This window comes from Camelus bactrianus, chromosome 10 (genome assembly GCF_048773025.1).
Source record: "Camelus bactrianus isolate YW-2024 breed Bactrian camel chromosome 10, ASM4877302v1, whole genome shotgun sequence".
NCBI classification, from domain to species: domain Eukaryota; kingdom Metazoa; phylum Chordata; class Mammalia; order Artiodactyla; family Camelidae; genus Camelus; species Camelus bactrianus.
Genome location: NC_133548.1, coordinates 4,963,266 through 5,228,815, shown reverse-complemented (window position 1 = coordinate 5,228,815; position 265,550 = coordinate 4,963,266). Strand labels below are relative to the sequence as shown.

The 265,550-nt window shown below is 54.2% G+C and overlaps 24 protein-coding genes and 1 long non-coding RNA gene across 62 annotated transcripts in view; 10 read left to right on the top strand and 15 right to left on the bottom strand.

Moving 5' to 3' along the window:
- The window catches only part of LOC123617339 (uncharacterized), a 41,097-nt gene extending 10,891 nt beyond the window's left edge, over positions 1–30,206 (top strand). Inside the window, exon 3 of the long non-coding RNA XR_012509506.1 lies at positions 29,713–30,206. This is a non-coding gene — a long non-coding RNA (uncharacterized LOC123617339). The remainder of the gene's footprint in view (positions 1–29,712) is intronic.
- Positions 10,346–12,184, bottom strand: POLD4 (DNA polymerase delta 4, accessory subunit). The gene is made up of 4 exons (XM_010956717.3): positions 11,885–12,184; positions 11,558–11,647; positions 11,234–11,345; positions 10,346–10,868 (listed from the first exon to the last, which is right to left on the bottom strand). The coding sequence occupies exons 1-4, from the start codon at positions 11,979–11,981 to the stop codon at positions 10,844–10,846; spliced, it is 324 nt and encodes a 107-aa protein (XP_010955019.1). The 5' UTR covers positions 11,982–12,184; the 3' UTR covers positions 10,346–10,843.
- Positions 19,362–29,220, bottom strand: CLCF1 (cardiotrophin like cytokine factor 1). 4 transcript variants are annotated; one of them, XM_074371663.1, is made up of 4 exons: positions 28,847–29,220; positions 27,548–27,647; positions 22,652–22,818; positions 19,362–20,801 (listed from the first exon to the last, which is right to left on the bottom strand). In XM_074371663.1, the coding sequence occupies exons 1-4, from the start codon at positions 28,958–28,960 to the stop codon at positions 20,307–20,309; spliced, it is 876 nt and encodes a 291-aa protein (XP_074227764.1). In that variant the 5' UTR covers positions 28,961–29,220; the 3' UTR covers positions 19,362–20,306. The 4 variants fall into 4 exon arrangements, with proteins under 4 accessions (XP_074227764.1, XP_074227767.1, XP_074227765.1 ...); XM_074371666.1 differs by lacking the exon at positions 28,847–29,220 and adding an exon at positions 28,159–28,559; XM_074371664.1 differs by lacking the exon at positions 27,548–27,647.
- A 10,437-nt stretch (positions 30,207–40,643) lies between the features above and the next one.
- Positions 40,644–46,360, top strand: RAD9A (RAD9 checkpoint clamp component A). Of its 3 annotated transcripts, XM_074371660.1 has the most exons (11): positions 40,647–40,813; positions 40,891–40,961; positions 41,435–41,563; positions 42,002–42,116; positions 42,198–42,297; positions 43,672–43,781; positions 43,871–43,980; positions 44,068–44,132; positions 44,224–44,361; positions 45,130–45,337; positions 45,423–46,360. In XM_074371660.1, the coding sequence occupies exons 1-11, from the start codon at positions 40,780–40,782 to the stop codon at positions 45,516–45,518; spliced, it is 1,176 nt and encodes a 391-aa protein (XP_074227761.1). In that variant the 5' UTR covers positions 40,647–40,779; the 3' UTR covers positions 45,519–46,360. The 3 variants fall into 3 exon arrangements, with proteins under 3 accessions (XP_074227760.1, XP_074227762.1, XP_074227761.1); XM_074371659.1 differs by having other exon boundaries at positions 40,644–40,813; positions 43,871–44,132; XM_074371661.1 differs by lacking the exon at positions 41,435–41,563 and having other exon boundaries at positions 40,645–40,813.
- On the bottom strand, positions 46,132–49,434 carry PPP1CA (protein phosphatase 1 catalytic subunit alpha). The gene is made up of 7 exons (XM_074371662.1): positions 49,276–49,434; positions 48,655–48,786; positions 48,273–48,503; positions 47,534–47,638; positions 46,879–47,102; positions 46,662–46,796; positions 46,132–46,588 (listed from the first exon to the last, which is right to left on the bottom strand). Exons 1-7 carry the CDS (start codon positions 49,328–49,330, stop codon positions 46,478–46,480), a joined length of 993 nt encoding a protein of 330 aa, XP_074227763.1. The 5' UTR covers positions 49,331–49,434; the 3' UTR covers positions 46,132–46,477.
- Positions 49,435–50,268: 834 nt separating this feature from the next.
- TBC1D10C (TBC1 domain family member 10C) lies at positions 50,269–56,076 on the top strand. 3 transcript variants are annotated; one of them, XM_010956721.3, is made up of 10 exons: positions 50,269–50,347; positions 50,600–50,777; positions 51,525–51,624; positions 51,846–51,953; positions 52,037–52,143; positions 52,354–52,468; positions 53,076–53,141; positions 53,263–53,452; positions 54,986–55,140; positions 55,405–56,076. In XM_010956721.3, exons 2-10 carry the CDS (start codon positions 50,626–50,628, stop codon positions 55,750–55,752), a joined length of 1,341 nt encoding a protein of 446 aa, XP_010955023.1. In that variant the 5' UTR covers positions 50,269–50,347; positions 50,600–50,625; the 3' UTR covers positions 55,753–56,076. The 3 variants fall into 3 exon arrangements, with proteins under 3 accessions (XP_010955023.1, XP_010955022.1, XP_074227759.1); XM_010956720.3 differs by having other exon boundaries at positions 50,296–50,365; XM_074371658.1 differs by lacking the exons at positions 50,269–50,347; positions 53,076–53,141 and having other exon boundaries at positions 50,372–50,777.
- A 4,626-nt stretch (positions 56,077–60,702) lies between these two features.
- CARNS1 (carnosine synthase 1) lies at positions 60,703–69,160 on the top strand. 9 transcript variants are annotated; one of them, XM_074371647.1, is made up of 10 exons: positions 60,706–60,798; positions 61,234–61,252; positions 62,514–62,787; positions 63,579–63,668; positions 63,917–64,404; positions 64,636–64,810; positions 64,901–64,986; positions 65,685–65,916; positions 66,020–66,300; positions 66,879–69,160. In XM_074371647.1, exons 2-10 carry the CDS (start codon positions 61,250–61,252, stop codon positions 68,172–68,174), a joined length of 2,925 nt encoding a protein of 974 aa, XP_074227748.1. In that variant the 5' UTR covers positions 60,706–60,798; positions 61,234–61,249; the 3' UTR covers positions 68,175–69,160. The 9 variants fall into 9 exon arrangements, with proteins under 9 accessions (XP_074227744.1, XP_074227743.1, XP_074227747.1 ...); XM_074371643.1 differs by having other exon boundaries at positions 60,703–60,798; positions 61,234–62,787; positions 66,948–69,160; XM_074371642.1 differs by having other exon boundaries at positions 60,703–60,798; positions 61,234–62,787.
- Positions 69,161–69,298: 138 nt separating this feature from the next.
- On the top strand, positions 69,299–75,998 carry RPS6KB2 (ribosomal protein S6 kinase B2). Of its 2 annotated transcripts, none has more exons than XM_010956724.3 (15): positions 69,299–70,430; positions 70,925–71,045; positions 71,318–71,386; positions 71,546–71,645; positions 71,916–72,063; positions 73,114–73,171; positions 73,277–73,377; positions 73,506–73,596; positions 73,681–73,771; positions 73,885–73,992; positions 74,729–74,791; positions 74,935–75,012; positions 75,107–75,214; positions 75,316–75,428; positions 75,554–75,998. In XM_010956724.3, exons 4-15 carry the CDS (start codon positions 71,592–71,594, stop codon positions 75,741–75,743), a joined length of 1,203 nt encoding a protein of 400 aa, XP_010955026.1. In that variant the 5' UTR covers positions 69,299–70,430; positions 70,925–71,045; positions 71,318–71,386; positions 71,546–71,591; the 3' UTR covers positions 75,744–75,998. The 2 variants fall into 2 exon arrangements, with proteins under 2 accessions (XP_010955026.1, XP_010955025.1); XM_010956723.3 differs by lacking the exon at positions 71,546–71,645 and adding an exon at positions 70,788–70,828.
- Positions 75,999–76,066: 68 nt separating this feature from the next.
- Positions 76,067–78,390, bottom strand: PTPRCAP (protein tyrosine phosphatase receptor type C associated protein). The gene is made up of 2 exons (XM_010956726.3): positions 78,062–78,390; positions 76,067–76,923 (listed from the first exon to the last, which is right to left on the bottom strand). Exons 1-2 carry the CDS (start codon positions 78,062–78,064, stop codon positions 76,303–76,305), a joined length of 624 nt encoding a protein of 207 aa, XP_010955028.1. The 5' UTR covers positions 78,065–78,390; the 3' UTR covers positions 76,067–76,302.
- Positions 78,391–78,534: 144 nt separating this feature from the next.
- Positions 78,535–84,035, bottom strand: CORO1B (coronin 1B). Its single transcript, XM_010956727.3, has 11 exons — positions 83,903–84,035; positions 82,900–83,099; positions 82,378–82,500; positions 82,144–82,273; positions 81,783–81,964; positions 81,582–81,701; positions 80,820–80,924; positions 80,593–80,738; positions 80,296–80,353; positions 79,190–79,468; positions 78,535–79,029 (listed from the first exon to the last, which is right to left on the bottom strand). The coding sequence occupies exons 2-11, from the start codon at positions 83,095–83,097 to the stop codon at positions 78,904–78,906; spliced, it is 1,467 nt and encodes a 488-aa protein (XP_010955029.2). The 5' UTR covers positions 83,098–83,099; positions 83,903–84,035; the 3' UTR covers positions 78,535–78,903.
- A 4,275-nt stretch (positions 84,036–88,310) lies between these two features.
- On the bottom strand, positions 88,311–89,750 carry GPR152 (G protein-coupled receptor 152). Its single transcript, XM_010956729.2, has one exon. It carries the CDS (start codon positions 89,748–89,750, stop codon positions 88,311–88,313), a length of 1,440 nt encoding a protein of 479 aa, XP_010955031.2.
- Positions 89,751–91,606: 1,856 nt separating this feature from the next.
- On the top strand, positions 91,607–97,908 carry LOC105070337 (calcium-binding protein 4). Its single transcript, XM_010956728.3, has 6 exons — positions 91,607–91,960; positions 92,341–92,371; positions 92,452–92,595; positions 93,605–93,714; positions 94,061–94,208; positions 94,333–97,908. Exons 1-6 carry the CDS (start codon positions 91,607–91,609, stop codon positions 94,359–94,361), a joined length of 816 nt encoding a protein of 271 aa, XP_010955030.2. The 3' UTR covers positions 94,362–97,908.
- A 1,616-nt stretch (positions 97,909–99,524) lies between these two features.
- Positions 99,525–105,221, bottom strand: TMEM134 (transmembrane protein 134). Of its 4 annotated transcripts, XM_074371637.1 has the most exons (7): positions 104,180–104,859; positions 103,177–103,241; positions 102,713–102,802; positions 102,481–102,557; positions 100,236–100,280; positions 99,963–100,016; positions 99,525–99,884 (listed from the first exon to the last, which is right to left on the bottom strand). In XM_074371637.1, the coding sequence occupies exons 1-7, from the start codon at positions 104,351–104,353 to the stop codon at positions 99,802–99,804; spliced, it is 588 nt and encodes a 195-aa protein (XP_074227738.1). In that variant the 5' UTR covers positions 104,354–104,859; the 3' UTR covers positions 99,525–99,801. The 4 variants fall into 4 exon arrangements, with proteins under 4 accessions (XP_074227738.1, XP_074227740.1, XP_074227741.1 ...); XM_074371639.1 differs by lacking the exon at positions 102,481–102,557 and having other exon boundaries at positions 103,166–103,241; positions 104,180–105,221; XM_074371640.1 differs by lacking the exon at positions 103,177–103,241 and having other exon boundaries at positions 104,180–104,902.
- Positions 105,222–109,790: 4,569 nt separating this feature from the next.
- AIP (AHR interacting HSP90 co-chaperone) lies at positions 109,791–115,598 on the top strand. 2 transcript variants are annotated; one of them, XM_010956731.3, is made up of 6 exons: positions 109,791–109,947; positions 112,587–112,766; positions 113,970–114,158; positions 114,515–114,691; positions 114,794–114,935; positions 115,282–115,598. In XM_010956731.3, the coding sequence occupies exons 1-6, from the start codon at positions 109,849–109,851 to the stop codon at positions 115,485–115,487; spliced, it is 993 nt and encodes a 330-aa protein (XP_010955033.1). In that variant the 5' UTR covers positions 109,791–109,848; the 3' UTR covers positions 115,488–115,598. The 2 variants fall into 2 exon arrangements, with proteins under 2 accessions (XP_010955033.1, XP_074227737.1); XM_074371636.1 differs by having other exon boundaries at positions 114,794–114,927; positions 115,282–115,496.
- Positions 115,599–116,242: 644 nt separating this feature from the next.
- PITPNM1 (phosphatidylinositol transfer protein membrane associated 1) lies at positions 116,243–129,344 on the bottom strand. 3 transcript variants are annotated; one of them, XM_074371633.1, is made up of 24 exons: positions 129,161–129,344; positions 128,091–128,209; positions 126,413–126,627; positions 126,206–126,327; positions 125,781–126,005; positions 124,025–124,351; positions 123,852–123,947; positions 123,664–123,771; positions 122,887–122,948; positions 122,543–122,793; positions 122,035–122,224; positions 121,843–121,950; positions 121,444–121,601; positions 121,153–121,358; positions 120,538–120,708; positions 119,730–119,894; positions 119,348–119,496; positions 119,111–119,221; positions 118,570–118,686; positions 118,218–118,366; positions 117,981–118,130; positions 117,699–117,882; positions 117,262–117,390; positions 116,243–116,728 (listed from the first exon to the last, which is right to left on the bottom strand). In XM_074371633.1, exons 2-24 carry the CDS (start codon positions 128,166–128,168, stop codon positions 116,465–116,467), a joined length of 3,735 nt encoding a protein of 1,244 aa, XP_074227734.1. In that variant the 5' UTR covers positions 128,169–128,209; positions 129,161–129,344; the 3' UTR covers positions 116,243–116,464. The 3 variants fall into 3 exon arrangements, with proteins under 3 accessions (XP_074227734.1, XP_074227735.1, XP_074227736.1); XM_074371634.1 differs by having other exon boundaries at positions 123,664–123,768; XM_074371635.1 differs by having other exon boundaries at positions 125,781–125,978.
- Positions 129,345–130,532: 1,188 nt separating this feature from the next.
- CDK2AP2 (cyclin dependent kinase 2 associated protein 2) lies at positions 130,533–132,731 on the bottom strand. 3 transcript variants are annotated; one of them, XM_010956735.3, is made up of 4 exons: positions 132,050–132,731; positions 131,649–131,749; positions 131,429–131,561; positions 130,533–131,059 (listed from the first exon to the last, which is right to left on the bottom strand). In XM_010956735.3, the coding sequence occupies exons 1-4, from the start codon at positions 132,129–132,131 to the stop codon at positions 130,992–130,994; spliced, it is 384 nt and encodes a 127-aa protein (XP_010955037.1). In that variant the 5' UTR covers positions 132,132–132,731; the 3' UTR covers positions 130,533–130,991. The 3 variants fall into 3 exon arrangements, with proteins under 3 accessions (XP_010955037.1, XP_045373867.1, XP_045373868.1); XM_045517911.2 differs by having other exon boundaries at positions 132,581–132,728; XM_045517912.2 differs by lacking the exon at positions 132,050–132,731 and adding an exon at positions 131,914–131,936.
- Positions 132,732–138,025: 5,294 nt separating this feature from the next.
- On the bottom strand, positions 138,026–142,057 carry CABP2 (calcium binding protein 2). Of its 2 annotated transcripts, XM_010956736.3 has the most exons (7): positions 142,001–142,057; positions 141,289–141,465; positions 140,698–140,728; positions 139,687–139,821; positions 139,139–139,248; positions 138,877–139,024; positions 138,026–138,254 (listed from the first exon to the last, which is right to left on the bottom strand). In XM_010956736.3, the coding sequence occupies exons 1-7, from the start codon at positions 142,055–142,057 to the stop codon at positions 138,229–138,231; spliced, it is 684 nt and encodes a 227-aa protein (XP_010955038.2). In that variant the 3' UTR covers positions 138,026–138,228. The 2 variants fall into 2 exon arrangements, with proteins under 2 accessions (XP_010955038.2, XP_010955039.2); XM_010956737.3 differs by lacking the exon at positions 141,289–141,465.
- A 5,775-nt stretch (positions 142,058–147,832) lies between these two features.
- LOC105070345 (glutathione S-transferase P) lies at positions 147,833–151,020 on the top strand. 3 transcript variants are annotated; one of them, XM_010956738.3, is made up of 7 exons: positions 147,833–147,891; positions 148,035–148,070; positions 148,510–148,616; positions 148,722–148,809; positions 149,830–149,933; positions 150,022–150,129; positions 150,769–151,020. In XM_010956738.3, coding segments are annotated over exons 1-7 (633 nt in total). In that variant the 5' UTR covers positions 147,833–147,890; the 3' UTR covers positions 150,958–151,020. The 3 variants fall into 3 exon arrangements, with proteins under 3 accessions (XP_010955040.2, XP_045373869.2, XP_074229103.1); XM_045517913.2 differs by having other exon boundaries at positions 150,654–151,020; XM_074373002.1 differs by lacking the exons at positions 147,833–147,891; positions 148,035–148,070 and adding an exon at positions 148,101–148,253.
- Positions 151,021–176,191: 25,171 nt separating this feature from the next.
- On the top strand, positions 176,192–178,997 carry LOC105070346 (glutathione S-transferase P). The gene is made up of 7 exons (XM_074371632.1): positions 176,192–176,314; positions 176,505–176,540; positions 176,850–176,950; positions 177,059–177,146; positions 177,531–177,634; positions 178,446–178,553; positions 178,729–178,997. Coding segments are annotated over exons 1-7 (627 nt in total). The 5' UTR covers positions 176,192–176,313; the 3' UTR covers positions 178,918–178,997.
- A 14,605-nt stretch (positions 178,998–193,602) lies between these two features.
- Positions 193,603–199,165, top strand: NDUFV1 (NADH:ubiquinone oxidoreductase core subunit V1). The gene is made up of 10 exons (XM_010956740.3): positions 193,603–193,771; positions 194,854–194,936; positions 195,010–195,180; positions 195,930–196,113; positions 196,948–197,137; positions 197,565–197,777; positions 197,957–198,123; positions 198,455–198,536; positions 198,764–198,909; positions 199,008–199,165. The coding sequence occupies exons 1-10, from the start codon at positions 193,700–193,702 to the stop codon at positions 199,092–199,094; spliced, it is 1,395 nt and encodes a 464-aa protein (XP_010955042.2). The 5' UTR covers positions 193,603–193,699; the 3' UTR covers positions 199,095–199,165.
- Positions 199,166–199,489: 324 nt separating this feature from the next.
- LOC105070349 (double C2-like domain-containing protein gamma) lies at positions 199,490–205,362 on the bottom strand. Of its 9 annotated transcripts, none has more exons than XM_045517915.2 (14): positions 205,202–205,340; positions 204,432–204,535; positions 204,022–204,212; positions 203,418–203,516; positions 203,151–203,319; positions 202,949–203,048; positions 202,715–202,794; positions 202,568–202,639; positions 202,223–202,332; positions 201,998–202,133; positions 201,853–201,906; positions 200,351–200,508; positions 200,174–200,255; positions 199,490–199,992 (listed from the first exon to the last, which is right to left on the bottom strand). In XM_045517915.2, the coding sequence occupies exons 5-14, from the start codon at positions 203,181–203,183 to the stop codon at positions 199,687–199,689; spliced, it is 1,131 nt and encodes a 376-aa protein (XP_045373871.2). In that variant the 5' UTR covers positions 203,184–203,319; positions 203,418–203,516; positions 204,022–204,212; positions 204,432–204,535; positions 205,202–205,340; the 3' UTR covers positions 199,490–199,686. The 9 variants fall into 9 exon arrangements, 8 of the variants coding, with proteins under 8 accessions (XP_045373871.2, XP_045373872.2, XP_074227730.1 ...); XM_045517916.2 differs by having other exon boundaries at positions 202,715–202,752; XM_074371629.1 differs by lacking the exons at positions 202,949–203,048; positions 203,151–203,319 and having other exon boundaries at positions 199,490–199,817; positions 199,896–199,976.
- NUDT8 (nudix hydrolase 8) lies at positions 205,344–207,531 on the bottom strand. Its single transcript, XM_010956741.3, has 4 exons — positions 207,237–207,531; positions 206,423–206,555; positions 205,732–205,809; positions 205,344–205,655 (listed from the first exon to the last, which is right to left on the bottom strand). The coding sequence occupies exons 1-4, from the start codon at positions 207,428–207,430 to the stop codon at positions 205,428–205,430; spliced, it is 633 nt and encodes a 210-aa protein (XP_010955043.3). The 5' UTR covers positions 207,431–207,531; the 3' UTR covers positions 205,344–205,427.
- A 104-nt stretch (positions 207,532–207,635) lies between these two features.
- On the bottom strand, positions 207,636–215,104 carry TBX10 (T-box transcription factor 10). Its single transcript, XM_074372981.1, has 8 exons — positions 215,098–215,104; positions 212,121–212,415; positions 211,937–212,038; positions 211,337–211,508; positions 210,132–210,287; positions 209,781–209,848; positions 209,479–209,573; positions 207,636–209,030 (listed from the first exon to the last, which is right to left on the bottom strand). The coding sequence occupies exons 1-8, from the start codon at positions 215,102–215,104 to the stop codon at positions 208,744–208,746; spliced, it is 1,182 nt and encodes a 393-aa protein (XP_074229082.1). The 3' UTR covers positions 207,636–208,743.
- Positions 215,105–226,320: 11,216 nt separating this feature from the next.
- On the bottom strand, positions 226,321–233,374 carry LOC105070351 (aldehyde dehydrogenase family 3 member B1-like). 2 transcript variants are annotated; one of them, XM_045517922.2, is made up of 11 exons: positions 233,152–233,374; positions 232,858–232,963; positions 231,887–232,049; positions 231,393–231,503; positions 231,085–231,205; positions 230,826–230,911; positions 230,643–230,724; positions 229,986–230,372; positions 229,107–229,273; positions 228,464–228,563; positions 226,321–228,221 (listed from the first exon to the last, which is right to left on the bottom strand). In XM_045517922.2, exons 1-11 carry the CDS (start codon positions 233,324–233,326, stop codon positions 228,037–228,039), a joined length of 1,683 nt encoding a protein of 560 aa, XP_045373878.2. In that variant the 5' UTR covers positions 233,327–233,374; the 3' UTR covers positions 226,321–228,036. The 2 variants fall into 2 exon arrangements, with proteins under 2 accessions (XP_045373878.2, XP_010955046.2); XM_010956744.3 differs by lacking the exon at positions 232,858–232,963.
- A 15,289-nt stretch (positions 233,375–248,663) lies between these two features.
- Positions 248,664–259,180, bottom strand: UNC93B1 (unc-93 homolog B1, TLR signaling regulator). Of its 2 annotated transcripts, none has more exons than XM_074371624.1 (11): positions 258,965–259,180; positions 258,663–258,804; positions 257,956–258,109; positions 255,289–255,450; positions 254,949–255,189; positions 254,365–254,458; positions 253,661–253,785; positions 252,993–253,175; positions 252,164–252,437; positions 250,279–250,397; positions 248,664–249,411 (listed from the first exon to the last, which is right to left on the bottom strand). In XM_074371624.1, the coding sequence occupies exons 1-11, from the start codon at positions 259,058–259,060 to the stop codon at positions 249,088–249,090; spliced, it is 1,914 nt and encodes a 637-aa protein (XP_074227725.1). In that variant the 5' UTR covers positions 259,061–259,180; the 3' UTR covers positions 248,664–249,087. The 2 variants fall into 2 exon arrangements, with proteins under 2 accessions (XP_074227725.1, XP_074227726.1); XM_074371625.1 differs by having other exon boundaries at positions 254,949–255,081; positions 258,965–259,178.
- Between the last annotated feature and the right edge of the window lie 6,370 nt (positions 259,181–265,550).

The following is a 265,550-nucleotide window of genomic DNA, read 5'->3' as shown; positions in this document are numbered from 1 at the left end:
TAGAAATTAAAGAATATGTTTCTATATAACTAATGAGTCAAAGAAGAAAACAAATGAAATTAGAAAATGTTTCAAGCTGAACAATAATGAAAGCACAGAGTATCAAAATTTGTGTAGTGCAGCTAAAGAAGCACTTAGAGAAAAATGTGTAACTAAATGTCTATATCAGAAAAAAAGAGAAAGGTTTAAAGTCAATATTCTACATTTCTATGTTAAGAAGCCAGAAGTTTGCCGATTTCTCAAAAAGTTAAACAGAATTACCACATGATCCAGCAATTCTGCTCCTAAATATATACCCAAGAGAATTGAAAACATATGTTCATATAAAATTTGTACATGCATGTTCATAGCAACATTAGTCTTATAGCCCAAAAGTAGAAACAACTCAAATGTCCACCAACTAATGGATGGATAAAAAAAATATGATATAGCCACACAGTGGAATACTATTCAGGCTTCAAAAGGAATGAAGTAGTCACATGTTACAACATGTATAAATCTTGAAAACTTTATCCTAAGTGAAAGAAGCCAGACACAAAGGGCCACATATTCTATGATTCCATTTAAATGAAATATTCAGAATAGGCAAATCCATAGAGACAGAAAGCAGACTAGTGGTTTGCAGGAGGAAATTGAGACTGACTGCTGTTAGGTACAGGGTTTCTCTGGAGTGATGGAAATACTCTGAAATTAGAGAGTGTCAGTTGTTGCACAACACAGTGAATATACTAAAAGCCACTGAATTGTACACCTTTAAATGGTAGATTTTATGTGAATTCTATCTTTATAAAAGAATAAAATAAAATAAATTAGAAAAAGAACAAGTTAAACCTAACAGAAGGAAGAAATAATGAAGAGCAGAAATTAATGAAATAGAAAATACACAAAGAATGGAGAAAGTTGGCAAAGCCAAAAGTTGGTTCTTTGAAAACATTAATGAATTTGATAAACCCCTGGTATGACTGATTAAGGGGAAAAAAGAAGGAAAGTACAAATTACCAATTATCAGGGAAAAAAAGAGTGACAATTAATTTAAAATAGATCTTAGCCTTAAATGTAAAAGCTAAAACAATAAAACATCTAGAAAAAAATATTTGTTAGGGGTAGGTAAATATTTCTTATGGTATGAAAAAGCACTAACCATGAAAGAAAAAAGTAGATCAATCAGATTTCATTGAACTAAAAATTTTGGTTCTTCAAAAGACACTATTTAGAAAATGAAAAGGCAAACTACAGGCTGGGAGGAAATATTCATAATATATATATATATATATCTCAAAGGTTGTATATCCAGAGTATATAAAGAACTTTTACCACTCAGTAATAAGAAGCCAAACAATCCTAATTTTAAAATGGACAAAATATTTTAAAAGACATTTCACCAGAGGAGATAAATAAATGGCAAGTAAACCTATGAAAGATGCTCAACATCAGAAAAATGCAAATTGAAACCACAGTGACATACCACTTCACACTTACTAGAATGGTTAAAACTTAAAAGACTAACAATAACAAGTGTTGGTAGGATATGGGGCAACAAAAACTTTCACACATTGCTTTGCTGATGGGAATGTAAAATGGTAGAACCACTTTGGAAAACAGATTAGCAGTTTCTTATAAAATTAATGTATATATGTTATACCTCCCAGCAGCCCGACTCGTAGCATTTATCCAAGAGAAATGAAAACATATACCTACACAAAGACTTGTACATAAGTATTCATAACAGCTTGATTTACTGGAGCCCAAAACTAGGATGTTCATCAGCTGATAAATGGATAGCTTCATTTGAGTGTGTTCATACAATGCAACAAAGGTGAATGAAGTGCTGACATACAACAACATAGTTGGATCTCTCAGACATTATAATGAGTGAAATAAGTCAAGTATGCTGAATGGTGACATTTATGTAAGTTCTAGAACAGGCAAAACAAATCTTTGATTATAGATATCAAATCACTTGGGATGGAAGAGGAGGGAGAGATTGGGTGCAAAGGAGAGTGAGGGAACGTTCTGACTGATGGAAGTGCTCTAGATCTTAATTGGGTGGGAGGTACACTGGTGTATACATTTACCAACACTATATATTTAAAACCTGTAATTTTGTTGTAGATAAATTATATTTCAATAAAGTTGATTTTTTAAAAATCAACATAGTGATACCCCCAATTCAAATCTAACATTTCAGGATTCTTCCTCACCTTTCCCCATTCCGTATCTGATCTTCCTTTTCTGACAGTCTCTGGTTCCCAACATCTATATATTTATTCATTTTTTTCTAGTCTTAAACAAAAACAGCTAAACAGTTTTAGAATTAGTACACCAGTACTATTATCAACAACACATCTACTAAGCAAAGTTCAAGATTTTTATTGATGTGGTTCTTTTATTCTTAGGAGGTCCATGAACTGTGTTCATAATTTACTTGGATTCTTGTATTCCTTTTTTGTGAGGTTATATTATCATTTTGATATACAGTTGGGTTCGTTTGTTACTGTTTATGTTCAATTTTTGGATTTTTGAAAATCTTTTTTGACATAGTTTTTTTTTTTGTTTTTTTTTTTTTTTTTTTGGAGGAGGGTGAGGTCATTAGGTTTGTTTGTTTGTTTACTGGAGGCACTGGGGATTGACCCCAGGCCCTTGTGCATGCTAAGCATGCGCTCTACCACTGAGCTGTACCCTCCCCACTATCGATACAGTTTTGAATATGTAAAATGTTTATATGGTTCGTGAGCTGAAACGATATAAAAAAATAGAGAAATCTCATTCCCATCCTTTCATCCACCCCATTCTTACCTACCCACAGTAGCAACCATTTTATTTGTTTCTACTTTACTCTCCCTATGTTTCTTTTTTCAAATGTCTATCTCATTTCCCCTTCTTCCATACACAAAGGTAGTAAATTGTACTACTTATTTAACAATTTGTCCTGGAAATCACTCCATATCAGCTTATGGAAATCTTCCTTTTTTTTTTTTTTAATAGCTACACAGTATTCCATTGAGCGGTTTTATTTAATCCATGAACAGGAATTTAAGTTGTTTCCAATATTCTGCTATTACAAATAATGCCACAGTCAATAATGCTTACGCACATGTTATTTTATGTTTGTGGAAGTGAATCTTCAGGGTAAATTCCTGAAAGTGGGATTGCTGGGTTAAAGGTAAATGCCATGTCATTTTATCAGTACTACCAGATTCCCCTCCCTGGGGACCCTGCCATCTTTCGCTCCTTCATGTTTCCCCCAAACCTTGTCAACAGAGTATACTGTCCAAGTGTTTCAGCTTTTGCCAGTCTTATTTGAAGTGAAGTTGGGCATCTTTTCATGTATTTAGGGTGGACTGAAAGGTCTTTAAGGCTTGGACCCAAGCCATATATTCTACATACTTACTACTACTGACAGATACCCTGTATGAACTTGTTAAATGAATAAATGAATGAACTGGATGGACTTATACTAGACTCATAATTTTTGCAGTCTTGAGAAACCAAGAGTCCCCATGACAAGTTGACTGTTATCCCAGTGTGGGGCAGTGCCAGGTGCCTGGCAGAGGTCTAGTAAAAGAGGAGATGGGCCTGCCAACTGCTAGGACCCCACTGTAAGGACGGGTAGAAGGCCCTTCTCTCCCAGTGGAATATGATAAAAAGAGTGCAGCATCATGGGAGCAGAGACATGCACAAAGCCATTGCAGTACATGACGCAGTGACCCTTCTACCTCAGTGGGATTGTTTCTGTTATTTTTAGTATTTATTAAATACATCAACATGGATGTGGCAAGACTTTTTTCTTATTGATAGATTGATTAAATAGGTAATACAGTTAAATAGTTCAAATTCAAAAGTCCCTCATTCCTGTTTCTAAGCCACCAAGTTACCTTCCTCTCAAAAGCAACTGATGTTATCAATTTCTTGGGTGTCCTTTCAGAGATCCTGTGTGCTTAAAACAAGTGAATACACACACGTTTTAACCTAAATTGTAGCATATTATACACACTGTTCTGTAAATCTTTTTTCCCACTTAACTGTTTATTTTGGAGATCATCCCACTCTGTACCAATACACACAGAGCTTCCTGGAACTTTTTCACAGCACGGTGCCCGCTGTGCACTGCAGCCTACTTTGCTGGTGCCTCATTGATAGACATTTTAGGCTGTTTATAGTCTCTGCCATTACAAACAGTACTGTAATGTTATTTTGGACCTACAAGAGTATCTGTAGGATAAATTTCTAGATATGGACTGAAAGGGACACATGCATTTGTAATTTTGATAAATCATGCCAAACTGGTGTCCTTGGAGTTGTCCCAGTTTACACCCCAACGTTGTGGGAGGTAATAGTAGGACCCTGGGCAGCCATGCTCTTGAGCGCACGTGGAGAAGCTGGCTGGATGCTCCTCCAGCCAACAACTGCCTCTGCTCATATGAGAGAACCTCAGCTGAACACTCAGCCTGCTGGCCCAGTGCGGGCACAAGCTTCAAAGCAGAAAATGAAAAGGGTCCTGCCTCTGAAGTTGACAGCTTTGATGCTTTCCTTGATGAGAAGGAAAAGATGGCACCTGCTGTCAAGGCCACACAACTGCTGGGAGAAGTGACATAGTTGGAGACCACATTTCACTGGAGTTTAGGACTGGCCTTCACGACAGGTACATAAATGATTCTCACAGGCTGGACAGGACCAACAGATCAAATGGTAGGTGCCAGTGAAGTGGGAAGGTTTTTTCAGCTGTGAGTGCTTACTGTGTAGCTATCCCTGTGCTAGTTACACTGGTGACAAGGATGAAATACTCTCCAGCAGTGGAGATGATGAAATGTATCGCTGTAGCAATGTAACATGCTATAATAAAATGTAAACGGGTTGCACAGGGGATAGAGGAGGAATGCTTAGTGCTTCTGAGGGAAAGCTGTGCAGAGAGAGCAGCGTGCAGTCAAGGTAGCAATTGCAGGACAGGGAGTCACAGAAACCTCCAGGCGGGGTGAAGGAGGCTCCCACACAGAGGAGGTCTCTAGGAAATGCCTTTTCCTTCAAGAGACCACGGACCAAAGTAGTGCTCAGGAATTACCTGAGACCTTTTCAACTTGTGGAAGCCCCTTCTCATCTTTAAATGCTCTGCTTCATTGTCAGAAGTCTGTTTTCCTGAGTCAAGTTCACACCTGTCTTGTGGCAGTGTTTGAAATTCCCTCTCTCTCTCTCTCCCCCCTCTCCCCCAGCAAGCTCCTGGTGCTTAGGGCTAGGTTCTAATTTGCATCTGCCATGACTAGCATAAAGTTGTTGTTTTCTACTTTAGAACTCAGGCAGATGAACCGGAGCCCCACCTGCAGAGAAAACTAGCAATCATGCTGAGCGTCCCAGAAGTCCTAGAGGTGGTGGTCACCCACATTCGCCTCAAGTGGGCACTGTTGTGGCTTCCATCTACTTCTCAGCTAATTCAGAAACGTCTTCCTTTTCCTTGTTTACTCAAGTTTCTTGGTAAATTAAGCCCTCACACTACTAGTGAGTTTGAGAGTGGATAAATGTTGCCACACCTGAGTCAATAAAGAATGAATCAGTGCGCCCCTCATTGATGGGTGTGGCATGGTAGTTACTATGGCAGCTGGGGATGCCAGCGAGAACTACAAAACAAGGCCAGAGGGAAGCAGGAAATATGGGGACTGAATTAGGGTGAGCCATCTGTAACCTGTCCATCTCCTGCTGATGATTTCTTCCTTGGCATCTCAGCACATCACACCAGCCATTGCCACATGTGAGGTTCTCAAGAACTTCCAGACACAACTCTACCTCGTCTCTCCGGCCTCTCTGACACTCTCCCCTCTTCTTTGCTGGGCTTCTTCCACCTTCTTCTGGAGAGTATTTTCCCAAGTGCCAAATTTGGTCCTATCTTTGCACCCTCTCCCTGTCTCTGTTTCCTCTCTCAGAGAACTCATGGGCTCAAATGTCAGTTCTAGGCAGGTGATTCCCCTCTGTCCCCTGGGTACCACACTCTCCTTTGACCTTGCTGCTGGACTTGACCTCTAGGTTTTCATTGCCTACTAGATGTTTCCATTTGGATGTCCTGTCATCATCTCAAACTAAGCATGCATGAAATCGATCCTATCTTCCCCCCCAGTTTCCATTTTTTGGCCTGTGGCACCAGCATCCTCTAACCCACCCAAGCTCAAAACCTGAGTCATTTGATGCCTCCTCCCCATCCCTCCCTTCCCAGGTGCAAGTCTTGCCAACTTTCTTTGCAACCTCCCATAACTCTTCGTCCTTCACACTGTCTGTTAACCAGGGTCTCAGCACCCATGTTGTGAATATTTTGTAGCTTGTACCTGGTCAGAAAGATTCTCTGAAATGATTATTTTATACTATCTCTCTCCTGCTCAAAAACCTTCAGGCATTCTTATCACCGTGGATGAACCCAAACTCCTTTGCCTCAGGCTCAAGCACCTGTGTTTGTCCCAGAGGACCTCACCAGCATTATCCCATGTGACAGAAGTGCAGTCTCTGTAACAGGACTCTGGGATCAAGTCCTATTCCTGATATTTACATGCTGTGTGATCCTGGGCAAGTACCTAACCTCTCTGTGCCTGAATTTCCTCATTAAAATTGCTTTATAAAACGTTTAGAATCATTTCTAGGGCTGCTTTGAGGATAAAAGGCACTTAGGACAGTACTGGATACATAGCAAGCACTGAAATGCCGGCTTTTGGTTGCACTGATTTTTCATAGAGCAAGTGCTGCGGGTTGCACACCTCTCCCCTGGGCGCATACACCCACCTCTCCTCACTACTTTTGCTCAGCCCAGTCCCTCGGTCTAGAATGTTTTTCTCTGTCTGCGGATTCTTACTCACCCTTCAAGGGCCACTGACCTCCCATTTCCTTCTGATAAACGCTTATTTGGTGCTTTCTGCGATGCTGCTCGACCTCAGCTGGGCGATAGAGGGTGTGTCACTGGTATATGAAACCAGTCATAGGCCACACATGATCGCATCTTCCTGGGGTTCATTTTACTTGATAAGTAGGTTCATCTGTTTTTCTGTTACAGCAACTGCTCCAGATATATCATGGAGTAGAATGCAAAACTGGCCAAAGATAAAACACACAACTGCTTAAGAATATTCAGAGTGTCGGTGTCTTGGGCCACCCCAACCCCCAGCCCCAGTGGCAAGTCTGCTTTCATTCTGCATGGAAAGGTCTGAGATGCAGGGACATGGCCAGCAGAAGAGGTTAGGCAGTGCTGCAGGGCATGGCGGTCCTCTGCTCAGGGCCCTTGCAGCAAGGGTCCCTTTAATATGTGGTCTCTCTCCTTCCTGAGAACTGTATTCACACCATTCCTACTTGCCCCAAGGTAGCACTTGTATTACATTATTTTTTAATTTCTCCACGGGTAGGTCTTATCTTGTCGATGCCATCCTGAACACCTGGAGCACAGGTGTGGGTTGGAGCACAGGTGCAGTGACATAGCGGGAAGACAGACCTGGGTGGGAATTGGGCCCTGGTGTTTATTGATTAAGCCAGTCACTTTTCCTCTCAGCCTCGGTTTCCTTATCTGTGGAAGTGGATAATACTCACTTAATGAGATTGTTCTGAGCAGTCAATGAGATAATGTTAAGTGCAGCAGATGGCGTGGATTGTCACTTAATAAACATCACATCCCTTCCAGCCAGTCCAGGCTGTGAGCAAACATCTGATGCTCCAGTGTTCCCACCCCCAACCATACCCCTCTCCCTGCATCCACTCCCACAGCCTCTGCCTCCCTCCCTGCCATGGTGGGTGCTCCTACCTAAGGCCACACTCTTCCTTGTGTACCAGTCCTGGCCCTTCTCACCTCACAGACTTCGCTCACACAACTGCCTCCTCTGTCTTCTGCCGCCTCAGTGTCCCTCCCTGTTGGACCACTCTCTTCTCCATGTAATTATGCTGTAATATCACTCTATCTAAAACAAAAGATGGAACAAAACAACAAATAAAAACCCTTCCTTAATGGGGAGGGTATAGCTCAAATGGTAGAGCACACGCTTAGCATGCCTGAGGTCCTGGGTTCAATCCCCAGTATTTCTATTAAAAATACATAAACCTAATTACCTCCCCCTTGCCAAAAAAATTCTAGAATAATGTGATAAAAAAAAACACAACCTTCCTTGATCCCACATCCTCTTTAGTTACCACTCATTTCTCCCTTTACAGTAAAAGATCCCTGAAACAACTGGCATGACCCCATTTCCACTTCTGCCATCCTTCCCTCTGAGCCCACTCGAGGCACACTCATCCCTGTCACCCCATGGATGCCGCTTGTCTGCAGTGACCTCTGCATGACCAAGTCCAGTGTGCTCTTTGCCGGCTTCATCTTACCAGCCTCTCAGAAGCATCTGAGACCTTGAAACACCCTCCACCCAGGCCTCCCAGGCCCACCGTCTCCTGGCTTTCCGCCAGTCTTGCCACTCCTCAGTCTCCTTTGCTGCATGCCCTCTAAGCATAGAAGGTCCCAGGGCCATGGTCCCAGAGACCACTTCTTCTCTAACTATACTCACTCAGGTCATCTCACCCACACACATGGCTTTAAATACCACCTGAAAGATGCTCAGATTTCTCTCTCACATCCAGACTTGCATATCCACTGCCTACTCCCCATCTTAGATGTGTCACAGACTTCAAATCTGAACTCTTAATTCCCCACCCCACCCTCCCCTTCCCACAATCTTTCCTGTCTTAGTAATGGGAACTCTGTTCTTCCAGTTGCTCAAGCCAAAACTTTTGGAGTTATCCTTGGCTCCTCTCTTTCTCTTAAACTCCACACCTAACGGATCAGCAAGTCCTGTCAGTTAGTTTTGCCTTCAAAATGTAGAAAGAATCTAGCCACTTCCTGCCACCTCTGTCTCCCACCCTGGTCTAAGTCACCACTGCCTCCCACTGGCCAACTCCAGTAGCCTCCTGAGTGTTTGTGTTGCCTCTTCTTTCCCCAACCCCACAAGCTGTTCACCAACAGAGTAATGTTTTTCAAAACATAAATTTGATTGTCATTTATTGCCTTAAAACCCACCAATGTCTTCCTCTCTCATTCAGAATAAAATCCAGATTCCTTATCCTGTCCTATCAGGCCCTATGGGACCTGCCTGCTACCTCTCTGGCCTTGTTTCCCCCACCCCTGCTCCCTGCGCTGCCTCTGCCCAGCTGCACTGGCCTCCGCACTGCTCCTTGACCGGACTGGAAACACTCATGCCTTGGGGAGTGTGGGCCTGTTGCTCCTTCTGCCGGAAGCACTCCCAGATGCTGCCCTGTCAGGGAGCCTTCCCTGAGCTGCCTCTCCAGCACCCTTGGCCTTCTCTAACCTCTAACCCTAACTCTGCCTAGCACTTACCACAGCCTGACATACTATTTACGTGTTTGTTTTTGTCTATCTCCTCCCCCCTAATAACACCCAAGAGGACCTCTAGAGCCCAGCTCATGGCAGGTGCTCAGCAGATGGGCAGGGGCAGGGAGGAGACAGGAAAAGCCCCTCATCTCTGCATGATCACATACCTGCTGGTGCTTCTGGACAATTTTGCACAACCTTTCTGGGCTTCAGTTTCCCTCTCTGTAAAATCTACCTTGAAGGTTTTTTAGGAAATTTAGAGGTAATATATTTAAAGCACTTGAGGCATGGTCAGTGCTCGATAAAATGGGGGCTAAAAAAGGCTCCTTGGTCACTGTCTAAACCTGCTTCCAAGGAGTTCATGGTTCTGTTTCTCCACCCCAGGACGGAGGGCCGATACATCAAATGAAGGTAACACCATTATAAGGAGTACTGATTCCAGTCTCCATGTCATACCATCCCAGGGTCCCTTAAGCATTGTTTCTAAATACAGCTATTTCTCCTCCATCTCCAGGACCATCCAGTTCCCTACCAAAGCCCCTCAGATGATGGCCATCTCTGGGCAGGTCCTATGGGTGGAAGCCCACCCCCAACCCAGCTTTGGATCCAGGTAGCCCCCATGTGGGAAGTAGTGGTGCTTGCTGGGAATGTATATGTCTGTCTGGACCTTATGAGTCATGGGTCCCCTGGATCCTGCTCTGACAAAGGACCCATTTTTGTGAGGTGTGCAACACTGGGCAGGCCAGGTGGTGGGTTTTTCCTGGCTGGCCAGTGAAGGTGGCTAGAGTAGTCTTCCTGGTTACCACCAGGGGGCGCCAGAGGTTGCTCAGCGCTGTGAGGACTTGTCCGTTGGGTTTTTTTTAAGGTGTCTTTCCTCCTTCTCAGGTCGAGGGTTAGGCAGTGGAAGAAGCATGTACACCTTACAGGAAAGCGTGGTGCTGGCTCTCTCCAGCTATCAGATTGCTGGGTGCTGCCAGCCCAAGCAGGACCACATTAAGGGACTGGAGATCAGGCTTCCAGACTCAGTGTTCTTTATTGATAAGCATTAGTGAACCCCTTGCCCCGTGAGCTCAGCCAGTTCTGCCCTCAGAGTCCCAGCCTGAGGTGGGGAGGTCAACTTTGCCTCTTAGATCATCTGCCTTCTGCCTGAGTCTGGTTCTGCCCAAAGCTGCACCGAGTCGGCTGCACCATCCCAAGGACCACAGTGTTCAGGTCAGGCGTGTGGCGGGCTTCCAAAGGCTCATGGCCAAGTCCTCATCCTCAGAGACCACTCTCCATGTTGGAGGTGGTTGGCTTCAGCCGTGTGGGTTCTCAGAGGGGGCACTGGGAGCCTGCTCATTAGATGGAGGGCTGAGCCGCAGAGAGCTCCAGACACAGCCTTTTTCCTTCCCTGTGATCACACTCTTTCCTGCCAAACGTTCTCCACAGCAGAGCTGAGCCGAGGGGAAGCAACTGGCTCTTGCTTGTGTCCTGAGGTTCTCAAGTTGCGGGCAAGAGGTCTTAGGCGATGTGTCAAAGGGGATAGAGATGCCAGAGGCTGTGCGAGGGGGTATGAGATGGAGGGAGAAACCAGAGTCAGTCAAGTCTCTTGATCTGATTTCACCAGCCCCAGTTCTTGGCCATGTCCTATAGCCCTTGGCCAGGCTCTCAGTACTAAATAGTACCTTGGGCCCTGGGTGCACCTTTCCTCCACCATGAGCTCAGGCATAAGAATTATTAAAACAAGCTTTTGCCTCCTGAGCCAGGCACCTTGTAGAATCTTCTTGCCTGCTCAGCAAGGACCCCCAAGGCTGCATCTATTTCTCCCTCAGGCCAAGAGAGCCCCCATCCGGGGCCAGCAGGCTGGTGGTGCCTAGAGAAGTCCCTGGCTCCCCTGAAAGCCCTCCCTGGCCTGTCTCTGACCTGCACTGGAAGCGGGGATCTCCAGGGTGGGCACACAGCACCTGACGGACTTCCGGGGGAGGCTCCAAGCCCATCTGCTCTGCCCGATGCCAGCGCTGCAGCCGTGTGATCCCTGCCAGGGTGGAAAGAAGACACTGGGACTTCGTGTTGGGGCAAGGAAGAGTCTAGGCTAGATAATGTGTGGAGGGGTATGTCAGGACCTCCACACCCCCCAGTCTCAGGAGACAGTGCAGAGAGTCAGGCAGGGGCCGGGGCTGCTTCATAGACGTGTGGGTGACAGTTCTGGCTCTGGGACATGCTCTTGGGGCCTGAGGGGGTTCTCACCTGTGCAGGGCCCATACTGCCAGGCCAGGTCAAACTGCCTCAGTAGCTCCAGCTCTGCTTCATCCACGCTCAGGGGCTGGGGCTCTTCCCCTGCAATGACATGCTGCTCCTGAGGTCTGCCCAGGCCTGTGCCCTGCGGAGCTGGCCCCCTTCCCCTCACCTCACAGCTGTCCCACTGTTCCCCAGCCTTCACCACCCCTTTGCCTCTGCTATCCGTTCCCAGGCCTGCTGTAGGAAGTAGAGGACATACTTCACTTTCCTTTCCACTGCCCACGTCCTCTCATGTCCCCCGCGTCCACTCCTCCCGCCCTCCCACACCTCAGAGACCTAGCTCTGGTGCCAGCTCCCGCTTGCTGTGCCCAGCGGGGCTCTCCCTCCTCTTCACTACAGGGTAGGAGTCAGTGATGAGCCGTTTCCGGCCCATGGCGGCCACCCAGGCAGGCGGAGAAGGAGGCGACTGCCGGGAAGGAAAGACAGGCCAGCGGGCACGAGAGAGACAGCTGCTAAGAGAGAGAGTGAGAGAGGGCTGGGGCCAGAGAGCGAGCCTGGGGCCAGCGACGGGCAGACGGACGACCCAGACAAGCAGAAAGGAAATGCGAGGGTTCCAGGGTATGACGCCTCCCTCCCACCCCCACAAACATGCAAACAGCAAAGACCTAAGCCAATGGCAGCCCGCCTCTGTGGGGCGGGGCCTGGCTCTAGCCAATGGCAGGCGGCACAGAGGGGGCGGGGCTGCAAGTGCAGCTGTGTTCTGGGGTGGGGGAGAATGGGTGAGGCAGTGGGTGGGGGACCTGTCATGATGCCCCAGACTGCACCACCTCCTCCTGCCCCCACACTGGTCTGCAGTGGGTCTCGGGGGACTTCACAGAGCGTTATCCTCAGCCTCTCACTTCCCGTTTACCCTTCCTAGGCAAATGTTCTTTTCAGCCTCGCTAATCCCCGTGGCCAGTTTATAACTCCCCAGAGCCCAGCTGGAGACTTCCACTCCCGCCCCTTGGCCCGCTGAGTGTTGTGGGGGCAGGTCTGGAGGTCCGAAGAGAGTTGGGGCTAATCCAGACCCCTTCCGTGCTCTCACCCCACCCACACCAGCCCCAGGAGACCTGGCTGGAGAAGCCCATGGGTTCTGAAGTCTCCTTTCTCAGTCTGCACCCAAAGACACTGTTGGCTTTTAGTCCAGGCAAGTGCTTGCCTCCTTGGCTCTCCTGGGGTCTCACAGACTGCCCTTGCCTGCCCTCCTAGACAGGAAGATTCCACACTGCTGAGAAGGCCAGAGTATGTTTAGATCCCCTGTCCTTCATCAGCAAAATCTGCCCTTGTTGCCTCACACTAATGTGAGAGTATGAGTAGAAAGTACCAACAATAACCCTACATGACACTTTCAGCGTGCCAAGGACTGTTCTGAGCCCTTTCCCACATACTCGCTCAATTAAAATAGACGTAAAATGGTTCTTGAAAGTAGGAAGTGCTGATAGTCACAGGACTTGTGTGACCCCAGTGAAACCATTGTCCCTCTGTGCCCCCCAGGAGCTCACAGGCGAAAGGGCAAGCAGACGGACACGCAAATTGTCAGTGCAAGGATAAAATTCCTAACAAACAGAAGGGGAAAGGTGGGTCAGAAATGGGTTGGACCACCGGGCTGGCTTATCTCTGAAAGACCCCCTGGAGGAGGTGGGCTGCTGTAAACAGTGTCTCTCAATTCTCCACCCATGACCTTTGTCCCTTGGGCTCATGACATTGCTGACTCACCCCTATACCCGCCTCCTCCTCACCAACTTCCTGGCAGTAGGCAGAAGTGCTGGCCAGTGGGAGTCTGGGAATCAGTGCGGGGACCAGCCCAGCTCTAATCGGCCTCTAGAGAGGCTCAGAGGCTTCTGCCTGCCCCTTTCCCACTGCTCTAGGGTCTGGGCACTCTACATTAGGAGGAGAATGTGCCTGAGGGAAGAGAACGCTCTGGGGAGCAGACCACCGAAGGAGAGGGCAGAACAGGCCTTGTCTTCAGGGGCTTCCTTCCTCCTGGCTCTCCCCATCCCTTCCTTGAGGAGGGCTGAGTGGAAGAGTGAGAGCTTGTGGGCGCACTGTACAGAGCTGGAGGGCCCTTCCCTGCTTTACTGTTTGGGCTTGGCCTGTCTAATCCCCCCATCTGCCTCCTGGACTAAGTGGGGCCCAGAGTGAGGGAGACAGGGGCTCTGCTGCATTGGGGAGGGGAGCAGGGAGGCCCTCTCCACCAGGCATGGGACGGGCGTAGGTGTGGGGTACAGTCAGGCACTGAATACTCCTCAGAGGGCTGGTGCCCAGGCTCTATGGGACTGACAACCCCTCCCCAGAAGGCGTGTCCAGAAGTGTGTGGCACCCAACTCCTGAGCCCACAAAGCCCTGAGGGATAGGGAACCGTGGGTGGGGCAGACCCCTCCTCATTCCTGGTCCCTCCCACCCCTGAAAGCTGATAGCCGTGGGGCCCTGCCGCCGCCCAGGGAGCGTGAAATGGGGTATGCTGCTGGGCGGCCACAGTGGCTCCTACTGCCACCCGAGCTCATTCCCTCTCCTCTCTGGCACCCTGGCCTGTTCTGTGGGCACTGTCTGGGCCACCCCTGCCAGCTGCCCCCAGCCCTGCCTGGCCCAGGCCCTGCTAGCCTCCCCCACCCACCTGGAAGATGTTCCCCCTGGCCTTCATTCAGCTTCTCCCAGCCCAGGTGGTCAGCTCAAGTGCAGGCACCTAGGACTGGCTCTCTGGCCTGGAGTTGAGACAACTCTCCCCAGGCAGCATGGCCCGCCTCTGCTAGTCAGATAGCTGTGGGATCAACCCCCAAGGCTTGAAGGAGTTGGCACCCAGGGGTTTGGGAATCATCACTGTCCAACTGGCAATCTTCCCTGTCTTGACATCTTGATCCGTAAGTTGTGCTGGCAACTAGGCCAGACCTTGGCCTGCCCATCCTCAGGTCTTTTCCTTCTTTACTCCCCCAACCTTGTCTGCCTCCTTTAACCTTCCTTCCTGGGACCCCTATCCCTTCTCAGGCAACTTCCTGGCCTGTCTGCAAAACTGCTGCCCTGGGGTCTGTCACAGTTCAGGCTTCACACTGGAGGGCCTGGCCATAGGTCTGACACCAGAGGGCTAACTCCTTCAGGGAATTTCCTGAGACCCAGGCTTAGGTTCCTTGTCCTCTCTGACCCCCAGAAGCTGGGGATGAGATTAGCAGGAGTGACCTTTGCACCTTGGCCTGGGAACACTCAAGGCCCTTGCTTCAGAGTGAAGGCCAAAGTCTTGGAGGAACCCAAGAGGAAAGAAGAGAAAAGAACTGGAACAGCATCCCCGCACTTTCCTGAGGGTGGAGCCCCACCACTGACTGCTCCAAGGGGAAGGGGAATTAGGCCCGGCTTAGCTCAGACAATGTGGCAGGATAGGGGGCCTCAGTACTTTGCATGCGCCCTAAGAGCCACTTCTCTTCCCCCAGCTCACAATGGGGCTCATGGGGAGAGCCAGCTAGAGCTAGGATAGTGGGGGCAGCTAGCTAGGAAGGAGGGAGGGAAGCAGCTGCCTGGGGCCCAGAGGGCTCTGGGGTATAGCCCGCTCTCCTGACCTCCCCCAGCAACCCGCTTCCTCAGGCCCTCAGGCCCTGCCATCCACCCTGAGCTGGAGATTCTGGGCACCAGACTCACACCCCTCCTCCTGCTCCAGGTTCTTGACCTCGTGGGCTTAAGGGGCAGGAGCCTGGTGGAAGGCAAAAGTTGTCCTGGGTCTGGGTTTTCTGCCGTTGGATGTCTCTTCTTCCCTGTCCCAAACCACCCCATCCAAACCTCCTCCCATCACCTCCCCTTTCACCTTGACCATCACGACTGTAGAGAAGTCCTAGGGAGATTTGAAAAGGCCATTCCTCACCTTGGCCACGAGGTGTCAGACTTTGTCCAGTTGGGAGGAAGATCCTACTTAGTTTCCACCCATCAGCCTGACCTTGGAGATTAGAGGAAAGTTGAGGAACCTAGAGGTGACCTCTGAACTAGGGAAACTAAGGGATGCTGAAGGCTGAGAGGACATTGAAGGAAAGCACTGGAACTCTGAAGTTCTAAAGCTCACAGTTCCTCCCTCACTGCCCCCACCCCCACCCCACTGACAAGGGCTTTGTCCACTGCTGGGAAATTGGGGAACCAGGCTGAGTCAGGGAGCTCCAGAATTGAAGGGACAAAGGCAGGGACAATTGTGGCTCCAGAGAAGAGGGGGGAGCTGAGAGGGAGCCCGCCATCAGAGCACTAAGCCAGGCCCGCATCACCAGCCCTTGCCCTCTAGGCTGAGGGTAACAAGAGCCTCTCTTGGCCTTTCCCCATTTGGGGTGGCCTTTGCAAGTGGGCAGATGTTGGGGGTGTGTGACAGGTGCTTGAATGAGTCTCCTCACATACCAAGGGGCACCTAAGTCCTGGGTATGGGTCAGTCTTTGCAAAAGCAGGAAGATGGCAAGGCATGATCACCCTCTGGCCAGCCGTCATCAGAGGCCCTGCTATATCCGCTCCCATCACCACCATCCTGGAAGTCGCCTCCCGCAAGTGACAGTTCTCTGTCTTGTATGCCTGCTCTCAAACACAGGTGTGTTTCCGGGCACCCAAGATGAGGATGAGATTTCTTATCCACAGCATGCTATCTGGAGGTGACAGGGGGGGACCTTCTCTCCTCTCCCATTCTCCCTAGCTTTCCTGGAAACAGAAGAGTTCTAGAGATAATGCCCCCCCCCCGCCCCGTGACACTGGAAGTCCCCAGGTATTCCAGTTCTTAAACTGACCTCTACATACCTGGGCCCGTGACCATGAGACCATACTTAAGAGGTGGAACCTAAGATAACCAATGACAACTCATCACGTCTCCTAAAGCAGCTGTGGATGGAGACTCAGTGTGAATGGAGACTCATTCACAGAAAAGCCAGATGACCTGTCATTTTTCAGGAGCTACCTGTCCCGTGGTCCACAGTGTCAAAACCCACAAGAAGGACTCACCCCTGACATCATCTGCAGGGAACTGTTTGGAGGAGAGTTTAAGAACTCAGACTCTGAAATGCCCTTTCTGACTGGATGCTCCTCTGCAGCCACCCCAGCCCCCGCCCCCGTTTCCCTCTGCTACCCACCCTACATGTGCTGTGTGGCTCACAACCAGTCAACAGCACGAGTTCTAGCCCTCTGGAGTCTCACCTCTGGATTCTCTGCCAGTCCTGCCTTGCCAGTCCTCAGCTTTGGGAAATGGCCCCTCTTCTCTCTGTCCCCACCTCAGGCCACCTCTGGCCACCTCTGTCTGGCTTGTTAGGAAATAAATGTCAAAGAATGTCTCAATCCATGCCGACGGGTCCATGACAGAGATGTGTTTGCTGATGTCACCTGGCTGGTGCCACATAACTGCCCAGAAACCCTTTTCATTCTCCTATGCATGTCCCTGATTCTATTCCCCGACCCTCTCAGTTCTCCAGCCATCACCCCTCATGCAACAAGAACATGTTCTGATCTCTTCTACTTAAAAACAGTAGCAGCAAACCAACCAAGCTAACAGAAAACCTTCTGGGATCCTGTTACTCCCCCTAGGTATTCCCTTTGTCACCAAACTCCTGAGGGAATGTATTCACCCTTCCTACTTCCTTCTCACCACCTCCTTCTTTAATCTCACAATTTGATGTGTCTCTCAACTGTTCTTGCATAGGTCACCCGTGACTTCCTGTTTACAAAGCCAGTGGATTCTCCCCAGAGTCTTCTTGTGGTTCTTGGGGGCATCTGACACTGTTGATCAGCTGGCTCATTAAAATTCTCTTCTCTTGGCTTCTAATACACTATTGTCTTGACACTCTTTGAATCAGTTTAAATCAAATCATTGAGTACTTTATTCTGTGCCCTGCATCATGCTAAAATGCGGCAGGGATGCAAGGATGACTTAACTGTGGAGCCTGTCCTCAAGATGCTACCTGCTTAAAAGGGAGACAGACACAACTATCCCTTGTCCTGCCCATCCTCCAAGCATGCTGTCAAATCCCACATCCTAGCACTGGAAATACAGCAGTGACTTCAGATGCCGTTTCCTCCCCTACAGGGCTCACAGACTAGCAGGGCCCTCACCCAGCTGGAGGCAGTCACTCCTTCCTTCTTGACCTAAATAGTATTTTGCCTGGGTCTTTCTGATCAACTTCTGCCTTGGATTCTAGCATTTGGCAGGGGGTAGGAGATGGGGGACTGGTTCCTTTTCTGGATTGTTCTGTTCAGCACACTAAGGGAACAACTTCTTGGGACTTGAGCTTGAGCCTGAGCTGGGTGCTGAGACAGAGAGATGGAGAAGACGCAGAGCGTGCCCCCATAAGCCTGCGGCACAGCAGTGTGGGACCTACCTTCCTTTTCCCTGTATCCCGTTTCGCCTCTTGCTTGGTGCCTTACACAATGCAGGCCCTGGATGGAGACAGCCCAGAGGCCCTCTCCTTTGTATCTCGTGAGGCTGGAGGCAGGGCCTGCAGGTGCCCCTGGCCATGCCTGGGCAGACGTCTCAGTCCGAGGAGCCTGGGGCCCTCAGGATGGGCAAGTTCTCACCAACTTGGGTCAGGTGACTCAGGGACCTTCAGCACAGCCTGGCTCACGCCACCCACAAGCAAGTCCAATAGCTCCTGCACCTACCCTCACACCTCTCCCTCGCCCCACCTCTCCCTTTCCCGGCGGCTCACTCGTCACTACCTCCTGGCCCCTGTCGCCCACGTATGCGCACATGGTTTCGCTCCTTATCATCTCAGGTAAGCACAGTGTCTTCCCAGGTAGATTGCAGGCTCCGTAAGGGCAGGAGCCAAATCAGGTCTTGGACTTCTTTTGGCTTTCCTACACCAGTTAGCACAGTGCTGGGCGGGTAATTAGGTCTTTAAAATATTTGTCAACTGACTGACATCACCATCCGTTGTTACTGCCTTCACTGAAGGCTCTGTCTCCCGGAGGCCCTTGTAAAATAGCCACTATTACCTGGGAGCAGTTAGCCCATTGATTTACCCAGTGGCCCTTCACTAGAATGTCATGACACATAGATGTGTCATCTGTGATTCCTAATCGCTGCTGCCTCAGCCAAGCATCTTACCTTTATTGCTTCTCTTATCCTTTCCAACATTCTTATAAGGGTTTTTAATTATTCCCATTTTATAGATGGGGAAACTGGAGAACAGAGAGCTTTAAATCATTTGTCCAAGGTCACTCAGCCAGTAGATGATAGACATGGGATTTGAGCTTAGGCCATCCCTTGAATGGCACCTATCCCATTCGTTTACAGTCCAATACGAGTTTCTCTTTCCCTCGAATCTGCGGTTTCATGTTGGAGAGAAAGGAGCAGATCACTGCTGAGACTTGTGACTTGGCCTAGGTCTTTTGCCCTCCCTAGGAGACAAAGGGTGTTGAGAAGGTGAGGATTACTTCTGGGGGGCCCCGGCAGGTGGTCACAGGTAGGGGTCCTGGGGAAGCTGAGCCTGGAAGGCAGACAGATGGCTCTGCAGGGAGACAGACATATGAGACCATTAAAGTCACCCAGAGAAGTGAGGTGGACCGAACACAGGCTGGGAGGAGGAAGGTAAGTGACAGGAAGCTATCTGGGAGGACTAAAGGAGGAGCACAATGTGGATGGAGGGGCAGGAGTGAAGTCGGCTGTGTGCACATCTTCTCGGTGGGCACAGGGTACAGGGCCTCTTCCTCAAGCTCTTGGCCTCTCTTGAGCTAACCCTGGGGCTCCCAGCTCTCCACTGGCAGGTGTGGGAGCCCAGAGAGGAAGGCCAGGAGAACAAGACACGAGAGCCAGGAGAAGGGGTGAGGCCAAGCAAAGAGATGAAGTTCTGGGGCAAGCGTTTTATTTGTTAATACAAGAATAGAAATTCTGCAATAAATATCATCTAATAAATAACATCTCCAAATAAATAAATATTAATACAACAAACTTAGAGTCATGAGTGGGTGGGGCTGGGGGGCAGGGCCTGGGGGAGCTGCCCCCCCACACCCCGAAATGCTACTGCAATGTAAACTTTCAGGAAATTCTGTGGCTGTGGCTATGGTTGCCCTCCCCAGCCTGGGCAACCCACAGATACCCTGGGAAAGGAGGCAGAGAGGAGGCACCGTGAAGCTGGCAAGAAATTTCAAGGCAATGTCCTTTTGGTTGCCACCCTATGCCACCGATTGCCTTGGTGACCCCTGGGTCCAGTCTGTCCCTGCTTCTCTGCTTTCAGTATTACCTCCCATGCAGACCCCACCTGTTTCATTTTTAATCCCATCTCTTTCTGTTTGGACTTGCTACTGGGTTTGTTTCCTGAATTGGATGTATTGAGTTATTTGGGGGGAGGGGAGTAACACCCATCTAAGGAGAGTGAGGCAGCCAAAGAGCTTCACCCCAGAAAGGCACATGTGATGGCGGTCCCCTCCCTGCCAACAGGCACGCTTCCTGGAAGTGCCACTTGAGGGTCTGGGTGGACACTGGCAAGTGGTGGGCAGGAAGCAGGAAGCCATGAGAGCCTTTGCACCAACGTGAACCACTTCGGGCTCCCTTGAGCATTACTTCCTGTGGAAATGGGATGGGCCTATTGCACCTCTTCCCCAGACCTGTAGGACTTTGGGAAGTGGGGAGGGATGGGCTTTATTGCATCACACCCTCCTCCAAGTCCAGGGAGGGCTAGAGGCTCTTGGCTTCTGTCTCCTGGCTTAACAAGTGTTGGCATACATGTTCCTCCCTCCCAGAGTGGGAGCAGGGTTTGAAGAGGGAGGGGACAGAGAAGGTCAGAGATCAGAAGCCATGGGCCTCCAGGTGCAGGGTGACTGCAGCTGCTGGAGTCTGCATCTTTTTCTTGAGCCGGTTGAAGTCCTTGGCTGAGCGCCAGAGCCAGGTCTGCAGCTCCTTCAGCAGCCAGAAGTCGTCCATCTTTTGAAGGAAGTCACTGTGGGCAGGGCCAGGGGCCCAGGTGGGCTCGGTCCCGGGCAGAGGCTGGGGCAGCGGGTAGCCGAGCGCTGCCATAACGCCTGCGATGCTGCCCAGCAGGCCCTGGAGGCTGGTGCAGAAGTGAGCCAGGCTGCGACGCAGCTCGGCCGTGGCGGCCTGGCGGTTGAGGCCACGCAAGTAGCACAGGAGGTGGCTGTAGGCCTCGTAGTTCTGCGTCAGCCGTAGTTTGTCGTTGAGGCTTCGCCACACATCCAGGTTGACAGTGGCCCTGGGCAGAGTCTCTGCCCCCAGCCGAGGTGGGTTGAAGTCAGGCTCGTTGAAAGGGGGGCCCAGGTAGTTCAGCTGTGAAAAGGAGAGGGCAATGGGGAAGGAGGAGGGCGGAGGAGCCAGTTCGCCTGCCAGGAGATACTTTCCCCGAAAGCTTCTATTTCTGGTGTCCCCTGACACTGGTCCCATCTCCACACTAGGCCTCTGTGTTCATGGGCCTCCCCTGTTTCTCCAGAGATGTCATTTGCATGGAGGTGACAGTTGAAGCAATGGGGGTGATGAGCTCTCCTATGGAGAAGTGTAGAAAGCAAAAAGCACGCAGGAGAAACTCTGGAAAGACATGCTGATTGGCTGTGTGTGTTAAGTCTTGGGAGAAGGCCACGGGTGCGGGGGGCGAGGGGGTGGTGTGGCCGGGCAGAGAGGAAGAGGAGCCACGAGGACCCAGAAGGCCAGGCTGCAGAGGTGAAGGTGGACAGGAGAGTCCAGAGCCAAGAAGAGGAGTTCAGGAAGGCAGCAGTGCTCAACAGTGTGGCTGCAAAACAGAGCGAGGAGAGAGAGCCTTAGAAAATACCATTGGGTTTGGCAAGAAGGAGGTGCCTGACGACCTTAGAGAGAACTGTTTCAGTGGCCTGGAAGCCAGATTGCAGGGGGTTAAGGAGTGAGTGGGTGGAGAGGAAGTGGAGGCAGAGGGTGTAGACCACTCCTTCAAGAAATTTGGCAGGGAAAGCCAGGAGAGAAAAAGGGTCGGGAGCTGGAGGGGGTAGCAGAATCAAGCAAAGGTTTCCTGGATGGGGAAACCAGAGAGGGAGAAGTGGGTGGAAAGGCAGGGGGCCCTTGAGCATCCAAGCTCCATGTGCTCCCTTGACATGCCCAGTCCCCCAGGTGAAGGGCAGGGAACAGAGGTCCTCGCTAATGCCCCCAAGAAGGGCTCAGAGGCGCAGAAGGAATAAACTGAGGCCATCTCAAGGGTTGGGCAAGAGGAAGAGTATGGAAGACAGTCTAGGGAAGAGGATAGAGCCTTGCCAACCCTCTTGGGAGGGGCCTGGGGCCCAGGGAAAGGGTGAGGGAGACAGTTCAGCTGGGAGAGAAAGGGAGAAGAGAGGGGGGAGGCCTGGGATAGGCAAGGGCCCAGGGGGAGGTTCACACGCTGACAAGCACAGAGACAAACTAATTTCCTCGGTGTATCCTGGGGCTGGAGCCAGCTCCCCCGCCACCCTCCTCCCCTTTCTTTCCCTGGCTCCCAAGTAGGGTCTGGGATGTGGAAGAGGAACACGGGAAGAGGGGCCAGTTCCCCATGGTCCTCAGCAACTCTGACCCTCCTTCCTTCTCTCCCGGGCGCTCCGAACACCTCTGGACTGCCCCCAAAGCCTAACTTCCATCCACACCCTGAACCCCCTGCCACTACTGGCCTGGGTTCCCCACAGCCCCCTTCCCCCAGGTCCCCCCTAGGAGGCCCAGCTAGGATGGGAGAGGCAGACAGAAGGGAGGCCCATGGGTCCAGAGCAGCAGGGCCCCAGGTCTGGGGCAGAGGCGAGCTGGAACACAGGCATGGGAGGTGAGGCCCCTCCATCCCCACCCAGCCCCACCCGTGCAAAAGACACCACAACATGGTGTAAACAGAGGAGACTTCCCCGGCCCCCAGGGGGAGGCGGGCGGCTGGGCTGACAGCCAGTGGGGCAATGGGCCAAGGCGGGTGCGAGGCCTGCCCACATGCCTAGTCCTGGGGCCAGGAATGGGGAGGAGGGGGCACCTTCCCTAAGAGGGCAGGGCAGGAGATAGGCCAGACACAGGCCAGACACGGAGACTGCTTGGAGCCAAAGCCCCTCCCCATCACCCAGTCATTCACCAGGACCCTACCAGTTGGTCTCTCTTCCCCAGTCCTCATTCCTCAACCAACTCCCAGCCCCTGAGCCCTGGATACTCACATAGGTCCCAGCCAAGCTGCGGAGTTGGTGCTCCAGGTAGCGGGTGAGGTCATAGGTTTTCTGGATGGAGGGGCCAGGCCCTGGGTCCCCTGTGCGGTTGAGGGCTGGCACTGCAGGGAGGTGCCAGAGCACAGTGCACAGGCAAGCTAGCATCCCCCACGAGTCCCCTGTGGACAAGATGGGCAGGGAGCGTGAGGGTGGCCTGGTCTGGTCAAGGAAGCAGCTGGCAGCCCCTCAGGTGTCTGTCCCCACCTCGGGCTGGGAGGGGGGTGAGGGTGGGGCACCAGATGGGAGGCAGGGGTGATGGAGGAGGGGAGCATTCCTGGCCTGAGAAAGTGTATGTATGGTGGCATGTTTGTGTTTGAGGATGAGGACTTGGCCTATGTGTGTGTGTCTTCCAGTAGATATGGGAGAGTATTTCTGTGTGTCAGCAGAGTCATTGTCTGTGTGTCAACACATACGTGTGTGTACATGGCAGGGCCAGGCCTAGGGACTGCGAATCAGTATTCCTGGGCTCCGGTTGTACCTCACCATCCTCTCCCACGCTCCCAGTCCCACTGCAGCTTAGGGGGAGCAGGGGTGGGAGGTGTGGTGGTGGTGGTTGGAAAGCAACACATGTAAGAGTTTCAAGCTGAGAGAAGTCAGCCCTGAGAGGGGCGCAAGAGAGGCAGCCACAAGAGAGAGTCGGAGGCAAGGTACAGGGTCAGCCCACTGGGGTCAGAGGCAAGATGTAGCATTAGACCACCAGGGGCAGGTGGAAGGACACAGGACTGGCTTGGGTAGTCAGTACATTCTGGAATATGACTCCTGGGTATGGAAAGGGTAGAGTTAGATTGAAGGAGATTTAGCATTCACTCTGACAGGTTCGCTGCAGCATGGAGATTTGCCCCATTCTTCTCTAGGGTGTTGGATGGGGTTTGACCTGAATGAGGCCTTTTGATCAGCCTGCAGTGAAGACAGTGAGGGCGAGTGCATGAGCAGGAGAGAGACAGAGACAGAGAGTATGATGCATTTGATGAGTTGGGTGTGGCAGGTGATGGTGCCGGAGAGTTCGGGCATCCCAGGATGCCAGAGGCCAGCGGTCAGTGCTGTGAGACGTAGGCAGTTGGGAAACATGGTTTTCCCAGCTTTTAGGTGAGGTCCAAGGTCAAGAGCACTAGGCCAGGATTCAGTGGGCGTTGAGACTGGCAACGGCAATTAGGGTTAGGATAGAGTAAGGCTATAATTGGCATTGGTTAGGTTAGGTTTAAGGACTGGGTTACTTTTAAAGTTTCAGGTTGGTTTATTGGGATTTGGCTGATTGAGTGTGGTTGAGGTTTGAGTCCAGCTGGGGGATGTGGTTAGGTCTGGGCAGGCAGAGGGTTGGCTGGGGCTAAGGTTTGTGAGTTTGTTGATGTAGATGTCAGATGGGGTGATGCGTGGAGTGTCACTACGAGGAGGGCTAGTTTGGGCTTTAAGCTTGGGTGGGTGTGAGATCACAAGTGGTTTCTTTCTTCCAGTTTACAGTATATACTTGCAAATTTTCTATAATGACATATCTTGTTATGATAGTTAGAAATAAGTTGGATAGGGGTTTTAACAATCTGATTGTACTCAGAGTTAGGATAAGTGTGGAGTTAAGTACGAATTAAGACTAGGTAGGTTTAGAGTTAGTCATAATGCTGGGTCAGCGTTTTTGAGAGGGCTACAAACTAGGCAGGGTTTAGGATTCAAACTGTATAGAACGTCTCTTACAGAGCACAGGGCTCAGGTGAGGACTTTTGCAATGGCCCAACCAGCCAGTCTTGACTCTTTCAGATGCCTGACTGACTGGCTTTACTGATGGGGCACAGGAGCAGGGAGCCGCTGGTCTCAGGACGCTGCCCTCTTGGGCGCAGGGCTCTTGGTTTAAAGTGCGGTGTGTGTGTGAGAGTGTGTGTGTGTGCGCGCGCGCTCATGCATGCCCCACACGTGTGTTTTAGGACAGAAGGCAGGATCAGGCACATAACTGCTCCCTGGGGAGACAGGCTCCCCTTTTCCTTCTCCACATCTGCAGCCTGTGGCTTCCCTCCTGAATGTTCCTTTCCTCATTCTTCTTTTCCATCCCTAGCTCTTGTTGACTCTGAGTTCCTTTCTAGTCCCTGTTCTACACATCCCAAGACAACTCCAGGCCTTTCTCTGCACAAAGCTTCAGGCTACCCTCAGCCTGGATATCTGGCTGAGTCAACCCCAAGATCCTATGGGTACAATGTGGGGTTAGTTTCGGAGGTTGGAGACCTGCTGAGTTGGGCAGCAGACCTTCCAGCCTTGAGGCAGCTTTTAGGATTGAGTCTGATCTCTTCTCACAGTTAGTGGCAATGTCGAGGGTCCCAGCTAGCAGCAATTGAGAGCTAGGTGCCTCTTTACCCCACCCTGCTCTGAGCAGCCCTGCTAGCCAGAGTCTTGGGACTGGGCTCTGCCTAGCCCATGGTGTCCCTGGGGGGAGTGGGGTGGAGGTCAGGTACCCAGCTCTGGGCCTTGTTTTCCCTTTCCCCTCCTGGGTCCTGTGGGACATCCCTGGGGAGGACTGATTCCCTACTCAGGGACAGCAGGGGGAGAAGCCTTTGGAAAAACAAGAGCTAAGTCATCCAGGCAGAAAAACGGCTCATGAAATTAACCAGACGAGGCCGGTGTTTCCAGGAATATTTCAGTTCTGAGGTAACTGTGTCACTGAAGCTGGGGAGTTGGGGGGAGAGCTGAAGGATCTGACTGACCGACCCATGGAGAGAACCAGAAAGAGGGAAGGAGCCTCAGAAATCCAGAGGGAGAAGAGGCGAGGAGAGGAGTAAGGGGACAGGGCTCTACCCTCTGTTACAACAGCTTCCACTCTGGGCATGATGTCCCCTAGCTTAGGCAGCAAAGCCGAAAGCCGCCTGGGGCCCGAGAACACCTGTGGTTTAGCTGTAAGCACTAGGACTCAGCACAACTTGCAGCTGGCCTCTGTCCCTGGGCGGGCAAGTGCGGTGGGCACCCTGGAGCCCTCGTCCATCCTCCTCCAGGCTCATGGTGTGCAGGTGGAGCCGGCCACTGGGGCTGTGTCCTGGGCCCCCTCCCCCAGTCCTGGCCCCCAGCCCGCCCCCGCCCCAGCTCTGCCTCTGGCTGCTGCCCACTGATTGTTTACATCCCGTCTTCCCCTGTGTTTATAAATCCAGCTGAGCACGTGAGGAGCTAATGAGAGCAGCTCACGTTTCCTGCTGCAGCCCCCCCACCCCCCATCCTGGCCCCTGCCCGGCCAGCCCCTAATTCCATCCAGATCCCTGGGCCCTGGGAACCGAGGCCCCCCTCATGAATGCACACACACTTACTCAGCCCATGCAAGCGCAAGGCCACCCTAACATGGCTATACAGGCAGCATACCTGTGTCTGCGTGTCTTTAGCCAGCTGCCCTGCAGTCCCTGGCCTGTGTTCTCCAGTCTGACCTCACTCAAGTGAAGGTGGGGGGCTCAGCAGAGCAGATGCACCAGGTATTCAGAGGATTGGTGGCTAAGAACTATCAGCCAAAAGTGTGGGAGCCAGGGAGTCATCGCAGAGCTCTGGAGGTGTTGGGCTAAATGTGGGAGCCAGAGAAAAGGCCTCACCCTCCAGGCAGACCAGAACCAGCATCCTGGTAACCTTGGAGGGGTCTGTTGAGGAGAACTGGGGGGATGAAGTGGTTTAGGGGATGGAGGGTCCACTGTGGTATGAGATCCAGGAAACGGCCCTCGTAGGGGGCACCTCCCAACCCCTTTCCTAGGGAAAGGCCCAGAGAAGGAGCCCATCTTTCCTTGTCCTCTGGGCTGGCTGCCCTCCCCTCTTTTCTCTCTTTCCTTTCCGTTCTCTCCTTGGTTCCCTATCCTAGCCCCAGGCAACTGAGAAGTGGCTTAGTGAGTGGGTACACATGGGCCCAGAAGTCAGGCGTCACTTTGCCACCAACCCTTCAGGTGACTGGGCTTGTGTGAAGGGGCTGCACTATGCAAGCTAAAGTTTCTCTCAGCCCAATCCTGTGGGTTCCTCCTCTGCTGTCCTCTTCAGCAGCCCCCTCCCTGCCCTTCTCTTCCAGCCAAAATGGCAGAAGAAGAAACTGAGGCCCAGGGAAAGAAGCAGATGGGTAGGCCAGTCTCCTAGCCTTGTAAAGTCAATTCGGACCCAGGAGTTGGGCTTTTATCCAAGTGAGAGGGTTCTGGATTGTGCGGTAAGAGGACCCTGGGTGTGCTCCAGGAGGGGGCGGGGTAAAGCCAGGCAGCTGGGCAGCCAGCAAAAAAGGGGGAGGCCTGAGGGGGTGCAAAATGAAGGAAATAGTCCGGCAGTTGTGTGGGTGTGCTTAAAAGGGTGTTATCCAGAGGGTATGGGAGGGGCTCAGAGGGAGCATGCGGGAGCCAGGGTGTGAATAGGCAGGTGGGATTGTGGGGAGGAATGTGAAGTGTCACTGATAGAGTAGCTGGTACGGAGGGGTGGTGTGCAGAAGTGTGAACGGGCGGGAGCTTAGGGCTCTGTGAGGTGGGAAGAGGGAGCCATTTCACTAGTTGTGAGGAGAGACTTCTGGGGCCGCTGGGTGACAGTTGCTGCCATTGTTGCCTGATGTCCATTTCCTCCCCTGATTGAGTGCCTAGCTCCGGGGCAGCGAGGGTGTTGGAGCCAGTGCGGGGGAGCGGGTCTGATCTGTCAGGGAAACATATCCTTGCGTCCTACGGGAGGGGCAGCTGTGTGCTCGCGAGCCAGGGAGGGAGTCTGTCGGGACAGTGACAACAGGGAGATGTCAGCTAGTATGGGTCCGGGTCAGAGAGCCTGACAGAGGAGTGTGTCCCGTGCCCCCCACCCACAGCCTCTTTGCAGGGCTCGGACTACTCCTGCCAAACAGGACCTCCAGCCTCCCCTCCCCTCCTGGCAGCCCCCTCCTACCCCAGCGGGGAGGGCCAGGCCGGGCGCAGGAGGAAACAGGGACGCGTCCTCTGGGATTGGGAGTCTGTGGGGAGGGCTTCTGGAGCGCTGTGTGGAGTTGCTGGGAAGGAAGGTGGGGAGAGCAGGGATGAGGGGACTCCATCGAGGCCCGGGGGACTTGGGCTTTCCCTCGACGGGCTCGGCCCGAGAACTGTGCGGCCGCGGCCGCTCCATGGTCCTCCCCGCTCGGCGGTGACCTCTCGCTCCCGTCCCCCTCCCCGCGGTGGCGGCGCCTTCCCCCTGTGTGGCCCCGGCGCCCCCGGCCCCGCCCCCGGGCCGCTCCCGCCCGGTCGCTCCCTTCCCGGCGGCGGGGGCGGGGGCGGGGTCCGGGGCGCCGCGCTCCGGACTCTGCCGGGCCGCTGCCCTTTCCCGCGCGTCGACTCCCTGCCCTGCCCGCCCGCCCGGGGGCCGCCAGGGCCCAGCTGCCGCTGCCTCCGCTCCCCGGCCGGTGACAGACTTTCCTGCCCGGTCCGGCTGGGCTGCGCCCGCCCTCCGCACTAATCACTCCCAGGCCATGGCGGGCCGGCCAGGGGGGCTCGCTGCCGCCGCCCGCCAAGCCGCCCGGCCCCTACCTGCCGCCGGCTCCCCGGCCGCAGGCAGCATGGTGGGCTCCTGCCGCGCGGCGCGCAGCAAGAAAGCCGCGAGTCCCGCGGCCCGGCCCGGCCCGGCCAGGCTCAGCTCTGCCCTCCGCCCTCCCCACTCCTCTCGCCCGCCCTCCTTCCCGCCCTCTCCTCCCGGCGGGCCGAGGAGGGAGAGCGGCGCGGCCCGAGGTGTCGGCCTCCCCTCGCCTCCCGCCGGTCCGGCCTTGGGCTCCCCCGTGCCTCCCTCCCGCCCTCTTCCTCTCCCGGCCCGCTCCTCCCCGCGTGCCGAGTCTCCCTTTCGCAGCCCTGCTCCCGCCTCGGACTCACTCTCCCCGACTTTTGCGCGGGGCTCTGTCCCTCCGGGATCCCCAGGACCCCACCCCGCCGGGCTCCAGGTTGCCGCCCCCCCCCCCCGGGTCCGCGAGTAGCCCGGGCTCCCAGCCGCGCTCCCGTCCACCTCCTGGTCCCGCCGAGCGGGCTCCAGGAATGCCGCGTCCCCGCCCGGCCCCTCTCGAGGGCGCCCAGCCGTGCCTCCGCCGGCTCGAGCCCCGCTGGCGGGGGCAGCGCCCGGCTCCCCGGCCCGGCCCCGACTCGGGACTCCCCGGGGGAAGCACGGGAACCGGATCTCGCGGCTCCTAGGTGGGGGCGGGGGCCGGGGCCTCGGACGCCTGGCTCCTACCTGCTCGGAGGTCCATGGGGCTGGGGGCCGGGCCGGCCGGGCGCGGCTCCTCTCCCGGAGGCTGGCGGAGTGGGAGGGCGAGCCGCGGCTCCGGCGAAGCTTTAATAATCCCATCCGCCAGGCCCACTCGCAGGTTTTTTTCGCTCGGTTTCGGATTTTTTTTTTTTTCGGTGTGGGACATTCTGCAAACTTTTTTTTTCTGACGTGTAAAGCTGTAACCACAAATTGTAGCGGCCCTCCCCGGGGTGGGGGGAGGAGGGGGGAGGAGGGAAGGGAGGGCTTCTGGGGCTCCTCTCCCTCCCACAACACCGAGGGGGGGTGGGGTGAGGTGAGGCGAGGCTGCGGCGGTACCACCCTGGGCCTCCTGGGGGAGGGGGCGGGGAGGGCATCAGTCCGTCTGCAAACTCCCAAGAGCTAGGGGAGTGAGCTGCCCGCTCCTTTTCTTCTCCCTCGATGTCGGCCTGGGGCGCCTGCCCCCTCCTGCCCGGCGGGTCCCGGCACTCACCCTACCTCTGCCTCCACATCTCCAACCTTCCCTCCCTCCGCCTCCCCCTGAGTAAATGCAATGACACATTCTCCCAAATGCCAGCGAGCTGGCTTCGGAGCAAGTGATGGTGTTTTTCCTGCTGCCCTGTGTCTGGGCTGACCGCCCCCCTTGCCTATTGTCCTGCCGCCTGTCCCATTTCCAAAAGCTGAGGCTAAGCGAGGCGCCGGGGGCTGGGGCAGGTGACTAACCGGCTCACAATGCCCCCTGGGGGGCAGGAAGAGGGCACCACAGGCCCACTGCCCAGCGCAGAGGAAAGAAAAGGGCGCTTGGCTGAGGGTTTTTCCCTGAAGTTCACAGGGTTCTTCGTTCTTCTTCGCAGTGGCCAGGAGAGTGCTCATGGGTGGGGGATTTGTAATTCATTAATCAGCAAGAGGCACCGGACCAGTTTCAACACCAGAGGCTTCAGGGGTGACTCAGCGAGACCGACCGCTTGGATTCAGGCGATGGACAGACCAAGAGTCCCCATTTGTGAAATGCTTCCCCATGAAGACATTTGGCTATCTCCTGCCTTTGGGGTTCGGGTTGTGGGTTTTTTCCAGTGATGGGGTAGGGGTGATTTGGCCCGGGACTGCTCTCCCTCCTTCCTTCCCTCAGGCCTGGGCTGGGACTTGCTGGGCGGGATCCCTAGGGGACCCATAAGCCTGGACCCTCCCTGGAGGGTCTCCCTCCCTCTACAGAGGGCTGCCAAGGAGAGTGCAGAGGAAACAGCTCTCATCTGGCGATGTGTGGCTTTTCTTGGGGGACAGTCAGCTGGGGGACAAGGCTTGAGTGCTCTAGAACCAGATCACCAATTAAATCCCTTGGTAATAAGTTGCTTTTGTTGTTGTTCATTTGCTCTTTCAAAGAGGGAGAGGCGCTGGTGGGCCAGACCTGGAAGGTGATTCCTCTCTGCAAGAGCATCAGAGTGCGCTCACCACTCCCACTGTGGTGCCCCCAGAGAAAGAAGGGCACCCTGCCAGCCCTGCCACAGCCCCTCCAGCCCTCGGGTCAGAGCAGGCAGCGTGGGCATGACCAGCGCTGGCTTCCCAGGGCAGCTCTTCCCTCTTCTGCACTCCGAGAACTGAGGTGGGGGGGTGGGGGGGTGGGGAAGAAGTTTGTTTTCAATTACCTCACTGGAGTGGGACAGACTTTGTTGTTGGGTTTTTTCTTCTTTCTTTCTTTCTTTCTTTCTTTCTTTCTTTCTTTCTTTCTTTCTTTCTTTCTTTCTTTCTTTCTTTCTTTCTTTCTTTCTTTCTTTCTTTCTTTCTTTCTTTCTTTCTTTCTTTCTTTCCTTCCTTCCTTCCTTCCTTCCTTCCTTCCTTTCTCTCTTTCTCTCTTTCTCTCTTTCTTTCTTTCTTTTCCTAAATGAGGAAAAGAGCTGGGAAAAGAGACCTGGTCTGGGGTTGGGGGCAGGGGATCTTCTGGGGCATCAGGAGCAGCTCTGATGAAACCTGCTTTGGAGGGGCCCTTTGGAAAAGTGCTCAGGGGGCCTCCCTCCCCCCCTCCCCCAGCCAGAGCGCTGGAGTTTCAATGACATTCTTGTACGGTGAGCCCGACGATCTTTTGATGCCCGTGCCAAGGTCAAGGAGGCAGATGCCCAGTGGATGACTGGCACTGAGGCTGGCCAGGAGGTCCCCTAGCAGCCACCCTTTCAGAGGGAGTGAGCCACGGAAGGGAGGGACGAGGGAGAGGGGGCAGCTTAAGTCCTTCTCCCCCGGTTTGTAGCCTGCTCCTTGTGGAGAGCGTCTGCACAGACAATGTGGTTTGGATTTGGCTGAGCCCCCTCAGCACCTTATAAAGCACCTTGCTGAGTCAGGGAGAAAGCAGCCCCAACGCAGGGGAGGAGGAGGGGGCCGGGAGAGGACGGGGAAAGAGAGAGAGGGGAGCTGAAGGAGGAGGGTGGGGGCCCAGGGAAAAGGAGGGAGAAAGAAGGGATGGGGCAGGAAAGAGGAGACACAAAGAGGCAAATAAATGGGTGGGAGTGGGAAGGAGGGGAGGAGGCAGGAACTGAGGGAAGAAGAGGAACAGACTGCGGTGGAAGGGGGGGAAGGGGACCATGCCCCCCCCCCACAGCAAATGTTCACCTCGGGAGTCTAGAAAGCATTGGTCTCCAGGAACCAAAAGCTGGAGCTCTAAAATGAGGACCCAGGCCAGGTGGATGCAGGAACAGCTGGCTTCCCACACTGCCCCCAGGCTTGATGCCCTGACCCCAGAAGCTGGGAAGTCCTGTTCTCCCTCTGACTCTTGTCTGGACTTACATCCCTGCCCTCTCCCTTCACCCAGGGAGAGGGGGCAAGCCTCTCCCCTCCCTCACCTTCCCCACTGCCAAAGGGAAAATCAGCGCCACCTTCAAGCTGCCAGTGCCCCTCTGCCACGTCTGGGCAAAGGCAGCAGGCTAGGAGCTGCCAGTTGGGTTGGGGTGGGGGCTGGAATAAGACTGTGGCTTTATTCTGCCAAATCCTGAAGGAGGTGGGCTGTTGGGAATTGGGGGGAGAAGGAAGAATGGAGAGGCAGAGCAGGATTAGCCCCTCCTGGGTTCCTGTCAGGTGGCGGGGCACAGGTGGTGACCCTCTGATTTCCATCTGGGGACCTTGGGAAAGTTCTTGCTCCCCTGTGGCTCTCAGAAAGGGATGTTTGTTAGGGGCCCTCACAATCTGGGATTGCTGGTGGGGGAGACACCGGCCCCCTGAGCCCCAGATCCATCTGCCCCATGGTGGGCTGGTGTGCTGTATGGAGTTTCCTGAGCCCCTGCTGGGTGCCAGGTCTTGCAAACAACAGAGAGGCAAGGACAACCCACCCCTGCCTTCAAGAATTTTACAGTCTTGTGATGAAGGACACTCATTAAATTGAGATCAGAGGATGGGGAGGGAAGGAGAGCTCTGGGCGGAGGTGAAGCTTCTGGGTGGAAGTGTGGCTGGATGGCAGGAGGGGCAGTGGCAACCAGAGATAGGAGCCCCGAGGTGGCACTGGGCATAGGTCACGTGGCTGCCTGCAGTGGGCAGAGGGCCAGGCTGGGAGTCAGGAGGCTGGGCTTACAGCTGGCCAGCATGACCCTGGGACAAGCCCATCACTTGGGTTATGACTGCTTCTGCCTCCCTCCCCACAGGATGGTGGGAGTATCAGTGAGAAGATGAAGAGGATACTGCTCTGATGCCCTCTCCGGCCTTCTAGACTTCAGCCCTTACCATCTGTGGGTTGGGAGATGGGGTAGCAGATCAGGCCCAGAGGATGTATCTGGGTGGGGGGCAAGGCTGGCACCAAGAGATGACTGAACTACCCTCCAAGGGGTTGGGGATGAGTCAATGTTGGCTCAGGGATGGGCCAGGGGCCCGCCCCTCCTTCCTCCCTTCCTTCCTCCCCCCATAACTGGCATCCCCAGGGAAGGCTCTCTGTATGCCCAAAAGACACCATGTCCCACACAGCTGCAGAATTGGCATTGAAGGCCCCCTGGTCCCTGGGGTGTCCTTGGATTCCTGGACTACGGAAGCCTCTGGTCCAGTCCCCTCCTGGTGGGTGAGCAGGCGTGTGGTGTCAGAGAAGCCCACACAGGTAAGTAAGGACATTCACTCATCCTTTTATTCACCAAACATTCCTTGAGTACCTGCCTGAATACCAGTGCCAGGAACACAGAGAGGAGCCTAAAGAGGCCTTGGGGCCAAGGGGTGAAGGCTGAGCTGCGTGCAGGCAGGAGTCTGCCCCGGAGACCCCACCACCCTGCTGCAGTGCCTGGCGTTTCTTGGTGACACGCTACTGCTTTGGGTCTCTTAGGCTTAAGTTATGACAAGCATTTAAACATATTGAGCTCTCACCAAGAGTCAGGTCCTGCACTAAGGCTTTATGTGAATGATTGCACTCTATTCTTTCAAAACCATAGAAAATGAGAACTGCTCTTTCCCCATTTTATATGCAAGGCAACTGAGGCTTGGTAAGATGGAGTCATATGTCTAAGATCACACCCGGGGGCAGAACCAGGACTATCTACCTTCAGCACCATGCCCTCTTGAGATGCCCTCCCACCTGGCGCAGGTGCACACGTGGAGGGCACTGAGGCAGGGACTCTTGAAAAGAGGCTGGATGCAGAGACACTGGGACTTGCTGAGCAATAACCCCCCGCACCCCCCTCCCCCAACTAGGAGGTTTCTAACTTGGGGCACTCCTGGTCTCTTCAGGACTCTAGCATGTTCCTTGGGACAGATTCCCCTGTGAGCGCCTAGAGTAGGAGACCTGGGCTCTCCCACCCACAACCTTCCACCCACCCCTGACACAAAGTGACTGTGAGATGCTGGGCCAGGCACCACACACAGCCCTCCTGGGTCAGTGACAGGCACCACCCCTGGAGCACTCTAGTCCCCTCAGCTGGAATGGCAGATTCCATGAGCAGAGCAGCAAGTCTGAATACCGCCATGAGCTCCGAACTAGGAGTTAGAAGGCCACCTCCCACCCAACCAGGTCGAGGGCTTCCCTGTGCTTCCTGAGGGCCCAAGTATGTGGCATGCAAATCCAGGCCCCCTGGGATCTACAGCCTGGCAGGAGGTGGGGGGGGGCACCTCCTCTACACCACCGCGTGCACACAGTGCAGGCACAGGGGCCACCGGGGGCAGAAGGGAGAAGAAAGGCGGACGTGGTGAGCACTTTCCCTTTTCCTCCAGGGGCAGGAGCCCAGAGGGCCCTGCTTCACCCAGAGCTGGCCATGATGTCAGCGGAAACCCCAGGGCCATGGGCCTCCTCCTACCTCAGGAACAGCCCTGCCCTGCCTTGCACTCCCAACCCACACCTGGACCAGCTCGGGCCTCTGGGAGAACACCGCGTCCCACTGCCCCTGCCTCCCAGTAGCTGAGAGGAACCAGGTCCTGCTGTCTGCCTCTCCCCTGCCATACCTGGGCTCTCTCTCCACTGCAAGGATGTCAGGGCGATGGGTGTGTGAGGAGGGCAGGGGCAGAAGGGATACCCCCAGGGGCTTCACTCCTCCCTAGTCAGCCAGGAGCTCTCCCCGCCGTTCCCCAGGATGTTCCATTACCCTGGCCAACCCACGCCGCGGGCTCTGTGACTCTGTCTCCCCTGGCAGAGGAGTGGGGTTACCTCTCCCTGGGCTGGAAGATCCTTATCCTGCCCTGCTGAGTCACTGCCTGCTCCTCCCGCTCTGTCCCCTCCCTCCCCACTGCCTTCCTCCTTCGGGCTCCTCGGGCTTTCTCCAGACCATCTGGGTTCTCCAGGGGCCCCAGGGGTAAGAGGACAGACAGCGGCTCCTACGTGGGGCTGCTGGAGACTGAATGAGTGAGGGTGCTGCTCCACCTTCACTGGCTGTGTGACCTTGGGCAAGTCAGTTGACCCCTCTACACCTTGGTTTTCTCTTGCATCAACAGGGACGATGACACTGGGACCTTCTTCAGAATAAGGGAAGATGGAGTTAGCACAAGTCAACTCTCTGGCGCTTAACACATGATAATGTTAAATATTACTGTTATCCACCCTTCATGCCCTGTCCTCCCACCTCTGCTAATGATGCCCCCGTGTAAGCCCCCGAGTCTCCTCGCCTACACCTTCTCTCTTCTTTCCATTCTGCCTTCTTCCTGAGGCCTGTCCCCACCAGCCCCACGCTGAATCCCCATGCCGGGCACACATACAAAACTCTAGAGTTCTAGGGTTGGGCCCCAGCTCAACTTTCCTCTAGTGAGAAATGATCCTGAGCCTTTGCCTTGGCATCCCAGACAGCCTCCTCAGAGGGGGTTCAGTGTGTAAAAGGGGGCTGCGCTTGGGGCAGGGGGAGCTGACCGACCCTGGCTGTGCCAGGGGCCAGCCCCATTCTGTCTGTGAGACGTGGGAGCTTGGGTTGTGAGGAGCTCATCCCTTGCCGGCCCCCACAGGCGTCTTTCTGAAGCCCACCCCGTGACCTCCCACAGAGCACTCTGAGCACACATCAGGTCCAGCCGTTGACCCCTGCAAAATTTGCTCAGTGAAACAGGGAGTAAGGAGCTTGGAAAGGTGGGAGAAGGGAGAGAAGGGAGAGGTCAGAGGATTGGGAAGGCGACCTTGCGAGCGGCTGTGGAGAAGCCAAGCAGCCAGAGTGGGAACAGCACCTGGCCTGGAACTGGTTCCTGGGATGAGGAGGAGCTGGCACTCAGGCCCATAGGGCCCAGTCACCCCGCAGGGCTCTCTGGAGCACCTCCTGTATGTGCCCTGTGGAGTGGCAGGGCCTACTGAGACCTGCAGACTGCCTGCCTACCCCAGGGCTTGGGGCTGCGGGCACAGAGGGCAAGATGGCTGCACAGCCGCCCTGCTCTTAGCGGCCTCCTCCCTGCCCTGCCCCCAGTTCCCTGAAGGCTCCCCTCCTCCACCTGCCCTGCAGTAAGCCCATCTCGGCCAGGGAGGACACCTCCTCGGCCCCCTCTCTCCTTGGGCCCCTACCCGGTGTTGAGCCCTGAGCTGGGACCCTTGGGTGCTTGCCTGCCCTCTGAGGCAGAACAGGGAAGCTTCTGTTCTGGAAGCTGGGACTGGACGCGGTGTCTGTCTCCCTCTGCTGGTCCCTTAGGGGACAGCCGGGCCTGGCTGCTCTCCCCAGACCTGGCAGTGCCCACGTCTCCCCGAAGAGTGGATGGCAAGCACTGGGGGCAGTGAGGAAAGGGCCTGGGGACTCCAGCTGTAGGAACACTGACACTGCTTCCTGGGCCCTGGTGGCGTGAAGCCTGCCTCCAGCAGGGTCCCGGAGGGGTAGTCTTAGGGAGGCCAGGTCGCCTCCCCGATGCCTTCCCCATGGGCCAGCAGGCCCCAAATAGCCTCCTTCCCCTTCTAACCCATGAATGGAGCTGTCATCCACAGATTTATCTAAACCTTTTGTGCAGCTATTTATACTTCCAGCCGAGACCACATCTTGGGGTAATGAGTTCCATCGGTGTCCTCCCCTGCTGGGTGAAGTGCGCTGCCTTTGATTTGTCCTAAACTTACCTCACTTGCACTCCAAGGGGGCCCTGTAACTCCAGCCTGCCAGGTTTTGGTGAACAAGCCTGAGCTTCCCCCTTCCCGTCTGTGGGTTTAAAAAATTCCACCCCGTCTCCCCTCGACCCCCAGCCCTGGTCCCTCATCTGTGCCTGGAGCTGGCGTTGTGGGCGCAGTGGCTGCCTCGTGCCAGCCTCCAGCAGCCAGCAGAGACAGCAGGGGCTCACACCCTCCTCACAAGGCAGAGGGCACCGAGGGCCCAAGGGGCAGCACCCAGCCCCCCCACGCACCTATTCCCTGGGCCGACTTCTGTCCCCACCCTAATTCTCTGAGTATTTCCAGTTCCTGGCCTCCAGATCATCCCTCTGTGATGTTTCTGCGTGGGAACTTCCCTCCCGCATTCCTGCTGTGGACTCACCCTGGCCTCGTCTGTGCTGATGATTGATTTTGTCCCTGGTCCTGACCAGAGAATCCCCTAGAAACTGGAGGGTACACTCCAGAGATGGTGGGGACAGCACACAGCAATAACAACAACAGTGACACGGACGATGTGTGCTAAGAGCTTTACGAACGCTGGTTATGTTAATCCTCACCACCGCCCTCTGAGGTCAGGACTGTTATCCCTCCTCCCTCAATTTAGATGAGGAAACTGAGGCGCAGGGAATATAAGCAATGCATCCATTTGCACACTGCCTGAGAGTGATGGAGCCAGGATTCAGACCTGGGCAGCCTGGTGCCTAGAACCCCCTTGTCCACCTCGACAGACAACCCAGGCTCAAGTCTTGGAATCTTTCTGAATCCTAAACCCTTCGGTCATCCAACATGTTTTATTAAACCACTGCCATGTGCCAAGCCTTTTCTGGTTGCTGGGAGAAAAGCCGGGGAACAAGAAAGGCCTGGGCAGGGCTTGCCTGTGGGGCTGAAAGCACCCAGTGTGCCACAAATGCATTATACCGCCCCACCAGCTCAGTACCCCAGCAACTCAGAGCTCCTCTGCCCACTTGGTAACCCCAGAGTAACCGTGCAAATCTCATCCGTGTGTGTGCACAGCCCAGCAGACGCCATCAGAGCCGTGGCAGTCACTCCCCCTCATCTGTCTCTCTCCAGTCGAGCAGAAGCCCACGAGGGCAGGGATTTTTGTCCTGGGCTCTCTTTCCCACGCTTAGAAAGTGTCTAACGTGTGTCAAATGAATGAATTACTGAGCTCTGAGGATTCTGCCATGTCAAACCTAAAAAATTGGATGAGAAGTGACAGTTGAAGGGAGGAAGAAGTTTCCAGTCAGATAATTATTTTAAAAATTTGAAATGATAACCACCTCCCTCTATTCCGTATCCACCCACAACACACACACACACACGTTCTCACATATTCACATAAGTGTGTACTTGTAGGAAGCCAACTCTAATGTGGGATGCAGCGAAGACTAAAAATTTGAGATTTATAAGGATCTTGAGAGTATCTCATCCAATCTCCTCACTTTATCAAGGAGGAAACTCAGGCGCAGACAAAGGCCTTGACTTGCTGGAAGCTATCTGTGAATAGGGCTGGAGTCACAAAGTTCCCATCCCCCCACTGCACGTCCTTCCTTCCAGACCTGAAAGGTGTTCCTTGCTTTGCCACCTGCAAGCCTGGAGAGGATGCTTGGCCTCTGATTGGAGAGCCCCCTTCCAGCCCCCTAGCCTGGGGGAATCAGGACAACCAATTCCAGCTCCTCTCCAGAGCTGTGGCTGGGTGAGGGGCTCAGGGAAGCTGGAGGGCCCCCTGGGAAGTCACAGCAGGTCAACGTTGGAAGGGACCTCAGTAAGCATCTCCTGCCACCAACCACGTTCTACAGCCACAGAGACAGGAGGGATTTGCACAAAGTCACACAGCAGGTGGGTGCTGAAGCACAGGCTGGAAACCCAGGACTCTAGGCTTCTTTCTGTTATCTGAGCCCTTCAGAAGTGTCAGGCAATTCCTAAACTTCTGCAGGTGTGTGCAGCTGAAGAAAGAGTTATTAAAAGTCCTAACAGAGTCTGTTTCCCTCGCCTCCTCCCCTGGGCCTTGCTTCAAAGACCTCCAGGCCAAAGGACCCCACAGCCCCATAGGTGTCAGGGACAGGGACACAACTGTGTGATGAGTCACAGCTTCCCCTCCCTGCTTCCCAGGGGGCTTTGGCACCTACCTCCTGTTCCAGTTGGGATGCTCAGGTAATGGCTGTGGGGAAGAGGTGGAGAAGCCGTGAAGGCTACGCTGAGTTTCACTGAGACAAAGAGAGAGACCCACAGAGAAGGAGGAGAAATAAGGAAGGGGATAATAATGCTAGGTTATTTGGGGCTTTCTGGACAGAATGTGGGGAGAGAGCTATTGTCCAGGGCAGGGTGGGGCTGTGGGCAGAGGCTGGAAGCTGGATTTGTTTCTTTCATCACAGTATCATACTAAGTGGGAACCAGAGGCAACTCAGCTTCACACATCTAGCCATTGAGCACATACTGGTCACCTCCTGAGGGCCAGGCCCCGTGCGAGGTACAGGGACAGAGCAACAAACAAGAGACTTGGTCCCAGCCCTTATGGGACTGACACACGAGTAGGGAAGACAGGGATTAAAGTAGATATGTATGAAATAAGGCTGAGTTGTGATCAGCGCTGTGGACAACCCAGAGTAAAGGCTTACCCAGACAGCAGAGGGGTGGTGGAGGGGGAGGCAGAAAAGGCCCATCGGAGGGTGGGCCACTGAAGCTGAGCCCTAGGAAGAGAAGGAGCCAGCGTGTGAAAAGTGGGAAGAGCATTCCAAGTGGTGGGGACAGCATGTACAGAGAGAACCCAAGGCGGAAAAGGATGTGGTTGGTTCAGGGAACTGACTGGGCCAGCATGGCTACACAGGAAAGCCAGAGACAGGTGGAGAGATGGGTGGGGCCAGCTCCTTTTGGGTAAGGAGTTTGGATGTTATGGCAAGGGTAATAGTTGAAAGCCACTGCAGGGTTTAAACAAAGGAGAGGCGTGGCACAATTGGTATTTTAGAAAGGTCATTTCGGTGCTGTACAGAGTGAACTGGAGGAGACAGGCTGGAGGCAGGGGACCACTCATGTGAGAAGTGATGGCCTGAGCCAGGCTGATGGCTGTGAACATGGAAGAGGAGGGTGAAGTTGCCATCTGTTCGGGTGGCAGAGCAGTCAAGGCTTGCTGAAGGTGGGTAATGTGCAGGGTGTGGGAGAGCATGGGGTCAAGGATGACTCCCACTTTGTGACCTAAATGCCTGGGTAGAGGTGGTATCATTTACCTGATTCCCTCAGAAAGCAAGAATAATCTCCCCCAGTACCCTAGGGAAACCTGGTGAGGGAGGGGAGCTGAAGGCAAGGAAAGTGGGGTCTAGAAGTGGGAGCCAGGCCAGGAGCAGGAGGGCAAGGGGCTCACAGACGAATGAATATGGCTTCCTCACTGCAGTCAGTACTAGAGGGGTAAGGCCAGGTAGGCCATAAAGGAACACAGGGATGCCCAGGGCCCTTCAAAGCACTATAGAACCGGGCGCTGCCCCTCTAAGGAACTAGAGGTCAGAAAGCCCCTCTGGGACTTCCCTTCCACTTCACACACCCGGTAACTGAGGCCCGGGGCCAGGGGAAGACCTGCCCAGCTGCTGAACCCCCTCCTTTGCAATCCCTTGGTCTTTCTTAAATGGCCACATAGCATAAGTCTACCCTCATACAACGTTTCCAGTGCTTCCCATCAGTGATCCTCATCATTTGGCGACCACCACCCCTCCTCTCATAGACCCACCCCTCCTCTCACAGACCCACGTCCCTCCCAAAGGGGCAAAGCCCCACGACCCGCTGAGTCTCTACTGTCGTTTTCCCCTGCCAGCCACACCGTTCTACCCCTTTCTGCCCGGAGCATCTTCTGTTCTTCAGGATCAACGAAGGATCCTCGAAGCCATAGCCAACAGCTACTTCCCACCCCAGGATCCTGCCGCAAATTGCTTTAATTTATTTTTACAGGTGGTGGTTGCTGCTTCTGTCTGTGTCCCCGGCCTGGATGCGGACGGTCTTGCTTTGAACCGATAAACGCCCAGGAAATCCGTACTAAATTAGTGACCCAGCGGGGCTCGCCCGTACATCTCAGGCTCCCCCGCGACCTCGGGGCTCCTCGCGCTCGGGTGCGCAGCCGCGCGGGGCTCAGCTGACGAGACCGGCTCCCCCAGGGGCGCGGAAGGGCGGAGGGTGGGCCTGGACCACAAGAGGCGGTGATTGGCGCTCACGTGACCAGGGCTCGCCACCGGCAGGACTCCATCACGTGATGCGCAGCCGGCGGAACGTTTTTCTCACGTGACGGAGGTGCGTGCTTGCGGCCCAATGAGGAGGCGGGGGCGGGGCTGCCGGGGGCGGTGCGCGGGAAGGGAACCCCCGGCATCCGCTGCGGCAGGCGAGACCTGGAGGGAAGCAGCGAGCGGGGGCCCAGTGTGGGGTCGGCGCCAGTCTGAGCCCGGTCGCGAGGGGCAGCATGAAGTGTCTGGTCACGGGCGGCAACGTAAAGGGTGAGTTGGGGCTGGCCTGCGGGCTGGGACGGCCCAGTGCGCCAGCCCAACTGATGTTTCTCCTCTCTTTCCCGCAGTGCTCGGCAAGGCCGTGCACTCCCTGTCCCGAATAGGGGATGAACTCTACCTGGAGCCCTTGGAAGACGGGGTGAGGAGCCAGGGTATTGGGGTGGGTAAGATTCCAACTGGGAACCCTAACCTGGGCTCGAGTCTCGCTCGCATCAGGCAGGATGCCGGTGGGAAGATTTGTCTGCTGAGTTAGTTTCCTCTCCTGTTGCTGGGGCATCAGTTTGGGCTCTGTCATGTTCCCAGGCTGGTGTGTGAATTGAGAGCATTTAGTCCCCAGAAGTGCCCGGTGCCTGGTGGCGGGTGGGGGTAACTAGGTAAAAGGCCGAGCGTGCTGGGCCCGTTGGGTGGAGCCCTTGCTGTGGGAGCGGTGGGAGGCCGACTCAGGGAAGGCTTCATGGCGAAGGTACCTGCTGACTGGAAGGAGAGGGAGGATTTCAACAGATGATGGTGGAAGTGGAGGACATTAGGGCAAGTGTGTGAGCAAAAGCCAGCCGAGAGCTGGGCCTGTCACTGCTGATGACTGCATCCCGCTCCCTGCTTCTCCTGGCCCAGCTCTCCCTCCGGACTGTGAACTCCTCCCGCTCTGCCTATGCCTGCTTCCTCTTTGCCCCGCTCTTCTTCCAGCAGTACCAGGCGGCCACCCCTGGTCAGGACCCGCTGCGCTGTAAGATCTTGATGAAGGTGAGGCCCTTCCCTCAGAAGTGGCAGCTCATTCCCTCAGGAACCGCTAACAGCAGTGCGTGCGCTCTGGGGCACACAGTAGACGCCAGCTGGGGACAGAGATGTACGTAGGAGCAATCCAGTATAAAATGCAGTGAGGGGGCGCATAGCGAAGACATCCACAGAGGGTAACAGGAGATATGGAGAGGGTAATTGATTCTGCCGGAGACCTTGAGAGAGTGATGACATTCAAGTTGGTCCTTAAAAAGTAAACAGGTCTTTCAGGGCATTAGACGAGGGGAACAGCACAAAGGTTTGGAAGGGCATAAATGTCTGCATGTGTGGGAGGTCCGTTCCTGGTGTGACAGGGCTGAGCCCACGATGTTGCCAGGGCCTGAGGGGATGTGAGAGTTGGTTGGTGGAGACGCAATACTGGGCTGATGTGTTTTCCCCACTCAGTCGTTCCTGTCTGTCTTCCGCTCGCTGGCGATGCTGGAGAAGACCGTGGAGAAATGCTGCATCTCCCTGAATGGCAGGAGCAGCCGCCTGGTAGTTCAGCTGCACTGCAAATACGGTGAGTGAGCAACTGGCTGGGTCCTTAGGGTGCGGGGGTGGAGGTTGGCGGGGCCCACTGAGACGCTGTCTGCCCATCCAGGGGTGAGGAAGACTCACAACCTGTCCTTCCAGGACTGCGAGTCCCTGCAGGCTGTCTTCGACCCAGCCTTGTGCCCCCACGTGCTCCGTGCCCCGGCAAGGTGAGCACGCCCCTGGCTGCAGGCTGAGCCCTAGGTTTCTCTCTTCCATTTTGGGGCCTCAGGGGTCAGTTTAAAAAGGTCCCTCCTCCATCTTCACAGAATTTCTGTGAACCTCAGAGTTCATCCAGCTCCGTTCGCTTTCAGTTCCTTCTCTGACTCTTTACAGGGAGAGGATGGAGTGAGGAGGGCAGGCGCTCCCCTGTTCCATGCTCCTCGCTGTCTTCCGGAGCCTGTATTCTCCACCTCACAGTTCTGGCTTGGCTTTCTGACCACTCAGACCCATTCTGACTCCTCTTTTAGAGAGCAGGTGTCTGACCTGCCCTCAAATCTCCTCTGACCTGAGCACCCTGGAAGGTCCCTTAATTTTTATGGCTCAGAGACTCATAATCCTTCTCTGTCCTGGTTGTCCTCTTGGGGATGTTTCCCATTCAAGGGCAGCCTCTCTTCATACCCGACCGGGCTGTATATAGTCTTGGAGTCCCCAGGCCAAGGCAGGAGGCTGGGCGGGGAGGTTGTGGTCCAGGAGGGCTGCCTGGATAAGCAGCTGTAGGAGTGGAGCCTCTCTGGGCACAGAGCACCGGGGAGCTGTGCAGGGCCTGGGAGATGGGGACTCCAGTGAATGCAAAGGTCCCTGGCAAAGACTAGCGTAGAGAGGAGTGGCTCCTCTTCCCTCCCCACCCCACACGCTGGATGCTGCTTGCCTTCGAGTTACCCAAGGTCTTCTGTTTCTTTTCTCTTGGTAGTGTAGGACATGGTAACTGGCAGGTCCCTTTGGGTTCTGACTTTCTGATTTTCTTAGTTCTGTTGATATAGACCAGGATTTGGGTAAAGAAAGATGGAATCAGTCTCTGGTCTGAGTCTTGGGGTTTTTTTTCTTTCTTTCTTTAAATGAGCAATTGTTTCTCTTTTTTATGAACAATTTCAAATGTACATAAAAGTAGATGCCAACTCCTGTTACAGTTGCCTTGAGGTAAATTCCAGATGTCTTCTTTTCACCTGTAAATATTAAATCCTACTAGACAAGGATCTGAGGGCTCTTTCTGAAGGCCGGGTTTATGCGGACAGTATGGGTATGGTCTCCCACCCCTGGGTGGACAGGTGCTGCCTGCCTGGTTTGGTTCAGTCCGAACAGCCCATCCTTTTCTGGGCTCCGCTCTTGTCTGCCCCATCTCTTGCAAGCAGGCTTCTCTGCCACAACAGCCTGGAAACGTTTGATGGGGCAGGAACCGTGTCCTGCTTCTCCTGTCCCCTTCCTCGGACATGCAAGGCCTGGTTGGGTTCTCTTTGGATGTTGGTGTGTCACTGCCCTGCCTCTGAGAGCAGAGCCACTGGGCAGGACTGAGCCTTGGGTGTAATGCTGTGCCCTCCTCACAGGGTCCTGGGGGAGGCTGTTCTGCCTTTCCCCCCCGCACTGGCCGAAGTGACACTGGGCATTGGCCGCGGCCGCAGGGTCATCTTGCGTAGCTACCAGGAGGAGGAGGCAGGTGAGGGAGCCAGACACGGCCCGGCACAGGGAGCAGAGATGGGGTGGGAAGGGGTTGGGTCCAGGTTCCTCCTGTTCCTGCCCCCATAGACAGCACCGTCAAAGCCATGGTGACTGAGATGAGCATCGGGGAGGAGGATTTCCAGCAGCTACAGGCCCAGGAAGGGGTAGCCATCACTTTCTGCCTCAAGGAATTCCGGGTGAGGCCCCCCGTACACACTCACCACCCTGTCCACTCTCCGCCCTGCCGCGCCCAGGGCCTCACTGCTCTGCCTCTCCCTTCCCAGGGGCTCCTGAGCTTCGCAGAGTCAGCAAACTTGTCTCTCAGCATTTACTTCGATGCTCCGGGCAGGTAATTCCCAGCCTCAGGACAGGGAGGGGAGGGTTCTGGGATGCCAGGAGCCAAAGGGCCTTGACCGTGCCTGGACCCATCACCTGCCCAGGCCAGCCATCTTTGCCATCGAGGACTCTCTGCTGGAGGGCCACTTTGTCCTGGCCACGCTCTTAGAGCCAGACCTGCACGCCCAGGATCTGCACTCCCCACAGCTCCAGCGGCCAGCACCTCCACTTCAGGCTCACAGGTAGAGCGCCCACCCACCCATTCCTCCCCCACCCCACCTCTGTGCACCCTGGCCTGAGCCTGCTGCTTCCAGCTTCTACACAACCCCCCACTCCCCCCCACCCGCCCCCACTTCCTGTCAGGCCCCAGCCCCTACAGGCTCAGCCTCACCAGTCAGCTGTACTCAGACCCCTCCTACCCAGGGAAGTGTCCCGAGGTCGGGCTGGCTTCCTTCTCTGGCTGAGGCCTCCCCTTGAGCCTTGTCCCAGGCCTAGGAGGGAAAGGGCTGCTGGGAGGCAGGGGGTTGCTTGGGATGGGGGAAGCAGGTGGCTGAAAGGGCAGGTGGGTTGGGGAAGGATGGGCCCAGTGTAGTTGAAGCAGAGGAAGTTTGGTCTGGCCACCCGCCCAGCATGTCCCTGGGCCCCAGTGTTCTCCAGTTCCTGTCTCCTGGGAAGGTGGGGGCTTGGCCCCCAGGTGGCCCAGCTCACAGGACTTGCTGCTCCCCTCCCCCTGCTGAGCTAATCTGGCTGCCGGGATGCCTCCCTCAGGCCTCTACCTGAACTCTGAGGAAAGGATTCCAGGTCCGCCCCTTCCAGGAAGCAGCTACTTAACCCCTGCATCCCCTCCCCTCCAACCAAACCAGGAAGTAGTAAAACCAAGAGGTCACCAATAGTCACAAGGCCCCTGCAGCCGCCCGCCCCCCCCCCCCCCCCGAGCCCTCTAAGGTGGGGCCCTGCCTCTGTACCCCACTTCCCTCCCAGTTCTCTGCTGATGTTGTCTCTGCCTACAGTACACCCCACCTGGATGACTTTGCCTTTGACGACATTGACTCTTACATGATTGCCATGGAAACCTCCGTGGGCAGTGAGGGCTCGCGGGCACTGCCCTCCATCTCCCTTTCACCTGGCCTCCAGCCCCACTGTAGCCCTGGCCCCTGCTCAGAGGAGGAAGATGATGCTGAGCCCAGCACAGTGCCTGGGACTCCCCCACCCAAGAAGGTAGGGGCTGGAGACAGAGATGGGGAGGAGGAGGAGGAGGGAACAGCCTCTAGAACTCACTCGGCTTCCTCTGTTCTCTTCCCAGTTCCGCTCGCTGTTCTTTGGCTCCATCCTGGCCCCTGCACACTCTCCCCAGGGCCCCAGCCCTGTGCTGGCTGAAGACAGTGAGGGTGAAGGCTGAACCCCTGTTGGGAGGACTGGACTAGATGCAGCCCCAGCCTCCGCCTCTCCCCAGTGCCAGCAGGGACAGGGCCAGCTCTCCTCCTGGGTGGGTGGCAAAGGTGGGCTGTGCTGGAGCTGAGCTGGCTGGTCCTGCAGCCTCCCCCAGGCCCTGCCTGGCTGTCTGTGACTGGCCGGGGTCCTGTCATTTCCCTCTAGCCCCAAGTCATGTCTGTTCCCAGGCTCTGTGTTGAGCTGCCACCTGCCAGGAGGTCCCTCACCTCTTAATCCAGCCAGGTGTATAGCCAGGGCTAGAGCCTGCCCTCTAAGCCCACCTCCCTAAGGGGGAAAAAAAAAAAAACCACAGTGGGGCTTCATTTTCTCTGCTAATCATGACCTGTCCCTTCCTCAAATCCTGGGCACACCTCTAGAAACCCCTGTGGCTGGCACAGATACTTTTGCTTGCTTTTCCAATACTCTCTGGCTTTGGCTTGGAATTCCAGGGGCCCCTGTGGACCTGAGTGTGTGGCTGGAGTTTTCCTGGCTGGGGCCCCATGCCCAGTAAGCCTCCAAGTGGCTCTGGGCAGAAGGGTTGCCAGGCCCAGTGTTTGGGACAAGGGACACAGAGGCCATAGTGAGAATCCAGCTTTGACCTTTATTCAAGAGACCAGATGGGTTGCCCCAGGATCCGGCTGCCAGCCCTGAGGCCAAACAAGGCCTGAGACCCACAATCTGGCCCTGCTTTGCCCTGAGCTGCAGCCTCAGCCCCAGGATCCTGCCTGCAGCCACTGTCGAGGCAGGCAGAGAGAGCCGTGGGGGATTGGATGCTGCTATTGATTCATAAAAAAAAAAAAAGAAAAAATACACCAAGGCTCCGTGTTCCCCGTGACAGGTGGGCCTGGGGGGGCCAGCGTGACCCCTCTATAGCCATGTGATTTCTGTACAATCCACCATCTGGGGCAGAGGGCGGGCACATGGAGGCTATTTCTTGGCTTTGGCGGAGTTGCGGGGTGGGGTGATGGGCCGGCCTCCAGGGTTCAGGCCACTGAACTGCCCGTATTTCCCCTTGTTCTTGTCGGCGGGCTTGAGGATCTAAAAGAGACAAGCTGGTCAGACTCATGAGGCTGAGCCACAGGCCCTTGGCCCCTTCTGTCCCCATCCCCACCTGAAAGGAGCACATGAGCGTCTCATCCACACTCATCATGGCGCCTGCATTGTCAAACTCGCCACAGTAGTTAGGAGCTGAGAAGAGTGTCACCAGCTGCCGCTTGGCAAAGAACTCATAGCCATCTTCTACCACCTGGATGAGGGTGGGAGTGGTTGGTTCAGCAGGTGCTGGCTGCCCAGACCCCACTCCCAGCCAACCAGAGCTGCCAGCCCACCTGATGTGCCCGACAGATGAGGTCCAAGTCATGCTTGTGCAGGAACTTGGCCACCACCTCAGCCCCGAAGGTAAAGGAGACACCACGGTCATTCTCGCCCCAGCCCTGCACGTCCTTGTCAGGGTCAGACCATAGCAGGTCACACAGTAGGCCCTGGTCAGGCACGTCTGTGGGCCGCATGATACGCCGAATCTGCTCCATGGACTGCAGGTCCGGGGACAGGCCTGGGGGGCACAGGGAGCAGGTTGTTTACTGAAGCCTCAAAACAAGGACTCTCCTTCCTCCAGGAAGCCTTGGCCAATCAGCCCCTGTTCCCTACCCCTCCACCCTCCTGGATTCCTGGGAGCCCTGACAGGCAGAACTCATCACCTTCTACCTCTTCAAGTCCCTGTCCTTTCAGGGAGCACAAAGCTCCCTGGAGAAAGGAGACAAAGCATCCATGCATGATGCCAAGGCCACAATAGTAAGTGCAGTCTAATGCTGGGGTGTGGGGGTGCTTAGTGGAAGAAGTGATACCCAAACCATGACTCCAGAGAGAGCTGGAATGTGACTGGGAACACATTCTCCAGCTAACACCTTTGTCCCAAAGCCCCCAGGGATGTGACCAGGCTCTTGCTAAGCATCCCCTCACTATGTGCCCCAGAGCTGCCCTCACCTCCATGGCAGCAGAAGATCTTCTCATCCACAATGGCAGCGATAGGCAGGCAGTTGAAGCAATCGGTGAAGGTTTTCCATAGTTTAATGTTGTAGCGTCTCTTGCCTGCCCAGAGGAAGGAGGTGGCTCATGAGAAGGCCTGTCTGCCCCACCCTCAGCCTGGGTCTCTGGGCCTTCCAAGGCACACTGTGTGCTGTTCAGACACAGCAGGGAGAAGAGAATGGAAGGCGAGAAGGGAAACCCCCCTCCCCCAACTGCCTACCAGCTTTCCAGGAGGAATTTCTAAAGCAGCCAAGTTGCCAGGAACCCCACAGTTACAATTTGGAACAACCTCAGAGTTGGCACCCACCCCCAGCACATGAGGAGGGCCAGGCCAAGACCACGTCTGGTTTATCTCAGCTTCTGGCCAACAGAGTCCAGTCCAGACAAGCTTCCTAAGTGCTTAAGTAACGGATGTACTAGAGGGAAATGTCATCAGGCAAGGCCTTGCATTAGAATAGTGGCAGCCCTTCAGCCAGCTTCACCAGATCCCTCCGGAGTGCCAGGATCCATGCGGGGAAAGCAGGGGGAGGGGGGCAGGGCCCAGAGACATGAATTGGCCTGGCCCTGCCTTCACTGAGCTCAGCCTGACAAGTTTTTGTCAGACACGGATACCCCTACCACCAGGCCAACATGAGGATCCCCTTGAATGACAGGGCCGTTTAGGACCTTGGCAGCCCCAGGCCTGAAGCCTACTCACACTCATCGTAGAAGCCGTAAATGCGGTTGATGCTGGCACATTCGTGATTCCCACGGAGCAGGAAGAAGTTCTCGGGGTACTTGATCTTATAGGCCAGCAGCAGGCAAATAGTCTCCAAAGACTGCTTGCCCCTGTCCACGTAGTCCCCCAGGAACAGATAGTTGCTCTCTGGAGGGAAGCCGCCGTACTCAAACAGCCGCAGGAGGTCGTAGTACTGGCCGTGGATGTCACCTGTGACCCAGAGAACCAGGTCAGTACTAGGTGCAGTCTAAACTTGAATGCAGGGCCAGGGTTGGGTTCAAGGGAGGAGGGATCCAGGGACTTTGTAGGGGGGGGCCAAAGCCACTTTAAGGAAACAAAAGGGCCTGGGCAGGGGGCTCACCACAGATCTTGAGGGGTGCCTCCAGCTCCAGAAGAATGGGCTGGCTCAGGAAAATCTCCCGGGATTTGAGGCACAGACCACGGATCTCGTTCTCTGTCAGCTGGACATTCTTTCCAGGCCGCGAGCCCTGCACTGGGGGTGGCATGAGGCGTCAGGCCCCTGGTCCCTCAGGCAAGAACACGGGTGACCCCATGGGCACTTCTGGGACACCTCGGCTTCCTGGGCCCCTGCTTGCCTTGGGGCAGCTGTCGCTGCTGAGCCTCCTGGGATCCCCCCTCAAGCCTCCGGGACAGGACCCCAACTACCCTCAAGGCACTGGAGAGGGGGCTGCTGTGCGCAGGGGCCTGTTACCCAAAATCTCATAGCGCAGGACCCCTTCCTGGGGCGCTAGGCTTCTTGTGTTTCTCCCTCACCCCAAAAGCCTAGGCCAACCCGTGAGCCCCCAGCCCTGCTCCCAGACGCGCCGCGACTTCGGGGAGCGGCTGCAGCCACGGGACCTCGCGGCCCGTCCCCGCCCAGTCTAAGCTAGCCCTAGGAGGGGCAGGTCCACCCGCGCGCCACTTCCGGGCCGGGCAGGGGGCCAGGGCGCGGCGGGCGCCCACCTCCCCCGACCCGGCCAACCTTCCAGCAGGCGCCCGATGATAGAGTCCAGGTTGAGCTTCTCGCTGTCGGACATGGCGGCGCCGCCGCTCTGGCCCAGCAGCTCCGGGCCCGCTCCTGCCTCCCGCCCTCCCTCTAACTCCTTCCGGCCTGGCGCTCCTTCCGCCCACCCTGGCCCGCCCCGGCCCGCCCCGGCCCGCCCCGGCCCGCCGCCCCGCCTCCTCGGCCGCCTGCCCCGCCTCCTCGGCCGCCCGCCCCGCCCCGCCCGTTGCCCTAGCGCTCTAGCGCCTCCGCAGGACGCCAAGAGCAGCGGCCGCGGAGGCTCGGGAGGCGGAGCCTCGGTCGCGGGGCGGGACTTGGAATGAATTCGTACTCTGGCGCGGAGCCTGCCCAGTGGGCGGGGCTTCGTGGGGCGAGGTCGAGTCTAGTCCCGCCCTTGAGGAGTCACCCACCCCTGTTCGGAGGGTATGGGACCGGAAGTACTGTGGAAGTTGTTTTTCTCTTTCTTCGGGGGCAGGAGGGTGGTGTGAGCTCATTGGTAACCACCTCTCCGAATACTGCGAATTAAGTCCTTGAAGTACAGGAAAGGAAACTGAGGCTCAGAGATAGCAAGGGGCTGGTCCAAGACTGGGCCTCAAAGCCACATTCACGGAGGATCTCTACTTCTTGAGTCTCTGTGGCCGCCGGACAACTGACCACCCAGACACCTGTTGCTGACCGCTGATCACATTCTGGTCCACATTGCCTGTGGTGTATACTAAATTAATTTTCTGTGTGTTTCATTTTTGTCTTTTGAGCAGCATAGTAATGCTGCCTTGTGTGCATGTTAAAAGTACTACTTTGTAAAGAGCAAACGTTAAATAAACCATAATTCTCATTGGAACCCTGAATTGAGTGTCTTATGTGCCAGTAACCTCAAATCTGGAACCCAAGCTTGTACCCACCCAGCCCACTGGGATGGGGGGAGGAGTCCAGGGCCACTGGGTCAGGCCGGAAGAGCCTGGGAGAGGAAGGGGTAACCCCCCACACACATTTGGGAGGGGCCCCCAGCGGGTTGCTGAAGCTGTGGCTGAGGAGGAAGTGAGAGGAGGAGGTGAGATACAGCAGGGAGGTAAGCTGGGCTGGTGGGGACAGGGGCTGGGCCCTGGTCTCTGTCCAGGGGGTCTGGCCTTTCTGCCACTTCTGGGTGTTACCCCACTATCATCCTACAATAAAAGAAAGGGCTTGGTGAGATACCCTGAAATCTGCCCCCTCTGACCTGGGGCTAGGGCCTGGCTGGATAGGAGCCCAGGCCCCAGGCTGGCCAGGAGCTGCCTCTCACATTGACTTTGCCGACATCTTGCAGCCTGTGGTATCGGGGTCTGTGGCACCATGGCCCAGGCCTTGGGGGAGGACCTGGTGCAGTCTTGTGAGCTGCAGGATGACTCCAGCTCTTTGGGATCTGACTCAGAGCTGAGTGGGCCTGGCCCATATCGCCAGGCTGACCGCTATGGCTTCATTGGGGGCAGCTCAGCAGAACCAGGGTAAGTGGGGAAGGGATGGGGTGGGGTGGGATGCTGGGAAAGAGGGTGGGGGCTGAGGGCTGAATTCTAGAGTGAAGCCCAAACTCGAGGGTCTTGGGAGGGTCTGGGGACTCAGCTGGTGTCACCCCTCCTCAGGTTCCAGGTAGAATCCTAAGTCTGGCAGGGCTGCAGTTTCCTATATGCCTATTTTACTTCCAATCTCTGAGGGTTTGCACCCCCCTTGGGGCTAACATTCTTCCCCTTTTAATCTCTGGCCCAGGAATCCCAGCTCCAAATTAAAGAACCTACACCCTTTCCCCTAACAACCCTCCCCCTTCCCAGCATACAGACAAGAAAACAAGTCCAAAGACAGATAGGAAGGTCACACAGCAAAACAGAGACAAAATCAGATGCAAACTCATGACTCCTGGCTTCTAGTCCAGGGCTCTGTCTACCCAACTTCCCCTGTGAGTTGACTGTGTCCCCATCCTGGGGGACAGCCAACCAGCCCCTCCCCCAACACACACCTACACACCCCTTTCAGTCTTTCCTGCTTCTGCCCACATCAGAGCCACATCCTTTCCTGTCCCCATGACAACCACTGGAAACTCCTGGGTGACAGGTCACTGCCCACCCCCAGCCCCCCAGGGCTTGCCAGAGATCTCCAGGGCCAGGAGGTGGGCTCACCTGGGTAACATTAAGAGTGGCAGATACGGGCTCTAGGTAATAGCTGCCCAGCGTCTGGATGCCTGTGCCATGTCCCCCCAGGCCAGGTCACCCTCCTGCAGACCTTATCCGCCAGCGAGAGATGAAGTGGGTGGAGATGACCTCACACTGGGAGAAAACCATGTCTCGGCGGTACAAAAAGGTGAGGAGAAGAGGGGTCCCTCCCAGGCCTCCTTGGCTCATCCGCATTTGCCTCGGCCATGCCCTGGCAAAATTTCCCCTCCGTGTCCCAGCACCTCACGCCTTTCTCCTTCCTACCCAAAATGGCTCTTGTCCAATGACGGGTTGTGCTTGGGGCCTGCCAGGGGGAGCTGGGGAAGCTGGCGTGGCTGGCCTAACAGGGTCCCTTGGCCTCACCCACAGGTAAAGATGCAGTGCCGGAAAGGCATCCCCTCGGCCCTGCGGGCTCGGTGCTGGCCCCTGTTGTGCGGGGCCCACGTGTGTCAGAAGAACAACCCTGGCACTTATCAGGTGAGGGAACTGGCAGGAGTCCCACCTCCCCTTCCCAGACCCTTCCCCTGAGCCTTCACATCCACCCTCATGCCCACCCACAGGAACTTGCTGAGGCCCCTGGAGACCCACAGTGGATGGAAACCATTGGCAGGGACCTGCATCGCCAATTCCCTCTGCATGAGATGTTTGTGTCACCCCAGGGTCACGGGTACGAGGCCAGTGATGCTCAGGGACCCCCAGCCCCACAGCCCCCAGGCTCTTTGGCCTAGTCCCTCACCTTGACTTTCTATCCTTGCATCTCAGAGGACCCAGCAAGGCCCTGGGGTGGAGTGTGGGGACTGAGGCCTGCACAGGGGTCGCCAGAGGGTGGGGAAGGGATGCCTGGAGGACTGGCCCCTAAAGGGGTCTTCTGGCACAGGCAGCAGGGGCTCCTGCAGGTACTCAAAGCCTACACCCTGTACCGGCCCGAACAGGGCTACTGCCAGGCCCAGGGCCCCGTGGCTGCCGTGCTGCTCATGCATCTGCCCCCAGAGGTGAGTGCCCTCAGCCCTGCCAGAGCAACCCAAGACTCGGACTCCCCACCCCCAGGAACTCTGGCCTCAGAGACCTGTGATCTCTGACTCTCAGGTCCTGTCCTAGTGACCCAGAGCCTCATGACCCCCAACCTCAGTGACCTTCAAGCCCAATGGCCTTGGCTCCAGGAACATGGAACTCTGATCCCTGACCCTTTCCCCAGTGATCTAGGAATCTAGACATTGTCACCTTGATCTCATGACTCCTGATTCTGAACCCTGTGACTATGATCCCTGACCCCAGTGACCCCAAGAACCCAGGACTTGAACTTTGGGATCCTCCTGACCCTTGACCAGTGAGCACCAACCCTGTGACCCTCAAATTCAGCACCCTGAGCCCTGTGACTTCTAACCCCCCAAATCCCTTGGTAGGCCTTTGTCTGGGCAAGGGGAAGCTTTTGGTAAGAACTTCTCCTAACCCACCCCAGCACTGAGTCCAGGCTCCGGCTCCAGGGTCACTCCAGACACCACTGGGTCCAGGCCCTCCCCTTTGCCCCTTTCCTCTGCCCTGTGGTCCCCTCTGTGGTCTCCTCCACGGTGGGTACTCAAGACCTGTGCCCACCCCCAGGAGGCCTTTTGGTGCCTGGTACAGATCTGCGAGGTTTATCTCCCTGGCTACTACGGGCCCCACATGGTGAGAGGCTGGGACAGGGCCAGAGGGAGGTCTGGGTGGGCGAGTGGGGGCCTGGGGAAAAGGGTGGGGCAGAGCCAGGGGTTTGGGAATGGAGTGGAGGTGCTGACGGACGTGGCTGCAGGAGGCTGTGCGGCTGGACGCCGAGGTGTTCATGGCCCTGCTGCGGCGGCTGCTCCCGCGCGTGCACAAGCACCTGCAGCAGGTGGGCGTCGGGCCCCTGCTCTACCTGCCCGAGTGGTTCCTGTGCCTCTTCGCCCGCTCCCTGCCCTTCCCCACGGTGCTGCGTGTCTGGGACGCTTTCCTTAGCGAGGGTGAGTGGGTGGCCGGCCAGGTGGGTGGGGACTGGTGGGGGGACTGGGGCCTGGAGCCTCGGGTGCCTGGTGGGCCCAGGGAACGAGCGTGCCCACTCTGCTCTGCCCCGCCGCCACTGCCGATCCTGGCCCTTGGTATGGGTGCCGGGGTGTGCTGAGGCCACATCCCACCCATGTAATGAATGCTAGCCCTCTCAGCAATGAGCCCACCATAGAGAGGGCGGCATCTACTTGGTGGAAGGCTGGAGTCAGGGAGGCTTCCATGAGGAGACAGGGCAGGAGCTGGGGAGATCACAGCAGTAGGACAGCTCAGGGACTGGGCACGGTCGGGGCATGGCTGATGGAGCTCACAGGCACTGGGTGAGCATTCACAGAGCCCAGTCGCTTCTCTGGAAGCCAGGGCCACTTGAGTGAGCGAGACCTACATTCTGGTGGGGGTGGGGATGGGAGGCAACAGTAACCAAATTAACAAGATATTTATAGATCGTCATAAGTTCCACGAAGAAAATAAAACAAAGGGTGTGCCAGAGTGTAGGGGAGCAGCAGGAGGCGAGTGCTGTTTAAAGATGCTTGTGGCTGCACTGTGGAAGAGGCAAACTGGCAGGGACGTTGTGGAGGCTGAGAGGCCGGGAAGGACACTGTCCACAGGGTCCAGGATACAGATGACTTGAGGGGTCCAGACATGGAGAGAGGGTGGCCAAGAGTGGGAGGAGTTGGGGCAGAGCTGAGCTGGACTCTTTCGGGTTTTGGGGCTCTGCCTTGATACCCCCATCAGTAACCCGCCTGCATTCTTTTCTATGTGGGTTGTCAGGCGGTTGCACCTAAAAAGTGGTAGAAATCGATCAATACCGTTGTTGAGCACCTGCTGTATGCCCAGTTGGCTTCAGGCTAGCTTAGAGCTCTGGCCATGGGTGTCCAAGTCACCATCTACGCGTCCTCCCCTGCAGACTCAGACCCGGAGGGTGGGGCAGGGCCCATCAGGCTGGTGAACTACCCTTGTTCTCTGCTGCAGGCTCCCTTTCATAACAGTGAGAACGTTAGTAGTCATTGTTATCTCTTTAAAGTCACTAGGCCTCACTGGTCCCCTGACTGCTTTTCTCAGCAGACCCAAAGCTGCCAGGAAGGGATTCTGAGGCTCCAGGAACAGGCCCAAGGTCACACCATGTGCGTGCATGTGTGTGCACACGTGTGCACTGTGCTCTTGGCTTAGGGGTAAGGAGCTCTGGCTAGAACCTCTCTGGAATCAAGTCACAGATCTCAGCTGGAAAGGTCTTTGTGTCACCACCCAGCCCTTCCCTGTAGTGATGAGGTGCTGAACCCCAGAATGAAAAGGCTTGGTGCAAGCCTGTCAGTAGCCCCTGGCTCCTGGCGGGCTGCTTTGGTCAGAAGTGTCTGTGGTTGCTGAGACATACTTGATCTGGGTCTCGGCAGCAGAGCTGTAGGAGCAGGGAAGGAGTCTGGCTGAGGGTAGGTTCAGATGCAGACCAAGGAAGGGCAGGACTGGCCCCCACTGAATGAGCCCCTGGCCTGCAGGTGTGAAGGTGCTGTTCCGGGTGGGGCTGACGCTGGTGCGCCTGGCGCTGGGCACTACTGAACAGCGCCTGGCCTGCTCAGGACTCCTGGAGACACTTGGCGCCCTTCGAGCCATACCGCCCACCCAGCTACAGGAGGAGGTCTTCATGCCCCAGGTTGGTGCCCCCTGCCTGTCCTTCTGCAGTGGCCCAACCACTGCTGCACAGTTGGGGAAACTGAGTCCCAGAGCAGGAAGTCAGAGTAAGAACTGGGACTCGCTTTCTGTCCTCAGGCCTCAAGTGGCTTTCTGTGACTCCCTTAGCAAGTCTTTCAGCCCCTCAGCCACTTCCTGGGGCTGTGTACTGCCCGCCCCCCGGAGACCTCATCGTTTCCTGCCCTCCCCTAGGCCAGGTAGGCTCAGTACCGACTGCTTCCCACAGGTGCACAGCGTGGCCCTGTCCGAACATGACCTGCAACGGGAGATCAAGGCCCAGCTAGCCCAGCTGCCTGCGACGGCATCCGGGCCACCCCCGAGGCCGCAGGCCCGCCTGCCTGGGGCCCAAGCCATCTTTGAGGCCCAGCAGCTGGCAGTAACTCGGGGAGGCACTAGGCCCGAGGTGCCCCGCATCGTGGTGCAGCCCCCGGAAGAGCCCAGGCCACCTCGGCGCAAGCCCCAGACCCGAGGAAAGACTTTCCACGGGCTGCTGACTCGGCCCAGGGGCCCCCCTATTGAGAGCCCCTCAAGGTCCCATCGAGGCTCGACCTCCTTCCTGGACACCCGATTCTGAAGGTACCACGGACTCAGTGTCCCCCAACCCAATTGCCAAAATGGATGATGCCAGCCCTGAAGTGGGCACCGCACTTTACAGCTGGGATTTGATGCCTCAGCTCCCTTCTCAGGGACTCTGTCAGGCACGAGGATGAAGGAAGGTCACAGAGTGAGGTTTCAGGGACCCTGGCCCACCGTCTGCCCACAGAGCTGTCCAGATGCCTGAGCCTTTGCAAGCAAAAAGCTGGTGCTTGAAGGAGCGTGGGGGTAAGGGCGTGGGCTGGGCGAGGGGACCCTGAAAGGCCCCTGGGGAGGCCTGGAATAAAGTCTGAGTGGAAGCCTGTATGGAGTTGGATCGAATGCCCCCTATCCCCACCCCTAGACCAGCTGCTACTTCCCCTCCAGCCCTCATTCCCCTCACAGCCCACCTCTCCTAGTCCATCCCTCGCACCCAAGGGCACAATGAGGCTGCCCATTGGCTGCTGGAAGGTGTTTACCATCGGCAGGAACCAATAGGAAGCGCCTTGCCCTGCCTCTTGGGGGCAGATAAGGCTCCTGTACCTGTGGGAGGAGGGCTCCCCAAGTGGTTGCTGGGCCTAGAAGTGGGGCTCTATTCCCTATTTTGCTTACTCCTCTGCTGGTTCAAGACCCCTACCCATAGTCCTGGGCTGGTCCTCAGAGAGCCAGGCGAGAACAAAGGCCTAGTGTGCCTGGACAAAGGAGAAAGGGCCCGCCGGCCTTTGCCCCCGCCCTAAGCCCAGGCCACACCCCTCGAGACTGCCACCATGGAAACCCCCTCCCACACTCGCTAATTGCCCCCGGGGGTGCCTTGGGTGCCTGGGACAGGAGCCATTGCCAGGACAACGGGGCTGGTTCCGATGCAGGCTTGTGTCCCTGCAGGGCTCATTCCTCCCTGCCTCCTTGGGTGCCCTCCCTAGAAGGATGGAGGGTTGGCGGCATGGCAGGACTCGGGAGTACACGGAGAAAGTGTCTGCAGTCTGTTTAAATGGCAGAGGGCTTGATCTGACTGTCTCAGTGGCTGTATGAGAGCACTGACACCTGTCAGACCCCTGATTCAGGATGGTCTAGTGACAGGACCAAAGGCTCCAGAGATACACTCCCTCTACATACAGTCTTGTGGCCTTGACTGTGTGACTGGCCAGGCCCTGGCTCTGGGGCAGACCATCCCACTCCCAAGGAGCTTATGGCCTGGAGGAGGGACTCACGGAAGCGCACAGCCAGACTGAAGTTTGCCTGGGGGAAACAGGCTCAGGAGGGGACGCAACTTGGCCAAAGCCTTGCTGCCCATGGCAGACCTAAGGTTTACCCCCACCCCACATCAACAGCCATCAACCTGGCATCCACCTCCGTCTGTCCTCCTGGGGGTGCTCTCTGTCCTGCTCCCACCCACTCCCCAAGTCTTGCCCCACTCTGAGTGTCCTGTGAGTTGAAGAGAACTTCCTGAGCCCTCCCACCCTCCTCCCCACGCCACTAGGGTAACTTGCAGCTTAATAATAGCACACTCTCCTGGAACCCTTCCTCAGACCCCCTCCTCACTTCACCCCAGACACCCTCTCTCTGCAGGTGGCATCGATGGCCTCATGAGAGAAAGGGGCAAGTGGCCAGGTTGAGCACACAGCCTGGGAACACAGTGAAGGCACAGCCCGCCAGCCCATGCCTGTGGCTGAGAGAGGGTGTTTAATGGAATCTCAGGTGTTGTAGCAGGAAGGATGCGGGAAACTTCAGGGAGTCCACCCGTGAACTCTCAGCTCTTCTGCTGGGAGGCTGGGGAGCAGGAAAGCAGCAGCCTTGGCCCTGGGGCCAAGAATCCATCCTGAGTCTGGAGAGGGGCCATGGTAGCAGCGGTTTCCCCTGGATATAGACCCTAGGGGCAGGTTATCTCCAGCAGGACCCCTCCAGCTAGGGTTGAATCACTGCCTTGTCTATCAGGGAAGCATTTCCTGGGTAGTCCTTCTGCAGGTTCTGTTATCAATCATCTCCCTGGGGAGCCCGAGCCCTAGGGCTCCAGAGGAGGATCAGCTCCTTCCTTGTGCAAACTTTTTAACTCTCTCTGTTCCCACAGGGCTGAGCTAGCCCCTAAGGCACCTGTGCACTAGTTGGGAAAAGATGCCCCCCTCCAGCCATATGCATAGCAGAAGGGACATGACATGACCACTCAGCTGGGTACCTTTGTGCAGTGAGCAACCTGCACAACCATACTCAGTGAACCTAGCAGCCCCAGCTCCCCACAAACCTGCCTGAAAAGGGGCTCAGAGAAGGCAAGGCATGAACCTGAGAGTAATCAGCCTACAGGGACCAAAGCTGGGATGGCACCCTGCGATGTCCATCGGCCTGGCTCAGCTTAGGGGATAGGTGTAGGGGGAAAGCAAAGAAGTGGAAGGGTAAATGGACCCCCCTTGGTTTGGAGGGCATGGTCTGCATCCTGACAGCCACTCACCCCCAACACTAGCCAGAGGCTAGGCTTGGACTCCCTGTAAAGTCTCTGAATGGGAAAGGGTCTCTCACTCTGAACCTCAATCTTCTCCTACAGATAATAGGATAATAGTAGTTCCTACCCTGGCCCCAAGAGCGCTCTACCAGTCTCATTATTACGATAATTATTGTTCATTTGAGCTGGGCAGCTGGTGTCATCACAGCCAGTGCCCAGCCAGGGCGGTCTGGGAGTGAGCACAGAACAACGCTGCTCTCCATGCACGTACGCACACAAAGACCCCAACCCTGCCTCTCATCAGCTGTGTGGCCTTGAGCAAATCACATCACCTCTCTGAGCCTTGATTTCCTCATTTGTAAAAGGTAGAGACTCATAACTGTTACCTCACAGGGGTAAGTGTATCTCACTGAAGCCCTCTGCAGGTACCAGGGACAAGTCAAGAAATGCTTGCTGACATGGCTACCAAGTGCTTACTTTCTTCCAGGCACACCCTGCCCATCCAAGCCTGAGCTAAAGTATGCATTATAACCCCCATTTGAGGATGAGAAAACTGAGTCCATAGATGCTGCATTGCTTGGGTTAAAAACAAGACAACAGGCCCAAAATGGAGTCACTTATGCTAAGCCCCACATCACCAAACCAAGACTTAATTACAATTTCAGATCTCCTGGGAATAGTATCTTGAACCAGTCAATCAGGAATGGCCTGACCAGCACTAGTGGGATCATCTGCCATCCCCTAAAGAAAAGCGACCTTGCAGTAACCAACCCTCTTTTTCACATAAGTCCTTTGTGTCTGCTCCATTCTGGCTATAAAAGTCTTTCATTTTGCACAGCTCCTTGGAGCTCCTTTCTAGCTGCTGGATTGGATGCTGCCCAATTCATAAATCATTGAATAAACCCAATAAGATCTTTAAAATCTACTCAGTTGAATTTTGGTTTTTAACACTTGTTAAGTGTCAAAACTCATGCTCTTTCACGACATCCATGCCCCAACCCTGCGCCCTCCTGTGGGATGGCCCTGGAGCTCAGGTTACCCAAGCAATTATGCAATGAATCTTCTAGGGTGGATTTGCCTCATTCCAGGAGCCTGGGCTGGCCACAGGGAGGGGGGTCACATGGATCTGGAGCTGGGGAGCCCAGAGCAGCCCTGGAAAGCTGTGTGGGGAATGCGGGCTGGGCTGGGGGGCCCTGAATAATTCACTTCTCCCCTCTGAGTAACTTCACTGGTAGACAGGAGTGGTTCCTCACAGGCTGCTCTGTATACAGTTTTTGAAAAGGCCCAAAGCAGCCACCTTTGCCTGCACAAGTGCTGTGGGGCTATCAGTACCCTCCCCCAGCCCAGGAGGCTCTGGGAAATGGCCAAGGGGTCTCTGGAAAGAAAGCCTGAGTTTGTGGGGATGAGGTAGAAGAATTCTAACAATAGCCTAAATGTGCTGGGTGCAGGATGTTGTGATAATCCTCAACACAGTCAAGATGATAAGTAGCCCCATCTTAGGCAGGAGGAAAGTGAGGTTCAGACCAGTAAGGAGAGGTGCCCAGGTCCCAAACCTGGAGCTCGGATTGGAACCTCCCTAGTGGGACATACTTGAGGAGAGGATGTGAGTCTCTGGGTGTGTTTCTTGGGGTGAATTTGTGGTTGTGAGCCAGACCTCTTGAGGTCTGCATATTTGAGTGGGTGCACCTGGGGATAAGGATGTATGTCTTGGAGAGATTGTGGGTGTAACTGTGGGTGTCCAGCTGACCTGGGTGTTGATGGGCAGGGCAGATACTGCAGACACCCCACTTCTTTTCCCACTGGAACTCCCAGCCTGACCACCCCCTTCCCTCTTGGCTCCCTGCAGGGCAGGGGGTATTTCAAGGAACTGGGACTGCTCTTGGGGGGGTGTCTTACCCAGTGGTCACTACTCTTGTAGGGGCCAGAAGAGGTGAGGAGGGGACCACCCACAGACCTACAGGTTTGCCTGCCCAAGGTGCCTTTCTGGGAGAGCTCCCCGCCATAGGGCAAAGGGCTAGTGGGCGGACAGCCGCTGCAGTGTGTGCTGGGGAGCTCAGGACTCCATCCAAGGGCAGAGCTCCAGACTGTGCCCCAGCCACTCTCCTGGCCACCCCACCCCCAATGGCAAGCCCGGGTACCAGTCTCTGCCGGCTCCAGCTCTCCCCTCCCCCCTCTTCCATCTCTTTTCCATTATGGGTCTCTCTTTCCCCTACCCTCTGTCCTGTCTTGTCTTTCCCACGGCCCTAGGTCTGTGACCTTCTCTGAGGATCTCTGGTCTTCTGTTTGACTTCGTGTGTCTCTAAAGGTCCCCTGTCTCTCTCTCCCTGGCCCCTACGGCGCCCTACCTCTGGCCGTGTCGGGCCGCCAGCCCCAGGACCCCAGGTTCGGGATGAGTGGCGGAGGTTTTGGCGGGAGGGGCGGGGCAGGTCCCCTGGCGGACAGGCAGTGGCCCCTCCGCCGCGCGCCGCCCCCGCCCGGCACTGGGCATGCCCCGGGCGCTTCTATATAAAGCGGCGCCGCCTCGACCCGGCGCTGTGCCGCCGCCACCGTGTTCCGCCGGGTCCGCGCCGCGCGCCGAGCCCCACCGAGCCCCGCCAAGCCGCTGCCGCCCGCCAGGTACCCCGGCTGCTGCCTGCGCCCCGGGGAGAGCCAGGGAGGGGACTGCGGGGCAGGGGCCGCCGGGACAGGGACTTTAAGCGCCCGCGCCCCTCAGCGGGACCCGCGACACTACCTGCAATGCCCACCCCACCACGCGCACACACAGGCGGGGACCCAGCGCGCCCCCCTCTGGAAGGGCTGAGTGCCAGGACCCTCAGCACTGCCCAGCGCAACTTAGGATGTGTGAGATCGGGGTGTGGGTCCCATGGGGTCTGGGCTTCCGAAAACCTCTGCTTCCTTGGGGTGGGGGTGGGGTAGCCTTGGACACCTCCTGTCTGGGACAGGAGAGAAGCACTGTCGCGGCCACCTCTCAGCTCCCAACGTCTTAGGGGCAGGGTGCTGAGGTAGAGACCCTGCTGCCCTGACTCCATCTTTTGTCTCTCTTCCTCTCAGCCTCTCCACCTGTAAGATGGTGAGTCTTCTCTGGCCCCTCCGGACAAAAAGCCCAAGCCCCTAAGCAGAGGGAGGGCCCAGAGGGCAGCACCTGGCCGTAAAAGCCTAGCCCTGGGACTGCCTGGCAGACAGCTCCAACCCATGACCAGCTGCACACATACGCCTTGACTTCCCACTCTGTGTGCCATGGGACAAGCAGGGGCTGTGTGCCAGGCCCTCCATCTCTCCCCCACCAGCCCTGGGAGGCAGGCACTCTTGGTCCCTTTCGGCATTCATTCATTCTGCAATATTTATATTACCGTGCGCCTTGCCGTAGTCTAAGTTTGAGGACATAGCAGTGAACCCAGTCTGGGCTCTCAGGGAACTCAACTTCTAAGAGAGGGCACTGAAGCTCAGAATTTGGCACTGGCCAAACTGGGGTTCAAGTCCAAGTCAGAGGCCCAGACCTCTGCTCTCCCGGCCGCCTGCAGTATGCTGTCTCCCAATGACTGAGGTGATTCCCTAGGTCCAAGCCTCATCAGCACCATGGGGGCGGACATAACAGGCCCCAGGCACCCACAAGGCTCAAAGAAACCTCGTGACTTGTCCAAGGAGGCCAAGCCTGTCCCCCGGAGGACAGGCCCACCCGTGTCCCCGCCTGTGTTCACACTGAGCCTCTGTGCAGCCTCATTTGGGAGTCAGCCAGCCTCAGAAAGGGGCAGGGTATAAGATTTCATCCAAAGAAAGCATTTTCATGACTCAGAACATCCTCGGGCCTGCTTGGGGATGATGATGGAACAGATTCACCTACATATTTAGGTCTCAGCAGAACTCCATGATGGTAGATGGGTCACTGAGGCCAGAGAGAAGTGAGCAGCCCAACTGATTGCTTGGTTCATTTGCTTATTTATTCTTCAGTCATCAAACACTGAGTAGCTACGGTGTGCCAGGCACTGTTTTAGGTGCTGGGGCTGCCTCAATAAGCAAAACAGACAAAACCTCTGCCCCTGTGAACCAAGCTGGGATGGACCTGGGTGTGGGATGTGGGGGGTGCAATGGTCCAGCCAGCAGTGCACTGCTTTCTGCCCCCACCCCCGGGGGCACCACACATACCGTTTACAAAGCACTTCCATCTACATGTCCCTGGTGTCCAGCCTTCATCCTCCAATCCAGCCCCATCCTCTTTGGTTCCGAGGACAGTGTCCACCCAAGGACAGGACAGTAGGGGGCTTATACCCTTGGGTGACTTAATGTGCCTCTTGCTCACCCTGCCCAAGACCCACCACTTCTGCCCCCCTCAGCTCTCCCTGGACCCACTGGGTCCCGAGTGGGATTGCCCCCTGGGCTCCAAGGACCTGGAGGAGGAGGAGGGCCCATGGGGCGGGGGCTCTGGCCTGCCACCCCCAGGCTTCTTCCCTGGTTCCTGGAGCCATGAAGTGGGCCTGGACTGCAAGGGCTCCCCTGAGGGAGCAGAGGCCCGGGCCTGGACTGTCTACTACTACAGCCTCCTGCAGAGCTGTCTGCAGCAAGCTGGCCTTCCGGAGACTCAGGACCGCAGCCAGGTGCCCCGCACAGGTGCCCAAGGGCTCCGTGGAGGGGGGCATCCCTGGGGAGGAGGGAGGCACCCTCAGCCCAGCCTTCTTTCCAGCTCTGTCAAAGTCAGCCCCTTCCCCCAGGCTCTGGCTCAATCTGAAGCCAGGGAGGCAAGGCCAGTCAACCTCAGGCAGGCAGGCATTTCAAAGGGCATCTGGCACCAGTAAACTCAGATATCAAGGCTCCCCTCCCACCCCCAGAAGATCCAGCCCTGGGATTTGCAATCCATGTTCTGTGGAGCCAAAGCTTCTACAGAAATATCTTGGGAGCTGCTGTGGAGCCAGCTAGCAGTTGGGATCCAAAACTCCTCCCTTGTTTTATCTGTTTTATGTACCAGGCAGCCACAGAAGATTTTGTGTGGATGGAAGGTTTACAGCTAGAATACATGACCATCTCAGACTTTGCCCCCTTCTACAGATGGGGAAACTGAGGTGCAGAGACTCCTCTCCCCACTGCACAGGGTGCACAGGGACCAAGGGTCACACAGAAAGTCAGTGGCAGAGCTCAGGCTAGAACCCAGGTCTCCAGTCACCCAGCCTTCATGCCTTCTGGACCAGCCACAGAGAGAAAGGAGCCAGCCTCTCGGGGCAGGGGTGGGCAGACAGCTTCCCCCTCCCTCCCCAGCCTCCTCTGTCCCCTTTCTCTTTTCATCCCATACCCAGGAAGGATCTGGGGGTCCAAGGGTATGAGCAGGCCTAGGGGAGTGGGGAAAAGTGGGCAGAAAGACAGCAAGGGGAGCTCCTGGTGAGCTTGGCAATGTTCTCTTCCCTGAGGCTGCCCTGGGGCGGAGGTGACCTTGTGCATTCTGGGATCCCCCTGCACCTTTCTGTCCGTGCTGCTGGAGGGTGGGGTCCAGAGCCCGGGTGAGTGTGTTCCCAAGTTCCCCCACCCCCTCCTACAGAAAGGGCAGTCCTGCCCTGGCCCGGCCACATCCCAAAATACCCGCCAACCCTGGCAACTGCCTGCATTCCACCACACCAGCTGCCCTGCTTTGAGTGGGGGTGGGTTCTGGCAGCAGCTGCCCACTACGACCCAGGGGCCCAGGCTGGAGGTGGAGGGCATGGGGCATTAAGCCTTCCCTGGCCAGCAACCCTCCTCCCTCTGCCCACAGGAAACATGCTCCTTTGCCTGTCCCCTGCTTGGCTGACAAAGGTGCCAGCACCAGGGCAGCCCGGTGAGGCAGCCCTGCTGGTCTCCAAGGCTGTGAGCTTCCACCCGGGGGGCCTGACATTCCTGGATGACTTTGTCCCCCCGCGCCGGGCCACCTACTTCCTGGCGGGCCTGGGGCTGGGGCCTGGCCCTGGTCGAGAGGCAGCTGAGCTCGCCCGCGACCTGACCTGCCCCACAGGAGCCTCGGCTGAGCTGGCCCGGCTGCTGGAGGACCGGCTGCTGACAAGGCGATTGCTGGCTCAGCAGGGTGACGTGGCCGTGCCAGCTACCCTGGCTTTCACCTACAAGCCACCAGCACTGCTGCGGGGAGGGGATGCCAGCCCGGGACTACGGCTGGTGGAGCTGAATGGCAAAGAGGGCCAGGAGACACTGGTGAAGGAGGAAGTAGGGGCCTTCCTGCACTCCGAGGCCCTGGGTGATGCCCTGCAGGTAACAGGCTACTGCCCCTGAGGCTGTACAGATGCCAGCAGGATGGGAGCCATGGATGGTTACCAAGTCCTGCTGGGAAAGTGTCCCCAGCTTTGAGCCCTGCCACTGCCCCATCTCTCTGTAGCAGTCCCCTGCCTTACCTCAGTTTGTTCATGAGCTCCTATGGTATGTGTGTCCCATCTTGCAGGTACATGGGATGGTGAGGATGCCCCCTTCCCCTCCCTGTTGCAGGTAGCCGTGAAGCTCAGTGGCTGGCGCTGGCGGGGACGGCAGGCTTTGCGTCTGTACCCACGAACAGAGCTGGACCCAGTGGTGGACACAGTGCTGGCACTGCTGGAGAAACTGGAGGAGGAGGAGAGTGTCCTGGTTGAGGCTGTGTGCCCACCTGCCCGACTCCCTTTCCCAGGTGAGAGCCACCTGGGCTGGCCAAGGGTGGAGCTTGGCCTGGCCTTCTGGCTACTCAGTGCTGGGCTCAGGCCTCACTGTCTTTCCCCAGGTAGTCCCCCACCTGGCCCTGAGCTGGCTCTGCGTATCTGTGCTGTGGTGTGTCGGACACAGGGTGACAGGCCCTTGCTGAGCAAGGTGAGCATGGCTCAGGTTCAGGTCATGATCCTACTGCCACACCCCAGCCCAGCTCCACTGGGCTGATGGGGGGGCCCCAGGGCAGAGAGAGGACAAAATCTTTGTGGGCATTTTGTTGCCTCCAGGAGAACTGAGTCTGACACTCTCCCTCCTCTCCAACCCTGTACCCCTCCCACATCAGGAGCCCTACCTGGTATCCTGCGCTGAGTACAAGGACCCAGGGCTGAATTCTCTTTCTAGGGAGCTCTTGCCCAAGAAGAGGCTGACCCAAGGTCCTTGATAAACCTCCAGTGCCTGGAGCCCTGTAGGAGGGCCCTCCAAGTTGGGAGGTCAGGGAGGCTTGGGTTCCCTTCCTGGGGACATATCTCTGTGCCAAGCAGAGAGAGAAGGAGCTCTAGGGCTGGGGCCCACCAGGGTGGCACAGGCCCCCAGGGCTGCAGGAACTAGAAGCAAGCATGCTTGGAGACCTTAGGGAGCAGAGACCCCAGCTGGGCCTGGAAGCTTGGCTAGAATCCCCCTAGTGGTCTAGAGACCAGATGAGTAGTTTACGCAGTAAGTCGCACTGGAGGACAGGACTTCTTGAATGTCCATTGAGGGGTGTGGCCTGGATCGTGGCAGAGGGGAAGGTGTGTTGGGGGCCGGGGGTAGTCCCGAGAGGACTCTTCTTGGACAAGCCCCCTGAGCCACACCCTGCCCAGGTGGTATGCGGAGTGGGCCGTGGGGACCGGCCTCTGCGGCACCAGAACTCCTTGCCACGTACGCTGGAAGTGGCGCTAGCCCAGTGCGGCCTGGGTGAGGCCTCGCAGGTGACGGATATGCGGCGGCGCGTGAAGGCGGCGGCCGAGGCTGCGCTAGCCGCCGTGCTGGCCCTGGAGGCTGGCCTGAGCGCTGAGCAGCGCGGCGGGCGCCAAGCCCGCACTGACTTCCTCGGTGAGTGCGGGACGCCGGGGACTGGGACGGGGGTGGGGCACGGGGCGGGGGCCGGAGGCCCGAGGGCGGCTCGCACTGAGCCCGCGCCCCGTGCCCGGCCCAGGGGTGGACTTTGTCCTGACGGTGGCTGGCCGCGCGCTGACCCCCGTGGCCCTGGAGCTGAACGGAGGCCTATGTCTGGAGGCGTGCGGCGCGCTCGAGGGGCTGTGGGCCGCACCGCGCCCGGGGCTGGTGGCCGAGGAGGCGGCGGCCGCGCCGCTGGTGGAGACAATGCTGAGGCGCTCGGCGCGCTACCTCATGGAGGGAAAACAGCTGCTGCTGCTCGGCGCCGGCGGCGTTAGCAAGAAGTTCGTGTGGGAGGCGGCGCGCGACTACGGGCTCAAGGTGGGCGGGGCTCGAAGTCCAGGCCTTGGTGGAGGAGGGCCCCGGGGGCGGGCCCGGGGCGGTGTTGACCTTGGGGCGGGGACTGCGCCGGGCATTCTAGCAGGAGGCCTAGAGCTCAGGCGTGGGCTGGCTGGGCGATAGGCCCCGCCGAGGTGGGCAGTCTCAACTGTTTTTGGCCTCTAGGTGAATTCTCTTCCCGCCAGGTGTGAAAAGCCTCCGGGACACCAGACCACCAGTCCCAAGCCCTAACCCTTGAGGTTCCCCTACAAGTCTTGACCAGACTGAGCCTGCCTATGGGAAAGAGTCCACCACCCTTCTGCACTCTGTCACCCCTCCCTTCTGCACTCGAGCCCCCTCCCACCTTGCTCACAACCTCTCTCTCCTGCAGCCGTCTTTCCTCTGGCCGACTCTTATCCAGTTTCCAGCTTGGACACTGCCTCCTCTAGGTTGCCTTCCCTCCCCTTTAGGCTGGATTAAGTGTCCCACCTCTGTACCTTCCATATAATCACCAACAAATATTTTTGGAGCACCTAGCATTGGTGAGCCTGTCTCCCCTGAGGGCCAGGACTATGTTCTAGGTCCCATCCTATGGCCCAGCGCCCAGCAAAAGCTCATCTCAGTGTGTTGCCGTCCTGTGGTTTCTGCAGCTGCACCTGGTGGAGTCGGACCCCAACCACTTTGCGTCCCAGCTGGTGCAGACCTTCATCCACTTTGATGTAACAGAGCACCAGAGGGATGAGGAGAATGCACGGTTGTTGGCGGAGCTGGTGCGGGCACGTGGCCTGCAGCTAGATGGCTGCTTTTCCTACTGGGATGACTGCCTGGTGCTCACAGCCTTGCTCTGCCAGGAGCTGGGTCTGCCCTGCAGCCCGCCGGCCGCCATGCGCCTGGCCAAGCAGAAGAGCCGCACCCAGCTGCACCTGTTGTGCCGCCATGGCCCACCCTGGCCCGCGCCCTCCCTCTATGCTGTGCCCTGCTGTCCACTGGAGAGTGAGGCTGACGTGGACAAGGCTGTCCGCCAGGTACCCCTGCCAGGTGTCATGAAGTTGGAGTTTGGGGCAGGCGCTGTAGGTGTACGGCTAGTGGAGGATGCGCCACAGTGCCACGAGCACTTTTCCCGGATCGCCCGTGACCTGCAGGGCGAGGCCGACCATCCCGGCATTGGGCTGGGCTGGGGCAATGCCATGCTGCTAATGGAGTTCATTGAGGGCACTGAACACGATGTGGATCTGGTGTTGTTTGGTGGGCGACTGCTGGCTGCCTTCGTGTCTGACAATGGCCCCACACGGCTGCCTGGCTTCACTGAGACGGCCGCGTGTATGCCCACTGGGCTGGCACCAGAGCAGGAGGCGCAGCTGGTGCAGGCAGCTTTCCGCTGTTGCCTGGGCTGCGGGCTGCTGGATGGTGTCTTCAATGTGGAGCTCAAGCTGACTGGGGCTGGGCCGCGGCTCATCGAGATCAACCCCCGCATGGGCGGCTTCTACCTACGAGACTGGATCCTGGAGCTTTATGGTGTGGACCTCCTGCTGGCTGCTGCTATGGTGGCCTGTGGCCTGCGGCCCGCCTTGCCTGCCCACCCACGCGCCCGTGGTCACCTGGTGGGCATCATGTGCCTGGTGTCCCAGCACCTGCAGGTCCTGAGTTCCACCACCAGCCGCGAGACCCTGCAGGCTCTTCACGACCAGGGCCTGCTGCGCCTCAATCTACTGGAGGAGGCCCTGGTGCCTGGCGAATATGAGGAACCCTACTGCAGCGTGGCTTGTGCTGGGCCCAGCCCGGCCGAGGCCCGTCTCCGCCTGCTGGGCCTCTGCCAGGGCCTCGGCATTGATGGGCCCCACTACCCCATTGCCTACTTCCTGTCCCACTTCAAATAGTGCTGGGGCCGGAGGGCAGGGGCAAAGTGCTGGAAGGGGCACTGCAGTGCCCTCTGCTCCCTGGTGCTCTCCCAGCATCTCTTGCCAAAGCCCTGCCCCAACCCTGGTCAGGTCCACTCCAAGGCCCCAGGTCTCTTCCAGAGTGGCAGGGCCATTTTGACACCAAGGTCTCCTGGGCTTGAGGAGCACAGAAGAACGTATCTGGGAGGCTGTTAGGCCTTCTTGCCCTCCCCAAAGCCCCAGTCCAGCCCACAGCTGTCCCAGGACTCTACCCATGGAGAAGCAACAACAGCTGCACATACACACACCCTGCCCCCAGGTTGCTGGGAGTGGGCCTAAACCCAGTCCATCTTCCCCACCCCTCCAGGTCTGTCTCTCTTCCTGCTGTCTGCAGGAGAGAACCTGGCTGGCCGCTGGCCTTGAACACATCCCAAGAACCCTTTGTTCTCCTCATGCCCTCATTTAACAAATTTTAGGACAGGCCTAGAATGCCTGGTGACAACTTCTGACATTGCCCCACCTGCCTCATTTGGCATGAGCAGTAGAAGCAGGTGACTGGGGTCAGCAGTAACCATCTCCCCTCCAGGCAGACACTATTGCCCCATTCTACAAAAAAAGAAACAGGCTCAGAGAGGAAAAACCACTGCCTCCATGTCATAGCACAGTGGTTGAAGGGTCAGGGGACAAGATGCAAGGTCCAGGTTTCTGCTTTTACTAACTTGTACGTGCCCACTCAGCTTCTAGGCCCAACTCACCTCCTTGCCCTCACACGTGGCCCTGAGATGTGTGAACCTCCCCCCTCCCCCCAATGCACCATGCACCTTCACCAAGCTTTGGTGCTTGGCCTCAGGCACACCTAACTAGCACAGGCTACACTTCCTCATTCAGGGGAGGCTGCTTTAAGAACTCTTGCCTCTGTGCAGCACAGGAGCTGTGGACAGCGCCACAAGCATCCCTCTCCAAATAAAGGCTTGTGGACTAGTGAACTGTCCAGAGTCTGGGATAGGTTCTTGCGACTCGGACAGCACTTCTCAGGGTCAGCTAGAGGAGGGGATGAGGAAGGGGGAGGGAAAGGTAGTTAGGGGATACCTGTAGCCTCTGGAGCTAAGGATAAACCGCCACACTGGCCAGGCCTCTGAGCTGACCTGTGGGAGGCCTGCCAGGGGCACCTACACCAGGACCCAGACCTGAGTTTCCCAAGGGTGAGATTACAACCAGAGGGCCACACCCAACCAGATAGCCTTTCTCCAGCCTGGGGACCCCTGAATTCTGTCCATTTGAGTTCATACCTAGCCTTCCCTGTCCAACTGGAATGCACATCCAGACAGCTTCCAATGATCAGAATTCATCCAAGGCCTGGTCTGGCCCAATTCACCCCCTCAGAACCCCATCCAACAAGAATACATGTCCAAATCTAAACTCACAGACAAAGTCTGGTGTGTTCATTCATTCAATATTGTAGTAAAGTTTTATGAAGCACCTATTCTGTACCAGGTAACCGAATCACGACTAAATGTGCTTAAATTGGCAACAGGCAAACTCCAGCACAAACTCATATTTACCTGGTGGATCAATGAGACCCAAACCCTTTCAGTAAGGAATCCGGCAACAAAACTCAGCATTGAGCAGAGTATGGAGCAGTAGAGGCTCTGATTTGCAGGGTCCTGGAGCCGAGAGGCACGTTAGGGAGATCACAATGCAGCAGTCGGCTCCCTTTCGGGGGCGAACGGAGGAATATACGCCATCTGCCTCTCGCCACTCAGAGAGCCTGACAGGGCACGGCTGCTGGGAACTGCATTTACACTCACACATGCATGCACTTCTGACTCTGCCCCACCCAAACTCTTCCCAGAACCAAGATAGACGCCTTCCAGGCCGCCCTTGTCCGGTGCCGCCCCGGTGAAGCTGTGCTGGAAAGATTGAAGGGCCCGCGGAAGAGTGTGAAAGGCCTTACTTAGTACCCCTGCACTCTGGGACTACCATTCCCGAGATGCATTGCGATAGACGCCATCTTTTCTCCTCGCCCGCTAAGCGGCTGGCTCGAGGGAGGGACAACCTCTTGCGTCATCGGTGCGCGAGGCGGCCGTCGCGGAGTGATGACGTATAAGCCCCAGCCCCTGCCTGTCAGTCAGATCGCGGCCGGGTACCGGCCGAGTGGCCCGCGGGGCCGGCGCCGCTATGGCGGCGGTGTTTGACCTGGACCTGGAGACTGAGGAAGGCAGCGAGGGCGAGGGCGAGCCAGAGTTAAGCTCCGCGGTGAGTATTTCGCCTGGGCGCGGCTCGATCCCGGAGTCGATCCCTTTACCCGGGCGGTGGGATCTCCCGGGCTCCCCCAACCTGGAGTGGGCTCCGCTCCTGCAGGCCCGGATCTGTCTGAGATCCCCGCCACTATTAAGCTCTGACCCCACCCTCACCCTGACCTGCCTTGCAGGCCCCCAGCCCTTCCCCTGAGTCTCCCTTTCCCGCTCTCGCCTCTCCTCCCAAGTCCTGGCCCATCTCCTGCCAGCTCCCATTGCTGATCCCCTCCTCCTGGGCTGAGCTGTCCAGCCTTAGGGGGTGGCGGGGGAGGTATCCTGGAACCTCCCTTGGCTCTTACCCCTCGGTTTCTCACAGGACGTGTGCCCCCTTGCCGAGTTGAGGGCAGCTGGCCTGGAGTGAGTGAGGGTTGTGTTGAGGGAGGAGGGAATGGGCTGGGGAAGGGGACCTGAAGAATACTGAAGCTTGCTCCCATTAACTTCTTGTGCCCACAGGCCAGTGGGACACTATGAGGAGGTGGAGTTGACTGAAACCAGTGTGAACCCGGGCCCTGAGCGCATTGGACCCCACTGCTTTGAGCTGCTGCGTGTGCTAGGGAAGGGGGGCTACGGCAAGGTACCGGCCCTCCCTCCTTTCTCACAGCCTTAGTTCTTGCTACAGCAAAGGGTCTCAAAACAAATTAGACTTGTAAATCAGTAGAGCCTCTGATAGAACTCAGAGATAAAAACATAAAGGAGGGAAGAGTAAATCCTCTCAGACTTGAAATCTTTATAGCCCACCCTTGGGTGGGCCTAGGCCTCTGGATCCCTGTGCCAGAGCTTGAGGGTGGGGCTTTTTGAAGATAGGATATGGAAAGGGAGGTTGATCCCGTCTCCCCTGCCCTACAGGTGTTCCAGGTGCGAAAGGTGCAGGGCACCAATCTGGGCAAAATATATGCCATGAAAGTCTTAAGGAAGGTGAGTCATTGTTCAGCCAACAGAGCCTCACTGAGTGGTTGCCTTTCCCGATGCACAACACCAGGCTTTGGGAAGACAGCGGTGAGCGTGCTGGAGGAGGTGGTCACTGTCGTGGGCATTTGCTTGTTTATCGTCGGTTGTGATATTGTTGTTTTGCAGTAATTCCCAACCGTGGACAGTATTGCCTCCTAGGGGACATGTGGCAATGTCTGTGTACATTTTCGAGTCGTGGCTAGAGAGGGGAGGCTCCTGGCATCCAGTGAGTAGAAGCCAGGGATTCTGTTAAATCCCCTACAGTGCAAAAGACGGCCCCCCACAACAAAGAATTATCTGCCCCAAATGTCGTTAGTGCCGTGGTTGAGACACACTGTGCTACTAGGAAGAACCAGTCCCTGGAAAGGATGATTGCTGATAGCAGCAGAATTATGGAGAAGTACAGTGGGGTTAGAGAGGATGGCAGAAGGGTGGTGGCTGGAGGGGCTAAAGGAGCCCTGGGTGCCCACCTTCTAACCGATTCCTGCCTCTCCAGGCCAAGATTGTGTGCAACGCCAAGGACACGGCACATACACGGGCTGAGCGGAACATTCTAGAGTCAGTGAAGCATCCCTTCATTGTGGAACTGGCCTATGCCTTCCAAACTGGCGGCAAACTCTACCTCATCCTTGAGTGCCTCAGTGGTATGAGTGTGGGCCCAACCAGGGGTGTAGGCAAGGCCAAGGAACCAGCACAGGGAGCACTGGGGGAAGCTGGGAGAGATGTGGTGTGTAGAATAGACAGGTGGTCCCCACTCCATTCATCCATTGGTCCATTCATTCATTCATTGATTCAGCAAACATCTGTCCAGTGCCTCTTGTGTCTCTCCCCTGTGTTGGGGGTGGGTGGGAATGGTGGGAGTTTGTATAGAAGTCCAGAGGGTTGTTTTGTCCATTTCCACTCCCTCTTCACGTCCTGGTCCTCTCTCCTGTGTGCCCTGCAACCAGTCAGGTCCCAGATCCAGGTGGTTCATTCTCTGCAGCATTCTCCATTCTCTCTGCTCTCTCGGGGGCGGGGGAGGAGTCACAGTTGTTTCTTAACTGGACTTGAGACCTCCAGCTCACCCTCTCCCTAGTGTCTCCTTCACTAACTTCCAGGGTTATCTTCTGAGAGCACAGGATTGTCCCCAGCACTCTTGCTCAGAATACCATGGTTCCCTGTAACTCCTCAGATTGAGTCTGGCCTTCATGGCCTGGTGTCCCCTGCTCACCAAAGTGGCCCGGGTCTGCTTGCTGCCCCCTGAGCCCATCTGTACCAGTGAGCCCTGTGAGCTTCATCCCCTGTGTTCCATCTCAGCATCCTCTTAAATTCTCACCGCTACTACAGACTTTCCCTCTCCCCTCACTTTGCTGTGTCTCCCTGTCTCCCCTGAGGGATTTCGGGTTAAGCTCTCGAAACTGTTGCCTCTGGCATATCAGAGCAGCTGCGTGCGTGTCTGTCTCCCAGTAGACTGAGCGTCCTGAGGGCAGTGGCTGGGTCTCTTCATCTCTGTGTCCCCAGCTTCACCCAACACAGGGCCAGGCACCGCGTAGGCATCGGTAGATGTTTGCTGAATTGAATTGAATCCCCACGGCAGCTCTTTGAGGCAGGTAGGGTGGGAATTGTGAGCCCTACTCTCCCCGAGAAGAAACCAAGACTCAGTGAGCAGAAGAGCTTGGTCCCAGCATGCAGCTGCTGACGTGTTTGTGTCACAGGTGGTGAGCTCTTCACACATCTGGAGCGAGAGGGCATCTTCCTGGAAGACACGGCCTGGTGAGTGTTACCTCCTGCCTCTCTCCTGAGGGGGTCCAGGGATCCCTCCCCGACAGGGCCTGGCTCTACCCCGCCCCTGGCCTTCATCCTGTCCTGTCTCTGCAGTTTCTACCTGTCAGAGATCACACTGGCCCTGGGCCATCTCCACTCCCAAGGCATCATCTACCGGGACCTCAAGCCTGAGAACATCATGCTCAACAGCCAGGGTGCGCACACGTCCGCCGCACTCGCAGCTGCGAGTCCGGGGTCAGGACCCGCTGGGAGGGCCAGGGAGCCCTGTGAGCCCTGTGGGGTGGGCTGGGGCCCTGTCCTACCCCTGTAACTTTGTCTTCAGGCCACATCAAACTGACCGACTTTGGACTGTGCAAGGAGTCGATTCACGAGGGCGCCGTCACCCACACCTTCTGTGGCACCATCGAGTACATGTAAGCAGTAGACGGTAGGGCCCGGCGGTCGGGAGAACAGCCAGGCAAGACTTGGCCTGACAGACTGTTCCACTCGGCCCCCAGGGCCCCTGAGATTCTGGTGCGCAGTGGCCACAACCGGGCGGTGGACTGGTGGAGCTTGGGCGCCCTGATGTACGACATGCTCACTGGATCGGCAAGTCCAGCCTCCTCGGGGGCGGGAGTGGGGGCAGGAGGAGGGCCCCCTCCTGGGGCAGGGCAGGGCCTGGTGGGAGGCCCACAAGGCTCCTCACCCTCTGCCTTCTCCAGCCACCCTTCACTGCAGAGAACCGGAAGAAGACCATGGACAAGATCATCAAAGGGAAGCTGGCGCTGCCCCCCTACCTCACCCCGGATGCCCGGGACCTCGTCAAAAAGGTGGGCTCCTGGCCGCCTCTCTCACTCCCTCATCTACAGAGACGGCCCGCACTCTGTCTATGTGGTGTGTATCTACTTTTACTTTAACCTGAGCACTCAACCCCCACATCCTGTGGCCTTTCTCTTGCCTTCTGAAACAGCCTACACTCTATACAGTATGTATTTCTTTAAATAAATCTACCTTTACTCAAAAACAAAAACAAAAAACCCCAAAAATGTGGGCTTCCTCCTGCCCCTGACAGGCCCTGCATGGGCTCCTGAGTCTCCCTGGGCCAGTTGCAGGTCCACCCCTACCTGTAGACTCTGCCATTGGATAAGGAGCACTGGCTCTGGTGTCCAAGATGACAGCTCTGATGCAGACCAGCTGCCAACCCCAGACAGGTCCCTAGTCTGAGTCTTAATTGGTGAAATGTGCATGACAAACTAGTCACTGTCACCAAAAAGGCAATCACTGGGGATGAAAGCGGGTGGGTAGGCGCCCCGCCCAGATTTCGAGGTGGAGCACCACTGAAGTGCCCTGGAGTCGTGCCAGCAACCTTTGCAAAAGCTTCACAGAGAAGGGCCACTGGACCAAATCTGGGAGGTCCTAACGGTGTCTGTAGGTGGAGACCACACTCCAGAGCAAACCCCCCAATCCCCAACCCTTGTCTCACCTTTCATCACTCCCTTGAGGCCATTCGGGAACACTCGATTATACCTCTCCCGCAGACCCTTACCCTCTGCCCTTGTCCTGCAGTTTCTGAAGCGGAATCCCAGCCAACGGATTGGGGGTGGCCCAGGAGACGCTGCTGAGGTGCAGGTGGGTCTGGGGCCACCAATAGAGGGCAGGGCTGAGCCCTGAGGGGTGCCCTGTGCAGGGAGTGGGGCCTTAGGGCACAGGGAGTTTCTGAGGGAGCCAAGGAAGGTGAAATGTTGTCAAGTTTGGGGGCACTCCACCCACAGCGGCACCCCTTCTTCCGGCACATTAATTGGGACGACCTCCTGGCCCGCCGCATGGACCCCCCTTTCCGGCCCTGTCTGGTGAGTGGAGGTCCCACTGGCCCTGGGGTGGGTGCGTGGAGGCCCCTGCCTTGGACACCCTTGACCTCTCCCCCCACCGCCGGGGTGACCACAGCAGTCAGAGGAAGACGTGAGCCAGTTTGACTCCCACTTCACAAGGCAGACACCAGTGGACAGTCCAGACGACACGGCACTCAGTGAGAGTGCCAACCAGGCCTTCCTGGTGAGGTCCGGGGCCCTGAGGGTTATAGGGTCACGGGCAGGGATTGTGGCCAAGGAGCAATGGACCTTGAGCCTCGCCCGGCCCTGCCTCTGCCCCTCCAGGGCTTCACGTACGTGGCACCCTCCGTGCTGGACAGCATCAAAGAGGGCTTCTCCTTCCAGCCCAAGCTGCGCTCCCCCAGGCGCCTCAACAGCAGCCCCCGGACCCCCATCAGGTACCGCAGGGCAGGGGACTCCAGCGGCAGGGGCACTTGACCTCACAGCCTGAGCACCAGGCAGGGAGTCGGCCCTCCCGACCCCATGCCAGTAGGCACTGACTCTGCCTTGGTTTCCCCTGCAGCCCCCTGAAGTTTTCGCCCTTTGAGGGATTCCGGCCCAGCCCTGGCCCACCGGAACCCATGGAGCCTCCTCTACCTCCTCTCCTGCCAGCGCCCCCACCACCGCCACCCTCGAGCACTGCCCCTCTCCCCATCCGACCCCCCTCAGGGACCAAGAAGTCCAAGAGGGGCCGTGGGCGCCCTGGGCGCTAGGAGGACGGGTGGGCGAAGGCCTCCAGGAAGACCCCTCCCTCTAAGCCGTGAGGGCAGTGGGCCCCTAGGCCAGTTCAGAGACCTGGGGCTGGGGCTGGGGGTACAGGAGTGAGTGTGTGTGGGAATGTGTGTCTCTGGGGAGGGTGGCTGTGCCCCTGAATCATGATCATGAAGGGCTGCTGGTCGAGGGGCCACCTACCTGGCCTCTCGCAGTTGAGCTGTGCCCTTGGAGAATTAAAGTATTGAATCATGGCACTGACCTGGCTCTTCCTTTAGACTTCTGGGGCCAGCGGGTGGGGGAGGTCACAACAGGAGCACAGAGCTATGGGACTGGAGAGGTTTTATTTCAGATGGCTGCCCAGTGCCCCTGGGGATGGGTGGCCTTCCTGGAGGGGCCAGGGATACACACATTCGGGGATAGAACTAGTGGGGGGCATGACAGTCTGAGGTTCTCCAAGTGGGGGTGTGGGTTACAATGTGTCCAGGGTAGGCCATGTCCAGACATGGCAGCTTGGGAAGCAGAGGCACAGTGGCAGGGATGCAGCACCAGGGCTGGCTCCTACAGTGCGGTGACGTGGAGACCCTGGCCCCCAGCTGCCCTATCGCTGTCGTCCCAGGCTGCGCTTCCAGCAAAGGCGTGCAGGTCACTCAGTAGGGCCTCGGCACTGCCCCCTGATCCTGCTGGCCCCTGGGAGGCCAGGCCCAGGCCCCCTTCGGCATCATCGTTATGTGCCTCCAAAGCCGGCTCTGAGACCTGCTGTGGGCTGGGCCTCTCCCCGCATCGCTGCTCCTCTTCCTGGGATTCAGCCTCTTCCCGGCTAACTCCCAGGTCGTAGTCATCTTCCATGTCCTGCTCATCCTCCTGCCGCTCTGGCTCCTCATCTGGCGACTCCAGCTCAGCCCTGGTCCGGAGCCATCGGCCTGGCGGGCTGGCCCAGAACAGGCGACGAGTGCGGCCCCACAGCGCGGCACCCAGGCGGGCCGGGTGGTAGTAGCCCCCCGAGTCCCGGCTGAGGCGGCGCCAAGCCAGTGCCAGGCCAGTGACCAGCAGCAGGAGCAGCAGCAGCAGCAGGACAACAGTGACTGAGTTGGAGCCGCCGCTGTCCTTGGCACCTCCATCTGAGCCCAGGGTCCCCGGCAGGGCCAGCAGTGTCCAGAGCCCTAGGGCACAGGGCAGGTCCTGTGGGGAGACAGGCATGGGCTCATTGCCTGTGCTTGGCAGCCTCTTGGGCAAAATGGGGACAGTCAAGCAGAAAAGCCCGTCCTTAGCCAACAAGGCCCTTCCTGGCTTTGTGATATCTGACCACCGGTGCTTCCTCACTCCCACTGCACCACGTAAGCCTGCTCCTGCCCAGGGCCTGTTCCCTGGCTGTTCCTTCTGTCCAGAATGCTGCATTCCCCTGAGAGCCACATGGCTTGCCTGCTCACCTGGCTCAGAGGACCTCAGTGCGGCCTAACCAGACCTGGATTTCTACCCTGACAGTTACCCCTGTGGCCAGCCCAGCCCTGCTCTGCTTTCCTACCCACTCCCCAACACTATAGATCACTCTGCTTGTTTATCGTGTTTATTGTCTTTTTGGCTCAAGCACCTAAACAATTCATAGCACAGAGCGGGTGCTCAATAGATACTGGTTGAATGTGTTAAGACACTGCCACCTGGGAGTGGGAGATGGAAGGGAGGGAAGATGCCTGCGAGGCTGGTGTTGGGGCTGGCTCCTCCCAAGGCCCCAGCCAAGGGACTGGGCCAGGTCCTGGGATGGGAGTCCCTGAGACCCCTCTTCCTCCCCCCAGCCATGGGACTGCCCCAGCTGCAGCATTTCCGTTCAACTCTCTGTCCCTGGGGGCCTCAGGCTCGAAGGGCCAGGGGCTCAGAGAGGCAGGTGCAGCTGCCAGAGGAAGCCTGCGGTCGGAACAAGTCAGGTGGGGGATGCGGGGAGAAGGGGGAGGGGTGCTGGGGTGCAAGTAATACTTCCCCCCCACCCCCGGCTGTCTGCCCAGGCTCTAGGGAGGCAAGCTGGGACTGTGCTCAAGTCCCAGCTCCTGGGTAGAGCAGGCGACAGGGCCTATCTGGGGGTCAAGCGTGGAGTAGGGCACTGGGGGCCCACACCCTGAGTCCGTGGGAGGACCATCTAAAGCGAGGTGAAAGGCCCAGTTTCTGCCCTGTGCTCACCCTGAGTCTCTCGCCTCTGCCCTTGACTGGCTGTTCCTGCCCCTGGGCCCCAGTCAGACAATCTCTCCTCAGCTTGCGGGACCCAAACATTCCAGCTCTGACCCCCTGTGGCCCCCACCCCAAGGACCCAACAGGTGCCATCGCTCACCATGGTCCGTGGGCCTCTCAGCACTGGGTGCCCACCTCCAGCTCGGGCTGTGTTGAGTGAGAAGTGAGCTCTCGCGCTCTCGACTGCAGCTAGGGGTTACTCAGTGCTTCCGCTTCCTGCCCACAACACCCCATCATCCCCCACCTCCGTGGGGGGCCTTGGGCCTCTCAGCACTACCCCGATCTACACCAGATCCTCACCGGTCTCTCACCCAGCAAGGCTGGAGCTATGGGGCCTGTGACCAGGCCTCCAAGAGGAACTGGGCACCCAGCTTGAAGCAGGACAAGGCCCTGGAGGTACCCAGTGACCCTCTGCCTGTTTCTCAACCTGGCAGAAGTCAGGGACTCGATGACTATGGGGGATGCTCACAGTCCCCAGATCTTTCTCTGATCTATGATCTCAAGAGGCCACTTATGTCCCCAGGTGTCCAGACTTCCTTTCCCAGCCCCACCCTTGCAGCAGAAGGGCAAACCTGGCTTTTAGAAAGAGAATTTTATTTGGAATGAAAATATAGAGCTGATCCCTCCAGCTTCCTCAGGGCAGGGAGCAGGGGGGCTAGGTGGGGACGGGGGAGATGGTTCCTCAGAATAGAAGCTCTCCTTGGTACAAAAATCCTCCACAGTAACAGTGACAAAAGCCAGGTGGTGGCTCCAGCCTGGGCCCACAGGATGGGTCAGGGTGCAGACTGGCCCCTGAACCTGCCCCAGAAACCCTCAGTAGGGGGCAAGGGGCAGCCAGTTGGAGTCAGTGTGACCTGCCAGCAGAGGCTGAGTGAGAAAGGGGGTGGAGGAGGAGGAGGAGGAGGAGGTGAGTGGGGAGTGGTATCCACAGAGTCCGTGGTCCTACGCGTCTCCATTCTCCATGCGGCCGAGCTGCTCCTCCAGGCGTCCGATACGCTCACCCTGCTCCTTGACCAGCGCTCTCAGTGCCCGCAGCTCCTGCATCACCTCCTCCAGCTTCCCTGCCTCCTGCAGGGGCATCAGCGGGGTCAGGGGTTGCAGAGCTGCAGCCCTCCCCAAATCTACTATCAGGCAGGAACTTGAGGCTCAGAGAAGGGCAGTGAATGGTTCAGGCATGCACAGCAGAACTGGGGCTTCCCAACATCACCCCTGACTAAGCGGCACATACCCCAGCTCCGGCGAGGCTTCTGCTGGGGGTGGCAATATTGGTGGAGGCAGCAGACACAGAGGCCCCCGGGTGGGTGGAGCCAGGGGCCGCTGCAGGCCGGCTATCTGATAACACGTTGCGCCGGCTGACCTTCAGGTCCCGCTGTTTGCTAGGCACGTAGGCTTCCCGCAGGGAGATGAGGATGGGGTTGGCGTCCCGCCCGCTCACCCACTCCTCTGCCTCCAGGGCCGCCTCAGGACCAGCTGTGTCAGGGTACAGATCATCCTGGAAGAGGTCCGACTGGGCGGCGGGGAGAGGTCCAGATCAGCTGGGGGCCCACCTGCAGGGTCCTCTTGTCTGGATCCTGAGTCGCCATCTCCTTCTCACTCTCCTGGCCTCCAGGCTTGCACCCTGTCAACTTATCTTCCAAAGGCCTGACCCCTAGGACATTTTTAAAGCTCAAATCTTCCCTTTCACTTCCCTTCTGGACACCATCAATAGTTCCCTCTGAAGACTCCCCCAACCTTTCCAAGCAGGGGTCAGCTACGTGGTTCTGTGGGATTCTGGGAGCCACGTCTGTGCTCTGTGGATTGGGAGTTCCTGAGGCAGGCCCTGTCAAACCCGTTCACAGCTCTGCTCCCGGACGTGCCTGGCATGCAAAATTGTGCACTCTGTAAATGCTCGCAGGAGAAAAATGAAGCCCGTCCAAGGCTCTTGGCTGGGGATCTGAGGCCAAGCCACATGTGGCCGAATCCTCAACTTGTGGGAGCCTCCCTGCAGCTAGAACCCTAGTTCCGCTCTCCATTCCCACCTCCGTGCCTTTGCCTGGCTTGCTATCCCTCACTGGAGGCCCTGCCCCAGCCCTGCTCTCAGTCCTGCCTTGCCTCCCACAGGGAGACCTCCTAGGCTGCCCAGCATCTGTCTCCTGCAGCTTGTCCAGGGCAAGGCCTCAGCTCACTGCGTGTCTCATCCCTGCTTGCCCCTGGCCGGGCATGCTGGAGTCCGTCTAGCCCCCTGGCTGCACCCACACTTGGCCATGTCCCATTCACAGGCCTCACCTTGGTCACCCATGTGTGGCCTGTCTGCTACAGAAGGGAGCGGATGGGCAGGGAACCAGGTGGCCTCACCTTTCTTGGCACAGTCATGACAATGGGCTCACACTTGCGCTCATGCAGTTTGTAGAACCTGGGAAAGGAGGGGAGGGAGGACCCATGGGTGAAACCTCCCCTCACCAGCTCTCCCAGCTGCCTCCACGCTTCACTTCTAGTCCTTATCCCAGCCCCTCCCACTGACCCTGGGGCCCCGTTCACGCTCCTGAGCAACCTCCTGTGACTTGACCTTTCACCTGGGATGCCCATGGTCCACTTCCTGCCCCAAAGGCAGACCCATCACGCTATGGCCGGCTGCCTCCGGGCCCTTCTTACCGGGCAATCTCGCACTTGCTGACCTCCAAGCCCCTCTTGGGCATGCTGCCCATGCCCCTCTGCGGCTCTTTGCTAGTGAACGTGTTCAGGAAGTGGATGTAGGGGGGCTCATCTGTGATCTCAAAGTACCGGATGCTAGAGTCACCCTGCAGGGTGGGAGGGGACAGGGGTCAACACCCGGGCCTGCCTCTCTCCTCCCTGCACCCCTCAGCCCTGCCCAGCCTCACCTTGCCACAGACGTAGACCACGTTGGTGTCAGGGTCATAGAAGGGCAACAGAGCCCCGTTGCTAGAGTCCAGCTCCTGCAAGGCCATAGGCTCCCCGAAGTTTTCCTAGCACACAGGGTGAGGGGAAGTCAAGCCAGGCCAGAACCTCCCTCCTCCTTCCCCATGAGGACTGACCCTAGCCAGCCTCACAAGCCGGCTGGCACTGCCCCTACCACACTCACCCTTTGCCCACACAGAGTGCCCCACCATCCCCTCCTGGCTCCCATGGTCCCACTTTCCCTGCCTACTCCAGGACTTCAGAATACTCCTAGGCCACCAAGCAAATGCTGAGGAAGTCCCCACCACATGGGAGCCAGGGGTGCCATGCAGCACCAGTCCCTGTCTCAGAGAGGCCCTTGGAGGTCACTATACAGAAGGATAAGGCTGTGGGGCAGGGCACTTCCGGGGAAGGGCTGGGAGGCTTCCTGGAAGAGGGGACCTCTGTACTGGATTTCAAAGGGCAGCCGGGCGGGAACAGACAAGCAAAGGAGGAAAGGGCAAGAACACTGTGGGCAGATGTGGAGGTGGCTGCAGGCGGTGGGGGAGGCCAGAGGGCGGGGGGCAAGGAGAGGAGAGGATGGCAGGGTTCAGGTTCTCGAGTGCCTTGGGTGCCAGGCTGAGAACCTGGGAACAACAGGCCTCTCCAGGGTGACCCCTCCCCTCCTTGCCCAGGGTGGAGCCCAAGTCTTGAGCCTGCCCCTCAGACTGGCCACAGCCACTCACTGGGTCCCAGAGCGCCAGCTGCCGCTCGCTCATGCGGCTGAAGCCTGTGGTGAACACCTTGCCATCAGCCAGGAAGATGGCCCGCATGGGCCGGGCCCCCTCATGAGCTTTCTCCTGTTCCTGCAAGGGAGATGGAGTGGTCAGCGTGGTGCCCCAATAGAACCCCTCACCCTGTCATCCCCACCCTCCAGGGCCACGTACTGCCACCAGGGTCCCCCGGCGGGGGTCAATGATGCGCACGCTCTTGTCCTTGCAGGCAGAGCAGAAGAGGCTGCCGTTGCGGTTCCAGCTGATGTTGTAGATGAGGTCGGGGTGCAGGCTGTCCAAGCGGTACAGCTCTTCAGCTGTGCCCACGTTCCAGATGAGCACCACGTTGTCGCAGCCTGCCGGGCGGGGGGCCATCAGCCCACCAGGCCCGCTCTGACCACCCTCCTGGGACCAGACCCTGCACTCCACCTCTGTGGGCCTCAGCCTTCCCGGGTGTCGGATGGGTCTGGGAGAGGGTGGGGGGTGTTCCGGAGCTGTGTGTGGCAAGGGGTGGGGTGGGAGCAGCGGTGCAGACCTGCGCTGAGCAGCACGTTGCGGGCCGTCGGGTGCCAGGTGATGATGCCTACACGCTTGGTGTGCCCCTCCAGCACCACCACCGGCTCCGTCAGCGGGGAGGACAGCCCGTTCTCTGGGATCTGCCACACCTAGGGAGGGGTGGGGAGGTCAGCTGAGGCCTCTGCTTGGCCCGGCTGCCAGGAGCCTTGAGCCACACTTGTGACCCCAGCCCAACCACAGCCCCACGCCTCACCATGACTGTGCAGTCCTCCGAGCCACTGGCGATGACTTCGTCATTGTGAGGACACCAATCAATGTCCAGGACAGGTCCTGTGTGTCCACACACTGTTGGGTAGGCCTTGTCAATGCGGCCCGTCTGTAGGCACGAGGTGGGCAGTTAAGGTGGATCTAAGATGACCAGGCTCCATCCTTCCCAGAGCTTTAGTCTCCCCTCCCCTCCATGGAGGTGAAATGATGCAATTGCCCTGGCCCACAGGTGGACCACTTATGACTCTCACTCTGCGTCTACCTGACCCACCTCTTCCTGACAGGTATCACCAGGTGAGCAGGAAATCTTTGTTGCCTCTGACCCTGATTCTGCAGCAATAAAAGACTGTCTCCATCTGAGTTAACACCTCCCAGGCAGTAAATCTGGATTACAACACTGGTCCAGCAGTGTGGGGATGGTCAAATTATGGGTTGTGAAGTGAGCAGAGAGGCCTGGCAGGTGAGACCAGGCTGCCTCCAGCCTTTCCCCAGTCCCAATGGGGCCCACCTTGCTTAGGGGGAGTACCAGGAAGGCGCCCCCACCGCTAGCTTCCACAATCACCGCCAGGAACTTGGGGTTGACGGTGCAGAAGGTGCTGTCCCAGGTGACACGGGACACTCGTATGTCCTCATAGCACTGGTCATTCTTGACAGGCTGCCCGAACACATGCCGGAATTTGCTCTGCCGAACTACTTTGCGGAACATGACTGCAGGATAGAGAAGCAGGGGTCAGCCTCCACCCATCCCAAGACCATCCCAAGAAGCCCCAACCCTCCCAAGCTGCATGAAGAGAGGTGGGGAGGATGCAATAGGGGGCATCGGCATTATAACCACCTGGCTGTCAGTTTCCCCAGTTACAGAAAAGGATCCCTGCACAGATCTGGCTGCCTCTCCCCAAGGGGTATCTGAAGGTGGAAATGCATTGACCTCAGGCCTACACTGCTGAGTCCTCAGGGGCTTTGCAGGACCCAACCTGGGGCCCCTCCCAGGTACTGGTATGTGTATGGAGGAGGTGTGAGGTGCTGAAGCCAGAGCAAGCTTAGCTCCTCTGTGGGTCCTAGTCAACTCCCAACAGTCTCCTTCCTGCCCAGAATTTGGAGGCCAGGTAATGGGGAGGACAGACAGAAATGGTCTCCGCTGTGGGACCGCGCTCAGCCCCAGTTCTGGGTCCCACGGAATGTGCAGTGCCTGCAGGAATACGCAGTGAGCCCCAGACCAGCCTAGGAGACCTGGCAGGGACTTAGTGGGGGTCAGGACGTCGCTCCCAGCCACAGAGCATCCCCGAGAGTCCTCAGAGCGGGGTCCAAGGTGAACCAGGAGCGCAACTTCCAGGGATTCTGGCCCAGGAGGGGAGAGGCTATGCGGCCAAGGGGAGCTGGGACTGAGGGTGGAGCGCAGCGGAGAAGGGCTCCTCGGACTCGCGACCCCCATCCTAGCTCCCCACGGCTCTGCCCCCGAAATCCCGCCCAACCTCCTACCCACGCCCCCAGCCCCGGACCGCTGCGCTTACCGGGGTCGCCGGGAGCTGCAGCACCAGCCTCGGGTGGCTCAGGATCCCAGTCTCTGGGAAGCAGGAAGCGGGAATCAGGAAGTGACAGAGGAGCGAGGGGGGGCGGGGGCGAGAGCGGGGAGGGGCTCACGGGGGCGGGGCCGAAATCACGCGCGGAGGGGCGGGGCGGGAGGCTGTGAGCTGGAACCAGGAGGCTGGGGGCGCCGGCAGTGCGGGGAGTGCCGGGGCGCGGAGGTGGCGGGAGCGCCAGGGGAGCGGGGCGGGGCCTCGGCGAGCCCCGCCCCGCCGGCCTCCGGGACACTCTGGGGCAAAGGGGCAAAGGGGCAGGGGCAGGGGCAGGGATGGGGCCGGAGTGGTGCAGCCTGGCGGCAGACTTGGGCCCCTTCCCCATCCTGCTCCTTTTGTCGGAGTCCTCAGGAGTCGCCAGAGTTGGGTGGAGACCGGCCCCCCCAAACCCCCACCTCAATGCATACTTCCGGGTCCCTTAGTCCACCTTGACTCCAAAATGTACTATCTACTAGGATAGTCGGTATATTCGCATGCCTTTTCTTAAGGTACGAAGATACATGCTCTTGGTACAATGTAAATAAAAACATCGGTATTTTAAGGGGTGAGTGGAAGACCCCAGCCATCTCATTCTTCGCGATGAGCATCCTTGGGTCCTGCCTGGCCTCCTTATTAGAAATAGTAATAGAGCCATGACCCCCAGATCCCTCACACCGTCCTTCCTTTCCTCAGCCATCTTCCACGGAGGCCTGGAGGTTTGTTCATAGATGGTTCCCTCCTGTTAGCCAGCTCCTGAGATAGGAGCCCAGCTGGCCTCCCAGATCGACAACCTCCCCATCCCACCCTGGGAGACTTAGGTGTCCCTATAGGTCACACAGGCAGGATCTGCCCCTTCCATCTGGTATTCGATCCCCATCTGCTGGACTCCAAAGTCCTTGCTTTTTCCATAAACCCTAAGACAGGCCAATCTTTTCAGCCCAGGGCAGGAATGTGGGTGGCTTGGAAGAGGGAATGCAGCCACAAAGCTTCCCTCTCCATTGTGTCCCCAAGGCAACTGCCAGTCTAAAGCCCACACCAGATCCCCTACTCTGGGCCCTCCCTTTGCTCTTCATCACCACATCCACGGTTGTTGCCCACCCGCCCCCTCCACCTCTTACCTTCCTCCATCCTCTCCCTGCATGTGGCACAGTGACACTGACCAGCCTATCCCTGAAACACACCACCTTCCTTCCCACCCCAGGGCCTTGGCACATCCTTTTCCCTCCATCTAGAAACTCTTCCCCCAGATCTTGAAAAGTCTCCATCCCTCACTTCCTCCAGGCCTCTGCTCAAATGTCCCCTCTTCTGAGGGCCCTGCCTGACCACCCGCCTCACCAATCACTCTCCGGCCCTTACTCATCCCCCCTGTATTGTTCTTAATCACTACTTGATATTATATTGTATAATTATTTGTATATTTGCTTTTTGTCTGCCTTGCTCCACTAGGATGTCAGCAAATTGAGGGCCGCACTTTGCCTTTTTCCCCCCTGTATCCCCAGTTCCTAGAGTAAGACCAAGCCCACAGGATGTGTTCGATGAGTGTACATTGAATGAATGAATGAACAGCAGCCCTGAATGTGGAATTGAAAAATGTTCATATTCACAATTCTCATAGTCAATGTCTGGTCCCTACAAAGGAGAGAGAAGTGTGTCTCCCACCTATAGAAGAATGAATATTCCAGAAGCAAGGGAGCCCAGGCGCCTGGAGTGTGTTAGGGGTGAGGTAGAGGAGCTGGGGAATTTGGGGGTAAGTCCTCCCTTCATCCTCTCTGGCCTTGGGTGTGCATGTTTCATCCAACACAAAACTCTCCTTTGTGGGCCAGCTGGAGAACTCCTTTTTATCTCACAAAACCCTTCATGGCCCTACTCTTTCTCCTAAATAACAAGTATCCATTATGAGCAGCGTTCCCTGCTGGGGCCTTGGAGGTAGGGCTGGACCACTCTCCAAAGGTGGGGTCTGGAGTATGGACCAGAGCTGAAGGCGGGTGTCTGGCACTGAGGTTTTAGTCCCTGATCTGCCTGCCCCATGAAAGGGCTTTGAGACCCCCACCTGGGAGAAGGAAGAGGGGCACTCTGCAAAGGGGTCGTAAGTCCAGACCCTGCCCTCAGGAAGTGTGTACTCTAATGGAAAGTGGAGAACAGGCTGTGTGGTGGTGGGGACCATGCCTGGTGGACAGAGTGCTGCCACATGGGCTCTGGTGGGTCAGTGCTGGTCCCAGGCCTGAGTGAGGCCTGGGGGTGTCCACTGGCACAATTGAATTAATGGCTAACAATTATGAAGCACTTACTCTGTGCCAGGCAAGAATCCAAGCACTTCATAGGAATTAATACTCCTAGAAAATGGAATTATTATTATGGTCCCCATTTTACAGATCAGGAAACTGAGTCCCATAGAAGCCAAGAGCCTGGCTGAACGTCACACAGCTGGTGAGTGGTGGAGAGCCAGGATTCAAACCACCTCTGAGCTACACTAGGAGCTGTGCCCTAACCCCACCCATGTGTCTCCAAAATGGAAGGCTGGCTGGAAAGGTACCTAACAAGTGCTCAATAAATATCTGCTGAATTAGTGAATTCAACAAATTTGTGCCTGTCCAGAAATCTCTATTCCACCAGCCTCAGTGCCGACAATTCTAGGAAATGCTATAACTCGGCTAGTATTCTCACCACCATCACCACCACCACCCAGTGCGCTTCCATCCCTGGGTTTGGTTAATGATCACAACAGCCAAACTTGCAAGGGGAACATTATCACCTCATTTTACAGAGAAGAAAACTGAGAGGCCTCGGAACCAGAGGACAGATCTGACTGCGCCATTTCAGGCTGCCTGTACAGGCTGCTGCCTTTAAAAAATGCAAGTACCCCTGGGAAGGGTAGCATGTAAAATGTTATTGTCACTTACAGTTACTGGTAAGGGCATTTCTCAGCTTCTAAAGGTCACAGTCCTGAGCTAAAGGGAAGGGTTTTGGGGGGGGGCATTGAAGAGGAAGAGGTTCATGATTTTGAAGCCCTGGGGGTTGAAAGAAAGCTGGGTGGGGAGAGTGCCAGAAGAGAGTGGTGGGTGTGAAAAGGAAGTGGGGTAGGGCTTGAAAATAGACCTTCAGTACTTCCTACTTTTTCTAGCAGTGTCTGCAGCTTGAGAGGGAAGAGGTTGGCTATGTTCCAGAGACACTGCGTGACCTCCAAGGGGCCTGGGCTATCTCTGGAGCCACTGGTCCCCAGAGTTCTCTGCTTCGACATCCGCCCATCTCTGCATCTGGGCTGAGTGTATAGAAGGGGCTTGGTGGTGACAGAATCAGGGCACTCTGGACCTCCAGCCTCCACCACAGTGAGGGGACAGGTGAACACTAGTTGAATCCTTAAATGTAGCAGACCTGGAAGTCCCCTGAGCTGCCCAAGGCACAGAGGTGGCCCCATACTCCCTCAGGCCACCAGGGTGTCTGCAGCCCAGAGCTGGTCACGGGCACAGCTAATCTCCCCTGAAGCACACAGGATCCCAAGTGCCTCCTCCCATCAATCCCGAGCCCCAGCAGGGACATCCCTGGCTGTCAGTGAAGGAAGAGCCTCTGTTCACTGAGCCCCTATTGTGAGCCAGTTGCTGGCAGGCACCTCACACACTTTCTCATTTAATCCTCACAATGGCAGATGAAACAGGAGCTCAGAGGGCGAATCTGTTTGTCCAGAGTCACCCAGAGCCTGACTGGAATCCAGGCTTGCTAGCTCTCACCTCTACTCCCATCACCTTGCTGAGTGAGGGAAGTCCTGTCCCAGCATCACTGCCTCTTGAAGGCAGGGGGCTGGTGGAGAGGGCTTGGCCATGTCAGGCCAGCCTGTGGACTCCTAAGACCCCGGACTCCTGATAGCTCCTGAGTGCCTCCCTTCTCTACAGGGACTCCCTCCTTCGGCTCCTGGTGCCCAGGTTAGAGGATGGAACAGGAAGGAGGGGAGGCAGGGAAGGATAAGGGGAGGTCAGATCAAGCTGGGGGAGTCAGCCTGCTTGTCTTTCTACTCCAGGACCAAAGCTAAGGGGGAAACTGTCAGTGGGGTTTGGGGGACATTGGAGGGCAGAGCCCAGCAAGGCACCATCGGCTGTGATAGCTCAGGGGGCGCTCGGGCCCCTGTGTGTGGGCCAAGCATGGAGGAGCTTGCTGGGACCTGGGCGGGGCTGCGAGGGTGGCAACAAACTGTCCGGGACTTTTGGCTGCTTCATGATCACTTCCCCCGAGTCCACCTGCCAGGCCCAAGGGCCTTGGTGGGGTGCTCCACGAGGACCTCCTTCACAGCAGCCCTCCTCTCTGACTGGCTGGTTCCTCTGTCTCCCTTGGTTCTTCTGCTGCCCTGACGGGCCTGGGCTTTCCTGGACCCTCACGTAGGGCCTGTACCCGGGGCCTCCTCTTGGGGGACGCTGCTGGGGCTTTCTCCCGCTGAGGCGGCAGGTGTGGCTGGGTTCACAGGGACCTCTGGGGTGGAATCCGTGGATGGGGCAGAGGAGGCTTCATCGCAGGGGCTGGGGACTGGGCTGGCAGTGGGCCCAGGGGTCTGGGCCTCGGGGCTTGCCTGTGGCTGGGCCACAGGATCCAGCTGGGGCTGGGCCTCATGGTTCTCCTGTGGCTGGGCCCCGGGGTTCAGCTGAGGCTGGACCACAGACTCTGACTGTGGCTGAGTCATAGGGTTTGCCTGTGGCTGAGCCATGGAATCCAACCGTGGCTGGGCCACGGGGTTCTCCTGTGGCGGGGGCGTGGGGTTCACCTGTGGCTGAGCCTCAGCCGTGAGCCCTGGCAGAGTCTGATCACCAGAGTCCACGTGGGTCTGTGGCTCAGCTGGCGTGAAGCTGCCTGGCCGCTCCTCACAGACAGCTGCCGCGAAGGAGGAGAGCAGCTCGCGCAGCAGGGCCCGAAGGTCGGCGCTGGCCAGGAGGCAGAGGAAGGGGCTCAGGCAGCTGTTGAGCAGGATCAGGTAGTCAGAGTAGACCAGAGCCTCCCAGAGCAGGTAGCCGGGGTAGATGTCCCACAGGAAGGCCAGGTACAGCAGCTGTGCCAGCTGGTAGGGCAGCCGCAGGACCACATAGGCTGACAAAATGGTCTTGGCCACACGGGCAAAGCCTCGGCAGGCCATGGACCTAGGCTGGTGGCGGTGGCAGGTCCTGCAGGCAGCGGCCTGGGTAAGCACGTGGCAGACGAGCAACAGGAGAAAAGGCAGGAAGCCCCCCAGGATCTCCAGCATCCGCAGCGGCAGCTCCTCGCTGTCCCAGAAATCCAGGCAGATGACCAGGTCGTACCACCAGACGGCGGCCTCAGGGAAGACAAGCCAGGGCACGCTGAAGAGGGTGGCCAGCACCCAGACCCCAGCACAGATCCAGAGGGGCAGGCGGGCTGGGCGATGACCAGGGTACCAGCGTGGGCACAGCGCCAGGAGGCAGCAGTCCAGGCTAAGGGCTGCCAGTAGGAAGAGGCCGGAGGAGTAGGACACACCCCACAGGAAGTAGTAGAGGCGGCAGGCAGCCGTCCCCAGAGGCCAGTGCCCTCCATGCTGGATCTCCAGGATCTGGAAGGCTGCTGCCGCCAGGAACAAAAAGTCAGACAAGGCTAAGCTGAGCAGGAGCAGGGCGAGCCGCGTGCCTGCTCCCTGCTGGGCCTGAGAGCCAGCCAGCCATGCCATAAGCCCATTGGCTGGCAGCCCCAGGAGCAGCAGGGCCACCAGGAAGACCGTGTCCCAGCCACCCTGGGGGTAGTAGTCCTCATCTTCAAGGTCTGTACGGGGCCCGTGACCCACGGCACCCAGGTTAGCTTCCATTGCAGTGTCCATCTGAGGTCCCCAGTGTACCACCGGACATGGAGTGGGCACCTGGTGAATCAATGAAAGCATGAATGACTGATGAGAGAGAGGATGCTGTGCCTCTCCATGCAAGTCACTATTTCTCTCTGGTCCATCATCATCACCTTTGGTGTGATTATGTTTTGCCAGAGTCTTTAAATAGATTGCTTCACCTAGTCCTCATAAAATCCACTCTACAAGTAAGGAGAGGAAGGTTCAGAGGATCAGTGACTTACCCAAGGTCAGAGGTAGGGATGTGGGCACTAGAACTCAGACTAACCATTCTGCTACAGGGCATCCCATTGTGTCCAAATAGACTAAACCAGAGGTTTTAAATATATTTCAATAAAATATTATAGTGGGATTCTTTTATGAACTAAAAGGGTGTGCTCAGATTAAAGGAGGGAGAGCACCCTTAGGGCTCCAGGGAACAGAGTTTAAAAGCCCCTTGGTCAGAGCATCGCAGGTTCCTTTTTGCCTGGCATCCTGGACTCAAGAGTGTAAGAGTCAAAGTGGGGAGGGCTCAGGGTCCCGTGGGCCGGTAAAATCCAAGGGTGGGTAAGGGAGTCTAGGGCAGAGGATGGCTCTCATTTGTTCCATGGGGCTACTAAACAGAAAAGGGGGCAAGAGTCTCAGCAGTGTGACCAGGATAAGGGTGACTGGGTCCTGAGAGGCCTGCTGCCCCCACCCTACCTTCCCTAGCTGGGGGTGGGAGTTTCCCTCTGAAGGTAGGGAAACCAGATGCCCCAGAAAGGCTCCATATTGCCTGTAGCCCATGGCTCCGGCCACTTGACCTTTAGCCTAATGGTCTCCCCACCCCTAGTGCTCTTACTCAGGCAGTCCCCAACTCTGCCGGCTCCAACCCCTACTGGATCAGAGCCCTGGGCTCCCTGGGCCCCGACTGGTGAGGTCTGGCTTACCTGTGAAGTGCAGGCTGCTGGCTGGAAGGAGCAGGGCGTGCCTGCCTGCCTGCCTGGAGGTCTAGCTGTCCACACGGCCCCACGCCGGGGCCTGCTGCATGGCGCCTAGCGGCACGAAGGCGGCCGGCATGAAACCCAAGCTGAGAGGACATCAATCATTCATGGGGCTGTTTGCCGGGAAACCCTAACCCCAGCCCAGTAGGGCCAAGTGACCAGCCAGGCACCCACCAAACCTCAACAGGGCCAGGTGGCTGAAACTTCCTCACCTTGGGCCCCTCCAGATCGGGCAGGGTCTGGGTCCCCCTCGTCTGACGTCACTCCTGTGACACTCCCATGATCCTCAATCATCTGTGATTCAAGGCCTCTGTGATCTGGCCTCTCTTCCTCAATTACACACAGCCTCTGCTCCAGCCAGGATGCCACCCATGGGGGTCCACAGTGGGCAACCCTTCCTCTCCTTTCCCACCTCCCAGCCTTTGCCCCCACTCTTCCTCCCGCCTAAGAGGCCTCCCCATGTCCTCACTTAGCTACGTCCTGCCCACGGCACACAACAGGGCTGAGTCTTCGACTCTCCAGCAATATTGTCCCCATTTTATAAATGAGGCAACTGAGGCTTAGTGACAAATTGCCAGGTCTCCCAGCTTATAAGTGGTAGAACTGTAGTCCGAAGCGCACAGTGGCCACCGTGTCCTGGCACCCCATGTTGCTGAGAACTGTTCTCTTGACCCAGCTGGCTCTGCCCTGGCCACCCCAAGGCAGAGGGCCTGGATTAGGGCTTGGGCTGCCTACCTCACTTACCCTAATCCCCCTCAGGGCCCGATCCGTGGCCATCAGCTCTCAGGTGGGGGTGTGTAAGCAGCTTTATGGGTCCTGGGATTCAGGGTGCTCTCTAGTGCTGTGTCTCTGAGCCCCGTCACCCCTTTCCACATGGCCACAGAGCAAAGGAGGGGACAGCATGGCTCAGCCCCAGCCCCCAGCCCCCAGGCTTCCAGTAGCGGTGCTGAGGGGCCCCCCTTGACCAGGAGGAGGAGCAAGAAGGAGAAGGGGCTCCGAGGGTCCAGAAAGAGCACTGACAGCTCCGGGGAGCAGGCCCCCACACAGGGCCCCGAGGCCCTGGGAAGCAGTAAGAACCCAGCTAAGACTGGAGAAGGGCAGGAAGATCCAGCCTCTGCAGCCCCCAGGCCGGCCTCTCGTCGCCAGTCCCACCGGCATCGTCTTGCCCCCCAGCATGATGCTGCTCAGAGGACATATGGGCCCCTGTTGAACCGCATCTTCGGGAAGGTCAGGTGGGGCCTGGGCAGGGCAGGGTTGGGTCCTGCGGGTGGGGATGGGGACTCCTGGCCTCAGGCTCAGTCCACCCTGCCCCTAGGATGCAGGCCTGGGTTGTGGGGGCAGGGTTTCTGCATTTTGGGGAAGGGTAGGTCTTGGGCAGCTTGGGCAGTGGGTGGAGCCAGATCTCAAACCCAGGGTTCTGTGGGAGCTTGGGGCCCCAGGAGCAGGAAGGGAGTCACCACTTCTCCTGAGACCCATGGGACTTCAGTTGCCTTCTCCCGCCCTTGTGGGACTGGCTCTGCCCAGGCCAGCATGGGCTGGGGCTGGAGGAGGAAGGATGGCCAAAGCCCTGGCTGGCCCTGGCGACATGCTGGACTCTGCCCCTGCAGGACCGTGAGCTGGGCCCTGAGGAGCTGGATGGTGAGTGGCCCTTGCCGGCAGTGGTGGGTGGGAAGTATCCCAGAGCCTGGCTGCCTGCCTCTGACCTCCCTCCCCTGCAGAGCTTCAGGCTGCCTTTGAGGAGTTTGACACAGACCATGATGGTTACATCGGCTACCGGGAGCTGGGCGAGTGCATGCGGACGCTGGGCTACATGCCCACCGAGATGGAGCTCATTGAGGTCTCCCAGCACGTCAAGATGCGAAGTCAGTGCTTGACCCCCCTCGGCCTGGGGTGGAATGGGGCGGGGAGGGTGGGAGCCACCTGGCTTTGCAGCCCTGGTCAGCTCCACCCCAGAGGGATGGTGGGAGGTGGCTCTGGGAGCACAGCAGGGGTGATGATGGAGTGAGGGGGGTGGCAATTTTCAGGATAGTTTGACATTGGCCAGGAGACGGGGGTTGGGGGGCAAGGAAAGCACGGGGTGCCAAGAGAGACCCTTGGGGCTCAGACCGAGGACCCCATCTCTAACTGAGACCAAGTGGTCTGTGCTGGTAACAGCCACCTGGGCTGTCTATCTGTCTCTCTGGCCCTCCCAAGGCTCCTGAAAAGAGTGAGGACTAGTGTGACAGAGTCCTTACCATTCCTTGCAATTAAATGTCCAATGGGCTGCACTTGTGTGATTAGCATGAGCTGATTTGTCAAATATCATATTCCCTTCATCCCAGGACACCTGCATTTGTTTTTTTCTTTACAGTTTCTAAAATAGGATGTGACTTACAACTAACGTGAATATTTAGTGTCATACTTCTTTATTTTCCTCAAAGCTATTAATTGATCATTGGTACTTTTTATAATTGATGGCATCTTAGAATCCAGGGACTAGGTGGATATGCTCCTAAGGGATATTTACTGCTGCCAATGAGGTTCCAGCACTTTATAGCCATGAACTCCAACCCCAACAGCACCCTGTCCTTGGATGAGGAGGGAGGTTCAGTAAGTCACCCAGGGCCACAATATTAGTGGCAGAGCCAGGACTCGAACCTGGGGCTGTCTGGTTGCACAGCCTGGTCTCTTTCTCACATACTTGGCTGCTTTGCTGAGAGTACTTCCTGAGCATTTCACCTCCAGCAGAGCCCTGGGCTGCAACCTCCTACCCTCCTGGGGCCATTACATGGGTGTCCTTCCTGGATGCAGAGCTGGGGAGCGGCTGGCCCTCATGACATCCCTCCTTGAGCCCCAGCCCTCACCACTGTGACATTTTGCCTGGGTCTGCAGTGGGTGGCCGTGTGGACTTCGAGGAATTTGTGGAGATGATGGGCCCGAAGCTGAGAGAGGAGACGGCGCACATGTTGGGGGTGCGGGAGCTGCGCATCGCCTTCCGTGAGGTGTGGAGCATCCTCCAGGGTGCGTGGGTGGCTGGGCAGCACCCTTACTCGCCTCCCACTGAGGCCAGGAGAAACTGGGAGCCTCAGCCTCTGGAAGCCCAGAGCCCTGAAGCTGATGGGACTAGGGCCAGGGAAGGGTCGGAGAGGGTTTGGCTCACTCCCAGCTTGGGGATCCACCCAAGGAGACTTCCTGGGGCAGAGGGGCTCACTTCCTCTGCCTGGGAGGAAGAGGAAGGCGTAGATGGACAAAGATAGGGACATCCAGGCACAGGATGTGGCAAGGTGGAGGTCGGTGCAGGTCGAGACAGCTTTGGGTAGGAGGGAGTGAAGACTGCCGGAATTCCAGTTTGACAGGGACAGGGATGGGCGAATCACGGTGGCAGAGCTGCGACAGGCAGCACCGGCTCTGCTTGGGGAGCCGCTGGTGGATCCTGAGCTGGACGAAATGCTTCGAGAAGTGGACCTCAATGGGGATGGCACTGTAGACTTTGATGGTGAGTCTCCTTCCCAGACAATCCCCCCCAACCCCCCGCATCCCTGCAGCTCCTAGGCTGAGCCCAATGCGTCCTGGGATCCCTGGCTTGGACCAGCCTAAGCACTGCCCCTTTTCTCCCGCAGAATTTGTGATGATGCTTACCACCCACTGAGGCTCCAGGAAGGAGAATGTTGCTCCTCTGGCCCCAGACACCAGCAGGGTCCATGCGGCACACCCTCCTCATGAGGCCCCAGGATGAAAGAGACCCAGCAGCCCCAGACTTCTGTTCCTGACAACATATGGCAAGAGAGTTGGCTTGTGATGTCACCTGCCCAGCCTCGTCCTCCCCTCCCCTCCCCTCCATCTGATCTGCCTGGAGGAACCCTGCCCTCAACTACCCATCATTCCCCAATGTGAGCAAGACTTGGATCTCTCCAGCCCCCGGGGAGGTAGGGAGCTCCCTGGCACTGGCAGCTTTCCAAGATGGGGCAGTGTTGGGGGGGGTATTCTGGTAATATGGTGAATTGAGAGGGTGGTTGGACATCTCCCACTACTTATGTGTGGATATCTTTATTTAAAAAAGAAGAAAGCTGAACTTGAAAGAAAGAGATGACCCCAGGTACCAAAGACAGAGAGAATCCAAAGCTGGGTGGCGGGAGGGAGCAGATGCCACAGGGCCTTCAGAGGAGGGGAGGTTTGGGAGCCTAGGCTCTGACACTCAGGAGGGACAAAAGACCTGCAAGAGGCTGGGGAGCAAGACATGACCCCAGTACATGCCAGGACCTCAAAGAGGCACCCTGTTCTTGAAAAGGGGATCAAAATATACCTCTACCCACCAGCCTGAGAAAGTGGCAAGGAACAGATGTTCAGGACCTTGAGTGGAAAAAGTTACCCTAGAGAACCTGAAACTAAGGCCTGCATGTCAAGCAGGAGTGCAGTCCTCATAGTGTGAAAAAGCTGAAGAAATAGGAAAAAACTGCTGAGAAGGGCACTCTTTCAACCCAGGGCACATGGGATTTAAAAAATACCCAAATCCTGTCACTTCTGAAGATGAACTCAGGACGAAAAATTACAAAGCACATAGGGAAACAAGTCACTATGAGGGGACTAGGCAGATGCAGTAAACAGGAGAATCAGCAAAGTGTAAATAATAAAACAATCAAAAGAGACTATTAAGTCAATGCAAAAAAAAAAAAAAAAAAAAGAGAGAAAGAGATAAAAGAAGGAGGAGAGACCAATATGCAGAAACAGTGTAATATGAAAATAGAAAGATTAAAAAACAATAGAACTTCTAAAACTAGAGGATATAGTTATTGGAATGAAAAATCAAGGGATAAATTAAACAGCAGATTGGACACAATTTTAGAAAAGATTGTGAACTGGAAGCTATAGCTAAGAAATCACCCATAAGGTAGCACTGAGGGATATATTAAAGAGTAGTTAAAAGTCATTAGGAATCTCAGAAGAAGAAAATAGAGAGCGGGCATGAGGCAACAAAGAGATGATGATTGAAAATTTTCCATAAAGACTTCCACAAAGACAAGAGCCCAGATTAAAGGAGTACATTGGAGCCAGAGAAGGAGAAATAAAAATAAATGTATTTCTAGATGCATCCCAGTGAAACTGCAGAATATAAAAGGAAAAAATCTTGTAAAGAACTCAAGAGAAAAGTCAGATTACTTCCCGAGGATTAGCAATTAGACTCTCCAAAGACTTTTTTCATTGACAACAGCAGATGCCAGAGGACAATGGGATAAATTGTTCAACGTGCAGAGGATAAATGACTGCCAGCCAAGAAGCCTATACCTAGCTCAATCACTAGTCAAGAATGAAGATGAAATATAAACAAACAAAGGCTACTATATTCGATATCTTGTAGCAGCTTATGTGAAAAAGAATATGAAGGTTGAGTATATGTATATTCATGTATGACTGAAGCACTGTGCTGTACGCCAGAAATTGACACAACATTGTAAACTGACTATACTTGAATTTAAAAAAAAAGAGTAAAAAACAAAAACAAACAAGTCTCAAGGGCTTCCCACCCACAAACTCTTGTTGAAGGGCTGGCTTCAATAAGAAGGAAATTCAAGGCAGAGTGTGTACTAGGCAGCAGGAAGGAAATCAGTAAACATATCCGTGTATCTAAAGAAGCATTAACTATAAAAAAAAATTGGGGGGATTTTAAAAACAAGGAGGGGCTAAAAAATAGACAAAAATAAAATAAAAGATGGAAGGGGATACTTTAGACATACTGAAGTCTTTTTCTTGTTTTTCCTGGAGGAGGATAGATTCATTGATTAACTTTAGACTTTGTTAACTGTGTAAGGGGAACCATTAATATAAAAGAAATTGAGATGGAATGTTCCCTTCAATAGTCAAATCAACAAGAATTCTTGATTAAGCCAGTAGAAGGCTGAGAAGGAGGAAAAAAGGCAAAGAAAAACAAAATCTATAGAAAACATTCAAATAGAAGGTAGAAATAATGCTTAAAAAACCAAAAATTACAATAAATATAAGCAGATTAAGTCATTTGGTTAAGGAGGGAGGGTACAGCTCAGTGGTAGAGCGCACATGCACGAGGTCCTGGGTTCAATCCCCAGTACCTCCATTAAAATTTTTTAAAATAAATAAACCTAATTACCTGCCCCCCCAACCACACCCAAAATATAAACAAATAAAAGGGAAAAATTGTTCGGTTAACAGAGTCTCAGTCCCAGAAGAAAAGACTAATATTAGCTTGGGCTTTCTGTAAGTGACAGAGGCCCCAAATAACAATGCCTACACTGGATGGAGGTGTATTTTCCCCAGAGTCTCAGATGAAATCCAGCTGTAGTGTCTTTAGGGGCCCAGGCTCCTCCTGCCGGCTGCTCTGTCATTCCACCAGTGTGCCCACGTTTATCTGCTTTCCAGCTGGCAGGAGAGAGACAGGAAGAAAGAGGAAAGGGGGAAAAGAGCATGACCCACTTATACCCCAGTAGGCAGGGCTCCCCACCTGGTACGCCTAGAAGCTAAAGATGCTGGGAAGTGCAGTCTTTGAGTGGCCTTGTGCCCAGCCAGAAACCAGAGGTTCTTCTACTACAAGGGCAGAGAGCAGATCCCAAAAGGCAGATACTAGGCTCTTCCTCACAGCCGAGCGCAGGATATGAGACACATTTGAAGCATAGTGACAACTGAAAGGCTGAAAGTGATGGCTTGGGCAAAGATTTACTAGGAGAGAATTAACCAAAAGAAAGCTTGTGTAACTCTAGGCATGTCAGACAAAATGAGCTCTGGGGCAAAAAGCACTAGGGATAAACTGAGTCACAATTCACCGAGGAAACCTAATGTTCCTAATCCGCGTGCAACTCTTAATGTGTTTTCCAACTAAAAGGAATTCATAGAGTTTCAGTATTCATTATTGCCTGAGGATAGTGTTGCTGTCAGTCAACTTGGATTAGATCAATTAACCAGCAAAAATCAAGTACATTGGTCACATTAAAACTTTAAACCTTGCGATTCAGTGTTCTGTCAACATGTTCACATAGACCGAGGATTGGTAAACTTTTTCTGTAAAAAGCCAGATAGTAAAGATTTTAGGCTTTGGGGACCATGTGGTTTCTGTAGTTTGTATGGCTGAGCGCCAGAGTCAACATATAGGTGTGGCTGTGTTGGAAATTTAATTAATAATAATTAATTAAACTTGGTTTATAGACACTGAAATTTGAATTTTATTAACTTTTTTGTGTCGTGCAATCTTATTATCCTTTGACTTTTACCCAACCATTACTAAACTGTGAAAACCATTCTTAGCTTGGGCCTATGGGGTATAGCTTGCTGACCCCTGAAATTGTCTTTTTTTTAATTAAAAAAAATTTTTTTTTCTGAAAGTCTTATAACATGGAAAAGCACCACTTCTGGAATCACTTTCTGTTTAGTTAAGATTGTGAAGTTATGAGTGTAGCAGCAACTCTATATTAATTTGCTAATTTGCCCACTTTAAGTGAATGGTTTTCATACCTTGTTCTTTTTTCCCATGTTTGTTCTGATTATATCTATTGAAACGAAATTTTAAATCTGATTACTCTGTTAATACAAACTGTGGGCTTTTATTATGTATCTTTATTTCACTTTTCTAATTTTTATCTTACAAAAGTATTGGTCCATGATGCATTAGAAATGAAAACTGGTCCTTTCGCCACAGCTGACTTGAGAACCACTGATTTGGGAGTTCCTGCATCCAACTGGTGCCTCCTAAAGTGCCTTGATTGGTGGCTGAGGGTGGGGAGTCTGTGTGGGCCAGGAGAGCAGGAGCAAGAGCAGGGGTCTGGGTGTTCATCCTTTCAACAAAGTCACAGAAATCTAAAGGCACTGTCCTGGCCGCTGCAGATACAGTGGAGGCCAAGCCAGGCAAATACCTTCTTAACGGCGCTCACATTTTACTGGGAAGACAGACTGTAAACATGTAAGTATGTGAACAGGGTCTCCAGAGCCCACACTCATTCAGCCAGCCCCTCAGTTGGTCAGCTGGGGACCAGACCAGCTTAGTGACGCCCACCTTGCTCTGAGTCACGAAAGCCCTGCCCTTGGCTGAGCCAGTCTCTCTGGGCCTCAGTTTCCTCTGAGGATTGCCAGAAATGACCTGTGTTAAGTGCTTAGCACAGGACCTGGTGCCTCCTAAGAGTTCAATAAATGGTCGCTATTATGATCTCAGATTTCAGGGTTCTCAAAGATTCTGTTTCCTGGTTATTGAGATTCTGAGATGCTTGGACCTTCCAAAATTCTGAGATGGTATGTTTCTAATGTTCTGTGGTTCTAAGAGTCTTTGCTCACTGAGGATTTCTGTCATACGGGCTCTGCTTCCTATGTCCTTTGCCCTCTACTTCTCCCAACCCCAGGGCCTGGGAACTAGGGCAGTGGGTGGAGGAAGCCAGGCTGCTGCCTGGTTGTGGCCCACATTCGGAGCTGGCTGTGGCAGCCCAGGGCCCCAGAGCCAGGCTGGAACCAGGATACCAGCCAGCCTCCAGGCCCCAGGCCTGTGTCATCTGAGTGCCTGTGGCCAGGGCCACTAGGGCAGGCACCAATACTGCCCCTCCAAGTGGAGATGGAGCAGGACTGACTCTGCTAAGGGCTGGAGGAGCAGGGAGACTGGGAGAGCCTCCTCCAGGCTTGCAGGGCAGAAGAGTCCCAGGCCCAGCTCTGCCCCAACACACTGTGTGACTTTGGCCAAGTCTTGGAGCATCCTGTGGACTGTCCTGTGTACCATGGGGAGATAGACAGTCTTGGAGACCTTCAGCTCCAGGGTCAGGCTGGTGGGCTGGCCAGGGCTAGTGGGAAGCAAAAAGCAACCACTGGCTGGAATTAAGCACCCCTTTTATTAGCACAAAATATCACCAACCCAGCAACCCCAGGGCCCGAGAATAAGTTAAGGCACAGAGCAGGGAGGGGGCGACTTTTGCAGGCCCGAGGCCCGCATGCCCCAAACTTCTTGAGCAAACTCCCCAGGGGACTGGGGGCTCGAGGGTCCCGGAGGGACTTTTCCCTTGAGGGCCCCAGGGGCGCCCTCTAGGGGCGCGAGGAGGCCGCACCGGGCCTCTCAGAGCCTACGCTGGATCCCGCCGACCGCCGGCAGCTCACTTCTCGAAGTAGGGCAGGTAGAAGAACTGGAAGCCCCGGTGTCCCTTCACCGCACAGTAGATGAAGATCACGTGGTAGACTGCAGGGCGGGGTCTGTCAGCGCCGGGGCCCCGCCCCGCCCCGCCCCGCCCCGCCCGCGCCCGGCGCCCACTCGCACCTCCCGGGACCAACAACAGGAAGCCAGGCACGAAGAAGATGGCGCTGGAGACACCTGCGGGATGGGAGGAGGGCCGGGTCAGGGCAGGGAGGCTCCCGGGCGGGACTGCGGGGTCACTGCCTGGGCAAGTTTCACTCTCCGAGGTAAAAGGGGCCGTTTCCTGCCGGGGGGGGGGGGGTTGCTGAGTGCTGGGGAGGTGTAAGGGCTTGCCAAAGACTCCTGAGCACAGGAGGGGAGTGAGCGCTGCCTGCGGGGGTTGGAGGGGGCACTCACCTGGCGAGGGGGCCACCTCCAGTCCCACGGCGATCAGGATCAGCACTGCACATAGACGAAGCCGCGAAGGTGAGGGAAGGAGCAGGGGGGCAGTGGCAGGTGGCAGGGTGGGGACCTTCACCCGCAACCCCCAACATAGCTTAGGCCTGAGGAATGGTGTCCCCCACCTGAGCTGAAGGTCCCCTGGGCAGAGAACCACCCAGGCTCACCAAGCTCTGTGCTTCCAGAGCAGGGCACCTGGCAGGCCCTGGGAAAAGTCTGTGAAAGGAGAGATTTTTGTCTGCTTCTTGGTGTGGCCTTTTCATCAATCAACAAACATTTAATGGAGCAACTGCTGAGTGCCTGGTACTGGGAATCCCATGGGGGGAAGGCAGATGAGGTCCCTGCGTCCATGGCCCTTCCCTAGTGGAGCAACTGACAAGAACCTCCCTGGTGATCAGGCAGCACAGGAGCCTGGGAGATCGTGGAGGGCTTCTTGGAGGCACTAGTATCTAAGCTGAGCAGAGACAGCAGCAGCAGTAGCAGTTACCATTTAGTGACCACTTACCAGGTACTGCCAGGCACTGAGCTGAGTGTGTTATATGAGATGCCTTATTTAATTGTCACCTTGACTAAATCAAACAGGTATTATCATCCCCATTTCACAGAAGAGGGAACTGAGGCATAGAGAGGCAGTAACTTGCCCAGGGCTGCATTTGGAAGGTGGAGGTGATCTGACTCCAGAGGCTTTGCTATGGGCATCTCACAGGCAGAGAGGGAGAGGAGGAGTATTCTGGATAAAGGGAATAGCCTGGCAAAGGCCCAGCGTCTGGAGGGAACTTGGGGCTTTCTAGGAACTTCCAGCTTTTGGCGAGACTGGAGAGGCAAGAGTCCAGGCTTGAGGAGTTTGGCAGGGCTTGTAAGCCCTAGGGAGGGATGCAGAATTTGGCTGAGGACAGTGGGCACTGGGGAAGTTGGGGAGGTCATGGCTGGATCAATTTTTCAGACCCAGAGAGAGTCCTGGGTCCCCAGTTAGAGGATGGGATGGGGGGAAGAGGGGAGCTGGGCTCTGCAGCAAGGGGGTGTGGTACAGCACAGAGCACCTCAAAAAGGGTGGGATGGGGCTGAAACTCACTCCCTGTACCCTGGCTTAGGGCTTTGGGCTCTGTCCACGCGGAGGAGGCATCTATTTCTAATTCTTACAAAGGCTCTTTATGGGTCTGTGGTGGCCCACAGGCCTGGCAATGTCACTGATGTGGGTTTAACTCCCAGCTCATCTACTTCTCAGCTGTGACCCTTCACCTGCCTGAGTCTGTGTCCTTATTTTTGAACTGGGAGGGAGGGTAGTGATGCTTGCCCTGTCGGGTGTTGAGATAAGGCATGTGGCCGGTGTGACCCGTGGCCAGCACGCAGTAGGTGTTGGGGAAGCAGTGGTTCCCTCTCCTGCCCACAGACATCCAGAGCTGAGGTGAGGATGCTGCCCAGCTTTCTGGCCAAGGAACTTTGACCTTCCTGGAGGAGGAAGGGCAGCTGCCACAGTTGGCCCTCCTCATGAGCTCCTCTTGATCCCAACCCTAGATCCCTTCTGGGGACCCTGACTCCTCAGCCCTATATAAAGAGGAGCGTGGGAGTCAGAAAACATCTGGCTGTGGTTCTGCCTGCTCTGGGCCTCAGTTTCCCCATCTGAGTGTTGGGGGTGGGAGATAGGTCCTGGTCAGCTCTCAGACTCCACAGAAGGGGGAGTGACAGGTGCCCTGTGGATCTGGCTGGCAGGGCGCTCTGCAGCCCCGGCTGTGGGGCCAGGCATATCTCTGAGCACCCGCCCCTACATAAGTTCTGGGCTGTGGCCCAACCTCTCACTTGCTGCGTGACTTCTATAAGGATGGAAAATAAGCCTGCCCGGCCCCTGGCTCGAAGTAGAATAAATGGTAGCTGTTACTCTCTGTTCTCTGATAAACAGGCTAAAAAACAAACAAAACCCCAAAAACAAAAACCAAAAAGGAAAGGAAACGTTTGGAGCACTGAACCAGGTTCCATTTTCAACTATGTCTGACTTCTTGGCTGTGCAACCTGGAGGCTGGACCTGCTCCTCTCAAGGCCTCAGTTTCCTCACCTGTAAAATGGGGTGGGGTCATGGCAGCCAGCTGCCTCCTCAGGATGCTAGGAGGCTGAGTGTGCCAGGGGGCACACAGAGCCTGAAGAAGAGAAGGGTGGATCCCCCCATGGGGGTAGGCAGGATATGCAGGGGGCCCTCAGGGGCACTCACCCAGCCCCAGCAGTAGGAGCAGGAAGGAGGCTAGCACTACCCGGCGGTTCTTCTGGATCAAAGGGTGTTGAGTCCAGCTGGATGGCAGGAGAGCAGGGTGGGTGTGAAAGAGGTGGTAGTGGGCTCAGCCCCTCCTGTCACTTTTCCCAACCCGGAGAGCTGAGGGGGACTCGCCAGGGCTGCCTGTGCTGGGGCCGAGGCCACAGGTGGTATGAGCAGGACAGGGTCTCACCTGCAGCAGGCATTGTAGGAGCGCTGAGTGCTGCTGCTGATGGTGCTAAAGGACCACTGGGAGCTGCGGATGGATGTTTGGCCAGAATCCCTGCAGGACAAGTGGGCCCAGTGAGGGGGGAAGAGGAGGTGAGGAAGGGGACCCTTCGGGAATGAGGATGTGGTGGGGGATGGTGCAGGGACTCGGGCTGGGTGTTCCTGCAGGATAGGGGACACTGAGAAAGGACAGGGATGAAGATGAATTCAAGGGCTGGGAGTTTCTGCAGGATAAAGAGCCTGGTGGGGGTGAGTGGGTGAGGCTGGCACTAGGGTAGGGTGCAGGACAGAGGACCCCATGTAGAGGTCCCTTGTAGACAGGATGGGAGAGAACTGAGTGAGGTGAGGTGGAGGAGTGAGCAGGGCCCTGGAGACAGGAGCAGAGGCATGGGGCTAGGAGTATGGCTTGGGTCCCCACCTGGCCCTGACCTGGTGCTGACTCCCCCATCCGGCTCTGGAGATGCCTGGGCTCCATCTTCATCGTTTTCCAGGTTCTATTCCAGAACACAGGGCTTAGGGGTTACTGAGTTCAGGTCCTTCCTCCCCTCTCATGGAGAGGAGGAAGGTGAGCCCACACAGCTGGCTGCCTGGCTGCCTGACAGCTGCTCACCTGGCCCTCCGCCCTCCCCGCAGAACAGGTTTGATGATTCACAGAAACTGAAACCCAGGTAGGAGGTGGGTGCTGGGGGCTTTGGCAGGGAGGAGCCGGCAGGGGCTGGTTGAGGGCTCCCAGCGGGGGTCCCAGAGCCAGGAGATCTCCCAAGATTGGGAGTCAGGGTGCAGTTGTCAGGATGGTATTTCAGGGGCCCAGGATAGAGTCTCTGGATTTGGGGTGCCAGGGAAGGACAGGCCAGTGATTTCCAGGTTTGAGGCAAAGGAATCTGGACTAATTTTCCAAGAAAAGGATCCTAGAGTTGGTGGATGTCCTCTGGGAAAAGGGGGACTTCCAGTTTAGTGGGAGTTGAATCATAGGCAAGGACTCATCATGTGAGCGGGGTCCTCCAGCTTAAAGGGGAAGGATGGGGTGGGGACTTCCAGCACAAAAGACGGGGTACTGGTTCCTGTTAGATCATCTGGCCTGGGACTCAGAGGGCTGCTTCTGAGTGTGGACTAAGTCTGGTTCAGGTACAGAAGAGCTCCCCTACCCTCTGGGGTAAGAGGAGGGAGGGTCAGTACCCAGAATCGGTGGACTCCAGGTTGGGATCTCCAGCTAAGGGTGGGGGCCGAGCTCCCAGGTCTGGACTCTGGGCTCTCCAGTGGTGACTGGGGACCAAAATCAGAGCTGAGAGGGTCTTGGAAGGGACACAGATCAGTGGCCACGTCCGGGGGGCGGTCTCCCGCTCCGGCTGAGGCCTCTAGTCAGATTCTTCCAAGTTGGGGTTCTCTAGGGTCCGCCCCAGCCAGGCGGGGTGAGGTGGGCCGGGCCGTTCACCTGGTAGCGCAGCCGGGACTGCTTGTCCTCGTCGGCCACCTCGAACCGGGCCCGGCGCTCGAAATGCAGCGGCCCAAAGCGGGCGACTCCGCTGGACTCAGGCCCAGGGCCCGCGTCCTCCAGGGACAGCTCGAAGGCATCATCGATGCTGAATTGGGGCCGGGAGGCGCTCATGGCCCCGGCCCGCTCAGGCGCCCTGCGCTGTCGCCATCTGAGCCAGCCAGCCCCGCGTCGCCGCGGCCCCGCCCATGCGCGCAGGCCCCGCCCCGTCGTCTAGGTTGCTCGACGGTCCGGCGCCCAGGCCAAGGCCCCGCCCCTACGTGACGGCCCCGCCCCCGCCCGCCCTCAGCAGGGCAGAGCTGCCGAGCGCCGAGCAGACTAGTGGACTGGGCGCTTCTCCTCCGGACCGAGCTGGGCTCGCAGCGCCGCCCAGCGGCCGCCCCGGCGAGAGACAGCGGGGGCTGCTCTCGGAAGCTACGCCTGCGTCTGTGCAAGGGGCATGGAGGGGCTGCCAGGCGCAGGCTCCCCGGCCGGAGATGGAGCGTTCTGCATCCCAGCCCGCTCTTCGAGTGCCTTGGTGACTCCTGGCAACTGTTCCCCACCCTCCCTCACCACAGCCCTGCACGGGAGGGGTACTCCTACCACCTTGCTGGTGTGGAAACAGGCTCAGAGAGCTTATGTGGTTTGTACTCTCCCCAAATTCAGTCTCCACGCAGCAGCCTAAGTGGTCTTTTAAAGCATATCTGACCCTTTTCCCTGCGTGTTAGTCTTAAATTAAAAAAAATTTTTTTTGAAGTATGCTGCCAAGTCACTACTCTGCATAAAACCACCTATTGGTTTCCCATTGTGGTTAGACTATCTGAAGTCTTAATTAAGGTCCACAAATTTCTGAATGCCCTGGTCCCTGCCTCTCTCTCCCCTGCCTCCCTCTCCCAATCTCATCAAGTCCCTCTCTGTCCGTCTTTCAGCTCACTCAGCCACAGGCCAAGCTCGTTCCCATCTCAGGGTCTTTGTACGTGCTGTTTTCTATGCCTGGAAAGCACTGGATCTTGCTCTTTCATCAGCGGGGTCACCTCTCAGAGAAGCCATTCCTGACTAAGCAATCTGAAGTCAGTTTCACATCACACAGCACCTACTTAAAGTTATTTCCCACTGTCTTATTCACCATTGTGTCCACAGTGCCCAGCACAGTGTTTGACACTAAATAGATCCCCAGCAAATATTTGTGAAAGATGTGAACAAGTGCTTTGCCCAAATCCCTGCAAGTGGTAGAACTGGGATTTGAACCCAGGTTCAGCTACCTCTAGGGGTACTCATCCTCCTCCATCTCTCCACCCCACTTCATTTTATGACCTCATGTACAGAGTTGAGTCAATCCTGCTTCTCAGTTTGTGACACATCTTCACTATGAACAAGGCCTCCTGAATTATGTTAATTCATCTTCCTCCTTTCCCCATTTTTCCTCCTCCCCCCTCTCTTTCACTGGGACCCACTTCAGTGGGCTCAGCATCCTTGAATCTTGCCTGGCCTTCTACTGCACATGGCACTGGCTCGTTTGTGGATGTTTGCAATTTACAAATATGGCGTCGTGTATAATACTCATTCTGTTGTTTGCATTTTTACACTCAACACTGTTTTCCACATTCATCTCATTTTTTGCTTCTACTAGCTGCATGTGGTTGTGCATGTTGAGCATCCAGCTCTTTTATTATGCACCCCTCAGTGATGCACACTTAGCTTGGCCTCAGTGCCCCATCGCACGTGTTGCTGCTGTGAACATCTTCACACCATCCGTTTATGGTACGTGCCATGGATGGTCTCCTGAGTGGTTGTACAAATTTGTACACCCACCACGCAGGTTCTGGTTTTCTCTTAAGTATTCGGTATTCCAGCTTTTTAATGGCTTGCCAATCTGATGACTCTAAAGGGGTGGCTCGTTTTCATCTGAGTTCTCTGTTGATGGGAGAATGTGAACAGCTCTTCATGCTCTGGTGGTCCTTTTTCTGTGGATTGTTCAAAGCCTTTGTCCATTTTTTTTTCTATTGGGTTTCTAGCCCTTCTCCCTTCTGATTTGTATGTCTATACATATCTAAGTATTAATCCTTTGCAGGGTTTGATGTTGCATATAATTCCTCCTTGTCAGTCTTTGTCTCACTCTGTCTAAGGTACCCTTAGTTAAAGAAAAGCTCTCATTTTTATATAGTCAAATCCATTAGGTTTGTGCTCTTTGAATCTTGTTTGAAGTCTTTCCTCACTCTGAGGTTACAAAGATATTCTCCAACATCTATTCTACTGGCCTGATAGTTTTACTATCTAGAAAAGGCTTGCAACAAAATAGTTCACTGACTCTGGAGCCAAGCTGCCTGTACTGGAATTCCCGACTTCTCCTCACTACCTTTGGGATCTTGGAAAACCAGGACTAGGGTGAGGGGAATGAAGAAGTCCCCTTGGGTGAAAAATTTAAGGGGACACCATAAAACTCAGTAAGCAAGATCAATATCTTAATGCATTATTTTAAAAAATTATTTGATATAAGGCAAAAATCCATGATGAACAAAATACCAATTTTTAAAAATAAAAAAAGGATTCAACCTTGCATGACACCTCACTCCAGTCCTGGCCTTGCTTGAGCAAGTTACACAATCTTCCTGTGCCTCAGTTTCCTCATTTGTCAGATGGAGGTAATAATAGTGTTTCCCTCACAGCATTAATTTAGGATTAAATGAGTTAATACATAGTAAGGAGCATAACACAGTGCCTGGCATATATTAAGTACTTGATCAATGTTAGGTATTATTACAATTCAAAAGATCCTTAACCCTATGGTTTGTACCTTTGAAAGTGGTGCAAGAAAAGACCTAGATTTCAAGGTAGAGTGAACCAGTTTCCTCAGCACTATCTACCAAATAATCAGTTTTTTCTTCCTCTGAACAGTGGTGGCACTTTTATCACATACCAAGTATATTGTTGTTAACATAAATATCTTTGTTAAGCTCTCTTTTGGTTCCTTTGGTCCGCTTGACTAATTGTCAGCCAGTATCATGTGCTTTTTATTACTGAGGTTTGCAGTGTGGTTTAAGATGGCAGGGCAAGTCCCCTGCTTTGGTCATCTTTTTCAAACTTGATCTAGTCTTTCATGGACCTTTATTCCTTTACAGAACTTTGACAAAAATCTTCAACAATCCTCCCAACTTTCACGGGGATTTCATTTACTTTCTAGATTAATTTCAGGAGAAATCACAGCTTTAAATGTTAAACTGTTCTAGTCATTAACGAGGTATGTTACTTCAGTTATATCTTCTTCTATATCCTTAAAAGTTTTTTTTTCTCCAAAAAGTTCTGGGCTGTGTTTTTATTTCCTAAATACTTTTAGTTTTTATTGTTGTTGTGAATGGTACCTTATTTTCTACTGCATTATTGGGTGGGTTATGGACAGTGTTAAGAGTGTTATTAATTTTTGGTAGCTTATTTTATATCTCTGTAACATTGCTGAACTCTCTAATTTGTTAAAATAGTCTATAGATTCTGTTGGATTTTCTATGTAGATATAATCACTCTCATTTCTTTTTCTTGTTTTTTTGCTTTGACCAGTGCTTCTAATACTTTGCTAAACAGCATTACCAATGGAGAGCATTCTTTAGTTTGTTCCTGATCTTGAAGGGAATGTCAATACTTACTCCATCATACTTAATTGCACATGACTTTTGGCAACCTGAGAAAGTTGTTCTTTTTTCCTAACTGTGAGTTTTTGTCATAGTCACACAACTTCATTAAATGCTTTTTCTGCATATTTTGAAATAACCATTTGACTTTTCTTTTTTAGTTCCCTGATGTGATGAATTAAATAGTGGATGTTTCTAATATGAAACCATTCTTACATTCTTGGAATGAGCTCTACTTGATCTTGATGCTTATTTCTTTTGAGAAAAAAATTCAAAATTTTAATTGTGGTAAAATACACATAACATAGAATTTACTGTCTAAACATTTTTAAATGCATAGTTCAGTAGTATTAATTATATTCACATTGTTGTACATCCAATCTCCAGTTTTTCATCCTGCAAACTGAAACTATATATCCATTACACAACAATGCTTCACTTCCCCCCTCCCCAAAGTCAACTACCATTCAACTTTGTCTCTATGAATTTGACTACTCTAGGTACCTCATATAAATGGAATCATATAGTATCTTTTTGTGAATGATGTTCATTAGCATTATTGATGCGTTTTTATATATACTAGTGGCTTCAACTAGCTTAACATTCTCTTAGGATTTTCCACACCTATATTTATTAGTAAAATGGGTGTATACTTTTCTTGCCTTATGGTATTCTTATCTGGTTCAGGATCAATATTAAACAAGCCTCATAAAATGTTGGTTGGCTTTCCCTCTTTTACCATTTTCTGGAACAATTTTGTAAGACAGACTGTTGCTTCAAAATTTGGCAGAACTTGCCTGTAAAACTTCCTGTGTGGGTAAAAAACAAAAGCATAGACAAATAAAGCGTGGTTCCTTTTCACCCCCGAGGTTCCACCTCTCTCAGGGGACTTGTGGGAAATGTACCAGTCTAAGTATCTGAAGCACTTAGCATGTGGGTCAAAGGAGACAGACAATATCCTTCGCAGTTATGGGGATGAGATGAAGACAGCCCACGCGCCCCAAGACACTTCCTGTGTTCAGTTACCTAAAACCTGGAAAGTGGGAGAGGAAGACTCATGGTAGCTGTTTTTCACAGCTCGTTTCCAGAGGCGGAGAGAAAGGTTGTTTTAGCCTCCTAAGTACCTCACTTCTAGCATTCGTGTATTCCCTAATATTCACGGGCACCTACTATGTGCCAGACACCATGGAGGGTTCCGTGGTGACAACACACCCACGCGGGACTCCACAAGGGGCTGTCATTCCTTTGGGGAGTTTACAGTTCCCACAGGAATAGTGAAACCCTCTTTCCCCTCCTTCTTACTCCTAGTTTTATTTCTTTTTTTTTAGTGGGAAAAATCCAGGGTGCAAAAGTCATGACTACTGTGCTGGATATGCTAAAAGAAAAGCCCAGAAAGGAATACACAGATATAGGAGTTTTTTGGTTTTTTTCCCCAAACTTTGGGGGGGAGATCAGTGAGTCTATTTATTTATTACTAGCTTTTTTTTTTCTGTTTTTTTTTAATGTAGGTGCTGGGGATTGGACCCAGGACCTGCTGCATGCTAAGCATGCGCGCTACCACTTGAGCTACAACCTCCCGTCGCAAACATAGTAGTTTCAAGCGGTGGCTTTACGGATGGGCTCCCCCCGCCCCATGCTAGTTCTATAATGCTGTGACACTTCTTCTACAACTTTAAATAGACTGGCAGAAGGCCACGTTGGAGGGCCCAGTCCAAATCAAATCAATGACACAAACGCTAGAGCCGCCCCCGCCGGGCCGACTCCGGCCGCGTCTCTCTGACAGGCCCCAGTCACTCCCCTCCCCTAGAAAGTCTCAGGCCCCGCCCCTGGCCAGACACGCACACTCAGCCGCCGCGCAGAGAGCCAACAATCGTCCGCTTCCGCGTTCGGGTCGTTTTCGCCGTCTGCCCTTAGCCAAAATGGCGTCAGCTCGGAAGTTGCCGAAGCAGGTCCGGAAGCTGCCGAGCGAATCCGGAAGTTGCCGAAAGAGAGCAGCGGGGAAGGAGGATGGCGCATATCATCGCAAGACTCCGGGAGGACGGGATCCAAAAGCGTGTGATACAGGAGGGCCGAGGAGAGCTGCCTGACTTTCACGATGGAACCAAGGTTCGTGTTTACTCACCTCTCTTTAACCCCTCCGCCGCGAGCGGTGCGCATGCGAGGCGGGAGGAGGCGGGAGGAGGCCTTAGGCGAGAGATTGCGCATGCCCAGATAGTAGTGGTCGCTGACCCTACCGTGCACATGCTGAGCTCGACGCTGATTGGTCTGTATTTAAATAGAGGGTGAATTCGGACGCGCCTGCCCCGCCCCCTGACTTGGCTGTCTGGCCGCATTGGGCGTGGTGGCCGGCAGTTACCATTAAACAGGTTGCGGGAGGTGGGTAGGGGTTTGACCTCATTGCTTGCACAGACCCAGCGCTGGAGAAGACCCGAAACCCGAAACCCGGGTCCTGGGGAGGGCCTCGGGACTGGGGAGAGGCCCCCCGATTGCAAGGTTCAAGATCTTTTATAGATGGAAGGGCCTTCTGAAAACATAGACGGACTCCCATTGTTTAGATGGGAAAACTGAGGGTCTGGAATGCGCAAATCTACAGAACAGGCCCAGAGGTCAGGTCTGCCAGACCAGAACCCTTTGGCAGCGTTCCGACTGCTCTACGTGGCATTGCTCGGGACAGAAAAAGTCTGGGAAGTGAAGAGCCTCACATCTTCCTCCTTTGTACATCCAGGCCCCCAGCTCCAGCCTTTCTGGCCCCTTCCCCCAATCAGTGTACATCTCCAGGTTTCCCTGCTTTTGCTCATGCAGTGCCCTCCACCGGGAGTGCCTTTCCCAGTTGCCACTTGTCTGTAGAGTAAGGAACTTTATGGGGGCAGGCCCTGTGCCTAGCAGAGCAGTCACAACGGACATGCATATTGAGCAAATGACTAAAGATCCTGGCTGGGGAAACCAAAAGTAAGAGCTACTCTGAATGAGGGCATGTTCCCTGACCAGAACTATGCCAAGATCAGGCAGGTAAAGATCCTAGCCAGGCCCAGTGTCAGTGCTGTGAGGGCAGAGGGGAGCTGCGTAGCTCTGGTGATCAGTGATCCTAAGAGGGATCCTTTCTGAGATGAGAGAACGGATGTGGATGTGGTGGATTCACCTGTGGGCTGGAGGGTTGGTGGACTTGAAGGAGTTCCTAGCAAGGGAGCTCCTGGAGGGAACAGACACCAGATGGAGAAAACACTGTAAAAATAGCAAATATCTGTGAACAATGACAGAAAGAATAGGGACAGGTAAATTAAATAACCAGTCACTGATGGTGATTGAATGCTCACAGGAGCACCGTGCTAAATGCTTCATATTTTTATTTTCTGTCATTCTTGCAATGTTGGGTAGCTACTATTGTTGACTCCATTTCACTGATGCGGAAACAGAGTTCAGAGGAGGGGTGGGGAAGACTGTGGGCTCCTCTAACCATATCCTGTCGAGCGTTCAGTCTTTAGACCTTCTCTCTCTTCACTCACCCTAAGCTGATCTCATACAGGCTCATCTCTTTAAAAAAAAAACTCCCCATGTCTGGACTCCCAAATGGATAGCTACTTCTCCCTTAATTTTGATATCTGGCTCCCTACTCACCATCTCCACCTGGATGTCTGGTTGGCAATTTAAATTTAACCTGTTCCACTCAAGCCTTCCCCATCTCAGTTAAGGGCAGCCCCGGGCCTTCTGGTTGTTCAGGCCCCAAACCTCCCAGTCTCTGCTGCTCCTCTCCTTACATCCCACAGCAGCTCCTTAAAATACACCCAGAATCTGACCAGTTCTCACCACTTCTCCCCTTACCAGTCTGGTCCAGGCTGCCGCTGTCTCTCCCTTGGCGTATTGCAGTAACCTCCTAAGTCACCTTCCTGCTTCTGTCCTCACCCCCCTCCAACCTGTTCTCATCCCAGCAGCAGCAGAACCCAGCAGAATCAGGAAATGTCCCTCTACTTAGAGCCACCCAGTGGCTCCCATCTCAGAGTGAAAAAACAAAGTCCTCACCACGGTCTGCAGGCCCTTTTGGGTCCATCCCTGCCGACCTGGTGACCTCATGATGCATACTCCCCACCCCCAACCCCCCCACTACACTGGCCTCTTGCTTCGTGAGCACACCACACACTCTCCCTCTGCAAGGCTTTTGCACTTGCTGTTCTTCTGGCCTAGAAAATTCCCACCCCTTTCTATCCCAGCACCTGTCTGGCTTGCTTCTCCCTTACTCCCTTCAGATCTGTGCTTAGACGTTCCCTTCGCAGAGAGCACCCCCCCAAGCCCCCAGAAACTCGCCCTGCCTTACCTGCTGCATTTTGTTTTCTGAGCCTTAGCACTTACTCCACCCACGTAGCACATTGTTTTGGGTGAGGCCCGTCTCTTTCCTCTACAAGTTCCATGTGCGTGCCATGGGGGCAGGGACTTTTGTCTGTCTTGCTCACTGCTGGGCCTGGCACAGAGCTCAGGTATGTAGTAAGTGCTCAGTAAATATTTATTGAAAGAATGGAGCCAGACTGCTTGGGCTCCCATCTCAGCCTGTTCATCCACTAGCCGTGTGACTTGGGCCCCTTACTTCCCTTTCTGTGACAGTTTCCTCACCTGGGTGGCATGGTGAAGCCACGTCAGGTGGTGACCCCTGGGTAAGACCTGTCCCTTGTGCCACCTGCAGACTGAGAGCTGGGCTTGTCCTGGGGGGTTAGGTGAGGGCTGTACCATTGCCTGATCCCATATGTGACCCTCAGGCCACCTTCCACTACCGGACTCTGCACAGTGACAAGGAAGGCACCGTGCTGGATGACAGCCGGGTGCGTGGCAAGCCCATGGAGCTCATCATCGGCAAGAAGTTCAAGCTGCCCGTGTGGGAGACCATCGTGTGCACCATGCGTGAGGGGGAGATCGCTCAGTTCTACTGCGACGTCAAGGTACCCAATGTCCCGCGCCTCCCTGCAGTCTGTCCGGCCGGGCCCGATTCCCCATCCCAGGGCCTCTGGCCTGGCTAGGTCACCACCAACTCCCTCCAGGGTACCACACCCCCAGGACACTGGCGTCCTGGCCTCTATTTTGCCTTTTCCTCTCCATTAACCAGACTGCAGCCAGGGGACTGATTCTAGAATGCAATGACCCATACAACTCCTTGCTTCAAACCTCTATGGCTCCTGGTCACTGTCGGGCAAAAGCATAAGCTATAGATGGTCACGTGGCCCTGCAGGTCTCCCCCTCCCACTCACCTCCCTGCTTTTCTATCCCCTTCTTGGCCAAGATCCTCCCTCATTCTTCAAAGTGAATTCCTGGGTTGCCACCCCCAGGAAGCCTTCTGTGACTACTGGTGGTGCACCCTCCTCTGGGTCCTCCAACCCCTCATGCTCCGCATAGCCAGGATCTGGTCCTCTGTGTCTAGGCTACTTCAGGGCAGGGATTGGGCCTGTTTACCTTAGCTTCACAATGCCCAGTGTGGGCCAGCCCAGAGCCAAGACCCAGGACGCATCTGTTGGCTAGATGAACGTTAGCTGAGCAGGCAACAGAGTCAGTGGGAGGGGCTGGTTAGACTGGGGTGGGGGTAGTCTGGCTCCCACCATCCCAGCGGATGTTCCTTGTGAAAGGTCAGAAGCTAGGTCCCCTATGCCTGAGGGTCTCCGCTGAATGTTTTAAAATTGCTGCCCTGAACCCAGTTCTGAGATGGACCCTGAAAGGAGTTGGGGTGGGGCAGGAAAGAAGAGACACTAGGAACAGAATGTGCAGGGACCCCAGTAATGGTGAGGAGTCCAGCTTGCGGGCTGCAACCCTGGGAAGAGGAGAAAGAGATAAGAATTCCACTGGGTTTGTAAGGACAGGGGAGACAGGTTGACAGTGGGAGTGTGTTTGTGTGGGAGGTGGAGGGGTAGGTGTTTGACTTGGTTTGGTGGCCAGAAAGGGTGGCAAGAGTGAGGCCTGAACTGAATATGGGGCTGGGAGGCCGGAGTAGTCCTGATGGGAAAGCTCTCCTGTCTTTCTGTGGAGTGGGGCCTGAGTCAGTTGCTGCCCCTCTCTGGGCCTCAGTGTCCTTTCTTACATGGTGATGGGGCAGGGGGCTGGGACTCCTGGGCCCACGCTGACAGAGCACCTGGTGCCCACTTACTCTCCTGCAGCATGTGGTCCTGTATCCCCTGGTGGCCAAGAGTCTACGCAACATCGCAGCCGGCAAGGACCCCCTGGAGGGCCAGCGGCACTGCTGCGGCATCGCCCAGATGCACGAGCACAATTCCCTGGGCCATGCTGATCTGGACGCCCTGCAGCGCAACCCCCAGCCTCTCATCTTCAACATCGAGATGCTTAAGGTGAGGGGCCACCAAGCCCCAGACACCTTGACAAAACCACCACCACCCAGCTTCACAGTGGGTGCTGGCCCTGCCTGCCTGCCCAGAGCTGGTGGGCTCAGTGACTGTGGGTTGTTGGGACAGGATGGGTGCAAGGACACCTGTGTGGAACCGCTGGCAGTGCCTATGGATCTTCTCCTCAGGCCCCTCCCCTTCCTTCAGGTCTCTGTGAGAGCAGGGATATTCACCATCTTGTTGAACCTGGCACAGTGCTGGGCACATAGGAGATGTCCTGGGCCCGGCCAGCCCAGAGGCTGCTCAGGTCTGCAGCTGGGGAGGCTGTGGCACTCACCCCGACTTGGCCTCCATCTCGGCAGGTGGAGAACCCTGGCACATACCAGCAGGACCCGTGGGCAATGACGGATGAGGAGAAGGCAAAGGCAGTGCCTGTCATCCATCAGGAGGGCAACCGGCTGTACCGCGAGGGCCACGTGAAGGAGGCTGCCGTCAAGTACTACGACGCCATCGCCTGCCTCAAGAACCTTCAGATGAAGGTGCTGCCTGGACGCTGCAGTGGGTGAGCGGAGGTGGGGAGGTGGGGGCCGGGGGGCCCAGGTTTCAGTATCTTTTGTCCTCTCCCTGCCCCATGCCTCCAGGAACAGCCTGGGTCCCCTGACTGGATCCAGCTGGATCATCAGATCACACCGCTGCTGCTCAACTACTGTCAGTGCAAGCTGGTGGCCCAAGAGTATTACGAAGTGCTGGACCACTGCTCCTCCATCCTCAATAAGTATGATGGTGAGCATGGGGCACTGGGCCGCCAGGGCGGGCCAGTGGGTGGTCAGGCGAGCAGTCTGTTCTGTCACCAGTGGGCACTGGGGCACAAGGCAGAGCCTTTAGTATCACTTGCATTCTGAGCTCCCACAGGAGCTCAGACCAAATCTCTCCCACCCAGGCAGGGCCATGGGCTGTGTTGTGCCAGTGAGGTATCAGGGGCATCACGGGGCTTGGGGGTGGGGTTGGCATCCTCAAGTCAGGAGGGCTTTGTCCTATGATGGGTGCCTGGTGTCAGAAGTCAGTCTGGGAGCTGGCTGGTCCCACCTCATGCCCTGGTGTGCATGTTGCCCACTGATACCCCCTGCAGACAACGTCAAGGCCTACTTCAAACGGGGCAAGGCGCACGCGGCGGTGTGGAATGCCCAAGAGGCCCAGGCTGACTTTGCCAAGGTGCTGGAGCTGGACCCCGCCCTGGCGCCCGTTGTGAGCCGTGAGCTGCGGGCCCTCGAGGCACGGATCCGGCAGAAGGATGAGGAGGACAAGGCCCGTTTCCGGGGCATCTTCTCCCACTGATGGGGTCCTGCCGGCCCGGCCACCCTGCCTAGCCCACTGCTGCTGTCGCCAGTTCGCCCGCCCCAACTCTACCATGCTTCTCTGTATATAAAAGCCTTATTTATCTCTCTGTGTCTGGGCCCACTGAGCTGATCCATGGGGAGAGCCGGGGTCATCACCTCACTTTTCCTGGTACTTGGGTGGCTTTGAGAGGCAGAGGATTGGGGTTCTAATCCCAGCTCCCCTTTCACCAGCTTGGAGACCTCTCTGGGCCTCAGCAACCCTAAGAGAGAAATGAGGAGGATGATCTTGTCACAAAGGAAGTGTTTTTTTGCTGCCCATGGCTGAGGCTTCTGGGAGCTTTCAGTCTTAAGATGGAGTCAAAGGAAGCTCAAGCCAGGAGGCTGTGTCCGGGTGAGGTGGGCTCCCAGTGCAGCCCTCCCTGCTCTCATCCCATGGTCCCATGGGCTCAGCTTCTGGGAACAGAGGCTCCAGTGAGGACCCAAGTCTGGGCCCCAGCGAACTGAAAGGCTGGCCTGGGTAGGGAGGCTGGGGAGGGGTGGGGTAGGCTGATTCTCCAGGAGGAGGCCTTGTGGAAAGTGGAGGACAGAGCTCTTCACAAGACCTCCGAGGCCCAGGCCCCAATCCTGGCCCTGTCGTCTGGCCTGTCGCATGACCCTGGGCACCTCCTGGCCTCTCTTTGCCCTTCAGCATCTCCATCAAACTATAAACGTGGGCTGGGCTGCCCTGTGATGCCAGGCAGGTGGGCAATCAGGTAGGCTGCAGGTGGTGTTTATTTTCATGGATTTACACACACTGGAAAAGCCTCTGGACCCTCCTCCCACTCCCAGGGCTGGCCCCCAGCACGAAAGGGAAGTAACACTGAGGGGCAGGCAAAGATGCAGGATGTGGGGCTGGGGGCCCAGCCTTCCACATGCGGCCACTTGGGCCCCTCAAGTGTGTGAATAAATAGTCCAAGTCCAGCCACAGTTTAGGCCTCACTCTTCGCTGTCCAACTTGAGGCTGATGCTTCGGGCCTTGCCCCGAGCCAGGGTGGTGGGCGGCGTCCCTGGGCCCTCCCGCTCCGCCTGGCTGGGGCCCCTTGAGCGAAGCAGCTGGCTCTGTTTTCGGAGGAAGTCCACAGGGGCAGCCCCGCCATAGCTGCTCTTGGCCAGGGTGGCCCTCGATGATCCCGCGGGGGCATGAGGGTGGGAGCTTGCCTCCAGCTGGCCCAGGTGGGCCACATAGCCATCTGACAGGAACTGTGGGCAGAGGTGGTCCAGGATGAAGGGATGGCCAGTCTCAGGCCCATAAGCTGCCCTCACCTGTCCTTCCCAGGCTCCTGGGAGTGCTAGCTGTATTGCAGAGCTGGTATAGTCTGCCCAGCCCCAGGCTGGGAGGCAGGGCACCCTGGCTTTACTTCTAGCTCTGCCCCTCTCTGGGCCTCATCTTGAGTTTCCTCATCTGTGAAATGGTTTCTTGAGGGGAAATAACAGCAGCTAACGTTTAGCAAGCACTTGCTTTCTTGATGTGCAGCAAATCACGTGATCTTCAGGATAGCTGTTGAAGTCTGTGCCATTTTATCATTTCCATTTCACAGACAGGAAATTAAGGTACAGAAAGGTCAAGGCCTATGCCTAGGGCCATGCCAGAGTGGAACCAGCACTCAAGGTCTTGAGCCTTCGCACAGCCAGCCCCCTCAGGTGCTTGTTAACGCACAGGTGGTCCTTATGGCCCAGACCCAGGCTCCCACTCCCTGGCTGCCTTGCAGTCCCCACCTTCACTTTGTCCTCACCTGGCACTGCGCCTGCAGTTTCCGCACGGCGCGGCCCACAATGTAGGTCTGGCTTGGGGGCAGGCCCAGCGCTGCGTATACTGCCACGTCTTTGGGGGACCCGTAGCCGGCCACGATGTTCAGTTCCACCTGTGGCCAGAGAGGCCAGTCAGCAGCCCCGGGGGGGTGGAGTCACAAGGCTGGGGGTGGGGGCTGATGGGTGTCTGGGTTCAGATTGTTTCAGATAGGGTTATATAGTCTACCTCACCAGGCCCCAGCTCGAGGAGGGACTGGTTGGACCTCCCTAGTTGGCCCTAAGGATAAGGGGCCTCTAGGTCCACAAGGGAACTATAGGAGCCCTTCCATTCTGTTAGGTCTGATCTGGGGGTGATGGCATTAGGACCAAATGGACCTCCCCGTCCCACAGCCTGGGGAGGGAACCTTCCCAGCTGCAGCACCTCCTGCACCAGGCTTTGCAGAAACATCGCCTTCTGGCGCAGTGGATCATGGGTAAGGCCGTCGCAGAAGGAGACAACGCCGTGGGGAAAGTTGTGCTGTGACAGCCAGGCCACCACACGGTGCTTCTGCATATCGGGCCGACCGGTTACGTACACGATCAGGTAGCCAGTGTCCTGCCAGTGCCTGCGGGGTGGGGCGGCCGTCAGCTCCTACCTGCTTAACTCTGTGCACTGGGGGTAGGGGCTAGTCACCGCAGTGAGCTGGGAGGTGGCTGCTCCTACCTGACCACGTCCACAGCTCCAGCGCGCACCTTGGGGTCACTGCCCATGATGGAGACGCTGGCGGTGAAGGAGCCGTCGATGCTAAAGACCACGGCCTCAGTGCCACGCGCCACCACCGTCAGGCAGCACTCTGCATATGTGTGGTCGCCCCTAAGGCGCGTGGGCCTCGTGAGTGACATGGGGGCGGGGCCCAGAGGAGCCCCTCCCCGCAGTGGCCCGCCCCACCCCCGCGCTCACCTGACCACCATGCGCACCGGGTAAACGCCGATGCCCAGTGCACGCTCTTGGGGCACTGGGAAGGTGAGGCGGCCCGAGCTGTTGGTGACCTCAGTGCCAAAGTGGATCCACTTGCCCGAAAGCGGCTGCGTCATGATGTAGACATCCACCTAGCGGGGAGAGGGTCCCCTTGACGCTAAGTCGAGGAGGGCCGAGGCAGGCCTATTCTAGGGGGTGGATGGGTTTTGGGGCTCAAGCTGGTGGGACCAGGAGCTATTCAGGGGACGGGAGGCGGGACCGGGAGCTCCCGCTTGGGGCAAGGTTAGTCTGAGGGGGGCCGGTCTACCCGGAGCCAAGGCCACTGTGTCCTGACCTTCTCTCCGGTGAGTGTGACCACGTCCAAGGGCCCGTACATGAAGCGCCCGTTCAGCACCTGGGGGCGGCCCTCGCACACCACCGTATCGCTCGCCCGGTGGTTGGAAGTGACGTTCTGGCAGGAAGAGACAGAGTGAGCCCACAGCAAGGAGATGACAGGGATGCGGGAAGAGCTGTTGGTAGGGACCAATGCCGAGACAGTAGGGCGTGGCCTGGAGGAGGTGAGGACGCTGCGAGAGGGGCGAGGCCTGAGGGGTGGGCGCTTTTGCTGACCTCTTTCTGAGGTCGTGAGGGCTTCTGCGTGGACTGCGGTTCTGAAGGGGTAGAGTCATGACAGGGTGGGGTGCAGAGGGTGAGGCAGGGTGAGGGCCAATCCGAGACCTGACTTGGCGGAGGGAGGAGGGGAGACCAGTGGCGCCCATGGGCTGGGCTGAGGAGATGGGGCCAGGGCCACAGTGGGTGGAATGGCAACCAGGAAAGTCTTGAGGGGCGTGGGGATGTGGCCTCGCTCTTGAGGGTGGGAGGGGAAGGGTTCATACTCGGATCTTGACTTGGGTGCGTTTGCGCTGCCACTTCTCCCTGGGGAAGGCTGGGCTGTAGATGGATGGCTCCTCATACTCTGTTAGCTGTGGCCGCTCCTTCTCGATCACCTGTGCAGGATGGGACCCAGCGAGGCCATGTGAAGTGGGGAAGGGTGCCTGGGACTGCCTCTCCCCCAGCCCACGGGACCCTATCCTTGTCCAGTTCCCTCTCCCACCCAGTATCCCTAGGCCCACCTGGCGCAGGATGAAGGCCACCACATCCGCTGACTCCCAATAGCTGGCGTGGAAGAGGTGGGGCAGCGTGACGGTGGGGAAGGCGGTGAGCGCCTCAGGGCAGTAGAGCGAGTAGTCAATCCGCTTGGTCCCCCACCAGCGCTCGAGGACTGTACAGCCACGGTGGGCAGTGAGTCAGGGGTGGCTTCCCACCCCGTGCACACCTGTCTGGCCCCTAGTGCTCTTCCCTCCCTCTTTTCCACCAAGCCTGCTCTTTGCCGAGTCCGGAGTTGGGTGCTGGGGCCCCCTCCTTTCAGAACAAATGCTGGGGGCAGGGGTGTTTCCACTGGGCGTTAGAGGTGGAATGTTTCCCCTCCCTGGGCCAAGTGGCTGGCTGACTTACTCTTAACCACCTCACTGGTGGTGCTGGGGGCAGCTGGCTGGACTGGCGGATCATTGCCTAGCTCACTGCCCTTCCAGAAGGCACCGCTGGCAGAGGTGGGTGTTGAGGGCACCAACATCTCCAGCTCCTCCAGAAAGAGGCCTGAGTGGGTCTGCAGAGTGTCAGCTGGGGGTGGAGGGGCAACCTCAGTGGCAGACTGGGCCAGGCTGCCCTCCTGTCTTCTGACCCAAGGTTCCAGGACAGCTTGGCCCCTACACCTCCACCACCTTCCCTGCCAGCCCTCCCCAAGCCTGAACTGCCCGCTACCTGGGTGGAAGTGGAGGGGGGCATTCTCTCCTCTTAGCCCACTCCAACAGCCAGCCAGAATGCCTGCCATCACCACCCCAGTGCAGGCCCACTTGCCTCATGGGGCCAAATGGGTACTCATTTGCATGCATGAGTACACACCCCACACCAACACACAAACACCAGTGCAGATGGAGCCACAGTGCATCCCGATACACAGACAGAGCCACACCCCAGCTTCCGTGGTGGGCGGCCACTCTCAGGGTCACCCTGCCTCCTCTCTCTAGCCCAGTCATCACCACTGCCCCCCAACTTCTGGGTAGAGAATGTTAGAGGGTCTTGGGGATCCAGACTGCCCAAGGGGCCAGGGGAGGGCTTCCTGGTCCTGGGAGTGGTGACATGAGATGGTACTAACAATGTGGGAACTACCTCATGTCTTCTTGGCTAAGGGGGCCCATCCCCACCCCCACCCCCACAGTTGGTGCCCTCCTCCTTCTCCCCTTTATTTTGTTTGGGGGCGTACCCAGCAGCAGGGATGAGCCGTCTCCCAGGGGGAACTTCTGGTAGCGAGGCACAGCCAGTGGGGCGATGGCCTGGAACTTGGGGGCCAGCAAGGGCTCAAGGCGGGAAGCACAGGGGTCAGCCGCGTGGAAGAGGTTGTAGATCTGCTCACAGGCTGGGCGCATCTGGGCCACTGGTACCCACAAGATAAAGGGGGGGGGTTCAGCTGGGCATTTGGGAGGGGGTGTGGGAAGCAGCACCCTGACATGCTGTGTGATCCTGAACCAGCACTTCCCAGACTGTACTCCCTGGGAGGTTACTGGGGTCCTGCTTAGAGTGAGACAGTTCTCTTGTCTAAAAAGAGATCAGAGCCTTCAATTTGCTGATATGATTCAGGATGAAGCATTTCCCATGCCTGTTGGACCCTTTCTCATGAAGAGTATCTGTGGGTATGAGTTCCTCTTGGTGCCCTTTGGGAAACTTGGCCTTGGCAGGTCCCTTCTTTCTGGGCCTCAGGTTCCCCCTCTCTAGCCAGACCACTTAATTTGTACAGTGGAGAATGGCATTAACACCCACATTTCAGGTGAGATAAAAATTGGAGGAGAAGGGGAAAGAGTGGACGAAGGTGTGGGCTCACCCTCCAAGGCAGGCATCACGGTTTTGCGCAGAGCCAGCACCAGGCCCAGCGGAGAGCCAAAGAGGAAGAAGCTGGAGACCTTAAAGTCGAGGCGAGCAGCACTAGTGGGACCATCAGGAGCCTCAGAGGTGGCGGCAGCAGATGGGCAGGAGGCTGTGCTAGCCCGCCTGGGCTCTCCAGAGGTGGTTGGGGCAGCCGTCTGCAGGCTGTGGGGCAGGTGGGGTGTTCAGTGCTGCTGCCTCCACAGCCCAGCACAAGTCCAGTGTGGGGGTGATGGGGCAGGAACGTCACCTGTTCTGAGGGCCCTCGGGCTCAGGGCTGGCCATGTCATTGGGGGCGCGCTGTGTGGGCAGGGCCGAGGGTTCTGGGCTGGCCCGGCCCAGCCCCTCCACCCCATCTGCCAGGGGATCCCGCACTGGGCCGACCTCTGGGGAGAGCAGCTCATTGTTCTAGATGGAATAGGGGACAGAAACATCCTTAGGACTGGAGACAATTGATTTCTACTTATGAGAAATTGAGGAAAGAGGCTTGAGGGTTGGGCAGGGACTCAAACCAAGCAGGCCAGTGAGCCCCAGAGGGGATGGAAAGAGGCAGCAGGGGACAGGCGTGAGAGAGGTCATATTCCCAGGGCAGAGACCTAGAGCTGGAGAGACATCCCCTCCTGAGGAGATGGGGTCCAGCCACACTGACCATGCTTCCTCGGCGGCTGCTGCCCCGGCTCCCAGGGCCCGCGCCGGCACTGTGGCAGAGCGCGTCAAAGCCCAGGATTCCTCCGACGCCATCTCCGATCAGCACCACCTGGGTGAGAGGCCAGTGCCATCAGAGGCGGGCGGACGGTGGGCTCCAGTGGCAGGCTCCCCAAGAACATCCCTAACTCCTGACCTGCCCACAGAAGCCGGCGCCCTCAGACGAGCGCAGGAAAGCGGTGTAGGCCTGGTTGGTGCGGGCGATGACAGTGGCCACAGCGCCCTGGTATCGGGAGGATGAGGTGGCCAGCAGCGGCAGGGCAGCCAGTGGAATGTGGTCCTGGGAGCGAGACAGGCTGTCGCCGTCATGACTGTAGGGGCTCAGGCTGTAGGAGGAGTGGGTATAATGGGTTGTGGGGGGCCTCCAGGCCCACCACTGCCCCTTCTAAGTCCCCTTGGCCTGTTGGCAAGTCCCAGCACTGTGGGGCCTTTGTGGAGAAGACAGTCAGTATCCAAGAGGCCTTTATGATGGAGCCACTGACTAGAAACTGAGGTCCAGCTGGGTGTGTGACTGGCCTAGGTGTCTGGCTTCCTGGCCTCCTCCCCTTCCCCCCATGGGGCCTCTCTGGTCCCAGGAGCCCCCAAGTGGCTCTCCACACTTTGGGGACCCTGTGTGTCCCCCACCCTTCCACCCCGACAAGTACTTGGAGACAAGGGCATAGGCAGCGGCACAGATGGGTGGGCAGGGCACCAGGCGCAGCGCCACGTGGCCCAGGGCCTCAGGGAAGTGGATTCGGGTGACAGCCTCGAAGGCCAGGCTCAGCGTCTGCACATCCGCCTGCTTGGAGTTGGTGTCTCCAGGACCCGAGTCTAGGATGTTGCCACTGTGCAGGATGAGGAAGAGGGCGTGGACTGCGCATGTCTCAGCCCCCAGATCCCCCGTTCCATCTGGGCCCTGCGGGGCACAATGGGGTGCCAGGGGTGTCAGAGCAGTGGCCCGGCCGGCTGGTGGGCGGAACTGCGATGTGGGGTGGCCAACCATACTCACTTCTGAGTCCCTGGGTGCTCGGGCCCCATCCCCAATGTCTTTGGTGGCCTCAGTTCCAGGGTCTGTAGGATGGGGAAAGCCAGTGTAGGAGACTGAGGGGTTTGTGGGGATCCCCTCATCTGGTACTTCAGGTACCCTTGCTCTGCTGTCTGCCTGAGCACCCCCCATCTGCTCCCCATCTTCCTCTGACCTCCTCTCACCCGACTCTCCCAGGTCACTTCACGTTTCTGGGCCTTTGCACATGCTGCTGACAGAGATGCCTTTCCCCACAATGCCTGTTTGCCTGGAAAATTCCTTCTAATCCTGCCCTGTCCAATATGGTAGCCACTAGCCACACGTGCCTATTCAAATTGAAATGAATTAAAATACAAAATTCAGTTCCTCAGTCACACTAGCCACATTTCAAGTGCTTGACAGCCACATGTGGCTAGTGGCTAGATCATTTTCATCATCACAGAAAGTTCTTTTGAACAGAGCTGGTCCAATCCTTCAAAATCCAGTTTAGACATCACCTCCCACTTGAAGCCTTCCTGAACTCTAAATTTAACTCCAATCTTCATGCTGTGTCTGAACCTTGACTACACTCCAATCATCAACCATCCATCCATCCATCCATCCATCCATCCATCCACCCATTATCCACCTGTGTATTTAAGGAGCACCGTTTCTGGATTTACATTCATTTTAGGACCCCATTAATTTTCAGAATGAGCTGTTCTCCAAGTCCCCACTGCATACGAGGTGCTGGTGGCTGGCAACCCAATGTGGGATCTTTACCTGGTGCCCCCTCAGCCTCCATGGGGGAGGCAAAGGCGTCAATGAAGTCATTGGAGTTCCACTTGGTCATCTCCTTGGGGAAGACCTCATCACTGTCCGAGAAGCCTTCTGAAGGGACAAGGGCCTGTGTTATGGGGTGGTTGGAGCTTCTTAGGGACCCCCACACCCCAAAGGGCTGTGATGCTGACCATGGGCGTCAAAGAACTCCTCTTCAGAGCTGTTCTCAGAGTCTCGGGCAATGTTCTGCATGCGCCACTCGGACAAACTCTGGGGAGACACGCCCCCTGCAGGGCCATATCGGCCTCAGCCTGGGAGTCCAGCTTGAGGGTCACTCCCTCCCATCCCTATGCCCCAACCATACCTCCATGCTGGGATGAGTAGGAGGAACGGGAGGATGAGGACCACTGCTTGCTGAAGCTGGCATCTGGTGAGGCATCAGGGCCTGGGGGGACCTCAGGCCCATCGGGGGTGCCAGCATGGCTGGCCCCAGCCCGGGCCTCACTGCTTGGCTTCCCTGGGGGCTGGGCCTCAGGCCCCTCACTGCCTGTGTTGCACTTGGCCATGCGCTGTGCCAGCATGCGGGCGGTCTCATCCTCCAGTGCCCGGATGTCAGCCATGCTCAGCTCTGTCCATTCATCCTGCCAGCACCAGGCCTGGCGGTGGGCCCGCAGCATCACCCGACGCAGACCTGTAGGTGCCCAGGCATCAAAACCACCCTCACCCCCAATCCTGAGTTTTCCTGCCGCTGCAGCCACATGCCCAGCCCTTGAGTTCGGGTAATGGCTCCCCTGGGCACACCACCCACCCAGAGCAAAGTAGGGCAGGGCAAGTGCGGTCCAGGAGATGGGAGTGGAAACTGGGGCATGTGTCTTCTTGCCCCACCTCCCTCCCTGCCCACTGCCTCTTTTATCCCTCTGGACACGCCAACTCTGAGCACTGAGCCCACCCAGCACCCCGGGAAGCTGGGACAAATGTGTGTTCTTGATCTCTTTCAGCTGGCTTCCTGCTGACTTCTTCAGAGACGTTAACAATTAAGGCGTTAACAGTTAATGAAATTGTTGATGGTTAATGAAGGTGTTAATAGTTAATGGAAGCGTTGGCACTTAACAAAGGTTGTAGCAAAACATGATAGCCATTCTGGGATATTTTCATCTTAAGCAGAGAAATAAAGTTAGAAATTTCAATATCTAGGAATTAAAGTAATAATGATTGAATTATAATTATAAACTTCTGGAAGGAAATATATCAGAATCTTAATAGTGGTTATACATGGGTGAATTTCATTTTGTTATTTCTGCTTCTTGGCATTTTTCCAAATGTAAGACGAGGAGTCTGTATCACTCCCTAAGCTAATTTCTTCATCTGTAAAATGGGAATACTAGTCCTTACCTTGAGGGGTGTTGTGGGTGTTAAAGTAGATTTTGCATGAAAAGTGATTAGCAGAGGATTTGGCATGTTGTAATCAATATTAGCTTTTAACATCTGGCCCAACCTCTTCCTCATTTACAGAAGGGAAAATTAAGGTGCAGAGATGGGAAGTGTCTCACTAGAGGTTCTGTGAGTCTGTGGTGGAATTGAACCCAGGTCCCTGGATACCCCCATTCTTCTACATGCAGGTAGCCCACCCTCAGACCTGGGATAAGCTGTTGGGTTAGTTTTAGGGGGTGTGAAACAGGGCCTTCTGATAACAGGGCCAGAGGATGGGGCTTGGAGCTAGGGGTGGGAGGGACTCCCGAGAGAATGACAGAGTCACAGCTTTGGCCTACACTCCTTAGCATGCCCGTTAGAGCTAGTGATCCTCCTGAGGGTCTCTAAGCCTCACTTGACCCACAGAATACTGGAGAGGCTTAGAATCTTAATGGATGAGAAGCAGCATCTCTGAATTTCAGACATCATATCTCCAGCTTCTTGCTCTCCTGACTCTTACCCATACCTCACGGCTAGGTTCCCCCAACCCCTGGCTAGGCAGCACTGCTCCCCTGTGCCTCAGCACTCACCACATCAAATGGAAGCAATGGCTTTATGTTTGTGTCCCCAGTGGACTGGGAGCATCCCTGGCTCAAACAAGGGCCCGGTGCATGCTAGGTAAATGGAATCTCCTGTGGCTGGGTGCTCACCAACATCGTGGATGAACTGTTCAATCTTGGCCTGCATGCCCCAGTAGCGGAACTCAACCTTGCACAGCTTATAGGCACACATGAGGGGCCCCGTCTGGGCTGCTGTGCGTGCCCAATCGTCAGTCAGCGGTCCTCGGCCCGTCTTGGCCGAGCGGTACAGCCGGGGGTCCTCTTCTGCTTTGTACTCGCCTGGGGCCACTGCATCCCGCACAATGTCGATAGTATCTGAGGGGGTTCCAGCAGCACTGAGCAATACCAGCCCCCTCCAGCCCCTGCCACCCCTTCCCCACTTAGGGATCGGGAGGGCAGATTTTCATGCACAGGAACCGAGGCCCAGGAGAGCCTGAGACTTGTCAGAGGCTGCCTGTCAAGGGGGCAGGTGGCCTGAGAGGGGCTCCAGGTCCCCCACTGGCTCTAGGCCTCACCGAGGATGCGCTGTCTCCTCTCAGCCCCACTCAGGTTGAAGACATTCGGCTGCTGCCCCCCATCAGGCAGGTAATAGGTCTCTATTTCAATGGAGAATTTCTCCACAAAGGGGCAGGTGTACCTAGGCAGAGGGCAGGGGTGAGGGTTACTACTGTGCCCACCAGGGCTGTTCCCCTCATGGCCCCAGGCCTGCCCCACCCACTCACCGGGTTCGGGTGTAGGGATAAGCATTCCAGGATTCCTCCTCCACCTGCAGGGCAGCCTTGGGCAGCAGCGCCCGGAACCAGCCTGGGATGTGGGAGCCCACGTGGTACACCTTGTGCGTGTATTGCCCACTGCCGCCGGGCCCATCTGTGTAGGGCCGGTTGGCCAAGATCTCCACGCCACTGCCCTCGCCACTTGACTCCTCTCGGCTCTTTTTCTGCAGTCCAGGGCAGAACAAAATGAGCAGCTCAGCTCCAGCTCAGCTCTCCGGATGGGATCCCCAGCTAGGCCTGGCCCCCTGTGCAGCCCTGAGGCCCTAGTCCCAGCCTTTCTAACTCTTGGAAACCCTACCCTGGTCCCTGGTAGCTCCTGGGGTCAGGAGTCCAGTCCCCTAAGGGGTTCTGCAAGCCAGTGTTTATTCAGTCATTCAAGTAATTGTCATCTGCTCTATTCTGGGCATTATCTGGGATTATATTAATTGGGATCTGTTAATGTACAGAACAAAGGCCCCTGCCTGCCCTTGTGGAACTTACATTCTAGTGGAGGGAGACAGATAACAGAAAAAAAAGGAAATTATGTGGTATGTTAGAAGGTGGTAAGAGCTATGGTAAAAAGAAAGCACACAACAGTGTAAGAGGGATAGAGTTGGGGGTTGCAGTTTCCATAGGATGGTCAGGGAAGCCCTCATTGAGAAGATAACATGACCTTGATTTGAATATGTCTTGGGAAGAGGGAGAGTGCTGAGCAGATGTGAGGTGGGGGAAGTATTCAAGGCAGAGGGGAAGCCAGTGTAAGCTCCTGAGATGGGAACATGCTGCATGTGCTCCTAGCAAGGAGGCCCAGGGTGGGTGGGCTGGAAGAATCAAGGAGAGTAAAGGGGGTCCCCACCTTTCTAGGACCCCAAAACCAATGCCTACCCCATCCCTCATAGTTAGCACTCAAGTCCTGCCCTTATGTGGCTCTGGAGCTTGAACTTGGCCCACTCAACCCCCCTAAGACCAGATCCCAGCCCTCTTGCCTGCTCAGACTCTGGCCCCCATTTCTGGGGAGCACATCTGGAATAGGTCTCTCCTCTCTGCTCCTGAGAGCCTGCCCTGCTCATTCTCACAGCCCAAGCCCAGACCCATACCCCCTTCCTCTTAGCCCAGACCTCACCCTCCGGGGTCTGCCTGCCCCTCTCCATCACAGTTTTGGGGCCTGATCCTCATCCCACGTCCCTGACTGCCTGAGATTGCCAGGATCCTTCACGATCTGGGATCCCCCTCCCAGTCTTTCTCTCCCATCTGGGACCCCTCCTCACTTTCTGCCTCCCACTCCTGCCGCCTTGTGCACGCCTTTCCTTACCCTCAAAGGATTACAGATTCTGAGGATTAAAGGAGATCAGATGTGGGCTGAGCGTAAAGCAGGAGCTGGGCACTTAGAGGGTGGGGAGGTACCACTAGGCCCTTCTGCCCCTTTTCCCACAGCCCTTAACCACCACCACCCCCGCTCCTACATCCAACTGGGGAACCTCTCTCTCCTCCTCCAGCCTCTGAGCCCATCCAAGCCCCGGAGCTGGACTGGACGGGGGATAAGCTGGGCCCGGCCCCCCTTGTCCCAGGTGTAGCCTGCGAGCTCCTGAGGTTACCCTACCATGAAGCGTGGCCTCCCCCTTGGTCTCCCTTTTCTCACTGGCCTCACCTGGATCATGTAGAGCTGAGCCACCTGGTACTCGTCGAGGCTCATGGGCAGCAGAATGTGGTACTCCTTGATGAGCATCCTGAAGACGCTCCGCCGGCCGCGCGCGGCCTCGGCTCCGCCTGGCGCAGGGCACCGCGCGGCTGTCAGTGCGGGGCGGCGGCGCGCGGCCCCGAGCCCTGGCCGCCGGCCGAGGGGCTCGGACCGCGGGACCCCATGCCCGGCCACTCCACCGGGGAGGCGGAGGCCAGCCCAGCAGTGCAGCCAGCGCCGCGGGGGGCCAGGAGCCGCGGCGAGGCTGAGCGCTGACCTCTTTTCCACGCAGCCCCCGCCCCCCGCCCGCCCATCGCCATGGCAACCGCGCGCTGACGCGGGCCCCCCCGGAGCGGCGGGCGCTGGCCGGCGGGCTAGTGGGCCAACCTGGCCTCTACGGGCGCCGCAGTCTCCTAAGCCCCCTCAGAACAGCATCTCTTGGGGACCCGCCCTCAGCAGCCCCCGGGCCCCTCCTTCCGGGCCGGCCTTCCACAACGGGCCCCTCGGGGCCCGCCCCCTGCATCCCTTTCCCCAAGTTGATGTGGTCCGTTGTCCCCCACTCATGGACGTCTACTTAGAACCTTGTCCCCCAGGATGTCTCTCCGCAGAGCAGCCCGGTGCGCCCCTCCTGTCAGCGTACTGTCAATGTTCCCCACCCCCCGCACCCAAACCCACCTTCTAGGAGCGGATAACTAACACCTCCGCCCCCTAGACCTGCCTTCCCCACCCAGGCCGGTAGCCCAGCCCTCAACTTTCGCCTTCCCAGCATCCTCCCTGGACCCTCGGCACTCGTCTTTGCAGCCACCCCATCATCCTTCCTGGGGGCTGACCCCTCTTCAGGGTGAGGCAAAAGTATCCCACGAAGCCCCTGTCCTAAGGGACCCGCTCCGACCACTTGCTCCTCAGTTTCGCTCCAGCCTCCACCCCCACCTCTTACCCAGCGAGCAGTGTAGCGGCCCCGCTGTCCCCACTTCCCTCTGCTCCCCGGAGCCCCGGCCCCCCGCCGTGCTCTTGGCCCGCCCGATAACGTCCCGGCTCACCTCTAGTTTACAGCGGAGGCCCCTCACCCGGTACGGACAGGGGCGGACCGGCTGTGGGTCGGGGCCCGGAGCGCCCCCAGCCCCAGCCTTGGCTTCCAGCAGTAGCCGGACCCTCTAGAGAAGCAGCGCGGGCCCATGGCCCCGACCTTCCTCCCGGTCTGCCCGCCGGCTCCCCTGCCCTCCCTCCCCACCGCCCGCCGCGTCACTGCAGCCGCCCCGCCCCCTTCCTGGGCCCGGCTAGCCCTCCCCACCCCTGCGGGGTCCGGGCAGCCCCGCCCGCGGCGGAGGAGGGCGGCCCGTCTTCCTTCCCCAAGGCGACGGGGAAGAGGCCATTCTCCAAATACTGGCGCTTTTTACTCCTGCTGTTCTTTGGGATTCCCAAAGCACTCTTGGTTCCTATCTGCACCGTGGCTCAGACCCTGTGTACTATGGAAATATGACAGAGTCCCATCCCCAACCTCCCTGGCCTTTGTAACCTGGGACCCAGGGTGGGGGAAATGTCTCCCCGTCCAAAATCTGGCCAGAAGCTGGTCTCTGACCTGCCTCTACCTAGCTGGTTCCAGGGCCCCACACCTCTAGGGTCATTCAGCTACACACCCAAGCAGAAGAGGGCTGCAGTCACCAAATCCTTGGGCTAGTCCCAGAATAGGGTTCCATGGCTTTTCCCACCTATACCTTCCGGGTCTACAAGTTTGGCCAACAGCCAGCCACCAGATCCCAGGCAAAAGCTGAGACAGCTGAGGGTTGGGCTCCTGGGACCACACCCAGTTGGCTAGAAGGCACTGGGACAGTGTATGGCAGCACTGAGCTGGGTCACCCACGTCAGAGGCTAGTACTCTCTCCTTGACTTTCTCAGGTCCTGGGGGGAAGGAAACAGCAGTGCTCCCTTTCCTCAGGATGCAGAGTTGGGGTGTTTTCAGAGCCTCCAGGGCTCATTCGAGTTTAGGATGTTAGGGCATTAAGGCATGTGAGGGTGTGGCTTAAATGAACTGGCATTTCCACTCTGCAAGGCATCATGGCTAATCTAGAGGAATAACCCTCTGGGCTTAGGCTGGAGACAGTGCCCTCCAGCTGTAGAGGCAGCCAAGGCCCTGCACTGCCCCCTGGTGGCATCATGTGGAGGAGGGCAGGGTTCTCAGCTAATGGAGCTCAACCCTTTCCACTACCTACAGCTGGAAGGTTGAAGGCCAGAGAAGGACAGAGTACCACTCAAGGTCAATGGACAGTGGAAGAAAGGCAAAGGCGGGCTCAGCTGGTCTCTGTCCCACCCACTGCACCACCCCTTACCCCCTTCCAGAGACTCCTCTTTCCCTTTTTTCTTCCTGACCCATCCAGGCTTAGCAGAAGCACCAGACTCAGAAAGACTACGAGCTGAGAGAACAATTCCAAATTATCTTTTATTTATACAAAAATGGCATTTTAGCAAAAGACATTGAGAAAAGAGTCGCTATGGCCCAGGAGATGAGGCAGGGAGGCAACAGGCCTTCTGACGCCCTGCTGGGGTAAAAGGGGTCTGGGGAAAGTGGTGAGAAGTCCTGGGTAAGTGCTGAGTGGTGGGGGCCGCAGAAAGGAGAAAGCTCCAGTTGGATCAACACTGTTGGCAGGTCATGGATGGGACTCACAGTGACCTCGCTGTTAACTCTTTCAGGGGTTTCAGTTAGTGCTGCCGACTGGAGTGAGAGCCGCCTACTTGTTCCTGGAGGGCACCCACCAGAGGACACAAGTCAGGAAGCCCAGGATGGGAAGTGCAACTCGGGGTGAAGGCCAGGGAGAAGCAGGTGCTCTGCAGTGGCCAGGAAAGGTCCAGATGCTGAGGTGGAGTCTAGTCCTGTTACGTGCGAGCGTTCCTCTCTGTTTCTGCCAGGCACTCTCTGACTAGGGCCCGGGCATGGATGATTCCTAGAGTGGGAATGGGGAAGTAACATACAGGATCTCAGCGACCCTCCACAGTCCCACCCCCATCCTCCAGAGGAAGACCCCTCCCTCTATCTCCTTTCCTTTCAGTAAAAGGGACTATAATCTAATGAAGGGCTGGATGAGATAAGAAGTTTGGATAATCTTCAAAACTTCTCTGTTTAAATATAAATTCCCTGGCCCTTCCCTGGAAATTGACTCAATTTCAATTCAATTCAAGACGCCTCTCTGGATAGTGATACTGGCCCTAGTCTAGACTTGGCTCAGATGGCCTTCAGATGTCTTCCCTTCCCTAGTGAAGGACTGTCTAGTGTTAGTCTTCTGGGCAGGGGTGGTGGGCCTGGTCTCACTTACCTCTCTTCAGGCGCTCCATGGCGCTCTTGCTGCCAGCATAGGTGGGCCGGATCTCTTTGCCCATCTCCTCTATGACCGACAGCAGGTCCGTGTAAGTGCTCTGGGAACCCTGGGCGCCAGGTGGTTTCATTGCCTATGTCAAAAGAGAATAGGGCAGTGATCTTAGGCCAAGAGGGGGCCTCCAGTGCCCATCCATAGGCAATCCTTCAGCTCCACTCACCTGTACATAGCCCATGGAGGGCGGTCCAAAGTCATTAAACAGCGGTCTGAAAGGGGCAGCGGCTCCCGGCACCGAGCCCGACGGCGATGGAACACTTCCGGCTGCAACATGCAAGAGTAAGAGGTCAGCGAGGGGCAGGGACGCCTCGTCCCGGCGTTCAAGCCGGCGACCGGATTCACACCATTCCCTGCAAAGGAATGCTTCAGTCAGGCTGCTTAACTTCAAGACAAACCCCTCCCCCTGCGCTTCACCAACAAGCCCTTACGTGACCACGCCCACTTCACAGGCCAGCAAACTGAGGCTCAGGGAGGGTAAGCAGCAGGCCCAGTGTTGCAGAACTTAGGCCGTCTTCTCTTCGAGACATCGACCGCCCGGGCAGGAGAGCAGGGGTGGATCCTCACCTGTAGGGACCGGGGTGCCGGGCCCAGGGGTGCTGGAGCCAGGGGTGCTGCTGGGGGCGGGGGCGATGGGTTTGTAGGACATCCCCAACTCCTGGGTGCGGCAGACGCCGGCCGGCCGCTCCTCCCGGGTTGGCTGCCTGGCCGCTCAGCCGCGCTCTGATTGGCAAGCCGGCAGCACGCCCCTGGTAAATAGAGCTCAGGCCGGAAGGACGGGAGGGCAGGAACGCTCCCTCACTCCCGATTGGCGCGCGAAGATGTCACTCGGACCTTCTCATTGGCAGAGGCTTGACCCAATAGGCCGCAACCGCTGCTGATTGGCCCCCGCCTTCCGGACCTCGCACCTGTCTGCTCCGGATTGGGCGGCGGCCGACGCCTTCCGCAATTGGCGAGTTCGCGGCCCGGACAGGCGCGCTCTCAATTCGATTAGTCCCAAAGCCCGAGAGGCGGGGCCTCGGAAACCCGGACCTGGGTCTGGTCCGCCGCGGTTCGCGCAGAGCGGGTATTTCCCGGGCTCGGGTGCCAACCTCACACCTCACTCGCTTTGTACGTCAGCTTCACGCTGCCCGTCCCATCCAGCTGGGGCTGCTGTCGCCGTCGCTGTCGCTGCCGCAGCCGCCGCCTCCGCGCGCGCACGCCTTTCCGCCGCTCTGGGGGCCGGAGGACGCAGGGCTTTGACGTTCCGAGCCCTGCGCCCCACCCCGTGCGCTTTTACGTCACCTTTCACCGGTTCAGCAACCTGTCCCCGATCCACGCATGCGCCCTCTTCAGGCCTCATTTGTTCCCATGGCAACGGGTCCCTCATCAACGCTACAGACGCGCCTGCTCCTCCCAATTGTCTGGACGTCAGGTCTAGGCTAGTGTAACGTTCAAGGGCGACCTCAAAGACTCCTCAACTTGCCCCCCAACCTCCAAGGCTCCAGGCCTGTGCCTCATAAGGACAATAGCAGGAACAGCTAACCTTGAATACTTGCTGCATGCCAGGCCCTGTACCACGGACCATCCTGGACATGGGCCATGCACCATCTGGTTTCAATTTCACACCCCCACCCCCGCTAGCGATTTGCACTTGGACAAGTACCTCGATGATATGCCTCAGCTTCCCCATCTGTAAAATGGGGACGCTAATAATTATAAGGTTCTTGTGTGGATTAAATGAATATTCATAGACTGCTTATTGTTTCATCCTACTTTTCCCCATCCATTTCTCCACCCAGACCTCTCCCCTCAAATCTTATTTCTCACAACCCAAGATCTTGGACTGTCCTCCAAGCACTAACCCTTCCTGCCAGGCTACTTCTCCCCAAAACTTCTCTGGCCTTGTGTACCCTTGATGCCCCCAGGTCTATAGGTTTTCCTCACTCCCAGGACATTTATTCATTCACTCATCCAACAAACATTTTCTGACTTCATCCTCCATCTCAGACCTTGTTCTGGACACTGATACAAAAGTGAACTGGCCATAGCTTCTGTCCTCAAGGAGCTCCTAGTCTCAAGGAGAGACAGACAGAGAAGCAAAAGCACACAATACAGTAAGACAATGTGGAAACTGGGACAAGATGCATTGGAACTTAGAGGAAGGGGTCTGTCTCGTGACATCCAGAAGTCTTCCCAGAGGCGGGGGCATTCAATAGGTGAATGGATAAGTAAAGCATGAAATGGCTATACAATGGACTATTCAGCAATAAAAGGAAATAGTCTTAGTAGCCTCAAAAAGACACAGGCAGGCATATTGCTGAGTGAAAGAAGCCAGTCTGAAAAATCCACATACTGTATGATTCCAATTGTATGACATTCTGGTAAAAGCAAACTTATACAGAAGGTGAACAAGTTACTGGTTGCCAAAGTGAGGTTGAGGGGTAAAGCATAGGGAATTTTTTTAGGGCAGTAAGATGATTCTGTGTGACTGTAATGGTAAATACAAGACATTAAGCATTTGTCAAAGAGGAAACTTTAATGTGTGCATACTTTAAAAATTATTTAGGAGATCAAGGGATCCCAGGATGGAATGCAGAATATAACAGAAAAATCCAGCTGTATCACAAATGTATGAAGCAGCCTCACTGAAGGGAGGAGGGGAATAAGGTGCTAAGCTGGAAATGAGTGGAGTCTGTAAGAACAAAGAAAGACAAAAATGTAAATGTAGACTGGGTGACTTCTCTCTTGGAATAAGTTACAGGTAAGCAAGGGGAGGAGGCTAGAATGATCTATGTGGTCATGGATTGGAGTTGGAAATATCAGCATGAATTCATGTTTAGCTTAATATAAATACAGTTGGTTACATACAGAAATATTTTAAAATTTACAGGTTAGTGTGCATATATATGTCTCCTCACTCCATCAACTGAGAGGGCCTAGAGGCAACCCAGCACTCAGTTCTTGGTTTCTGATACCATTCCCAATAAAAGGAACCAGAGTGTTTTGGAGAAATGGCTGATGCTAGGACTGGGGCAGGAAATATACAAGATGATTCTGGAGCATCTAGTCGTGTCAGAAAGTAAGAAAATGCTAAAACAAAACAAAACAAAGCAAAAAACCCCAAACTCCAAACCCCATAATGATGGGAGTATGTCAAAGGGACACAGGAACCAACTGAAAGAGTGTCCAATGGCCAAAGGTGGAGTAATTTGAGGAAAAAATAAATAAAATAGTATTGGATTATAACTTGTATCAAATAAATGTTTGTGAGTCCATACTGATATAAATAAATGATTGAAAAAATAAATAAATGGAGAAGAGACAAATCTCCTGGACAGGAGAATTTCAAGTAATTTATGTAGAAATTCTGCCCTTAATGAGGAGGTTTATTAACCCTCCATCCCTTAAGTGCAGGCTGTACATGGTGACTTCCTTCCAAGAGTATAGTACATAACAGGGGAAAGAGTGGTTTTACAGTACGGAAACCTGACAAACACTATCTTAAGCAAGGCAATCAAGGTCAAAATTAATGGTGATTACATGTTGATAGTGTGCACTCTTGACATGTTGGGAGGAGAACCGCACTTTACCTCTGTAGTCTTCCTCCCCCACACCCATAACCCCAGACTAATCGTGAGAAAAACATCAGACAAATCCCAATTTAGGGACCAGTCCTCAAAACTGTCAAGATTGAAAAAAAAAAAAAAAAGGAAATCTGTAAAACCATCATGACCAAGAAAACCCTAAGGAGACATGATGCCTAATGTAATGTGATGTCCCTGATGGCATTCCGGAAGAGAGTAAGGACAATCGGGAAAAGAGATGACATGTGCATAAAATGTGGACTTTGGTTAATAATAATGTCTGTATTAGTTCATTAACAGTGACAAATGTACCATTCTAATGCAATATGTGAATAGAGTGTTATGGTTAATTTATGTGTCAATTCGACTGGGTCACAGGCTGCCCAGACCTTTGAGCAAACATTATTCTGGGTATGTCTGTGAGGGTGTAGCTGGACAAAATTAACACCCATTGAATCTGTGTAAAGCAGATGGCTCTTCCCAGTGTGGGCTGAAGACCTGAAAGGGACAAAAGGTTGAGTGAGAGGGAGTTTTGCCTGCCTGACCATTGAGCTGGGTCATCAGTCTTCCACCCTCAGAAAGGAACTTACGACATCAACCTTCCTGGTTCTCTGGTCTTTGGACTTGGACCGGAACTATGCCGCCAGGTCTCCTGGGTCACCAGCTTGCTGATGGCAGATCTTAAGACAACTCAGTGCCCATAATTGCCTGAGGTAGTTCCTTGCAATAAATATCTTTACACACACACACACACACACACGCACACATTTTGGTTCTGTTTCTCTGGAGAACCTTGACTAACACTTCGCAGAAGATGGATGTGGGGTATTCAGGAACTCCCTGTCCTATCTTCAAAATAATTCTGTAAACCTAGAACTACTCTAAAATAAAACAACTAAATGTAATATCTTTATCTGGGTGATGGTTACCCATGCGCATATACATGTCAAAATTTACTGAACTGTACATCTAAGATTTGTACACATCACTGAATATGCGTTATGCTCAAACTATTTAAAGTGGACTTAATGTAAAAATCTCAATTTATGGCTTCTTTTGGAAAACCAGAAGACCCGTGGCTCTGGCTTGCTCCGGCTGGCGCAACCAATTGAGTTGGGTGGCAGACGGCCCCTTCAGGTGGGGAGGGGCTCCTGGCTCGGCATGGTTGCTGCCTGCTGACTGTTTCTTCCCAGCTGTGGTCCCTGCTCCAGCTATGTCTGTTTGGAACTTCCGGGCTAGTAGCCTTTTTGGGGTGGCAGGGCATGAGTGAGACTTGGGGGACGTTGTGGGCACTTCTGATGTCAGCAGTCACACTGTAGCCAATTAAGACCATCCTGCCAACTGCCCCCCAACCCCAACTCCGACCACAGAGCCTGCTAAGCTGGGGCCAGGGGTCTGTGGGAGGCTGACCTTGAGTGGGGTCTGGTCTTCCCCTGGCACATGTCCATCACTATCCCCAGCCCCTGCAGAGGGGACAGACTTCTTTTCAGGCAGTGATGCCATCTGTGCCAGCCGGTGGAGGGCGGTGGGAGGGAGAAGCTGCAGGGCTGGGGCAACTCTTCTTCGTCATCCCTAGGCCTGCCAAACTGGCAGGAGAGATCACCTAATTGAGGATTAAGGATTAATTGTGATCTGCCAGGCAAGTGGTACTGAGGCTGCTGCAGCCAGCCCTGGCACCTCGGTACTAAGCTCTGGGCTGGGGCGGAGCACCGGTGGCTGCCTGCCTACTCTGTCTCAAGGCTATCTTGTCAGCCACAGAGATGGTGAGGACCAGACACAAGCACTGAAAGCTTCCTCCCAGCAGGTGGGAACACCTGGTCAGGCCACGCTCTACAGACCAGCCAGGACTTGGCCGTAGTTCGAAGAGCCTGGGGCCTGTCTTGGGTCCACGCTGACCTGGTGGCACCCTTTCTTGTTGGCACTGTGACTTTATAGTCCCCAGGCCTTGGTGCAAGTCCCACCTCTGCTTCATCCTAATGTGTGTGACTTTATGCCAGTTCCTCATCCTCCCAGAGACTTGTGGTGCCTGGCAAAGGGGCTGGATCATCCTGGGGGCCACAGGGGGTCATGACCAGTTTCTGAATAGGAGTGTGATGAAATGCAAATGGCAGTTTAGGAAGAATAATCCAGTGCTGCATGGACTGGAGGGGAGAGATGGCAGTGGAGCGGCGTGACTTCCAGCAAGTCGCTGGGACTTGGCCTCCGGGGGTCCTCAATCTGGAAAATGGGGCCATGAAGACCATGGCAGGGGTGGAGTGAGGAAATGTGTCATTTGGTTTTCCCAGGAAGCAGACATTAAGATGAAGTTAGAGAGACAAAAAAGAGAAAGCAGGAAGAAGCAGGATTGGGCAGGAGAGCCTCTGATTCGAGGCTGATCTGACCACACCTCGGCTAACCTGGAGGGGAGCTCAGAGCACAGACCACCTGCAAGAGGAGCCTCCCATTAGTCAAAAACGTGCGCAGCCTGGTCCCTGCCGGCTAGGTCAGTGGCTCCCGGCTCCGGAGAAGGGCGAAGCACTAGCCCAAAAGCTGAGGTATATTCTGAAGGGGGCTGTGAGCTCACTCACTCCTCTCAGCTGACCAGCAAGTTCTTTCCTGAAGGGAGCTTTGAGCAGTATCCCTCTCAGACGAAATGAGATGGAGCGTGGGAGAAGCCCTCACGCACTGGCTCCTCTGCTGTAATCCTGGGTCCAGCAGGAGCCACTCGCAGGATGTGGGGCCACCACACACCCAGCTCCAGGAGAAACAGGTTGGATGTACTCGTCCAGGGCTGTTTCCCAGCACTTGCTCTGGGCTGGCCACAGGGTCCAGGGAAGGCCCCTGATCCAGGGAGGGACCCTAGCCACCCAAAGTTCACAGTCAAGGGAGCTTGTGGTCTAGGACTTCACTTTTGGGGACCAAATACTGGGTCTTACAAGGTGAACAAGTGAGTAGTGAAGCTATCTCCCCCAGCTCGAAGATGCTTTATTGTCAGAGAAACAGATGGGCAAGGGGGCTTGGTGGAGGAGTGGGGAGTTGGCATGAGGGCAGTCAAGGGCATTGCACACAGGCGAGGGGGTGGGGTTGTAGGGGAAAAGAGGAGGTGGGTCCCAGCGGGAGGTGATGGGCTTCCAGGAACACACTGGCAGGCAGTGGCTCTTGTCCCAAGTCCTGTCTGCTGCCTCCAGCTTCTGTGCAGGCTCAGCGAGACATCATTCGCACAAACTCTGCCATGACAAAGCCAAAGTTTTGAGTCTGCTATTCTTGACCTCCCTAGAGGTGAGGCTAATATACTGGCCTTGGGGTGGGACAGGGTGTAGTTGAGGGCAGGGCCTGCAAGGGAGTCCCCTAGATCTGGTAGCGAATAGGCCTCTGGAAGGCCTAGGAAGAGGGGCTTTGTCTTATGGGAAAAAAAAAAATCTTGTAACTGAACCTATTTTCCTCTTTGCTTTGGCCACTAGGAAGCTTGGGAACACTACTTTGGAGATTTTCTACATACTGCTTTTCCTTGGCTTCCTATTATTATTTAATCCTTATTTCCCCTCAGTTGGGACTGAAGCATAGAGGAAGAGCTGGGTCCTGGGTGGCTGCCTGGATTCACATCTTGGCTCCATCCACTTCTTTTGCTAAGGACCTACACTTTCCTAAGGACTGACTTTCTCCTCCTGCTTATGGGGCTGATAATAGTTCCTTCCTCCTGGATTCTCATGGTGATTAACTGGGAGAGGACAGAGGTGTGCTTAGCACAGGGCCTGGGGCACACCCATAATGCTCCCTTCATCACTTCTTTCTCTGTTAAAACCCTTCCAGGGGTAAGTGGTGCTGAGCGTGGTGAGTGGTGGGCAGTACCTTCAAAGTCAACCAAGCCATCCCCGTTGAGGTCAATGTCCTGGAGGATCTCGTCCACCTCCCGCTGGCTGAGGCGCTCTCCCAGCAGGGCCTTCAGGGCCGCCCGGAGCTCCCCCAGGCTGATGCAGCCATCCCCATTGGTGTCAAACTGTGGTTGCGTCGGTTGTGCCGTTGGGTTACAGATCGAATCATTCATCCAGGCAGCCCCTCTCTCACAGCAGACACGCAGTCCCCACCCGCCCTCCTGCCCCAGGGACCGCACCTCCCGGAAAGCGTCCCGCAGCTCCCTGACGCCAATCATGTCTGCGGTCTCTGCCAGTAGCTTGGGGCCCATCAGCTCCACAAAGTCTTCAAAGTCCACCTTCCCACCACCTGGAGGCCACGCCCATCAGAGACCCTTGCCCAACCCTGGCCCTCCCCTGCCCTCTGCCCTCCCCTTCTGGCCTGTGTCCCTCTCCCTTGCCCCACTAAATGGGCCTCTCTCTCCCTCTGGGCCTCACAGGCTGGGTCATCTGTATTTCCTGAGGGCTTTCCTTGAAGTTCCTGAAGAGCTCAGTTTGGTTCAAGTCCTGGCTCCAGTGACCTGGCTGTATGACCTTAGGCAAGTCACTTAACCTTTCAGAGACTCAGTTTCTTCATCTGAAAATTGGGGACAATAGTCCTTGACCCACACACCTCCCAGGGGATAGTGAGATTCTCCTGGTCATTCTGGGGGCCAACCTGTGTAGACACCCCTCTTCCCTAGGCTGTCCAGCTGTCCTGACCATGACTATGGCCTCTGGAGAACTGGGGGCGGGGCATAGCACATACTGATTTGCTGTGAAATCTCGATGAGCTCCATCTCGGTGGGCATGTAGCCCAATGTCCGCATGCAGGCTCCCAGCTCCCGGTAGCCAATATAGCCGTCCCGGTCTCGGTCAAACTCCTGGAAGGCAGCCTGCAGCTCTGCCAGGCAGGACAAGGTCAGCCCTTCCCCCATGTGCCCCTGGATCCCAGCCTGGATTGAACCTTCTCCCCTTGGTCCGATCATTTTCTCCTTTTAAACACCCATTTCTCTTTGCTGCCTCAGGGCCTTGGTACATGCTATTCTTTTAATTCATTCTTTCTGCAAATATTTAAGGGACATCTGCTATGTGCTAAGCTCTGTTCTAGGTACTGGGGATATGGCAGTGAAGAATGAGAAAGAAAGGAAGAAAAGGAAGGAAGGAAGAGAATGAAAGAAAGGAAGGAGGGAAAGAGGGAGGGAAGGAGGGAAGGAAGGAGGGAAGGAGGGAAGGAAGGAGGCAAGGAAGAAAGAGAGAAAAACAAATCCTTGACCTCATGGAGCTCACATTCTGGAACACTCTCCCCTCCTCTTTGGTCCTTATGTCACTGACTCAAGGAAGTCTTCCCTCTCAATTCAGTCCCCTTCGGCCCATTTGTTCACTTCCTTGAGAGCACTTGGCACCATTGTACTTGTAGTTGACTTATTGACATCTGTCTCTGAGGACATGGGCCAAATCTGTCCCATTTGCCACGGGCCCCAGGGCCCAGCACAGGGCCAGGCACACAGTGGGCACCTGGGAAGGGTTTGCTGAATGAACAAACGTAATGGGACTGTGACCTGCCTGGCAAAGGAGATGAGGGAACTGATCGCTGGGGGTTCTCTCAACCCCTCCCTGCTCAGTCTTGTCCCCATCTTCTTGCTCTGGTCCCCTGCAGCCTTCTTGCTCCTCATTCCTCCTGGAGATTGCTCAGGCCCCAACTCAATGCCCCCTACCCTGTATGCCCCACCCTATGCCCCCAACTCTAGAAATTCTAGTTCTTTCCCCAAAAGCTTACCTTCAATCTCCTCTGGCCGCAGCTCCCGGTCCTGAGGGGACACAGAGGGGTTAAGAACTCCTGGACCCCCTCTTGTTCTTTGAGGTCCCCTACTCAGCCCCCTACAACATGCAGGCACAGGGCCCGAGTCTGGCGCTGCTCAGACTTGGTTCCCCCCGCCATTCCTGCTGACAGGCCTGGGCATCTTGGGCCCCCCTTCCCTGTCCCCTGCCCAGATCTTTCCCAGGGTCTCCCCCCATGCCCACCCTCTTCTAGGGCCAGGAGCTCCATTTGCCAGAGGTGGGTCTGGGTTCAGGCAGAACCCTGGGCTTTGCCATGGGGGCCTCAGTGTCACTGTACATCTCTGTCCCTGTCTTGCCCCTTCCCTACCCATCCCCTTGGTGGCTGTCTCTGCCATTCTTCTGGGTCTCTCTCTGCCCCCTCTTCTTGTTTTCCTGGCATGTTTCCCCAGGACTCCCCCGTGTTTGATAATGTGTCTGTTTCTCCACTCCTCCCTACACCCCATACTCCCAGATCTCTGTGCCTTTGCTCTGAGGCCCCCACTCAAGGAGAGGAAAAATGAGGAGGCAGGCAGGCAGTGGCCGTACATACGAGCTGGGTGGCGGCAATGCTGGGCCGCAGGAAGATGCAGGCGGGCCCCACCAGGCTGCTGAGCACCGAGTAGCCCTGGATGCCTGGCCCTGGGCCCCTTTGTTCTTCAGGGTTGGGGCTGGGGCCTGGGCCGTGGCGGGAGGCCCCTGGGGGGGAGCCAAGCCACTGCCAGCGGTCCTGCAGCAGAGCCAGCCGTGAGCTGGGGCTCTGGCCCCTCTCCATCCACTCATCAGCCTCTCTTAGCTTTAGAACCCAGCACAGGATGGCGGACCCTCACCGTCAACACTCTAAGCTGTTCAGTTAAACAAACCGAGGCCCAGATAAGGCAAGAGACTTGGCCAAGGTTACTCAGAAAGCCAATGGCACAGGGAGACCCTGAGCACATCCTCCGAGTCCCTCAGGCCAAGACTAGCTGGCAGAGGACAGGGACAGCAGTAGGGACAGGGCCATTGGATGGGTGGCTGGGGGCCTGATGGGCTTAGCAGGAGAGGTCCAGTGGTCTGCAGGAGTCAAGACCAGGATGGGCCAGAGTCTGGGGGCTGCCGGGAAAAATCTCGGTCTAGGGCAATGGGAAGCAATCCCTCCATCCCCCTGCTATGCCCGACCTGTAACCCCAGCCCAGCCCTTACACAGGGCTCCACCCACCCCACCAGACCCTTCCAGGGTCCAGTCCAGCCTCCTGGCATTGGCTTCTTCCCCTTAGCCCTCCTACCTTAGGCCCCCGGCGTCGGGGCCGCTTGGCACAGTTTCCCATGGGCCCCTGAACCATGCCAGGCCTGGAGTCCCAGGGGCGGCTCAGAGCTGGGCCTCAGAGGATGCTGTGGGCTCCCACCAGCCCCCAGCCGCTCCCAGTGAGAGTCTGGAGCACTGCAGGGGATTTTCCTAGGGTTTTGTGGGGGAAGATCGGGGGTGAGTGGGCAGGCGGGGAGCCCTGGACACAGGGGCTTGGGTCCTAATCCGGGATTATCTCTGAGCATCTCTGCTGATGAGGGGGGCCACCCCGGGTGAAAGGCCCCCTGGAAGGCACAGCCTCCTCATGCCCACTCCTGAGGGTCTTCTAGACACCCCCTCTCCTGCATCCTCTCCCCCCACCTCTACCCCTAATCTCTCCCAACAGGAGAGATTTAATGTCTTGAGAAGCAGGGCCTGGACCTGGGAGGAGGAAACTGTGTGTCTGGTGTCCCAGGGCAGGCTGTCCTCCCAGAACAGCAAACCTAACCTAGGAAGCCCCTGCGCCTTCCCACCAGGACCCTTGCTCTCACCTCAGAGCATCTGCCCAGCCTGCTTGCCCTCAGCATCCTCGCCTGGACCAGCTGCCAGGCCCTTGTACTTTGCTGAGGAGCTGAGGGCAGTTGACTCTGGGCTCTGTGGGCTGGAAGCAGGGCCCAGTGAGGGCAGAGGTGGGGAGGGACGCCAGCCTCCCTGCTGGGCAGCTGACTGACTGACTGACCCCTTTGTCAACATGCCCATTCGTCTGAGTTCCCCTCCCTGGGCTCAGCCCTGGGTTTGTCCTCCAGGGCCCCAGTTGTAGTATTGGGTCCCCCCAGTTGAAGATGGCCCCACACCCCTGCCCCCTTTACCTGCCCGTAGGCGGCCTGCACCTGGGCCTCAAGCTCCTGGAGAAGTGCCTTTCGCCTGGTGGCTGCTGGGCTGGCAGGGGTCCGGCTAGGCCCGGGAGTGCCCTCAGAGGGGCTGGGGTCCCCCGTGGGGAGGCTGCCGTCTGCCGGGCTCTGGGCAAGGGCCATGGAGTCGAGGGCTTGGCACTTTCTGCTGGCTGAGGGGCACCGCCCCGCTCCGCTCTCCCTGTTCCTGGGGAGGGGGACTTAGTGGGCAGCTGTGGTGTGGTCCCCTGCCACTCTGCTCCCTGTTTGTCACTGCACTGGCTGATGGAGCCCCAGGACCTCCGAGGCCCACGTCTTCCCTAGTTCCCCAGGCCCCTCACACAGCCTCAGCCTGAAATCTTAGCCTTTCCTGCACCCGCCACCCTCCAGCCCTCACACTGGACACAGACTGCGCCTTGGGGCTCTACCGCACCACACTGTCTTTGCCGACTCTGGGTCACCTGGCTTCTCTTCATGGTCTCTGCACCTCCCCACATCCCCTTCCACCTCTGTTTCTGTGTTGCTCTCTGTCCCGGCCGCTCCAGGGGTGTCTCTCTGTGTCTGTCTCACTTGTGGTCCTCTCTGCACCCTCTGCTCCTGGCTGATATCTGTCTAGCTGTGTCTCTCTGTCCCCTCGTGCCCATCTCTTTGTCAGTTCCCTCCCTCTGTTGCATGAGACTCTCTCATATTGGTCTGTCCATCTGTCTGTCCATCCTTGCATTTCCTGTTCTCGCCATCCCTCCTCCCAGGATGCCTCCTGGATTCTGGAAAGAGCATCCCCACTCAAGCCCGCCCCAGACACGCTCCCTTCTCCTCACTCAGTGCCCCGGTACCTCTGCACTTCCCCACCGCCCGCCTCCTGCCAACGTCTCCCACCCAGCTTCTGCTGACCTCCAGCCTCCTGCTTCTCAGGGAAAAGGGTGGGGGTGGGCCTCTCCTGGCCCCTTGTCATGCCCCCAGTCCACTTACCGCCCAGCTGCCTCCTCCTCACCTCCCAGAATGAGGTCAGTTGTCCTGCCCCAGCCCGGCTTCAGGCCTCTCATGATTTATTTACCTGCCCCCTGCACCAGCCTTTGTCCGAGGGAACTAGATCCTGCCAGGCACCTGCCACCTGAGCTGGTGGCTCTGGCCTCTCTTGGCCATGCATGGCCATCTGTTCATGTATTCCTTTTGCAAACATCTGAGGTCTGCTGGGATCCAGCCCGGGGACAGTTGCTGGGGCCACACGATAGACCCTGTCTGCCCTGAAGACCCTGCTCTCAGACACATCTAATTCAGAAAAGGGCCAACAGACAGTCCCCAAGTGTTTGGGGGCACTGACCAAAGCTTCAGGAATGCTTCCTGGAGCGGATGAGGCACTGCCCACCAATATTTAACTTGGTCCTGGGCAAGTCCCGGGGTTCCCGACAGGGATCAGCTGTGAACTGGAGTGTTCCAGGCAATGAATTCCAGCAGGGTATGTGAGGGGAGGCCCTCAGGAAGAAATCAGGGTCAGTGGCCCCTGGAAAGGATGTGTGTGGCAAGAGACTGGAGAAGACGTCAGAGAGGCTCCATCCTCAGCAAATGTTTGTGGAGGCTCTGCCTTCCTGGGTGCTGGAAACCAGTCCCTGCCTCCTGCAAACTCCCACGTGGTGGGAGCTGCATATTCAGCAAACCCAGAATGAGATGGAAGGCTAAGTGCAGGGAGGGACCCAAGAGGAGGATGGAGAGGGAAGAGAACGGGGACCTTGCTGTGACAGGGGGCTGAGGAAGTGACCTGTGAGCCAGGACCACAGGGATGAAGGGAGTGACCACATGAAGGAGGGCAGCCATGCAGGCAGAGGCAACAGCTCCCACAAAGCCCTGAGTGGGTGTGAGGATCATCCTTCAGTTCCTCTGCACCTCAGGTCACAGCTCCCCCCAGAGGCCAGGAGTGCACTGTGTCCCCAGCAGCACTGCAAACATCCCTCAGAGACAGGAATTCTCTTGTTTTCTGCAAGGTCGTAGATGGGGAAGCTGGATGGATGAATGAATGGGCAGTGGGGTGGCTGACTGGATGGAAGGATGGGTAGATGATTTGAAGGGCCGGTGGTTAAATGGTTGGTAGGTAGATGAATGGTTGCATAGATAGATGGTTGGATGGATGGTTAACTGGATGGATAGATGAGTGGACGAGGAGATGGATGGAGAGACAAGTAGAGGATGATTGGGTAGGTAAATGAGATGATGGGTAAATGGGTAGGTGGATGTTTTGACAGACTACTGGTCTAACGTTTGGTTGTTGGATGGCTGGATGATTGGGTAGATGGTTCTGTAGATGGATAGACAGATAGGTGGAGGTGGGTAGATGGCTGGGTGGATAGACTGCTGGTGAAGGTCTTATATCCTTCATTAAGAGTCCATTAGGAGGGGGGAGGGTATAGCTTAGTGGTAGAGTGTTGTGCTTAGCATGCACAAGGTCCTGGGTTTGATCCCCAGTACCTCTATTAAAAAATAATAATTTAAATAAATAGATAAACCTAAGTACCTCCCCCCAAAATAAAAAAAGAGTAGAGAAGACCAAAATTAAAAAAAAAAAAAGAGTCCGTTAGGGTGGAGGCCATGTCTTACCTATTGCGGTGTCTCCCCTGACATCTAGCTCACTCGCTGCAGAGACATATAACCAGCGTGTGAATGGAGACTGCGTCTGTCTATCTCCCCTGCTCTGAGCTGTGATTCCTCTGATGGCAAAAATGATGGATGACTCTTTCTCCACCCACAAGCCAAACCCAGGCTCGGCACTGGGAAACACCACACACAGAACCACACTGAGATATCACTACACGCTCACTAGGATGGCTGAAGTGAAAAAAGACAGATGACAACAATTGTTGGTGAGGATGTGGAGAAGTTGGAACCTTCATATGCTGCTGTTGGGTTAATAAAATGGTGCAGCCACTTTGGAAAAGACTCTGGCAGTTCCTCAAAATGAGTTGCCATATGACCCAGCAATTTTACTCCTGGGTACATACACAAAGCAATTGAAAACATAACTTCACACAAACATTTGTACACAACTGTGTACAGCAGCGTTATTCGTAACAGCCAAAAAATGAAACAACCCAAATGTCCATCAATGCATAAGTGAATAAAGAAAAAGTGTTATCTCACCCAATTTTATTTGGCCACAGAAAGGAATGATGTATTGCACGGGGTACAGCATAGATGAACTTGAAGACACCCTGCTGAGTGAAAGCAGCCAGACACAAAAGGCCACATAGTGTATGATTCTGTTTATATGAAACATCCAGAACAGACAAATCCATAGTGACAAAATAGATTGGTGGTTGTCAAGGGATGGGGCGCGGGGGAGTGAAGTATGACTGCTAATGGGTACAAGGTTTCTTTTGAGGATGATGACAATGTTCTGGAATTAGTGGTGATGATTGCACAACACTGAATATGCTAAAGACCACAGAACGCAGGCTTTAAGAGGGTGACTTTCATGTAGCAATAAAGTGCTTACATATATTTTAAAACCCACCAAAGACAGGTACTGATGTGTACATGGACTGGAGGTCGGAGGTGGACACAGGGAGGTGCCTGGCCCTGTCGGCTGGGAAAGCTATGCTTCTGGGCCCCAGAGGAGGCCCCAGGGTAGCGACAGACCTAAGCCACAGGCTGGGCCTGTGGGTAAGAGCAGCCACCACAGCACAGCGCCAAGCCATCCTGGGGGCTGCCTGCCCAGGGGACCTGCACGTGACGGCTGGAGAGAGCGAGCCGGCAGGAGGCTGCCCCGGGTCTGTGATGCTTGTGCGCAAAAGGAGCACATGCCAGCTCCAGGCCAGAGCAGATAAATGGACCTCCCTGAGCCTCGGTGTCTGCTTCTGCGTAGCGGGAGCGTGACTCCCTCCCTCCCAGGGTACTGTGGAGATGAAGTGAAACCATTTATACGACAGCTCTTTGTAAGCTGCTAAATGCTGGGCAGATGTTCTTTCAGCTGTGAGTCAGAGACGGAACCCAGCTCCAGCGCCCCCCTCCCACTCCCAGCCCCAGGCAGCTGTGGGCTCCAATGAGGCTAAGGGGTCCTCCCGATTAGGCATGTTTGGTGTTTTCCTGTGCTTTGGGTGGACACCTCCACACCTGGGAAGGATGCCTTCCTCTTTCCTTGGGGCTCTGAGAGGGAAACCAGGCTGAGTTAGTCTCCCAAGGAAGACCGCCACTGCCCAGCCCGACCCCCAGCCACCGGGAAGGGGAGCCAGGAGAACCGGGCTCGGGGTGAAGATGCGCCTGCAGGGAGGCCGGCATGGGGCTCTGCCTGGAAGCATACAGCCCTCCCAGGGCCAGGAGGCCCTGCTCGTTCCAGTCCATCCAGTCTTTTCAACCACTCACATCTCCAGGCTCAGTCTGTATTTGGAGAGTACAGAGCATGTAGACTCGGTCAAAAACCGGTTTGAAGATTACAGGGCCTTGCAGAAAAAAGAATGAGGGTTAGAAGTGAGACCCCTGAAGCCAACCAGACCTGTACACTAGCTGTGTGACCTTGGGAAAGTCACTCTGTGCTTCAGTTTCCTCCTCTGTAAAGCGGAATCAGTACAGGCCCAAGTCTTAGGGTTTTAATATCTGTAAAGCTCTCAACACAGACCTCTAAGGGTTTGCTATTTTTATCATGGAGACAGGATGTGTAAATGGATGTTTATTGAAATTCATTCATGCATGCCAAAAGCATTTATGCGGCACCTACTGTGTGCAGGTGCTCAATCCTGGCCCTCTGAGGGCCCTGAGAAGTTCTGTGTGTTTGGTGTGGAGAGGAGGTGGGTGCATCTTGTAAAGCCACAGCCCAGCAGGCAGGATGCACCCCTGCAGACGAGCAGGTGCGCCCATCCGGCCCCGCCTCGCCACACCCAGCCTCGCCCAGGACCAAAATCCGCCGGGTGACTTGGCGCATCCCTGGGGTGGGGCGGCGGGGGTGGAGCTGGACCATAAATATCAGGCCTCTGGGCTCCTCCCCACTTCCTGCAGCCCTTGCGCTCCACCGCCGCCAGTGAGTAGGGTCCAAACAGGGTGGAGGGCGGGGCCGGCTGAGCCACCCCCTCTCTTGGGGGTCTGACCCCTGACCAGGCTGCCGGCCCCTGGGCCCTGCATCCCCGCGGGGTCCTCCTTCAACGTCCTGTCTGTCTCTCCTAGTGCCGCCCTACACCATCTTCTACTTCCCCACCCGAGGTGTGGTCACTGCTCCTTCAGGAGGGCGAAGGGCACAGACAGTGCACCGGCCGGACTCACAGGCTGCTCCCAGGGCTCTGGCCAGGGCTGGAGGCAGGATGAGGGAGGCCGGGGGCGGGGCCGGGATCGCCGGGTCTGGCCAGGGCCAGCTCTCCTCGTGGCTGCATCCTCTTGGGGCCACAGGTGGTGCACTGTATCCGTCTCTGGTCCCTTCCTGGGGCACTGTGGGCTGGGGTCTCTGTTCCTGTCCACCTCACTAAGACACTGCACGGGCTGAGGGCTCCGTTCTTTCTCCACAGTTCATCTTTGCTGCATCAGCCTCCCAAGCTAGGGTTTCTATCCTGTCCCCATGTCCAGTCCCCATTATCGGGACTCCCCCAGGGCACTGCCTGGCTGGGGTCTCTGCCCATCCCCGCTACCCGGTCCTCGCTTCCCCCAGGGCGCTGTGAGGCCATGCGCATGCTGCTAGCTGACCAGGGCCAGAGCTGGAAGGAGGAGGTGGTGACCAAGGAGACCTGGCTGCAGGGCCCACTCAAGGCCTCCTGTGTGAGTGACTGCGTCAGGCAGGGCAGGTACTGGGCCTTTGCCAGGCAACAGTAGGTGGGGGGCAGCTGAGCTCTGCGTCCCTCACCGAACCATCCCTCCTTCCAGCTGTACGGGCAGCTCCCCAAGTTCCAGGACGGAGACCTCACCCTGTACCAGTCCAATGCCATCCTCCGACACCTGGGCCGCTCACTTGGTGAGTCCTGAGGTCGAAGGCAACCCAGACCAGAAAAGCACCTGACAGGTCCCAGCAAGATGTCCTGGAGCCGAGCTGCTGTACCTGCAGCCACCAGTCCTGCCCAGCTGGAGGGTGGACCAAAGGGTCCCCAAGGAAGGGGCAGGGCCTGGGTTAGGATGGGTCTGGGTTATAGGGCTGAGGCTGCCAGTCCACTTGGGCAGGGGTCTTACATCTCAGGCTAGCCCCTAGCCAGGCTGTTAGGGGCTGTTTCTTGGATGACAGCTCAGAAGCAGTTACCAGCTGCCACGTGTGTGCCGCTGTAGGCTAGAGGCCACTGTGGCTGTTGCCAGGGGACTCCAAGCAGACCTCCTGCCCATTTCTTCCTGCTCTGGCCTCACCTGAATCTGGAAACCCATGCTCACAGTGAGCAAGCTTGTGGCCTTGTTTCAAGTGTGGCAGGAATATGGGTGAGGGAGGTGGCTGCCTCTTCTTTGGCTAGCTTGGGGGTGTCCAGAAAAGCCCTGGGTCCCCGGGAGGATGTGGCAATCAGGGAACAGGACAGAAGAGCAGTGGGAGCAGCCAGGCCCAGGCTCAGCCTAACTTCTGCAGGACCCAGGGTAAGAGGACAGAGGCCTCCAGCGTCGGCCTGCCTCCCCCTCTCCCACTCCATGCTGTCCTGCACTGCAGAGGGACACACCAGTCTGCATGCCACATTCTGTCCAGGCCCCACAAACGGCCACCCCTCAGGCCTAGGGAGGCATGCATCAGAGGCTCAGTCCACCCTTGTAGGGGGACAACCTGGAGGAGAGGCTTGGGGCTATTTGGGCAGAGAGTTCCTGAGTCCCAGGGACCTAAGATGTGGCCCCGAAGGCAGCGTGGGCTTCAGCTACGTACGTTCCCTTGCACTCATGGAGATGGGAGCTGCAGAGTTGGGCAGAACAATGCAAGGGATCTGAGGCCTGTGGGCTTTGGGGAAAGAGGCGAGCAGAGGGGCACCCGCCTGGGCAGAACTGACATGCTGCCTGTTGGCTGACCCAGGGCTCTACGGCAAAGACCAGCGGGAGGCAGCGCTGGTGGACATGGTGAACGATGGCGTGGAGGACCTCCGCAGGCACTGCGGCCACCTCATCCACCACAGCTGTGTGAGTGGCTGGTGCTGAGGGCTGGGGCTGGGAGGCCGCCCTGGCCAGACGCGCTGAATGCCGCCACTGAGGTCGCTCCTTTCTGCAGGAGGAGGGCAAGGCCCAGTATGTTCAGGAGCTGCCGAGGCACCTGAAGCCTTTTGAAACCCTGCTGTCCCAGAACCAGGGGGGCCAGGCCTTCATCGTGAGCGACCAGGTGAGTGCTGGGTCCGACCCATTATAGGTCCGTTTCTCAGAAGGGCAAACTGAGACCCAGAGCAGGGCCATGACTCTGTCAAGCACCCCCCCTTTAAAAATTTTTTTAAAATGGGGTTTGTTCTAGAGTTCTTGGTGTAATTTGAGTGCAAATCCTTTATCAGATATGTATTTTGCAAATATATTTCAGTTTGTGGCTTGTCTTTTGGCTTTCTGAATCAGACATTTCATAGAATTTAGAATTTTTGAAGTCATGTTCAGAATTTTATTTCTTTTGTGGATAGGCTTTTGGGGTTTTGTGTTAAACTTCATCACCAAACCCAAGGTTAGGTAGATTTTCTTCTCTATTTTCATCTACAGTTTTTATAGTTTTACATTTGAAATTTGTTTAATGGACAATTTTGAGTGAATTTTGGCATAAATTGTAAAATGTGTGTCTACATCTTTTTTGATTGCTTCTGGTTTCCAATTAATTATTCTGTAACTATTTTTGGAGAAGTCATGGGATATTTGGTTTCATTTCAGTTTGAGCTTCCAAATTTAGTGGATTTGGCAGGTTGCCATTGGAGAAGCCAGTGTTCCCAGCCACCCCTCTCTCTCCTGACCCTGCTCAAGCCTCTTGGCGCCCCCTGCCCTGCAGATCTCCTTCGCGGACTACAACCTGCTGGATTTGCTACTGAGTCACCAGGTCCTGGTCCCTGGCTGCCTGGACTCCTTCCCGCTGCTCTCGGCCTATGTGACCCGCCTCAATACCCGGCCCAAGCTCAAGGCCTTCCTAGCCTCCCCTGAGCATGTTAACCGCCCCATCTTTGGAGGCCGCAAGATATGAGCCCAGTCAGCCTCCCCTGGGAGAAGGGCTGCCCAGGGAACCAATAAACACGGTGAGAGGACAGCTGTGCTGTGATCACTGAGGGGCTGGGTGGCCACAGGGGGTCTCCTGCCCCTTCCCAGGGGAGGATGAGGGCTGGTTTGGGCCCTGGAAAAGCTTCAGGCCTCCAGAGCTGCCAGGAGACAAAGAGAAGTTCCAAGTCCAGAGAGGAAGATGAGACTCCAAACCTCAAAGATCCATCCTGGAGGACTTCCTGCAGGAGGCGGTTGACCTCCCAGGGACACTCCTAGTTATGGCAACCTGGGGAACCATCTCCATCTGAGAGAAGGGCAGTTGTGAATGTAACAGACAAACCCTGCCTTCGGTGTGATGAGTTCCATCACCTGGGCACATGCAGGGTGGTTGGTCTCTGCAGGCTCAGGTGCTGTGCATACACTACACTTGGGAGTGACACACACACTTGGGTGTTTCACACACCTGTCGATGTTGCCCGTTCTCATGTGATACCCACAGTCATCCCCAGGCTGTATGGCAGGTGGCCAGCAGGGCCCAGGTATGTGACTGAAGGCAGACCTGGGAGCTCTGGGTTTGTCGTGCTGCTTGGGGACCTGACGGGAGTCAAGGGGTCTCCTCCAGCTCTGGGGAGCCCCTGTCAGCCTGAGGTGGGAGTCCCCGCCCATCTCCCCGGCCAGAAAGGCTATGACCGCCTCCTGCCTGGCTCCCTCCACCTGCCCAGCACCTCCTGCTGGCTCATCAGACAATGTGGATTCAGACAATTCCAGAAGGCCTGGCACTGCCTGTGCGAAGCTCTCAGTGGCTCCTTGCTGCCCTCCTGGCAAAGACCACAGCCTGATGAGCCTGGCAGGCCTTCTTGACATGACCTCCCCGATCTCTAGAACATTCCCCACCCACCTGCCTGGTTCACATTTAGAGCTGCTCTCAGCTCTCCAGACAGCTAAGCTCTGCCCCTCCCAACCTTTGTCCCTGTGACCCCCACGGCCACGCACTTCAGTGCTCACTTCACTGCCCCTCTGCAGCGGCCAGGTGCCCTGAGCCTGCTGCCTCTACCTCTGTGGGGTCCTGGCCTGCCCCGTTGTCTCCCCTCCAACCCTCCTCCTGTGAGGTCAGAGGCCGGATCAGGTTCATTTCTGTCTCCCCTGCCCCCAAGTGAGGTGGCTGACTCACCTTTACCTGTCAGGAAGTGGGTGTGCAAACACCAGCAAGAGCCAACTCTTTATGTCCAGAACTCTCCATGGGAGAGGCTGCAGGGCCTCAGTCACCCACCCATGCTCTCTCTCTCCCTCCCTCCCTCATCAGCCAAGTCTGTTTTATAAGGGTCCCCTATCAGAGGCCTGTCTGTGTTCACAGACCTGGTGCCCCCACTCCATGCTGGCCCTACACCGGGGACTTAGTTATCTCACTGAACCCCCAAGGGAGGAAGCCAGAACTCAGAGAGGTAAGGCAGCTTGTCCAAGGCCACAACGGGAGAGCTGGAATCCAAACCCGAGGCTGAGTAACTCCCAGGTGGTCCTTGGAAAGGGAAGTAGAGAGGGGGTTGGGGCTGGAGGAGAGAGCAGGAAGAAGGCCAGTTTCAGGGGCAGGAATGAGCCAGGCACGGGCAGGGGCCAGAGGCTCCCGGGGTGGGGCAGAGTGGGCAGGGGCACTGGAGTCCACAGTGGAGCCACACTTTGGACTTGGAGTTGACTCCCAGGGCACAGGGGTCACTGCAGGCTTTTGAGGCCTGCAGCCCCACAGCCTGTGAGCCCCCTCGGTGTCCCGGGCATTCAGCAGAGCGTGTGCAGCCCCCAGCCCCACCTGGTGCGAGGAGGGCCGACAGCCCTGGCCGGTGTGCGTGATGGAGAATGCCAACACCCAGGGCCACGTGGTTCATGGCACAGGCAGACGGGACAGTGGCCAAGGGAGGCCACCTGGGGGACACTCAGGCGTCCTGCAGTCCCAGGACAGCAGGAGGAAAGTGGCTCTTTTGAAAACTTCCTGCAACCAACTGCTTCCACTTTCTTTGGGGTGACTGGGCTGGATGTTTTGATTGCGCGGCTCTGTGACCCCAAGAAGGTGCCTGGAAGAGGCCCCTGCAGCTGAGAGGAGGGACTCCAGGGAGGGGCAGGGCCTCGGTTTGGGAGTCTGGGGACTGTTGTGAGCTGGTGCAGCAAGGACAGGGGTGGTGAGATCAGCAGGTGGGGGAGAGGCTGGGAGCCCCCCTAGCTGGAGAGGCAGCAGGTGACGCCTGGCCTGAGCTCCCTCAAAGCAGTGCCCAGAGCATTTCACATGTATCGACTCATTTGATCCTCACAAAAGAACCCACTTAGTAGAGGCTATAAATATCCTCATTTTACAGAGGAGGAAGCGAGGCACAGAGAGGCGAGATGACCTCCTTGAGGGCGTGCAGCTGGTGAGGAGGCCAAGCCAGGATTCGAACTCAGGCTCTCTGGTATAGGGTGACTGCAGTCCCCAGCAGGAAGCTGGTAACTCTGGTGACCCCCCTAATTATATGGGGGACAGGAACCCTAGGAGAAAGGTTGGGCTTCCAGCCTGTCAGGGTGGAGGTGGGACTGGGTCCAGTTTGAAGGCTGGAACATTTACGGATTGACGGCCAAGTTTGCTCCCCAGCTAGGGAGGAATGACGTGGCAGTTACAGACTAAAAGTACTGGTCCTCCTGGCAGCTCCTGGTCCCCAGTCAGCTGCTGTCAGGTCAGAAGAGGTGGAATTAGGGGGATGATCAGTGCATGCAAGGGTTTACCCTTTGGTGACAGCTGTGGGACTCAAGAGTCTCTCCTGGGGTACCAGCCTGGGGAGAATGGGGATGGGGGTGCAGGGGGTCACCCCAGACCTCAGGGGTAGAACTCGAGGCTGCTTTGAGGCTTTACGTCCAGGTCTTAGCCTGTGGGTCTCACTCCCCCAGCCACACCATACAGGCAGGGAAGCTGTGGGAACTTTAGCTCAGTCCCTGCCAGCCTCGTCCCTTGCCTCCCTCACCTTTTCCCTGCTCTGTCAAGGTCCCAGATGACTTTGGCTTGGGCTCCATTCCCCTCTCCAGCCCACTCCCCCTGAATCCACTTGGTGAGCCGCTGAAAGACTCCTTTCCCTGCCCTGGAGGTCTGCCCTCGCCCAGATGGACAACCTCTCTGGGCCTGTTTCTTCTTCTGACATCCTGGGAGGTCACAAAGTACCACACTGTTTACCAAGCACCTCCTAGGTGCCAGACACTTAGCAGGTCTTAAAATCTCCATTTTACAAATGAGAAGATTGTGGTCAGAGCTGAAATATGCACCGAAGCCCAGCTTTTCCCCCCAAAAGCCTCAGAAAATGCTCTCAAATGTGCTCTGGCCGAATCTAGTTATCTACAAAGCGGTTATTTAAAATGTTAATGCTAGTAAAATGTTCAATGTCCAGATTGCAATCAAGTCAAAGCCACAGGAATTTTAGAAGCAAGGGTATAGGTCACGTCCAACCACTGGGCTTTGCTGTTTGCTTTAGTGGCCGAGAGGCTGGAAACCAGCTCTGCAAATGCACGCAGACGGAACCGCGCTGAGCGGGTGCAGCCCGGAGTCTCCTCTCCTTGACCCTGTGGAGACGTTTACCCCTAAGAACAGCCGAGTGTTTGTCCAGGAAGTGTTTTTGGCAACGGAGCTTGAACTCCAAACCTTTCCGTTGGAAGACTTTGAACGGATTGAGGGGGAGCCCTTGCATCTCCAGATGGGATTTTTCTGCAAGGTCGGGAAACCAGGATCCTGCGGGCGTGATCTGTGCTGTTCCTGCAGCGTATCCACACGAACCTGTTCTTCAGAGTAGGCCCAGGGGAGAAAATAAAATAGATATTTAGTCCACCTATCAGTTGCATCCATGACTGGGTTCTGGCACAAAAATGTGTCAAAAATGAGAGGGTGGTGGCCTCTCAAATATTCAGGCTCAGTATGTTTGCGTTTGTTGATAGACTGACTGATCAGGCCACACCTGTGGAAAATTACCATTTTGAGTGTCTGAAGCAGAGGCTTTTTCCTGTTACTCCAAAAATAGGGCAACTGGGACTTTGGCTCATGAGTCCAGCCAAGGCAGAGTTAGACACACACCTGGGATGGCCGACGGCCACTCAGCTCCGACCTGGCAATGTCTGTGAGCAGCTCCTCCCCCGCATAGTCCCCTGCTGGTCCCAGGCCCCGTCCCCCCAGACACATGTGACCCAAAGCCAGCCCGTCACCCAGCCCCAGCCCCAGGCACAGTGCTTGGTCCATGGGGTCCGTCAGAGTCCTCCCCTGACCCAGCGCAGAGCTGCTTGCCAGGCGCCAGGAGAGGCTTCTGTGACCAGAGCTTTCTCTTCTGCACTAGAGTCTGTGAGGTTGTGAATTCAGAACAGACTGTGAGGGGTTGGTTACAGCTGAGAGAGTGGAGCGTGTGTGTGTGTGTGTGTGTGTGTGTGTGTGTGTGTGAGACAGAGAGAGAGAGAGAGAGAGAGAGGGAGTGTGTTTCTTCCAGGGGAAGTTTGTCCTTCCCCTGGTTTGTTCACATGACCCCATAAAAGCCTCTTTTAGAGTTGGGTTTTGGTGACTTAAGCTGAAAAGAGACTGTGATCATTTTAAAATATGTCCACAAATCCTTCGACAATTTTCCCCTCGGAATTTGGAACCAACATCCTCCCCCTTGACTGTGGCTGGACTTGGTGACCTGCTTCTAACCGGCAGATGTGGAGGCGATGGCGCAGGGTCGGATATCCAAGGCCAGGCCATGGAAGGCTCTGTGGCTCAAGGCTCCTGGCTCCCCTTCTTGGGTCACCAGCCACATGTCATGAAGACACTCAAGCAGCCCCATGGAGAGGTTCAGGTGATAAGGAACTGAGGCTTCCTGCCAAAGCCAGCACAAATCACGGTCCATGTGAGCAAACCGTCTCGGAAGGGACTCCTCCAGCCCCAGTCAAACCTTTGGATGGCTGCAGCCCTGGCTGCCATCTTCATTAGAATCTTGTAAGAAAGTGTATTGACCACATAATTTATTTTCTATTTTCTGATGCTTTGGCATCTGGGGCCTTGCTGACCCTGGAGGGACTGCTGCTCCTAGGGTTAGCTAATTCCTAGAGATGGTAAATAACTTGCCTGAGTGTGTGCCTTTCAAATACACACTAACCAATTCAGAGCCGACACCCTCAGCTACCTCCTCTAATGGGCTCTTATACACTGGCCTACTATCCACCTGCCATAACCACTCCAGGACCAGGTACCGGACAACTAGGAAAAGCCCCTGTAACTCCAGAGCCTGCTGAAATTACCCAGGGTTGTCAATCCTCAAGGCTTACCCTGCCTTGCTTGTTCCTTTCCGGGGAAAGTACAATAAAGACTCCTGCCCACAGTTCCCCATCTCTCTTCTCTCTGCCTTCTGACCGACCCTGGTGCTGACTCGGGTGGCCTCCTGATGTGGCAGGCCTTGTTCTCCTGGGATCTGTGAGGAACAAACTATCTTTCAACGACAGTTATCTCTTGATCTGCTAGCCTTGCCATACTTAAATGATAATGAAACCTATATTTAAAGCAGAGACCCTGAGCGACAACCACCCAGCCAAACCACTCTCAAATTTCTGACTCAGAAATGGAGATAATAAACGCTTATTGTTTCAAGAGGCTAAACTTGGAAGTTACTTGTTAGGCAGCAACAGATAAGTAATACAGAGCAGGAACCAGGCCAATACCAACCGGCCTCAGTGCGGAATGAAAGTGGAGCAGATTTCAAGGTTCACCATTGGGGGGTGGGTATAGCTCAGTGGTAGAGCTCACGCTTAGCATGAATAAGGTCCTGGGTTCAGTCCCCAGTACCTCCATTAAAAATTTTTTTTAACAAAAAGATTCATAAAGCAAAGTAGATGCTCTGAGGTTTAATGAGCTATTTTAAGTTTTCCTGGTTCTTTCCGTTGAGGCTTGGCCTCTTCTCTGAGGCCACTGGGCAGAAATGTCGGTCAGTGCTTGGGACAAAGGTGCATCCTTCCAACAGGAATCTTTCCTTTAATGACCCTGATTCCTGGCTGCAAACCCAGGGCAGCCAGGCACCGCAGTGCACATTCCAGCAGTTAGTTTTTCCAGGCAGCTCTTTCACCTTGAAGGGGTGGGAAGGAGACCGCGGTGGTTAAGAGGACAGCTGTTGAGCGTGACTTCAGGTCCCAACCCTGCCCCTTACTTGTGGTGTGCTCTTGAGCTCATGCCCGAACAGGACAACACACCTAAAACATTTAGCACATAATAAGTGCTCAATAAACGGCTGAAAACAATTTTTGTAAGAACTCAGCTTTGTGGATAGTGTCACCCCCACTAGCTTTGACACTATCTCAACATCTAGAGAAAGTGTCATTTCTTCTTTCACCAGATATTTTGTACAAATAAACAACTGAGCAAGAGAAAAAAGAAATAGATGGTCAGTTGACCTCTAGCAAAACTTGAAGTTCGACATACTCAGCCAAGTCATCATTTGGGCACTTGGGCGTTTAGAATGAAATGAATAAATGTTACTACGTTGTGATTTCCTCTCCAAGTAAAGTTTTTTTTTTTTTTTTTCTAGTTTTTGTCTTTACTTTTTTAAGTAAAGTTTTTTAACCAAGTTTTTTTTTTAATTATTCAGTTTTTAGAATCAACACATTATTTAAGGATGAAAATCAAATTGATTGTTCCAAGCACAAGAGGTGGAAAAGCTCTCTTCAGAGACAGCCCTTGATAGGTGATTCTTCTGCTTAAATAGTCAGCATTCTCCAGAGAAAGAGAACCAGTAGGGGATATATATATATAAAAAGATATAGAAGTGGGGGTATAGCTCATACTTAGCATGTATGAGGTCCCGGGTTCAATCTGCAGTACCTCCTTTAAAAACAAACAAACAAACAAACAAACCTAATTACTGCCCCCCCGCCAAAAAAATTTTTTTATTTTTAATTAAAAAAAAAGAGAGATGTATTATAAGATACTGGCTCACATGATTATGGAGGCTGAGAAGTTTCACGATCTGCCACCTACAAACTGGAGACCCAGGAAAGCCAGTGGGGTAGCTTGTAGGATTGAAAGCCAAGGAGCTGATGTACATTCCAGTCCAGGTCAGAAGGCCTGAGAACCAGGAGTGCTCAGGGCAGGAGAAGATGGAAGTCCAGCTGAAGCAGTCAGGCAGAAAGTGAATTCAGCCTTCCTCCGACTTCTTGTTCTTCTGGCCCTCAGTGGACTGGATGACCCCCCCCACCACCACCACACACACACACAGGGAAGGGCCATCTGCTGGGATGTCCGTCCTTCCTCACACACGGCACCCCTATGCCTGCACATCTTTTCTCACGTGGTGAACTTCTTCCAGGACTGCCCCGATGCCCTCTGACCTTGAACACCTCCTTGTCTTCCCGCAGGGGCTGATCCCAGCAGCCTGGGATTGGCCTGTGCTATTTTGCAGTGACAGATGCACCAGCCTTGCAGTCACTCTGTTGAGATGCGAAATGCACTGATTAATAGGGTCACTTGGCAAACCAGCAGTTTGTACCAGCTCTCAAGCTGGCCCCTGGTGCTCCCTTCTATGATTCCAAAGCACTGTCTGGGCCTCCAGGTCTCAAGGGCACATTTTATTTTGTGCTAGAATGCTCATTACATGTCTGCTTTCCTATTCTATGCCCAGGAGCCTTTGGAGAGAAGGGACTGCGTTATTATTATTGTCTTCTTCTTTTTCCACTTAACTGAGCTACAACTTCCATATAGTAGATGCGCCTAAGTATACAGCTCGATGAAGGTTACTCGTGTGAACATTTCCAGCCTCACCTCCCAAAGGAAAAATTTACTCTCTGTTTGCTGATGTCACTGGATCCAAGAAAGCCTCAAATTGATGTAACCATATTTGTCGTCTGCTATGTAACCAACCATCCCAACATGTAGTAGCTTAAAACAATTCACATGTCTTATTCCTCCCAGTTCTGTGGCTTGGCTGGGTGGCTCTCCTGGTCCAGGCCAGTCAACTGGGGCTTGACTGTGCAGGTCGCCCTCCCTCCCACTGCCTGGGCCTCAGCTGAGACACCTGGGACCTCCTTCCACATGACCCCTTGTTCTCTAGGAAGCCAGCCTGAGCTTGGTCATGTGGAGGCAGAAGGTTTTCCAGCAGCAAGAGTGAGGAAGCCTCAACACATGAGGATTTTCAGGCCCCTGCTGGTGTCACTTTTGATAATTTCCTGTGGACCAAAGCAAGCCACTCAGCCACGCCCAGACCTCAGGAGGTGGAGACATTCTTTAGCTCCTGATGGGACGAGTGGCAAATTCACATTGCAGAGGGGCTTGTGCGGGACAATGGAAGAACTGACTTGTGGTTCATTTGCCATCAACCATTGATGTTCTTCAGGCAGAAGCTGACCGATCACAGGAAGAACAGAGATGCAAGAAAGCAGACAGGCAAAGAGGTGACCACATGAGTAGTTTTTAGGGTACCTCTAAATGAATAGAAACAGACTGTATGTCACATGAACTAGCGGTCAAGAAAAATAGAAGGAGATGCTCAACCAATCCAAAAGAAAGCAAGAAAGAAAAGAAAGAACAGAACAGGCAGGACAAATAGCACAAAATGAGACTGACTAAAATACAAATTTAATTAGCAGTTGAATGAAATGTGAACAGACTGTCCACACAAATACGCCCAGTTGATTTTTTACAAAGATGCAAAAACAATTCAATGGAGGGAAAATAGGCTTTTCAACAAATGGTGCTGGAGCAGTTAGATTATCATAGGCCAAAAAAGGGGAGAAAATGTTCAGGATCTAGGGCCAGGCAGTGGGTTCTTAGAATTGACACTAAAAGCATGACCTGTAAAAGGAAAAACTGATAAATTGGACCTCATAAAAATGAAAACGTTTTCTCTGCAAAATGAAAAGACTGGCTATGAGTGGGAGAAAATATTTGCAAACCACGTATCCAACTAAAGACTAGGATCTAGAATAGATTTTTTAAAAACTCTTAAAACTCAACAGTTGACAAAACCCCAAGCAATTCTATCTGAAAATGGGAAAAGACATGAAGAGACAGTTCATTGAAGATGATATGCAGATGGAAATAAGCACATGGAAAGATGTTCAACTTCATCAGCCACTAAAGGAAATGCAAATTAAACCAACAATGAGATATCACTACACACTGATCAGTGGCTAAAAAATTAGTGACAACACCAAATCCTGTGAGGATTTGAAGAAACTGACTCACTCAGTGTTGCTGGTGGGAATCTAAATGATACAGTCACTGGAAACAATTTAGCAGTTTCACATAAATCTAAACATGCAAATTATCACATGGCCCAGCAATTACACTCTTGGATACTTATCCCAAAGAAATGAAAATTTGTGGTCACACACACAAAAAACCTGTATATGTATGTTTAGAGAAGCTTTATTGATAATAGCCCGAAAGTGGAACTAACCCAGATATCCTTCAATGGGTGAGTGGTTAAACATACCATGGAATACAACTCAATAATAAAAAGAAATGAAGTATTATTTTTATTTTTAAAATTTATTTATGTATTTATTTTACAATATCATATTTTAAAAATTGAAGTATAGTTGATGTAAATATTATATGTAACAGGTATATAATATAGTAATTCATAATTTTTAAAGGTTATACTCCATGTATAATTATTATAAAATATTGGCTCTACTCCCCATGGTGTACAACACATCCCTGTAGCTTATTTTATACCTGATAGTTTGTACCTCTTAATCCTCCACCTCCGTCTTGTCCCTCCCCCTCCCTCTCCCCACTGGTAACCACTTCCTTCTCTACATCTGTGAATCTGTTTCTAAGAAATGAACTATTGATACATAGAACAACCTGGATGGATCTGGATAATTGTGCTGAGCGAAAAAAAAGCTAATCCCATTATGTTGCATACTGTTTGATTCCATTTATATAACATTCTTGACATGATCAAATTATAGAAATGGAGGAGAGATTAGTGGTAGCCAGAGATTAAGGACAGGAGAGGGGAGTGGGGTGGGGGGTGGGGGGGTGGAGGTGTGGGGGTGTGGCTGTAAAAGCTGATGTAAGAGAATCCTGTGGTGAGGAACTGTTCAGGATCCTGACTGGCAGTGCTACACCAACCAGGACAGGTAATAAAATTGCACAGAACTAGACACACTCACTCATGCGTCCAACTAAAATCAGGGAAATCTGAACAAGTTGGGTAGACTGTATCAATGTTAATGTCCTGGGTGTGACACTGCACTACAGTTTTGCAAGGTGTTTTCTTATCTCAAAAGAAAAAATTTAGGGCAGCGGGCTCAGTGGTAGAGTGCATGGTGGGCATGCATGAGGTCCTGGTTTCAATCTCCAGTACCTCTGTTAATAAACAAACAAACAAACAAACAAACAAATGAATGTAATTACTTCTCCCCCCCAATTTTTAAAAAAAAATTTAGGTTAAAAAAGGTAAATAGACTTAAATACTCTAGTTAAATGAGGGTATCAGATTGAAAAACAAAAGAACGTTAAATTCTATTGTATTTACAAGAAACATATTTAAAGCAGAAAGATACAGAAAGAAAGTAAAAGGGTGAAAAAGATACACTGTAGGCACCAACTGGGAGAAAGTTAGTATAGTCACATTAACGTCAGGCCAGCAGGACCTTAAAGCGAAAAACAAATAACAAATAAAAAACTTTTTAAAAAATAGAGGGAATTTTGTTTATGTGAAAAGGCTCAGTATTTCTCCGGAAGTTATAAAAATACTAAATTTGTATGTGTCTAATATCATGGCCTCAAACTACATAAAGCAAAATATGATGGAATTACAACGAGAAATAGACAAAACTGCAATCGGTGTGTGTGTGTGTGTGTGTGTGTGTGTGTGTGTGTGTGTGTGTGTGTGTGATTTGTCAATCTTGTTTCACGTATGTTTTCTCCCACTCTACATTGGGATGTTTTAACATGCTTCTCTTAGTAATTGGTAGAACAGGCAGAGAAAGCAACTAGAATAATATAGAAGAGCCAAAGGACCACAGAAAACATTTTCTTTTCAAGCACACGTGGAACACATACAAAATGGCTTCTATAGAAATGTCCATATGTTCCAATGGGTTGAAAGTGTAAAGTATGTTTCCCGTATACTATGCAAGTGAGCGAAAAACCAGTTCCAAAAAGAGATCTTGGGTCTTTGTGATTGAGGGACTGACTGTCTAAGGAGCTACCAGGAGCCCTCATGCTATCAAACCACAAGTACTGTAGAGAATCTTTGCTTCACAGAAAGCAAACTGATGCACAAAATGGCAAACAAAGGGAAATTTACCTCAACTTTTTTTTTTAAATTTTAGGGCTTAAAATTTGTTGTTGCTGTTGAGGTGTTATACATACATAAATACATTATTACACATGTGTTGTGCATACTGCAAAGTACACTGCTCTTAAGTGGACTTTGGGCATTTTCATATCTGTACAGACCTGGGCAGTCACCCCCAGATCAAGGTATAGAACCATTTCTAACACCCCATAAGTTTCCCTCATCCTCCCTCAAAGTTAATACACTCCAAGCTACACACTATTCTGGCTTCTAACACCATAAACTAGTTTTACATGTTTTTGAATTTCATATAAATAGAGTCATATACTATGAATTCTTTTGTGTGGCTTCTCTTGCTTAGTGTAATGTGTGTGGGATTTACCTCTGTGGTGCATGGCAGTATTCTATTGTGTGATGATATCATAATTGACTGGTTATACAGCACAGGGAACTATATTCAACACCTTGTAATGGTCTATAATGAAAAAGAATATAAGAAGGAATATATATATGTATAAATGAATCACTATGCTGCCCATCAGAAATTAGCACAACATTGTAAATTGACCATACTTCAATTAGAAAAGATAATTGATTGGTTGACATTTGGGTTATTTCCAGTTTTTGGCTATTATGAACAAAGAATCATCTTGTGTGACTGTGGACACTTGGTAAATCCAAAATCTGCAGGATAGGCTGGCAAGATGGAGACTCAAAGAGTTGATGCTGTAATCTGAATCTTAAGGCAGCGATTTGCTGGCAAAATTCCCTCTTCCTTAGGGAAGATCGTGTTTTTTAAGGACTTCAGCTGATTGGATGAGGCCCACCTATGTTATGGAAGGCAATCTGCTTTACGTACTGTCTACTGATTTAAATGTTAATCTCATCTTTTAAAAAATACCTCCAGAGAAACATCTAGAATAATCTTTGACCAAATATCCAGGTACTGTGGCCTACCCAAGTTGACACAAAATCAGCTATCACAAATATATACCTAGGAGTGGAGCTTTAGTAGATAATGCAAACAGTTTTTCAAAGTGGTTGAACATGTTAACACTCCCACCAGCAATGCACTGAAGTCCCAGTTGCTCTATTGTCAAAACACTTGGAATTATCAGTGCTCCAGATTTTTTTAGTGGGTGTGTAGTGGTAATCTAATGGTATTGTGGTTTTAATTTGCAATTCCCTGATGACTAATGATGCTGAGTACCTTTTCATATGCTTAAGGGGTTGTGCAATATTGCCACATAAAATACCTTAAGACAACGAGCACTTTAAAAATCTTTTTTTAATTTTTAAAAACATTTTTTCTGAGGGAGGTGGTAGGTAATTAGGCTTGTTTGTTTGTTTATGTATGTATTTTAAATGGAAGTACTGGCGATTGAACCCAGGACCTCATGCATGCTAAGTATGCAGTCTACCACTGAGCTATACCCTCCCCCCACTACTCCCTATATAAAAAAAAAGTGGGCAAACACTTTTTTTTTATATTGAGGGTTGGATTGTGAAATATGGGCACAGATAGGCTAGTAATTTACTCCCCTTCAAACCAGTCTTTGAATATTTAATCATCATGCATTTAGTTTGGCCATGTAGAAGCTGCTTTAAAGAAAAAAAGAAAAGATTGTTTACAGAAACAGACTCAATTTCAGAGGCTGAAAAAAAGCCCTCCTATTTCCTACTCCTCTGCAGTCCTCATTCTTGCCTCAGGTTGTGTGTTAATTGGATATAAATTGAACTAAGGTAACAAAACCTCTAAATAATAGCTGCTGAAACAGGCTAGAAGATTTTTCTCACTCAACTAAAAGTGCAGTCATCCGACTGGAGCTGGTGTCTACTCTGTGGTGCTGGGGACCCAGGCTCCTTCCAGCTGACTCTGTCATGCTAAGGCTGCTGTCCTATCTCCTCCGAGTTCCATCCAGGGGAAGGGGGTTCTCTGAACCACACCTACTGGGGAGGCATAGTCTAGGGTTTACAATGTCAATGATAAAATAAGTCATTTGCTGCCAATGCCCAGCGAGACCCTGGGCAGCATTTGGTTAGGAATTTCTGACTTTCAATTGACAATGACTTCTAGTGAATATGCCCTACAAAAATATTCAGCAAAAAGAGGCAATGTTATCAAGAAGTTCTTTTTCCTCGCTTTTCAGCACTTCAGTGAGGCGGGGCTAATTCACTTTTAACCAGTTATTTAAGGAATCAAAGGCGGGGTGTGCGGTAAACTGGCTGCTCTATAACTGGTTTACTCCGGTTCTGTTTTATATACTGGCCCCTAGGAAAGCTCCCGGTGGCTTTTACCTAAGCCTCCACTCTGACTCTGATGACATATCACTGGTTTGATGGCAGAGATTGTCCTGCACACCACCGAGCCCACAAATAGGCCACGCACTGCGGGGTGGCAGGGATCACTCCTAATAGGTTCTCTTCCATTTGTGTTAGGATGATTTTGACTGCAAGCCACAGAATCCCCACTCAAACAAGAGTGAATGTGCTGACTCAGTCACCTGAGGGGTGATGCATTTGTTATCTGGCCTTGTCGTTACTTTCCCCGGCCCCCTACATCTGCTCCTTGCACCCATCAACGGCCACATACATGCCCTGTATCTCAGGCTCTGCCTTCTGGGGAGACCCAGCCTAAGACTGCAGGGGCTAGTTACAGTAATAGTTTTTGTGAGTTTTTCCAGCATTGGGAAGGGGAGTGGCTGATATGTTTACTTCTGTGGACACTTAATTTTTTAATTAATTAATTTTATTTATTTTTAGGGGGGAGGTGATTAGGTTTATTTATGTATTTATTTTAATGGAGCTACTGGGGATTGAACCCAGGACCCCATGCCTGCTAAGCATGGGCTCTGCCACTGAGCTCTGCCCTCCCCCTTTGTGGGCAGTCTTTTAAAGCACTGGGAGGTAGATTATAAGGCAGGCTCCGTGGGCTCAGGGACTCTGTCTCACACCCTGCTGAGTTCTCAGTGCCTTGAACAGTGTCTGGCACATAGTAGACACTGAAGAAATATCTGCCAAAGGAGTGGGGAGGGGTGGTCCTGCCGCTCTGGCAGCATCCTCTGGTTGGGTCTCTCTTGGCTGAGTTTCCTACTGGGGTGAGCCATCGTCCTCGCTGCTGCACTCCCTGGTTTTGCCTCAGGAGGGTGCCAGAATCTTGGCATCTGGAGAGGAAGGGTCCCCTAGGACCTGCACCTGACAAGTCCGTGGCTGAGTGTCTGAGGGTGTGTGTCCAGAGGCGGCAGGAAGGAACCTGAGCCCTGACCCCAGCTTCTCCCACACTGAGATGGAGCTCTTCACCTGGCAGGTGTGGAGACGGCCCTTGGGTGATGTTCGCTCCCTCAGGGAGCAGAGATCCTAGGAGCAGAAAAGGAGTCTGGAAATATCCCAGAGTAGATGCAGAGGACCAGAGGTCTGGATCCTGAGCTAGCCCATTGGGCTCGTACCACCTTCCCTCTCCCAAGCTGGTCAGGTAGAGGGGAGGAGAAGCTCAGCCTGGGGCAGAGGTCGAGGGTGGGAAGGACCCAGGGTCCTCCGCAGCCCCGGGACTGGGCAGGCGGAGCACGAATGACCGCTGGCCTGGACTGAGGGCCTGCTATGTGCCAAGCATCATGTCCTTTAATCCCCACAGCTTGTCTTCACTTTGCAAGTGAGGAAAGTGAGGCACAAGAGGTTCTAAGGAACAAGGCTAAGGTCCCTGAGAGTGCGGGGAAACCAGGACTTGAATGCAGGCTGTCTGGCCCGGAGACTGCGTTCTGGCCCCTGAGGCCCCAGGTGGGGAGCTACAATGTGAGTGCCACGAGGGCAGGGGACGCGCCTTCTTGATCACTCAGTTCATGAAGGGCTTTTCAGCTCCAGCCCCTAACTGTGTTTTTCCAGGCTTTTAGCAAAGCAGGTGGGGGTGGGGCACGGGGCCCAGCCGTGGACTGCTGCCCAGAGGTGAGACGTGGTCTATCTGATGGCAAGGCTATTTTCGCTACATTCTGAGGGAATGTGTGAAGTCAGCGGTGCCTGCACCCTCATCTGCCCTGGAGCAGGGTTGACACAGTGTCCTGTCTGGACATAGACCCTGGAAGAGCCTCGCTGTCACCAACTGGCCCTGCTCCAGCAAGGTGAGAGATGAACTCCCTTCTAAGGTTTCCAGTTGTTCTGGCAGGTTTAGGAAGATTATTCTGAGTGCTAAACAGGTAAAATGAGCTCACCCAGGTTATCAAGTTAAGCTGGGATGCTGCAAATGATGTGAGCAGGGCCTTGGGGCACCAGGAATCCGGCCCCAGCCCCTCTCAACCATCTGGGGAAGCACTGAGGTGAAGCCATCTGCCCTTCGTGGTGACCTGCCTCACGTGGCAGGTTGGTAGGCACAGGGGGCACTGGATCAGCCCAAAGAGGGGACAGCAGCCAAGGGCTTTTACCAGTATCAGTCTGCTCTTGGGAGCTGGCACCCCTACGTGAAGTGGAGCCCCCAGCCCTGAAACAGACCATCATCATCAGTTTTCAGTGAAGCCACATCTGGGGCCCGCTAGACGCCCAGCACTCAGCGAGGCCACTGGGCTCCTTTCCCCGCTGCAGGCTGCTGAACCACCGCGGCAGGGGCACAGGGCGATTTGAGGGCTGCCCACGGAGGTGTCAGCCCACAGTGCTGGGTGCTGTCAGGTTTAGGGGAGCAGGGAGGCACTCCTGGGTCCCAGGTCTTCTACTTTCTTGCTTCACTCCCTCGTTTGGCTGGAGCAAAACTTCACGTGGATTCCTAAGAAAGGCATGGAAGGTGATTTTTCTAAGACCTTCATTTCTAAAAATTCTGTCTTTCCACTTGATGTCATGTGTCTGAGGGCACATTTGCGGCTGGAACTCTCCCCCGACCTGGAAGATCATGGCTGTGTGGCTTCTCACCTCCACTCGTGCAGGTCCCCAGGCCCGTCTGGTTTCATTCTTTTTTGAGAAGCCTTTTTTTTTTTTTTTTCCTCGAGGGAAAGCTTTTGGATCTTCTTTTCATTCTGGGTGTTCTGAAACTTCTCACCCATGGCTGTAGCTGTGGGTCGTTTTTCTCTTCATCTTCCTGGATCCTTGGGGTCTTTCAGTCTGGAGGTGCATGTCCCTTAGCTCACAAAACCCTCCCCTACCGCATGTGTGGTTATGCTGCTCCCTCTGTCCTCTCTGTTAGCTGGGTGTCAAAAATCATTTCGTTTTCCATCACTCTTCTCTTTTTCTTAATTTTACCTAGTTTTATAACACTATGAAATGTTTTTTTCTAGTGCAACCCTTCAGTTAGATTTTTGCTTGGGCCATCATTTTGAATTCCCAAGAATTCTTTCTTGTTCTGATTTTCAGTTTTCCTCACTGGGGAGATGCTGTGCTCCTCTGCCGAGAAGCACTCCCTTCTGAACTGAAGGACTTACTCCCCAGCCCTGGGCACATGGGGACCTTCAGCCCTCTTTGGAATTTATTTGGAAACATTTGCCTGCCTGAGTTCATGCCTATTCCCCAGGCAGCTCACATCACCCAGTGGCTGGTTGAAAAAAGAGTATAAATACTAACCTTTGTCCCAACTCAGGGTAATCCTCCAGGACCATCCAGCGTCCATGCTTCCCAAGGGGCTGGCTGAGGCTTCCATGGACACCCTACTGCAGCCTGATTTATTCCTCCCCCTAATCCTGTTTCCTTCCTTTGTCTCCCATGGGTGTTGACCCCAAGAACTCTCCCTAATGAACCTCCCCGTGCTGAGCTCTGTTATAGAGACTGCGCCCGGGGAGCCTAGGCTATAACAGCTGGTACCAAAGGGGCCTAAGAAAGCAGACACTCTTGGGGAGTTTAAAGCAGGACCACCCATTGCCCAGCTGGCAATGAAGACTGATCAGACTGGTGGCGGAGAGAGCTCCTGGCCCAGGCAGCAGAAGGATGGCTACACTTTAATTGTGGGGAAGGGGAGGCAATGAAGGGGACACCAGTGGAACTCAGAGGGATGCACCAGCCGGTGAGACGGATCAGGCATGTGAGAAACATGACGGCAATTGTACCTACAAGGACAGTGGAATTACATGTCCATTGCTAAGCTTGGTTGATGCTTTGGGAAAAAAGACCATGAAAGGCAGAGAACGACTAACTGGTGTGAACAGTGAAGGGGTGTGATGGAAGGCATCTGGGCTTCCACTTTCTGCAGCTGGAGGGTGGAGTGTGAGGACCAGGCCCAGGACTTCATCCTGAGAGGGGCTGAGCTCTAAAGAAGCTGAAGTTTCCCATTGAGGCAGATCTGTGTGCCCAGGTCAGGAGACTCTGCCATACAGGAGGGCAACATCGAGCTGACACCCCCAAACTCTTGAATCCCCAGATTTCCCTGAAGCTTCCATCCAGAAGTGATCCATCCTTCTCTATTAAGGGCTAATGCTCACCCGACCCCTGCCCCACCTGCTTCAAGAAAATGCAAGCAAGGGGGGAGGGGAAGAGCTCAAGTGGTAGAGCACGTGTTTAGCATGCATGAGGTCCTGGGTTCAACCCCCAGTACTTCCTCTAAGAATAAAAAAATAAATAAACCTAATTACCCCACTCCCACCAAAAAAAAAAGAAAAAAAAAAAAGTGCAAACAAGCCCATGTGGAGTCCCACAGCCTCTCCTGACCTCTGTGCAAATAACTAGGCTAAATCACCATAGTCCTGGTGGGGACAGGCTGGGCTGATATAGGAGGAAAGAGACCACACTCAGAGGAGCTGGGTACCCAGCCAGCACATACCAGGAGAACATGCCAGGGGCTGGACTGTGATCACAGAAGGGCAGAACACAGTTGGACCAAGGAGAGTTTATTGATCTGGGAACACACCCCAGGGTTATAGGACTTAATTTCTGGCAAGAACCCCAGGAAATGGGGCAATTAAGCTGTTAGGATGGCTCTAAGTAGCAATGTCCACACTAAGAGAGTTAGAAATGCCAGGATTGTCGCAGTAGGCACAGGTATAAGGCTCAAAGAAGTAGGCACACTAGACTGGATATTCTATGTAAGGCTGGAAACTCCACATTGACCAAAGCAGCAAAAAAGCAGACATGGCCATCATTAAAAAGTCTACAAATAATGAATGCTGGGAAAGTGTGGTGAAGAGGGAACGCTGTTTCACTGTTGGTGGGAATGTAAATTGGTGCAGCCACTACGGAAAACAGTATGGAGTTTCCTCAAAAAACTAAAAATAGAGTTACCATATGATCCAACATCCCCACTTCTGGGCATATATCCAGAAAAGATGAAAACTCTAATTCAAAAATATACACACACCCCAATGTTCATAGCAACACTATTTACAGCAGCCAAGACACAGTAGCAAACACACACACACACATACACACACACACACACACACACACAATGGAATACTACTCAGCCATAAAAAGAATGAAATAATGCCCTCTGCAGCAACACGGATGGATCTAGCGATTATACTAAGTGAAGTCAGAAAGAGAAAGACAAATATCACATGATATCACTTATATGTAGAAGCTAAAAAATGATACAAATTAATTTATTTACAAAACAGAAAGAAATTCACAGACATAGAAAACAAAATTATGATTAGCAAAGGGGAAGGGGCAAGGATAAATTAGGAGTATGGGATTAACAGTTACAAACTACTATATAAAAAAATGGGTAAACAACATGGTCCTACTGAATAGCATAGGGAACTACATTCAATATCTTGAAATCAACTACAATGGAAAAGAATACGAAAAAGAATATATACATATACATATATATAAAAAACTGAATCACTTTGCTATACACCTGAAACTAATGCAACACTGTAAATCAATTATACTTTATAAAGTTCTTTTAATCAAAACTCAAAATAAATTTGATTGAAAGGGGAAAAAATAAATAATACATCATTAAATAATCCTTGAGTTAACAAGGAAGTCATGACAGGAATGAAGAAATATGCTTCATTAAATGAATAGAAATATTACATGTTGAAAGTGGCAGATAGAACACAGCTAAGAGCATATTGAGAAAAAATTAATAACTTTAATTATTTTTATCAGGAAATAAAAAAAGGCTAAAAATAAATGAGCAAATCATTGAACTCACAAAGCTGGGAAAATAACAGAAAAAAAATTTCAAATGGTGGAAAATAATGATTAGAGAAAAATAACAAACAAGAACCAAAGGACAATAGAGAGCAGTAATAAAACCAGAAGCTGGTTCTGCATAAGACAGCAGGTTTTTTTTTGTTAACAAAACTAATCAAGGATAAAGAGAAGATGTGAATGATTTCTACTTTTTACAAGTTCTTCCAGATAATAGAAAAAAGGGGAAAGTTTCCCAGAATAGTCTTATGAAGATAGTGACATTTTGATTTCTAAAATCAGATAAAGACAAAACAAGAAAATTACATATTCATTTCACTTGTGAACATAGATGTTAAAGTCCTAAATGAAATACACAATATTGTAATTAAAAACAATACATTCATGATCAAGTAGTCTAGGAATTCATTACAAAACTTTTCAGTATAATTCTCCACAGTAATGAAAATAAAGGAGAAGCACCATGTGATAGCTTCAAGCCATGCAGAAGAATTTAATAAGATCTGTTATTTATGTATAATACAAATTCTTACTGAATGAGGAATAGAAGGGAACTCATGAACTTGATGCAGGTTTCATGCTAAAAATCTACAGCATATATTTTATATAATGGCCCTTAAGCCCCAGCCCAGACACCCTGACTGGGGGGAGGTCAGCCTGAGCTGTGAGAGAGGTGGGGGTTTGGGTTCAGGCATCCCCGTCTTCATTTATGCTCACATGTCCCCTTAAGATCAGAAACAAGATATTAACATTTAATATGATTTTGGAGGTGCTGAACAATTAATAAAGTAAAAGAAATAGAAGGTGTAAGAGTTGGAAGGAAGGAGATAAAATTCCCAATATTTGCAGATGATGTGGTCATTTATTTACAGGGGTCTTTGGAATCAATAGACTATGAGAATCAATAAGATTTCAGCAACATTGCTAGATATAAACCTACAAAATCAATAGCATTTCTTGAATTTCTCTGTATCTCTAACACTCAAATAAAAAACAAAATCCTACTCACAGCAGCTAGATACAAAGGATCTAGAATATATAAGAATACGTATGACCTCTTGGTGGAAAACTTTAATAAAGGATAGAAAAGAGAATCTGCATAAATAAAATAGACCATATGCAGGGTAGGATGACAAAGTTATAAAAATGTGAGTTCTCTTCAAATTCATCTCTAAATGTGATGCAGTCCTAATCAAAACTGCAGTTGGATTTTTGAGAGAAATTTGATAAATTCATGATAGCATTTTTCTAGATGAATAAAGATCCACAAATAGCTAAGAAAACTTCAAAGGAGGAGGAAGGGGGAAAGGGAGAAGTGAGGGGGAGGGAGGATGTGCTTCTCCCTGCCAGATTTATAAGACCATAGTAATAAAAAAAATGTGCTGCTGGCACAGGAACACACAGACAACGGAATAAAACTGACAGAGACCCAGTATCTACAGGAGAATGTGGTAAGTCAGGTTGTCCAGTAGATGGTGCAGGGAAGAGCATTCCTACCTAACAGCACACGCAAGGTGTTCTCTAGGTGTGATGCAGGAAAAACAGGTGTGGAGCATGAGGAGGGCCGTGTCCCAGGTCTTGGCTGAGTCCCTGGGACGTTCCCCGCCAAGTGTGGGTTCTTGGCTTCGCGTAGGAAAGAATTCAAGAATGAGCCACAGTTGAGTAAAGGTGGATTTATTTAGAGAGCTACATAGTGCGTAGAGTGTAGGCAAGAGAAAGGCCAGGAGGTGTCGGGGTTGGGTGCTCAGGTTACAGTAAAAGTAGGTACACACTCCATAGAGTGCGGGCCATCTCCAAAGATGATGGAGCGAGAGGTCGTCAAGAAGTGCCCTGTTGCCAGTTTTTATGGGTTCGGTAGCTTCATATGGTAACAAGTGGGAGAGCCATTCTAACTACCCTGGGGAAGAAGCTGGGATTCCCAGGAAGTTGGCCATTGCTGACTCTTTGACCTTTTATAGCTAGCCTTAGAACTGTCACGGCGCCTGTAGGCATGTTATTCACCAAGCTAGTATATTTCATTGGGCGTATAATGAAGCACAAGGTCTACTAGGAGTCAAATCTCTCACCACCTTGAGCCTCAAGGCCTACTGGGAATTGAATCTTCCACCATTTTGGTGTTAACTGCTATGTCATTCCTTGAATGGCTGTGCCCTGGCCCCTTCCTTCCTGTCTCAGATGGATGAATGGTGTGCAAGTAACTTGACAAAGTTAATAGAAGACAACATAGGAGAATGTTATGGTAATCCACGGCAGTAATAAAAGACTTTTAAACAAAATTTCAAAAGCACAAAACATAAGCACCTCTCTCCCCAAAAGAAACCCTTTATGAATTTAATTGCACTAAAGTTAAGGAGTTCTGTTCAAGATACCGTGGACAGAGTGTAGAGAGAGGGGACAGAATAGGAGAAGGGATTTGTAATGTCTGAAGCCAAGATGTTAATATCTAGAATAAGCGAAGAACTGCAAATCAACAGAAAGTAGGTGGCAAATTAAATAGAAAATGGTCAGGATATAAAGGGGCAATTCCCAGAAGAGGAAAACAAAATTCAAGGAGCACACGAAGAGATGATGGACCTCCTTAGTAATTAGACTCAACTTAGAACAACAAAATGTCCCTTTACACCTATTAGACTGGCGAATTAAAGTTCCAAAGCTGCCAATGCCACACGCGTGTTGGGGGCTCTGGGGGCGGGACTGAATCTGAAGTTACAGCTAGGATGTGGGGCCGGCTGGTGCGGCAGTTTGCGAGGGCAACCTGGCTCTCCTGTGCAAAGCAAGTGTTCACATACCTGGGAGGCAGCAACTCCACTTCTGGGCAAGCATCCAAGCAAATTCCCACAGGAAGTGAGAATGGAATGTAGGGATAAAAGGAACACAAACTAACTAAATTAATTAGTGCAGACAGTGGGGCGGGGTACAGCTCCGTGGTAGAGCATGTTCTTGGCATGCAGGAGGTCCTGGATGGCAGGGGGTGGGAGTGGGCAGCACAGGCTAGTAATGACAATGGACTAGGAACTGAGGAGTATGTCCGTACACACACACACACCCCTGCGGTCCAGCTAGCAGGAACAGCCAGGACCACCCGGTGACCCTGCAATAGGAGGAGAAAGGGATGGGACAAGTTGAAATGAACCCTGGAAAATCTCTTATGATCCACAGGGCATGGGGATAGAGGGTGGGGGTAGACAAATGTTAGGAGACACAATGCATGGGAGGTAAAAGAATTTACCAAAGACAAAGAGAAGTTTAAGAACAAAGGGAAGTTTAATAGATACGCTGCTACAGGCAACAGCAGGCCACACAGATGAGAGGTGCCTGTGTGAGCCCCCAGGGCGAACATGCAGGGTCTTTTATTGAGGAAGGGGCTGTGCACACAAGGGGTAGGGGGCTGCGTGATCAGCTTGTGCACAGGTACCTGGTTCTAAGTGAGGTGAGACTTGCCAGGAGCTCCTCTGAGCAATGGGATTTACGATTCTGACAAGGGCAGGGTGTGCAGTGATGCCTGTCCACCCAGGTATTGTGAGATTAGCCATTTTTGGGGGGTGGTTAGTTTTGTTAGGGTAAAACACATATTGAGGGAAGATGTTTTTACCTTGAAGAAATGCAGGCATATGGAGGGTCCTGAAGTGGGGGTTTTATGGCTTTAGAGACACTTCAAAGAGACTTCAGAAAGCCCGGTCCACAACAAATGCTCCCGCACACCCCAGGGCAATCAGGCAGGGTGAGTTAGGCTAAAGTCTTCTCAGGAAGATGGGAAAGGGACGGAGACCTGGGGCTGGGGCAGGATGGGTGGGGGAGGGGAACACCAGCCAGGGCCTCCTTCCCACCCCCACCCGTTTCAGTTGCCAAGACCTAGGCCCCTGAGGTCTGGCTGTCCCTGTCAGGCCCTGGAGAGCCCAGAGCAGGAGGCCCCTGTGTTGCTGGTGAGACTCCAGTCCCCATCGTCGTGTGTGCGTGCAGGTATGTCTTGAGTGTGCATGACAGCGTGTGAAAGGGTTGTGTGAGTGTGGGTGTCAATGTGTGAGTGTGTCTTTGGAGAAGGGGTGCATTGTCTTTGTCAGGGCTGTGGAATTTGGGGAAAGAATGTAGTAGAAAGGGAACTATTTGGGCTGTTTTTGATATAAAATTGCAATTGTTACTTTGCTTTATTATTTCTTTGTTTTTTTGTAGCTCATTGAATACCAGGAGTTGAGAACTGGGGAAGGCAAATTTCAGGTTGCTTTTAGCTCAGCTCAGATGAGCAAATGAAGCTCTCCCGGAAGAAAAAGAAGCAAAGAGTTTTGTGTGCTAAGGGTTAAGGAGGGCGCTGGCAAGACCTGAGAGAAGGTTGTGAGTGGGGAGGGGCAGTGACCCTCAGCCCTGGCCCCTGGGCGGGAAACTGGAGCGTGTTCTAAGGCCCAGGCACTGTGCTTATGGCTTGGCCCAGCCCTCTCTTAGGCCCAGAACTGTGCCTGTCCTTGCCTGTGCCACCTCTGCCTGGGCCAGTCCCGGAGTGTGCAGTAAGCAAATAATTGTTTCATTACCTGCTTACATGTTGATGGCGTTTTGCAAGTTTCACATGGCCCCTGAGGAATCACTGTTGGGGTGGAGGCAGGGTCAAAGGTGAAGAAACCAGAAGCCCACCGGTCCTCGGGCAGGAATCTGGTTCTCCTGACTCGACATCATCCCTTGGCTGGGCTCCTGTCTGGGTTTTCTTTCTGCCTCTGGGCCCTCTCTCCTTCTGAATCCCACAGATGCCTGGACTCACTAAGCCCAACAGGGAACATGATGTCCTCCCAATGGCTGCCTCTCCTCGTGGGTCCCCATCTCAGTCTCCATTGAGGCTCTCTTGCCCACACAGTCACCAAGTCAAGAAGCTTCCACCTAGATGTTTTTGGAGAACTTGCCCAGGGTCCAGCCCAGACCAGCCCCCACCTGGAACCTGCCTCCCCTGCAGCCTCGGCCCACAATCCAGCTCTGGGGGGAAGGGTCTTTATGACACACTGCCTGAACACTCCTCACTGCCACTTTCTCCATCACTGCCATCAGGGGAACCCAGAGGAAGGCCTGACCCCCCAGAAAGGGGTTCCCAAGTGGACAGCTGGGATTAAACAACGTTGGAGCTTGTCCTGGAATCCTTTAAAATTGCTCTCATTCAGTTCGGTGCTACTGTGCCAGAACCACCTAAGCTTGTAGTGATACTTTTGAAAAGGAAAGGTCCAGTGTCCCACTGTCCAGATAAATTTAAAAACCAAGGTCCTGGGTTCGTTCAATCCCCAGTGCCTCTGTTAAGGAAGAAGAAGAAGAAAACGATGTGGTAGACCAAAAATAGACACAATAAAGAATTTTTTAAAAAAGACCTTATTCTCCTGTCATGATTTTTACAGTAACCTACTTATAACAAATGGTGCCTGCTTGCACTTAGGGGAAGCAGACAGGTACCCTCTGAAGGCACAGGTCTTTGGTGAAGAAGTAAGGTAATTCAGAGAGAAATGACAGGGAGATAGCAGCGGGGTGCACTGACTAAAACGAGCACCCGAAGGTGGCCTTCAAAAGGTGGACGGATATGAAAACCCAGCTTGGGGTGTGAGCTGTGTGTGCAGGTCAGTGCACGGGGGTGTGTCTGTCTTTGTCTAGCATCTGTCTTTTGTCTGTGGGAACAAGTGTCTACACGCAAGGGTTGGTGTCTCTGAGGTCTGCGACCCCAGCAGGGGAAGGGGCTGGACTGCACGGGCTCTAAGTCCTCTGGAAGATTCTGGAACCCGTCCCCTAGCCCTTGCCCTGAGTCCTTCAGCGCCCACTGGAGGGTGGCAAATCCTGCGCGGGCGAAGGGTCCGGTGCAGCGGGCTGGGAGGCGCGGCGCTGCGGGGCGTCGGCTGGCAGGCGGGCCAGCGCAGTGACTCAGCACGGGGGCGGGCCGGGCAGGGCCGGGGCGCGCCCACCCATATAAGTCTCAAGGCCGCCAGTCGGAGCGCTCGAGCTCTGCTGCCGCCGCTGCCGCCGCTGCCGCCGTGACCACCGTCCCTGCCGCCACCAGTGAGTCGGCGCCTCTTGGGGATCCCAGGGATTCCCAGGGGGCTCCCAGGGTCTTTGGGGCAGTTGGGTCCCTCGGAGAGGGCAGAGCGCCCAGAGCAGGGAATGAGGCCCCAGGGAGGACGGGTGGGTGCCCTCTCCTCCATATTACGCCTCACCCAGATTCTAACAGACTTCTCTCTGCATCCTCCAGTGCCGCCCTACACCATTGTCTACTTCCCTGTTCGAGGTAGGGGCCTGTGACGGGGTAATGGGGGGGAAGGGGAGGGGAGGCAGAGGTTGGGGGCTGCAGCCCACGCCCCTCACCCACCCGAAGGAGTCCCCAACCCCCCCTTTTGCCTCCATCACGTGGCTACTAGCTCGGGCCTGTGCCTAGGAGCTCCGTAGGCTGGAGTATCCAACCTCGCGGCCTAGGCCTGCCCCTGCCCAGTGTGCCCTGAGATCGCCGGAGGAGCCCCCGCCCTCTTGGCCCCTCTCCAGGGTGCTGCGAAGCTGGGGTCTGTGGCCGTCCCTACTTCCCAGTCCTCCCCTCCCCCAGGGCGCTGCGAGGCCATGCGCATGCTGCTGGCTGACCAGGACCAGAGCTGGAAGGAGGAAGTGGTGACCATGGAGACCTGGCCTGCACTCAAACCCTCCTGTGTGAGTACTCATGCCCTCTCAGGGTCAGGGGCTGGGCCTTGAGGGCAAAACTAGGGTCGGGGGGCAGCCAAGCTCAGCACCTCTGACAGAGCTGTGCAACCCCTCCAGCTGTATGGGCAGCTCCCCAAGTTCCAGGACGGAGACCTCACCCTGTACCAGTCCAATGCCATCCTCCGACACCTGGGCCGCTCACTCGGTGAGTCCTGACGCTGCAGGTGGCCCAGCCCAGGGCAGGGGTGGGTGAGCATCAGCCAGTGTTCCTGAGCATCTGCTCAGTGTGTGGTCTGAGCTTCTTCCATTTAAATCAAGCCTCCCAGCAACCCTGTGGAGTACAGGCACATGAAGGCTAAATAACTTGCCTAAGGTCGAGCTCAGGTTTGCCAGCATCCTTGCCCTATCCCAGGCCACCTCCCACTGAACTCTGAGCATGGACTCAGATCAGCACTGTCTTCCATCCGCATTCTCTTCCCTCCTCCCTGTGGCTCACAGGCAGCCACATGGCCTGTTGGTGGATCAGGTTGCAGTTGCTGATCAGGCTCCTGGTCATGCTGTCTGCTCTCACACTCACCCCGCCCCCCAGGACTGTATGGGAAGGACCAGCAGGAGGCAGCCCTTTTGGACGTGGTGAATGATGGCGTGGAGGACCTCCGTTGCAAATATGTCACACTCATCTACACCAACTATGTAAGCACGTGCCCCGGGATGGGCACTGAGGACAAAGAAAGAAAGGGGCTGGCTTCCTTTTCACCCTATACCACACCCCTCACGTGGCTCTGGCTGATTCCCTCCCTTGGGCTGCTTCTGGCTCTGAGGGTGGAGTTGCGGGAGCCATTGTGGACAGGATGCAACTCTCAGCCTCACTGCCTGGGGTTGGACTCAGTCAAGTAGCAGTCAGTGGATAGTGCAAGGACAGGAGATGCCTTGAGGTGGTCCTTGATCCTTAGCTGGGGGAGGTCAGGAGGGCTTCCTGGAGCAGGTTGCAGGAGGAAGAGTATAGCCAGCTTCTGGAAAAAGGTGCTGACACTTTCAAGGGCACAAAGTATGCAGGCAAGGAGCACATTTAGGGATCTGGGACCAATTTAGCAGAGGCAGGGCCTGTATGCCTCTGTGTGAGAGCGAGGGAGAGTGTCAGATGGAGCCAGAGGGGCGGCAGGCCCAGATCCTGAAGGCCTTGAACCAGGCAGCTTGGATGCTTTCTTGGGGAGCCTTAGCAGGTCAGTGTCTGAATACGAGATCTGGAAGGATCCTCCAAGGCTTTTGCAATAATCTGGAGAGATCATGGCAGAGAAGGAAAGGCAGGGATGAACTAGAGAAAAATCAGCGACTGAAATGGACAGGATGTGGCGATAGCCTGGGGGTGGGGACTGAGCAGAGGAGTCTGGGGCTGGGTGGGTGGTGATTCACTGAGATGGGGCAGACAGAAGGGAGCATCTCAGGGCAGGGGCAGGTAGCGGTATGCTCAGGAGGATGATCCACAGTGGCATCTTTCTGGCAGGAGGCAGGCAAGGAGGGCTATGTGAAGGCACTGCCCGAGCATCTGAAGCCTTTTGAGACTCTGCTGTCCCAGAACCAGGGAGGCCAGGCCTTCATCGTGGGCAACCAGGTGAGCTTTTGGCCCTGTTCTGCCCCTTCCACGCCACCCTCTTACAGATGGGAAACAGGCGCAGAGAGAGCATGTGAGCCATTGGTTCGGCAAAGCTGGGCAGACCTAGGGACCAGGTCAGTCTCCTTGCCCCTACCCCTCACACCCACTGAGTTCCTAGCCCCCTTCCCTGCAGATCTCCTTCGCAGACTACAACCTGCTGGACTTGCTGCTGAATCACCAGGTCCTGGCCCCTGGCTGCCTGGACTCCTTCCCCCTGCTCTCAGCCTACGTGGCTCGCCTCAGTGCCCGGCCCAAGCTCAAGGCCTTCTTGGCCTCCCCTGAGCACGTGAAGCGCCCTATCAACGGCAACGGGAAGCAGTGAGGGCTTGTGGCACTCTCTGCAGGAGGCAGCGAGCTGCCTGCTTCCCTCTCCCCAGGACCAATAAAATTTTCAGGAGAGAAGCTGTGCTGTGAGTACATTGAGTTTTCTGGAGAAAGGGGCTTCCGGACCCTCAGCACTCAGGCTTGGGGGAGGGACAGGGCAGCTGGCGAGGATACTTGAATCCTAAAACACAATCAGAGTTTCTTCCTGGAGCCCTCAACCCAGCCTGTGTTTACTGAACTCCAGAAGCAAAGAGAGAAAAAAAAAAAAAAAGAAAGAAAGAAACAGGAAGAGGAATTAACCATGCTCCCTACCCTGGCAGTCCCCACAGTCTAGAGAGAACAGGCTTGCTTATGTAAACATGCTTTCTTGTCCCAGCAGACCACCTGCCAGAGGGCCTCCATCTGGGACAGCCAGAGCTGAGGGGCCCCTGGCTGAGGAGGGGCATGAGAGGAGCTGAGCTGCTCCGAGCAGCCCAGACTTGGTCAAAGGGTCAGTCATTTGTGCTCAGGTGGGGCTCTCCTTGCGTCCTCATGCATCATGGGGATGGGAGCAACACTGGGGGATCCAGGTGGCCCACCTGCTGCCTCCGCTCACCATCCTTGTTAGCTGGGCAAAGAGAACAATCCAGCTGGCAGTGGGGTGTCCACAGTGGTGAGGCATTGGGGTGCAAGCAAGTTGGGGCTCTCAGGGCTCCGGGGATAGCTGGAGGCAAGGGGTGCAACATGGAGGAGCGAACATCTCTTAGGAGCCTTGCCCAGCATCAGAGCCTCCTGCCCAAAGTGGGGACCCCTCAGGAGGTCAACTTCTATTTCTGAAGGAACTCACAGTAGGTTGAGACTAACAGAAAATGTCACTTGAGGGCCCGAGGGAGGGATTTGGGTGGTGCCTAAGCCACCGTGCTGCAGCGGTGGTGGGTTGGCAGGGGACTACCTGCACCCATCCCACATCCTAGGCCCCACTTAGGGGACCATTCGTGGTGTCAAAGGAATCCTGGCTCCAGTATCAGGGCAGAATGCCTGAACACTCTCAGAAAGTCCTGGGAGCACAGAGCAGCTGAGAGCAGTGGCAGGTGCTCCCTGAGTATCATGCAGGAGGCTGGACCAAACATTGCCCGGGGGGGGGACTTTGGGTTCAGGAAGTGTGGATCAAAACTAAAGAGGCATATAGCTCTGAATTACCTATAACTAATAATGCCCTAGCAAATAATGAAAATAATTGCTCAGGCTTATCGAGTAACTTCAGTGCCAGGCATTATGCTAAATGCTTTAGCGTGTTACCTTCCATGATTGTCACCACCCTTGAGTAGGTGCACTTATCCCTATTTATGGATGAGGAAACAATTACAGAAATTTTAACTTGCTGATACGTGAACAGAGGCCCAGCAATGTTATTCATCATATTACTGCTTGTGATCACAATAGGTTGAAAACCGCTTAGTTGTCCATCAACAGGAAACCGGCAAAGTACATTGCATGAACACACACAATGGATTTTGCTGCTTGTGAAAAAGCCAGGAGGCCTGAATCAGGCTTTTGGAGCACACAGGGCTGAGCCAACAGAGTGCAGCCCTCTGCAAGAGACTTTCTCTATTGCTCATCCATGACATATGGGGAAATGAAATTCCCTGTCCCCTTTGCAGTCAGGAGGGACCATATAACATGTTCTGGTCACTGGGCCATGGGCAGAGTGGGTGAATCACTTCCAAGACAGTAAGTAATTGCCAGTGCAAGAAACCCCAGCACTATCCTCCGCTGCCACCACAACCAGTGATGGCCTGATCCTGAGTGAGGACGACATGGAGCAAGCCCCCTCAATAATTTGTGATGGACAAGTGGTGTGGTTGAGCTGTGAACTTGTGGTTTTCCACTGCTGGTATTTTCAAGTTTGTTACTGCAGCATAACCTGACAACCCTTCTGATCTGTCCTTTCTTAGCACAGGCTAAAGGGATCCAGTCACCTCCCAGCTTTGTCCTGCTGCTGAAGCTGATCAGGGGAGGGGAGAGGGCTGTGACTTGGGTATTCTCCCCGCCCCAAGACTATGTTCCTCTGGCTCTCCAGACCAGACCCTGAAATCTGTGATGGGGAACTGAGGAAATGTCCTCATTTGGGGTTGGAAGAAGTCACCAAGCTGAGGGAGGTGATCCAAGAGAGACCAAAGAGCCCAGCCTTCTCCTTGGCATGGACATTTGGCTGCAGAGCTAGGGAAAGTGGAACAGACAATGGGGACCCATCTTACTGGGGTAGCTCCTGGACCTGGAGACCCTGGCTGGGTGACTTTGGACACTGGGGAGAGCAAAGGATGGTTTCAGAGCTGGACCAGGCCTACTCCTGCCTGAGAGTGCACTGCACTTGCACACTTTGTTCACTGCATCCGAGATGCCCGCCCACAGACCCAAGGAGACACTGTCTGCCCTCCACCATCTTCCCATCTCAGCACCTCCCTCAGCTCCCTTTTGGAAACTCTACTTCCCTCAGAGCTGGTTCTGGTTCCCCTCTGAAAATAAACAGGCCAGCTAAAGACAGCAAGCAGAGCTGTGTGGCTCCAGCAAGCGAGTTGGCCACTATCACTTGATTTGGCAGAGCTCAAAGGCACATGCAGGGAAAGTTTTATGAGAGGAAAAGGGGAGACTTAAAAGTATGCCCTGCCGGGAGGCTGTGCACCTGCTGTGGGCGGGCTAACTGGAAGTGGGGCATCCTATCTCAGGGGAGCACATTTGGCTTCCTCTGGTTGGTCCTAAATTGGAAAAGGGGATAGAAATTAAGGAGGCTGTCACTTGTTAATGAAGACCTGGACATTTGGGGCGATTATTACTGTTAGAGATAGCAGTCTGACTCCTTGCAAGTCTGACCTATAATGCACTGGATCCCTGTCAGGTTATTGTAGATAAGAAGTTTCCAGGCAGGTGGCTGCAGGTCATGGGTCAGATTCTATTTCCATATATAGTCTGGCCATTGTCCGTTGTATTCAGTCTCCTCTCTGGACAGAGGTGACCCCAGCCACATCATCTGGAAGCCTTTTCCGCTGGCATTTGAACCTTGAGTGGAGAAATCCTGTAGGGAGAAAGCAGGAGCTATGCATCCTCCTTTCGGGAACAGTCCCTGGCTCGTTTCTGGGCCCTGGAGGAGACGGAACACTCCATCGTGGGGCACCAGAGGACCAGTCTTGAGTTGCTCATCAGAACACCAAGACAGATGGTGTGTCAAAAGGCACTGCTTCCAGGGCACGTGGTTACTGAAGGGCCTGGGAAACTGCAGAAGCCAGTGACTCACAAGGCCAACGTGTCTGCACCTGCCACACCTCGGCCTGGGGGCTCTGGGGGTTCTGGGGGTTAACTCCAGGAGCTGGGCTTCCTGGGAGCTCTGCACAGTGTGGCTGCTGGCTCGGGCAGGAGGCCTGGGGGGGTGGGCAGCAGAACTTTGAGTGGCACCTCTCACTGCCCACTGCCAGGAGAGAGAGAAGGCCAAGATCGGCGTCCAGAGTACTGGGCAGAGGCCAGTGCTCAGGAACTCGGGAAAGGCAAGATCGGGGGACTGGTGTTGGGGTTGTTGGTATAAAGGGTCAAGAGGAGGCCTTAGGGTGACCAGGAAGAATGCTTGCCCAGACGACCCTGCTGCAGAAAAAGGCTCCAAACAGTCGGGGGCGCTGACCTCTAGAAAGCTGTCGCTGGTTCCTTTCTCCAGCCGCCCCAGTGCCTACTTGGTGGGTTTCCAGGTAACCGGTTGCTGCAGAACAAACTGGCTGGTATCATTCTCTATCAGGAACCCAGGCCCAGCGCGCTGGCCCCGCGCCGCTCCCTTAGTGGGCGGGGCGGGGCGGGGCCGCCCGCAAGCCCCGGCGCGGAGCCGCATACCCAACCGGCGCCGCCCTCCCGCCCAGCTTCCGGAGCATGCGCAGAGAGGCCCGTACCCAGGTGGGAGCCTGGAAATTGACGTCGGGGGACCCCGATGACAGGATCTGTGTCCAGTAAACATGCCACGCAGTTTACAATCTCTTCTGTTACCCAGAGCTTCCATCAAATTTCCTGCTCACTCCTAACACGACAAATATCAGTGGACAACAAACAACTGCCAGATACTTGAGAGAAATCGCTAACATAAAAGAGACAAGAGTAAACGGAGAAGATACTGTGCAGGCTGCATAAGGAAACTTCAGTAAGCTTTAATCATTATCTTCAAGGAGATAAGAAAAGATATTACACCTGGAACATAAGAAAAGGAGGCTATTAAAAAGAATGCTCGGAGAAAAAAAAATATGATAGAAGTGAAAACTCTCAGAAGATAAAGTTGAAAAGTACATTTGAAAATAGAACAGAAATGTTGTTTTCTCTGCCTGGAATGCCTTTCTCTACTCCTCCTACAATTTTTTTCCTTGGGGTGAAATCCTATTCCCATTCCCAAAGACCTAAATCAAAAATCTCCTCTGCAAAGTCGTCTTCAATTGCTCTAGATCAGAGATTGACAAATAAAAAGAGAGAGAGAAAGAGATCAAAAAGATAAAAGCAAGGAAAGGTAAGAAAAACAGAGTATCATTTGAGGAGGTCCAGAGAGAGGGAGAGAGAAGAAGGTGGAAACAAAACAATAGGGAGCAGATTATCAAATGAAGAATACAATACATTTTCTCCAGACTGAAGAAGATGAGCTTTGGGTTTGAAAGGCACAATGAGTGCCCAGCACACTGAAAGAAAAAGGACCAAAGCCTGTTACAAAAGCAGATCATGAAATTCCAAAGCCCCCAGAAGGCAAATGAAGACTCTGCAACCTTCCAGAGAGAGAAAAACAAACACCACAAACAAGGGATAAAGAATTTGGAATCGCATCAGATATCTTGTGGTGATGATGAAACATGTCCACAAATTTTCTGACACTCTGGCATCTCTATGCCCTCTTGTGGACGCTGGGCAGGACCTTGCTGCTGCCTCAGTGACGAGAATGCAGAGGAAGTGACAACTGTGGGGCTTCCCTGGCTACATTCAAGAAGGTCATGCAGCTTTGCAGTTTCTCTGGAGACACTCACTTCACTCACTGTGCAGAAGGTTCAGCCACCCTGAGGCTGCCACACAGAGAGCCCACAGGAAGAGACCATAGAGGAGGAGAGAGAGGGAGGGGGGAAGAGGGAGGAAAGGAGGCTGGGAGAAATGATGGAGACATACCTGCTCCCAGCTGCCCAGCCCTGGAAGTGACATTCTTTACTTCTGCCCCATTCAGATATGAGGGGGCTCTGTGCCCAGGGAGAGGAAATGAGTTTGTGCTATCTGGTCAGTCTCCACCATATACAACATAAGATCTGTGAATGTACAGGAACTAGATGTGCAGTAGCAGTGGCATCACAAATAAGTTTGAGGACTTATTTTGTATTAGTAAAACTGATTCACCACACTGAGAAAAGCTGTTAGATCCTTACCTCACACCATTTACAACAATGAACTCCAAACAGATCACTGGTTCTCAACTGGAGGTGATTTGGCCCCCTCTCCCGATTCTGTTTGGCCACATCTGGAGTTATTTTTGTTGTCACAACTTGTGGGGTGCCGTTAGGGATGCTGACAAACGTCTTACAATGCACAGAACAGCCACCCACAACAAAGAATTGCACAGCCCCAAATGTCAACAGTGTTAAGATTGAGAAACCCTACCATAAGTTTCACCTATAAAATAATAACAGAAAGAAAAAGTTTCTTTATGACCTTGGGCTGGGGATGAATTCCTTAAACAAGGCCCCCAAATGAATGAACTTGACTACATCAAAACTGAGGATTTCTCTTGTACAACAATGGTTACTATTTATCAGATTATCAGATAGATGATAAATTCAAAGGAAATATTTGCAACATCTGACAGGGGGAGGGAGGACCAGTGGTTTATAATGTTGGAGCTGGTGTTCCCACTAATCTTTCAGAATCCCCCAAAGCCACAAAGACCATAAAAAAAAAAACACATACTCCATCTCTCAAGTAAGTAGGGGACCTCTGAAGTGATTACAGTTATGTGCTTCTATGCACCAAATAACATACCCTGATGTTCATAAAGTGAAAGCTGATAGGGAGACAGGGACTTAGGCAAATAACAAATCTCAAACTCTGCAACAGGAAAACAGAGAAGGCACTGTCCTTTCAATGGCTCTTGGGACATTTGCTATAATAACCATATATCATGACTCAGAGAAAGTTTTAGAACATTCCAGAGGGAGAGAGAGAAAGATTATAGTCCACAGTGTCTCCTTATAAGGCAATAAAATGAAAAATAACAAAACCAGGAAACAAAAAGATCCTAATGTATATAGTTATAACACTTATTAATTTATATTTATACTAAATATATTTATAAACTTCTCTTAAAATGACTTATGTCAAAGAAGAAATCAAAACCAAAGTTAACAGAACTAGCCAATTAAGTTGAAGGATCACCAAGTATCGGAAGACTAGTCTGCTTGTCCCAATTCGTCTAGATTTATAACTCATCTTGCTGCCTGGCAGGGCAGATCTCCTCAACCCCTTTGTTCTTCTTCAAAATTGGTTTGGCCATTCTTGGCCCTTTGTCCTTCTATATTCATGTTAGTATTGGTATTCTCAGTTCCTTGAAAAGCCTTGATGGGATTTTGATTGGAATTTGCAATGAATTTGTAGATGAATTTGGAGAGACATGATATCTTCATGATATGAAGTCACCCCACCTGGTAAAGTCCCCTGAGCAGCTGTGGTGCTGGCTGGAGGCAAAGGGGATGTGGGATTCGTGAAGGAGGAAGGAAGCCATAAATACTGGCTATGGTGTCATGATCCACTGCAACAATGAAGCCCCCTCCACATGTCCTTTGTGGCTCTGAGTTTTGTATATTGGGAAGAAATTGGCTTTGTAAGGTGCAAAGTGGTCTCAGGAGGAAGAACATGTAATAGAAGATGAACAGCTCAACCTGTTTCTAATAAACACTCAACAGATTGTTCTTCTTGCTGATTTATAAGGTAGGGCCTGGCATTTCTAAAATCTCAGCCTCGAGTCTCACATTTCTAACAGCCTGGGATTAGTCGAGGGGTGCGTAAGCTCTTCCTGGTGTCTGTCATCCAAATAATCGTCAAGGGCTCATTGGGCAAAGATGAGAGCTTTTGTGATAAGGGACAAAGGAGGTATAGGCAGAACTCCAAGGGACTACTTGGGGACGGGAAAAGGACCAACATGGAGACACTCCAGATACCCAGCCCTGATCTACTGGGTGTCTGAGTGTGGGTCTGCTGCCAGGATGGGGTGCTGAGGGGACTGTACTGGTCCCTGGGACCAGTGTGCCCAACTGAGACCTCACAGGTCCTCCCTAATGGAAATTGCAGATGGTGTCTGGTGCTTGGGACCAGTATAAGCTGAAGAGAGATCCTAAGACACTGGCAGGCTGACAGGGAGTGGTTCTCACGCCAGGACTAGAGGGTCTGGAGATCAGGGAGGGAGGCTGGGCCACAAGGGTCATTAACTGGGTTCCCTGCCCCAGAAGCATTTACCTTGTCCTATGTGTACCTCATCAGCCATGACTGATCAACTTTACTTTCTTGAATTTAAATTAATGGGAAAAAAAATATAAGGAGGTTTCCAGCTCAAGATAGCAAGATAGTCAAGATAGTCGATCCTGAAATGTACCCTGTCCTTCTCAGAGGGAAAAAAGAAAGGTTAATAATGAAATTCCAGCCACACAGAAATGAAAAAGGGAATTCTGTGTAGACTCGAAATAAGGCTTTCTTTGAAGGAAAGAAATAGGAAGAAACCCACAGCCTGGGATGGAAGCCTTGGCTCTTAGCCAGGATGCAGGAACACAGCCAAGCTGAGTGTTCAGGGCTTGGGGCCAGGTACTCAGTCCATATCCAGCACTGGAGAGCAAAGCTGAGAGCCTTCCGTGACTGAGGCCAGGTTTCCACCAGCAGCATGAAGCAAGGGGCCAGAAATGCCCCTGGTGCCAGGTCACAAGCAGGGCCAATGCAAGGGAAACAGGAGTGCAGAATTTGGGATGGAAGTAAGTACAGATGGAAACAGTATGCCTGTTTTTGTGTCATATTCATTAGGAGGATAGACATATTAATTAGCTTTTGCTGGAAAAGGAAATTTAGGTATGACTGTTAAAAGTGTCAGGGAAATCACTAAAAATAGAAATAAAATGTATAACTTTCAAGTCAATGCTGGGGAAGAAGGGCATAGCATAAAGGAAACTCAATTAATTCAACAGAAGACAGGATAACAGAGGAAAAAGAAAGAAACAGAAAGAATGCTGAATAAAAAATACAATATAATATGGCAGATTTATGTCCCAGTGGCAACACCAATAAATATAAACAGGCCAAACTCTCTTTTTAAAAGACAGACACTGATGGGATTAAAATAAAACAAAATGAAATTAATTAGCTGTTGTTTTTTAAAAGACATTCCTAAAGCAAGAGAAAAATTGAAAATAAGAAGGAAAAACCCAAATACTAATAAAAAGAAAGCTTGTGTAGCAAGAGTAATGTTACGAGAATCTAGACCTCAAGGCAAAATTGTTAAAAGGATGCAGAGAAATATTTTATATTAGAAAAAGGAACAATACATAAAGAAAACATTCTTTTAGCTGTGGCATATTTATACAATGGAATACTACAGCCATAAAAAAGAATAAAATAGTGTCACTTGTAGCAACATGAATGGACCTAGAGATCATCGTTCTAAGTGAAATACGTCAGAAAGAGAAAGAAAAATACCACATGATATCACTTATATCAGGAATCCATTAAAGACACAAATGAACTTATTTACAAAACAGAAAAAGACTCACAGACATAGAAAACAAACTTACCATTACTGGGGGGAAAGAGGGTGGAAAGGGATAAGTTGGGAGTTAGAGATTTGCATACACTAACTACTATACATAAAATAGATAAATAACAAGTTTATACTACAGAGCATAGGGAACTATATTCAATACCTTGTAGTAACTTACAATGAAAAAGAATATGAAAAGGAATATACGTATACACACGTATGACTGAAACATGCTGTACACCAGAAATTGATGCAACATTGCAAACTGACCATACTTCAATTTAAAAAAAAGAAAACATTCTTTAAAATATAGGTGTTCAAAGGTGGCTCAAGGAAATAAATAAATAGTCATAGAAGAAACGGAATCAGACCTGAAACTTCTCAAAAAAAATAAAGTCTATCAACAACAACAACAAAAAAGGAATCAGTGGTCAGATCACCCCCAAGCAGAGGCCCCCAGCTCCAGATGAATTCTAGTCACACTTCAGGAAATGACAACTTTTACCCTCATGAAATTCCTGCAATGTATAGGAAAAGGTGGAAAGTGGTACATCTCATTTTAACAAAACTGGACAAGATCCTTTAGAGAAAATAAAACTGTAGGCTATCCTCACTTATGAGCATTGATGTAAAAAACAATCCAGCAGTTAGTACAGTGAAAGAATATGACAGCATGACCAAAAGCTTTCGTCCCTGGAATAATAAAAAATGAGAACAGCAAACACTTACAGAGGACTTGCAATGTGCCAGGCCCTGTTCTAAGGGCTTTACAGAGATGAGAACATTTAATCATTGTAATGATGCCATGAGGCACAGAGAGGTCAAGGAACTTATCCAATGCCACACAGCTGGTAGGTGATAGAGTCCAAGATTTAGCCCCCACTGGCTTTAGTCTGTTCTCTTATTTGTCTCACTTTGCCACCCCTTTAGGTCAACAATAGTTCAACAGATTAGGAAAAAAAAAAAAAAAGACTGATGTAATTAAGAAAAAAGAAGAAAAACAATATGATCATCTCAGATGCCGAAGAAGTATTTAATGAAACTGAGCACCCCTTCACGATAAAACTGTGCCTGAATATGATCAACATTTCTACCAAAAGCCTCAGCAAATCTCATACTTACAGGTTGCCTTGACAATTGTCACACTTCGGCATTAAGAGAAGACATAGGCGAGAGTTTTCAGCACATTTTACAATCCTGCCTGACTAGAGGAGAAACTCCTGTTTCCAAGGTAACTCTGGGCAACCAACCAAACTACGCCCAGATCTGATAGGGCCATTCGAATTTTATTGCCTGGAACTACCCGCTTCCTACCCACCATAAACACAGTTGGTAAGAAGCCAGTTGGAGGTTCAGGGTCATCATTCAGGATGCCTCTCACTGATGAGGGAAGATGTTCTGTGGTAGAAGGCGGCAATAAAGGATGTCGGAGAAAAGACTAGGATAGATGCTCTTGTGAATGTTTCCCGTCTCCAGCTTTATCTGGAAAGGTATTAAGGTATTATTGCTTAGAATTCAATTTCCTTTTGCGCCTGCATCAATGGTTCTTCTCTGCTGTTAACTCTGCCTTTATTTTCATAAGCAGCTATTACTAATTGGGGGAAAACAGATACCCACTGTAGGAATTCTGTTTCTGAGCAGCCAGTGAAAAACCACTGGCCTAAGGAAATCTAAAGGCACATGGAATGAAAAGGAGAAATAGAAATTCTAGCACATGGAATTGAGATTTTAATATTAAGCTTTTACACACTCCCACTAAAGTCACACTCCATATAAGGAAGCTCCCTGCTACCATTATACAACCTTATTCTGAAGCTCTGAGATGGTGCAATAAGAAAAAGGAAGTAGATACCTCACGTTAGAAAGAAAGATACTAGACTCTCATTATTTCTCAACAATACAATTATCAGCACAGAAGAGAGAAAAGCTTCAACGGACAAACTTTCTAACAGGGGAGTCCATTAAGGGCTCCAGATACAAAAAACAGTAAAAGCAAATTGTTAGTTCCCTATTCACAAACAGTAGACAATTAAAAAATGTTATCAGAACAGAGATCACAAAATCATAAAAACGCAAAACATTACATAAAATTCCTGTATTAAAAAATACGCATTGGGGAGGGTATAGCTCAGTGGTAGAGCGCATGCTTAGCATGCATAAGGTTCTGGGTTTAATCACCAGGACCTCCGTTATAAACAAACACACAAAGAAACCTAATTACCTCTACCCCCCAAAAAATATGCGAAAAATTCTTTAAAGAAAAAATTCTAAATGTTTAGTGAAGGACCTAAAAGATCTGGGAAAAAAAGGAGTGACACCACATTCCTGGGTAGGAAGACTCAATGTTGTAAAGATGTGGATTGTCTCCACATTATAAGCCAGTGAACTTAGTTAAACTTTCTTTGGGCATTTGCAGTGTGTCAGGCACTGCTCATGTACTTTTCTCAACCCTAACGGATGGTCTTCTAGAGTATATGTTATCCTAATTTCCCATTAGAGGAAACTGAGGCACAGGTCATAAAATCACACAGGTAGTAAGAGGAGGAAGCAGAATTTTGAATCCAGGCCCTTAACTGTGATGCTCTGGTGTCCCTGGGGTGGGGGTGGGGGTGGGGGCACTCCAGGGAAATAATTATGCTTCTAAGTCTATTTGTAACATGGACTAATCTCAAAGACATAGTGTTGAATGAAAAATGCAAGGTGAAAAATTGTGTTATAGTGAGACATTGTTACTCTAAATAAAAAGCACCAAATACTCATTTTTCTGCAGGTAAATATATGTACACATAAAGGTATTTTTTAAAAGGACTAGAAGATAATATTGGATTCAATAGCAGTTGGCTCTGGAGTGGACAGACTTTAGTTTTTTCTGGTAAGGTCTAAATTTTTAAGGATCAGTAAATTCATATGCTATGTGAAATGTCTTTAAAATTTTTAAAAATTTATTTAAATGAAGGTACTGGGGATTGTACCCAGGACCTTGTGCATGCTAAGCATGTGCTCTACCACTGAGCTACACCCACTTCTGTGATGTGGAATATTTTTAAATCACCTAGAAAACAGTGGAAACAAACAAGCAAAGATGGTATCGGGGACTAAGTCAGGGAAGTGAAAACACGTTACTACTTTCTTTTTGTCTTTTTATATCTCTTAAATTTCCAACAAAGGAAAAACATTGGGTTTTTTTCATTTCCAAATATAAAATCAGATGACAATATGGAGTTAAGCACCTCTCTCGAGAAGCTCTGTGCTAGGGGTCAGAGAAGAGAGAAGAGCAGATCATGTCGTAGTCACACTGGACCTATGACAGCTGTTGCTCAAGACAGTTGTATGAAGTGGTGGAGGAAAGCTTCCTGGAAGGTGACATCCTAAGGGCTCCTCAGGAGAAGGAGGAGGAAGGGGAGGAAGACCGATCCTCTGGAGCATAGCCAGTTCGTGTGGACAGAGCAATCTGAGCTAGAGCTGAAGAGGTCAGCACAGGGCCCTGAATGCCAGGCCAGGGGGCTGGGCTTTGTCCTGAGGACACTGGGGGACCATCGAGGGTCTCAAGCAGGGGAGGGGCAAAATGGATCTGAGGTTTATGACAATCTTGCTCATTCCATAGTGCAAAGAAAGGACTGCCGGGGCCAAGACTTGAGGCCAGGAGACCTCAAGGAGGCTTTGCAAAAGTCCAGGTGAAAGCTGATAGGTCACGGCCATGGGGTGGGGCCTGAAGGCACGGGAACAGGGTGTGCTTGGAAGGCAGAGTTGGCAGGATGCAGTGGATCTGGGGACAGGGAGGCATCCGTGATGCCTCCCAGCTTCTGCCCTGGAGGCTGGTGGGGTAGGCAGATGTGCACAGTGGTCTAAGATAGCACAGGTGAGAGCCGGGATCTGGGATGCCTTGGAGGAGGGCTTCCTGGGAGGTGACATTGAGTGGAGCCTGGCAAGTGGGTGCTCTAGATGGGTGGGGACTGAGTGGGGGATTGAGGGTCAGGAGACCTCAGGCCGAGACCTGGCAGCTGTGCCATCTTGGGCAGGCCACTCAGCATGGCTAATACACTCTGTCCTCTCTGAAAACAGGGGCTCATCATTCTTATGCCCTGGGTCGTAGGAGGATTAAGGAGATAACACATGGCAAGTGCTTGGCACAGAGCCTCGCGATGGATCAACTAGAGATCCTGCCCCTCACTCTTAGCTTCCCATCACCCCATGCCCAGCATCTTCCATCCGCTGCGTCCTGAGGCTGCCTCTTCCCCACGGCCTTGTGTTCCCTTGACCTAGTCAGACAAAGATGAGGAAAGAATCCATCCTCTGGTTCCATCTTTCCCCCCTTCTCCCACCCCAGAGGAAGGGATCCATGGCCTCAGGTCTGAGCCCTGGATTAGCTGTGTAATCCCCAGCTCTGTCTGGGCAATCTCTTTCCCTGCCTAGGAGGGGGGGGCCTGTGGCTGAGAGTCAGGACTGCTGGGCCCTGGGCCTGGTACTGCCCTACCCATCTGTGAGACCCCAGACAAGGTGCCCATGCTCTTGCCAGCTCTTTTGGAAACACTACTGACATCCTGCAATGACTGTCATATGTGTGTCAGTCATTCTGTGCAATTTGCTGGGTGTGGGGTTCTCTGGGAAGGAAGAAAGTCCTGACCTTTATCACCTCTACCACTCAGCAGTTTCGTGCCCGCAGACAAGAGATGAAACCTCCAGGGGCCTCAATTTTTTTCCCGTATAAAATGAAGTTAACACTATCCGGGGCTGCTGTGGGGAATGTATGAGAAAATAAGAGCATATTACTTTTGTAAATAGCACATTTCTCTAGAGATTAAGAAAGGATGATCACAGGACAAGAGAACAGAGGAGCTGGGAATAGAAGGCCAAACCAGCTCCAGGCAAGCTTACCACCAGCCCCAGGCAAGCTCTCAGAGCTAAAGTGTTCCATAGAACAGACAAACTGATTAACAAGAGTTAAACAGGCTTCCAAGACTTCAGGAGAAGGCAAAGAACAGAGGACCCCCTCAGGTCAGGGGAGCATGGGTGGGAATAGGGGACTGAAACGCCCTAAAGCCCCAGGTGGAAGAGTTCCTGGGGAGAGGAGGCATGATGTGGCCTGGGCCTGACCACCTTGTAGGGGAGGGGCAGAATTCTTAAATGCCTGGCCAGAGCCCGGTTGCCACGGTAGTGGCGGCCACTCCAGGATTTTGAGCAGGAGTACCAAGTGCCAACTTTCACCCTGTGTAATCCCCAGCTCTGTCTGGGCAATCTCTTTCCCTAACCAGCGAAACTCTCCTGATGAGGGATGAGGAAGGAATGGCTGGAAGAGTTTAGCAGCACCGGCAAGAGGATGTCCCACCCACTGACCATCTCCACCCTCTCAGCCAGCCTCACTCCAACCTAGGACTCTAGACACCTCCTCCTGGGAGACCTCCGCCAACAACACCCTGCCTGCCTCTGGAGCTGCCCCAGCTCTCTCTGGCTAATGAGTAATCCTTTCCTGAGCCCAGGGGTGTCCGTAGTGGTAAAATCACAGTCTGGGAGGGTTTGGACAGAGACAGAATAATTACAAGGCAGCCATGACGAGTCGGGATGCAACGATCTGATTTCTCCTTCTCCCCGCATACACTTGTACATACAACAGGAGCACACGAAATGCGGGACCTGTAGAAAGTGTAAAACACCAGAACTAATCAGGTGACATGCAAGGTTTGTTTACTTGGGGGCTGAAAGTGTGAGGGTCCGGGGGCGAACGCGAAGAAGCAGAGCAGGTCAACAAGAAAGTAATATGAGACCCACGGTAGGAGAGAGGCGGGCTGGAGGCCGGCGAAACCGCACCTTCCAGCAGCCTCCGCGCCAGGCAGGCCACTTCCAGCCTCTCCGCCCTCCTTCGAGGAGGCGGGGCCGAGGGCGTGGCGGAAGCGCCGCAGGGAAGCCTGGGAGCGTGACGTTGTTCCTGTGCGCCGCCTAGCGTCTTGGTCGCGCCGGTTCTTCAGCCTTAGAGCCGTGAAGGTGACAGCGGGAGGTGACCGGCTTGGCCACCGCGATGCTGGCGGCACGGCGGCTGCTCGGCGGGTCTCTCCCAGCTCGAGTATCTGTGCGTTTCAGCGGCGACACGGTGAGGCCCGGCCTGATTCGGGCCAAGGGTGCTCTCGGGCCTGGTCTGTCTGCCGCGCCTCTGCGTGCGCCGTCCCTTGGGTTTGTGGTGCCTTCTGGAGAACCCCTTCATCTCCCCAGCCCGGCAGGAAGGTTGTGGCTCTGGCCTGGGTGTAGAAGGGGAACGGGTCCAAACGGAGATTGACTCCTCCCCCGCCCCCAGCCCTCCGGCTCCTTGGCTTTCCTTATTTAACAGCCTTGCGACCTAGCGGAAAATTTTGCAGGTGGCAAAGCATCCTTGTCCCGTTCTTTCCTCGCCACAGCCTGGCAGAGCATGAAGAGGTCACTGTCCCATTTTAGAGATGTACAAAACAGCTTTGGAGGGACTTGAGTCTCCTCATTCTTCGTTCAGCCCGCTGCTTCCTATATTGGCTTTTAAGGGCATGGGTGTCTGGAAGCCAGGTCCCCTTATCCCTCAGCTGGGGTGCTCCCCACTGGGTCACATGGGATTCCAGACCCCATCTCTCAACAGTTTTTTTCCGGAGCTGCTCTCCCTCCGTCATCTTGTGCCCCAGCCCCAGTGAAACATTTCTTTGCCTTCAGAAAATGCATGTTGTCTGCAGCAGAGATTAGTAATTTAAATCTTTGGCCTAGCCAAGTTTTGATTCAGCAGCACAGCCAGACAAGTAAATAGACATGACATCACACTGGGCTCAGGGATGTAGTATGGTGCTGTGGTTCGGGTGCAGGTTTTGGCCACGGACATTCCTGAATTTAGATTCTATCTGCTGCTTTGGGCTATGTGCCTTTCCATAAGTTCATTTTGCTCTGAGCTTCAGTTTCCTCTTCTGTAAAATGGAGGAAATCATTCTGGTCTCAGAGTTATGAGGATGAAATGGGGTTTTGGATATAAAATGCTTAGCCTAGTGTCTGCTAAACAGGAAGTGCTTACTAAGTGGTGGTAGTAGGTATGATGCTATGAAGGGTTCTGAGGCTTAGACCCCTGCCCTCTCCCCAGCCCAGCCCTCTAATCAGCGGGACCCAAGAATCTGTAGCTTCTGACCCCAGAGCTTTGCTGGGCCTCCTGACCTTCTGTGTCCCCAGACAGCACCCAAGAAAACCTCATTTGGCTCACTGAAGGATGAAGACCGGATCTTCACTAACCTGTATGGCCGCCACGACTGGAGGTAAGATGGTGCCCTTAGCCTGGTGGGTCCCGAGGCAGGGCCTCCTCCTTACTGCCTTCTCTACTCTGTCCAGGCTGAAAGGTGCCCAGAGTCGTGGTGACTGGTACAAGACAAAGGAGATCCTGCTGAAGGGGCCTGACTGGATCCTGGGTGAGGTCAAGACGTCGGGCTTGCGGGGCCGTGGAGGCGCTGGCTTCCCCACTGGCCTTAAATGGAGCTTCATGAATAAGCCCTCAGATGGCAGGTGTGTGTAGGCAGGCAGAAATGGGGTTGCAGGAAAGACCTTGGGGGTGGCTGTGGCTACCTGGGCCTTTGGGCTGTTTCCTTGGAAACTAAGAGTGAATGAAGTAGGAAAACATTACCAGGGCTCAAGTAGGAGGGACTCAGTTCTCTCTGCTCTTCCTCAGGGGAGACTTGAGGGGTAGCAAAATCAACACAAAATTTTGACTCAGGCAGTCTTAACTGATCAATTCCTAGCTCTGCCTTTTAATCATACAGCTTTGGGCAGTCTCCTGGCATTCTTGAACCTCAGTTTTTTTATTTTGTAAATGGATATTGTATTGCTCAGGAATTAAAGGGCTAATGTTCATACAGCTTTTGGCCTGCACTTCGGTCAGCACATAGAAAGCAGACGATAAATGTCAGCTACTTTACCTCCTTTTGGCTCCAGAGATAACAGTGGAGGTTCAGGACACACTCTTTGTGACCAAAAGCAGATTTGGGCTCTTGGGAAACACTAGGAGAGATATTTGGACTGAGCAGAACAAAAAGGTTTTTCCTGTGGTCATAGCCACCGAAATATGAACTAGGCAGTGAGTATCCTGTCATTGGTGGTGAGCAGGCAGAACCCCTGGGAACATGTTGGGAGGACAAAGAGGGATTGCCTGTCATAGGAGACATCTTTGAGGCTTCCTTGGGTGGAGTGGGGTGGCATGTGGTTAAAGGCCCAACCCTGGTGGCCCTGTAGCCTGACTCACTTGCTGATGCCCACAGGCCTAAGTATCTGGTGGTGAATGCAGATGAGGGGGAGCCAGGCACCTGCAAGGACCGGGAGATCATACGCCACGATCCCCACAAGCTGGTGGAAGGCTGCCTAGTTGGGGGCCGAGCCATGGGCGCCCGTGCCGCCTACATCTACATCCGTGGGGAATTCTACAATGAGGCCTCCAATCTGCAGGTGGGCAGGGGGAGGGGCTCAATGTGCACAACTCTGCCCCAATCCCAGGCACAGTTGTTAGATTTTAGCACCTAATTTGTCTGGGGTCGAACTAGGAGAGTGCTGTCCACTCCTGTATGCCTTGTGTCACAAGTGGGACGGGGCCCCCAAAGCCTCCTCCTCTTCCTGTATGTTCCAGAGCCTCAACTTGGGAGGTTGTATGTTCCAGGGCTCCATGACTTCTGGAATAGGGGTAGGCTGGGGAACTCACATGTGGGCATTTTTCCTGTAGAAGGGTTGAGGGGTCATTTCGGTAATTCTCAGCTCGGTGATGCCTGTAGTGATTGGTCCAGGGCCAACACCTCACACCTTTCTCCTAGGCTCCTACACAGCAGCAATGAAGGATGTGGGAATAATACCTGGAACGGTGCCTGGCACATAGTAACATTACATATAAGTGTCAACATTGCATATTTAAAAATAAGCCTCCAGGGTCTTTTCTTTACTACAGAAGCAGTACTTGCTTGTTATAAAGATAGGAAACCACACACACACAAAAGAAAATTATCCCACAGATCCACTACCTAGAGAAACTATTTGCCAGCATTTTCATTATTTCCTTAAAGTCTTTCTTTTAAAGATACACATAGTTGGAGAATTTGTTAAATGTTATTACAAAAGTATGACCCACATTATAAAAATCCCCGTCCCTCTCCCAGAGTGTCCTCTGCTTGTGTCCAGAGGGACGTTTCGCTCTGGACTTTGGTGATGGACTTACTGGCCCTTTACCCCTTCCTCCCACACAGAGTATTCTTGGGTTCTTGGGGACAGTGCCCTCACACCCCTGTCCCACAGGTGGCCATCCGGGAGGCCTATGAGGCTGGTCTGATTGGCAAGAACGCCTGCGGCTCCGGCTACGATTTTGATGTGTTTGTGGTCCGCGGGGCTGGGGCCTACATCTGCGGGGAGGAGACGGCGCTCATTGAGTCCATCGAGGGCAAGCAGGGCAAGCCCCGCCTGAAGCCACCCTTCCCTGCAGATGTGGGTAAGACCTGGCACCTGGCCCGATTCCAGGCCTTGTCCTGTGGAATCTGGTATCTGGCTTCATGTCCCCATTGGTCACTGTTAGGGAATTTCTGAGTTCCTTCTGGACTGGGGGCCAGACACAGAGTAGGGTGGTAACAACTTAGAGGCTCCACTGGTGCCACCTGCGGTCCCTCATCCTGTCTCAGACCCAGGTCAGACACCCAAGTCCTCTTCAGCCCTCCGGGAACAAGGGGCAGGGTGGTGAAAAGGCAGTGCAGCTCCTGCTGGCATCTGGGGCCCAGTGGGGGACAAGAATAACAAAGGGCTGAAAGTGGGGCTCTCTGCCGCAGGAGCAGGACTCTGGACAGACCCCACTGCCAGGAAAGCCGCCCCAACCTGGCCCCACCCGCTGGCAGCCACCAGTTTCTCATCCCATTCCCCTACAGGAGTGTTTGGCTGCCCTACAACCGTGGCCAACGTGGAGACGGTGGCCGTGTCCCCAACTATCTGCCGCCGTGGGGGTGCGTGGTTTGCCAGCTTTGGCCGTGAGCGCAACTCAGGCACCAAACTGTTCAACATCTCTGGCCATGTCAACCACCCTTGCACTGTGGAGGAAGAGATGTCTGTACCACTGAAGGAACTGATTGAGAAGCATGCTGGTGAGCCTGGGGCCAGCTAGTGAGTGAGGGACCAGGGAGTCCATGAGAGAGCAGGGTGGGAGGGCCATAGGAGCCTGGGCTGGGGTGGGGGCTGACATAGGTCCTGGGCTTGGGGCTAGGCAGGTGTGCTGGCCCCAGCCCTGACCATCTATCCTTTTGGGGACTAACTGGGGCCCCAGGGGGTGTCACAGGTGGCTGGGACAACCTCCTTGCTGTGATCCCTGGTGGCTCGTCCACCCCACTGATCCCCAAGTCCGTGTGTGAGACGGTGCTGATGGACTTTGACGCGCTCGTGCAGGCGCAGACGGGCCTGGGCACGGCTGCGGTGATCGTCATGGACCGCTCGGTAAGGGCTGGCCCGTGCTCCCCACCCAGTCCCTGCCTTACGCCAGCCTGGTCAGTAACCCTCTCCTGGGCTTCTTGGAGAACTCTTGGCAGCTCTTGGGTCCCGGTTCCTGTAACCTGAGATAGAGTGAGGTGGGAGAGGAGGGGAGCGGGGTGGGAGAGGAGGGGAGCGAGGCGTCCCTGGGGGAGAATGCCCGTGGGGTCTGGGCAGTGTAGGGTACCCAGGGAGGGTGGAGGAGCCGGCCAGAGTACTGCTGGAATCGGGAGGGTGTGTTGCTGGCGGGTGCTGAGGCTCAGGCCTTGGGTGCCTCCTTATTGTCCTGTCACCCCAGACAGACATTGTGAAAGCCATCGCCCGCCTCATTGAGTTCTACAAGCATGAGAGCTGTGGCCAGTGCACCCCATGCCGTGAGGGTAAGTGCTGAGTAGGCCAGGGGCTTTCTCTGTGGTTCAGCCTGGACCTGGGCTGGGCACAGGACAGGTGGCTTGGGCTCTGGACCCTGAATAAACCGCTGCTGCTTCCCAGCCTGCCATGGCTTCTTTCAGCCCCACCCTCCCCATGACCTGCACCCCTTGAGTTCCGTCCCCCACATCCCCGCTTTGGGAGATCATCGGGCCCTCTCTTGCTGCCACGTCTACAGGTGTGGACTGGATGAACAAAGTGATGGCCCGCTTTGTGAGGGGGGACGCCCGGCCAGCGGAGATCGACTCCCTGTGGGAGATCAGCAAGCAGATAGAGGGTCACACCATTTGTGCTCTGGGCGACGGAGCCGCCTGGCCTGTGCAGGTACTCCTTGCTCTGTTGTGTCACTAGGTGGGGGTACGGAGAGCCCAGGGCACTGGGGGTTCAGACCCTGCTTCACAGTGTCCCCATCCCCACCCCAGGGCCTGATCCGACACTTCCGGCCAGAGCTCGAGGAGCGGATGCAGCGGTTTGCCCAGCAGCACCAGGCCAGGCAAGCCGCTTCTTGAGCCCGCTTTGCTGGTGTCATCTGTCTGAACGGCTGGACAATAAAGCAAGTGCTGCCCACTCTCTCACTGCATCTTCTCCGTGGCCTTGCTCTTCACTCTGCCACTGTGGCCTGTTACCTGTGGAGGCTTATTTCCCAGACAGAGGTGTATGTGTGGGAGGGATAGGTCAGCACAAGGTCCTGTTGTGAATTTACATCTTGGCTTCCTCTGGGTTAGTCTGTCCTAGACCACCCTGAGCATTTGTCCCTCAGTGCAGGAAGCAGGGGTTGGGAGGGGCAAACTGGCCTATGGTCCAGACCTGGGCCTGGCCCAGCACAACCCTCTGCAAGGTGGGAGCAAGAATCGGCCCACTCTGCCCTGTGAGGCGACGGGCAGGGAAAGAACAGGCTGTCTGGTCTGGTTTGGAGGAGAGGTTTATTCTTGCTTCATGATTTGGCAGTGGGGTGAGTTTGAACAGGCAGAAGGAAGGGAGAAATTGACTAGGGGCTGGGCATCGTGGGTGAGGCAGCCCCAGGTCCTCGCAGCTCCATGGACACTGCTGTGGGTCAGTCTAGGGGAGAGGCAGAGAGCAGGGCCAAGCCGGGTGCCCCTACTAGTCGCTGAGCTGGAGGGGCGCACTGTCCAGTGGGTGCCACAGCTCCAGTTGGTGGTTACTGTGGCCCAGGCATTCATGCCAGTGCTGCTGGCACTCCCCACTGGCCTGGCTACTCAGTTGCACCCCGCCTGGGTTGGGGGACAGGTCAGGAGCCATGTGGGAGCCCATTGGGCCCCCAACTCCAGCGACCCCGCATTCCCACTCACCAATGAAATCGTCGGCTGTGCCCAGGTCATAATCCCATACTGATACCAGCAGCGTCTTCTGGGCCAGCTCCTCCCTTGGGCCTGCATAAAAGAATTCCTGCAGGGAAGAGGGCAGAAAGGCAGGAAGGAGGTGGCCTTGGGTTCTTCACAACTTCAGAAACAGACTCAGGCAGGTGAATGGCTCAGATTAGCCAGGACTAGTGCTTTCTGACTGAGGCAGGATGCTGACCTCCCCTTCACCCCCAGCAGCCAGGAGTGCCCCATCGGCCCTGGCCTACCTCGTTGAACTCAGGGTTCAGGGTCTTCTTCCAAACACTGGTCTTGTATTTAGATTTCTTCCCCACATTTGGATGCAGGAAACTGGGAAGGATGGGGTGGGGTTAGGTGTGGCCCTGGAGAGGTTAGCTCCAGAGGGGCTCTAAGGAACCCACCTGCCCACCCCTGTTCACACTTACAGGCGGACAAAGGGGTCCAAGTAGCCGTTGGCGTCCATGGGGGCAAGGTGGGCACAGCGCAGCACACCCACCAGCAGCCCGCCGCGCTGAGAACTGTAGCACAGAGACAGCAGGATGCGCCCGCGGTCCTCCCCAGCTGCCTCCACCTCCACCTCGTCCTGCAGGGGTAGGCTGGGGTCAGCCCCCGGGTGACCCACAGCCCAGCCACCCACCAGTGTGGGCCCGGATGTGGGAACAAAACTGGCTGCAGAGATATTGAGGGCCAGTGATTAGATTTCATGATTCAATTTCCAGAAACAGCCACTGGCTTAGTGCCCTGGAAGGGAAATTCCAGGTCAGCTGTACTCTCCAGGGCCTGAGGAGGGGAGGGGCTTGCCCAGGTCACGCGACCAGTCAGTTCAGTGCATCTCTGTCTGGAGGGGAAGGGAACTGATGTCCCTAAGGGCCACAAACATGCTAGGAACTTCCTAGTGGCCTTCCATTAAGTGCCCATCACCACCCTCCTGTGGGGCAGGTCTCCTGCCTCGGAAGCAGCTCTCAGAGTCTGTTCTCCACCCAAGCACATACAGGTCTCTTCATCTACAAAACCCACCCTCCTCACCCCACCGCCCAGGGGACCAGGTTCTGAATGTCTTTTGCCACACTCAGCCCCTGGTACTTCCAAGAGGACTCAGGGAGGATGCCTGGAAAGAATATGTTTCTCCCACACTTAACATGGAATTTGATTTCCAGAAAGCTCAACCACCTTGCTTGAATTCAGCTCTCAGTAAGGGAGTGCTCTGTGAGCACCCACCATGCACCACGGGGCTGCTGTGTACTGGTCGGGGGTCTGGAACAGGAAGTGCTTGTCGCAGGTGCCCGCCCCACCTGGTGGGACTCACCAGCCTGGCCCTGATTGAGAGCTGCAGCAGCTATGTGTGGCTCCACTAGGGGGCAGGGCAGCAGCACCTGGCCCTTGATCCTGGAGGAGCTGGGGAGGGACCTGCCTCAGCCTTGCCGGTGCTGGGTGCCTGCTGGGCTGCAGGGGTTCTGACCAGGTCTTTGGTTACCCACTGCAGATCCCTTGCAGTCACTTTCACTGCCTCCTGACAAGGGCCTGTCTAGCCCCAGGAATGGCACCCACATTACCCCAAGGGCAGACCTAGCAGCTGTGGGACCTCAGCATGTCCATTCTTTTCCTGCACCTTGACCTGCCCTCCAGCTTGGCCAGATTCCACCAGTTTCAGCCACTGCATCAAGCTGGCCTGTGTCTCTGCTCTTGAGAGCTTTACTTGTGCCAGTGCCCCACTGTTCCTCTGGGTTCCTCCCCTCTCTGCCCAGCCACGAGGGCCTGGCTATTCCCTGGGACCGTGAGTGTGAGAGAGATGGCCTCGGTTTCTCCAAGCTTGCCTGGGCCTAGACGCCTTCCAAGCCCACATCGGCCCCTGCCTGCCACATTTCAGCCTGGGCTGCCCCAGACCTACCTACCCGCCTCCATCCCTGTGTGGGTCCCGCCGTCCTACCTCCTCGTACAGAGACATGCCACATGCTGCATCCAGGCTCTTGGGCCTCTTAGTCTGAAAGAGCAGAGAGCCGGTCACTTTGGCTGGACGCTGCCTGGCTCCCTCCCTGACCCCCTGTCCCACCCTATGCGCCAGCCCCACTCACCAGCCTCCGCTTCTCCAGACACACATTGAAGCTCCTGGCTCGGTTGGGCACCAGCTTCCTCAGGGGCACCTGCAGCTCCCCAAGTGGAGTCGCCCGCCGCCGTTGCCGCAGCCATGGGTCCTCACACATGCACAGCCTGATGGCCACCCAGGTCAGACCTGGCCAGGCAACACACCCCATCCCCGGGTGGGTCCTGCCCCCTTGTAGCCCAGGCCCAATCCTCACCACAGGGTCTTGCGCTGGGCGTCCTGGAGGGTGAAGCCATGATAGGTGAGTGTCTCCTCCCAGACAGGCCCCCTTGTGCCCCGAACCGTGCGTGTCCGCAGCTGGCTGGCCTGAGGACCGGGCAGGGAGGGTCAGAGCCTTCTCAGGCCCCAGGGCCTCACCCTGGCCCCATTCCCGGACCCACTCCCAGCCCCTCTCCCTGACAGGGCCTCTAGGTGCACATCCCAGCAATGGGGAACTCTCTGCCTGATGTCCAGGGGAGGAGGGGCATGGCAGGCCAGGTGGGTGCCCCAGGCCGAGTGTGCAGCCAAGGGGCAGCAGTGGAGGCCTGCAGCTCCCTCTCACCTTGCTGGCCCCTGGCAGCAGATTGGCTTTGACATAGGTGTCCACGGAGCCTGAGGCCGGTGGCTTGAGGCCCTGGGAAGAGAGAGTGGATGTAGGACAGGCCTGTGGCCCAGGCCCAGGGCCCAGGGATGCCAACCCCATCCTCACCTGGGCACGGTGTGCTGTGCAGTGCAGGGTGCTGTTGTCTGCATCAAAAAGGAGCGTGAACTCGAGGGTGCCAAGGGTAGCTAAGGGCAGGTGGCAGGAAGGGTCAGCTTCTGCCTCAACCCCCACCACGGCACCATGACTCCCGCCCTGCCCCTTCCTGGTGGGTGGTGTGGGATGCCCCAGACCCCATCCTGGCTGGGCCCAGTGTCCCCCTTGTCCCCCGCCCCCACTCACTGCTGTCGTCTGAGTCTCCCTCTGGCTCTGGGTCCAGCTGGGGTGTAGAGCAGATGGCGGGGGTCACTGTAGGGCGTGGGTCTGGAGTGTGCAGGGTGGGCTAAGCGAAGGGGTTAAAGTGTGGGAAGTAGTCGGAAATGAGGTGGATGGGCCGGATGGGGCCTGGGCTCACATAGATAGCCATGTGCTCCTGCATGCTCACCCGCCCCCGGCTCGCTGTCCCCCTGCCCGCCATGGGGGCTTGGACGTGGGGGCGGGACTCAGAGGAGCCAGTGCGGACTGGAGATGAGGGGCATGCACCAGGTCAACCAGACAAGGGCAAAGAGGCATCACCGAAGGCGCCCAGGGGGGTTCTGGGCAGCAGCTGGGACCTGAGGACAGAGCGCAAGGTCAAGGCTGGTGGGGTGGGGGGCTCCAGCCCGAAAGGGGGCCCCCTTGCAGTTAGAGTAAGGCCAGCTGGGCTACTTACCGCTCTGAGAGCTCCTCCACCCACTCTGGTGCTCTGGTTCCCTGCTGGCGCTGGGTGTGCGCCTGACTTGAGGTGACCCACAAGAGAGCCAGAGCATGGCTGTTGGGGAGGGGAAGGGGCGGGACTCAGGACCCATCTTCAGGCCCAGGAGACTAGCATCTCCCTGTCCCCCACCCCCAGGGTCCCTTCCCTGGTGTGTGGGCTCAGCCTCCCTCCTCCTCGCCCCCGCTTCCTCCCCACCCCAGCCATTCACACACTGTCAGAGTTATTTTTACCTCCATCATGTGGCCCTGCTCCCAGGTGACTGGGAGGGCCAGACTGGAGGGCCAGAGGTGACACAAGGGGTGTGAGGGGCAGAGGGAGGGGGTGTGGGGAGGAGCGGGTAGGTGAGACAGAGGGGGTGCAGGGGAGGGAGCAGTGGGGAGGTGTGTGGGCAGGGGGAGGGGTGCGGGGCACTTGGGGAAGTGTGGAGGGCACACATGCGCATGGGAAGGTGAGATGGGAGGGCTCACAATCTGGTCCCCTTGTGACTCAAGCTTTTTAAAACAGGAATCAGACCACTTCGCCTCTCTCCCCCTTCCCCAGCTTGGAATAAAATCCTCACCCATCACTGAGGCGTGTCCCCTGGGCACCACACAGCGGGCCTGGAGTGGTGGGCCCTTCGCCCCGTGTCCACATTTCTCCTCTTGGTTTCCTTGAACACTGCAAGCTTTGTGCATGTGCTGCTCCTTCTGCTTCCTCTCTTGCCCTTTGACCTGGCCTGCTCCTGCTTACCTTTGGTCCCAAGGTCGCTCTCTACAGGGAAAAGTGATGGGCTTTTTACCTGTTCAACCTTCCCTCTGTCTCTTCCCCGTGGTCTTGTAGGGGCCACCCCTTCTGTACTCTCAGTCCAGGAGGTTCCCCCTGCTCCCCAGGCCTGTGCCCCAGACCCTGCCAATCAATGAATTCCAAATCTGGCAGCCATGTGACAGGCTCAGGGAAAGGCATGTAACCCAAAGCAGGCCAATAAAGTACCATTGTGGGATAGACTGGCCCAGAAAGAGAAACTCCGTTTTCTGTTGATGGGACGCTGGTACCGTGCTGTCCTAGAGCTGTGGCCCTCTCCTCACCTCTCATCCCTGTGGAGTAGAGGATGCTCCTGAGAGTGAGGCCAATACAGCAGAAAGCACAGAAAGAGAAAGAGCACCCCTAAGCTCCTGGATCCAGCTATGCCTAGCTCTGGAGTTTGTAATTACCATTCCTCTTTTGGCAAAGTCAGCTAGTGAGTGGACTTGTCTTGCCTAATACTGCCCAGTCCACCATGTCAAGGTCCAGACTGCCTACTCCTTCAACTCTCTCATAGAACCCTGGCCTGCATGACTGATATACAATTATATTATTATCTGTGAGTAATTAATGTGCAGTCACATGATTATCTGTATGACCTGGTCTAAGGTCTCCCTCAGTCTGAGCACCCCCAGAAGGCAGAGTAGGATCTGGATGGTGCATAGATGTGGCCGCAGCACAACACCTGGGACATGGTGGGAGCTCAGCATGTTAGAGCTTTGCAGTAACAGGGTCAGGGACGTGGGACAGGGTCAGCCCAGCAAGGAAGAGGGAACAGGTACAGTGGCTAGGAGTTTGGGCTCTGGAGTCAGGGAGGGCCTGGTTCAAATCCCAAATTGAGGTGATCTTGGGTAAGGTGTCTGCCCTGCCTAAGCCCCAGTCTCACCAGCCAGGGACAGAGCCGGCCCCACCTCACAGGGCTGTGGTGAGGGTGAAATAAGAGAAAAGACACCAGGCACCTAGCACACAGTACGTGCTCACAGCAGATGCCCACTGCTGTGGGTGACAGTGTGATTATCCAGAGGCACTCCAGCCAGGAGGCCAGATGTTCCAGGGTGTCTCCCCAAGGTCAGGGTACCAGTGCAGAAGATGCAGTTGCCATGGAGGTGGTAAAGTCTCTTTATTCAGTCCTGGAGTGGAGCTGGCCCCACAGGGCAAAGGCAGGGATTGATCAGGGCCAGACCTTCAGCCCTTGGGCAGCTCAGGGCCAGCCAGGCAAGGCTGGTAGGTGCCAGGTGCCAGCAGCTGCAGGGCGAACTCGGTGATGACGGCTGTGAGCCCCCAAATACGGTGTGGCCCATGCAGGAAGACGGGCAGTGTGTAGCGGAAGTGGCCACCATGGCAGAAGTGGGTATAGCCCTGGTTCTGCGCCTGCAGCAGGTGGGCCAGGGGCAGTGCAAACACTTCATCCACCTGTGGGCAGGAGGCAGCGAGAAGGTAGACAGAGCACTGGCTACTGCAGCTCCCCACCCAGCATTCCGCTACTCACCTCCTCGGGGTTGGGCCTGAGGCTCTGGAGATCCAGCGGGCCCACGCCAGCAAGCACTGGCACCACAGAGGCCTTTGGCTGAGACAAGAGGAGGGCGGGCAGTCAGGGGAGGCGTGGCCTCAGTGGGGCTTTGGGGCTGAGAAGGGGACCTGAAAGGAAGACTTCAGAGGCCTTCAGTGCAGGCCAGGTCCACCTGGCCCCTGCCCTTGGGCTTGCTCAGCCATGCTGACTGACTCAGTTTCACAAAATCCACTAGATGCATTCAGGCCTCTGGGCCTTTGCAGACTGGTCCCTCTACTCAGGACAACCTTCCCTTACTTTCATTACCCTAAAATCTCCCCATTGTCATTCAGTCCCTGCCTACCCTTCAAAGCATTCCCTAACCTTTATCCACCAAGCTGAGCAGAGCTGGCTCACCTGTGGGCATGTGGGGGTGGGCTACCTCCAACCCAGGACCTGAGCCTCAGTAGACCCTGTGAAAGGGGGTAAAATACCCCGACCCCTTCCCGACGGGTTGTGTGAGGACGGAACACAACTGCCAGGCTGGTGTCTGGGGCTCCACCGCACTGCGAGACTGCTGGAGCCCATGACCACTCTCCTTGTCCCCGGGGTCCCTGCTTCTAGCCTAGGGCAAGCACAGTCGGTGCATGGGGTAAGGGCTGGTGGTGGCCTCAGGGCCTGGTGGGCTTACCTGGTCCTGCAAGGGCCGCAGGACACCCCACACATGCTCCTCAGGCACCACAAGGCCCAGCTCCTCACGAGTCTCCCTCAGGGCTGTCTGAACCACATCCCGGTCAGTGGGATCACGCTTGCCACCTGGGAAACTGAACAGGCACAGGGAGCCTGGTTCTTGGGCTGTTGAGGCCATGGAGGGATGGTGGTGGTGGCAGCTGTGGCAGAGGGCTAATGACCCACCTAAATAACGTCTGTCTCTGCCCCTAGTTTGCAGAGAGGGCTGGGCAAGCCACATGACCTCGCCAAGCTCAGTTTACCTCCCTGAGCAACGAGGGTAAGGGAGAGGGGCCCTGGGGCTCAGACACACAAACTCTGCTTATGGTGGCCTTGGTGGAGCTGACATTAACCCTATGATGTCCCCAGTTCCCGCCGGGGGCGGGGCCAGGGCGGGACACGCGGCAGCCCAGCCCCGAGTGCTTCCTGGGCTCTGGACCCGAATCTCTCCAGAGTCACCATAAGAGGGCGCGGTCCTGCCTTTTTAGAAGTGGGACACAGATCTGAGAGGTGTCCCCGTCAGAAGTGGCGCGGGACGCACATCGAAGGATCCGCGCAGCGCCCGGGCAGGAGCTCCTGCGGCGCCAGGTTCGGGGCGAAGGGACGCGGGTCGCTGACTCCTGGCCGCAGTCCGCGGGCGGAGTCGCTCTCCCCGGACCCAGTCTACCGAGGCGGCCATGGAGGCTCAGAGAGGCTTGGTGCCTTGCCCACGACCCTGCAGTCGCCGGGGTTCAAAGGGCTCCTCCAAAAGGGAGAGGATTTCCCGGCCGGTGTACCTGACGTCACCCTTGTGCCTCCCGGCCAGACGGCTGGACCGCAGCGTGTAGAGCAACGCCGGAACCCCGCGCACCGAGCACAGCGGCACGAGTACGGCGGCCGCCGCGGGCCGAGCGCGGAGCCGGGCCGTGGCCCCCGCCAGCAGCCGTCGGCAGCGCCGCTCGCCCTCCGCCGACAGGCAGTCGGAAAGCATGTCCGGCCCAGCACGGCCAGGACAACGAGGGCACCGGGCCGCGCGAGGGAAGGGGCAGTGCGCACACTCCCAGGTCTCTCCGGGATCTGGGCGGGGACCGCGGGAGGAGTCGCCCCGCCCCGTGGTGGCTTCCCAGCGGCGCCGGCCACGCCCACAGACCCCGACCTAGTAAAGGGGGCGGGGCCGGCAGGAGCGAGTGATGGGGCGGGGCCGGAAAAGGCCTGAGCTGCGGGCAGAAGGGCTGGCCTGGGTGGTTCGAAGTGCGTCACCGAGCACGGGAGTCGGGGTGTCTGGCCGTTGAGGCCCCGCCGGGCCCCGTGTTCCTTCTCGCCCGAGGTATACGGGACCTCAAAGGAAGTGCGCCAGATGTTCGGAGTCGGCGTTTAGTGGGGGGTCTATGAGACCCCACCAGGAGGCCGAGCCGCCCTGGGAGTCCCTTGCCCTCCCCACGCTCCAGGCCTTCTCCCTTGGTTCCTCTGGGTGGTGCGCGCCGCTCCCTCTCGCCCCAAGGGACTCACTTCAGCCCCAGGCCTTCGCCTTGCTTTTCCCACCGCCGGGAGCTCATTTTTTTTCCGCCTCTGCAGTTTTTACTCCCATAGGTGTTGGTTCAAATGTCACTTTCTCTAGAAGCTCTCCTGCCTTGAGTCTTGATCGGATTCTCAAACTCCCCCCCACCCCTTGACCCTTGGAGTCACTGCCTATGGTGCTCTGCACCTCTTTGTAAAACTCTGACCCCTCCAGGCACCAGGCGACCCTCGCTTTGGGCATAACATCTAAACATGGAATGGCAGGTGTCCCATGCTTTGCTTCCACTTTGAACAGGTGCCTCCCTGAGCTGTGGTGGCGGTCCTCATTGGGGCACACAGGCAGAGAGCAGGAACACAGCCTCCCTCACAGCTTGTATCCCCACGTTGACTATCACTCTGTGCTCCCAGGGATCCCAACAGCACTGGGCAGAGCTTTGAGATATCTGCAGGCCACACTCGGGTGTGGGCATTCCTGAGTCCCTCCACCTTGACCTCTGAGGACAGAAGTGCTCTGACCACTCATGCCAAATGATTTAATGTTGGGGGGAAAAGAGAGGTAAAGCAGGGCTTGGAAGAGTCACCCCCAAGGCAGAAGGGGGCAGGTTGTGAGGTAGGGGGCCTGGTTCCAAGCCTGGCACCAGCTCAGCCTTGTTGTGACTTTGGGCAGGTAGCTTCCCTCTCTGGGTTTCCACCTGCCCTGCTCTCTCCAAGTGAGGGGAAGGGGGTCTCTGCAGAGGTGAGTCTGGGGTCCAGGGTAAGAGGACTCTGTTCACAGGGCCCCCACCATTACTGTGGGTCCTGGCCAGCCCCTGGGCACACAGCGGTGGAGGGGAGGAGCCCCAGCCCAGCTGGGAGGGGCACCCCCTGACCCCTGTCATCCTGAATATTGGGGATGGGGTATGGTGTTGGCCGGGCCCTTGGGATTCGGAGGCGGCTTGAGGCTCCACGGTACAGGCCCTGGTAGTTGAGGGGCCGGTAGATGGCTGGGGCCAGGAGAGCCTCAGGGGGAGCCAGCAGCTGATGGTGGAGCCTGGCAGGGGTCCTGGAGGTGAAGGCTGGAGCTTTGTTGGGGTCTAGGGAGGAAATGGTCTGAGTGGACCCCAGACCTCCCCTCACACCCTCAGCCTGCCTGTCCCCTTTCCTGCTCCTCCCATCCCAAGTTGCCCACCTCTTAGTCTTTGCTCTTTCTCTTCTATATTCCAGAGATTTCTTCCCCACCTTCTCCCTCTGTCCAAACCCTTCCCAGTCCTCCAAGCCCCAGCTTGGGAACCACCTCCTCCAGGAAGCCTACGTGACCCTCCTTCCCTCTGCTCTCAGCACCTTATCACTGCCCTGGTCTTTCTGCTCTGGGTCCCACATTGTCTCCAAAATCTCTGCCTCCCCGTCTCTGTTCACACAGATGCCCAGTGAGCTTGCTGAACATGCTGAAACCCCTTCCTGGAGGCCTGGTGGCCCTGTCCCCTCACTTCCTGCCCACAGTGCCGGCTCTCGTCCCACTGTGCCTGTGGCCTGGGGGCTGACCTTTCTCCTGCTCTGGAGAGCCCTTCAGCAGGCAAGGGCTGAGGCTGCTGCGACTCTGGGTTGGGACGCTGAGCAGGGGCCTTGGAGATACAGTCCTGAAGGTGTGGCAAGCAGGAATGGGGGCAGGGGTCAAGGTGGAGAACCTAGGCCAAGGGTCATGGTCAGAGTCAGACAGTGGGATCCCAGGACAAGCCAGTGGATGAGACCCTGAAAGAGGGTCAGGAGCCAAAGCCTTAGGAGATGCCTGGGGTGAGGGGATGGGTTAGGGCAGGTGGGCAGGGTTGGCCGGGGCCAGACAGTACCAGGAGTCCGGGTCACTCTCCCTAAAGCCCTTGGCAAAAGGGTTGCTGGCAATTTTCAGCTGAGTGATCTGCAGGGGAGAAACTGTAGTTATGAGCCAGCTCTGAGCTGGGGAAAGGCTGTGGGGCCCCAGGCTCAGCCACCCTCTCCTCCCAGGACCCCCCAATCTGGAGGAACCACAGAACCAGTGAGCGTGAAGGCAGGGGAATGACTGTGGACAGATACCCACTGAGTCCCAGGGAGGGAGGGGAGGACAGGGGTCTGTATGCAGGAGGGGCCTAAGAGCCTGGGGCCTTAGTCTCCCCGCTGTGAAATGGGCTGGCAGCTGCCTCATGAGCTGTGGCCTGACCCACCCGATGGTTCTGATATGCTGTCACAGCCGTGAACTGGGTCTCCGTGAAGACAAAGGACTTAAAGTTCTCCTGGGCATAGCGCTCACTGTCTTTGCGTGGGTCCACGAAGACCACGTGGAAGCGGGGCTGGTAGCGGTGCATAGAGTTGAGGATGATCTGTGGGGGGTGCGGAAGTGGGTGTGCAGGGGTGGGGCGCAGCCACAAACCCTCACTGAGGCTGAAGCCCTTTTCCCCCCGGGAAAAGGCAGCCCTGAGCCCGCAGCCCATCTTGAAATGGTGGTGCCGGGTCTGGGCTTGAGAGACTGCAGTTCTTAGTCAAAGGCCCCTTTGTGTCTGAGCATCCTTACTGCTTGGCCTTCCCTCATTCCCATGTCCCAGCTGTCACAGAATTATCCGGGACCTGACCACCTCTCCCACCCACTGCATCCACCCCTCCCGGCCACCATCATCTTTCTCCTGGGTTTCCTCAGCTGCCTCCTGGCTGTGCTCCTCGCCTCCACCGGGTGCCTCTGCCCGTTCCCCACATAGCATCCCCAGTGAGCAGCTCAGAACCCTCCTGTGACTCCTGCCCCATGCAGAGTAAAGACCAAAATCCTCTCTGGAGCCAACTGGCCCTGCAGATCAGCCCTGGCCGCCCCTGGGATCCCTTTCCCGCCTATTGCCCCTCCGTGGTCCACTCCAGCCACACAGGAGCCTCCTCGAAGCTCCCAAAGTCCCCAACATTCTCTAGCCTCAGGGCCTTTGCACTTGCTGTTCCCTCTGCCTGCAACAGCTCCCCCTTCTATACGCATGGGCTTCTTCCTCCACTTCCTTCGGATCTCTCTTCAGATATCCCTTGAGCCCCGTGAACTGAACAGCCACCTCCGTCTCAGCCCCCTCTCTGTTTCCTTTTTCTCCTGGCATTTATCACCACCTGAGACATCTGGATTCTTATCATCTGCTCCCTACCCCAGGAGGGGAGTCCCGTGAGGGCAGGGGTCTTTGACAGAGTGTCAGCAGTGCTGTGTTCCTACCTGTCCGGGCAGTCCCCTCTGCTCTCCAGCCCCTGGCCAGGTGAACTTGGCCCCCCGCCTTGGCATCAGACTCAGGCAGGGGTGCTGGGAACTAAGGTCATCAGGCACCAAAGGCCTTCGGGCTTCATCACAATCAGGCCCCAGTGTCCCCTGCCCTGGCCCAACCCCTCCCCACTGTGGCCCGGGCCTCACGTGGCCGTTGTCATCCAGCAGGTTGTTGGTCAGCTTGAGCTTGTCAAAGGACACAATCTGGCGCATCCACTGTGCACCCTTGGCCGGTGAGTCGGGGTGGAAGTGCACACGACCAGGCGTGGCTGGGTCCGCCTTGCCTGCCACCAGCCAGGCTGAGCTGTGGAAGGCGTACCTGGGGACAGAGCAAGATGGCGAGGGTGCCCCGACTGCACCCTACGACATCTCATCTGCTGCTGCCCCTATGTAGAGCCAAGACTGATGAGGCGACAGGGCCGTCCTTGTCCCCATCACTGCCCAGGCACCAACTCCATCTGCACATGGGGAACCGGAGGCTCCAAGAGTGCTGTGCAGCTCTGGGTTCCCCATGGCTCCACCCGCTGCCCAGGGCTAACCCACCCTGCCTACCCAGGCTCACCCACTGCCCACTTCAGACTGGGGCTGCCCTGAGCTGCCCACCATCAGGCTCCCCACTGCTGCTCCAGGATAGGCCTCCCTGACACTGCTCCGCCCGGCCCCTGCCTCCCCCAGGTGCAGGTAGGGGTCTACCTTCCCATCTCAGCACCTGAGGTCTGAGCTGCATCCCCCGGCCATCCCCCAGACCTGTATCTCTTGTCGTCCAAAGGCACAAAATCCATGAGCAGCGCATAGTCAGCCAGAGTGTCCATGCCCAGAATCTTCACCTGGAAGGTGGGGAACATCCTCCTGCAGGAGGGGGCGCTCAGCTGCCAGAATCTGGCTCCACCCTGGCCCCCGCCCCCACCACACACACCCCCTCTACTCATACCTGCCTGCCTTGGTGACTATCATCTCTGTGCCCAGCTGGTTGAACTCCTCCCACAAAGCCTTCATCTCCAGCCGGACTGTCACGCTCGACACATGTGGGTTCTTGGGGCCCTGCCCAATGGGCTCAGCCACCGCCTGGACCCCTGCAGAGCCAGTGGAAGAGTCTGATGGTAACAGGGAGTCCAGCTGGGGCTCCCAGCTGGGGCTAATCGTGGGCAGGGTGTAGGTCTCCGAGGGGGCAAATACCCTGAGGCCAGCAGAGAGGAAAGCTGGGGAGAGAAGATAGAATGTGGGCTCTTGTTCACCTCACCCACCCCCACTCCACCCAGCCAGCCTTCATCTTTCAGGCTGCACCTAGAAGCCTCTTCCTCCAGGAAGCCCTCCCTGACTGCCAGGCCTGTGTTCCCACAGGATGCCCAACTCAGCATTACTTCATGAGGTAAATGCTCGCTTAAAGCTCAGGGAGGCCAGAGACAGAGACTGTCTGGCTCCCCAGGGAATCTTTGAGCCATCAAGAGGCCATGTGGACTTGAGCAAATTGTTTTACCTCCCTGAGCCTCAGTTTCCACATCTGTCACAGGGGTTCTTAATATCTGCCTTACAGGGCTGATGTGAGGATTTGTGAGGACACACAGCAACCCTGGCACACAGTAGGCCCTGCATAAAGGACATCTGTTATGGATGAGGGGACATGTGGGGTCATGGGGTTGGGGGTGGGGGTGTTTCTCAGCTCTGTGGGGACCCGGCTGCCTGGTGCAGCTTAAGAACACTGAGCTGATAGGGATCCCCAAATTACCACGAATGACTCTCACCCACCTCTGACCCCGAGAACCCGCCCAAATCCTGCCTCCAGAAGCAAGTTCTAACACCTTTCTGCTCTGGCCTCCTCATTTTTTTTCTAAAGAGCCCATCTTTTGATCTGCAATCCTGGCATAAGCCTTGACCAAAAACTGCTGCACTCTAACTTTCTGATTAAAAAGAAATCCTACCTACAATGAAATACTATTTTATACTCTCAAGGATGCCTATTACCAAAAACAAAACAATAATGAAAACAAAAAATGAAAAATTACAAGTGTTGGCGGGGATGTGGAGACATTGGAACCTTTGTGCTTTGCTGGTGGAATATAAAATGGTGTAGCTGCTGTGGAAAAGGCTGGCGGTTCCTCAGAACATTAAAGATAGAAATACCATGTGATCCACCAATTCCATTTTTAAGTATAAACCCAAAGAATCAAGAGCAAAGGCCTGAACAGATCTGTGTACCTGTGTTCATAGCAGCATTGTTCACAATAGCTAAAATGTAGAATGAACCCAAGTGTCCATTGCTGAATGAATGGATGAGCAGAATGTGTCTATACAGACAATGAAATATTATTATCCAGCCTTTAAAAGGGAGGAAAGTGTGGTACAGGCTACAATACGGATGAACCTTGAGGATGTTATGCCAAGTGAAACAAGCCAGTCACAAAAGGACAAATATTATATGATTCCACTCATAGGAGGTATCCAGAGTAGTCAAATTCATAGAAAGTAGGATGGTGGGGGCCAGGGGCACGGGGAGGGGGAATGGAGATTTAATGTTTAAAGGGGACAGAGTTTCAGTTTTACAAGATGCAAAAAGTTCTGGAGATGGATGGTGGTGATGATTGCACAACAATATGAATGTGCTTAAAGCCACTGAACACTTAAAGATGGTTAAAATGGTCATTTTTATGTTATGTGTATTTTAATACAATTAAAAATTTGGGGGGGCAGAGGGAGATAATTAGGCTTATTTATTTATTTATTTTTAGAGGAGGTACTGAGGATTGAGCCCAGGACCTCATGCGTGCTAAGCACGCACTCTACTGCTTGAGCTGTACCCTCCCCCCTTAAAAATTTTAAACTAGAATAAGCATCCTGAAAACCAGAGCATTAGTTTTAGCAGCACCATAAGAGGCAGAAGACCTGGTAAAACCATGAGATCCCCTGGGCAGAGGCAGAATGTTGGGACTGGAGGGATGGATGGTCAGACAGCCGGGTGGAGGGAGACTCCTGGAATGGTGGAACGTGTAATGTGCTCCCAGGCGGGAAGCAGCTGGCTAGAGCCAGTGCATAGTGGGTACCTGGTGAGAGTGGGGCCCAAGGCCTGTGGTCCCTCCCATCCTTAGCAGCCCTAAAAGCCACGTTGAGAAGTGGCACCTCACTAAAGCCCCTGGAGTCTAGAGGTGGGTGTGTTTCACTGAGAGAGGATGGACCATCTCAGGTTTAAATCCCCCAGAGGGGCATGAAGGGCGGATAAGCTGGTGTCCCCCACCACCTGGACTGGCCATCAGATGGGCAACTGCCCATCACTCAGCTGTCCCGCAGAGGCAGGTACATCATGCAGGTAACTGATGCCAGCCCCCGGGGTCCACGGTGGTGGGTCCCAAGGTGGGGAGGCTCATATGCTTTGCTGGGCCTGGGGACTTCGCAGGCTGCTCACTGGCTCCCAAGTCTTCTATGAGCCCATGCCCTGCCCATCCCGGTCCACAGGCAGCCCCTCAGCACCCTCAGTAACTCTGGGGAGGAGCCTGTCCTCTGCCCAGTTCCTTGAGAAGCCAGCACCTCTTGGGTTCAGGAGTTGACAGTTTCCCACAGGCACAGAGTGAGATCTGGAGAGGAAGTTACCCAGCCCCTGACTTTGATACACAGGGGTGAGGCCCAGAGAGGGGTGGGGACAGGCCCAAGGTCGCCCACGCCTGAGAAGGCCTTCACCTCCCAGAATGGCTCTGTTCCCCTCCCTGTCAGCACCCCCATGGTTACACCTGAGTGACCGGCAGCCCCTTGACTCCGCCCTGGCAGGATCTGAGGCCTCAGCCTGGGGTGCCCCTGCCCCATTCTCTTGCCCAGGGCCTGAGTCCAGTGGGGTTTCCTTGGTCTCCATGCTCAGTCCCTGCCCTGCCCCACTCACTCGGAGTCCACGCATGGGGCCGCCTTAGTTGTTCACGCCTTACCTGCCATGGGGACAGCCTGGACTTCCAGCTCCTGGAGAAGCGCTGCTCAGCTGGAGCCCCTGCCTGCCAGGACCGGGATCAGCCTCTCCTGGTCTCCTGGTCCATTCGGCAGTCCAGCTCAGCTCTCAGGCCCTCACTCAGTCTCCAGTCTCCTGGCAGGACTGTCCTTCCCTCCTCGATCACCCAGGTCTTGGTTCTCCACTGGAGCCAGGCACCTGGTCTCTGCAGGTGGGACCCTGGTTCTGAGGGCCCCTTCTCCAAGCCACTCAGAGTGGACTGTGTGAGGCTGCTGGCTCGGCTCGTCCAGCTCCAGGCACGATGCTGTGCGGGAGGAGGGCAGGTGGGAAGGCTCTGATGTGGCAAAGCCTCCTCTCCCCCTCCCGGTCTCCCTCCTGTCTTCCTCCCTTCCCCAGCTAGGAGCCCCCCAGCCATTCCTGATCAATGGGCCCAGGCGCAGGGCGGGGGCCCATCTTGAGGATGGGCTGGGCGATCCACAGGGGCCCAGGCCTGGCTGACTGGAGGGGCTGCGGCTGACAAGGCTTCAGGGAGGGGGGTGCGGGCCGCAGCAGTAGCAGGAGAAAGGAGAGCTGAATGATCAAGGCAGTGCCCTCTCACCAGGACCCAGACCCCTGACCTGAGTGGTGTGGAATCATGGGGAAACTTGAGCAGGAAAGGCAAGGGGGCAACAGCCACAAGTACAAGCAGAGGCGGAGCCCCCGGGCTGGGTGGCAGGAAGCCCGTCCTCCAGACAGCTTGGCCCGATGAACTGTGCTACGCTAGCAGGTCCCTACTAGTCCCCATGCCTCAGTTTCCCCAACTGAACTAACTGCATAATTGCTTCTGCCTGGGATGGGCTGGCCCAGCCTGGGGAGCAATAAGCTGTCCCCATCCTGGTTGACAGTGCCTACATAGTCTCCACGGGGTAGGGGGCTGGCCCAGGTCAGAGGTCCCTGGGACATGCCTGCTCTGCCTGCAGGTCTGTCTGTTCTGTTCAGCCTGACCAGGCCCCTCCCCAGGTTGCCCTTGCTTGTTTGGCGCTGGGTATTCAGGGAACACACAGATCACCGATCAGGAAGGCAGAGGCGAGGGATCCCCCAAAGCTAGTTGCTGCCATATGGCCCAAGGAGGGTCATCAGGCTACATCCCCAGGTAGCCTACTCCAGGAGGGAGCACTTCAGCCTAGCCCCCGGGTGGGAGCACCAGGCGAGAGCATGCCAGGCTGGACTGGGCATGCTCTACTGGCGTCCCCAAAGTCGGCTGGACCCCCTAAACCTCCTCCAGAGTCTGGCACTGGGGAAATGGGGTTGGCAGAGGCCCATACCTAAGAGGGGGCACAGAGTGACACTCCAGCCCCTCCCAGAAGTGTATATCAGGGGGCAGACCTCTCCCCCTTCAGCTAGGGGAGGCCTGCTGCTTCAGTCCCCTGGGCCCGAGACTCCTGCCTGCCCAGCTGGGAGGAATCCCGCAGGGAGAGTGTGGACTGACCCCCAGCCCAGACCCACGCCCAGTTGTGGGAAGAAGGTGATGCCAACTCTGGGGTTTGCTGTTGGGCAAGATGGGGGGCAGTTCTCTGCGCTTGTGATGGAAGGTCCCATTGGCTCCCAGGGGCCACCCAGTGAGGTGTGGCCAGGCTATCCTGTCCCAGGATCCACAGTGGGGCAGGCGGGAAATGGGAGAGATGATGGAGAACTGGGGGGATCCGCACCGGTCCTGGTGGCTCCCCCTCAGCCAGGACTCCCAGGGGCCCAGGGTTCTATTGGCTCCTGATGTGTGTGTGTGTGTGTGTGTGTGTGTGTGTGTGTGCGCGCGTGCGCGCGCACGCGCGCATGTGCACACGTGTGTTTGAACATGCCATTGGTCTGTGTGATGAGAACCCTCCCATGTGTACATAAGTACACTGACATCACTGACATTCCAACCCACATGCACACACAAACTCAAGGCCGGATGACCCGCCACCACTCATGTGCACATGTGCACAAGCTCCTGTGTGCACAGAAACACAGGCTTTCTCTTACACGCACACACACACCACAAGAACCATGCACAGAGGCATACCTCCCTCTACAGCCTCCTCTCCAGCTGGCTTGCCCTTCCTGCCGGAGGCGCCTGCTGGCCCCCTGCCCTCTCATCCATCTTGCCTGCCAGCCTGTCCCTCGTGCCCCCATATCCTTCACACCTTCTCATCTTGCTGCTCAATAGCAGGAGGCAGTGTGGCAGCCGTGGCCGCAGGGAGATGGATGGGCCAGGCGGGGGTGTAGAGGGGCCAGGGAGTGATGCCTGGAGAGGATGGAGCTCTGGGCCCCACCAGCCCCAGTGTCAGGCAGGAGTGATGCTGCCAGGCTCCAGTGGGTGTGGAAAGTGTGAGGCTGAGTCCAGGTCCTGACTCGCCCTGTCCAGTTCAGCCCTGCCATGGACACCCTGCAGAGAGTGCCTGGATTGGGACTGAGGGGATCCCAGCAGCAGACCCTGTGCCCACTCCCTCCCTGACACTGACGTGCAGTGTCCTGGTGATGGAGGAGTCTCAGCCTCCCTGGTAGGACTCCCGCCTACCCTACCTGTACCGCCTACTTGTGTCCCTGTGCCTGGAGGGGCTGTCCTGGGTGGGGAGAGCCTTGGGGAGCTGTACTTTTTCCTGGCCTTGACTCCCCCTGAGCCCTCATAGGCATTGAGCTCATTACACACCTGGAAATGCACATCTGGGCTGTGCACTCAGCCACATGTGGATCCCCCAGAATGCCCAAGGTACTGAGGCTCTCAGAAACACATGTATGTACAGACACTCGCACCTACATAGAGCACCTAGGCATGGACATCCACACACGTGTGCACATACTTCTGCCCTCCCAGATCGACTCTCTGGCCCTGGAAATGTAGTGGAGTTGGAACCCTCCTCTGGGTCATGGTCTCCCCTAGAAGACCCTCTGCTGGCCCTAGGACCGTCTTTCTCCAAGCCCCGCTCCCTCCCCCCAGCACACACCACGGGATCTTCCTCCTGGGCACTGATGAAAAAGCGTGGGCACAGAGACAGCCACAACTCGCCCCGGGACACAGCATGTCCAAGACCACCCTGAGCCAGACCTGCCCTAGATCTGAGGTTGAGGTGGGAAGCCCCATAAAAAGACCGGCAGGACCCCCCAGCAGGGCCACTACTCTCCTGCCAGCACCATCCGGTTCCCTGGCCCAGAGGCTCTATCTCTTTTTGCCTCTGAAAGGGCTTACTTCTAGGAAAGTGGAACTTATCCGTAAAATTCTATTGGTTCCCTGAGCTAACTCCTGATTGGTTATTTCCTTCACTCCTGATTGGTTATTTCTCTAACTTCTGATTGGTCCGTTTGTAGTACTTTATTTGCATGGAGCTCACTCCTGATTGTTTCTCTCCCTCCTGATTGGTCCATTTCTACAAAGCTTGTTCCTAATTAGTCAACATTTGTTATACCTTATTTGCATATGATGTTGCAAACTGTAAACTGGCAGCCTATAAAAGCCTGTGTAAATCTACACAGGGGGTCCAGAGCTTGGAGTGTTAACTTCTCTGGGCCTGCTGGCATAATAAATCTGAGTTCTCCAAATCTCTGAGTGCTGTTTGGTGTCTCGCTGGGATCCAGGTTGCTGTCACAACTGAGCTGTAACACGTTTTTCTACAACAAGGTCACAGAAGGGCCATGAAGGACAGGACACAAACTGTGGTGTCCCCTTCACCATAATGTTGTTACCAGTAATATAACACATCAAAATAAAATATGTAGCTATAATAAGAGCACAAAAAAAAAAAAAAGTCCAACCAAATTCTGATTTTCCTCACCATTGTTATTTGGTCCTTTAAAAAGGACCAGATTTTTGAAATACCTAAATCTTCCAACTATTTCTCTCTCTTTTGTGCCCATGCTTTGTTGTGCCCTCGGCTGGGGGTTCTGCTTGCCCTGGGAATGAGACCATGGCTGCCCCTCTCAGGGAGGGACAGGGCTGACAAAGGAAGGAGGTGGAGGTACCTGAGACAGAAACCCATACCTGCAGAGGTTCAGCACTACTTGGTCACCCAGGTGGCGGGGAGTGGGGGGTGGTTGGGACCTGAGTTCCACTGACAGAAAAGGACCCTACTGGCCCACAAAGACTCATCACGAAGGAGGGAGCTCTGGCTGGTCACTGGCTCCAGAGCAGAGCTTTGGGGTGGGTTGGGGAGGGCTGGTGCCAACAGAGCAGGTGACACTCTCTGAAGCTCCTCCCACCTCTGAAGGCCAGTTGAGGGGCTTGGGGAACAGTTACTAGGCAGGCTAGGGCTGAGGAGCCCAGGACTGCTGGACACAAAGGCCACCGGAGGGCATGGATGTTGCTCAACAGCGACCCCATGTGGCAGAAAATAGAGCAGCAGCTGGTGGGCTGCCCATTCTTCCCAACTTCCTTCTTGCTGGGTTTAGAAGCAGGATTACCCAATTCCTGTAACATGAGGAAGGGGAGGTCTGGAGGGGATGATGCTGGACTCCCTGCTAACATGCATAGGGATGCTCGTGGAATTAATTGGAAAATAAGGAGAGAGCTGCGTATTTGCACCAACAAGCAGGCGAATTTGGTAGTACCTGTTCCATATCCCCTCCTGCCCTCCGCAGGCTCTGTGAGGATCTCTGGGGCCCTGAGTCCTAGGCCTACGTGTGGGGTTCCCGGGGCGGCAAGAGGGGCGGGGCATGGGGGAGGCCAATCTCCTGTCCTGCTCCTGATTCTGAGGTGCTGGTGACCCTGCGGGAGGCACTTGTGATCCCTCCCTCTGGGCCTCAGTTTTCTCTGACACCCCCAAGGCTGTTATTCTGGAATCTTCCCCCATAACACACACACCTGCAGCTGAGGACCTGCCAAGTCCCTGGCCTCGGTGCAAGGGAAGTCCACACTGCTCACAGTTCTATGCGCTTCCATCTCACAGGCAGGAAAGGCCGTGCCTGTGCAGGAGGCTGAGTGTGTGAGCCCGTCCCTCCGGGCCCAGGGCGAAGTGCGCCGTAGGGAGCCTGCCTCCTTGGTCCCTGGGCCAGGCCCTCTCCTCTCTGGGCCTCAATTTCCCAGCTATGTTGGGGATTGAGTGAGTGGGGACGCGGGGCAGGGCCACCTGTAGATGGTGGCACTGGTGCATGGCAAAAACACGTTGTGGGTGCCTTCCATGATGAGACCGTGGTGTTGTGAAGGTCAAGGATGAGTCAAAGGCTGGGCCCAACTCCTTGGGTGGTCCCAGCAGCGGATTCAGTTCTTGGGCCTTGTCACCTTATACAGGTCATCCCGGTTGGCCCTGGCATGGTGGAGGCAGAAATGGAGTATCAGCCCCCTGACGGTCTCAGTCAAGGATCTAGTGGGGGCAGGGAGCCTCATGCTGCCAGCAGGAGTGAAGCTCCTGAGACTCTCCAGGAGGGACAGAGCCACTCAGGAGCTCGTGTGGCTACCTGCCTGGCTCAGGGCCCTTGTTGACTCCCTACAGCCCCATAAAATCCAAACCCTTGGCCTGGCCCTGCCCACCTGCTTCATCAGCTCTCATGCCAGCCACCCCTCCACATCTTCAGGCCTCGAACCTGCTAGGCCTGTCCCTGGATACTCCTCTCCTGTCTTCACCTGGTTAACTAATACTCACTCTTTGGGCCTTGGCTGAGATCCCACCTCCCCCAGGAAGCCTTCCCTGATTGCCCTTGCCCAAGTTAGATGTCTTGTGTAGCCACCACCCCTGCATTTAGCCTCCTAGTTTGTGGCTGTTGGGTCCTTCCTCTGTCTCCCACAGTAAGCACCCCAGTCCTATTTCCCATTCTCTCACCTAAACTGACCAGAGCCTGGCTCAGACACGGGGCTCAGCCAATATCCATTGAAGGAAGGTATAAACAGTGGTTAAGTAAACAGTTGGTGGGTAAGCACAGCTGGTGGGGCTGATCTGAGGCAAGCCCCAGGGTCTGGAGAACCCAGAGGAGGTCCTGTCCCAGCTTGGGATCAGGAAGGGCTTCCTGGCGGAGGTGAAGTCAATCTGGAGTTCTCAAAACTGGAAAGGGAGGAATGGGCATTGCAGGCAGAGGGTGACCCTGCTGGTGGCCAGAACGTGAGCTGAGGTGGAGACCTCAGTGGGCACGTCCCCCCACCCTCCCGTCACTGCCCCGTGGCACAGGGCCTCTCTGGGCACTGGCAGCCAGCACACAGTGGTGTTGGATGGCGTGCCTGGTGGGTGGACCTGCCCAGGCAACCCTGGCGGAGATGCAGGGCTCAGGGCTCAGGGTTCAGGGCTGGGCTGGAGGTGTTGCACTCCCTGGGGCCTGAGGAGCCCAAGCCCAGCTAAGGCAGGGCAGCTGCTTGTCCAAAGGAGCTGGTTGTGGAGTGGCACGATCCGGATGACTCCTGCTCCTTCCTGCCCCTCCCCCATGCTCCTCTGAGCTGGTACGGGGGGGCCTTAGGGCCTCCGGGACTAGGGTGTGCAATTTCTGGACCTATAGGAATCTATGGGTCTGGAGATCCCTGGACAGGAAGGGTTTCTGCTGAGTTGGTGGAGAGCAGGGATGGGGGTATGTGTGGGCTGAGGTCCACCTGGAGGTCAGGAGCGCTGGGGTCTCCCTGCCTGGCTCTAACTCACACTGTTGCTTGCTGCTGCCGCAGTCCACCGAGTCCAGACCCTGCAGCCAGGCTCCCACCCTGGCCCTTGGTCCCTTCCCTGGGAATTGGAACAGCCCCACCTCCCAGGGCTATGTGGGCATCCCACTGGGGAGTTTGGGAAATTACTTGCAGGGACTCTTTAAAGCCTGGGATGAAGACAACTCCCCCAGAGGGAACCTCAGAGGTCTGCCAAGTGCGGGCTGTTCTCAGGTGTCCAGCCTAGGGTGAGCAGGCCTGGAATCTGCCCCTGGCTGAGCCGTGGGCTGCCACCAGACTGGGCCACTGCAGTTGAGGTGTGTGCCTTGATGGCCACTCAGATGAGAACGTCCCCCCCGCGCATCCCCTCAGCAGCATGCTCTGCCCCTGCAGCCCCCAGAGGGCCGGGGTCACTTCTGGAACTCCGTTCTTCCAAAGGGCTATTGAGCTATGGGGTCCCAGCTCCACAGCTCTTTGATTCTTTCAACAAAATTTCAAAATATTTCATCCAGTATTTTTTCCCCTTAACAGAGGCACTGGGGATTGAACCCAGGACCTTGTGCACACCAAGCACAGTGGTCTACCACTGAAGTACACCCCCCAACTCATCATCTTGTGTTTTTGATTGTCCTCAGGGACAGATATAACTCAAGTGGTTCAACTTGCTTTGTTTTGGAAATGACCCTCAGACCCATTTTATAGATGAGGAAACAGAGGCTCAGACAGGAGGCCCAAAGGCACCCAAGGGCACTAGGGGCAGAACTGGAGTTGGAACCTGGGGGTCCAATCTGAGCTCTCCCTGCTGCTCTCAAGGGACAAGGCAGGGCAGGATGAAGACTAAGTCCCCTGCACCTGGTCCCGGGGCCTGTCCTTTCCCCAGGCTCAGCTGTCAGGGAGGAGATGATGGCAGTCTAGCCGTCCCTGAGGAGAGGAGCAGTGACATGTCCAGCCAGGTCTCCAGTGCCTACTGCATGCCAGCACTGGGGCCCTGAGGCTGGGCCTCCCCCTAGGTGTCTGGTCCCAGGCTCTCTTCACGACCAGATTGAGTCCTCCCAGGCAGTTTCAGCCCTGCTCCAGAATCAGGCCCAGCGGCTGGGGGCTCCCTCCAGGCCAGGCCTCTTTGCAGTGGCTCAGATCACACACAACTCATTGTGAGGGCTGGGCTCGCCCTCCGCTTTCCTGCTCTCCTGCCTCCCACCCCCTGATTGTGGGGCCTGTGGCTCCCATCAGTGCAGCTGGTAATAGGGTAGCTGGGGTGGGGGTCGGGGTGAAGTGTGAGGCTGGGCCACCAAGGGGGCGGGATCCCCATAGCTCCCTCCAGGGCCACCCCTTCCTGGGATCTGGAGCCTCAGCAAAGGGAGGACAGAGACCTCCACTAGGGTCACTGAATCTTCACGGCAATGGCCCTGCAGGCCAGCAAAGGGAGGGCAACTGTTATTTGCTGTTTCGCGAGGCCAGACCTGGGGTCTAAGAGGTTGAACGACTTGGCCAAGCCCTGGGCTGGCAGTGGTGGACCGAGTCAGTGGGCGAGCCTGTGTCTGCCTCCCTCCTGTCCTCCCTGGTCCCTGCTTTGCTCAAGGCCAGGGGCTCGAGGCCCCACTCTTTGGGTCAGAGCTGTGCTCTTTGAGAGGCCCACTGGGGCTGCTGGGGGGCTGCTGGGAGTCCACTGCCTCGCTCGCTACCAGACCTCTCGGGAGGGCAGCAGGGGCCTGCCCAGCAGCCCCTGCTGTTCGCTGGGTTGCTGGAGGCCAGAATGCTTCCCTCCAGGAGGAGCTGGGCCCCCAGCTCAGGGCAGGACAGCAGTAGGGAGTCCTGGAGAGTTTCACTTCCTTTGGCTGAGGTCCAGCTTCCCCGTCGCAGAGGGTGTTTATAGATTTTTAAATTTTTCCAAAAAATTTTTTTTATTGAAATATGGTTGATTTACAATGTTTCAGGTATACAGCAAAGTGATTCAGTTATATATATATATATATATAAATATATATATCTATGTATATCTATATATGTGTTCTTTTTCAGATTCTTTTCCATTATAGGTTATTACAAGACGGTGAATATAGTTCCCTGTGCTGTACAGTAGGACCTTGTTGTTTATCTATTTTTTTTAACTTAAAATTTTTTTCTTTGCGGGGGAGGTAATTAGGTTTATTTATTTGTTTTAACAGAGGTACTGGGGATTGAACCCAGGACCTCATGTATGCTAGGCATGCACTCTACCACTGAGCTATCCACTCCCCTCTATTTTATATATAGTAGTTTCTATCTGCTAATTCCAAACTCTTAATTTACCCCTCCCTCCCTTTCCCCTTTGGTAACTGTAAGTTTGTTCTCTATGTCCGTGAGTCTGTTTCTGTTTTGTAAATAAATTCATTTGTATCATTTTTTAGAGTTTTTAGATTCCACGTGAGTGCTATCATATGATATTTGTCTTTCTCTCTCTGACTTCACATAGTATGATAATCTCTAGGTTCATCCATGTTACTGTAAATGGCATTATTTCATTCTTTTTTTATGGCTGAGTAGTTGAGTAATATTCCATTGTGTGTGTGCGCGCACGCGCGCGTGCATGCGCACATTTATGTATACCATGTCTTCTTTATCTAGTCATCTGTTGATGGACATTTAGTTTGCTTCCATGCCTTGGTTGTTGTAAATAATGCCACTATGACCATTGGGGGTGCATGTGTCTTTTCAAATTAGAGTTTTTGTCTTTTTTGGATATATGCCCAGCAGTGGGATTGCTGGATCATATGATAAGTCTATTGTTAGTTTTTTAGGGCACCTCCATACTGTTTTCCATAGTAGCTGCACCAATTACATTCCCGCCAACAGTGTAGGAGGGTTCCCTTTTCTCCACACCCTCAGAAGGTGTTTACAGAATGTAAGGGCATCTGGGAGCCTGGGCAAGAGCCCCCAGAAACAGTAGCCCCCGATCCTGACTGAGCATGCACAGGCATGCGTGGGTGCCCGGCGTCTGCCTACCTGAGGGTCCGTGTATTCATCGCTGTGCTCGTGCACCAATGTGTGTCTGTGCCGCAGCAGCAAGAACAGTCTGGAGGTGGGCCTGCTGAGTGGCACCTCTGAGGCCCAGGAAGTAGAGGGGCCCCCCGCCCCCACTGCCTCTGACACCTCTCCCTGACAGGCTGTGTGAGTTGGGGAGAGTCAGTGGCCCTCTGTGGGCCTTGGCTTCTGCCTGTGAAATGGGAGGGAGGCTCCCTCCCGGGCCTGGCAGCTGTGAGGAGGGAGCACAGGGGCAGGTGCAAGCTTGGAGGACAGGCATAGGTGCAGCAGACCCCGGCCTGACCCAGGGCCGAAGCACCGTGAGTGGGCCAAGTTCTTCACTGCTGTGGGGGAAACTGAGGCCCAGAGAGGGGACAGGATCTGAACCAACCTACAGAATGTTAAGGCTTGGCTCAGGAGAGCCATGTGACCTGGGAGCCACACCTAAGGGCCACTGTCCAGGGGCTTTGGAGGCCCCCGGCCTAACTGTTCATCAGCCTGACCAGGCTCCGACTTCCCCTTTGGCCTCTGCTCACTCCCCTCGTGCCAGACTTTCCCAGCATCCTCATCACAGCTGTTCCTCCATGCCCAGGACCACCCTGGCCCCTCCTTCCTGCTGGCCTGGTGTCCTGGGGTGGGGGTGGGAGGAAAGCTCACCCTATACTGTTGTTTTATGTAATGGCCCACTCTGGACTGTGACCTGTTACCACAGTGGAACCAGCCCCTAGCCTTGAGGCTGTAGGATGCCATGATTGTCGGACAAGGAGAAGCTGCTGTCACAAAAACTGTGGCTGTGACAGAGCCCTGGGAAGCTCCGGGGGCAACTCTGTAGCCAGGGCCTCTGCCCAGTGCTCACTCAGCTTCTGTAAGAGTCTGGACTCCACTGTGTCCTGGAGTGGGGGTCCCTAAGCCCCACATGTATGATCCCATTGAACATCACACCAACTATAAGAGGTAGGTGGGAACCCCATTCTACAGGATAAGGAAACAGAGGCTCAGAGTAGTTAAGCAAGTTGTCCAGAGGCATCCAGCAACAATATGGAGTGTTGCAAACCCAAGATTTTAGGTGGTGGAGCTACTGTAGGTACGTGTCGGGTGACATGTTAGCCATGAGGCCCATCTGGAGTTGGAGCTAGACTCCCGGGGGAGCAGTGGGTGAGTGGAGTTGGAGGTAGGGCAGAGGTGGATGGGAGGGAGCACTGGGAGGAGGGCACAGTGCGAGCAGAGGCCTGGGAGGGTTCAAGGCTCTTTGAACCTCTGTGTTTCTGGGTTGTAAGAAGCAGGACCAAGTCTTTGTTCCATATCTGGGTAACACTGTCTCCAGGACTGGGCCTGGTCAGCCATGACCAAGAGAGAAAAGGCTAGCATTGGGAAGGGTGGCCTGAGCAGGGTACACTTGTCACATTTCGTGGCCTGTCTTGGACAGCCTCCTGGGGGAGGGGCAGTCAGAGCGTGTGTCCCAGCCTCCCTTGCAACTAGGATGCAGTCATGTGACTCTGCCCCACCAATGAGGTGAGAGCCTGCCATCCAGGGGAGCAGTGTGAGGGAGCTGGTGGGTGCAGAGCCCAGCTTATGGCTGGACTTGGGAGACAGGGCCCAGGTTTTTCTGTGTGACCTTAGGAAGTGTCCTACACTCTCTGGGCCTGGGGACAGGAAGTCCTGCCCCACCTGTGGCAGCAGGCATACCTGGGTTTGAATTCAGCCTAAGCCTCACATTGTAAGCCTTAGAGACTCTGAAACTTAGAAACGCAGTCTCTCTGATCCTCAGTCTCTCTCCTGTTGACCAGAATGAGGACCCCATTATAGAGACTTTAGGTGTGGTGGGAACAAACACTGATGACCATGAGGGCAAAAGGAACAAGACTGGTTGTGATGAGGTGAGGGCCCAAAGAAGAAGTGCCCAAAGAATGTTTAATAAGCTCTGTCTTCTATTCTTTGTTCACTGGACCCATTGCCCAGACTATGGCCAGGAGACTCTCTGATTCTTCTCCGTCCCTCTGGCTTTCTCTTTTTAGTCCAAAGGCTATTTTAAGGAAACAACTTCCCAAGGTCAGGGTGGGGAGAAAGGTGATCTCTTAGACCCAGGCTCATTGGTCACTCATCTTCTCTCTGGACCACCTACCCATCCATCTGTTCACTCATCCATCCCGCCAGCTATCCATCATCTCTCACCCTATCACCCAGCCACTCACCTGCCCTTCTACCCACTCATTGTCTTATCCATCCATCAACCCACCCATTCATCCATCCAACCTCCCTTCATCGTTCACCATCTACTCACCCACTCACTCTTCCATCTATCCATCCATGCATCCTTCATCCATCCACCCACCCATCCTTCCTTCCTTCCATCCATCCTCTCGCTCCCTTATTCATTCTTTCCTTCACTCATCAACAAGCCCCTGTTAAACACCTCCTTTGAGTCCATCCTGTGCCTTTTGGAATCAACCAATCCCAACAATTCCCAGGGGAGCAGGAGGATCCTATGTCCTCTTGGTACTAGCTCAGCTTTCCCACAGTTCTGAGGGGTGAAGAGCCCACTGAAGCAAGACTGGATGGACTGGAAGTGGGCTCCCAGGGTGAGGACTAGGGGAAGATCAAGAGGCTGGTCATAATGGACCAGATAGGCTGTTTACTCATCCCCCACCCCCATATTTCTCAGGAAAGTCCACCATCACTCAGCTCTGCTCTGCTTTACTGTATAAACTCAGTTCAGCCCGTTCTGGCTCTAGACCCTCAGTTTTCCCATGTGTCAGAAGAAGTGAACAGATTTTATTTCTGCCTGCCCTGACCTCCTGGGAATCTACAGCAGGAAAGATAGACGTGGCCAGCATGTGAACAACCCCCTCATGTGCCCATAGCAGACATCACTAATCAACTATTGAACACCTTCCTCCTGTTTCCACAAGACCTCATCAGAGTCCTTGTAAATAGCACAATTCATTCAGGGAGACACCACCAAATGACCAGATCTGAGTTCAAGATTGGATCACTTCAGGTCAGACAAACCCAGCTCCCCAAACCAGTTGTGACTAAGATGTTAGAAATCACTCTGTTTTGGGAGCCTATTTGTAGATCAGACACAAGGGAGTCTTTTCTAACCACCAGAGATGCTCAGTCTTGGGGATGAGTTCTCCGTCACCAGATATGTCCAAGCAGAGGGTCAACAAATCTGTCAGGAGGCCGCAGGGGGGTCTTTAGCCCTGAAAGGGGCTGGACCAGTGGCCCAGAGGTCCTGCCCAGCCGGAGGTCTTTTCAGAAAAAAACCTAGAAGGAGGATCTTTGTGCTCCTGGACCCGACGCCCACTTTTCAGGGATGGAGGGGTGGGGATGCAGCACTGGCGGTGGGCAGGGTGCTCACAGAAGGGTGCAGCTCTGCTTGCCCAAGGCCCAGCTGATCAGCTGCTGTTTCCATTCAGAATAGGGAGGGTAGCGGATTGCGTTGAGCTTCTCCAGGCCCGAGTAGGAGAGCAGGCAGGCGCGGTGGTGGGAGAAGGTGTCGAAGGAGAACTTGCCGTGGTATCTTCCCATCCCACTGTTGCCTGCATGGGCACGGAAGTGAGGGCCTGAGGTCGGGCAGCCCACCGCCTAGCAGGGAGCTCAGGGAAAGCCACGCCATTCAAAGAGCCATTTTGCAGATAGGGAAACAGAGGCCTTGAGAGGCCTGGGGCCTAGACCAAGGCTGAATAGTGAGTGAGGCAAAACTAGGCCTTCCTTGGCCTGGGATGCCAAACTGGGCTTCCCTAGGGGTTGGGGCTGGAGGCTGAAGAAGGGCAGGGCTCACCGACTCCCCCCAGTGGCAGGGACGACAGGCTCATGTAGATGAAGCCCTCATTGCCTCCGAAGCTGCCGCTGCTGGTCCGATCCAGCATCCGGTTCACCACCTGGTGGGACGAGGGGAGGCCGGGGGCAGGGACGTGGCAGGTAGATTCATCATTCCACAGAGAGCATGGGGCCTCCCCGTCTCCATCCTCTACTGAGCTAGCCTTGCCCCTCTGAGCATGTTGCGGGGGCATGTGGCCGTGGGGAGCTGCAGTGAGTCTCAAGCAGCAGTGGTGTGTAGGCCCTGTCAGGCCCCATCTCTGCTCTGCCCCTGTCCCCCTTCAGGGGTTCTGCTTGCCCACACAGAACCTCTGCACGATTTAGGAAAAGGGGGCTATCTGGGCAGGTCAGACAGAAATGGTGCCTCCTCATCGGGTGGAGGCTGCCCTGACCAGGGCAGACAGCTAGCCAGCCATGCGTTGGTGCTGCCCCAGCCCTCTCTGCCAGGCACCTATGTGCAGGGAGCCGTTGTCCAAGTAACCTGGATTATAGTCAAGCTGGAGGCATCTGCTTCCCCAACCCTCAGAAGTGGGCCATGAAAGGGGAGGTAACCAGTCTCACCCCTTTGGCCCCTCTGTTGCCCCCAGTCTTGCCCAAGCCCCCACCTGGTTGCTGTTGGAGAAGGCGTACAGGGCCAGGGGCTTCTCCCGACGGTTGATGAAGTCGATGGCCTCGTCCAGGCCCCTCACGTTCATGATGGGCAGGATGGGCCCGAAGATCTCCTCCTGCATCACTGGCTCTGTCTCCTGCACGTCTACCAGCACCGTGGGGGCTGCCCAGGCACAGGGGATGGCTCAGCCCCAGGGGTGGGGCTTCAGACAGGGCCCAGGGACCCAGGGCTCCAGGCTCGGGGATGTTCTAGGGAGGAGAGCCTCCCCACAGCCCTGAGAAGTGACCGTGAGGAGTTCCCCAGCCTGACCAGGGCCTGTGAGGCCCCAAGAACCACTCAGCCTCGGTCTTACAGTCAGAGGGTGACCAGATCTTGGACCCCTGGGGTCTGAGGTCCCAGGTCCCAGCCCGTTGGGCAGCAGCATCACCCTCTGAGCCATTCGGCCCGGGAGGCTGGGGCTGCTTTGCTCACAGTGTAGAGGATGCTCAGCACAGGCTGTTGGAGTTCAGAACCGGGAATTGTGGGCTCACAGGACCGGGGTCATGGCCCCGTGGAGCAGCAGATCGTGGGGTGGAAGATTGGAATGTGAGCTCTCGGGAACTGAGAACCCTGGGGTCTGAGCTTGGAGAATCCAGAGCCTGGGCCAGAGTGTGGAGTCGGGTCACAGGCTCAGATCACAGCAACACGGAACACGAGTGTCATGGAATTGTGGCACCGGAGCCGTGGATCAGGCTGGGCTCCAGCAGTGGGGTCGAGGGAGCCTCAGGGCCCAAGGCTTCAGGTGGGGCCCAGACTCAAAGCCCGGCTGTGGCCTCCAGCGTGGAGGGGCCTGAGCTGGGGTGGGGGACACAGTGGCAGGGAGGGCGGGACTCACCGATGTAGCGCTCGCTCTCATCACTCTGGCCACCGATGGCCACGCGGCCACAGCTCAGCAGGCCCCGGAGCCGCTGGAAATGTTTGTGGTTGATGATGCGGCCCAGATCCGGGGAGCTCTGGGGGTCATCGCCATAGAAACGGGTGATGGCGCTCTGCAGGGCGGGCAGCAGCCGCGCCTGCATTTCAGGGCTGCACAGGATGTAGTCGGGGGCTACGCAGGTCTGGCCAGTGTTGAAATAGCGGAACAAGACCACGCGGTTGGCCACAGTCTGGGGGTCACAGTCATCGTCCACATAGCAGGGGTTCTTGCCCCCCAGCTCCAGCGTGACGGGCGTCAGATGCTTGGCGGCGGCAGCCATGATGATCTTGCCAACTCGAGGGCTCCCTGGGGACATGGGAGTTGACCCTCATCCTCAGTTGGCCTTGGCCAGATGGTTCAGGCACACCTCTCCTGGCCCATCCTGGCTTGCCCACTGGAATCTGCCCCTGGCCATGCTGCCCCAGGATCCTACCCAGCAAGGCCCACAGGCTAGGCCCCCTGTCTGGGTCAATTGCCATCTGAGATGCTCCCCACTGCCTCCTCCCTCCATGGCCTTCCCCATCCTATTTTCCAATGTCCTCCCTCCTCCCGGGACACTGGCTGGGCCACTCTCACCTGTGAAGAGGATATAGTCGAACTTGTGCTTCAGCAGCTGCCCCGTCTCCTCAGGCCCACCCAGCACCACGGCAAAGCAGCTCTGCAAAGCGGAACAGACAGCTCAGGGGATACAGCAGGACCTCTCACTGGCAGAGGTGGGGTTGTAGGATGTGGGCACTGAAGGGGCAGATCTACCCTCACCTGGTCCAGGTACTGAGGCAGCACCTCAGCCAGGACCTTCTCCATGCCCTTGCTGATTTCTGACGGCTTCAGCACCACGCAGTTCCCTGTGGGGACAGATGAGGGGATGTGGGAGAGGCCGTGCTCCCACACGCATTCAGGGGATAGGCTGGAAGAACAGAGATGCAAGGACGGCCCTGGAGGCTGGGGGACCACAAAACGGAATTCTGGGGCCTCCACTTTGGGAAGGGCTGTTGGGCTGGGAGCACACGGGGCTCACCTGCGGCAAGGGCGCCCACCAGGGGCGCCAGGGTCAGGTTCACAGGGTAGTTCCAAGGGGCGACGATGAGCACCAGGCCGAAGGGCTCCTTCCGGATGAAGGCAGAGCCCAGCTGCGTGAACTGGGGTGCGGGACTGACAGTGAGGTCCCACTGAGGACCACCCAGGGCCCAGCCTCGACCCTGTGTCCTCCAGCTGCCTGTGCAGTGGAGTCCACGTGAGGAGACAGAGGTCCTGAGAAAGTCAGCGACTCACCCTGGGTCTGGGCTGAGCTGCCTGGCACGACCCCTCCCCAGCACGCAGACTCACCAGGTTCTTGGCCACTGACTCATCCTTCATCCAGGCGTGCAGGTTCTTGAGGGCCAGGTCCACCTCGTTCTGGCAGACGATAATCTCCGATATGTCTCCCTCAAAGGCCGACTGCAAGGAGGTGGCATTCGGGAGTCAGGCCCAGCAGGGTGGGGAGGGGATCTGGTGCTTTAGATTCCCAAGGGTCCCCACCGTGGATATGGAATCCATCTCCAGGAGCAGCTCCCCCATGGGACGCAGCAAGGAGTGTGGTTCTGGGGCCAGGTGGCCTAGGTTCCACTTCCACCTCTGCCAGTTCTTGGCGATGGGACTTTGGGCAAGTGACTTAACCCCCACGTGCCTCGGTTTCCCCACTGGGGACAGAAATCAAAGCTGCTTCACAGGTTTGCTGAGTCGAGGTTGTAGAGTGCCCGTGGCACACCGCAGGCCGGGAAGGGTCTGCTGGGTGAGCAGGACTGAACTGGGGACGCAGCCAGCTCCTGCTCCCCACCCACCTTGTGCAGGTCCTGTGCCAGCCCCTCCTGCAGAAGCTGCTTGTTCTCTCGCAGGAAGCGGCCCAGGCCCTCCAGCTGGGCAGCCCGGAACTCGGCCGGCCGCGTCCGCCCCGAGCCGAAGGCCTCCCGCAGCCGCTGCAGTGTGTCCGTGAAGGGGTCCATCCTGCAGGGCGGGAGAAGGGTGGGCTGGGATGCCCCCAGCTCCATGGCCCCCCCACCCCTGCCTGCACCCGTGTGGGCCCACAACACCCCCACAGGGACTTGGAAGTTTCCTTGCCTCAGAGGCCACGGAGGTTTTGTGGTGGCAGACAGAGGAACTGAGACCAGTGTGTGCCACATGTCCGCAGAGCACAAAGTGGGCTCCGTGCACTCTGGGGAGGTGATCCTGGAATCGGATCTCAAAGTAAAGAAGGAGGGCTGAGGTGGCTGTGGGAGGGCAGGGGTCCTGAGCCTGGGTGGCACAGCTGACTGCCTGGAGCCCCAAACCCATCCCCCATCCTGGCTTCGCCAATGCCCATGGGTACCCCAGCGGGTCTGAGAGTGGAGGAAGGATGGAGCCTTGGGTAGGGACAAGAAGTCCAGCAGGGATGCTGGGGGGAAGACTGCCTGGACCTTGAGAAAGAAAAGGGTCGGAGAGCCCCAAACTAGGGCTGCAAAACTGGGCACATCAAGCGTGCCTCTAATCTCTGTGTGTGTGGCCCCACAACCCCTCCTCCACCGGCATCACTGAGTGCCCTGCCCTTTTTATTGACTTCTCAGCATCTTTCTGTAGCTTCCAAATTTTCTATGATGAGAACGCAATACTTCCAGAACCAGCAAGAACAGGGAGAGTTGCTTCTACAACCCAGAACCAAAGACTCAGCTCCGGCCTTATCTCCCAAGAAGCTCCCCCGTTCCCCTGTCCCAGCTCCCTGGCACCTCCTGATCACAGCCCAGGTCACACGTCTGGTCCCTGTCTATCCACATGCTACCTCCTCCCCCAGCCTGGGGATCCTCTTGAGGGAAGACAGGGTTTGTTTCCACCTCTGTAGCCAGGCCAGCACAGGTCAGAGACAGACGGTTCCTCCAAGGGTGCTCCTAGGTGTCCCGGGGTCAGGGGGAAGCAGGGAGTGAGGCTCAGACAGGATAACTGACCAGAGACCATGCAGCACAGCAGTGGCCAGGACAGGCCGCAGGCCCACGGCCTCCTACCCTGTGGACCCACATCCTTTTCCCCACCCTCCCCCGTCCATGCCTCTGGCCCTCATCCCATGGGTCCCACATACCCCGGTGTCGGCTCCGACCCTGGATCCTTTGCCAAACCTTTGCTGCCTTTGCCTGACATTCTGCCTCCAGATGTGCCGACTGCTCCAGGCCCAAGTCTGACCCCACCCCTGCTGACAGCCAATCCTCCCAGGAGCCTGAGTAGCTGCTGGCCTCTACCAGATTCCCTGTGCACATGTCTGGCAGTGGAGTGGCACCTGGGGCGAACCGACTGAAGCTCCATCTGGTCTGGCCTCCTCCTGACTCCCACATTGACACCCGTCACTTGCCTGCCCCACCCTGACACAGCTGGCCTGGAAACAGGTCTGGCAACTCCAGGCTGCTCTGTGTTGGCTAAGAAAGCCTGGCAGAACATCACTTGATTAAGGAGAAAGATAAGATTACAAGATGAAAACGAGTGGGGCCCTGGCAGCCTCCTCCAGGACACCCTCGGCCAGCAGAGCATTTCAGCCCACCCAGGTCCCTGCACCAAGTCCTCATGTCCGCCCGCCCCTCTCCATCCCCACCTCGCAGCGCTCCCTCATTTGCACTCTCCTAATGTGCCTGACTGGCATCCGTGGGGCAGAGGAAGGGGCCCTGGCAGCTGCAAAGAGAGCCAGGATGGGCAGGGGCATCTGTGGCTGGGGGCGGTGCGTCATTCTTTTCCCTTCTCCTATTTACTCCTTGGCAAGTTGCTTAACCTCTCAGAGCCTCTCTGAGGTAACAATTGCACTTAATTGTCATGGTTCTTGACATGGGCTCCCATGGGAAGACATGAGAGCAGACAGGACAGATCACAGCTCCTGACCTACAACTGGCACCCCTGGAGGTTGGCCATCAAATATTTCTGCCAGTATTTCTCCAGCACCTACTAGATTCCAGGAAGCAGAAGAATGTCTGTCTCTGGAATGTGTGTATCTCTCTGAATAAATCTACTTTTATTCAACTGTGGCCCTCTCTTGAATTCTTTCCTGCGTGAAGCCAGGGACCCACACTTTGCGGGATACGAACCATGGACTCAGCCTTCCTCCTGCTCTGCATTTTCCTGTATCAAAGGTGCTATTTCTTTTTTTGTGTGTATGTATGTATTTTATTGATGTATAGTCAGTTTACAATGTTGTATTGATTTCTGGTGCACAGCATAATGCTTCAGTCATACATGAACATACATATATTTGTTTTCATATTCTTTGTTACCATAAGTTACTACAAGATACTGAATATAGTTCCTTGTGCTGTACAGTAGAAACTTGTTTATCTATTTTATATATATTAGTATCTGCAAATCTCGAACTTCCAAAAGGTGCTAAATTAGGTCTCATTTACAGCAGGTTAGCAGGTGGACCTATCTTTGGGAGCCATTAACAGCCTACCATGGGGAGCAAAAGCCACTTTGTCACCCCTCGTGACATGGGATCATGACTCCCAGAAAAATGTATTCCAGTTGTCAACAAAAATTTGCTGTTCATTAAGGGGCAGACTGCACCCGGGACCTGGCTGAGAACCAGCCTGGCAGCACGCACCAGTCCTGAGGGGGTGACACTGAACACGTGGCCAAACAATCCGGATGGTCACTAGACGCTGGGCAGTGAAAGGCTGCAGCAGGCAGGGCCGCATCCGAGCTGAGTCCTGGGGGAGACATGACCAGACACCTGTGGTTGTGAGGGAAGAGTGTCTGTTCCAGGTGGACGGACACAAAGGTGAGGGTCTAGGCCCAGGGGGAAATGATGTTTCCCCATCCTTTTGTTGATCCCGAGTACAGGGGAACCCATGAAGTGTCTCAGCAGGTGGCACCATCATAGTGCCTGCCCCTTTGGTTGGTCCTGGATGAGCCATAGGGGAGGGAGGAGACAGATGGAGCCCACAGGGATCGCCCAGGCCAGGCGTGGGGGTTTGGGTGAGGGTGTTGGCATGAATGGAGCTTTGCCTGTAGCACCTGGAGGACTTGCACTGGACTCGGGGATGGGGAAGGGAGCAAGAAAGGGGGGGTTGTGCAGGTTTCAGCTGAAACAAAGGGTGGATGGATGGATGGGCACCTGTCATTTCCTGAGAAGGAGGCTGGGGAGAAGCTGGGCTGTGGGAGGCAGGGACCATGAGTCAGGGGCTCAGGGCCAAGGTTGGCTGGGGTATGAATTTGGGCTCCATCTTCTCAAGGGTCATCTTCAAGACCACAGGACTGGAGGAAGTCACTAATGTGTCTGTGAAGGAGTCGTGAGGAACTACAGTCTGTAGGATGTGGGGACAGCAAAGGGGCAGCTAGAGACACAGTAAGACAGGACTAAAAGGAGCCCTTTGCCACAACCTTGGCAAATGTCATTGAAGTGGAGAGGCAAGTGAGAGACTGCACTGGCAGGGCTCAAGGAGGGGACCAAGAAGAAAGCAGGTGCCTACAAACCCGGGCTGATCAGTACGAGGAAAAGTGGCTTCCTTGATCCTACTGGATCTGGACTTCTCATCAGTTCAGTTTTCTGTCCAGTTTTCTATTGTTTTATTTTTCTTTTATCTTATTTTTTGGGGGTAATTAGGTTTATTTATTTTTATTTTATTTATTTTTTAATGGAGGTACTGGGGATTGAACCCAGAACCTCATGCATGCTAAGCACACACTCTGCCACTGAGCTATACCCTCCCTTGTCTTTTATCTTATTGATTTGTAGGAATTCTTTATATATTTGCAACAGTAATCCCTGCATATTTAGTATCTTTTCAATTAATTAACTTTATTTTCTAGAGCATTTTTAGCTTCACAGCAAAACTGAGCAAAAAGGAAAGAGAGTTCCCTTTGTCCCCCCTCCACACACACTCGACATCCCCCACCAGAGTGGTACCTTTGTTACGACCAATGAACCTCCATCGTCATCACTCAAAGTCCACGGTTTACCTTTGGGTTCACGCCTGGTGTTGCATGTTGTGACAAATGCATGAAGACATGTATCCACCACTGTAGATTTCAGAACGATTTCACGGCCCTGATCACCTGTGCTCTGCCTCGTCATCCCTCCCTCACCCCAAATCCCTGGCACCCACTGGTTTTTTTTTACTGTTTCTGTAGTTTCACCTAGCAAGGGCATCTTGGTTGCTTCCACATTTGGCAGCTAGGAATAAAGCTGCTGTAAACATTTTGTTCAGGTTTTTGTGTGGACATAAGCTTTCCGCTCCTTTGAGTAAATAAATACCAAGGAGCACGATTTCTGTATTATACGGAGCTAAGATGAAGCGACGACTTCCAAGCTCCTAACAAGCCAGGTTGGAAGCCAGGTATATGTCTTGAAATATCTTCTCTGAGTTGACAGATTCTGTTTCCACTTTGTTTATGGTAGCCTCTGTGAATTAGATTTTAAGTTAATGTCGCAAAAGAGTAAACAAGCCCTGACATCCGAGAGCTGGGTTGGCACTGTCAGCTAGACTGTGCTGTTCTCCTGCAGAACATGAACAGAGTAACTGCAGCTGTTGGACCAGTCACAGCTTAATCTTCGTTCTAGTCTATACTCCCTACAGAGAAGATTTATGCAGGTACCCAACTATAGAAATAGCCCCACTTCCGACAGCACACAGTCCTGAGAAAAGCCCAACTTCCTCAAACCCTGCCCCAAACCACCTGACACAACCACGAGTCCTGTAAGTCATTTCTAATGCCGTCTTACTGACATGTCTCACAGTCCTCCCTGGCCTCATGAGCAATAAATCCAACTTATTCAAAGATAAGTGGGTTCGCAGTGGTCTTTGGCTAGAGGACATTACAAGCATAGTCTAATTAATTTTTTTTCTTTAAGATTTGTGCTTTTTTTTTTTTAATTTGTTTAAGAAATCTGTTTCCGGGGGGAGGGTATAGCTCAGTGGCAGAGTGCATGCCTAGCATACATACGTATTCAATCCCCAGTACTTCCATTAAAAAATAAACAAATAAATAAACCTAATTACCTCCACATCCCCATCCCCAAAAAGTCCCTAAGAATCCTGGGGTTACCCTAATTATGGATGAAGAATAAAGTAGTGGCATAATCTGAAAATCAAAAAAAAACTTTTTCTACCCTAAGTTTCTAAAAAAATTTTTTTGGGTATTTTCTTCCACAAGTTGGCTTTTCACATTAAGTTTGTTTATTTTTCTTCTTTTGGTGGGGGGAGGTAATCAGGTTTATTTATTCTTAGAGGAGGTGCTGGGTTCAAACCCCAGGACCTCATGCATGCTCAGCATGCACTCTACCACTTGAGCTATACCCACCCCCTGCATTTAAAGTTCTGCTAGAATCTGTTTACTGTGGAAATGGTGTGAAGTAGAGATCCAGTGCAATTTTTTATAACCAGTCGTTCTAGCAATCATCTGGATGATAAATCGTCTCTAGTGAGTCTGCTTCTGAGCTCCCTCCTCTGTTCTGTAGACTTGTTTATTTCTCCCTCCTTATACCAATACTACGCTGTCTTGAGTACTATAGTTTAATAAAACATCTTGAAATCTAGTAGGGCAAGTCTCCCTGCCTTGATTTTCTTTCAAATTATCTTGGTTTATTCCTGGCCTATTTGTTTTCCATAAACATATTAGAATCAGCTCACCAAGTCACATGAAAATTTGTACTGGAGTCTTGATGGTGTTTAAATTTATAGATCATTTTTGGTGAATCTGACATCTTTAAGAATTTTCTCATCCATAAAGGTGATATAACTTTCCACTGATTCTGCTCTTTGTTAATGACTTTCAATACAATATTATAATTTTTTCTGCTAGCACACCTTTTGTTAGATGTATACCTAAGTAGCTTGCTTTTATTGCTATTCTAAAAGTTGCACTTTCTAGAAGTGTGTAGATGGAGTATGCGGATGCAATTTACTTCTTGTAGGAATCTTATTTTCATAACTAATTCTAATAATAATGAGGTTTTTATGTAAATGAAGATGAAGCAATTGACAATTTTGTTTCTTCCTTTTCAATTTTTACATTTGATTGGTTTTTCTTGTTTTACTCTATTGACTAGGACCTCCAGTGCAGTGTTAAATAGAAGCAAATGACAGTAGGAATTATTGTTTAGTTCTTGTTTTAGTGGGACTGTGTCTAAGGATTCACCTTTAAGTATAACTTTTGCTGTAGGTTTTTGGAAGATTTCTTTACCAGGGGACGAAAATTCCCTTTTATACCTAGCTTGATGAGAAACCTTGTTTTGTTTTGTTTTTTTTATTTTAAATCATAAACAGATAGTGAGTTTTGTCAGATGTTTTTTCTTTGTTGAAAAGATTATACATGTCTTTTCTCCTTTCATCTACTAATATGGTGAGTTACATTAGAAGAACTTTGTTTTTTATATGTTGCTGGATTAGGTTTGCTAATAAAATATTAAACACTTTAACATCTCTATTCATGCATGTAATTGACCTATCTTTTCCTTTTTCTTACTTTCTATTTCTGTTTTGGTATCAAGGATGGACTAGCTTAATGGAGTAAACTAGAGAGCGTTTCTTCTTTTCTATTCTCTGGAAGATACTTGTAAGCTCAGGATGACCTATTTCTTGCATATTTGGGAAAACACCTATAAACCCACTAGTGTAAAGTTTTCTTTATTGTTGTTATTGTTGTGTGTGTGCAAAGCGGCTGAAAGAATAATATAATCAATCCCCAGGTGACTCTGATAGGCAGCTTCTGACACGGCTCCCAGTGAGCCCTGCCTGTGGTACTCATGACGCTGTGTAGTCCTCTCCCTGTGAGTATGGGCTGCACCTAATGCCTTGCTTCTAAAGAACAGAATATAACAAACATGATGCAATGTTATTTATAATACTGGGTCATAAAGTATTATGATTCATAGAACATTAAAAGGATTACACTCCATGACTTAGTGGGACTTATCCCAGGAAATAAAGAGTGATTCAACAGCAAGAAAATAAATCAAAGTAATAGGTCACGTTAATACAGTGAAGGAAAAAAGGGACATGACTATATCAATAGATTTGAATTTTTTTGGCACATTCAACACCCTCTCATAATAAAAACACTCAGCAAACCAAGAATTGAAGGGGACTTCCTTCACATGACAAAAGGAGTTTATGAAAAATCCACAGCTAACTTTGTTCTCAATGGTGAAAGACTGAGAGTTTCCTTCTTAAGATCCGGAATAAGACGAGGATGACTGCTTTCACTGTCACCACACAACCAGCCCCTGTATTCTGAAAATGGATTAAGACTCAGAGGCAGAGTCTTGGGAGTATTAGAAAAGAATAGCTTTATTGCTTTACCAGGCAAAGGGGAGTCACAGCAGGCTCCTTTATGCCTTAGAGACTGTGAATCTGTCTTGGAGTTGGCGTCTTGAAGTTTTATAGAAAAGAACTGGATGGAACAGAAAAGGTGATAATAATCAGAGTGTTTTACAGGGTGCTGCTACATTCCCCTGAACCTTGATGAATCTTTCTGGCATCACAGGGGAACTGCAGAGGATCTGTCCACTCTTCTGAGATTATTGGCCCATGATCTTCATCCTGGTTAAAGTTATTGAATGTCTATGGGTTGTTTAGCATAAAAAGCAGAAAGGGGAAGAAAGCAAACTGCAGGATCTCTTAGGAAGAATCAGCAAACAGCTTTAGCATCAGGGAAGCTAGTTCATTTTCTACTCTTTCATCACCACTGCCATTCAATATTTTACTACAAATTCTAGCCAGAGTAATAAGACAAGAAAAAAGAAATAAAAGTCATCCAAATTGGAAATTAAGAAGCAACATAATTTTTATTTGCAAGTGATATGATTCTATATGTAAAAAATCCCAAAGAATACAAAAACACACATTTTTGCACATGCACTGCTAGAGCTAATAAAGAAATTCAGCAAAGTTACAGGGTCAACATTCAAAAATCAGTTGTGTTTCTATGCACCAGCAATAAACAATTTGAAAAAGAAATGAAAAAACAACTCCATTTACAATTTCATCCAAAAGAATAAAATACCTAGGAATAAATTTAACCAAGGAGGAAAACAATTTTTATACTGAAATGCAAATCACTGCTGAAAGAAATGAAAGAATATTTACATAAATGGAAAGATATTCTATGTTCATGGATTGGAAAACTTAATATTTTTTAAAGTATAATTTCATTTTATCTTTTTCCATAGGACAATTTTTCTTCAGTCCCTAAGGTAAGGAGAGACTGGTAAGAAGGAGACCAGATTGAGGTGGAAGAGAGATACCACTCCCTTCCCTAATGTGACCCTCAAAGTATGAACTCCAAGAGGGCTCAACCTTTATTTTTAGTCTCCTGCTGCTGTAGACCTACCAAGTTGCAAATTTTACCAAAATGCACAATTAACAATTCTAATGAAAAATTTTCACAGGACAGTTAAGAATTATAATTGGCACATCCTAAGGTGTCTTTCAAGAGGTGATGCTCCCAAGTTCTCCTGAATATGCAGATATTAAATGAGGTCCCCAGATGCTGCCTATTCTAAGTTCAGGCCTTCCAGGCCCTGAGATCTTTAAGCCCATGCACAAGAATGCCCCCTCTCAGCTTTCTGGCTATTCCTTGAGTACAATGTGGGTCTAGGACACTGCCCCACACTGGGGGATCCCACTTAGGTCTGAAATACTCAATGCGCCGTCATCTTTCAGCCCCATTGCCATCCAGTATCATTTGATTTATTCAGTATTCTGTAGGAGCCCAGCCTCCTAGAATGTAAGATAATAAGTCAGTTCTAACAATATATAATCTGTGAAAATTCTTCAATTGGCCATTTTTTTGCATTTAAAAAGGAGTCATACTTTATAACAAAAAGCCCCCCAAATGACAGACTGCACCCATATGAGGCCTCTAAACTTCTTGCCTCTATATGGTGATATTATTAGCAGATGGAATTGTTCTAAAATACTGGAAATGGCACCAAAGCAGAACGCGAGCACCCTTGGGCTCCTCATATCCACAATATGATGTAACTGCCACAGGGAGGAAGATTGACATTATCCCATGGTGTTTGTCTATCATTGCGCAATACAGCTCTATCCTGAAGGCTGTAAAGTTGCCTCAAAATTATATTCCAAATCCCAACAAGATTACTCGCATCCTGATAAACTCTGCCTAGACATCAAATTCATTCCTGATGGTAACAGCACTCTGATCTCCAGGTCCACATAGATGGATGGACTTAATTCCAGGAGCAACTCCTGTATCACTTCCCCCTTAGATGCTTCCCCTACCCCTAACAGCCCTATAAATATCGCACCAGTCCTCACGTGTCTTCAAAAACAGATCCGAAGTCCCACCTACCCCTCTCTTTTTCTCTCATATCCCCAATCCTTTCAAATAACATATGCATATGTATATAATCCTTAACTAAAATTACAGCACACACCCTTAATCAATGTTGAGCTTAGCATGGGCTGAGCTTAGCATCTGCCTTGCTTTCTCTAATTACTGCCTACTCTGCTAATCTTCTAGAAATTTTAATTGAAGCTATTTCCCCTGACCCCATTTTCCTACAGTTGTCCTCCACTTTTCTTTTCTTTTTTTATTTAGAGAATACTTTGTTAGTTTCTGTAATCAAACTAACAGATAAGACCTTACATATTTAGTACAATGTGTTACCCCTGTACAAGTGGAAAAACGTATGTTTAACGTTTCTAGACCAACATGGCTGTTCATTTTTGTACAGTGCCAACCCAACACAGTACAACTGGGATGCTTTTTCCAAAGTTGACAGCACAGCTAAAGTTTCCAAAAATTCAAATTATATATGTATATATGCATGTATATATAGATTTATTTGTTTTATTTTTATAAAAAGACCAACAGCAGTATGTTATGCACCAATATCAGCAAGAGTGTTTCCAGATTCTGCAGGCATCTGAACAAAATCATACAGACATCCAGCACACGCCAAAAAAAGATAAAAAACAAAACCCCAGAAAACAGCTAAGTTTAGTTACTGTTGTGGTACCTGGCACCATTTTTTTTTTTTTTTTTAGCTTCTCAATCATCATTCTAGAATAACGTCCAAAATGGCCACAATACCCAAAGCAATCCACAGACCCAACACAACCCCCATCAAAATACAGGTGACATTCCTCACACAACTAGAACAAATAATTCCCAAATTTATAAGGAACCACAAAAGACCCCAGACAGCCAAAGTAATCTTTTGTAGGTCTCTCTCTCTTTTTTTCTCTTTCTTCTTTTTGTTCTCTTTTCTATGGTTTGATGACTAGAGAAGGTCCTTTAACATTTGTTGTAAAGCTGGTTTGGTGGTGTTGAAATCTTTTAGATTTTGTTTATCTGTGAAGCTTGTGATTTCTCCATCAAGTCTGAACAAGAGCCTTGCTGGATAGAGTATTCTTGGTTGCAAGTTTCCCCCTTGCATCACTTTAAATGTATCGTGTCACTCCCTTCTGGCCTGTAGAGTTTCTGCTGAAAAATCAGCTGATAACCATATGGGAGTTCTCTTGTATGTTATTCATTGCTTTTCTCTTGCTAATTTTAATATTTTCTCCTTATCCTGAATTGTTGTCCATTTGATGACCGTGTGCCTTGGTGTGTTCCTCTTTGGGCTGATCCTGTGTGGAACTCTCTGTGCTTCCAAGACTTGGGTGACTGTTTCCTTTCCCAAGTTGGGGAATTTTTTGGTTATTACCTCTCCAAAAATTTTCTCAGGTCCTTTCTCTCTCTCTTCTCTTTCTGGGACCCCTATAATGTGAATATTGGTGCGTTTCATGTTGTCCCAGATTTTTCTTAAACCATCTTCATTCCTTTTTATTCTTTTTTCTTTTTTCTATTCTGAAGTAGTGATTTCCACTAGTCTGTCTTCTAGCTCACTGATTCATTCTTCTGCCTCATTTAGTCTATTTCTTTTAAACATTTTTTATTGATTTATAATCATTTTACAATGTGTCAAATTCCAGTGTAGAGCACAATTTTTCAATTTTACATGAACATATATATATTCATTGTCACATTTTTTTCTCTGTGAGCTACCATAAGATCTTGTGTGTATTTCCCAGTGCTATATAGTATAATCTTGTTTATCTATTCTACAGTTTTGAAATCCCAGTCTATCCCTTCCCACCACCCCCCCTTGGGAACCACAAATTTGTATTCTATGTCTATGAGTATATTTGTGTTTTGTATTTATGCTTTGTTTGTTTTTTGGTTTTTGTTTTTTGTATTTTAGATTCCACATATGAACAATCTTATATGGTATTTTTCCTTCTGGCTTTCTTCACTTAGAATGACATTTTCCAGGAGCATCCATGTTGCTGCAAATGGCGTAATGTTGTCGGTCATTTAGTCTATTCTTGATTCCTTCTAGTGTATTGTTCATTTCAGTGATTTTATTCTTCAACTGTGTTTGGGTATTCTTTATATTTTCCAACTCTTTGCTAAAAACTTCACTCTGTACCTCCCTTCTCCTCTTGAGTTCTCTAAATATCTTTGCCATCATTACTTTAAATTCTTTCTGAGATAAATTACTTATTTCCTCATCACTTATTTCTTCTTCTGGGATTTTATCTTGTGCCTTGGCCTGGGAGATAATCCTTTGCCACCTCATATAGTCTATCTTTCTATGTGTTTGTGGATTCCTTCCACGGGCTTTGGGTTTATTGTTTGCTTATTTCTAGTATCTGCCCCTAGTGGATGAGGCTGGACTAGAGGTTTATGCAGGGTTCCTGGCGGGGGAGCCGGTGCCTGCCCACTGCTTGGGGGAAGCTTGGTCCTGGACCTCTAGTGGGTAGGGCCCACCAGTGTTTAGAGGTGTTTGTGGCCTAGGAAGCCTGCTGATGGGTGTGGCTGTGTTCCCACCCTGTATGTTGTTTGGCCTGAGGCTTCCCTACAGGCTGTTGGGTGGGGCTGGGTCTTGGTGCTAATGATCCAGTCAAGGTGTCGGCTTCCAGGAAAGCTCATGGAGATTAACACTCCCGGAATTAATCTCTCAGAATGTCCATCACCAGCTTTTAAGTCCCCTGAGTGAGCCACAGCCATCCCCCATGTCCCCAGGAGACCCTCCAAATCCAGCAGGCAGGTCTGGCCCAGGTTCCTGTGAAATCACTGCCTCTGCCCTTGGATCTGGCGCGTGCGAGTTTCTGTGTACTCTTCTCAGGTGAATGGAGTCTCCGTTTCCTACATGACTAATAAATTTTGGGCCAAGTCCATTGATGCCTTTGTGCCTCTGTTAATCAAGGGCACAGGAGGACCTTTGTCCAAGTTCACTCCTGTGGTTGCTGGCAGGATCCGTGTTCTCTCGGGCTGTTGGACTGAGGGCTTCACAGATTGTGCAGGAGGCTGCCCTCCATTCTCAGCCACGTGGGCCGCCACGTGGGCCTCCCCGTAGGGCCAGAGCGAGCCAGCCACGAGAGCCAGAGGGTGGGGCCAGACAGAATCAGGCTTTAACCTCATCTCAGCAGTGACTACCCATCACTTTTGCCGCCTTCTTTCTCTTGTTGGGCAACAAGTCACCACAAACTCAGACACTTAAAACAACCTCCATATATCATCTCACAATTGATTCAGGTCAGGAGTCGGCCCGACATATCCGGGGCCTCTGCTCAGGGCCCCACATGGCTGCAAGTGAGGGGCCACTGGGCCATCTTCTCATCTGGAGCTGGAATCCTCCTCCACACTCACTAGAGTGTTGGTAGAATTCGGTGCCCTGTGGTTGCAGCACTAAGGCTCCCGTGTTCTTGCTGGCTGGCAGCCCCTCGAGGCCTCTGAGGTTCCTGCTGTGGTACTCTGTCTTCCTCCAGGCCAGCAGGAGATGGCCTCTCTGCCCCCGTCCTTCTTTCAAGGGACTCACCTAGTTAGTTCAGGCCCACCCAAGGTACTATCACCTTTGACCAACTTGTGGGGATTGGGAGCCTGACCGTGAGACACACTCCTATCTCTTTCGGTGTCCCTGCCAACACACACGGGAACTGCATGAGAGCCTTAGAGGCCAGCTTAGCCTGTTGCCTACCACAGGACGTACTCTGAGAAGAAAATCACTAGGTCCATCCCACAGCCAAGGGGAGGAGATGATGCAAAGGGGAGCAGGGTCAAAGTTTAGAGAGCACTGGGAGACATTTCAGCAGCTACCTGCCACACACACCTATTTTTCAGCCTCTTTCTCACAGCTGGGGGAGGTGTTTGGGGGGGGCGCCTAATCCTGCCCCTTTGGGGTCTGTTGTCTTTCATTCACAGTGACTTCTTCCCCTATGTGTTCTGGAATTTTGGATTTCAAGCTCAGTTTCAGAGGGCCTTTACATGAAAAATCTTGGGTAGCTGGGCTTCTGGGATGCATCTGACAGTTTTTCTGTGTGTTTTGCCAGGAGCCCCAGGGGTACTACTAAGCTAACGACTACTATTTAATGTTAATTTCTCAACTTTGGGGTTCCTAGATGGTACTGGTGGGATGACTCCTTTGCGGGCACTCCAAACTGAAAATGCAAAACTCTCACAGGAAACCTTTTACCCCAACCAGAGCCCAAATTTCCTTACATCTTTCTGTGCCTGTGGGTGGAATTTCTTCCATCCCTTTCCCTGAAAGTGTTGCTTTTCTATGGTCTCAGCTTCCTACATGGCCTTAATACCAGCCCCGTACCTGGTAAGGGTCCCTGCCTTCAGGCTGTGGCCCCTACGTGGTTAGAACTCCAGCCCGCGGTCTCAGAACCCAGCCCCTCCCAGACCCTGGCAGCTGAAGCACCATCTCTTCTTCTGACTAATCTGGGTTCCAGTCCCCTCTTTGCTGTTGGCCCCTGTTTCAGGGTGGAGGGTGGGGGGAGGGAGAAGTGGAGGAGCTTTGCTTGTTCTTTTGAGAGCTCAGCTATGTATTTGAAAATAAGTGTGTTTCTGATCCAGCGTCTCTAGATGTTTCTAGAAGGAGACCTCAGGCTATCTAACCTGCTATTGAGAAATTAAACACAGTTAAAATCTTACCCTGTGGAGTCGTAGGATTTGTATCATTTCAAAATCTCCCTGGAGCAGACTGACAACATCACAGAAGCAGAGGCCAAGACAGTCTGGTCTTCCACTCCAGAGTCCAGACCTCCATCGGGTCACCTTATCCAGAGGTGACAGAGACAAAGGGAGATGACACCAACATCAAGGTCATAGTTTGCAACCGGACCTGGAACTGCTAAGAGGTGGGGCATTCATAGCTAATAACTCAGTTAAGCTGCCCCGAAGGAGCCAGCCTGCTGGGTGGGACTTGCTGCCACTGATGCAGGAAAAATGGGGTGAGAGAGGATGGCCATGTCCCAGTTGGATTATTCCAACTACTTTGGGGGAGGGGCTGGGGTTCCCAGAAATTGGGCCACCACTCACTTTTTGACCAGCCTTGAAACTCTCCTGGCACCTGTGGGAGGGCCATTTAGCAGCTAGTGTATTTCAATGAGCGTATACTGAAGCTCAAGATCTGCTCAGAGTTGAATCTTTCACCATCTTGGTGCTAATTATTGTGTTACTCTTTTAATGGCCATATCCTGCTCCTTTCCCTCCTATCTCACCATGAATGACAGTTACCCTGCCTGTCCTGGGTGTGCCTGTGTGTTGCTTATCATAGGTGTGGCCAGCTACCTGTGTCATTTTTGGGGTCTTTTCCACACGCCAGGAGCTGCAAGGTGGGCTGTGTGGAGTCTTCTGATGGGGAAATCACCCTGGTGCAAGGCACATGATCAGAAGGCATGCTCCCTCCCAAAAGGCTTCATCATGCACCTGGGCCACCTTTTCACCATCTCATCTCCAGAGTCTTTGTCCAGTATCGAAAGGGCTGTTAGAAATGATTTTGAACTAGGAGAAACAGTATACCCATTCTCGTCCCTTCCCCTCCCTTGCCTGGCACACCCAGGGACCCACACTCTTCCAAAAGTCACCCCACCCTCATTATCTGAGCATCAGGTTGCCTAACTCCAGGTGGAGTTTGGCTGTTAAGCATCTGGTTGCCCAACTCCAGCTGGAATTTAGCTAGAAATCTTGCCAGGAGGATGTTGCCACTTCTGCCCTCGGAGAACTTTCCTTTCCATCCAGATGCTGAGGGGGATGGGAAGGACAGAGTGGGGCTTCACCCAGCCCCCTGGTCACACTGCATGACCATCTGGGTCCGCCTGCCATTGAAAGTCTGTGGATCAAGCAGGCAGTTTTCGGCCCTTCGTCCATCTGAGTGGAGAGGCCACCTGGTGGGGAGGTTCACGGCAGCTGTAGTTCTCGCTGCCCCCTTGATTGCAGGACTCCTGGATCTGCCAAAAACAACTTGGCAACTAGTTGATGTTGGTTCACAGCAGACCCTGAGGGGGGCTCCCTTCCCAGGGCTCACAGAAGGTGCAACCACCTTCCCTAGCCTGCTTCTAGAATGGATGCAGCCAGTTGTCTGGACAAGGGGAGGAGGGGCGGGGGGGTGTCCAGTAAGGGACTCACTGTATGTACTTAACATTATCAGCTGATGTGCATCGAAAACTTACTCTGTGCCTGCCCTGTGCTAACTCAGAGCTGCCCAAATTTTCTCTTTTCACGGCACCCTTAGTGTCTCAGTAACTTTTCTCAAGGTGCTCCTAGGCCAGAAGAAATACCTAACCATCCTATTTGTGAATTATTTTATGTCCAACCAACTTAATAAGTATTTATGTTCCGATAACTCAGTAATCAATTAGAAAGTATAATGCGCATCAATAGAAAAAAGAAATGGAGTTTCATTCTCTAAGAACCACCACTACCTTCTAATCATTTGTGTGCACCAGTTAGCTTCTCAAACCTTAGAACCAGACTGGACACCCCAGCCTCATTTCTTGTTCTGTGGTGATTTTCACTTTTTATCCCCAAACCACAGGAAACTCAGCTTCTCAAAGATGGGATGTGGAAGTACCGTGGCCTGATCTAATGTTGAAACTGCGAACCACCTGGACTTTAGTTTGCTCAGAGTGGACACATGTCCAAAGTCCTCACAAAACCCTTCACAGTGGGTCTCAGTTTCCTCTCCCCATGGTGGGGAGCCACCCTCCAGCATAGGGATCTGCCCCCTCCCACCAGCCTCTGCATCTCTCTTGGGCATCGCAGCTGAGACTGTAGCCCAGAGAGGTCAGTGGCCAAGTTTACCTGGGCTCAGACATCCATGCCCCAAGCCCATACTGGACATGGAGTGACCCACATAAGGCGCAGAAGTGGACTCTGCCCCCAAAGGAGACCCTTGGGGAGCTTCTGGCAGAAGCATCCCAAAGAGACAGAAAGAAAAAAAAACAAAAATGACGGGAGTGGGCGGTAAGGCTGGGGGTTCTTGCTAAGGAGGGGGCAGCCGGACATGGGCCTCTGGACTCTGTTCCATCCTCTAGACCCACAAGGGATTGGCAGCCCCGTCACACCCTCTGCTGTGATCTCGACAGGCCACCCCAGGTGCTTCTTTCTCCTGAGTGGATGGGGTGGGACTGGCAAAAGCAGGTGGGTGTGGGGAGGGGCTGGGCCTCCAGGAGCAAGGACAGCCTGCTGGGTGGGGCTTAGAGGACCCTCCCGGCAAGGGCAGGTCAGGACTATAGTGCCCCAGCGGCTGGATCAGCCTGACCCACATCCCTGGCGCTCTCCGTGTTCCCCCAGGGCAGGAGATTACCCAATCAGGACAATACAAAATCTCTTTATTGCTCATTTTCTATATGCACCTCATGGCGGACCATGTGAACAGGACGTGCAAAGCGTGCGACACGCTGGGCCCTGGCCTGTAGCAGAGCTGGGGCGGGACTAGGGGCTCCCTGCCCCGGGCCTGGGGCCGGGGAGAAGGTCGTGGAAAGCGGCCCCAGGGGTCGAAGGGGGAATCCGGCTGTGCTCTCTCGAACCGTGGGCCTGGCAGAGGGATCTCGAGGTCCCACCCCTCCGTGGAGGGGGCTGCGGGGCGAATCCCAAGCTCCAGGTGGCCCGGGCTCTAGGAGGGGCGTTCCGAACGTGCAGAGGGGCGCGCAGAGGGTCCTTCCAGAAGCTGGCGCAGAATCAGTGTGGCCCCAGCCTGAGACGCAGTGCCCTGAGGCCGGCCATCAGGCTGGGCCCTTCACCGCTCCTCGGACCTATCGCGTTCCAGCGCCTGTTCGTAGGGGCAGGCTGGTTCGGGGCCGACCCGCGGCCCGGCGGGCAGCGCCTCCTCCTCCACGCCGTCTCCCCGGCCTCCGCCGCCGCCGCCGCCGCCGCCGCGCTCGCTCTCCACGTCGCTCTCGTCCGAGTTGTCCTCCTCCAGGTAGCGGTAGCCGCGCACCTTGTGCTGGGGCCGCGGGATGCGGGGCTGGCGCGGGACCACACCCCGCCGCAGCTTCTGCTCCATCCACAGGTACGAGGCAGCGGCCGCCACCAGCGTCACCAGCAGCACTGCCAGCTTTGCCTGGGAGCACAGGGAGGGACGCAGGGGACCCGGGGCCGTCAGTCCCGCACGTTCCCGGGCCAGATCCTCACCCGGAGAGACCCACTCCTCTGTAGCACACCCATCTCGCAGCTCCTCTGCAGTCCTTCCCTCCTCCCGGGAGCTGCCCCACCATCCATGCTTTCTGGGCACACTGCGGGCAAGGCTGAAACCCCAGCTCTGTCCCTTACGGTCACCCGACCTCTCAGGGGCTGTTTCCCTAAACGTAGTGATAATCCCTTTGCCTTATAGGGTAGACATGAAGATGTTGATATGTGCTGGACACAGTCCTGGTCCTCCTTTGCCAGGGTTTAGATGACTGTCGCTTACATGTGGGGATCATAAGCAATGATGGAGATTTTGACTGTAATTTGCAGTCAGAAACAATTCAATGTCATAACTCAGTACAGACACTCATATTCACATGCATACTCCGTGCTATTTCCTATTCTATTTCTCTTTTTCAAATGTTGGTCGGGACCTGCTAAACTGACCCACCAGTGGGTGGGAGCAGAGCATGAGGACCCCTGAGGGCCAAAAAGAGAGACAGAGCCTGGGCATCCAGCTCAGAGACCAACATCTAGTGAACAGGTTACCAAACTACCCACAAGGTGGCTGGGATGTGCCCACAAGGAAAGAACAAAAACTGTGAACCCTTTCAGAAATGGGTAAACTGAGGCCGGCAGAAGGTCAGGCAGGAAGTGAGTGCTGGGTTTGGGGCCACTCAATGTGCTTGGCCCAGGGCCTAGCCCCTGGGGAGTGGTGTCCTTCAGGAGCTGGGAAGCCAGGACTGGCACACAGAAGGGGGGTCGGGGAGGGGGTAGCTCTCCTCCCACCCTGCCCCCTCACCTTCATGGGCAGGCTTGAGCCCAAGTAGACTGCGAAAATGGCCAAGGCCTGCCACCAGTGGTAGATGGTGAAGATGAAGTCTTGCCTCTCTTTGTCCTCATACAGAATTCCCAGGAGTGCTGCAGGCAGGGGGGACAGGGCAAAAAGGGGGGAAAAGTCACTTGGGGCCTAGGGCTGCCGCTCTTGGCCGGAGCCTCTAGAAAGCCCATGTAAACCGGTCCTGGCCTGCCCCCCGGTGGACACCCTGGTGATCACCTGCCTGGGAGCAGAGCTGAGGCAGGCGCAGTGAGCTCCCTTGCTGGGATGCAGTGGGCCTACTCTGGGACACACATGTGGCCTCAAAAGTGGAAAGTTCTATGCGCAGTCACATCTTGTCCTCTCCTGGACCCTAGGCGCACAGTTCCAGGCCTGCAGGGGTTGTTTCTCCTCACCCAGGGCTCAGGAAGGGCAAAATGCTATAGCAACAAGCTTTCTGCAACTCAAGCCTGAAGTTGGGAGGGAGGAACTTGTTTCCCAAAGAATCCTCCCCAGGGTGGGCAGAAAGAGCACTGGACAGGGAGTCAGGAGATTCAGACTCTGCTGTCAGCACTCTACAGAGATGTGGATTCAAATGCTGGCTCTGTGGATGACTTGGTCTAAATTAACTCCCCAGAGCCACTTTTGTCTTCTGTAAAATGAGATGACGCGTATACACTGTGTTGCGAGATTTTAATGGGAGAAAGCGCGCACAGAACCTGGCAAACTGCACCCTCGCCAGCCCCTCCACTCCCACTCACAACCCCATCCTGAGGTCCTGCAGTGTGACTGTACCCTACGGAGCTCCCTGGCGGCCACTAGAGGAGGCAGGAAGCAGAGCTGGGCAGAAGGGGATGTTGGGACTAGGCCCAAGACCAGACATATCATGAATTCAAGGTCCAGCCCCTGAACAAAACAGCCAAAAGAAGGTGGTCCAGAGTGTGGGGCTCCATCCTCCACGGCGGATATAGCTGTCTGACTCTTGGATGGTGGGTGCTGGGACTGCCTGAACCATCTCCTTCCCTGCCTGCAGCAGGTATGACCACCACCATGTCATACAGGGGTGATGTCCAGAACTGTTAACAGCACTGGCCCATCAGAACAGATGCCAGTGTGGGACACCAAAATGGCTACACCCACGTGTACCAGCTGCATGCCACTGACATACGCTCATCTGTGGGCAGAGAGCATCACACAGCTGAACTCTGTCCCACCCCCTCCTTTCTGCAGGCAGGGCCCCTTTCACAAGCACCCCCACCCCAGCAGCCCAGACTCGCGGCCTGGACTCCGCAGATGGGTGCTGGGGTTTTATGGCTCCTCCTGGCTCCTCTCCATAAAAAGGCCATATCCATATCTGCGCATAACCCCTGGAGTGTGGACAGGGTCACCGGCTGCTTCCCATGCTCCCTGGGGCAAAGACCCCCCATCTGCTCCCAGGGTCATGGAAACTATGCCAAGGCGGGTGTTGTCCCCTGGTATGAAAACAAGGTAACCCCAATGTGGTTTTTACACCGTCCCTAAGAGGTGTTCACTGAGCCCCAGGCAATGTAGTGACAGGATCTCATGCTGACTCCCCTGCCTACCCTGGGGAGTCCACAGGATGTCTATGGCATGCGACTCCCACACCTGCCTTCAGGATGTCCACAGCCCTCCTCATCTGGCGCTACAGTGTCCACGGGACTTCCTTCCACCCCTAGAGTGTCCACTGGAAGCCCCACCTACCTTCAGTCCACGGGACCCCACGGCTGACCTTCAGTGTGTCTGTCAGCCCACATGTCCGTGTTCCTGGGATATCTGTGCTCCCCACAACCGCCCTAAGGGAGCCACGTGGCCCCCACCCAGCCATCCTAGGGTGCACTGTTGTACTCACCGCTGAGCCCAGTCTTGTTGAGGGCGCTGCCCACACCCCAGAGGGCGGCTGCTACATAGAGAATCCAGCTGTGTTGCAGGACCCGAGGCGCCGGGGCCCAGAAAAAGAGGCTGAGAGTGAGCAGCAGGTGCAGTCCAGCCCCAGCCACCAGGGGCACCGGGCGTGGCAGCCACAGCCCCAGCAGGCCCAGGACAGAGGCGGCCGAGGCACCCAGGCTGTAAGCCACAAGGAGGTACGCCAGGCGTTCCAGCCCCACTGAGCACACGCCATAGCCCTGGGGGGACAGGGGTGAGTGTTGGAGGGTCAACTGACCAGGGCTCTGGCCTTCCCCACAGGATCTCACTTCAGGCCACCTCGGGGCCAGCTCCCTCCAAGGCCCGTAGGAAGGTTCCTCAGGGACGGACAATGAGAAAATGCTCAGACAGTGTCCCCAGACACCAAGGCTGAAACCCCACATGGAATGTCATCCCATCTCAACAGCACAACACCTCTGGACGTGAGCATGGTCATTAAACACTTCACAGATAAGGAAAGGCTCAGAGAGGTTAAAGTAATTTTCCCAAGGATGAAGGGGGATGGGGGAAGGGAGGGAAAAGAAAGAAGAGGGAGGGAAATATCTGGGCCTACAACTGCCCCTGGGTATCCGCGGCAGACTGGTTCCAGGAACCCTGCACCCATATCAAAATCTGCTGATGTTCAAGTCCTTAATATAAAATGGGGTGGTGCATACTTATACATATATTCAAAAATTATTCCTTGTTTATCTGAAAATCAAATTTACTTGGACATCGTGTATTTTATCTGGCAACCCTCTGCAGGCTGCACTCACCAGAGCGAGACCAGTGCAAGCAAAGAGCACCTCGAAGCCGCTGTAGATAAAGAAGGGCACGAGGTGGCGCAGGCGGAAGTCGCGCACGTGCTTAAAGGGCAGCTGGAAGATGTTGCCCCAGCCCACGCTGCGCAGGTCGATCTCCTCGGTGGGCCGGTACGCAGCGCCGCAGAAGCCCAGCACCTGCGGACAAGGGGGTGACCCTGCGGCCAGCAGCACCTTCCCCCACCCCCGGGACACAGCCCCGCCCCTCAGGTATATCCACAGGCGCGGCCTTGTCTCCCAGCCCTGCCTTCAGGCAAAGGCCACCCCCCCAAGGCCCTCGGTTCTGCCTCCCGGTACCGCCCCCAGGTTTGAGCCACACCTCCTGACCCTCAGCCGGTGGTTCCGTCCTTGTCACAGCCAGTCCTCTAGGACCCTGTCTCCAGCTTGACCCTGGACCAGGCCTGGACCCTCTGTCACTGGCCTTTGGGTTTCCAACTTCTCTCTCAGTCCACAGGCATCAGCCACGCCCCCAAGCCTCAAGCCCAGCTCCTAGCCTCAGTCCGCCTTTCAGGACTCAGCCCTGACTCCCGACTGGCCATCAATGCGCCCAGACCAGACCGCACTCCTCTCTCCCCGCCACGGTCCCAGACCTGAGTCCGCCGCACCCCCATCCTGGGCCTCACCAGCAGCATGGCCAGGAAGGCCACCGCCATGAGGACGCTTTCCACCACAATGAGGTTTCGGCTCCGCGGTAGCGTCCGCAGAACCGTCTTGTTGAAGCCGCTGAGGATGCCCTGGCTGTTAGTGCCTGAGAAAGCGGAGGGTGGGGGGTGTTGTGAGGCAGGGCACAGGGCACACTATCAATTCAGCCACAAAGAAGTGCAGCAAAGCAGGTGGGTGAGAGGGGAGGGTTGGAGGAGGTGGGCGAGGACGGTGCGTTCAAACGCGGTGTTTGGGAAGCACTTTGGAGGTGAAGGCCACTGGGGCTGAAAGCACCCCCAAGGAGAAGAGCACCTCCCCTCCTTCCCTGCCCTATTGCCTGCCCTGAGGCTGCAGTGGGAGCCAGTTTACTTTCCACCTCCATTCATTTGCCCTTCACTAAGGGTACACTTGGCCCTGAGAGATTCCCATAGGCGGCTTCAGCCCAGATGGCAACTCTTCCAGGCAGCCTTCCCTGACTGCCACCCTCAACCCCTGCCACCCCAGGCTGGGTCAGATGTCCTAACTACAAGGCCTGTACCTCATTCACCAGAGCTGTAGGACATCAGGCTCTCGGCCTTGAACCCTGTGAGTAAGGGCATCCTCTCTGCTCTTGGGGGCCCAGTATCTGCTGCATGACTCCATGGGGAGGCGAGCAGACCTTGGGACCCCCCCCCCAAGGACTTACCGCAGCTCTGCACATTGTACAGCGTGTGGTTCAGGTCATACAGGTAGTGGTTCAGGAAGTAGATCATGGGGAGCTGGGCACAGGCAAAGCTCAGCTGTGGGCAGGAGGGCAGCTTGGGTCAGGCTTGGGACATGGAACCAGGCAGGGGGCACAGGCATGATCTGGGAGGGGTCTCGCACAGCCTCGGGAGGACAGGATCCCTCCCACCTCTGGGGGACAGCCTGGTGGTAGGGGGTGGCCAAAGCAGGAGTACTTCCTCCTGGTCAGCACTGTGGACAGGGAGGGAATGAGGTCTCAGTGACTAGAAGCAAGCAGGGGCTGGCTCAAGAAAGGACAGTGGGGTGGGGAGGAGATAGCTCAGTGGTAGAGTACCTGCCTAACATGCACAAGGTCCTGTGTTCAATCCCAAGTGCCTCCACTTAAAAAATAAGTAAACAAATAAACCTAGTTACCTCTTCCCCTTAAAAAAAAAAAAAAAGACAGTAGGACTAGAGGTCTGAAGAAGAGACTGGAATGGGCTCCGATGTGTGAGTTCTGGGCCTGGATACCACCCACCCCCCAGTGTCCCCATACATAGCACTCACGTGGAAGAAGCTATAGAAGATGGCTTGGAAGACCAGGAGATAGGGTGCGTGGGAGCCCCTAGGTGGGCGCCGGTGGGGGCCCTGCTCATCCTGCTCCTTGTAGTGGGAGTACTCGTAGTATTTCTGGGCCATCCTGGACCACAAAGGAGAGAAGGCTCTCCCCAGCCCAACCTCTGCCAGATGCCACTTCCTGCACCCAGGGTTACCAGCTGGCCAGCCCCTGTCTCTCACGACAGGAAAACTGAGGCCCAGAGGGTGGATGGGGCTGGTCCAAGGTCGGTCCCCCAGCTGAGGCTCAGCCAGATCTCCAGTCTCCCACCCTCCTGCCCACCAGGCTCACCTGGTGATGTAGTTGCCCATGGAGGCCCACAGAGGCACAATGGCCATGCCCAGGGCCACGGCCGAGGGTACAAGGGTGTAGTAGCGCTCCCAGTAGTTGGTGGAGACAAAAAGGGCATAGATGCCCACAGCCAGGAACATCATCCACTTGGTACCAAAAAACCTGCGGGCAGTAGGAGGGATGCTGTCACCGTGGGCCCACCCAGACTGCCGTGGCCCAAAACCAGAGTGGCCACAATGCCAGGTCCCAGCTTACGATGCTGGGTGAGGTGGGAAGAGACCCCTGGCCTTGGATTCAAGGGCCCTAAAACTGAGTCTCAGGGATACAGACTTGCTGGTGGCCTCAGGTGAGCCACTATATCCACACTTCAGTTTTCACAGCTGTAATGTGGTCTTAGAGCCCAGACCTCCAGCCTCTGATGGCCACTTGCAAAGACAGAGGAGATAAAGCCGGGAGGGGGTGTCATGAGTCACTGGCCCCTGGGTACATGCAGCCCTCATTTGTGTTCTGGGCTAACTCACCAGCCCCGCTTCTCCACCCATGTGCTGTAACTGCAGGGCCCAGGCGAACGTCCAAGGGACTCATCCCAGGCTGGGCCAAGGAAATGGAGGAGCAGAGAGAAGCGCCCTGGCGCCCCTTCCTCTCTGCACATTGCCCGTGCAGTCCACTGTGGTCAGCCAGGAAGGTTCCTCCTCACTGGCTCCTAGAACAACAGCTTCACTGGCTCTGGGAAAATGTCATACCATATTCAAAGGAGGGTAATGAGTGACAGGATAAGGGCCCATTCAGGGCATGGAGGCTGGTCAGGCTAAAAACCCACTACTTCAGGGGGTGGGTATAGCTCAGTGGTAGAGCACATGCTTAGTATGCGCAAGGTCCTGGGTTTAATCCGCAGTACCTCCCTTAAAAAAATAAATAAACCTAATTACTACCCCCCGAGAAAAATAAAGGCACAGTTATATATGTTTATAAAATTGTAAACTGACTATATTTCAATAAACATCTTTAAAAATTGAAAAAAATAAAGGAATGTAACTTAAAAAAGAAAAACCCACTACTTTGATCTTTGGGTTGGGTTTGTTTGGTTTGTTTGTTTGTTTGTTTCCTGAGTGATCATTATTTTCTCTCTTTGTCAGGTCCCAGGAAGCTCAAAGCTCAATGACTGGTTTTCTGAGACAATCCTTTTCTCTTCTATTACAGGGCCCTGGTTCTTTAATTACCCTTATCTTGCCATATAGTAAATAGATAGGCAGCCCCTCTGATCTATACGGGGGAGGGCACCAAAACTGCACTGTACATTTTGATGGAGCAAAACAGCAAAAAGTAAAAATACTAGCACTCATTGCTGGGGAGGCTGTGGTTTTAAAAATGACACATGCAGCCAGTGGTCACGCAGGTGGCTCAGCCCTTTGGGAAATCAGCCTGGGAGTTTAGGCAGGGTGGGGGCAGGGGGCAAGCCTAGGGGTTTGGAGTCACTCTGCTTGGGTTCAGACCTTCAGTCTCCCAGTTCTGCCTGTGGGAATGGGTTCAAGCTCTTGGTTTCTCCATGTCTAAGATTAGCGCACCCATCCTGGATTGTAGGGAATGAGATAATATTTATAACGTGTCCAGCACAAAGGAACCGAAGTAAGAGTTAGCTATTAATAAGAGTTTCAAGAGCTGTAAAGCCTTTTATACGCTGCTGACCTCATAAGGGCAGCACTGAGAATTTATCCTAGGAGGTTTCCTTTTTAATTTTAAGATGAGGAAACAGCCAGAAGCACAAAGTGAACATGCAAAGGAGAGGGAGTCACAAGGTCCCACTCTGAGGCACAGTTCAGTGCCCACATCTCTGCAGAAGATGCTAACATCACGGAAGTCCTCACTGTGGAGCAGGCCAAGACGTGTGCAGTGAAAAGAAAGCAAAAGCGGCGTTGCGCACAGGCTCGCTCCAGCGATGAGGACGGAAATGCTGCCCACGCATGTCGGGGCAACAGCAGAGGCGGCGGATTGCCTGGAGGGCTTGGGAGGGCTTTTCTTCTTTCTGATTTCAATTATGATTCTAAGATTGTTTGTGCAATTGTGATAAAGGAGTTTGGGGGGGGGTGTTTTTATTTAAAGACAGGGGAACTAACACCCATCCAATCTGTCCACTAATCTCTGGGTCCCCTGTGAACACAGACCTACCCCCTAGGCAGGGTACTTGTGGAGGGGAGTTTTGCACTGACCTGAAGGCTGGACCAGATGCCTCCAAGGCTCTGGTCTAGAGTAGACCCCCTGGGACACCTGCCCAGCCATGCCCTTTTCAGTGAGAAATTTCCCTCAGCACTGCCACAGCTGATTGGGCCAGGGGTGGGTGTCTGGGCCTTGCTGACTGATCAGAGTCTCTACAGACACTCCACAGCCCTGACCCCAGAAAGTCACTGTGGCTCTGGGCCATGGAGGCCATAAGGGTGATGCCACATGGGCACAGGTAAGCTAAGGGAAGGAGCCTAGATGAATTTCTGTTGCTTGAAACCCAAAGTTTTCTGGGGCAAAGCTCTTGCTTCTTCCTCAAACCTGAATTTCACCCCTTCTCTCTCACCCCAAGAACACCAGGGCAGCTGGGGACCCCATGGTCCAACAGCCCTTGCACCCCTTCAAGATAGGGGTAACAGCTTAGCCCACATGGGGACAGCAGAGTCACACCTGATGAGCACAGGTGTGTAGAGCAGGGCGGCGATGGGCGTCACGTTGATGCCCATCAGCATCTTGCTGTCTATGTCCGGCAGCCCCATGTTGCCATACTTCACCTCGCGGTAGGTCTCATCGTAGTGCAGGATCAGCTGCATCTGCAGGAGGCCTGGTGGGGAGGTGGGGGGAGCAGGCATGGAGGGGGCAGCCTGGCTCTGGCGGCAACCAACCAGAGGCTGGAACGCAAGCCTCGCAGGGAGCTCCAGGCACCGAAGGGATCCCGGACTCTAACACCCATGAGGACAGGCTGGACCAAGCATCCTGCCAGCCAGTGGCAGCGGCAGTGGCTTGAATCCAGCCTCCCGGCCCCGCCCTGCATTGCTCCCCTGGCCTCTTGGACCGCAGCGCCCCTGACTCCTAAGGCAGCAGAACTGCCCAGGGCGCCCAGCCCCCTACCCACACACTCAAGAAGGCTCTGGCTGGGTCACTGCAAGGCCCCCGCCCCGCTGTGGGGAGGCCGCCGCTGCATCTGCGAGGGCGCAGTCGGGGAAGTGAAAGAGGAAGGGAGGCCGACTGGCCCCAGCGTTTCTCTTTCCCTGAGAAACCTCAGGTCTGGGGAGGGAGGCGGCGCGGGAGCCTCGGGTTCCAGCGCCGCGCCCGCCGGGCCGTGCCCCCTCGCCTGGCCCCGGGCGGAACAGCGCGGCGCGCGGCGGGCCACCTACCCAGGTAGACGCCGTAGGTGAGCGTGCCGCCCGCGCTGGCCGCCAGCACGTTCTTGAGCACGCCGAGCCGCTTGCGGCGGTAGTAGCGGCGCTCCTCCTCCTCCTCGTTGTAGTTGGGGTACGCGCCCACCAGCTCGTCCAGCTGCGGGGCACGCGCGGCGCTCACACCCGGCCAGGGCGCCCCGGGCCCCCCGCACCCCAGCCCCGGGGCCGCATCTCACTCGCGGCGGGGAGATCCCGGCCCTCCCGGCACCCAACCTCCCCGTACCCCGCGTCCCCATGCCATCCCCGTCCCCGCTCACTGGGGCCTCGGGCCCGTCGGGGACCCCGAGCCGGTCCTCATCGCCCTGCGGACCCGCAGCTCCGGCCACTGGGTAGAGCGGCGGCTCCGCCTCCATAGCTGGACCCCACCCAGAGGACTCGCGGCGACACCCGGGAGTCCCAGCAGCGGGCCGGGCACTTCCTCCGGCCGCCGGGACCTGCTCCGCCCCGCCTCGCGGCCACCCACTCCGGGAGGGCAGGCCCCAGCGTGGCTGGGGGCGTGCCCAGCGTGTATGCGTGTGTGTATGTGTGCGTGTGCGTGTGCGTGTGTGTAAGTGCCCATGTGTCCATCGGCAGTCGGTTCAGATTTGGCCTTAGGGTTGCCAAGTGCGAGTTCGAATCCCCACTCCGCACTTCCTGATGTTGTGACTTTGGGGATTGACTCCACTTCTCTGTGCTTCAGTTTCCTCACCTCACAGGGATATTCAGTATCAGTTCCAAGGGCTATTTTGGGATTACTGAGTTAACTCAAAGCCTTAGGACGCACCAGGGCCATAATAAGCTCCCCTAAGCATCACCACTGTCATCTCTATCCCACCTCCAGGCCCCATTTGGCCTGTTTGCAGGTCAGCAAAGAGCCCCCACTAGCAGCCGCACAGAGGGCTCCCACGACTGAACTTGGCAGCTAGTGTCCATTTCTCACCTTCCCTGAGTTTCCTTTTTGCATCTGTAAGTGGGAACTCTGGCATGACCACTGGGAGGCCAAGATTGTAGAGGCTGCTGAACCCCATCACCACCCTGCAGCAGGGTCCAGAGCCACTGCCCTTGCCCCACTGGGCACTGGGTCCGGGGCTGCAGTGAGAGCCCGTGGATTTGCCGCCTTGCTGGAGCTGACACACCACAGCTCTGGGTGTCATCCTGATTAGAAATATCTGGGAAGCTTTTTAAAATATCCAGTTCCTAGTACAGTCTCTTCAACAAATGGTGTTGGGAAAACTGGATAACCACATGCTGAAAATGAAATTGAACCTCTGTCTTACACTACTCACAAAAATTAACTCAAAATGAATGGAAGACTTAAACCTAAGATCTAATAACTCAAAACTCTTAGAAGAAAACATCGAAGTTCCTTAACATGGGTCTTGGCAATGAATTCCTGGATGTGACATCAAAAGCACAAACAACAAAATAAAAAAAAAAATTGATGCGTGGGACTACATCAAACTTACAAGTTTCTACACCACAAAAGAAAGAATTAAAATCAAAAGGCAACCTATGGAATGGGAGAGAATATTTATAAACCATGTATCTGATAAGGGGTTAACATCGAAAATTTATAAACTCATACAATTACGTAACAACAACAAAAATCTGATTTAAAAGTGGGCAGAGGAACTAAATGAACATTGTTTTTCCAAAGAAGACATCCAAATGGCCAACAGGTGCATGAAAAAGTGCTCAACATCACTAGTCACCAGGGAGATGCAAATCAAAACCACAGTGAGGTAAGAAGTCACCTCACATCTGTAAGGATGGCTATCATTAAGGAGATAAGAGATAATTAGTTGGCGAGAATGTGGAGGAAAGGGAACCCTTGTGCACTGTTGGTGGGAATGTAAACTGGTCCAGCCACTGTGGAAGAAATTCCTCAGAAAAACTAAAAATAGAACCACCATATGACCCAACAGTCCCACTTTTGGGGATATGTCCAAAGGAAATGAAAACAGGATATTGAAGAGATATCTGCACTCCCATGTTATTGCAGTGTTATTCACAATCGCTAAGATACGGAAACAGCCCAAGTGTCCAGCGATGGATAAGCGTGGGTAAAGATGTAGTAGATACATACAACAGAACACTATCCGGCCATGAGAAAAAAGGAAATCCTGCCATTTATGACAACATGGATGAAACTGAGGACATTATGCTAAATGAGATAAGTCAGACAGATAAAGACAAATACAGTACGATATCTCTTATATGTGGAGTCTTAAAAAAACTAAAAAAAAAACCAGAGAGTGGGATGGTGATCAGCAAGGGCTGGGGACTGGAGAATGGGAGAGATGTTCAAGGGAACATACTTGCAGCTAGTAGATAAATAAATCGTGGGGACCTAACACACAGTACAGGGACTACAGACAACAAAATTGTGTTATAAACATTATCCCTACTGAGAGGCGAGCTCTCAGTTGTTCCACCACTACAAGAAATGATAATTCTATAACACAGGAGAGGTATTAGCTAACCTACAATGGCAATCATATTGCAATATAAATATACCCAGTCAATGTGTTGTACACCTTTAACTTACACGGTGTTAAATGTCAATTATATCTCAATTAAAAAATACCTGGTTCCCCTCCCTGCCCCCATTCTCCAAAAGCTGTTCCTTCTGATTGGAGTGTCCTTACCCCTGCTCCTCCCAGAAGGTGTCCTTCCCACTCTCAGCTCTCAGATAAAAAGCCATCCCTGATGAAGGGTACACCCCCCAACCCCAACTGTGTCCCTTCTGGTTGTTTGTGGCTTAATGGTCTGTCCTCTCAGGGTGACTCTTCCTCGAATACCCCTCATTTCATGCAGAGGATTGTGCCAGGAACTTAGCAGGCGCTCAATCAATGTGAGTGGATAGATAGATGGATGGATGAGTGAATGAATGAACATCCACCCCAGGAGGGTTGCTGGGAAAGCAGAGAGGAATTTACAAAGGCTTCTGGCTTTGAAGCAGTGGAACTTTCTCCCAACCATGCCCGGGGGCAGATATGGGTAAAGCAGACAAGTTGGGTCATGCAGGCAGGGCCTGGCTGTGGGAGAGATGGAAGCAGAAGGAAAGAGGACAGGGCCCAAGGTCCAGAGGCGAGGAGGAGGCAGGAGAGCAGAGACGCAGAGGGCATTGGGTGGCCATGGTCAGAGAGTGGACTCAGGGCTCGTTATCCTGGGAGATGACAGAGTCCAGGGCGTGGCCGTGGCACAGGGTGGGGAGGGACGAGGAGGTCCATAGGGCTCGGAAGGGGCAGTGGACTTTGTGCCCCCAGAAAATGTAGTCCTGTAGAATTCAGCGGGCAGGTAGGAGATGTGGTGGGGGCAGGGGAGTGGGGGGAGATAGCTGCCTGAGGTGGGTGGCGTGGCTCAGTGGAGTGGGGGTAGGAGGCAGGGGTCCAGAGGCTCTGCAGGAGAGTGAGGAGGACGCCAAGAGAGAGACCTTGACCCCCAGGAGGACACCCTCCTAAAACTGTGTGGGAAAGGGGACCCTTGGGCCTGGGTGGAGACTACATTTGATAAAATAAATTTTCACATATTGAGATATATGGAAGTCATTCTGACTTATACATGAGTTAACTTGAAATTTTATGCTAAGTAAAATAGCCTGTTTATGGTCTATCCAACATACATTGTACACCTGCTTTACTTATTCAAGAAAAGGGCACACTGGCCAGAAGTAAAGATGTCCCTATTAAAAATAAAGATTAATGCCCCTCTTCCCGAGACGTTAATGCTGGTCCTCCTTTGATGATAAGACTCCCTTCCAAGGTGCCAAGGCCACAGTGACTGGCCATGTGTGCGCTGATCTGGTTTTTTTTTTTTTTTTCAATTGAAGTATAGTCAGTTATAATGTGTCAGTTTCTGGTGTGCAGCACAATGTCCCAGTCATGCGTATATATACATGTATTCGTTTTCATATTCTTTTTCATTAAAGGTTGTTACAAGACATTGAATATAGTACTACACAGAAGAAATTTGTTTTTTTATCTATTTTTATATATAGTGGTTGATTTATGTTTTTTTGAACCCTCGAGGAATATATCCCTGACTTGTTGGATGTTCTTTGTTTGGACAAGATATTAAACTGTGCTGAAAACCTTGGTTCTCCGGAGCAGATCCTCAGAGTTATCTGGGAAGTGGGCTTCTGGGCACATCCTCAGGTTGGCTCAAATAAAACTCTTCTATTTTTATTATTGATTGTTTATTGATTATTTTGGTCGACACATCTCCAGTCTGTGAATGACCTCCCCGTCTGCCCCCTTCTCCACTTGAGACAGGTAAGGAAAGAACTCAACCAAGTGCACCAGGTTGGCAGCCTCGCCTCCTCCTGCTTCTTGGACAGAGAACCCAGGACAAGCCGAGGAGGGCAGGTCGGGGAAGGGCTCTCTGGCCAAGAAGTGGGGTCCCCAGGGTGCTGGGGCTTCTCTGGGCATTAGTGTGGGAAGCACCCTCACCTTGTCTTCACTCATCCCAATATTTCCTCACTTGCAAAATAGGAGTAAGTGAAAAAGTCTTCTGCAGACTGAAAACAGGATGAAGGGGACCTGGCAGGTGGCTGGGAGGAAGAGAAGCATCTTGGAGACCAGAGCAGACCTTGATGGGCAAGAGAGGGGAGTGTGAAACCTGTCAATGAAAATAGTCAATAAACAATCTAGAACAGGAATAGAAAAGAGTTTTATTTGAGCCAAACTGAGAACTATAGCCTGCAAGATATCCTCTCCGAGAACTCTGAGGAGCTGCTCCGGAGAAGCATGGTCTTCAGCACAGTTTTATGTCTTGTCAGGACAAAGAACATCCAACAAGTCAGGGATACATTCCTTCCAGGTTTAAAAAAACACACAAAGATCAGCATGAACACAGCCAGTCACTGTGGCCTTGGCACCTGGGAAGGGAGTCTTATCATCAAAGGAGGACCAGCATTAACGTCTCGGGAAGAGGGGCATTAATCTTTATTTTTAATAGGGACATCTTTACTTCTGGTCAGTGTGCCCTATTCTTTAGTAATTAAAGCCTATGTACAAGGCAAGTTTGATAGGCCACAAACAGGCTCTTTTACTTAGCATCAAATTCAAGTTAACTCGTGTATAAGCCAGAATAACTTGCCCAGACCTCAATATGTGAAAACTTCTTTTATCACCCACAGAAAGAGAGGGGCAGTGCCCCAGGCCCAGTGGCTCTTAGAGACAGGACGGGGGGGATTTTTAGTTGTCACCACATTGGAAAGAAGTTATGTCTACAAAAGTCCTAGAAAAGGAATAAAGGAAGATGGGGTGACCTCTGAAGGGGCCAGGAAGCTCCGAGATGCAGCCTCCTGAAGCCACGGCCAAGAACCCACTATCCAGCATTTCAAGGTTTCTGGGTGGCCCGGGATTTACCCAGAGTGGGTGTATGTGGTCCAAGAAAGGGTAATGTTCCCCTGGGCGGACTGTGTGCTCAGGAGGGAAAGGGGCAAGGCTTGTCCCCTCGGCCTCTGCACAGCATAGCAGCTGCTTCTTAGATGCTGCCTTTCCACAGCGTTGCCTGCTCTCTGTGTCGTCTCAGTCTGAGCCTAAAAGAGAGGCTGCTCTACAGTTTAGGGCTTTAGAATTATTTAAATTCCTTGTAGTCTTGTTACACATGGAGTCTTGTGACGGTAACTTTTCATTTTGAATTGCTTTATTAAAATGGATTCATTTCAGAACATTTGGGGAGGGGAGGTCCTGTTAGCTTGTTTCAAAACCTGACAGCATGACACCCAGTGGTTAATGACACTATTCTAATCCTATTAAAAGTGAAAAGGAAATATTTTCATGTAAATAACCAAAAAATCAGTTAATTTTAAAAAAACACTGGCATAAAGAAAGCAAATCGGAATGTACCAAGTTGGGTAAAGAGTAATTTTGATCTTGTTAGTGTCTGACACAGTGACACAGGATGAATTTCTGAAGCAGGTGCTTTCAGCCCCAGGGTGCTTAAATCTGCTGATGCTCAGTAACTCTGTCAATTAGCAAGAAAAACATCCCTGGATCAGTCCAGATGTGGGGTTTGGATGTGACTGGCAAGGTGCTCCCGGAGACACAATACTTAAGCAACAGACTCCCTGATTAGATTCGGCCAATGGGAGGTGCTGGGGCGGGGGTGATAGGGGTGGTGGGGGTGGTGGGAGGAGAGAAGCCCGGTGTATCTGGGGTGAGGATGGGGGCAATGGCTTGGCTCCTCCAGGGTCCCAGCGCCCACAGAGCAAGCCTACTGTGGTCTAGCTTTCCCTGGATGACCCTGACCCTCTGGGGACTGGTGACACCACTTCCTGCCTTTGACCCTCCCCAGGGTCCCTCACCTTCCCAATTAGCTCTCCCTTTCATTACCTGGGTAGTCAGTTCCCTACACTAAATGTCCTCTACTCAAAAGTCCTAGATCAGTTTCTGTTCTCGTGCTAAACCCTGACTGATACAGCTGCTTGTTTCCTGAAAGGATTTTTTAGTGGCTTCAGAAGCTGCGCTCTGGGAGCCCTGAAACTGCTTGTGAGTCTGGCCCAGTGGGGACCCAGATAAACAGCCCAGGCCATCCAGGCCACAAGCCCTCACTGTTACATCCACCCCCACCCACTGTTATCAAATGATCTCTATAATAGGTTCTATTTTTTGTTCTCACCATGAAAAGAATAGATGTTCCTTGCAGAAAAGCAAACAGGAGAGATACATACTGCTTCTGATTTGAACACCCTGAAACAGCTCCGGGGTCTCGTGAGGTGTCACCCCTGCGTTATATCCCAAATAGCACACAGGGGCCACTGTTCATTCATCGAACACCAATTCCCTGGCATTGAGGCCAGTATTTACACTTTTTAAAGCTAAAAACCAAGGAAGAGGAGGGTACAGCTCTGTGGTA

What these genes read in the sequence shown, in the direction of transcription:
- POLD4 (XM_010956717.3), bottom strand. Translation starts at nt 11,981, where the DNA reads ATGGGCCGGAAACGGCTCATCACTGACTCCTACCCTGTAGTGAAGAGG. An exon ending in GGAGCTGGCACCAGAGCTAG is followed by an intron (nt 11,648 to 11,884) that starts GTCTCTGAGGTG and finishes ATGTCATTGCAG; the next exon opens with GGGAAGAGCCCCAGCCCCTG. An exon ending in GATCCCCGCTTCCAGTGCAG is followed by an intron (nt 10,869 to 11,233) that starts GTCAGAGACAGG and finishes CCCCTCGCACAG; the next exon opens with CCTCTGGCATCTCTATCCCC.
- CLCF1 (XM_074371663.1), bottom strand. Translation starts at nt 28,960, where the DNA reads ATGGGATTATTAAAGCTTCGCCGGAGCCGCGGCTCGCCCTCCCACTCC. An exon ending in CCCCATGGACCTCCGAGCAG is followed by an intron (nt 27,648 to 28,846) that starts GTAGGAGCCAGG and finishes CTTCCTTCCCAG; the next exon opens with CAACTCCACACAGCGCTCCA. An exon ending in GCCTGGCCCTCCCCGCTGGG is followed by an intron (nt 22,819 to 27,547) that starts GTAGGAGGGGGC and finishes TCTTGTCCACAG; the next exon opens with GGGACTCGTGGGGGATGCTA.
- RAD9A (XM_074371659.1), top strand. Translation starts at nt 40,780, where the DNA reads ATGAAGTGTCTGGTCACGGGCGGCAACGTAAAGG. An exon ending in CACGGGCGGCAACGTAAAGG is followed by an intron (nt 40,814 to 40,890) that starts GTGAGTTGGGGC and finishes TCTTTCCCGCAG; the next exon opens with TGCTCGGCAAGGCCGTGCAC. An exon ending in GTGCTCCGTGCCCCGGCAAG is followed by an intron (nt 42,298 to 43,671) that starts GTGAGCACGCCC and finishes CCCTCCTCACAG; the next exon opens with GGTCCTGGGGGAGGCTGTTC.
- PPP1CA (XM_074371662.1), bottom strand. Translation starts at nt 49,330, where the DNA reads ATGTCCGACAGCGAGAAGCTCAACCTGGACTCTATCATCGGGCGCCTG. An exon ending in GGCACCCCTCAAGATCTGTG is followed by an intron (nt 48,504 to 48,654) that starts GTGAGCCCCCTG and finishes TCTGGGTCACAG; the next exon opens with GTGACATCCACGGCCAGTAC. An exon ending in CGCTCATGTGCTCCTTTCAG is followed by an intron (nt 46,589 to 46,661) that starts GTGGGGATGGGG and finishes TGTCTCTTTTAG; the next exon opens with ATCCTCAAGCCCGCCGACAA.
- TBC1D10C (XM_010956721.3), top strand. Translation starts at nt 50,626, where the DNA reads ATGGCCCAGGCCTTGGGGGAGGACCTGGTGCAGTCTTGTGAGCTGCAG. An exon ending in TCATGCATCTGCCCCCAGAG is followed by an intron (nt 52,469 to 53,075) that starts GTGAGTGCCCTC and finishes GCCCACCCCCAG; the next exon opens with GAGGCCTTTTGGTGCCTGGT. An exon ending in AGGAGGTCTTCATGCCCCAG is followed by an intron (nt 55,141 to 55,404) that starts GTTGGTGCCCCC and finishes TGCTTCCCACAG; the next exon opens with GTGCACAGCGTGGCCCTGTC.
- CARNS1 (XM_074371642.1), top strand. Translation starts at nt 62,268, where the DNA reads ATGGTCCAGCCAGCAGTGCACTGCTTTCTGCCCCCACCCCCGGGGGCA. An exon ending in CAGCCAGGTGCCCCGCACAG is followed by an intron (nt 62,788 to 63,578) that starts GTGCCCAAGGGC and finishes CTCTTCCCTGAG; the next exon opens with GCTGCCCTGGGGCGGAGGTG. An exon ending in CCCTGGGTGATGCCCTGCAG is followed by an intron (nt 64,405 to 64,635) that starts GTAACAGGCTAC and finishes TCCCTGTTGCAG; the next exon opens with GTAGCCGTGAAGCTCAGTGG.
- RPS6KB2 (XM_010956723.3), top strand. Translation starts at nt 70,353, where the DNA reads ATGGCGGCGGTGTTTGACCTGGACCTGGAGACTGAGGAAGGCAGCGAG. An exon ending in TTCCTGGAAGACACGGCCTG is followed by an intron (nt 73,172 to 73,276) that starts GTGAGTGTTACC and finishes CTGTCTCTGCAG; the next exon opens with TTTCTACCTGTCAGAGATCA. An exon ending in GAGACGCTGCTGAGGTGCAG is followed by an intron (nt 74,792 to 74,934) that starts GTGGGTCTGGGG and finishes CTCCACCCACAG; the next exon opens with CGGCACCCCTTCTTCCGGCA.
- CORO1B (XM_010956727.3), bottom strand. Translation starts at nt 83,097, where the DNA reads ATGTTCCGCAAAGTAGTTCGGCAGAGCAAATTCCGGCATGTGTTCGGG. An exon ending in CGGAGGACTGCACAGTCATG is followed by an intron (nt 82,274 to 82,377) that starts GTGAGGCGTGGG and finishes ACCCCTCCCTAG; the next exon opens with GTGTGGCAGATCCCAGAGAA. An exon ending in GCCGGGGGACCCTGGTGGCA is followed by an intron (nt 81,702 to 81,782) that starts GTACGTGGCCCT and finishes TCTCCCTTGCAG; the next exon opens with GAACAGGAGAAAGCTCATGA.
- GPR152 (XM_010956729.2), bottom strand. Translation starts at nt 89,750, where the DNA reads ATGGACACTGCAATGGAAGCTAACCTGGGTGCCGTGGGTCACGGGCCC.
- LOC105070337 (XM_010956728.3), top strand. Translation starts at nt 91,607, where the DNA reads ATGGCCACAGAGCAAAGGAGGGGACAGCATGGCTCAGCCCCAGCCCCC. An exon ending in GGGCCCTGAGGAGCTGGATG is followed by an intron (nt 92,372 to 92,451) that starts GTGAGTGGCCCT and finishes CCTCCCCTGCAG; the next exon opens with AGCTTCAGGCTGCCTTTGAG. An exon ending in TGCGCATCGCCTTCCGTGAG is followed by an intron (nt 93,715 to 94,060) that starts GTGTGGAGCATC and finishes CCGGAATTCCAG; the next exon opens with TTTGACAGGGACAGGGATGG.
- TMEM134 (XM_074371637.1), bottom strand. Translation starts at nt 104,353, where the DNA reads ATGAGCGCCTCCCGGCCCCAATTCAGCATCGATGATGCCTTCGAGCTG. An exon ending in AGTCCCGGCTGCGCTACCAG is followed by an intron (nt 103,242 to 104,179) that starts GTGAACGGCCCG and finishes GTTCTGGAATAG; the next exon opens with AACCTGGAAAACGATGAAGA. An exon ending in GCTCCTACTGCTGGGGCTGG is followed by an intron (nt 100,281 to 102,480) that starts GTGAGTGCCCCT and finishes GTCTATGTGCAG; the next exon opens with TGCTGATCCTGATCGCCGTG.
- AIP (XM_010956731.3), top strand. Translation starts at nt 109,849, where the DNA reads ATGGCGCATATCATCGCAAGACTCCGGGAGGACGGGATCCAAAAGCGT. An exon ending in ACTTTCACGATGGAACCAAG is followed by an intron (nt 109,948 to 112,586) that starts GTTCGTGTTTAC and finishes TGTGACCCTCAG; the next exon opens with GCCACCTTCCACTACCGGAC. An exon ending in CATCCTCAATAAGTATGATG is followed by an intron (nt 114,936 to 115,281) that starts GTGAGCATGGGG and finishes TACCCCCTGCAG; the next exon opens with ACAACGTCAAGGCCTACTTC.
- PITPNM1 (XM_074371633.1), bottom strand. Translation starts at nt 128,168, where the DNA reads ATGCTCATCAAGGAGTACCACATTCTGCTGCCCATGAGCCTCGACGAG. An exon ending in GAGCACCCAGGGACTCAGAA is followed by an intron (nt 122,794 to 122,886) that starts GTGAGTATGGTT and finishes TGTGCCCCGCAG; the next exon opens with GGCCCAGATGGAACGGGGGA. An exon ending in GCACCCAAGTCAAGATCCGA is followed by an intron (nt 118,687 to 119,110) that starts GTATGAACCCTT and finishes TCTTCCTGCCAG; the next exon opens with AACGTCACTTCCAACCACCG.
- CDK2AP2 (XM_010956735.3), bottom strand. Translation starts at nt 132,131, where the DNA reads ATGTCCTACAAACCCATCGCCCCCGCCCCCAGCAGCACCCCTGGCTCC. An exon ending in CCTCCATGGGCTATGTACAG is followed by an intron (nt 131,562 to 131,648) that starts GTGAGTGGAGCT and finishes CTTTTGACATAG; the next exon opens with GCAATGAAACCACCTGGCGC. An exon ending in CATGGAGCGCCTGAAGAGAG is followed by an intron (nt 131,060 to 131,428) that starts GTAAGTGAGACC and finishes TTCCCACTCTAG; the next exon opens with GAATCATCCATGCCCGGGCC.
- CABP2 (XM_010956736.3), bottom strand. Translation starts at nt 142,057, where the DNA reads ATGGTTCAGGGGCCCATGGGAAACTGTGCCAAGCGGCCCCGACGCCGG. An exon ending in CCCGACGCCGGGGGCCTAAG is followed by an intron (nt 141,466 to 142,000) that starts GTAGGAGGGCTA and finishes GCTCTGCTGCAG; the next exon opens with GACCGCTGGCAGTGGCTTGG. An exon ending in CGAGATTTCACAGCAAATCA is followed by an intron (nt 139,249 to 139,686) that starts GTATGTGCTATG and finishes CGTGGCCTCCAG; the next exon opens with GTGGTGGGAAGGTGGACTTT.
- LOC105070345 (XM_045517913.2), top strand. An exon ending in GCCCACTCAAGGCCTCCTGT is followed by an intron (nt 148,617 to 148,721) that starts GTGAGTGACTGC and finishes CCCTCCTTCCAG; the next exon opens with CTGTACGGGCAGCTCCCCAA. An exon ending in CCTTCATCGTGAGCGACCAG is followed by an intron (nt 150,130 to 150,653) that starts GTGAGTGCTGGG and finishes GTTTCATTTCAG; the next exon opens with TTTGAGCTTCCAAATTTAGT.
- LOC105070346 (XM_074371632.1), top strand. An exon ending in ACACCTGGGCCGCTCACTCG is followed by an intron (nt 177,147 to 177,530) that starts GTGAGTCCTGAC and finishes CCCGCCCCCCAG; the next exon opens with GACTGTATGGGAAGGACCAG. An exon ending in CCTTCATCGTGGGCAACCAG is followed by an intron (nt 178,554 to 178,728) that starts GTGAGCTTTTGG and finishes CCTTCCCTGCAG; the next exon opens with ATCTCCTTCGCAGACTACAA.
- NDUFV1 (XM_010956740.3), top strand. Translation starts at nt 193,700, where the DNA reads ATGCTGGCGGCACGGCGGCTGCTCGGCGGGTCTCTCCCAGCTCGAGTA. An exon ending in TGATCGTCATGGACCGCTCG is followed by an intron (nt 198,124 to 198,454) that starts GTAAGGGCTGGC and finishes CTGTCACCCCAG; the next exon opens with ACAGACATTGTGAAAGCCAT. An exon ending in GTGCACCCCATGCCGTGAGG is followed by an intron (nt 198,537 to 198,763) that starts GTAAGTGCTGAG and finishes CCACGTCTACAG; the next exon opens with GTGTGGACTGGATGAACAAA.
- LOC105070349 (XM_074371627.1), bottom strand. Translation starts at nt 204,136, where the DNA reads ATGCACAAAGCTTGCAGTGTTCAAGGAAACCAAGAGGAGAAATGTGGA. An exon ending in TGCTGCCAGGGGCCAGCAAG is followed by an intron (nt 202,333 to 202,567) that starts GTGAGAGGGAGC and finishes CCCGGTCCTCAG; the next exon opens with GCCAGCCAGCTGCGGACACG. An exon ending in TGAACCCTGAGTTCAACGAG is followed by an intron (nt 199,993 to 200,173) that starts GTAGGCCAGGGC and finishes TCTTCCCTGCAG; the next exon opens with GAATTCTTTTATGCAGGCCC.
- NUDT8 (XM_010956741.3), bottom strand. Translation starts at nt 207,430, where the DNA reads ATGCTTTCCGACTGCCTGTCGGCGGAGGGCGAGCGGCGCTGCCGACGG. An exon ending in AGGCACAAGGGTGACGTCAG is followed by an intron (nt 206,556 to 207,236) that starts GTACACCGGCCG and finishes GTGCCTGTTCAG; the next exon opens with TTTCCCAGGTGGCAAGCGTG. An exon ending in TCAGGCCCAACCCCGAGGAG is followed by an intron (nt 205,656 to 205,731) that starts GTGAGTAGCGGA and finishes TCCTGCCCACAG; the next exon opens with GTGGATGAAGTGTTTGCACT.
- TBX10 (XM_074372981.1), bottom strand. An exon ending in TGCTGGATGACAACGGCCAC is followed by an intron (nt 210,288 to 211,336) that starts GTGAGGCCCGGG and finishes CACCCCCCACAG; the next exon opens with ATCATCCTCAACTCTATGCA. An exon ending in CTCTCCAGAGCAGGAGAAAG is followed by an intron (nt 209,031 to 209,478) that starts GTCAGCCCCCAG and finishes TTTCCTCCCTAG; the next exon opens with ACCCCAACAAAGCTCCAGCC.
- LOC105070351 (XM_045517922.2), bottom strand. Translation starts at nt 233,326, where the DNA reads ATGTGCACAGGGAATCTGGTAGAGGCCAGCAGCTACTCAGGCTCCTGG. An exon ending in GGGTCGGAGCCGACACCGGG is followed by an intron (nt 232,964 to 233,151) that starts GTATGTGGGACC and finishes CGGGACACCTAG; the next exon opens with GAGCACCCTTGGAGGAACCG. An exon ending in TGAGAGCGAGCGCTACATCG is followed by an intron (nt 229,274 to 229,985) that starts GTGAGTCCCGCC and finishes GTGCCTGGGCAG; the next exon opens with CCCCCACGGTGCTGGTAGAC.
- UNC93B1 (XM_074371624.1), bottom strand. Translation starts at nt 259,060, where the DNA reads ATGGAGGCGGAGCCGCCGCTCTACCCAGTGGCCGGAGCTGCGGGTCCG. An exon ending in CACCTACGGCGTCTACCTGG is followed by an intron (nt 258,110 to 258,662) that starts GTAGGTGGCCCG and finishes CCTCCCCACCAG; the next exon opens with GCCTCCTGCAGATGCAGCTG. An exon ending in CCTTCCTGGCCATGCTGCTG is followed by an intron (nt 253,176 to 253,660) that starts GTGAGGCCCAGG and finishes CCTTGTCCGCAG; the next exon opens with GTGCTGGGCTTCTGCGGCGC.